Raw genomic sequence first — 288358 nt, 5'->3', positions numbered from 1 at the left:
TTCCCATTTTGTGGCTGGGCACCAGAGAGCCAGGGAATACGTGTGAGGTCCCTGTAAGGAGCAGCTCTCAGCAGGAAGTAGGCGGCCAGCGGGGCACTGCCATGCAGCAGGCCACAGGGTGTCCCAAGGATGCCCTTTTGAGGAAGGAAAGCAGTGGCTGAGCAAATACGGGGGCAACGTCAGCAGGCCAGAGGCCTGGGAGTTCGTCCGATGCCATCTGTTCTTATTTTCTCTCCACGACAACCTCTGGTTGGCAGGAATTCCTCAACCTCTTACTAGGAACTTGTACCTTCTAGAAATCGCAAGAGCAGTGGAGCTTATAAAAATCCAGATGCCCAGGCTGTAACCTATTCCAAGTAAATCAGAATCGCTCATGATCGAGGCATTAGAATAATTTAAAACTCTCCTGGTGATACCACTGGGCGTCTAAATTTGGGAGCAAGTCAGCCGTATAGCAATCTTGCCAAAGACAGTTCTAGCTATTAATTTTTAAAACGATTAGGAAACGGTTCATAATAGTCGGCAAAAGAAACAGTGTTGGTATTGAAATCCTCTCTGTCCTAAAAGGAGAAAGCATCCTCTTTAAACAATGCATTGCAAGCTACCTGGCTGTTCACTGTAATTATTTTTCTAAATTAAAAAAGGAAATGCACAGACATAGCCCACACAATGAAATCAGAATCTCAAGGTGTGGAGCTTGGATGCACTTGATTTTGTGAAGTACTCCAGGTGGTTTCCCCGGTGATAACGGAGGCTGGGAACAACCACACTGATCAGAAGTTGCTCCTCCTGGGAGTTCTACTGAGCTTAGCGCTGCCGCAGGAGTGGGTGGTCCTGGGGCCAGGTCACTGTTCCAGTGGGCTTCCCAAATGTAAAAGAAAGCTCAGCCAGGACTTGACATCCCCTGGCTGGAGGACAGAATGAAGGTACCACCTGCCATTGGCTAAGGGTGATGTCGTGGAGCAAAACTGGATACAAAATTGTAAGATAGTCTTTTTCCTTTTGCTACTTTGAAGTTGCCAATCGTTTGTCCTCTTGGCTTCAGTTTTTCTGATTAGAAGTCTCCAGGAAGTCTCCCCTTTTCCCCCTTGATGTCATTTGTCTTTTGTCTTTTGTTCCCAACTGCTTGTGAGATTGTCTCTGTCTGGTTTCCAGCAGTTTGGCTCTGAAGTCCTTCGGTGGCGTTTTCTTTGCCTTTCTTTTCTGAGGCTTCTCGGAGCTTTTTGTAGGTGGTCTGGTGTTGTCCAGCAGTTTTGGAAAATTGTCTCAACGTTTATTGCTTCAAATATGTCTGGCTCCATTCACTCCTCACTTTCGGAGACTCCAGCTACATGTGTGGTAGAACATTCGATATTGGTTTATAGATTTTCCATACTCTTTCCACTTCTTTGAAATCTTTTTCTCCACGGGGTTCAGTTCTGGTCATTTCTCTTGATCTATCACAGTGGTAGCAACAATCTCTTGTGACGTTCCACATTCTAACTAGGGATAGAAATATTGTCTCTGAGTGATATTCCCAGCCCCATTAAGACAAACGAGAAATCCGAGTCACAAGAAGGCTGAGTAACCTTTCTGAAATCGGATAGTGTGTGGCTGTCAGATATGGAATACACTGGTTACAGACAGCTTTAAAAGCCTATTACAAGTGATAGTAGAAATGATCTTAGGAATCTCACCAACTTTCAGATATTCCATAGTTGTGGTTATTTGGGGAAGAAGTGTCTCTCTTATTCATGATTCCAGTGCTCAAATCCCTCCACTGGGGAGATCTGCCTTTGATTTAAGCATTCAGGTCTGTAAACTATTCGCCACAGAACCAAGGCTAGAACTAAAGTCAGTGCTCTCTCTCAAGCTATACCCTGTGTCCCCATCTCTGTGGGTTCTTTTTAAAAGATGATTTTATGTTAAATTTATATTCCATTTGGTGACACTGGAAACTTTATAAGCATGAGGGGTGGAACCAAAAGGGGTTAATTAGAAAGAAGTGTCAGGAGCCTGGATGGCTCAGCGTCTGCTAGAGTCCTGGGATCAAGCCCCACATCATGGGGCTTCTGGCTCAGCGGGGAGTCTGCTTCTCCCTCTGCCCTTTACCCTTGCTCGTGCTCTCTCTCTCTCTCTCTCAAATAAATAAATAAAATCTTTAAATAAAAAAAGAAAGAAAGAAAGAAGTGTCTACTTTTTCGTATGTGAATAGAGCAGGGCACCACTTCTGATGTCCCACCCGTGGGAGCCTGGCCAGTAGCCCTCGTCTCAGCAGGAATCTGGGAGCAGCCGTCTATGGAGCACAGGCTGGCCAGGGTCTGCCTGAAGACAAGGCCTTTCTTAGGAAAGCATCGCCCTCTGCTTTCTCCCCAAACCCTGAGCCAACATCTCACAGATATACGCTGAGCAGAAGAACCAGAAGATGTCCGCTGACATCTGCTCTTTCCCATATCTCCTTATACCCCTTTTTAATTTGAGTTTTCAGTCATTAGGGATTCATTCATTCATTCCTCAATAAAGCTCTGAGTTTCTGCTCTGTACCTTAGTGTTCTGTGGACCCCGGAGCAACCGGGACATGCCCTGCTCCTGGAAAGTTGTCAAGGAGGGGGCAGGACTCCAGTGGGGGAAGGTTGAAGATGCTTCTAAGGGGCCTGGACCCCAGGCACAGGCGCTCCCTGCTTCTCCAAGGATTCCTAAACTGCAAATGTGTCGGGGAAGTGATGGAACAATTGGGTCTCAAGGGGATATGCCCCAGGACAATGGTCATAATCAATACAGATCCATGAACAGCAACAAAAACTAACTCTTAGAGCTTGTTATATGCCAGGCACTGTGTTTTACATTTTACGTATTTTAAGTCATTTCATCTTTTCAATATCCCCACAAGAGAGATACTATTATTCCCACGCCCCAAGTGAGGAAAGAGAGAGAGGGTGGGTAGCGTCCATGAGTTTTCCCAGCTGGTAAGGAGCCAAGGCAGGATTTGATCCCAAAGGGTTTTACTCCAGGTTTTTAACTTCATGCTTTGGTATCACGTAGGACCTTTGCACAACCCCTGGGGAGTAGGGAGCTTCTAGCTTGGCTGAGATTGATATTTCTGCCAGCTCAGTGGGGTGAGGGCTTAGAGGCAGTGTAAGGATGGTCAATTCTATGAGAGGAACACTGAGAATCACGACAACCTTCAGGGGAGACAAGAAGGAGGGGTCTCCTGGAGGGGACTTGGCAATGTTGATAGCTCGCTTCTCGGGTCTAGGCAGGCTCCAACCGAGGCTCTGCTAAGTCAGGGTCTTAGGGTTGGAATACAAACTCTCATCCGAGCCAGTGAGGGCGACAATTAAGAAGACTGTAAGAACTGTCAGCCCATGGGGGTACGAGATGCTGGCTGTGATTCCAAAGACAGATGTGGTTCCCTCAAGATAGAGTGACAGATGTGGAGAGAGGCAGGGGTAAATGGAGCCTGGAGAAAATTCCTGGAGACCTTGGAGTGGAGGGAAGAGAGACACGTATTGCAGGCTTATAAGGCCGGAGGAAGGAAGAGGGCTGTTAAGTGGGACGAGATATTTCAGCTATCCGAAAGCGTGAGACAGTCTCCTCTTCTAGGAGAGGTCTGGGGGAGGAAGTGGGGTTTTGAGAACAGAAGCCAGAGAACAGACACAGAACAGAAGCTCAGGTAGAAGGAGGTAGCTGAAAGGAGGTGGGGAAGAGTGGCTGGGGTGTCTTGGGCCAGGATCCCGTCCCCCACCTCCAGGGAGCTAAGAGGATGCTGACTTTGCTCGCAACGAAAGAGGCTTGTGGGCTAATGAATCAGTTCAGCCTGACCCCCTGGATATGTGCTTCATGTAAATCTGTTTTATAAAATCGTAAAATAAGGGTTTTATCTTAAAAGGAAAAAAAAAAAGCCTTCTAATCTGAAGTCAAGTTTAACTACTTTGCAGCATGTGACCCTGAAGCCTAAGTCCATGGAGAATCAGCCAAATTAAAAAATACTCCTTGGCTTGGCCACAAATCTTAAATCTGGGGATATGCCCAGCGGTCCCACTGTGATACTAAAGCTAAATTATACATTGAGTCTTAAGCCTGGAATGCTATGATTTTTCTGTCTCAGACAGGTGTTCATTAAAGGTCACCTGGCAACCCCTGAAACACAGTCTTTCACACCATAATGGTTAAGAGCTTGAACCCATTTCCTCATCATTGCTCTGGATCTCGGCTTCCGGCTCAAAGTTGAGGAGATAGAAAAAAATGACTGTTTTTTTTCCCCCATGGTGCTTGGTAGTTGTTTTTTTTTTTTTAAGTTTTTTTTTTTTCATTATAAAAGTGATATATGGTTATTAAAACTGTGAAGAAAATATAGAAAAATGGAAGTATAAAAGCGTTCCCAGTCCAGTTCACCCACCAAAGTTAGACATTAATGTTTCAATATTTTCCTTCTAGTCTTGTCTTCTATATGGAGGGAGTTTTCTAAATTAATAAAGATGACACTGGATACATGATTATCTAACTTGAATTTTTTATTTGACATGATGCCATAGCATTTTCCAGAGAAGCAACCTTTTTTTTAAAATTTCTAATTGAAAAATTTTTAAACCACAGAAAAATTTGAAGAAATTTGAAATTCAAGAAATAGTACAAGGAACACCAATTTGTCCTTCACTCAGATTTACCAATTGTTAATATTTTGCCACATTTGTATTATCTTTCTATTGCATATACCCTATTAATAATACTATTTTTCCTGAATCATTGGGTATTATGCTAAAGACTTTATGATCCTTTATTCCTTGGTATTTCAGGAATATCTCCCAAGAACAAGGACACTCTTATATAGTCACAACAAAATGATCCAATTTAGGGTTTATTTAATATTGGTACGATAGATTTATTGAACAAAAGTTCTTATTCAAACTTGGCCAATTGCTTCAAACAATGTCTTATCTAGCAGTATTTTTCCAAACTAGGTTCTATCATGGATAATACATTACATTTTGCAGACATGTCTCCTGAGTGTCCTTTAATCTTAAAGGGCTCCTATTGGTTTGTACCCTCAGGAGCATCCTGGGTGTGATCTGAAACAGGCTAGTACTCAAAGAGCAGGGAGACGAAGAAAGATGAAGCAGGCCACTCCAGGTGCGTAGGTAGCAGATTTGATGAACAAAGGAACTCATATCCAAGGCATGCCTTGGGCAGCTGAAAGACAGTGGATCCCCACACCCGTCTGCCAAAACTTAAAAGTTTATAAAGAGGCCTTAACCGGGTTCTGGCATGTATATCGTGCAGGTGTTCTCAGCACCACATCACCATCTCAAGTCTGTGTCCTTGGAGCAGCCTCTGGGAGCAGGAAAGGCCAGCAGAACCCATATTCCAAGGACAGAGGAGGAGGTGAGGAGCTCTGAGTGCCCGGGTCCAGATCACAGGTCAACTGGTGGTCACGTCTTCTCGATGACCTTCTGCAACTTCTCCTCAGTTGACTTTTGAGCTGCATGCATTAACATTTTGCAGAGTACAGACTTGTGGTTTAAAAGCAGGGCCCTCAATTGGTACTCATATCTTTCCCCAAGAGCCCATTAGGTGTACATAATATAGTTTGCCTAAAGATTTCAACATAAACTTTCCAGTAGCTTCCAATGGTTTTCCATTATAAATAAAGTCATGATTAACTGTTACATAAAGCACTGTAGGGAAGGTGCCTTCAACATAGCGTCTCCAGAATGAAATGACAGGATCAAGGAGTACAGACATTTGGAAAGTCCTTGATACCTTGTGAAATTGCTTTCCAGAAGAGTTGTGCTGGCCTGTAATGTTGCCTGGAGATAGATGCTTGAGGTTCTTGTTTGAAACGAGCTCTGTCTGTGTATTTCTATGTAATTCATGTAGTATGATTGTTCACAGAGCTGGGAAGAACTTGCATCATCTCACTGAGGCCAGAAGTTGTAAACCCAAACCCCTCTTGGGTCGTCAGGTACTGTAAATGAATGAAGAGGGCTCGGTGGGGGTTGGTGAATGGCCGAACATCTACAGGGAGCAGCGGCCCCTCACCTCCAGCTAATTATTGCCAGGCATTGTGGAAAAACTGTTGCTGACTCAGTGTTACCCAATCTTCCAAGTTTTCAATAGAAGCAGGAAATCTAGATTTTTATGTACAACTTTCCATTTTTAAACATTGGCAGTTAATTAAAAACATCTTTAGACCTCGTGTAAGTGATACAAAACACATCTGTGGGAAGGCTGTGTCTTGGAAGCTATCAGTTCATAGCTGTGCTCTAGATTTTTCTTAAAGCTTCCACATCGTTCAATATTTCTTTTCTTCTTGGCATCCTATTGACTTGATTTCCAGGCACCAGATTTACAGGGTTCCTCCCTTAATCTCAGCCCATTGCGCTTTCTTTATCTTTTGTGTATATTCTTAATAATCAAAAGTTTCCCCTGAACTCTAGTATCACTCTCATTGTTGAGCTCGTAAAATGATGACCTCATTAGACAGGTGGGAGGGCATGAGGGTGTGTCTGTCTGCTCTTACCCAGAGTCACATCTGGTCAGGGGGAGCTAGGACTTGGATTTGGTTCTCTTGAAACCTTGTGTGGCAGATATATTTACGGCTAGGTTAATAGGCATTGGCTCCTTTGCTTTCCCCACTTCTGTTGCAGGGAGTCTGGGTCAGGTGACTAGTTCTGACCAATAGGCTATGAGTACAAGTGATGTGTGTCACTTCTATAGCAAAGCATTTACAAGCCAATGTAGGGGTTCCCTCCCACCCCCACCCCCAGCTCTCCCCTCCTTTGTCTGTGACTTTAGAGGGCATTGTTGAGTCTCCACTTGGAGGATAGCTGCCTGGGGGCTGGCTAAGGATCGTAACACAAAGGATTTACAGATTAGCCATAATCCTGTCATTTGACATAAGGAGGAAACGGGTGAAGTACAGGCTCTCTCTAACTCAAGGTCCACCCGGAGGAATAGGCGTAAGGAAGAGAACAAAATTTCATGGTAACTCAAGATTAAAATTTTCCCAATGTGATCATTCCTTTTTGGAATTTATCTGTTAATATGAAAAATCACTTCTTGGATGAAACTGGGCAGAAACATCTCAATTCTACAGAGAAGGAAACTGAGGCTAAGGGTTTGTCTGATTCTAAAGCGTGCTGTTCTTTCTATTATACCTTCCTGCGCAGAAATTCAATGGGCACCGTCACTGGTAGAACTAATTAGTAGAGAATTAGAGCCATTCTTCTTCATTCCAACAAAATCCCAGGGCAAAGCCTACCGTTACTGTTATTTGTTTTTAATTACGAAGGCAAAAGAAAGCACATGAAGAGAAAAAATGAGAGCAATATAAAATGGCAAAAGCCGTGTTTTTCACTTGCTTAAGAAATTCCAGTTCTTTCCTCAGATGATGTTCCCGGGAGTCAGGAAAGTGAAGCCTTTAATATCCTACCACAAACTGGAAAATTCAACATTATATGTCTGATAACGTATTTTCTAACCATAGACAATTAATATGTTCATGATCTTCAAAACTGTCATTTGCTTTTTTTGTTTGTTTCCCTCTCGGAGAAAAGAGGAGGCTTTCTTTCTACCTTCGTAAACTTTTATAAGTCACATTTTTAACTTATTATGAGAACTATACAGTTTATAGCTTCAGCTTTTCTCAGCTGTTTTGTTTAGTCTTAAGTTGAGAGAGAAGATAACTGAAAACAAATTTCCCTTCTTTCTCTTTGAGCTCAGCACACCTCAAAAGTTCTTTCGAAAGTAACGAGTTTGCAATGAGCCAGCCATGACGTACATAGCAGAACTCTGAACAGGCTGCACATCACAGCCAGGGTAGCCGAAGGATGCTCTGCAGGACAAGCTCATAAATGTGTTATGGGAGCACAGTTTCCACATCCCTGTGAGTGGACCCCACGCCAGCGGAGAGCTAAGATCCCACTTAGGGACGTTATGTCATTGGGGTACAGATGTACAAGAGGCTCAGCAGACCCCAGTACGTACTGAGAGTTGAGGTATAGGGTGCCATATTGAATTTCTCTGACATCATAGATCTCCAGTGTGTATAGAACACAAGCAAGAGCCTATGTGTTTGGAAGGCAAGGGTGTTTGCAGACTTTATTTTAAAGGTATCTGCTTCTCTTCTTTGGCTTTGATTTGCAAGAATTGTGACTGATTTGATTATCGGTCAACAAACATTCCCTACCTCTCCTGCTACTTCCATGGGAAGAGTATACTTCAATGACCCAGGGGTGTTGGATTTGGCCACATGACTTGGTATGGCCAAAGAGGGTGGCAGGGGCAACACGCAAGTTCCAAGCTTCCTCCTTCAGAGGCACTCTATGCTCCCCTTGTCCTTGAACTCTATTATTATTATGAAAAAGACAAGTCCTGGGTAGCCTGCTGGTCCCAGAATAATGAGAGAGATGTGGCGCAGACTTGGACCTGACGACCCACAGCCAATGGCCAGGCCCAGCTTGGCCCAGCCTGGAGCAGCCCAACTCTGAGCATGTGAGTGAGTGAGAAATTAGGGCTTATTGTTGTGTCAAGGAGATTTTGTTGCTGTGAGTAGCACAGCAACAGCTCACTGATTAAAGTGTGTTTGCCTTTTCCTGAAATCACCAACTGTGGATCCAGATGGAGTCACGGGACAGATGCTATCTCATTCTTGTTGATTCTTACACCCACTTTCTCCCCAAAGTCTCAGCGCTCTGCCCTAGATATTTCTGAAAACCTCTGGGGATGACTCATGTGTAATCACAAAGCAGGTCAGAGCAGCCACTCTTCTACGTCTTCCAGGTTCTCCTGGCCTCCTGGTGACAGGAGTGGGCATTGCCACCAGCACACAACCTTAGAACGGTGCTGTGTCCATGCAGAAGAGCTGAAAATGCCCCCTTCCCTGAACCCGTGATACTTTGTCAGCAGGACCCTGAGGCAGGACCCCATGAGTCTGTGTGTCTTGGAAGCCTCGTGAAGGTAGATTCTTCAAGTTTAGCAATATATGTACAGGCAGGGCTCATCTTTGAGCCAGCAGCATGCAACTCCTACCATCACTTACGAATCTCCTGACATTGGGCAAGTTGCTTCCCCTCTGCAGAACTCAGTTTTCTCATCTGCTAAGTGGGAATCGTGACGGTGTCTTCTATATGGTGGTCGTTGCCATCAGTCGAGAGAATGCTTGCCAAAGGCCCCGAGTTATGAACACTTGCAGAATGTTTGTTATTGTCTTCTCTCCCCATTGAGATCTGTAAAGGTAGGAATTGATTGCATCCCTCTTCCCATCCATTTCTAATCCAACTGAGGAAAGCACTGGAGAGGCAGCCAGCTCAGTGATCAAAAAGGCCGACTCTCAGAGCACGTGGCTCTGGTCACCTAACCTTTCCCTGCCTCAGTTTCATCAGGGGGTCAGTGGGGATAATAACAGAACCCACCTGTATCAGTTTTCTATTGCTGCTGTAACAAGTTACCACAACCGTGGGGGTTAAAACATCACACAATGATGATCCTACAGTTCTGGAAGTCAGAGGTCTGAACTGGGCCTCGCGGAGCTAAAATCAAGGTGTTGCCGTGTTCCTTTCTGGAGGCTCTATGGGAAAATTGATTTTATCGCCTTTTCCAGCTTCTGGAAGTCACCTGCATTCCTGGGCTCCTGGCCCCTTCCTCCATTTTCAAAGCCAGCAAGACTTTCTCATGCTCTCCACTCTGCAACTAACCCTTCTGCCTCCCCTCTGCTTTTTTAAAGGACCCTTATGAGTACGCTGGGCCCACCTGGACAATCTGGGATAATCTTATTTTAAGGTCAGCTGATTTAGAACCTTAATTCCTTAATTTTCTTTTTGTCGTGTAACCATAACCCTAGTCACGGGTGTTGGGGATCAGAGTGTGGACGTCTTTGTGAGCCCCCCCTTGTACCTCACAGGGTTTTAGGATGATTTAATGAATTAGTGTATGTAAACCATTTGGAACAGGGTCTGGCACATTATGGGCATTACATAAGGCATGCCTATTGATAGTTTCACACGAAAGGCAAGAGTATCAGAATTATTGTTGTAGGGATAGATTTCAGAGTGTAAGATACAAAGGACCAAATGGGTTTCTTGTACTTTCTCCTCTGAGTTGAACACATACATCAAGTCAGAGGCAGAACCCCTGAACATCTTCAGACCTTTCCCAGCAAGAGTGGGTTTTCTCTACAGAGCAGGTGAGGAGACGGAGAGAAACCCAAAAAAGCTCATGCAGCTCCAATGATACTTTCCTTGTCTCACCAACCAGACACGTTACCTCTCCTCTTGCGGGGAGGAGCCAAGAGAGAAATAAATACCTCTTGGAGAGAAGATATTATATTATGGGTCCTCAGGAATTCAGGGAGAGGAAGAAAATATTTTTCCCCACGAATCCATGGTCCCTGAGGCCAGGTGGGCAAGAAGCACTCTCTGCCTCCCTTTCTCTGTACCCAGTTGGTTCAGGACCGACCCTGCTCTTGCTCCTTTCAGATGAGATCAAAGTTTAATGTGAATCATTTCACTTAGTTGGGCTTCTCCGGAGGTAGACCTGATAGTTTGCAAAAGTGCTCAAACATGGCTACCGCTGAACGCCATCTGTAGCATAGCCTAGGTTCAAATCGAGATGCCTGAGACACAAAAATATATAACCTTGAAGTCTGGACTGCTGTAGGCACAGACTCCCTGCCCCCACCCCATTACCTGCACAAAGAAGAGGTCATGTAAGGACACAGTGAGAAGCTCGCTGCCTGCAAGCCAGGAAGAGAGTCTTTGTCAGAAGTCAACCATGCTAACGCCTTGATCTTGGACTTCTAGCCTCCAGAACGGTGAGAAAATAAAATCCTGTTGTTTAAGCCACCTAGTCTGTGGTGTTCTGTTACGGCAGCCTAAGCAGAATAAGACAATAGCTAAGGCTCTTTTCCCTTCATCTTTTCCTGTAGCCTCTTTAGCAGCTTTGCTAGTCAGCTCCAGCTTGTGACTTGTGTTGTTTTTCCTGAGCAGAAGCCTTCAAAGCTAGTGCACAGTCCCACACCTTCTCTTCCCCCTGGCAGGGTGATGGCGGAAGCACATGACGAGAGGGAGCTTGTGTCTGCCTTGCAGCCTGAGTGCCCTCCGGGTCAGATGCGTGGCATGAGACAGAGAGATGGTGGCTGTGTCGTGCCACTGAGTGTTGGGATACTTGTTCCTACAGCACTGCATTGCCTGTTCTGACTGATACCCTGTCTCAAGAATGTCACTGGCAGAGCACAGATGACAAAGGAGTTCATTATGGCTTTCGATTCCAAAGCCTAAAGCCCGGGAATGCAAACAATGCATTTGAAAGACCAGCTGGAGATGCAAGCTATCCTCTGTCAGACCAAATAAGGATGTTCTGGACTTGGAGGGAAAAAAAATATGGAAAACTGTGGGAAAGGCAAAGAGCTTAGACACCATTGGATCCCTGAGTCCTCTTTCCCTGCCTGTGTCTCTGCAAGGTGGGCAGTTTCTCTAGAAAACCCACAGACGCTTGGAGATACAAGAGCTGAAGGGATTTGTGTCCCCCTCTAGAAAAACCGCGCGTAGCTCAGTGAGGAGCAGATAAGGTCTTCAGAATGTGTCTACAGCTGAGTCACTTCACGGAGTTCTCACCCACGCGGTGACACAAGGTCAAGAGAAGAGACCCACATGTCCTATCCAGGCCTGCACACAGCGGGAGACAAGGAGGTGAGGCCTCAATGGCCTGAGAAGGCCTTCTGTTCACGAACGGGGGGAGGGTGTGGCTGGGCTCGCTTGTGGCTCTGAGACCCGCTGAACATACGAGGCCTTTCCTGACCGTTTCCGCCTACCTCCCCTGCCACGTTCCCCATCATTTACCTTCATTTCAGCCCTCCTTTAGCCCTATTACGGTGCTTATGCTTCCCTAAGTCTGCCCAGCCATTCTACGCCTTTGGGCCTTAACATTTGCTCTCTCTTCTACCTGGCATTCCCTTCCTGTCCCTTGTTTGATGGAACAATACTGATTCACCCCTTGAGAGTCCCTAGACTTGTCACCTCCTCTGGGAAATGTGTCCTATTTCATCGATGCCATTACACATTTTTCCTTTATGCTACTGATGTACCCAACACCCTACTTAACAAAATTCCCCACGTATTTCTAAAATACTATGTACCAGGTGTTGTGACGACCAAAGTACACACTGGTAAACACAGCAAGTAGGGCTTTGCCTCAAGGATCCCCATTCCAGGTGCTATTTTTGCCTAACAAATCACCACAAAACTCAATGCCATAGAGCGAGAGCAACCATCTTTTCTTGTGTGGCTTCTGTGGGTCAGGAATTCAGGAAGGTTCCAGCTGGGTACTTCTAGCTTTGGGTCCTCATGGAGTTGCAGTGAGATGTTGGCTGCAGTTGGAACAATAGAGGTGGGCAGAGTGTCGGACCATGTCAGCTTGCCCAGCTTCTCCCCCCTTTCATGTGGTCTCGGAGCCTCTCCATCTGGTCTCTCTGCATGGGCTAGTTTGGGCTTCCTCACAGCATGACATCCTCAGGGCGGTCAGACTGCTTATGTGACAACTGAAGGCCTCAAGAGTGAGTATTCCAGAAGGCAAGGCAGAAGTTACATTGCCTTTTGGGACTTGGCTTTGGAAGTCACACTGTCACTTTCACTGCATGCTCTTAGCTAGAAGTGAGTCACCAGGCGGCTCTGATTTAAGGGCAGGGGAATTAGGCTCTACCTCTTGATGGGGGAATAAAAAGTCCTATGTCTTGTAACATAGGAGATGTTGTCACAACCATTTTTGGAAAATAGAGTCTGCCACGGTTTCATCGAGCACTTGCCAAACGTAAATGCATGCCCAGCTCCCTCGCTAGACCATAAGCTTGTTGAGGGTACGAATGAGATCTTATTCCTTATCTATTCTTAAAACTTAGCACAGCATCTGGAAGAGAGAAGTCACTCAGTACATATGGAATTAATCAATAAATTCTCCTCCAAGTTCAGAGAACCCTTATTTCTACAAAGAGAAAGTATATGTATTATTTTAATTAAGATAATGAACACCTTTGCAAGGATAATTTAGTTTCTGGAAAGAACAAATTTGCTAATTTTCCAGTAGGGATTGCTTTTTTTTTTTTTTTCCCCTTGGCTATCAAAGTCAAATTTCTAAAATTTGCATAGCAAACCTGACATGGACACAAAATTTGTTTTTATCCCCTAGTCCTTCCAAGTGCTTTGGTTCTTTATGGTAAAACATCTCCATCTCCAGAACCCTGGCTTCCAGGTGGAAACTGTCAGTGTCCTTTGAAGGGTTAACATTTTAATAGAATCTAGGCTTCCCCAGAGCGATGCAGGGCTTGATGCTCTGCTGCCTTGAAACCCCAGACTTGCCTTCCCCCAGAATCATAGAACTCCCTACCTTGAAGCCACACTAGTGAGAGTCTTATTCTCTCTGAATGGCACCCAAGCAAACACCACACCCTGAAGATTTGTTGGAGATGCTTCCTTAGAGAGCAAATCCAAGATGTTCCCAAACACAGTTTTGCAGTCGTAGTTAGACGGGCACTGGCCAGTGCATTTGGCACATGTCCGTTATACTCAGCACCTTCCACACACAAGAATGATGCTGGGTGAAGGCTCCTCCCGTCTCATTATTTACAAGAAAATTTCAGGCAGGAGGAAGCCGGACCAATACTTGATGCTCGTGGAGTGGTACAGAAAATAGAAAACATTTGCGAAGTTTCTTAGGTAGCTTTTCTGTTTCCTTGTCCCATTCATGTCTTATTTATGGTACTCAGTTGACTTATATTTATTATTGTATATTTTATGTATATTATTATGACCATATAGAGTTAAATCAGTTATAAATATTGATGATAGTGTCTATGATTAAGAACTTAGCCTAAACACTTTACCCACCTCAGCGGATGCTGAAAGATGCTGCATTAATATTCTCTTCCCCATTTTGGGAGTTCAGAGAGGTTAAACTTTACCCAAGGGGACAGAAGGAGCAGAGCTGGGTTCAAAAGCTCTTGGCCTGACTCCAACGTGGAGCTTTTCTCGGACTCTGGAGGTAATTGTGAGCAGCTGAGGAAGGTCCGATAGAGCTGTATGTGCAGCCTCCGTCCCCCCAGGCTCTACCCTGGCCACCAGCTCCCCCTCATTGCTTCACTGTCTCTAGGACAGTCTTGTTGCCTAGAAGAGGGGTGTCAAGGTGGCTCCCCATTGTTAGCCCACCCGTTACTGCTGTAAATGCTGGTAGCTGAAGGGGGGCAGAGCTGGGATGTGGTCACTCGGCAGGTTGTCTCAGGAGTCAGGAGGAGGGGAGATTCAGCGTCATCTGCTGTAAGGAGCAGGAGGTTTTGAGAGAGAAAACCATGGTGTGAGTCTCCATTGGTCCATCTGCTAGCTGCATGATCCTGAGCAAATCTGAGCCTCAGTCTTCTCATTTGAAACAGGAGCTCGTGATACCTGTCTTGCCTTCCTCTCTTTCTGGTTACTGTGGAAGTCAAATGACTTAACCTCGGGGAGATTGCTCCGTGAATTGTAAAATTGGACAGAGTGTTGGTCATTTTTATCAGGGAGGATCAGCAAGGTGGTGTCCCTCAGAGAGAAAGCTGGTGAGCAGGAAGGGGGTTGCAGGGTGGAGGCGGGGGGGGTGGGGAGGGGGCGGATAGGTTCCTAATCATTGCTGCTGCTGGGAAAGATTGTTGAGATGTGCTGCGTGTTGCAGGCATTACTGTTGGGGAACGGCGGGGAGGGCGGGGAGAGCGGGGAGGACTGATACAACAGGGATGAAAAAGCAAAGATATTAAGATAGTTAAATCTCCACCAACTGTATAGGAAAATGGAAAAAAAAAATCTTTGTCAAAGTATATGTAGTATGTTCATTTATTCCTTCAACAAAATGTTTTTTGATACCTACTCTGCGCATAACACACAAGTTACTGGAAGGGAATGGTTTTTTATTATTATTTTTAAAGATTTTATTTATGTATTTGAGTGAAACAAAGCATGAGCTGGGGGGGAAGGGAGAGGGAGAAGCAGACTCCCCGCTGAGCAGGGAGCCTGATGTGGGGCTCGAGCCCAGGACTCCGAGATCATGACCTGAGCCAAACACAGATGCTTAACCGACTGAGCCACCCAGACTCCCCTAGAAGGGGATGTTTAGATAACTGTTTACAGAAAATTAACTTGATTAACTAGCTATATAAACAAAATGTTTAGATGAATATTGAGAAAATTAAGATAAATACATGATTTTAAGTTTGTCAACTTTACAAATTCCCAATACATCGTTTCTTACATGTGGGTGCCCTGCAGAGGACAGCTCAGAGGGGGAAGCATGATGTGGGGGGGGGTACATGTTGTTTGTGGTGTCTAGTAGCTCGGTCACTCCCTGGCTCTTGACCTTGCACTGGGGACTTCTCCTCCTTAAACTTCAATTTTCTCATCTGAAAAATGTGGGCGATGATACTTTTTGTCTGTCTGGAGACCAAATGGGATTACAGTACCGTGTTTGGTAAGTGACGGCAGTCAACAACTGTTAATGCCCTTTCTGGTGAAGGCAGAGGACTTGTCATGGTATTAGGTAACCCTTAACCAGTCAGCCCCATCAGATTCTTCTCTTCTTGGAGTTCCTGAGACCCGTTTCATCATTGGCCCCGCTGGGGTGGTAACCATGACTTCCCTTTTGAACAGGAGCCATAGATGACGGTATGCCGCTTCCCTTGTCACTGTGCTTAGAGCTTAGGTACAAATTCAGTGCCGGTTTCTGCCCCTGGGGAGTTTCATTCTGCAGTCGTAGATGGGTCTGTGCACCTGCAAGATTTAATCAGATCTGTTCTTCTCTTGGAAAGAAAGCTTTCTCGGCAGCCAAAGGCCAAAGCTCAGGAACCCTCTGTATTTCTGAGCCAGGACTTCTCTTGCATATAAACCAGAGGCTCTTTCTTCTATCTGCCTGCCTGTCAAGCCTTTGTAGCCTCAAGAGCACTTCTCCTGGCATCTCACTGATTTTTACGAACACAGTAGTGATCTAGCTGCATCATCAGCCATCCACTGATCCCAGGATTTAAGCCATGAATACGGCTGGTAGTCCAAATACGTGCATTTCCTCCGGTATGAGTCAGGGTAGGCTCACTGCTGTGACACACAACCCCCAAATGTTGGTGCCTTGGCACAGTTGTTTCTTTCTTGCTAATGTAGAGTCCAATTGGGCGCTCCTGGCCAGCAAGCAGCCTTCCAAGTGGTCATATCAGGATCCACTCCTGTGGTTTTGCCTGTGCAGCATACGGCTTGCATCCTCAGCTCCCCCACATATCCCTTTCACAGCCCCCCCTTTCCGTGTATACAAGTCCGACTTCCAGTTGCCAAAATCACCCCCGAATCTTTTCCTAGAGGGTTTCTCTGGCCACTGAGCCTGTTCTGAAGACATATGTAGAAGTGCCAGAAGTGCCCCCCAAACTAATTCGTATTCCTCAAACAATGACTTGTGAGGGTTAACATAAAAATATCCCAGTTCCCTTAATCCTTAGGTGAGATAACTCTCGGGAGAGCCGGGGAAGGGTCCTATGCTATTTACTAGGGGATCAAGCTGCCTTGTCCATTCTGGTAACTGCCTCGATAGCATACTTTCTATTGGCTTTCTTCTTTTCTTGCTGCTTCTCTCCACTCCTCTCCCGATGTTTCCTGAGATCACCTCCCAAATTAACTACTTTCTTGAGTGATTAAGTGAACTTTACTGGCTCACGTAACTAAAAGGCACACGGTGAGAAGTGGTTTCAGACATGACTGGATTCAGGGTTCAATCAATGTCTATTGTATACGTTTTCTCTCATCTTTTCTCTCTGCCTTCTGATATACGGGCTTTATTCTCAATATCCAAGCTGTAGGAAGATGGCTGAGCAGCTTTAAGCCTAATATTTTCTCCCTTTCAAGTTGAAAGAAGAAGAGAATAAAACATTTTCTTGAGTTAAAAAATAAAAATTAAAAAATCTGAGACTTTCTTGTTGGTTCTGATGGCGTGATGTGTCCAGCCATGATCCAATGACAGTGGAAGTGGTTGCAACGTGTGATTGGCTGAAGCTGGTCACGTGCTGGACCCTCAGGCTCGTAGCACCCGCCCCTCTAACCTTCTGGCCTGAAATGGAGGAGTTTGGGGATTTTCCAACACAAACAGACTCTTGCGGGCAGGGGAAGAGATGCCGCAGGGGCAGAGAGCCGATGTCTCTGAATATCCTTTTTTCCTCTCACAGTCTCTGGTTTCTAACTATGGTCTGTGCTTTTGCTAAAATGTTTCCAAGAGGCTTAAGTGGGGGGTAATGTGGGCAGGGCATTGGCTTCGGAATCAGGAGTCCTGGGTTCTAGTCCTCCATTACCAGCTGTAACTGAATGAGTTCCTTCTTCTCTCAGAGCCGCAGCGGCATCATTTATGAACAGAAATTAGGACATAATCTCTTCTAAGACCTTTCCCAGTTCAAATATGTTGGGATTCTCTGATGTCTCGATTATTCCATCAGATACCCATCTAGAAGGGAGAAGCAATCAACCAGACTTTCCCCACTGGAACCAAAGCTGTTAGAAATGTAAGATGTTAATGTAAATTCCTTCCTGTCTACTGTATTCTTTTTCGGATTTAACAGAACACCAAAGTGCTATACTTTAACTAGGGTTTTCACCGCCCTGTTGGTTAATCTTGCAGTGAAATTATACTGTTGCATTTGGGACCGCATCCTGTATTTCCATAACAACGGCTGGATAAGCCTTAACTACAGAAAAGTGATGATTGTTAATATAAAATCTACTGGAAACCCATTCTTCTTAGCACTTTGCCCTTCCTTTAAAAAATTGTTTTATTGAGAACAATTAAATTCATCTAATCATGATTTAGTTTCTATTGACTCATCATTTTTCCTCAGCAGAAGTGATTTAACTTTCAAAAAGTATTTAAGAAGTAACTTTGACAATCTTTTTTGCTAGCAAATAGAAAATCAGATTTTCTTTTAACCCTAGAACAAATGGATTTTAAAACCTAAGTTTCTAGCCCAGAGCTATGAATGCTTGGGCTGTGGTCTTGGGGTTTAAACAGAGCAAAATGTCTTCTTAACTTGGCTCAGAAAGGAGGCAAAGGTAATTTCCACTTGGAACACTCTGATACTGTTGTTAACCGTTGTTTATGTGGTGTCTGTTTTGATCGGTGGGTTCCCCCACCATGTTTAGGACGTCATTGCTAGGCAACTTTGCCCTCTTCACCTTTGGGGAAACTTGTGATGTTTCTTTGTCTTCCATGTCTGGATGCAGGGTGGCTTTTGTTGGCGGAGACCTCCTCTGCACTCCTACTACACAGGTAAGAGCAAGAACTCCATGTGACCTTGTCCACTCAGCTCTGTCTGAACCTGTGAAGGTCACTGGGAAACCTGGTGGGGAAGACTCTAAGAAGAGAACTAAGCTGGGGCTCAGAGATCTGGGGTCTGGGCTTGCCCTTAGATTACCTGGTTGGCAGATCCCATGCAAGTCACTGACCGCATTGATGCCGTGGTGCCCTCAGCTGGAAATGAGGACATTGGGCTACATCAGTGGTCCTCAGCCTTTGTATGGAGAATAAGCCTCATATGGTTACTAGTGTGGTAGAGATACATTTCAGCACGTCAACCTGGATTCGCAAGACATTTCCTTTTCCTCCAACTGAACTTTTTTGGATAGAATGCTTTTGCTAAAAGTGACTGCAACAAGTGTTTTTGGTTCCAAATACAGTATCAGGACTTACTCTTCCTTCGTCAAGGGGTAGAGTCTCTGTCTCCTCCTTGTGGCCCTAGGCAAGCTTTTGTGACTGCCTCAACTATGAGCTGGGGGCAGAAGGCATACTGTGCGACTTCTGAGCCAGGGTCCTAAAAGGAGGACAGCCTCTGTCCCTCTCTCCCTCCAGCTTCTGTGAAGCTTCTCTGCTTCGCGGAGACCGAGGGACCCCAAGAGCCCCAGCTGTTCCAGCTTCCAGCTGCTGGGCTCCTCCAGTCTGCGCACCAGCCACATGAGTGAGCCAGCCTCCTGTTGACTCTAGCTCGAGTCACTCTCTGCCTGCAAGTACGTGACAGACACAAATGCAAACCACCTTGCGGAGCCCAGCTGACTCCCAGGGTGGGGTGGGGTGCAAGTGAAATAGGTGGGCTTGCTTCGAGCCACGAGTTTGGGGTGGCTTCTAATGCAGAATACAAAGTCAGCAAGTGCCAAGTTCTCATTCCACTAGGTGATAGGAATACGGCTCGGCCATTCCGGCTGTGCTCGTCTTTCTGTGGAATTGTCTTGAGTTGGGAGGCATGACGTTGTTGTGCTGTCAGGGAGAATGTCTGGTTGTGCTGTCCTTGATGTCACCATCTACCTATGCTGTGTCCACTGGGGTTCCTTGCTCCTGTCTAGTCTGCGGTTATCAGTCCCCAGGGGGCACTTGGTCTTTCCTTCTTCCTGAACTTAAGAGCTTTTCTAGTCTATGAACTTTAAAAAAAAAAAAATAATTTATTTATTTGTCAGAGAGGGAAAGAGAGGCAGGCAGGGGGAGAAGCAGGCTCCCGGCTCAGCGGGGAGCCCGATGCAGGACTTGATCCCAAGACTCTGGGATCATAACCTGAGCTGAAGGCCGACGTTTAACCAACTGAGCCACCCAGACATCCCTCTAATCTATTAACTTTTGAAACTCGATCCATGCTACACTCATTCTACCACTGCACTTCGGACTTCTCGAAACTCCACAGCGCCATGTCTCTTGAGTGCAAAAGGTTATTTTCGCTGCTCCTGCCCCACAGTGTGACACAAGAAAGTCTGTGAGGCTCTCCCAGATGGGCTCCCAAGCTAGTATTTTTCAGATTTTCAGGTTGCATCCCCATGAGGGAGTCCTTAAATCAACCCAGTAGTTTGCCACCGGCATTAAAAAGATTTTTATTTCTCTTAGCATTATCTCCTCCAGTCCCATCCATGTTGCAGCAAATGTTGAGAAATCGTTCTTTTTGATGGCTGAATAATATTCCATTTTACATATGGAAATGCTAAGTGAAATAAGTCAAGCAGAGAAAGACAATTAACATATGGTTTCACTCATTTATGGAACACAGAAGTAGGAAGATCGGTAGGAGAAGAAAGGGAAGAAGAAAGGGGGGTAAACAGAAGGGGGAATGAACCATGAGAGACTATGGACTTTGGGAAACAAACTGAGGGCTTCAGAGGGGTGGGGGGTGGGGGAATGGGATAGGCTGGTTTTGGGTAGTAAGGAGGGCACATATTTCATGGTGCACTGGGTGTTATACGCAACTAATGAATCATCGAACTTTACATCAGAAACCAGGGATGTACTGTATGGTGACTAACATTATATAATAACAAATTATAAAAAAATTAAATTAAAAAAATAAAAAATAAAGAATTTTAAAAGCGCAAAGTAGAATTGAAAGGAAACTATCACAGTAGTTAAGGGAACGGTGATGGTTAATTTTATAGGTCAGCTTGGCCAGATCATGGTGCCCAGGGAGTTGGTCAAAAATGGAGGTGGCTGTGAAGGTACTTTTAGATGAGATTAACGCTCCCCAGTCATCAGGCTTTGAGTAAAGAAGATTACCCTCCATAGTGTGGGTGGGCCTTATCCAATCAGTTGAAGACCATAAGAAAAAGACTGACCTTCCATGAAGAAGAGGGAATTCTGTCAGCAGACAGTTTTTGGACTCAAATTTCAATGTCAACTCTTTCTGGGCCTACCCTGCAGATTTTACACACACACACACACACACACACACACACACACACACACACACACTATTAGTTCTGTTTCTCTGGGGAACCCTGACTAATGCAGTAGCTATTCTTTCATGAGTCCGTGCCTTCAGGGATGCATACATATACACGTACTGAATTGTTACATAATACACATTTCTTACTACGAAAGTCAAAATGTTTGGAAGATGCCATCTCACCTCAACATATCCTCAGATATTTATTTTGCTTCTTTTTGTGCTGGGATCTTATCTCACGAGGATCTCCCTAGGGCTGTTGGCACTCCAAACATCTCCAGGTTTCTTTTCTCTTCTTTTCATTCTTTAAACCATCCCCTCACTCTCTTTCCAGATTTCAGCTGGCAGGGACATGGTAGGGAACGGCTCCAGGGGGTGGAAGAGGGATTAAGATACAAGATTCCTTGTCTGGTTTGTTCCTTCTTCTGACATTACCTCCTTCCAACCCCCCTCTGTCTCCTCATTCCTCACGTCTTGAGGAATCTTTTCAAACTGAGGGAGTGTGATTGGTTTCCTACCAGTTATTGGCAGGGCAGACTTGGACAAAGGACTTTTCCCCTTGAGCTTCAGGTTTTATCATCTGTATCATCGGGAAACATCGGGAAAGCATGAGGTGCGTGCCTCATGCTTTTATGGTACAACTGAACTGAGAAGAACAAGGTCTGACACATCTTTTTTTTTTTTAAGATTTATTTATTTTAGAGAGAGTGTGCAAGAGGGGGGAGGGGCAGAAGGAGGGGGACAGACAGAAACTCAAGTAGACTCTGCACTCACTGTGGAGCCCAGCATAGGGCTCGATCTCATGACCCTGAGATCATGACCTGAGCTGAAACCAAGAGTTGGATGCTTAACTGACTGAGCCACCCAGGCACGCCAGGTCTGACACATCTTAAATATTCATCATACCCCAGCTACCCTTTCTTTCTTACCCATAACATAAGTTAATGTGTTGGCCTTCTCTCAAGACTGAGATTTTTCTGGGTGAGAAACTCATCTGATTCTTTCACTACTATGGGACGTAATAGGCACTCAGTATTATGGAACTAAAATTCTCAGTCCCAATCTCCAATACCTCCTTGGTCTTTTGAGTCTCATTTGTTGACTTAGGAACTCTGAGCTAATGTGTACAACTCTAACCTCCTATGGGTAAAATACCCACAGACCAACTGATATTAAACACATGTCATACACAGATGTGAAAACAGTACCCAAATAGAAATGACTCTGAGCTTACCTGGAATGCCTCTGTATTAGAGGCCTCTCTTCCTTGACCGTAAGAAGGACAGAGAAAATGACACAGGAAACAGATGTTACAGGAATCCCCTTGACATTGAGTAGGAAGCTTGATTGTCTCCAGCGGACACTTGTACATCACGGGGCCAATATTTCCTACAAATTTACCAACGGTTCTAAGTATTAAAATAAAAGCTTTATTCTTTTCCAGGATTAGTTGGGAGGCATAATCCAGACTGATAGATGAAGACTGGTTGCCCGAAGACAGCTGACCTCCCAAGTCCTCTTAGCAGACATATGCCAAGCTGGGCTTTGTGTAAATAACACCAGGGGAAGAAAATAATACCTTTCTGCCTGTCACTGGTTGGCACCTGCCTTTCTCTCCTGGGAAGGCTTGTTTCTGCCTGTTTAAATCACAAAGCAGTTAGTCATGAATTGTATCTAAATTTGTGTGCAATGTTGACCACATTGCTAGTGTTGAAAAAATGAAAAATTAGATTTCATTTTGCAGCATTTGTCTATGGCCTGGCATTCACCATCCCACTGCCATTCATAGCAAAAGTGAAATAATTAATATAATAATCCCTTTCAAAATTATATCCATTGGCCTAAACAGCTTTGCCATATATACAAATGCTTTGGGTAAATGCAGTTATTTAATAGTTTAAATCTAGCTTCATTTTGATAATAGAGCATTGTTCAACTATGAAATGACTAAGTACCCTTGTCATATGCCCTGTGAGAAACACAATACATAGAATGATGTGCTCATATGGTGTCTGTTTTCCCAAGCAGTCAGTTCAAAGCAAGTTCTGTGCATTTCATTAATCTCAGCATCCTCGGGTTAACACCAAAATCCTCTTCCTTGCTGGGATAGTTCCCTCTGCTTTTCTCCTTTGAATTTTTTCCCCCTTCCTGTCTTCCAGCCTCTGCTTCCTGCAACGAACTTTCCTACTTTTCCTCTACTCCCTTCCCTCCCTCCTTCCTTTGTCCTTTTCTTTTTGGAACAACTGCCTCTTTTACCAGGGTCTGATTTCCTGGGCAGGTCGCATGCCAGCGCTTCGGCTGAGGACCACCAAGGAACTAGGCATCGGTTTCCAGTTGTGTAGCTTTCACAGCTATGCTCTCCATTGCAATCACACTCAGGTCAGGTAAGGAAGAAGGTTCCGTCAGTGTTGCTTGTTAGAAAAAAAGAAAAGGTTTAGCATAAGAATCCAAACATATACTAGTACATATGCTTTTAGCAAAAGAAGAACATGACAATAGAGAGCAAGATTTAAAGAAACACAGCCCCAGGTACAGATTGGAGCAGTCCTTCCAAAACCTCGCTGGGATTTATTCCTTCCCAACCTGCCTTTGATTGTATGTTCTAAGTTCTCAGTAGTCTTTCTCCAACGATTTTTGCAAGGCTGACCCTCTGTCCCTGTGCCATCATGGCATCCGAAGGATTGTCCACAGTCGAAAGACCTGTTCGGCATGAGGGTTTGTCATTTGGGCTCTATTCCTCATGTTTCTGCCTGCCTGCTAGTGACTTCTGGGCGCCAAATCCCCTTCCCTCCATTATTTCGTTTTATCAGAGGCATGACCTTCAATCCCTCTGTGAGCTGTGGTTTCTGTTCACTGCTCACAAAGGTGTTTGGGCTTCAGAGAAGCCTCTCGCCAACATTTGGCATTTCTGAGGCCAAACTGATACATCCGCTACCCTGCTCTGCTTGTCTCTTTCCCACGGTCCACGTGGACACACATATGTATATTCCCATTGCACATTTTCAACACATACATACACAACTTTGTATTTTTCCCCAGTAGGGAGACTTCTCTCCCACATCAGCACCAACTCAGTGAGGTACTGGCTTTGATTACAAAATGGCTTAGTACAGAATGGCTGATGTCTATCCGTTTCAAAGAATAACAAGCACATTGATTGCCTTTCTCAAATTTCTTAAAGGGGCACTGCTCCCAAACATGAACACAAAACAAATACCGTTAAATTGTGGTTTCCTGTGACACCCTTTTAAAAAGAACAAAAGAAAAATATGTTAAGCTTTGTACTGGGAATACAAAATATTGGCTTACACATTTGTGAATCATTCTTCTCCCTTCCTCTACCATCAAAGAAGAGTCGGTGCTGGGACTTCCTCTGTTGTACGGAATCCAGCGTCCTTGTTAGGATGTCTTCGTCTACAAGTAGGAGAAACCTGATTCACATGGGCTTGAATGAGCTTTGTTATCTCCCATTTCTGGAGCTCGGTGGGTAGGCTGGGCTCCAGGGTAGGACCCTCAGGGTTCCAGCACCATCTGTCTGGGCTCTTCTCTGCTCTGTTTCAGATTGACTCTTACCTTGTCACAAGGTGGTTATCAATAGCAACAGAGGCAAATGCTCCTTTGGTTGGGGGAGGGAAGGGGAGAAGCAAGAAGGCCTGCTTACTCTACCGTGGAGGCGAGGCAAGAAGAAAAGTGAAACGGGTGGTGGGGAAGCTGAGATGACTGGCACAATAAAGACCTGGGCCACAGAGGAGGATGGGAGGTGAGAGGAGGGAGGCAGCACAGATTGAGTCAGAAAGAGAATTTTCTGGATTTAGGATGGAAGAGGAAAGGCACTTTAGGGCATCAGCCATGCATGTGTAAGATATTGACAGCAAGAGAAGTAGGAAGGAAAATCCGAAAGAAGTTTAGCTTTGTGTTATAAATATACACTCCTTTGGTGTTTTCATGAAAGACTGTAAATTAAGATTTGCATTGATTTTTCAATTATTTTGGTTGCTGGAGTACAACAGAGTCTAAGGGTTGGTTTGCTCAGCACTTCTTTTGCCATTCTCTATTAGAGAAAGGAGAATCATATAATTTATCACCCAAATAGGGACATTTGAGGCTAACAGGGGACCCCATCAATGATTATGCTGGTATTACCAGTATAAACCAGACTATCCCAGGCAAACTAAAATTTATGCCAATATTTGATACACAATTTTAGTTAGAAATGCTGCTAAAAACTGGAAAGTGAGGTACTCAAGCTCCCAGCCTCCCTTGCAGCTAAAGTGGTCAGATTTCATAGTTGTGGCCTATGGGTGAGAGGCAGAAAGCCCTGAGGAGGACTTGTCTTCCTTAATAAATCAATGCTATGGAGAACTATGGGTCTGCCCCCTTCCTCCTGTTTGGACTACACACAAGTGGCCTAGTGATAAATCAGCCATTGTGTGAACATTAGGATGGAAGCCAGTTGCCAGGATGGTGAAGTGAAAGATGGAGGGAAGGAGGATACTGATGACTTCACAGGCCCATGGCACAGGTCTGGCCTACTCACCTCCAGACTTCTTACGACAGGAAAAAAATCAATCCGAACTCGCAGGTCAATCTAATAAGATTTCTCTACCTCATACCCAAGTGCACATTCTGTCGATATATGGATTTTTTATTGGATTTTTAAAATGTTAGGTGGTATTAAGATGAAGTTATAAGGTAAGTATGTTTATATGGCAAACACATTAATCCCCTTTCTGTGTAAAGAAACTATACATCAGTTGAGAAGACAATTTCAATATTTCTTTTTGGTTGTGTTTTATTAAATTACAGACATTTTCAAACACACACAAAAGTAGACAGAACAGTAGAATGAATCCTGATGTACCCGTGACCTAACTTCATAATTATTGTTTCATTAGTATTGTGGGTGTGTTTCTGTGTTAAGCAAATTAACATTCTTCTGATGGGTACATATTGTGAACGGGATAATACCCTCTCTTACGTACAACTGGAGAAACAAAGAAAAATTTTAAATCGTTTGACGCAGTAACAAGGAACTGTCATCAGATGTGAGCACTTGATTCATAGACTACTGACTCAAGGTAATGGTGGGCCACATGGAATCTCTGTTGAGAAACAAACATTTTCACGTGATATGTCCTATCAATGAGAAAGTAAGGCATGGACTGAAAAGACCTGAGGTCATTACTAGTCACATGATCTTAGACACCTTACTTAACCTCCAGGTCTCAGATTACTTACCTATAGACTGGAGATAATATTTACCTCACAGGGAAGTTGTGAGTGTTAAATAAGATAATAATTGTCCAGTTCTTTGTACAGTAATTGATATATAATAAATGCTCAATAATGATCATTATTCTTGCTGTCATTTTTAACTCAGTGTTAATTGGTGTGAGTTTCTTCTGTTTTCTTCTAGACCAAGGGGTGAGTGGGGAAGCTATAGAATGACAGGAAATATAAAAATGTCTAATTCCGGGGTGCCTGGGTGGCTCAGTCGTTAAGCGTCTGCCTTCAGCTCAGGGAGTGATCCCGGCGTTCTGGGATCGAGCCCCACATCGGGCTCCTCCGCTGGGAGCCTGCTTCTTCCTCTCCCACTCCCCCTGCTTGTGTTCCCTCTCATGCTGGCTGTCTCTCTCTCCGTCAAATAAATAAATAAAATCTTTTTTAAAAATGTCTAATTCTATAAGCTTCATGAAATGACACATAGAGTAGAGGTTGACCATGAAGGGACTCCGTCCAAACAGAGAGAAGTGGTCAAATGGTTAAAGATGGTTGCAGGTATATTTGTTCCAGGGTCCAAAGTTGGTTCAGGCTGTTGTAGCAGTGAGTGCTTGGGGAGATGCCAATTTCTCAGATTAGAGAAGAGTTCCATATAATTGGATCCTGAAAATTGGTTTTAGAGATTTAGAAATATGTAAAAGGAGTCATTTTGGTTTTGATATTTTCACACAAACTATGAGTCAGAAATCTTCAGGTTAAATCTGCCAGAGTTCTTTGGTTATTAAATCTCATGTTTTGGAGAATAAGGTATGTGTCTCCTATTCATGGTAATGAGTAGAGAAGAAAAAAGAATTTCCACAGAGACTTCCTTTGTGCTCAAACAGCAGACCCTATCTTTGTGGCAAGCAGGTTTCCTGTGGATTGGAAGGGTATCTTAGGTGTGGGTCCCTAGAATCAGAAACTCAGACAGGAACTTGGCTGCATGGTGGGGGTGCGCTCAAAGAAAGAGTGAGGGAAGCAAGATAAGGAATAAAAGATGCTAAGCAAGGACGTGGTCTCATCTGGAGTCAGCTTCTGCCAGATGCCACAGAGAGTTCTGGAGCATGAAGTGTATCACAGAGTCGAGTCCATCTCGAAGCAAGAGGACTGGACTTTTGCACCCCCAAGTCAGCCAGTCAATGTCCAATGTCCCCAGTTGGGAGAAGAAGGTATAATCTTTCATGTGGGCTCCTTTTTGTCTGAGGGGAATTCTCCAGAGAAGGGGGCAGCTATGAGCCAGGAGCAGACATCATTCACACCAGCTGGGGACAGGGGCATTGGTACAGTAAAAGGGACCAATGGAGTCCCTTACAGATGACTTCATTCAAAGTCAGCTATGCTCCTCTTCATGCTGCTTTGACTGAATTTATTTGGAACAGAATGGTTAAAGAGGATGTTCATAAGGGCGCCTGGGTGGCACAGCGGTTAAGCGTCTGCCTTCGGCTCAGGGCGTGATCCCGGCATTGTGGGATCGAGCCCCACATCAGGCTCCTCTGCTATGAGCCTGCTTCTTCCTCTCCCACTCCCCCTGCTTGTGTTCCCTCTCTCGCTGGCTGTCTCTATCTCTGTCAAATAAATAAATAAAATCTTTTTTTTTAAAAAAAAGAGGATGTTCATGAACGCTCGCCTAGGAGGGGAAAATTTTCATGGTTTCCAACATTGGCTTAAATGGTTTCTATTATAACTTTACTTAAATATATATAAACTTAAAAGTTTCAGTCAACTTCTTATGTTCACATTTATTTAAAAGGCATGAAATCAAAACAAATTACAAATTAAAATTTAAGAAGCGTAAGACCATTAAAAATCAAATGGACAACATAAATTCGATGTGATGGGTGATACTGTTTTGCTGAAACTAAGTTGCTATTTCCAGATAAACGTTGAGACCATGCAATCGCAGATTATCTCACCTGCTTCACATGGCCTGTGTGACAAGATGCCCTGTTGAAGGACCACCTTTCCAGCACTCTTCTGTGATAGAACTTTTTTAAACCCTAATCCATAAGGTCATGAGGTTCTCTGACCTTCACTCAGCAGGAAGGATTATTTAGCATTTACCTGTAGGTGGTCTCTACCACTGTCCTTAGCTGGCAGTCATCAAAGGCACTCCTCTTGGCACCATTGTGCTGAAAAACCAAAATGCAAACACAGCCACTTAAATGCCGCGGTCATACTCAGGAAACGAATCATCCATAACACACGGAATTTTACCGGAATGAAAGTGCAATATTCAAAATACTCTGTTAGAGCACTTAGGGGTCCCAGCGACTGTGTCTGCACATTCTTTGATATGAGACAGTGGCTCTTTCCCATGAAACGGGAACCTGTACAGGGTGAGTTTGCCCATGAAACGACACTTGGAATCCCCAAGAAAGCACCATTTTGACGCCTGCTGGTTGGGACAAGAGGATGGGCATGAGGAAGGCCCGCAAACTGGAGGGTGGACCAGTGGCAACCTGAAAGGCCACTGACTGGGCTTTGTGCCCCTTATCTCATTACAGCATTAATGATTTAACTTAGTGATATTGACCGTGCCTGCCTGGTGGTTCTGCGTATAAAGACCACTCCTTGTGCTAGGTGAACCCCCTGCCCTTGCCACTGACTGAACAATGTGAAAGCCACAGGGGGCCCTGAGCTCCTGCTTGGGAGGGTATAGCAAGCGAGTTGGGACACTGGAGTTACTGGTGCATCCTGGGGGAGTTAAGAGCCTCACCATATTGCTGTGGGCTGTTTCTACCAGAAAACTCAGGGTCCAGAGTACTTTTGCCACTGCCAAGGAAGCTTCCAGACTTCCTCACCTCCCCCTGCTTCCTTACAACAAATTGCACGCCCTGCGACCGTCTGTGCACTGCCTGAGCAAAATCCTTAATGATGGCAGAGATATGGTAGGAGAGCCTCTGTGGTCATTGCTCGTGTGAAGTCTGCTGCCTCATTCAGGAGAAGATCTGCGTTGAATCAGAGAGCCCAGTGTGAGTGATGGCAGATTCAGCAGAGTCCTGGGGCAGAGGGAAAGCATTAAAATCCACTGTTTCAACATAGAGGTCAAAGCACAAAGGGAAACCAGCAGGGCAGCTCAGAGCATACCAGCCAGTTCGCTCTGCTCTAGATTATTCTCTCCTTTAACAGTGGGGGAAAAACACATACAGGGAAGTGACTTGCTCAAAGTCTCATTTACTGAACAAATATTTAGTGATCGGTGTCCACGAGAGGCTGGGCAGTCAGCCTGCTGCGTACGGAGTATCCAGCAGACATGTGGGAGCGGTCCGCGTCCTCAGGGAGCACAGGGTTCCCAAGACAGGAAGAGGGTGAACAGATGGCTAGGATGCAGTGAGTCTTGAAAGGAGCTGCCACGCAGGCACGCGGGAGGCTCGCCTACCCCACCAGGCATGCTCAGAAGGAGCTCCGGGGAAGAGAGGGCAGAGCAGCCAGAGAGCGCAGGCGTTCAGTTCCATTGCTGTGCTGGTCACGCCAGCCCGAGCGCAGGGGGGATTCCTGGGCCAGCCGCTCACTGCTTCCTGGGAGCCGAGGAGCCACAAGCCATCCCCGGAAAACAAAATGCTGCCTCCACCTTCACGCTCTTTTGGTGCCATTGATTGAAAGGACTGGAAACAGTCTCAGTGGGTTTCTTCTACTTCATTTCATCGGACCAGAATGCAGCTCCTATGACCAGAAGGCTTGCTAGATCCCTCTTCACAGGAACGCATGACTCTCAGTTTTCTTCCACGGAAACCCAATCCTCTGTCAACCTTTCAGGGCAAGATCACCCCAGCTCTCCTCCCTCATAGCTCCCAGCCTGCACCTTCCATTCATTCAAATCATAGGCGTTAAGACGATCCTACCTGGTCCTGATTGCTGGGATTCATTTGGGAAAGACTGGATCCAAGGGGTGTGATGTGGGGTAGACCCAAAGAGCCTCGCTACTCGAAGTGTGATCGCTGACAATTCACCTGGGAGTTTGTTACAAATTGCCAAGTCCTAGACCCCGACCCGGACCTACTGATTCAGAATTTGAAGGTCGTCAAGACCCTCAGGCGATTCTTATGCATATTAATTCGAGAAATTGTTCTAAAGAGAGAGTGTAAGTAGACTTTAATTGTAAATGACATGCAAATGACAACAGCTTTATTTGTAAGCCTAACACCAATTTGATCGCTTATCTTGAAAAAACTCCACAACCTGTATTGATAAAGTTTTTTTTTTAATCTTTGCTGATTGATTCATTTTGGCCATTATTTTGCATTATATTGGCAGATTGCTATCTTTGGAAAGCGTGCTCAGGATTCATAAAATAATTTTTAAAACCAGGAAATGAATAGAAACACATTTCCAACCTCAACTCCGATAAACACATTATAAAATGTTTAGAAAGTCGCAAACGTAGTGAAAACAAAAATCTGAAAACAAAACAAAATAAAGGCAATGTGTGTTAGTACTGTAACTGGGGAGTTGTGAGCTCTCTTTGCACCGCTTTTCCTAGCTGCTGAAACGGCTTTTGTGTGTTTGGTCGGGGAATATGAGAAAGAAGACTCATTTTCAAGTAGTTTTATAATTGTATCTCCTGTGCAAGGGGAACTCTTTGAAGAGAAAGAGAGAAGTTGAGAGGCGGAGAAAGAGAGACGGGGGCGGGAGAGGGGGAGAGAAAGAAGGAAAGAAAGTGCAGTATTTTTTTTTTGTCTCCAAGAAAGCCTTTCAGGCTTATCTATGTCTTCTTTGGTTTTCTCTTGTACCACTGATACTCCAAAGCAGAGGTACCTGTTCCAATTTCAAGACTGTCAGACGTATAAACCACTTGTTCAGAAAGCCTTTGAACTAGATAAGAATTATTCTTGTGAATGAGGCTTTACTTTAACAATTGTCATTTCCCTCCTCTTCTTGAAGATTCTGGAGCTTTAGAAAAATGCTTTCTAAACAAGAAAGCTGTGTTCCCTACAAAATTTGAATGCGGCAGAGAACTCTTTAAGTAGGCAATCAATATGCAAATAATTTTCAGATTTATTTAAATTCTGAAACAATGGTGTTACATCAATAAAAGCGTCTGAATTTTTAGTCACAGAGATCAGAACACCAAAATACCGCAACCAAGAAGGTAATCAATACTGACTGCAATGATTAGCGATACTGACGGACGAGCGGAGGTCATTGTCAACAGACTTATTGAAACAGAAGAGCAAGGGATCATTGAGAAAAATGACATCATGGAAACTGTCTTTCTTCCAGCTTTTACTATGCAAAAATTTTCCATTCATTCACACTGACTTGGAATAAAATTTTTGAGACAAATCACTCTAATTTCGAATTCAAGTCTGAAATCCCTAGAGCAGTGACATATGCCTGTGCCTGCTATGGGGAAATCTGCTAGGAAAAATAATTTATCTTCAATCCAAACTTCATTGATTTGTATTTTAAGAAACTTCAAGGAGACTAGTACATACCGAAACCAAACTTATGTTAAGTGTTTTTTTAACATAAGAAATGTTTATAAAAGCTTATATTTCTGTTCCTTTCATGGATTTTTTGTGATTTGGGTATTTTTGTGCAATCTAATGGTTTTCCAAAAATAGGACCTAATTTATCACATCCTACCTGTAGGAAATGGGACCTTAACTTATAATGGTATGACTTGTAGCTAGCTTTCATCCAGGGTAAAATTTAGCCATGAGTTGAAGGTCTTTGAAGGTCACCCATGTAATGGAGTACCAATAGAAACCTTGTCTTCATACAGTTACAGAGAAAACCCTGGGAGGGGCTAGGAAAAATCTTTGTGCATTCTGGATTTCTTTTCTTCCAAGCTCTGCTGGTCTTTCTGTGTCCCATGCGGCGAGGATGGATAGAATAGCTACAGGTATTGACCCAGCGGCCGTGCCCGGTTTTGAATCCCAGATCTGCCACTGCCTTTCTGCGTGGCTTTGGGCATGTTTATAAACTCTCCGTGCCTTGTTTGTTTAGCCGTCAAATGAGGAGGAACATGACATGGTTTCCCTCACAGGAAGGTGATGTGGATAAAATGAGTGTACCTAGAGCACTGACAACAGCACAAAGCGCATTTCGAGTGTTGTGCATTTGATGTTACTATCATTAGAACAACCAGGAGATAGGGACGATGACCTTCTCTTTCCTTTCCTCGGTCCCCAGGAAGAACAGAGGAAAAAGCAGGAATTTCTCATTTGTATTTTTAGAAGCAACAAGGACATCAGTGGTGGAGTCCCCCAGACCTAGGTTCAAGTTCCTTCTCTTGTCAGCTCTTCAAACCAGGGTATATTATCTACGCTCACCCAGCTTCAGCCCCCCTCTTTTGGGGGGACAATAGTATTTACTTCAGAAGAACGGGAAGGACATTAAATAGTATTTACTTCAGAAGAATGACTTCAGACAATAGCATTTGCTTCAGAAGAAAGTTAAGGATATTAAAATAAGCTAATAAACTTAAGTATGCAGTGCTTACCTGGCTGAGTGGTCAAAAAGGTCAATAAATGCCAATTTTTCCCCCTTTCTGTCATCACCCACACATTCCATGACTCTTGCTTTTAGTTTTTTGCTCCTGCAGGTAACCTTATGTCACTCTCCAATTTCCTTTTGCTGTTTCTCCATCCAGCACTTTAAATCCCTGTTTTTTCCTGGGCAGACATGTGTATCAATTCAACTGGGGCATTAGCTAGTTGACAAGCGTATGTCCCAGTAGCAATCTCTTAATCCCACTGCGGGGTGGGGGGGCAGATGGTTGGGGGGGGGGAGGTTGGCTTGGCTCATGTGGTTATGGAGACCAAGCAATCCAACGACCAATCTGCTGTCTGCAAGCTGGAGAACCAGGAAGGCAGGGGGTGTATTATCAGAGAAAATTGCCCACCAGGCTCAAGAAAAGAGGGAGAGAAGTCACCCTTTCTCTGCCCTTTGTTCTATGCATGATTAGGGACCGCACGATGCTGGTTCACATTGGTGAGGGGGGCATTCTTTACTCAGTCTGTTGGCTGCTAATCTCTTCCAGAAACCCCCTTACAGACACACCCAGAAACGTTTTCCCATCTATCTGGGGGTCCCTTAGCCCAGTCCAGTGGACACATAAAATTAGCCATCACAAGGGGACAGGCCAAAGCAAGAACTAAGTGCCCAAATCGGAAGGACTTTGCAACCACAGAGATGAAGGAAAAGGAGAAGATAATGATGGGTGGGTTGAGGAGCAAAGGAACCCAAAGAAGCAAAGAGAGGCCCTCGTTTCTGGTTTGGGTATCCAGGTCACTGGTGGGAAGACAGATTTCAGTAAGGAGACTTTAGACAGAATTGTTGAAAGGGGTGTAAACCCATTATGGAAAACCAGTAGGGCTATTCACCTTATTTTTAAGTCAGAATAATCCTGGTGCTGGAATTTTGTCCTTAAATGAGTTCACAAACTCAGATATGCAAGAACAAACAATTTAAAAACCTCACAATCTCATTTGTATTTTGACAACCCCTTCCTTCTCCCCAGTCCGTTTAGAGTTTCCCATCAGCTTCCCCAAGGTTCTATCCTCTGAGGAGTTGTAGTCCCATGGAGACTGCCTTGTGCCAAGGCACTGGGAGTGAGTGGGGATGGTCTATCTGTGAAGACGCATCTTGGACATCGGGAGAGCTGGATTGTCCTTTTTTCTTGAATTCAGAGTCCTCTCACAGCTGGAGGTCTCAGAGGAATAACCAGGAATTCTGATGGGAAGCCTGGAATCTCACCTGCCCTGTCACTCCTCATTCCCCCTCCTTGGAGTCTTGTCTTCATGTCCCTTAGGACTCTCTCCAGGAGATAATACAAAACCTCTTTTTTCTCCGGGGACCTTAAAGTCCCCATCTCACATCTTGTCCCCTTCTTCATTCTCTCAAGACAATCTCCCTCTGGTCAGTACTTTTCCTCAGATTCTATCTCTTGGTATTTGACCAGCAAAATTTTTGATTGGTTTAGAATTTTGGAAGCCAAAGTCTGAAAACCGATTTTCACCCTCTGAGGGATTTCTACCTTAAGGCACTAGATTTCTCCCTTGAGGCAATTCTCAAAGCCCCATTACCTTGAATGAGAGCAGGAGGGCTGGGAAGAGAGCAATACTGAAGGAAAAAACCAGATCAGTTAATATCTTAAAATAAAACAAAACTCACCTCACCAAAAATAAAATAAGCAATAGAATAAGAATTTTCACCTCCTAGGTGGGGAAAGCCAGCAGCTGAAGGAGGAGCAGCAGAGACATAGAAAACAGAAAGTGTTTGAAGTAAATAATGGTAGATATTAATACTGGAGCCTTTGAAGGTAATAAATTGCATGTCAGTCTGTGTGGGAGGAGTTTGTTTGTTTTTCCGTTTATTTTTATAGTTTGAGGCATGTATCTTGCAGTCTTTCCAAAGGTATCTGACCAGTGGGCTCATAGAATTGTCGAAAATGAAATAATAAAATAAATTAGGATAAATCAGAGACTTGGCGAAGGCTAAGTAAAATGCTGCTGCATTTTCTTCAAAAATAGTGAAGACTGTTTCTACTGTATTAAGAAAACAGAAATTTCTGGCAACCGATGAGATGTCATGTCACCAAATGCATATTTACTGCTTAAGCATTTGTGTTCTATTTTTCACTCTTAAGATTTTCATTTTGGCAATTAAGGCTTAGAGGAGTGTTAACTTCATTTCTATAGTTTGTTGACCCAGAAACCCGTGGATCAGATATTTTATTCCATCTTGTAAACACGTTGGACAATTACAATTCGAGGACTGCAATTAGTGCTTTCTAACTGGGGAGCTAACACTCACATTTCGTTAAATACCTCACTCCGTAGTCTCCTAAGGAGAGGAGAGGGCTGAAGTTTGAGTCACACGAGGGTGGGTATTCACACTGAGTGTCATTACGAAGTCACACTAGAAGCCATTTGCGTTTGCACTTGAATCATAGAAAGGATCTGGAGTGGAGCCAGGAGGCGAGGTTGCGGTCTTATTTCTGCCTCTAATTAGCACGCTACACTTAGTCAAATCCCCGCACTTGCTTGGCCTCATTTCCTTCGTTTATACAACGGTAAGGTTGGCTTAGGTCAGGGGGCAGGCGCACACGTGGCTACGTGGGCAGGGCAGGTGACAAATGTAAAAAGTGTACATGACTGCTTATCACAGTATTACCCCCTATTTGCCTCACACTCACAGAAACAACTTGAAATCTCAGGCTCTTTTACAGATCATTAAGCTTTCCCTCCGTATCCTTTCCACACACGCCATGCTTCTTCTCGTGGTTGGTTTTCCTAATGGCAGATTAAGTCGTATTCTTCTGCTATAGACACACTTTGTTGGCATATTAAGCCCAGAAATCCTCTTAATGTTCTAGAAAATGTGTCTGGCTTACATTTCTCTTGAAACATGTGGCTCTTTGCTCTTTTGTTTTTGTTTTTCCATTTTTGAAAAACGTACGCAATTTTCTTTCTGTTTTATTCTACTATAAGAGAAGCCAACGGTGTTAACGGGATAATACCTGCCAGTTGGCACTCAGCCTCAGAATAGGGAGTAATAGAGAGTGGTGGGGACTGCGGCAAATGGAGAGCATGCACATTGTATAACGGGCAGAGGCACCAGCCCTTTCTGCAGCAAGCACTTGCCCCTAGCACCAGCAGATTGCTGGCCTCTGAGAATGAGGCCAGGGCCGGTGTAGCCCCTGAAGTTTTTTCAAAGGGACAAATTCAGATATTTTACAGATTTTCCTGAATTTTAGACATTGGCAAAGAAATTTAAATATAAATAAACATTAACAGCAACACTGAATAGTCTTAACGAATCAGGCCAAACAAGAGAAAACTGGATCACGTGAACAAAAAGTTTTAAGACTTTGGCCCAAATGACCTTGAAGTTCTCTTTCCCCTGGAACTTTGTTTTTTGTACAATGAGCATTTATATACCCTTACTATGCTCTGAGCATATTCTTTAAGGCACTGTATGTCCTAACTCAATTTAATCTTCCCAACAAAGTAGGTGCCATTATTATCTTCATTTTATTTCATTTGTTATTATTTAGTATCAATTTATTTATTTGTTTTTAATTGAGGTTTTTCTTTTAATTCCATTATAGTTAACATACTGTGTTATATTAGTTTCAGGTGCACAAAATAGTGATTCAATACTTCTGTACAGCATCCGGGGACTCATCAGGACAAGTGCACTCCTTAATCCGCATTACCTACTTCACCCATCCCCCTCGCCTCACCTGCCTCCTCTCTGGTAACCAGCAGTTTGATCTCTATGCTTAAGAGTCTGTTTCTTGACTTGTCTCTCTCTTTTTTCCCTTTGCTTTTTTGTTTTGTTTTGTTTCTTAAATTCCATATATGAGTGAAAACATATGGTATTTGTCTTTTTCTGACTTATTTCACTTAGCATAATACACTCTAGCTCCATCCATGTGGTTGCAAATGGCAAGATTTCATTCTTTTTTATGGCTGAGTAATATTCTGTTGTATCTATGTACCACTTCTTCTTTGTCCATTCATCTATCATTGGGCACTTGGGCTGCTTCCATAATCTGGCTATTGTAAATAATGCTGCAATAAACACAGGGGTGCATATATGTTTTTGAATTAATGTTCTTTAATTCTTTGGGGAAATACCCAGATGTGCAATTGCTAGATCTTCGGGTAGTTCCATTTTTAATTGTTTGAGGAATCTCCATACTGTTTTCCACAGTGGCTATACTAGCTCAAATTCCCACCAACAGTGCACGAGGGTTCCTTTTTCTCCACATCCTCGCCAACACTTGCTTCTCGTGTTTCTTATTTTAGCCATTCTGACAGGTGTGAGGTGATATCTCATTGTAGTTTTGATTTGCATTTCCCTGATGATTAATAATGTGGAGCATATTTTTACATGTCTATGGCCATCTGTATGTCTTCTTTGGAAAGATGTCTGTTCATGTCTTTTGCCCATTTTTAAATGGATGATTTGTGTTTTGGGTATTGAGTTGTATGGGTTCTTTATATATTTTGGATACTAACTCTTTAACGGATATGTCATTTGAAATATCTTCTCCAATTCAGTAGGTTGTCTTTGAGTTGTATTGATTGTTACCTTGGCTGTGCAGAAGATTTTTATTTTGAAGTAGTCCCAATAGTTCATTATTGCTTCTATTTCCTTTGCCTTAGGAGACATAGCTAGAAAACTGTTGTTATGGTCAATGTCAGAAACATTACTTCTTGTGTTCTCTTCTAAGCTTTTTATGGTTTCAAGCCTCACATTTAGGTCTTTAATTCATTTTGAGTTTATTTTTGTGTATGGTGTAAGAAAGCAGTCCAGTTTCATTCTTTTGCATATAGCTGTCCAGTTTTCCCAACATTTGTTGAAGAGACTGCCTTTTTCCCATTGCATATGCTTGCCTTTTTTGTCAAAGATTAATTGACCATATAATCATAGGTTTGTTTCTGGGTTTTCTATTGTGCTCTGTTGATCTAGTTTTGTGCCTGTACCATACTGTTTTGAATACTACAGTTTTGTGGTATGACTTGAAATCTGGAATTGTGATGCCTCCAGCTTTATTTTTCTTTTTTAAGATTGCTTTGGCTATTCAGGTTTTTGTGGTTCTATACAAATTTAGGATTATTTGTTCTAGTTCCATGAGAAATGCTGTTGGTATATGGATAGGGATTACATTATAACTATAGATTGCTTTGGGTAATAGGACATTTTAATAATATTTGTTCTTTCAATCCATAAGCATGGAATATCTTTCCATTTGTATTGTCTTCAATTTTTTTCATCAGTGTTTTATAGTTTTTCAGAGTACAGGTCTTTCACCTCCTTTGTTAAGTTTATTTCTAAGTATTTTATTATTTTTGGTGTAATTGTGAATGGGATTGCTTTTTAAATTTCTTTTTCTTTTGTTTCATTATTAGTGTATAGAAATGCAATAGATTTCTGTACATTGATTTTGTATTCTGTGAGCTTACTGAAGTAATTTATCAGTTCTAGTAGTTTTTTTGAAGAGTCTTTAAAGTTTTCTATATATAGTATCATGTCACCTGCAAATAGTGGAAGTTTTACTTCTTTCATACTGATTTGGATATCTTTTATTCCTTTTTCTTGTCTGATTGCTGTGGCTCAGACTTCCAGTATTATGTTGAATGAAAGTGGTGAGAGTGGACATCCTTGTCTTGTTCCTGATCTTTGGGGAAAAGTTGTGGGTTTTTCCATATATGGCTTTTATTACGTTGGGATACCTTCTTTTGAAACCTACTTTGTTGAGGGCTTTATCATGTGTGGATGTTATACTTTGTCAAATGCTTTTTCTGCATCTATTGAAAGGATGGTATGGTTTTTATACTTTGTCTTGTTCATGTGATATATCACATTGATTTGTAAATATTAAATGCACCCTGAGAACAAATTAAAATATTCAAATATTGAATTTGCACCTGGAGAACAAATCCCACGTGATTGTGGTGAATGATTTTTTAAAATATATTGTTGGATTCAGTTTGCTATGCTTTGTTGAGGAGTTTTGCATCTATGTTCATCAGAGATATTGGCCTGTAGTTCTCTTTTTTTGTGGTGTCTTTATCTGGTTTTGGTATCAGAGTAACGCAGGCCTCACAGAATGAATTTGGAAGGTCTCCTTCCTCTTCTATATTTTGAAATAGTTTGAGAAGAATAGGTATGAACTCTTTTTTAAATGTTTGGTAGAAGTCACCTGTGAAGCCATCTGGTCCTGGACTTCTTTTGTTGGGAGTTTTTTGATTACTGATTCAATTTCATTGCTGGTATTCAGTCTGTTCAAACTTTCTATTTTTTTCTGGTTCAATTTCAGGAGGTTATATGCTTCTGGGAGCTTATCTATTTCTTCTAGGTTGTCCAATTTGTTGGCATGTAATTTTTCATAATATTCTCTTACAATCCTTTGTATGTCTGTGGTGTTGGTTGTTTATTTCTCCTCTTTCATTTCTGATTTTGTTTATTTGAATTTCTCTCTCCTTTTTTGATGAGTATTGCTAAAAGTTTATCAGTTTTCTTGGTCTTTCAAAGAACCAGTTCCTGGTTTCATTGATCTACTGTATTGTGCTTTTTTTTTTTACTATTATTTGTCATTTCTTTTTTTTTTTTTTTTTTTTCTGCTCTAATCTTTACTATTTCTTTTCTTCTATTGGTTTGGGGTTTTGCTTGTTCTTTTTCTAGCTCCTTTAGGTGTAAGGTTAGGGTGTGTATTTGAGATTTGTCTTGAGGTAGGCCTGTGTTGCTCTAAACTTCTTTCTTTTTTTTTTTTTAAGATTTTATTTATTTATTTGACAGAGAGAGAGACAGCCAGCGAGAGAGGGAACACAGGCAGGGGGAGTGGGAGAGGAAGAAGCAGGCTCCCAGCAGAGGAGATTGATGTGGGACTTGATCCTGGAATGCTGGGATCACGCCCTGAGCTGAAGGCAGATGCTTAACGACTGAGCCGCCCAGGCGCCCCTAAACTTCTCTCTTAAAACATATTTTGCTGCATCCCAAAGATCTTGACTGTTATGGTTTCATTTTCATTTGTCTCCATGTATTTTTTTATTTCTTCTTTGATTTCTTGGTTGACTCATCATTGTTCAGTAACATGTTATTTAACCTCCATGTACTTGTGCTCTGCCAGATTTTTTCTGTGGTTGATCTCTAGGTTTATAGCATTGTGGTCAGAAAAAGATGCATGGGATGACTTCAATCTTTTTTAATATGTTGAGACACATTTTGTGGCCTAGAATGTTATTTATTCTGGAGAATGTTCCATGTGCACTTGAAAAGAATGTGTATTCTGCTGTTTTAGGATAGAATGTTCTGAATATATCTGTTAAATCCATCTGGTCCAATGTATCATTCAAAGCCACTGTTTCCTTGTTGATTTTCTGTTTGGAAGATCTATCCATTGATGTAAGTCAATGGATAAAATTAAATGTTAAATTCAATGTTAAAGTCCCCTACTACTATTGTATTATTACCGATTACTTCTTTTATGTTTGTTATTAATTGCTTTAAGTGTTTGGGTGCGCCCATGTTAAGTGCATAAGTATTTACAATTGCTATGTCTTCTTGTTGGATTGTCCCCTTAATGATTATATAGTGTCCTTCTTTGTCTCTTGTTACAGTCTTTGTTTTAAAGTCTATTTTGTCCAATATAAGTATTGCTACCTGGCTTTCTTTTCACTTCCATTTGTGTAAATGCTCTTCCATCCTTTCATTTTCAATTTGCAGGCATCTTTAGGCCTGAGATGAGTCTCTTGTGGGCAGCATATAAATGGATCTTGTTTTTTTATCCATTCTGTCACCTATGTCTTTTGATGGGAGCATTTAGTCCATTTACATTCCAAGTAATTATTGATAGATATGTATTTATTTCCATTTTGTTATTTGTTTTATGGTTGTTTTTGTGGGTTTTCTCTGTTCTTTTCTTCTCTTGCTCTCTTCTCTCATGATTAGCTGGCTTTCTTTAGTGATATAATTGGATTCCTTTCTCTGTATTTTTTGCATATCTATTACTGGTTTTTGATTTGTGGTTACATTAGGTTTGTATATAATATCTTCTGCATATAGCAGTCTATATTAAATTGTTGGTTGCTTAAGTTTGAACCCATTCTTTACTCCTCTCCTGGCCATATTTTAGGTATACAGTGTCATATTTTACATCCTTTTATTTTGTGAGTCCCTTGACTAATTTCTACAGATATACTTATTTTTACTGCTTTAGTGATTCCACTTTTCTTACTCCTGCTTATGGTCTTTCCTTTCCACTCAGAGTCCCCTTTAACATTTCCTATAAGGCTGTTCTAGTGGTCATGAATTCCAGTAACTTTTGTTTGTCCGGGAAAGTCTTTATCTCTCCTTCTATTCTGAATGTTAGCCTTGCTGGAGAGAATATTCTTGGCTGTGGATTTTTTCCTTTCAACACTTTGATATATCATGCCACCCGCTTCTGGCCTGCTAAGTTTCTGTTAAAAAATCAGCTAATAGCCTAATGGGGTTTCCCTTATATGTAACTGCTTTCTTTTCTCTTGCTGCTTTTAAAATTCCCTCCTTATCACTACTTTTTGCTATCTTAATTACTGTGTATCTTGGTGTGGACCTCCTTGGGTTGATTTTGTTGGGGAATCTCTGTGTCTCCTGGATCTGGCTTTCTGTTTCCTTCCCCAGATTCAGGAAGATTTCAGCTATTATTTCTTCAAATAAATTTTCTGCCACCTTTTCTTTCTCTTTTCCTTCTGGGATCCCTATAATGTGAATGTTTTTATGCTTAAGGGTGTCACTAATTTCACTGTCTCGTTTTACATAATTTTTTTTTTCCTCTTGCCTGCTCAGCTTGGTTACTTTTCATTACTTTGTCCTCCAGGTGGCTGATTCATTCTTCTGCTTCATCTAGTCTACTATTTATTCCATCTAGTATATTTTTAATTTCATTTATTCTGTTCTTCTTCTCTGATTGGTTCTTTTTTATCTCTTTGTTAAGCGTCTCACTGATGTCCTCCACTCTTTTCTCAAGTCCAGTGAGTATCTTTATGATCATTACTTTAAATTTTGTATCAGGTGTATTACTTATCTCCATTTCACTTAGATCTCTTGCTGTGGTTTTGTCCTGTTCTTTCATTTGGAACATATTCCTCTGTGTCCTAATTTTGTCTAACTCTCTGTGTCTATTTATGTGTGTTAGGAAAGACAGCTACATCTCCTGCACCCAAAAGTAATGGTCTTTGAAGAAGAGGTCCTGTAGTGCCCTGCAAGTGCAGAGTTCCCCGTTTATTAGAACCTGGTGCCTCAGGGGTATCTCCTTTGCTTGATATGTGCACACGGCTGTTGTGGCTGAGCTGCTTTTTCCTTCAGTCTTGTCATCTGCAAAGGCTTTTTTTTTTTTTTTTTTTTTTAACCTGTAGTGAACAGTACTTGGTTCCTGTGTTCTTAGTGAGCCAGTTTGTGGACATTTGGGGCCTGAGTTGATTCAGACCAGGCATTTGCTCAAGATATTGTAGCATGGACCTACCTTCAGGGCACTTTCCCTTTGTTGTCACCTAGGTAGCTTTCCTTGGGGGGTGGGGGCCTACAATCAGAGAAGTTGTTTGCCCCCGGTGCACTGCTGGGTCCTCCATCTGATGAGATCAGGAGCATTCAGGGTGGTATGGCTGTAGACTGGGTCCTCCCTCTGACTGGTGTGTGTGGTTATCTTTCCCTCTCTCTGGGGCAGGAGTCACTTTGGAGTGGTGCTGGCCACTGTGAGGGCTGCTTGCACACTGCCAGGCCTATGGCCCCACCCTGTATGAGCTCTGGCCAAGATCCTATTGGAAAGGTCAGATCCCAGGAAGCACAGCAGGGGGGTAGGACTATGGAGCTAGCAAGGTTTGTGCACTGCCATTCCTGGGTTCTTTGCAGGAGGGCCCCTATGGTGCCTGGACCAAAGGGCCACCTGAAAGGGTGGGTCCAGGAAGGCACAGTGCAGGGCATGATGCAGTGGGGTGGTGGTGCTAGCAAGCTTTGGGTGCACTGTTCCTCTGTGGGAGGGGCCCTGCAACACTTGGACTGTCTAAAGAGGTGGGTTGGCAGAAGTACAGCAGGGAGTTGGGGGTGGGCAGAAGTGCTAGCAACTTAAGTAGTGAGTTCCTGCAGGTGGCGTTGTATTTACACTGGAGGGTGGGGGAGGGAACTGGTGCCTATCAGTTCCTTTATATCTGGAGGAGTTCCCCAGCAATTTCTGCCCTTCCAGGACATTGAACTTAGTAAATAACTCTCTGCATATGCACCAGGAATCTTTCAAACTGTTGTTTCAATGCTGTATCTCATGGGCTATTTATTGTGCTGTCTCTTTAAGAGCAGAGGCTCACTTTCCTCTCCCCTTCTCAACTCTCCCAGAGCTGAACCCACTGAATTTTTAAAATTCCAGTTTTTAAGTCCTGGTGATTGTAAGAACTAATGAAATTCAGCCCCTCTGGTTTTCAAAGCCAAATGTTATGGAGATTCGTTTTCCCTGAACAGGCTCCCCAGTGTGGGAGCCTGTTTTGCTCCCCTCTCCATGCTCACAGCATGCATCCCTCCCTCCCATGGGCAGTCCTGTGATTCCATTTCGTTTCTGATCACATCTCTACCCCTCTTTCCCTCTTCAATGTGGCCACTTTTCTACATTTAGTTGTGGAGTTTATTCTGTCAGTCTTTGGGTCATTTCCTGGGTTATTTACACTGATAAGAGTGATACCTAGTTGTACCCATGGGAAAAGGTGACCCTAGGGTCCTCCTACTGCACTATATTTCCTGAAAGTCCTTACTTCATTTATTATTATCTTCCATTTCATTTCATTTAGCCACCTGCCTAATGTCACAGAGCAAATACGCGGTAAAGCTAAAATTCCAACCCCGGCCCTCTGACACCGTAGCCCAGAATCTCTCTCTTTATTCATGTAAAATTACATTTCCTATTTTTTAAAAAAATGTCTCTTTAACAAACATTAGTTTGTAAAATTTATTGTTGACAATAAGCATATTTACTTGGATTTGTATGACGTTAGGAGTTCAGACTATTTTTGTTGTGTACATAGGGGGAAAGATGGGTTTATCAGGTGACCAAATATTAATGTGGGTCAGATCAATACACTGACCAGGTTAATAGATTGAAGAGAATGAGATGCTAGTTAGGATCAGTTTCTTCCAATCAAATCTAATATGTAAATAAGTGACTGCCCTTTGATTGGCTACTGATGATCCTCAGAGGAAATGATTAATGTTTTGCTTTTCTGGCTGCCTCCATACCCAGAGAATGTTAATACAAATGGAAATTTGGCCATATATTTAAGCAAACCTGTCACAGCAAAGAGATTTCCAGAGCTTTCTGGTTAAAGAGGTTTTTGAATGTATGTATGAGCAATATATGGGCTGACTTTTTATTTCAGCAAATATAAAGATGTATTATCCCTTGAGGTTTGTTATTAACCTCAGTTTCACCTCCGTTAATATTTACTCCGCAGGTCAATAAATCTTGATATTCACTTCAACAGAAGCCAATATCTTCAGATTATGAGTTATTAATCTTAGCCAAACTGAAAAATTGTGTGAATATTTTCCTTTTACTAGAGAAAATGAGGGCTTTTTTGTCCTTCTTTTTCTTCAGGCTTTCTTAAGAAGGAAGGTTAGTTTTTATTGGAACCTCCAAACTGACTTGAGATTTAGTGTTTGGAGTTGAGGGTATGAACTGGTTAAAAAACAAAATTCAGCTGAGTGAAATGTAAAGATCTTATTGGTTTTATTCAACAATTCATGAATTGGCCAGCATCTCCAAGGAGGTATACAAAACGGAAAGCTTTTATAGGTGGAAAGGGGGCAAGCTCACCTTCCTTTAAGAAGCCTGGGGGGGGGGGGGGCAGTGTCAACCAGGCAGATTACCTCACTAGTACTGACCAGGTAGTTCCAGATTGACTGGTTGAAGGTCACATTCCTGGAGAGGCTAAAATTGCAATTAGGTTAGATATTAAGTTTTGGTTTGCTGATGTGGGTCTTAGCACAAGTGACTATATTTTGAGTTTTTATATATATATTTTAACAAGTCTTAATACAAGTTTTAGAAACTCTGTCCTATTGAAAGTATTGCAGGGAGGCAGGGATTAAACAACCTTATTTTAAATCCACCTGTGAAATATTCTGATTTTAAGGGGAGCTAAGAAAGGACTGTAGCCAGATTACCTCTGCCCATCTTTGTGTTCTTTACTGACGTTGCTTGATGTGAGTCATGACAAATGTGATGCATTTCTAGGTCCTGGCAGCAAAATACTGTATAGCAGAGAAGAACAGCTGCAACTGAACTATCTCGGGATAAAAAAACAGCAAATGTGAAAAGACACAGGTGAGTGCATTTGCTTTCCAACAGCGTAACTGGGATTGACGTGTGCAATAGAAGCGATTAGTTTGCTGCTTCAAAGGAATGTTTCTAGTCTCGTAATCTGTAGAATCATGCCTATAATCATAAAGAGATTCAAGATAAAAGGAGATGAAGAAATAATGGAAGATGTTAGAGGTCCTCTTACCTGATGGCTGGTGGATGATACTCAGGGGGATGGAGAGATGTAGGATTTGGAAATAACTGTGTAGAGGAGAGAAAGTGTATTTCCAAATGTTGATAAAGGGAAATTTTTATAAAGCTTTTATAACGTGTTTATTAGAGTGGGGGAGGGTGGGGGACCAGTGAGAAACTGGAGGGGAGTTGCTAAATGTGGTGGGGACTCTGGTCAGACAGCCAAAGCCTCCAGAACCCCGTTTCTCAAAGTGTGGTCCTGGAACCAGCAGCTTCAGCATCACCCAGGAACTGATTAGAAATGCAAATTATCAACCCCATCCCAGAGCTATTGGTCAGAAACTTTGGAAGTGGGATCCAGCAGTTTGTAGTTTCAGGAGCTCCCTAGGTGATTGTGAAACATCTCAAGTTTGGGAACCACTGTGCTAGGGCACGGAGTTTTCAATCTGTATCTGTACTTTGCAATTCGTTGGAGAGTTTCAAAAATAAGACACGCCTGGGTTTTACCTCTGGGGGCTCTGACTTAATTGCTCTGGGGGATGTTTTTCAGCTTCCTAGATGATTTTAATGGGTAGCCAGGCTTGAGAATTACTCTAGGGCAAGTTCTCAACCTAAATTACTTTTTCAAATCTAATTCTCTCCTTTCATATAAAATATAATGCTTCCTTTACTATCCTGAAATAAAATTTATATGAATATTATTCCTCATGCACATATTTTTAACTGAAATAGAAGGTAGAAAAAACAGAAAAGTAATTTATGATAATATGCATTTCAAACATTTTAATTTGTGGGTCTGACCGCACTTGCAGTGAAGCAGGCAGCTGCTTGCATTGAGTTATTATCAACGTGACAGTTGCAAACGCAGATTGATCCCAGTGTGTTGAATTGGTAACTCAAACACCATGGATGACATTACTGTGAGTGACATAGTTTTCTGAAAAGAACAGATCTTGGTAAAATTTCTAACGAAATAAAGAACAATTTTCTATTTTGCTGAGCCTTGGTTCAAAGCATGTAGTTAAAAGGGCAGTGACTTATTGTAGTGGATGCCATGGTTCCCCATGAAGATCTCCCTCCAGGATGGAAGCACTTACTTCTCCTGCTGCTGGGAGTGCTGTTGCTGATGGCCCTCAATGGCTAGGACTCTTTGGGACTTGCCCTCCGCTGAAGAGAACTGCATTCTGCAAGATCTCCCCAACATCGTGCTCCTTCTCAGGCACAGACTTCATTCGATGGCTGGTCAATGCTGGGTTATGAGTGAGGCAGTTCTCCTGCCTGAACTCAGGATGACTCTGAAGGGCCATCTCAGTTCTGGATCTCCCTGTTGGGATGGCTGAGACCTTTGCTTTAACTGCATTATACTTCAACTTCTCTCTCTGCCCAACCCTGCTCCCCGCCCCCCACCCCCTGCCTCCCAGGGGTGATGATTCTGAGAACACTCTGATAAAGCTCCTGCCCAAGGTATTCATCTCAGAGCTGACTGCCAGTGCAACCAACCAGTAGCATGTCTTAGTGAAAATCTGAGTCCTTTTCTAATCAGTTACAGTTACCTAGAAAGATTCTTGCTATGTCTTTTATTCCGTCCACAAAGGAGCCTCATTGAGAGAGATGGCGACAAAGCCAGAAGTGCATTTGGCAGAGTGGCTTCTGGGAGCATGAAGCAAGCTGGTAGAGGAGAAGGGAGAAGTTCAGGTAGCAAGTCCTAGAAACGGAACTGGTGCTGGAGTTGCAAGTGTTCAGAACAAATCCCTGGAAATTGATCTGGTAGAGACTCCACTAAATTTGGAGGCAGGGCAGCCTCAAGCAAAAATGTAAATTAGGCAACATTTGTTTTACTTTTCCCCAGTGCCTTTTTCTCTCTGTGGAGTCTGTAGCTATGAGAACCTACTCTCTGGAAAAGATCTGATAAGCTATTTACCCCTTAGTGTGAATAGAGGTCAACAGTTTTGTTTTTTCTCTTCCAGAGATATTTGCATGTTAAGTATTTTTATGGGATAAAAATTGTGGTCCTTTGTTAAAAGGAATTTCAAGAAACTGTCCTTCAATAGAGAAATTGGGGATAGGGAAGAATGAGTCTTTCCTCTACCCATCCACTCAAAATCAGTTCTCATTGGGGACACTTTTAGGGTCACAGAAGGGTGAGAATGGGGTACCCCAGCAGGAATGTCTATGAGCTCTTTGGGAATGAGTCTCCCATGAATTGTATTGCGCATTCCCTTGGAATTTGAGTAGAGCTACAAAGCAAAGCTTTCTAGTTTGGGTTTTAAAGATAGAGTAAATTTGGAAATCTTCCATAGTCTGGATGCATTCTTAGAATAACGAGTTTGGTTTTTGAAAAGATACTGTAAAAAAATGTGAGAAAACATCTGTAAATTTTATTTATTTCTAAAGTCTTTACCAGTTGCTACCTAGTCTTGGCCCAGTAATTTCATTTCTCCGGACTTTCATTCTTTTTCCATAAACCGATGATTATCTAGATTGCTCTCATGAGATTCGTTCTCCCCCTCTTCTTCAATCCCTTTAGCGAAATAGAAGGAGAAATGAAAAAGTGGAAGCAATGAGAACAGCCTGAAGAAATCTCTGTAATCACCTTTGGCAGCACGGGTATTCATTCATTCACTCCACAAACCTTGACTGTCCATCCGGTGCCGGGTTCTGGCCTAAGTTCAGAGCAGAACAAATACAGACGTGCAAACTTACGTCCTTGAGCACTTCTAGTGCGGCCCCACCCTCCTTCATCTGCTGACCATCAGGGCAGGCCTTTATTTACTGCCCACATGAGTTGTATCTTTGGCCATGAACTAACCATGACTTTGTGTCTTAAGTGCAGCGTGTGTGAAAGCCCTCTGCTGTTGGCCGGGTGCTGTTTGCATAATGTATTGACCGTGCGTGTTTAAACAACACCTAGGCGGATCATTAATACCCGGTACAGTTACTGAAATGAAACTCCTGAGAATTTCTTCCCTTTGTAATCTGAATTCTTGCCAATTTTTGAGCCTTTCCTGAAAGCAAATGGCTGGTGTTCTTTTTAGCTCTCCTTTTGAGTTCTTTCAACCATCCAACGAGTTAGAAGTAATTCAGCCGGGCTTTCTGAGCCATGAATGTAATATTTTCTAATGAAATGATGTAAATCTGAGGAAAGTACCATCAATGGGAAACTACAATTTGCTGAGACAGAATGGTCTTTTATCAGTAAAACAATTTAATATGGTTACTACGAAATGTAATCGTTCTATGATAAGTGTAAGGTGATATGGTTCGTGGGCATACCTTGTAGTTAGACACAACAAAATTTCCTTGTTGGGGTCATGGGGAATGTCGCCTCTCTGGGCCTTAGCTTCCTCATCTATAAAATACTTCTGTTTGGATTTAAAACAACATGAAACAGAAACAGGGACTCAATTTCTCCTGCTGCTCTGAATAGAGCAACTCGTACTTCCCGAGAGAGTGGATCTGGATTTGCAGTTTCCTCTTGGGTCCAGAACAAAGATCAGCAAACTATGGCCCTTGAGTCAACTCTGCTTTGCAACCTCTTTTTATAAAGATTTTTGAAGCACAGCCACACCTTTCTGATAACATATGGCCTCTGCTTGCTTTCATATACAAAGGGAGAGCTGAGTAGTTGAGACAGAGACTGAATGTTGAAAACATTGACTATCTGGACCTTTCCAGAAAAAGTTTGCTGCCACAGTATAGAGTAGGGATCTCTTAAGTGGTGGTATATACACCCTAAGGAGACAGGAGAAAAATATTGAACCAGAACTTCCAGGAATATATTTATTTTTTATCTCAGTCTTTCTAGTTTCTATTTTTAATGTGTGTCTTATATCTCCTATTTAAGCACAATAAATATGTATGTGACTTATGTCAATAAATACGTATATGGAAGCATATTCTCAAAAGAATTTACTACCACAGGAGCCATGATCACATGGATATGGAGGTCAATAGGCGGGAGACATGGATGTTCCAGAAAACACACATGAATATAAGCTACAAAGTGATAGCAAATATACATTGTGGCTTCAACCAGGGCCAGGCTACATAAGACACTTTCTGCCAGCAACAACAATCAGAGAACTTTAGGAAGAAATCTGTGTTTTTGATAATTTGAAAATGACCATCTTCCACTTACATTCTAGAACAGTATTTCTCAAACTATCTTTGTGAAGGATCAGCTTTTTGTTGTTGTTGTTGTTGTTAATTTCCCAGCTACCATGAACCCATGTTTTTGTAAACACAATAAAAATGAATTACGAGAAAAATGAAATGAAAATTTAAAAATACAGCATCCATTTCTTATTATTAGATTTAAAGGACATACAATTACTGTGTCAAATTGTATAAAAGTCTCTAAAATTTTACTCTCAGTGCTCTCTCTGTAGATTAGTGACAAATGTTTGCACACCATGATTGGTTCACCACCACACTGAGAGTAGGGGTGGTTTATAGGACCCAAGGATTTCCAATAACAGCCTGGTATATGGGATTGCCTCTACCTCATCACTTTTGGGGTAGTAGCTTCATTTAAATGGATGTTTACGTTAGCCATATATTATTATATAAATGTTTTTTAATGAAAAGAAAAGTTCTGAAGTCCAGACGACCAATTCAATTCAAATCATATTCTTAGCCTACTTACAAGGCAGTATGATAGCCTTATATAGAATAGAAAGATGAGGGAGAACTTTCTTTGCCTTCATGGACCTGAAAGTCAAATAGGAGAGTGGTTTTCAAACTTTTTTTGGACCGAAATCCAGTGTTAGAAATACTATTTATATCACAAGCCAATACATGGATATACACATGAAACAAAAGTATCATTAAATAAATATATGCCCCTATTATATATACTTGACTTGGTATTTTCTATTTTGTTCTATTTATGTTTCATTTCTATTAAATTCTATTTCTAATCTCTTTGTCTTCCATATCCTAAAAATTATGATCATGAAACGCTAATGATTTCATGATGCACTAACGGGGTGCTACACAGAGTTCAAAACTCTGAAGTAGGGGCAGGTGACAAGTACAAGGATACCTCCAGTTCAAGGAAGAATGTGCCATCGGCAGAGATTTAAACTGAAATCCTACAAAATGTCAAAGAAACTATTACACTGCTTAGAACTTAAGGAAAAGGAGAGCTTAACTCGTGGAAGAGTCAACAAAACTAGGGACATAAGATCACGTTCATGGTTGGGACTCAGCAGAAATACTTGGCGTTATTATGCTTCTGTTCTCGAAACCAAGAGGGTCTGCAGTGCGAAATAGTTCATCCTGGGTGAAATGGTTGGTTTGATGAGCTGCCTTTACTTAAAATTCTTTGGCCAACAAAAATGTGTTGAGGCTCTGCTGTGTGTCTGTCACTGTTCTGGGCTTGGGCATCCAGCCATGAACAAGACAGATCCCTGTCCACACGGAGCTGACATTCTAAGTGGGGAGAGAGAGTAAACATGGCAAGTGAATAAAGCTACTGAACACTGTGTGGGGGAAAAAGAAGAAAGAAAGAAAGAAAGAAAGAAAGAAAGAAAGAAAGAAAGAAAGAAAGAAAGAAAGAAAGAAAGAAAGAGAAAGAGAGAGAGAGAAAGAAGAAAGAAAGAAAGAAAGAGAAAGAGAGAGAGAGAAAGAAGAAAGAAAGAAAGAAAGAAAGAAAGAAAGAAAGAAAGAAAGAAAGAAAGAAAGAAGGAAGGAAGGAAACTAAGGAAGGAAGGAAGGAAGGAAAGGAAGGAAGGAAGGAAGGAAGGAAGGAAGGAAGGAAGGAAGGAAGGGAAGGAAGGAAGGAAGGAAGGAAGGAAGGAAGGAAGGAAGGAAGGAAGGAAAGGAAGGAAGGAAGGAAGGGAAGGAAAGGAAGGAAAGGAAGGAAGGAAGGAAGGAAGGAAGGGAAGGAAGGAAGGAAGGGAAGGAAGGAAGGGAAGGAAGGAAGGGAAGGAAGGAAGGAAGGAAGGAAGGAAGGAAGGAAGGAAGGAAGGAAAGGAAGGAAGGAAAGGAAGGAAGGAAGGAAGGAAGGAAGGAAGGAAGGAAAGGAAGGAAAGGAAGGAAAGGAAGGAAGGAAGGAAGGAAGGAAGGAAGGAAGGAAGGGAAGGAAGGGAAGGAAGGAAGGAAGGAAGGAAGGAAGGAAGGAAGGAAGGAAGGAAGGAAAGGAAGGAAGGAAGGAAGGAAGGAAGGAAGGAAGGAAGGAAGGAAGGAAAGGAAGGAAGGAAGGAAGGAAGGAAGGAAGGAAGGAAGGAAGGAAGGAAGAAAAAGTAGAATAGAATAAACAAGAATCTGTAGTGTCAGGTGGGGGTTGAGTTATTAAATAAGGGAAGATAAGCCTCATTGAGGGGATGATTTGAACAAAGACTTAAAGAGGTGAGGGAGTGAGCCAATGGGACAAAGAGGAAAGGGCATTTTCAGGCAGAAATGCCTTTCCTGTCCCAAAAACAGCAGGCAGGCCCCGTGTGACTCGGCCAAGTGACAAGGGAGAGAGTGGTAAGAGGGGAGGTCCCCAGAGCCTTGGAGACCATTATGAAGATTTTGGAGGTTCCTGTCAGGCCAATGGGAAGCCACTGGAAGCTTTGGAGTGGAGAAAGATGATCTGAGTCAGATTTTTTAAAGCATCACCTGGCTGTTTTGCTGAGAATAGGCTGTAGGGAGCACAGGCGAAAGGGGGGGGGATATTGCAATAGCCCAGGAGAAAGAAGTTGGTGGTTGGTGCTAAGACCGGAATGGAGGATAAGGTAAGAAGTTGTCAGATTTTGAATATATCCTAAAGATGGAACCAGAAGGGTTTTCTGACAGACTGGCTGCAGGCACAAAAGAATGAGAAAGTCCCCAGTCCTTCAGAAGGATTAGAAAATTGGAAGGATGGCATTGCCATCAATGGAGAAGGGAGGTACGCGGTGTAAATATTTTAAGGATTCGGTTTTGGACGTTTTGAGATTGCAATATCTCTCAGGCTTCCAAGTGGAGGCGGTGATATATATATATATGAATTTGGAGTTCCGTTTGGGCTAGACGTCTAAGCTAGAAATGTAAATTTGGGATTTACATTTTTATATTTTTTCTTTCATTCCTCGTGATCACCACTCTCATTGTTATTCAACTTCATATTAGAAGTGGAGAGAAGTAGAGGAGGAATCTTGTTTTCTTTGACCCCAGCTTCTTCGAACTGGCAGTTTGATGTGACAGGTAACAGCTATTTTGACAAGAGTTGCTTTGCTATGAAAGAACTGTCTTGATATTGGATCATGGAAAGGGAAATGAAAATTATTGCATGGCCACGCTGTGTGTGGCAGACGCGTCGCTGAAAGCATCTGATAATTCTAAATTTATGTCATTCAAGACATCCTGGCCAAGAATGACAGGGAGTTTGGTTTACCAGCTATGGTGGTGTCTCTGTGTGGCGATAGTGTGGCTACAGGTTACACCTCACAAGGTCCCCATCTGTACAGAAGAAAGTCTCCTGTGTGTCTCCTCTACTCACATGTCACGACGACACTCTCAGCACTTCTGACCCACACTGAGCAGTTGGCAACATGAGCCGATGTTCTACAAGTTGGTGTAGTTCTGACGCTAACTGGAGCTCATGCAGACCCCACAGGTTAAGGCTCAGTCCCACAAGATCGTCCTCCTGCATCTCAGAGGCCGGTTGCGAGTCCCAGCTTATCACCTGTGCTTCTGACTCACTGCCTATAAATCTGCGGTTCCTTCAACTCCCTCTTCAGGTCCTATAATTTGTTAGTACCGGTCACAGAATTCAAGGAGAAACATATTTACACTTACTGGCTTATCACATAATGAAGGAAATGAAAAAGGATACAGATGAACAACCACATGAAGAGATTCATAGGGTGGTGAGGTCTGGAAGGATCTGTCCCCGTGGAGTTGGGGTGCACCAGCCTCTTGGCACATGGATATGTTTCAACCGATGTAGAAACTCTCCAAACCTCATACTTTTGGCATTTTTATGGAGGCTTCCGTCAGGTAGACAGGATTGATCATTAACTCGGTCTCTAGTCCCTATTCCCAGCTGCAGCTAGGCTGAAAGGTCCAAGCTTCTAATCATGGCTTGGTCTTTCTGGTGACCAGCCCCCCATCCAGGAGCCTGCCAAGAGTTGCCTCCTTAGAACAAAAGACCTTGCTATCACCCAGGAAATTATAATGAATTTAGGAGCTCTGTGTCAGGAACTGGGATCAGAGACCAAAGATTAGGGGCGCCTGGGTGGCTCAGTCGTTAAGCGTCTGCCTTTGGCTCAGGGCGCAATCCTAGGGTCCTGGGATTGAGCCCCACATCAGGCTCCTCTGCTGGGAGCCTGCTTCTTCCTCTCCCACTTCCCCTGCTTGTGTTCCCTCTCTCGCTGGCTGTCTCTCTCTCTGTGTCAAATAAATAAATAAAATCTTAAAAAAAAAAAAAAAGACCAAAGATTAGAACAAAAGAGACTCCTAATGCTCTTATCACTTAGGAAATGACAAGGGTGTTAGGAGCTCTGTGCCAGGAACCAGGGGCAGAGACCAATGTATGTATTTTCTATTATTTCACACCATCTTTTGAAATATCACATTTCCTTGTATTTTATATGAATAAATTAGCACTTTAAAAAAGTCACAAACACATTAAGATTTTAATAATATTTTTAAATTCAAACGTACATAAAATGAACTTGTTTCATGAGCATTCAAGAAGAGATTTAGGCCAACTTGTGGAGCAGATAATGCTTGCTGTCCTCTGATCTCTATTCTCCCCCTCTCTGTTTAAGTACTACAAGCTCTTGTTTTTTACCTTGGCTTTGGATTGCCTGAAATAAAGATGATATTTCCCAACATGCCTTGCAGCTAGAAATAGCCATATGATAAAAAGTTTTGGCCAATGCGATGTCGGTACAAATGATGTATACAATTTTCATAGAAGGTCTGTATGAAAATGTTGTTTGGAATAGGGCCATGGAAGTCGGCTATTTTGATCCATTGGGAAAAGGGAAATATGGCAATGGTGGAGCAGGAAGGTAGAAGGAGCCTCGGCCCCGCAGTGATGTTCTAGAACAGAGCTGTTGCAACAGCCCTGCGTTGCTGCCTCCAATCCGTTATATGAAAAAGAGAAAGAGCTTCAACAGTTTCATTTAAACCACTGGGGTCTTTAGGAAAGACCAAACCATTTGGGGTCTTTAGAACATGCCACCTATATTCTAATTAATGGAAGTACATAAGATATTCACTTCTCCGAATTGTGAAAAGAAACAGACAGCATTTGCCTGGGGCAGCATGGCTTAGCAAAAATGGCATGGGCTTTGGTTGAACATCAGACAAACAGGAGTTGAATTCCAGCCACTCCTTCCACCAGGTGCATGACCTTGACAGAGTTATTCAAATTCTTTGACTCGATATTTATCTATCAAACAATATAAAACAAAACCGAGGTACGATATCTAATACATAGTCCTCCGTAGAATCAAGGAGGTAATGCCTATAAAGTCCCACACCCCTGTGGGCACGTGAGATATATTAGGTCTTTCCCCCCCTTTCTTCATATATTCAGTTGTCCACTCTAGACTTACAGGTCTAGGGAGGAATTCACACTCAAAATACGCAAACTGAGCTCCCTTCTCCCAGCAGATTGGCTCCACCCATCCTATCACTTTACGGTGACCCCATCTTCCATTTACTCAGTCAGGAATCCTGAGAGGCATCCTACAAGCTTTTCTCTTTCTCACAAGAATTTATCAGAAAATCCAGTGGGTTCTATCTTCAACATAGATCCAGAATCTGTCTGTAGCACAATATCCCCCTGCAATCACCCTGGCCAGAGCCACCTCCCACGAACTACAGCCCAGCTACTAGGAATTTTACAGATATAAGCCTAGTAAGATGGGCTCTGGAGAGGTTTACCAATCAGATATTGAAGAATTTGTGACATTAAGAATGATTTCGGTTCAGTTGTCCCTACATATGTATTTGAGCATCTGAGAATTATGCAGCCGAGATTTGCCTTATAATTTAATTTACAGCACTTTGCAAATGCTCTGTTTTGCTGAAACACGAGTGGACGCTAAGTGGGATGGATTTTTATTGCACTCTTGGCACACTCTGCACTTTGTAAATTAATTAGCCTTTTTCAGTTTTGTTTTTAAGAAGTAATTGTTTGCAGCTGTCTGCGGCAGTACTTATCTTCCTTTTAAAGGCTTCGTTTTGATGCTTTTTGTAATAAAACTGGCTGGGATAAGGGCCGAGTCTGTGTTCTGCCATTTATCCAACCTAAAGAGATTTCTAAAGGAATCAGGGTGAGACATTCTTTTGTGATCAGAATGGAACTTTAGTTATGTCTCTCTCCTTTTATTCATTTCTTACTCCAGAAAGAGAAGCTATTCTGGCTAGGTCATCTCATCTCTGGAGCCTCAACCATTGATCAAGTGAATTTAAACTGTATCTTAAATAAATCACCAAGGTTCTTCTTACTTTCTTTGGCAAGAGTCAAATTCTAATGCAACTCATTAGGAATATCCTATAATTCATTTCATGCTTCCAGCAGATTGAACCGTCACTTCCAAGTTTTGTCAATTTTCAGCTTCTCCTCCTCATTGATCAGTTGTTTTCTCATTTAGTGTCCTACCAGGAAAGACTAATGTTTCTCTATCTTTGATGGACTTAATTTCTAGGACAGGACTTCTTGAAACATCAAGGTGCAGAATTATCCAGAAGAGAGAAAGATGGCAGGAGACAGCGATGTTAAAGTAGATTCTAACGGGCCCTCCGGGGAGGTGACAGCAGTTTGGTAACAAAGAGACACCACAACCATATCCTCTAGAATCCTGAGAGAGAAGAGCTTTACCTGTCTTTCCTGAAAATACCTTGCATGCAATTCCAAATAATCCTTTGTTTCATCTTAGAAATGTCTCTTAAAATAACAGAACAGAGTTAGCCACAATCTGATGAAGTCAAAAGAGCAGGGACCCTGGAGTCCAATAGATCCCCATACTTGTCTAGGCCTTGGGCAAAGTTCCATCACCTCTTAGAGTCTCAAATTTCTAATCTTTAATTTAGAACAATAGTAAGCCAGTCAGTGTTACTTTTTCTTTTCTTTTTTTTCTTTTCTTTCCTTTCTTTTCTTTCTTTCTTTCTTTCTTTCTTTCTTTCTTTCTTTCTTTCTTTCTTCTTTCTTTTTGGAGATAGAGCACAAGTGGACGAGAGGGAGAAGCAGGCTCTCCACTGAGCAGGGAGCCAGTGCGGGACTCAATCCCAGGACCCTGAGATCACCACCCAAGCCAAAGGCAGACACTTAACCAACTGAGCCACCCAGGTGCCCCCATTCAGTGTTACTTCCAATATTAAGATGATGATACATATAAAGTAACCACAGCATAGCAGGGTTTCAGCAAATGTTAATGACCTCCATGGATAGGAGAATTTTTTAGGGAGAAGTATTATCTTCCAGACATATTGCAAGAGTGAACCTCCACAAATTGTTCAAATCGGGAAATACTTTCCACTCTAAGAGTATATGAATCACATACGTAAAGTTTATAAAATGAATCAATACAGTATATACTCTCGGGTCTGGCTTCTCTCACTCAGCATAATGTTTTTTGAGATTGATCCATATTGTTGCGTGTATTGAGGGTAGCACTCAATTCACCAGTTGAGTGCTTTGTGATGAAATATTTCAAGTATTTTTCAAGCTGTTGCTGGCATAGTGTCTGCCAATTTCCCATCCGCCAAAGCATGCTACATGGTCGTGCGCAAAATCAAAGTGCCTGAAAGTACAATCTAGCTGCTGAAATGGGGAGGGAGGACAAAAGGAGTAGTTTTTAATCTACCTACGCGGGGAAAAACAACTTTCTAAAATCGCAAGGCATCCTGTTCAACAGCTCGCCCTCCTTCAAGCAGCCGGTAAGAGGCGGAACTTGCCTTTCGGTCTGAATACTTTTCCACAACCTGTGCTCTCTTCACCCCACCGCTGATGGCAGCTCTCCTTGAGATTGTAGAAGCAAAATAATGTGAAAGAAAAGACAGCTTAATAGGCCTTCGCAAAAATTTAACAGCCTTGTCTGAAATCCCTAACCTCATTATTGGTGGTTGATGGTGATAAGAAAGTTAAAAAGTGACAGAAGGAAAAAAAAAAATCTTTCCCACTCCTCCATCTCCTTTGCCAATGCAAAACAATCTACCAAGAAAGCATTTGCTAAAATTTTGTTTAATTACCCAGGAGTTTGATGAGAGAGAGTGTTTCATAATTTATAAGCCAATTCTTGTTTAGCCAAATTAGGTCTTTAATTCTTGCATATTATAGCAACTATAAAATACAATTACATGTTACATAGGAAACAAACCCATAAAACAAAATGAACCAATCAATATGGCTCATTCCCCCATGCAATTCTGTTTGGTATTTTAATGGGCCAAACTCCAAAACTAAAAATCAATGTCCATTATGATCCTTTTAGAAAGGAATAGTGGTCGTATCTTGTTACAATGAGTATTAGCCACAGAAAGTTCCCTCCAGCCTGTTTCTCCAAGGCCCAGCAGCCTCCCGTGGCAGTAGCTTGGTTGATCTCATTACAGCGACATTTGCTACTACAAATAATTTAGCAGGTGCACATTTATCTATGTCAAAATCTTTCACTTTGATAGAGAGGAAGGCTGAAGTCAGTGGAAAGACAGGCTCAGCTCTCTGACTCACAAAATTAGGGCCTCTCCAGAGGGTGGTATGAGGGTAACATGAACCCTCAGGCTCACATGTAACAGTGACTCTGGAAGCGTGAACTCGGAAAGCCAGGGTGCTTTACTAGGAAAACACAGCAGCAAAGATTCAAGTATCAAATATAATCCTTCTATTTGGGAGAAAGACAAGCAAGAAGGAAGAGAAAGAAGGGAAGAAGAAAGAAGAGAGGAAGGAGGGGAGGGAGGGAGGAGGGAAGGTAGGGAGGGTTGAAGGGAGGGAAGGAGGAAGGGAGGGAGGAAGAAAGGGAGATAGGAAAGGAGGAAGGGAGGGAGGAAAGGAGGAAGGGAGGGAGGAAGAGAGGGAGGTAAGAAAGGTGGAAGGGAGGGAGGGAGGAAGGGAGGGAGGAAGGGAGCATAAAAAGAAGAGAAGGCAAAGAGAGAGCTTACAATTCATTTTTGCCTCCAAGAGGAGATCTGACTGAAGGGGTAAAGATCTGGTCAGTGCACCTGAATTTATTGAGGCCTTGGAAAATAAAATACAGCTCTTATTCATCATTTGCTAAGTGCTCAGGCTCTAGAACTTTCTGTGCCAATGGAAATATTTCTTCTGTACTGACCAGTATGGTAGCCACCAATCACTCATGGGTCTCAAGCACTTGAAATGTGACTGAATTTTAATTTTATTTATTTCAATTCATTTCAGTAGAAATAGCCACATGTGGCTACTGGCTACATTATTAGACAACACAGCTCTGTATTAAGGCTTTAGGTGTGTTAACGCCTTTAGTCCTTGCAATAACTATTGCCGTCTCCATTTTGTAGATGGGGAAGTGAGGCACGGAGAGGTTAGCAACTTGCTTAGAAGTCACACAGCTAGTAAGCATCAGAACTGGGAATCAGAGCCATTATGCTTTATACTGATCTTCAGTCCCAAATGAAGCAGATTTTATAGGACAAAACAAAACCTTCTTTTACGATGACAAGTGTGGAGCCAACAGATACATGCAAGATCTTTGGAACTGAAATACAAGCAGTCAGGGAGGTTCTAGGGTACCATCCACGGAAAGCTCCTCAGAAGCCCTGCCTGCCACTGGCTTCTTTATGACCACAACTGGCCACTTTGAATAGACTGGGCACAGCCTTTCCCCAGCGTGTTTCTTTGAATGCCCATCTTGCAAGAATAAAAATGGGGTAGTGGAGGAATGGGGAATATGTGACCAAAGACAAAAAAGCATGTTACGTTGCCCTCTTGGAGGCATGTAATGCATGCAATCCTCTTTAAGTCTCCGATTCCAAACTTTTTTTTTTTTGCCCTTATCTAGTGTTTTCCTCTACTTATTTGACCACTAAAACATTTTGGAGGTGGGTAGGTAATACAGTGATGGACCGAATATACATTGGAGAAGGCTGAAATATGGTAACTTGGAATTCTGCCTTGGACATGATGGGATAGGAGATGTGCATGTATATATAAATAAAAATTATATATATATATATATATATATATATATATATATATATATGAATGTACTGTTGCCTTTCCAAGTAGGTGATGGAGGGCAGACTACACACAGACACACAGACACACACACACACACACACACACACGTATATAAACACATATATATTCTTATATGTAGGAATAGGAATCTATTATCAGTAATTGGTTCACATGATTATGCGGGCTGAGAAGTCCCAAGATCTGTAGTCAGCAAGCTGAAGACCGAGGAAAGCCAGGGGTGTAGGGCTAGCCTGAGTACAAAGGCTTAAAAACGAGAGTCAATGGTGTCAGTTGTAGTTCAAAAGCAGGAAAAGACTGATGTGATGTCACAGCTCAAACAGGCAGGAGGGGTTCCCTCTTACTCAACCTTTTCATTCTATATAGGTGTTCAACTGATTAGATGTGGCCCACCCACACTAGAGAGAACAGTCTGCTTTACTCACTTTACTGATTTGAATGGTAATCTCATGAAGCACCCTCACAGACACATCCAGATGAATACTTGGCCAAATGTCTGAGTACCAGTGTGTCAGTCAAGTTGACACATAAGATTAATCATCACACACAGGATAAACTTATTTTTAAGCAGTACATACGTTACGTTGTCTTCAACCTCCGGACATATGTACCGATGAAAAAAACCTGTAAATTTAAAGAAATGATGTTCATCTGAAAAGGTGTAATGAATAGATTATTTTCTTTCTGTTTCCAGGCTTTTTGGATATTCTATAGTACGTTTATAATTAGACATATTACTTTAAATTTAAGAGCACTTTCTTTGAAGAGGTGTCTAGAGGTTGAAGGCGAATATGTTGAGCATATTACGTGAAGATGAAGCTAATGCATTCTTTAAGATAAGTTAATTTTTGGTTCTGACTCTGCAGACATCTACTAGGCTTTCTCTTTCCTGAGCTCCCTCACGGCCTTGATGTCATTAATTCTCTGCCCACTCATGTTCTTGTTCTTTCTTCCCCATTTGTCAAAACCTCCTCTAGGAGCAATAATCTGGTAACTACATTAATTTGTTCATTGAGATCCTCAGCAGGGATCTGTTAGAATTGCACCCAGGGCCTGGTTCTGTCACCTGCTAGGATCCAGAGAGGAGTCAGACCTCGCCAGCGTTAGTGGCCTAGCGGGGACACAAACAACATAGTCAGGGAGAAGGGGACTCAGGCCCAGAGGATGAGGAATGGACAAGAGTCAAGGATCTCAGTAGAGCACAGATCACAACTGCTCAAAGTTTTCTCACAAGACTTTTCGGGGAATGCCAGCTTGGGCAGGCCTGTGTAAATCCCTTGGGTGCGTCCGGAATCCTGCATGCGCCTACTGGCCTGGGGTTGCCCGCGCAGGGAGTCCAGAGTGGAGAAGGGAGAGAGTGGGGCTCAGGGCACTGGGCATTCCAGGGGTAGAGCCAGGCTTGCTCAGTTCCCTGAGAAGCTCAGGAGAGCCGCCCTATGGGGGATGGAGCCTCTGATGCTCTCCCAGGGAAACCAAGTCCAGTCTTCCTAACACAGGGTGATCACATAATTTATCATCCAAACCAGAACACTTCTGAGAATCAAAGGAGGAGCTCTTAGTAATCCTACCATGACGGTGTTCATAAACCGGGGCTATTCTAGGGAAATTGGATATAGAGTCACTCTGCCCTGGTGTGAGTTAGATTTTTATGCCATTTGGCCTTCCATCACCTACTTGGAAAGGAAGCGGTGTCTGAAAAGAGTAGGGTTCAATTTGTTCTCAAATAAGGCATGTCTAATTCTACTAAAATACAGGTTCCTAAGTCCTAGCAGCAGAGATTCCAATTCACTGTCTGGTATGGTACCTAGAAATAGACTTTTTAACACACCGCCCATGTGATGGTCTGAGGTCCACATCTTGACAAACACCGGGCCTTGGGGTTAGGGCTGGGTGTGAATCTGGAGCTTTTTCATCACTGGCTATGTAATCTTGGAACCATAACCTTTCTAGATCTTAATTTCTTTGATTATAAAATGGACTTAACATCCATCTCACAGAATATTCTGTGGGCTAGAATAAACATTGCCAAAGTACTTACCACAAAGCCTGGTGCATTACAAGCTCCCCCTAAAGGGTAGACACTCTATTACGCCGAGAGAAATGAAATGGCAATGTTTGTAGCTTGAAAACAGCCAGCAGCAGTGATTTCATATGGTTCAATCTCATAATTTACGGGAATATTCTGAAGGCTTCTTGAAGTGTGTTGTACTGGGTATTTGTCCTTGAGAGGTTCGGTAGGGGACGCACCTGGCCAGTTCTTCGAGAGAGGTAGAGGGAACTCTAACCTGCCGAGTGGGAGGACGCTTCCTTCTTGCTGAAGATCTCAGCCGGCTGGACTGATCTATGGCAGCATTTCTCGAACTTCAGTAGACACACAAATCACCTGGGGCCCTGGTTAAAATGCAGATTCAAACTCAGGTTGGGTCTGCACGTCTGCAATTTTAACAAGCTCTCAGGTAATATTGATGTTGATGCCGATGGTCCAGGGACCCCACTCTGAGAAGCAAGAGTCTAAGAAGCTTAAAGGGAGATCAATTTTTAAAGCTGTCCCCAGGGGTCTTGACTCTCCAGTGAATAAAATGAAGTGCTCATCTTCCTAAAATGAATGATACGAAGGAACATCTCTGGGCATCAGTGTGCCCTGAAGTTAATTGCTTTTTTGATAGCATTTTAAGCAAAATTACTGTGCATTTATCTTCACACAAATCCAGGAATTTGAATATATCCATTTTTCTGATAGATGAAGCAACTTCCCTTTTTATTTTTTTTATTACTATGCAGAGAAGCATGGAATTTTAGAGCTTAAGTGCATTTATTCATTCATCAAGTATACCTTTAGCATCAACCATGTGCTCTGCACTCTGCTAGGTTCTGGGATAAAGAAAGAAAAGCAGAAAGGGACCTGAAAGAAGGTTCTAGAGCCAGTTAAGATGCAACTGGGACCAGATCACATGATTTCTGAGCCAGTGTTTCTTTCTTCCTACCGGGTCATGCTATAAGGGTGGCAAAGAAATATAGCACTCATTTGAGATGGCAGGGTTTAGAGACTAAAATCCTGCCAGCCCAAATTCTATTTTTCCCGTCATTTCTCACTGGGTACATTGGAGCAATGGTCTCTCATTGAAAGAAATGGCCAAGGGATATGTACATTTTCCTTAATGGCATCTGTTTTCCCAACTCTAACATGAGAAATTGGTTTAGATAATTTCCAAGGCCACTTTCGACTACAAAGTTCTATAATTCAAAGCGAGGATGGGAATTTTGGCCACAACTACATCTCTTCTTTGATCCTTTGGGCCACCGTTTCAAGTTGGGACTTCATCCAGTTTCTCCACCCACAGCATAACAGCACCATCTTCTCACCGGGAGGGTGAGCATCCAAGAGTAAAGGAGGATGGGTTCCACGGTCTAGCAGCTCTGTGGCTCCAGAGAGGTTTCAAGCTAAAGCCATGAATCGTGCTCCCCCATCTGCTGAACTGTATCTAAATATGGATTTAAATTCATAGATCTGCTTTTAGATTGATGTGCCCTGTAACTGAGAGGTCCTGCACAGCGGCCCACTCCGTAAACAGTGGGGAAGGACCAGAGCTTAATTGCTTATGGTGGGTGTCCCAGGCCTGAGGATTGAGTGTGGCCTGTTTCTTTGAGTACAGTATGCAGCTGCTGGCTTATGAGCCCAGTTGTGTGTCATTCTGGGACTCTGGAAGAGCATCATAGTTCCATCTGTTCCATGCATTTTCTCTCCACCCCACGAGGCCAATTGCTTGACTTGACTCATTGGCCTGTGACAAAAGCCATCCAGTGCCCTTGTCTTTTTGGTGGTCCAGAAGGAGGTGTCCTTTATTGATTTAGATCTGCATTGGCTCTTCATCAATTTTATCTCAACAGCTTATCTCTATGTTATTTTATCTAAAGGTATCTAACTTTCCCAGAAGCCTGCATACATGGATAGATAAGCAGATAGATAAGAGAGAGAGAGAGATGTAATAAAGTTGTCATTTCTCTTTTGTGTACCAACCCTAGCTTGAGAAAAGACCTTCACCGGGACTGCAGGAGACACAGTGTGCTGGGCTGTTCATCAGACGTGGATTTTGACTGTAAAATGAACCTTCTCCGAACTGTGTAGTGAGCTGATGTGTATGTAAGACCACGGACTCCCTGCAAGGGCTCTGCTCCAGCCTGAACGGGCATGCAGGGACCTGTTCATTACAAGTTATCAGAGGACAGGAAACACTTACTCCGTCAAGATTCCTATGGCACTCAGGGGAGCCTGGACAGCACGTCGGGTTTATAAATGCCTGGAGACTGGGGACCCTTTACTTTGTCACTCCGGTACCATGAGCATCGAATAGTTTTAGTTTCGGAAGGCACCTCACTGTCCGTCCTATTCCCAGTCCTCCACGAGATGCCGAAGTCTTCCTGTCTCCCTCCCGTTGCAGGCCAGGCTGACCTCTTTCCAGCAGCTCCTCCCGCCGCCCCCCCCACCAGTGCCCAGCCCCTCGCTTGTGTGGGAAACACACTTTAATTGCTCCTGGTGTTCTTGCTGCTCTGCCACTTCTACCACCCTTCACCCCCGCCTCCTTCAAATCCTTGCAGCCAGATCAACACCTCTTCTATTTCTTTGCTCCTCTCTGGTCTCCGGTTCTTGTTCACAGCTCCCAGTGTGAATGTCCCTTTCCAGGTTCTGCTGGATTCAGTAAACCTACTAACTCCCCTCCTGGCAGCCTGGGCCTCATGCTCTTTAAATTTATTTTCTACTTTCAAGTTTTAGCTTTGTCCAGTCCTCTGGCCTTTCTGGTTCTCCTGAAGACTTCCTGCTCCAGCCACTGGCCCCTAACTGGCACCCTTAGCAGATTTCTGGATACAGTCAGAGGGATCAGATGTCTTCCTGTATCAACCCCCTAAAAACGCTCTGACAGTCCATGCTTAATACTTCAGTGGTAGAAAATTTATTCCTCCTTAAGCAATCCAACACTTTCATAGTATCTTCCTTCACTGGACCAAAATCGGTCTCCATTTTATTTTGTTTCATAACCTGACCTAGTTCATACCCTCTCTGTCCACGTAGGAAAATTCTAGCCCCTCATCCCCACCCCAAATATTCTTAGGTGGATGGGGCAGATTGTATTTTGTAATAATGGCCGCAACAACATTTGGGGTTCCATAAGCTCTCCTAAGAATCTTTCCCCTCCCCCTTAAGAGATAGAGTCTATGTACCCTCCCCTTAACACTGGGTGGGTTTCTGTGACTGACTTGACAATATGAATGAGGGGGAAGTCCCACTGTGACTTGCTGGCTGAGTAAGATAAAACAATACAGCTATCACAAGACTCTAGCTCCCACTGGGGTCTTTGCCTTTGAAGCCCTGGACCACCATCTAAAAGTAGTCCAACTGCCCAGAAGCCACCCTGCTGGAGAGACCGCGTGGAGAAAGCACCTGGAAAGAGAGAAAGATGCTTGAGGAGCCACTTGACTCAATAGCTGGGGTGTCTTCCCAATTCAGGCACCGGACATGTGAGCAGAGAAGCTTTTGAGATGATTCCAGCTTCCACCACCTTCTGACGGCAACCACTTGAGGAAAGCCTGAGTCGGGATCACTCAGAGAAGCCCAGTCAGCTCCCAGGACCATGATGTAGAACAGTAGTGAATGACTATTACTGTTTCAAGCGTGCCGTAGAGTAGATTTCTTACGCAGCAAGAGATAACCACCGCAGCAGCTACCTTGAAACTCTTTTTTCAGGCTAAAGTCAGTCTTTCAGCAAACATTTATTAAATTAAACACCTACTGTGACAGGCTAAATTGCCTGTTTTTTTTTTTTCTTTCTTTTTCTTTTTTTTTTTTTCTTTTTCAAATGAACTCTACCTCCAGCATAGGTTTCGAACTCATGACCCTGAGATCAAGAGTTGCATGCTCTACTGACTGAGCCAGCCAAGTGCCCTAAGTTGCCTCTTCTTAATTCGGCCTCATGAGATGTGCTGGATGCGGTCCTCTCACTGTCCCTATCAATGACATTGGCTACATTTTTGGACAGAGGCGAAATTTTTGCTGTACTAAACCCTACGCTTAGCACTTAGTTGGACCAGCCCAGATAGTTGGAGAGCGAGCCTTTTTGCTCCTCAGCTGCACCAGCATAGTGGGGATTCCACTGGCATCCCAGCTCTGATATCACCAGCTGTGTGACTTCAGCCTAGCCCCCGAACCACTCTGGACCCTAGTTTCCCCGTGGAGGAAATGAGGTTATCAGCATTCACAAAGAAAGGATAATGTGGTGATTAAATGAGCTAATGTATGTAAACTACCTGGCCTGATGCCTTCCCGCAGTAAATGCTTACTACATGGTAGCTGTGGTTATTGTTCGCATTCCCTCTTCTCTTCTGGAAAAGTAATTGTTTTAATGTACCCTAAAATCAAATTAGCAGATCGAATTAGCTTTGGCAGCCACTTATGTTATTGATTCATATGGAGTTTACAGTAAGGGAAAATCTTTAAGGCTGTGCTTCTCCAACCAGGAGAGGATGACGGTGGAACCCAGAGGCAAGGGTCCCAGCCATCTGTATGTTCAAGTGCGTGAATGTCCTTCGTCCCAGGACATGTCTTTTCCTTACACACTTTTTCATCAGCCGCACTTTTTCCCTCCTCTTCCGGTTGACGAATAATCAACACTGTTAAATTTCAGCTTGCTAACACGGGCTTTGCTGTAGCACGTTGAGGTATCTTTAGATCATAATTCTGTCATCAAGAGTATTCAAAGATAGTCCTTTGGACTTTATGTCTTCTTCAACATGGCCGACACATCTCGTATATCTTCGTGTGTCATCGATGAAAAACAACAGCATGCTGAACACGAGTCCTTCAGCCTCCTGCTAAAGAGCGGCCCGCAGCCTGACGTGGACTCCTCATCCAGCCCTCGGGAGATGCCCGTTCAACCGGACATAAATCCATCTGGCCGTGCTATCACCTGAGCCACAATTTCCCCCTTTTTCTAAAGATCACGAGAGACTTTGACAAATGTTCTGCTGAATCTGTGGGCCTTACATCTACAGGATCCCTGTGACAGGCCTGTCAAGAAGTCATAATAAAAAGGAAGAGTCTTGAACAACCCACCCTGAGTGGAGCCTGGTGATCTCAGCTTTCTTTTTCTTTGTCTTTTTCTTCTTTTTTTAATTTAAGTTTCGCCATTTCAATAATATGTCCTAGAATCTTACCTGGTATTGCAATTGGAATCATCAGTTCCTACTCATTTTGAAGAAAACTTGAAGGAGATACTGCCCTCTCTGAACATTTCTCTCTTCTTCCTCCCTCCCTCCCTTCCTCCCTCCCTCTGTCCCTGTCCCTCCTTCTCTTCCTTCCTACCTTCCTTCCTTCCCTCCTTCCTTCCTTCTTTCCTTCCTTCCCTCCCTTCCTCTTTTCTTCCTTATTCCTTCCTTCCTTCCTTCTTCCTTCCCTTCCCTTTCCTTCCTTTCTTCCTCCCCTCCTTCCCTCCTTCCTTCCTTCCTCTTTCTCTCTTTCTTTCACTTTCTCTTTTTCTTTTTGCTCTCTCTAACTCCTTCCTTCTCTCCTCTCTCTCTCTCTCTTTCTCTCTTTGTTTATACATTTACTCACAACCTTGAATTTGGAAATGTTTAAACATACAGAAAAGCAAAGAAGCTCATATAATAACCCCCCTAATTCTGATCAGCAGCCTCAAGACTTATTCCTGTGGCCAAGCTCTTTTTTCTGTGCCCCATCCTCTCCTTCCCCAGCCATCGCTGGATTGGTTTGAATATCAGATCATCTCATTGCAAATATTTCTGTACCTATACCCCCAAACAGGGCTGTTTGCTTTAAAAAAACATAACCATGCTACCATTTTAAATTGAGGAAGTCCTTAATATCATCAAATCTCCAGTCAGTAACAATTTTCTAGCTGCCCCATAAACTTTTCTCTTTTTTTTACTGTCTGTTTGAATCAGGATCCTAACAATGCCTTCAAGTTTCATCTGGCCAATAAGTCTCATAAGTCTCTTAAGAGATTTCTAGGTCTCCCCTCTTATTTTCCCTTTGTGTAAATTTTGTTGAAGAACTCAGGTCACTTGTCCTGTAGAATGTCTCACATTTTGGACTTTTTGCACCCCATTGGTGTTTAACGTGTTCCTCTGATCCCCCATATTTCCTCTACATGGCTAGTTTGATTTAGAGGTCTGCCCTGAGTCGAGCACCATCTTCAGCAAGAATATTCCATAGATGGTGTTAGGTACTTTCTCCTGTATCCTATCACCAGACACATCCTGCCTGATTGTCTTGCTTTATATCATATTAGAATCTTTCAGGATATTTTCTCCCTTCTGAAAACCTGCACTATATTTTATATTCGAATTTACATTTATATTTGTATATCTCATGCACCTAGATCTCTGAATGACCTCTGACCACACTTTAGGGCTTTACATTCAGGTTGTCTCAGGTCTTTGAGTGGAATTGTGTGTATCGGGATTTTTTATCTTGTTTGAAGAACCCAGCTAAGTGCTCTAGATCCTTGCTACTCAAAGTGTGGTCCATAGAGGAGCGTGTTGGCATTACCTAGGAGTGTCTTAGCATCAACATCTCCATCCCTACCCAGAACTGCTGAACCACAATCTGTATTTTCATAAGATCCCCCAGTGATTCATAGACATACTAACATTTTAGAAGTTCTGTACTAATACTCCAGACCCTTCCACATACATGCTAAAGAAAACCTTCGAGTCCTTGAGGGTTTGGGCAACCCTGGTAGATTTCAGTCTATGAGTGGAGCCCACTTTCTATTGTGACATATGTTGACTCTCTTATGGACTGGAAGGTCTATTATCTGTCCCATTCATTGTTCCTTTCTCCTCCCTACAGTTCTTCTCATTAGTTGACACTCCTTCATGGTTTCGAAAGTCAGAGTTCATCGGTCTCAACATCCCGAACCTCTTTGGAAATGAAGATGCCCATGAAATAGCTTTTCGCATCACCAGTGTGGTATAGAGGAGAAAATACCAAACTGTGCGTCAGGAGACTGCCATTAATTGCGTGATTTTGAGGAAGTCGTGCACGTTTCTTGGGCCCCCAAAATTTCATGTATAGAAAGAAGGGGATGACCTAAGGACTCTCCAAGGCCTCTATGTTAATTGTGATGATTTCAAGAGAGGCAGCAGAAGGAGATGTTAGCACATAAGCTGGAGAGCCAGACTGCTGGCTTTGCCACTTCCCAGCTTCACGTCCTTGGGCAAATTCTATAATGCTCCCTGCCTCAGTTCTTCATGGGGAAAGCAGGGATAAGGTTCATGCCTACCTCATATGCCTGTTAAGACAATTTAGTACTAACCCACAGAAAGTGCCAGATACATATTTCTTAATTTTTAAAAAAGTAATGGATTCTATGACCATTTGGGCATATTTCCTCTAGGAAGAAAGCTCCAGGCTTCCTGTCTACTCAGCAACAGATGCAGAGAAGCAAGTCACAACTATGAGTTCTCAGGCTACGTATTCACTCTACAAGCATTTCTTGAGCTCCTCCTGTGGGCTTGATCCTGGTGAGAAGGCCAAGCATCGTCTCTTCTCATGGAGCACACAACCAGCCCAGGAGACAGCTACTGAAGGGCCTGCCTTTCCTTGTCTTCCACTTGACAACTGTTTCCCACTCATGATCCCTACCCACTCTCTGGAATAGTCAGTGCTATCTGGTGTTAGGATACCATGCTTACGACTTATGTTCTACATCTGGATGTAGTCTTGTTTCCAGAGCATTCCAAGCCCCATCCTGTGGAGGCTCCAATTTTAGTTCCAGAGCCACAGAATTTGAGCCCATGATAATTCAGACTCTCCCAGCTCTCAGTGTTGGGGGAGAGGTAGTTATCAGACCTTCCCACTAATAACAGAATTAATTCTGAGATGGTATATCGGTTACCTATGGCTCCTGAAAGAAACACCCCACCCAACTTAGAGATTTCAAACAGCAATCATGTCTTTAACTTACTGATTCTATAGGTCAACACTTTGCTGAGGCTTAGCTGGGTAGTGCTGGTCTTGGCAGGGTTCCTTTGTGCAGCTGCATTAGCTGCCGGCCAGGTGGATAGGTTTGCTGGTGTTGGCTGGGCTTTCTCATATCTTTCAGGCTTTAATTTCTACAACTGGGCTTCCTTAGCTCTGGCCCACATGGTCTTTCATCCTCCAGTGGGTCAGCTTGGTCTTATTCCCATGGTGGAGTCAGATGCCAAAAAAGTGCATGGAAGAGGACAGGGTTCTTGAGGCCCGGGCTCAGAGCCAGCACAGTGTTGCTTCTACCACATTTTCGTTGTCAAAGTCAGACACAAAACTCAAAGAGAGGTGAAATCAACTTTACCTCTCGACGGGAGCTGCTACAAAGCCGCAAGGCCCAGGGCATGCATGTAGAGAGGGACAAAAGATTGTGGCCATTCTGGCAAATGACACACAGTGAAGGGTTTATAGGTAGTCCTATCTGAGAATGGAAGGCTAGAAGTAAATCCTTCTGGTATCCTACTGCCTTCTGTCTGCATCTCCATAAATGAATGACCTGTCAGCCAACACATGACCAATCACTCTGAGAACGAAGCACTTGAGAATGGGCCATTCTGAAGTTTAATATGTGCAGACCCAAGGTAGAGAGTTTCTGAGGCTGAGGACTCAGAGCTGAAAATTCTTGTCCTGGCCTCTCCAGGAGAACCCAGACAAGAGTTAGAGGAGAGATGCAAGACACGTCCTTTTGCATTGATCTTTGAATAATTTGAAGGCAGTCACAGGGACTTCCGTATGATAGGTCCCCAGGCAGCGCACCTCCCTTTGTGTGTTATTTCCTTCTAACATAACATGCTTGTCAAAGCAGTGCAGTATTACAGAGAAATGGGCTGTTGAAATGCATGCAAAGCAGCGTTTTATATTTTGATGCACCAGGAGTCAAAGTGAACATCATACAAACCATTTCATTTTGAAATCAGTGCTTGTGAAGCTTATTTCATTGCTGTTCAAAATTCAGTTGCCGTCCTTTTGAAAGTACCTTCTCCATGGAATGGTGTTCTTTGCCCCTCTTAGAGTATGGGGACTTGTTTCCTAGAGGAATGCATTATGACCTGGGACAAAATCCCTCCAGGCTTTTGGGGAATTCTGCCCAAGAACTTCCCTGTTGCAGTATTTTCCTTATGACTGTGTATTTGATGTCTCCCAATCGAGTGCAATGGCCGTTTTATTATTTTGTACTTCAATTTAGTGGGAAATTGTGCAAATGATGCTGTTCACTTCTTCCTTTCCTGTTCAGCCTCCCACCCCCCTACCCAAGAACCAGGGCGATTTCATCCTGGGGGTGACTTTTACTTTACTTCTAAAAGGAGACGTCATTACACATTGACTCACTTTTGGTTTTGTGGATTTTTAAATACCTTTTATTGATCAAAGTGGACAGGAGTCTCTCTTTAGGATTTATGCTACTGTCTTGTGTGCCTTCCGGGCACGAAAAGGTACAGCATTTCTTCAGAGTCACAGCATAGTATGACAGTTCGGAGCTTGGCTTGGGTGTCCAAAGGCCTGATTTAGTATCCCAGCCCTGCTATTTATGGGCAGCGTGACCTTGGCAAGTCCCTTCGTGTCGCCGAGCTTCAGTGTCCTTATATGGAAGCAGGGCCAGTGTCTACTCATTGGATAGTTGTAGTGATTTATGAGATGATACACAGGAGATGCTGAGTGTGGGGCCTCGTATATAACGGGAGCTCACTGAATGTTGGCTATGGTTTGATGTCAGTTCTATTGTGGCGGTGGTGAAGGTGGTGGAGTTCTTCCTTCTGTCTTTGAGTGAGGTCACCAGCTGGAACAGTGGCTCAGCCAGGAGCACCTAGAAACGTGTTTTGGGAGGCATGCTAAATGTCAGATGATAAACTTAATTTAATTCTGCTGATAAAATGCCATGCAAGTGGCCAAAAGAGAGACAGGCTGTATTTCCTTCCTTTCCCTTTCTTTCCTATTTTCCTCCTTCCTGCTTCCCTCCCTTCTTGTCTTCTTTCCTCTCTTCTTCCCTCTCCTTCCACCTGCTCCCATCCTGAAATATTTATTAAGTGCCTGTCATGCAACACAGCACCGGACCCTGGGATGCGTACAAATATAACACGGTCTCTGCACTCCAGTTGCTCTCAATTCCAGCGAGGAGATGCGAGGAATCAGCCATTACAGTCCAGCGCCCCAGGGGAGCACAGTGAAAGCCTATGTCCTTGAGCTTGACAGAGAGAGGGTGTGGGGAAAAATTAATGCTAAAATTGAAGATGGTAGGTGAGTGGAATCTATCCAAGTAGCTGGAGCCAAGGGTGACTTTATGGGGAGCAGAAGAAGACTCGAGACAGGAAAGGAAGAGCATTTGGGAAAGACATACAACGTGTCCTGTTTGAGGCCATAGGAGGAGACCAGAGAGCTGTCTCTGCAAAGGTGCTGGCCTCCTTGTGCCCAGGTAAATCAGAGCTGCCCCCAAACCTGAGCCCTGGTGACACAGGCATTCCCCACCCAGAAAAAGCTCATACCCCTGACTGGTTCAGAAGTGCTGGTGATGGGTCATAAAATGTGGAATATCAGAGACCGTCTCGAGACTGGTCCCAGAAGCTCAGATGGAGAAGGGGAAGAGGCGAAGGTCAGAGGAAGGATAAGCAGTCCCCAAAGGCATCAGCCTTCAAGAGAGTAGGCTGAGGCTGAGTTCTAAGGCAGAGGCACCTGAAAGGCAGTGGAAAAAGTAGGCAAATCGAATGCAGAGTGGTATAAAGCGTGCGACAGGAAGTGGCCCACAGCAACTTTGGGAAAGCGCCCCTCCTGCCAGTGGCTCCGTTGGGAATTTAAGATCCCTTAAAAGAGTTAAAGGATGACCATTCAGCCCATATGGATGCGAAAAGTGCTTTTTTAAACATTTTTTATTTTTAAAAATATTTTATTTAGTTATTTTTAGAGAGAGAGAGAGTGTGTGCGCGAGTGGGGGGAGGGGCAGAGGGAGAAGGAGAGCGAGCATCTCAAGCGACTCCAAGCTGAGTGTAGAGGATGATGTGGGGCTGGATCTCAAGACCCTGAGATCATGACCTGAGCTGAAATCAAAGGTGAGCCGCTCTCCGACTGAGCCACCCAGGCACCCCCTGAGAAAAGTGCTTTCAAAATGAAAGCGCTTAAGGGCAAGTGCTCTGGGTCTTTAACATTTTTATTTGCTAGCATGAGGTATAGAACCTGAAACATAGCATGGACTCAACTAATGCCGGGGAAAGGATGAAAACTAAAGAATAACTATCTGGAAAGTTCTATTTTGTGCTTACATGAGATGCCATGGAACATATGGGAAAGGCTTTGGATCCATATGTAGGAGGTTAAATCTCAAGCGCAACGCATACCAGCTGTGTGACCCTAGGCAAATTATTTGACATCTCTGGGCTTCAGTTCCCCTATCTCCAAGATAGGAATGATGATACTGACCTTTCAGAGCTTTTCTGAGAATGAAACATGGTATTTCTTTGTAAGCAGCCCGGCACTAGATAGGTACTCCCGGAGTAACAGCTTGGGTTTTTTATATTAGCCATAGAGCCACATGGTTAATAGAAAACATCCGAGCTGTCAGTCTCAGCACTGGCAACTTCTTTTGCCTCAAATTACAAACCTTTCAAAGAGCGCAAGAACAACTTTAGAAAAAGAGATTTAAAGGGCATGATCTACTTAGATATCTTTAAAAAAAAAACCCTCTTCAAAGAACTCACAAATGTAGAGCACTTTCAACTTTCAAGATTTAGGGATTTTGTATTCCTTGGCTACTCTTAGTCAGGGTCCTATCAGAAAACAGAGCAAGAGAAGTCTAGTAGGAAAAGTCTACTAGGAAAAGTTATTCATAGGGAAACGGAGTAAAAGGAAATTGGCTAAGAGGAGAGAAAAAAACACTCCTAAGGATACTCTGGGGCTGAGGGAAGGTACCCAAGGAAGGAAACTTGGGAGGGGAGTATCCTTTTCAAGGCTGGGATTCAGGCCTTGTTGGCAAGTCTATGGTTGGAACCCACTGGATGGTGGAGAAGTTGGCTGTCCTGCGGTGTCCAAAGTCAGTGGGATCCCACTGAGGCTGGCAGGTAGAGAGCCACCTGCTGGAATGCGAAGGGAGCTCCTCAGGAAGCTTCCAAGGGGGAGAGGAGTGGGTGCCATTGACTTCCTAAAGAGCCAACTGGGACATTCAATGGTTTTGCTAGAAAGTTCCTGAGATGATCCCTAAAATTGTGGTGGGATACTGTTTCCTCATTGGGAAGTGGCTGCCATCAGGGATTTACCGGAAAGTGAACTGGGTGCCTGGGGAACTCATTCACTGTCCTTAGGAGTACTGCTGAACTCCACAGGAGTGGGTGACTCTTGTTGCGGGCTATGGGGACACTGCCACCAAAAGCCACCGACCCTTCAGGAACACAACTAGGCCAACTAGAGGGACACTCCAGAACCTCTTCCTTCTCCAGCATTGCTTCGGTGCCCTCTACTGTCCAGGCTTAACATCATCCTGGCCAACATAGAAATATTCTTAAGGTCCACTTCCCTTATCATAGAGCAGGCCAAATGGGTGACTTTGGAGTGAGGAGAAATTATATTGATGACTGGCTTAGCCACATGGGAGGCAGAAGAGATATTTGAGAATTCAGCCCCGTAGCCCCATTTGCTTTATCTTCTCCAGAAAAGAAAGGACGAGGTTGTACGAAGATAACACGTCCACATCTTCCTGTATCTCCAAAGACAATTCACAGAAACTGCTTATAAAAATTCTATAACTTGAATGAACAATTCTCATGAGATGGTAAGCATGCTTATCATCTTCACACTGCTTAACAATGCTAGTACAGAGCACAATTTTTGCATTACAATTATTTACACAGCTCTCTCTATGGTTTATGGATACATGTCAGAAAAAATATGCATTTAAGCCAATGATTGCAATTGGAATTTTTAGCGTTAATGAACTGTAGCAAAAAGTTACCTCCCAGAAACAACATTTTAAGTTTTAAAAGGGTAACATAAAAACCTCAAAAGCTGTCCTAATGCAGGAACACATCTGGAAAGACTTGCTTGGTTTTGTTCGGTTCCTCCTGACCAACAATATGCATTGCCCAATTGCCTTAACATTGATTCCCCAGAAGTGTGCAAGTGATTTATTAAAGATGTGCTCTCGGGGAGGACAAGTAAGAGAGCGGGGACACAGGACAGAGAAGGGAAGGAAGCCAAGCAGAGGTGTGATCCCAGGCAAAGTCTCACAGAATGGAGCTTTAACCCGATCCACCAGGGAGCTCTGGGTTATGTCACACGCCAGAGTGGTCACTTTCTGAGGCAAGGGAGCTGGGGCATTTGTTCTTCTGCACCTGTAGGAGGAGGCATATTCTTCTATCACTTCTAATTCCCTGTTCGTGCAGGCAAAGCAGCTTCCAGTAAGTTGAGAGGAGTCCTCAGAAGTAAAAGCATTGGGTGTGCAAACACACCAGTGTCTGGCGGTGAGGGCGGGCACATCTGCACACACACAAAATAGACAAACAAATGTTGCGAGAAGTAAATGTTCCTATCTCCGGATTTGAGGGAATCTAGGCAGAGTGTGACATTAGTCTCTCCATCATTTTCTCTTTGCTCTTCGTTCCTTCCTGACTAGCCGTAGCATAAAACTATTGACCTTGGAAAGCTGAAGGCTTTGATAAGGACTTTTCAATTCAATTCAATACAGGGAATGTGTACAAATATAGTAAATAAAATAGGGACAGTCAATGAGATATAGGGGAAGTCAATAAGAAACGGACAGAAAGTTGTCTATTGTATACAGGAGGTAGGCAGTCATTGGTAGCTTAGTGATTTTCCATAGAGTGGTGGAAACCAGAGGACAGGAGTTGGGGAATTGCAACTGGTTACATGGACTCCTACCGCAAAGATGGGGGTTTATCTCTCCAATATCCATTCTTCCCTTTTATAAGAGAACCCCAAGATGGTTAGAGGAAACAAAATGTCCAGATGTAAAAACAAGAAACCAAAACCAAAACACTCTTTCAGTGTCCCTTGAATTTAAGGGTGGTCTAAGTTCTGGTCAATAAGGTGTAAGCAATTATTGGAAGGAGCTTTGAGGAAAGCTCCTTGATATAAGGGTTGACTCAGCTAGCATGAACCCTTTGCCTCTTGCTAATCCATCTCTGTCTTCCTTCCTCAGATCTGTAGTGGAAAGACAGAAGGTGCCTGGGTCCCCAGTGACATTTTGAAGCTGTCATATCAGCCCAGAAATTCACAGCTTGCCAAATTCATCGTTCCGTGAGAAAGGGAAAACCCTTAATTTGTTTAAGCCATTTTGGGTTCTCTGTACTAGTAGCAAAACACAATTTCTTCATGGTATTATTTTTCAAGAACCTTAGCACTGAAAGAAGGAAAAGGTATGTGGTAATTAGACGTAGACAGGGGATCGAAGGAGGGTGTCTTGGTTCAGGTTTTCCCAGAGGCTGACTTTGAAACATGGCTTCAAGTGCAAGACATCTATTTGAGAGGGAATCCTGGAAAATATTTCCAGAGAGGTACTAAAGCAAGATAGGGAAGAAAAGAAGCACTGAAAAAGAAGGTATTTTCAAGCAAATTACTATTGGGAGCAACTAGAGTTTCATCCTATCAGACAAGTCTCAGGAACAATATAGAACACATGCCTTAGAGTTCTTCCTATCCAGTGGCTCAGGAAGCTGGGCCATTTATACACCAATTACTACTAATCACTGGTGGAAGGCTGCTTTGGAGGTAGGGGGCAGTTCATTAATTCCATGGAACTTCTCAGCTTGCTCCATGAAAGGGCCAAAGAAGCCTTCAGACAAAAAGTTGCAGATGTCGGCAGTTCAAAGTCACACTGGTGTGCCCCAAAATGGAAGACGTTAAGGACATATGGATGGCACACTCCCACTATCTATGACACAAGGGTGTGTTCTGTTTTGTTTGGGGGCATGGCAAACGTGCACATGTTTCTCAGTCAAGAAGAAGGAGTCAATAGAGTGAGAGGTGTAAGATTCAGGAAAGAGAGAAATTGATTCATGGGGCAGGGTGTTGAAGAGAAGTGACATCTTGAGCTTCGATGGGAGGATGAAACAGCTATAGGAGACATGGCCCATGTTTAGAGGTGGGAAGGAAAGAAAGTAGGATGGGGGTGGTTGTAGATACTTCTTTAGGTTGGGGGTTGAGACACTGAGGTCCACCCTACGTCATGATTTCAAATTACGAACATACTCTGCCGTCATCTTTTTAATGAGTGAGGGAGTTGAGACTTTGTTAGGTAACTAAAGGCAAGTTCTGAAGGTTTGAAATCATCAGTCAGGGGAATGGGAAGGGAAGGTGACCAAGAGTCCTACTGCATTGTACAACCAAAGGGGCATCGTTCACATAATGGTATCCAGCCTCACACTCCGCCAATCAATGCAGAAATGGGTTGAAAAGCAACCCAAGTAGGCCGGCTGAAACCGAACATCCAAAAATTTTAATGGCACTACGATTTATTTAGGGTGACGTTTACTTCTGTGGGGCTCACACTTAAAAGTAGGCCAGTTGGATGCATTCAGAGTAGGAGATTTTCCAATAGAGTTAGTAAAAAGACAGAGGAGCAAGAGAGTTTAGCATCTTAGAAGGTAGATTGAATTCATGGATCCTGGAGTCAGGCAGACTGGTAAGAAAGTGGTCAAGGAGTTGGGGGTGTTTATGAAGTAAATGAACAAGGGTGGGGGAGCAAAAATGGAGGAACATGGAAGAAGAGGAGGTTGTAGACAAAGATTAAAAAAGAAAAAAATCCAGGTGTTGTTCAATAGGATTCAATCCTGAGAAATATGATCCAAGAAATGACCTTGTTATTGGGTTGATGGAGTTGGGTGCAAGTGACGATTATGGTCAAAATGGAGAATGAGGACCCTGGGGCTTGTGCGTTGGGAAATATACAGCCTGTATATGAACACATCCCTCTCCTCACCCACAGCAGACTGGCTGATCTGTCATGGCACTGATGGCCTCACAATCTTTTTCAAACAGCACTGCTCATTGGTGTGTTGTTATCCCAGAACGTGGGTGTTTTGTACAGAAGGGGATAAACACTGATTTGGACTGTATGTTGCTGTTTGTGTGAAGTGTGCTATAATGGAAAGTGGCTGGACCAGCATCTGGAGGTGTAGGTCCTTGGTATGTCTATACCTAGCTAAGTGACCCTGTGTAGGTGACTTAATTGATCTGTACACTTGCAAATTGCAGGTAATTACACCTACTTTGCCTACCCACTGGGAAGTTGTAAAAAGACTGCTCTTAGAAAAAAGTCAGGGGCGCCTGGGTAGCTCAGTAGGTTAAGCGTCTGCCTTCCGCTCAGGTCATGATCCCAGGGTCCTGGGATGGAGTCCCACATCAGGCTTCTTGCTCAGTGGGGAGCCTGCTTCTGCCTCTCCCTCTGTGCTCTCTATCTCTCAAATAAATAAATCTTAAAAAAGAATCAAAGTTGCTATATAAATATCTGTCATTGATGTCATCAGTGTGTAGAAAGCTACAAGTGGTGCCATAAAATGGGGCAAAAATGGGACTAAGTGAAGAAGAGGGTCTATAGATTCAAAGTACAAGGATAGATTCTATGTTTTGTTTGGTTTTTTTCCTCATCTCCACTTTCTGGGTATTTTTAAATTCAAACTAAAGCATTCATTCCAATGATTGTCACTGTTATTAAAGGGGGGGGAAAAGCCCCAAAAGCTCAGCTATTTCAAGAAGTGTTCAAAAGAAAGCTGGGGTTAGAGGGATTATACAATATTAAACAATACTGCCCCATCATGCAGAACTCTGAGATTTCTCATACTTTCTGTTTTCATTTTCCAACAAGCTTCTTGTCTACCCCGGAGACCCAGCAACTCCTATGCCATTGTTCCCAGTCAAGTGTAAATTAGACCTGTTGCATTTTATGGCTTGGCTCTGTTCGACCATTCCCATGTCAGCCTGACCACTCTCTATTCTATTTTTCCAAGGAGAAACTGAAATGTTATTATTCACGCCTCTCCTGCCGGAACTCAACAAACGGGCTCAACTTCTTTCCGGTACACTGTGAGAGCATTCAAACGCCATGCTGATTGTTCCCCCTGTGGTCAAAACAGAAACTTATTTGTTTTCTCTCAAATTTATTTGGAAAGGATGTTGTTACAGCAATGCTGTTTGAATTATTATAGCTAACCTTTTCCAGTGTACATGTCCAGAGGCGTAATTGGATTCCCAAAATGAACTCCATTGACAACAGCTACAGAAGGAGGCTTCGGCTTGTTTATTCTTAAAATTAATGTTGCTTTCATTCCTTCTCTCTCTGTGTTCCTCTCTCTCTTTCACTCACTCTTGCTCACTCACTCTCTCAAAAATCCATTAAGTAACCAGGACTTAGGGAATAGCAGATTTGTTAATTATTTACCCAAAAAATCATAACTATGGGAGTAGAGATGTGGTAACAAAACTGACCCCAGTACCTGCCTCTCTCCCCTTCCCTTTCCATAGTGTGTTTACTTGGGTGATGTGTTTAGTCGGCTGGAAGAGTCCCTCTATTTCTCACTGCAGTACGGTCACCATCTCTTGTGACCTCTCAGATAAAATTTAGTGGCATCAAGCTCTAGTAGCCACTTCTGCTCCCGGAGTATCATTATTCTTACAAATTGTACATCATTATACTTTTATGGGAGGGCTATTACACCTTGTAAATAGTACCAGCCCAGCAGCTGTGGCCCAGCAGGCTGCACGGGGGCATGGCCAGCTGAACGGACAGGAGACTCAAGAGAAAACCAGCTCTTTGCCCTGAAATGCACATACCGGCTTGCTGAAGGACAGGTGCTGGTCACTTTGGGAGGCGGAGTATTTGGGGTGGAAAAGCCCTGGTTTGGAGAGCAGATGGGTATGGTTTGCCTCCCCACTCTGCCCCTGAGGAGAGTGAGAACATTCCTGACCTCTGCACCCTAGCTTCTTGAGCTTTAAAGGGGGGATGTGATTCCAGCCTCACAGGGATGTGAAGTGTTAGAGCCATTTTGGAAAACCAGTCTGACGGCGTCTATGGAAATTAAAAATATGTGCATTCTTCAAACCAGAAGCCTCACTTCTGGAATCTGTCCCATAGAAATAAAAGCTGCAGTGCACCAGGCCGTGTGTACTCGGGTGTTTGTGCAGATGAATGAATTGGAACATTAGGCAGCCCTCAGGATGAATGAGTTTCCACGGAGGTATTTCGTAAGGTTTGCTTGAAGGAGAAAAGTAAAATGCAGAAAGAAGTAAATCATATATGTGATTTAAAAATCCCTTCTGTATGTTTGTACACATGTGTATAAATTAATGTGTATGTGTGTTTATGGTTGATATGAATATGGAAAGCTATGGAGATGAAACTATGCATGCATGGATTACCTTGAGGGAGGGGAGAGCTCTGGGAGGATGTGGGAATGAAAAACAGAGTAGGGAATTAAGAAAAAAGGGAAAGATTGTTTCCTTTGCTGTGCAGAAGCTTTTTATCTTGATGAAGCCCCAATAGTTCATTTTTGATTTTGTTTCCCTTGCCTCTGGTGACGTGTCTAGTAAGAAGTTGCTTTGGCCAAGGTCAAAGAGGTTTCTGCCTGTGTTCTCCTCTAGGATTTTGATGGTTTCCTGTCTCACATTAATGTCTTTCATCCATTTTGAATTTATTTGTATGTATGGTGTAAGAAAGTGGTCCAGTTTCATTCTTCTGCATGGTGCTGTCCAGTTTTCCCAACACCATTTGTTGAAGAGACTGTCTTTTTTCCATTGGATATTCTTTCTTACTTTGTAAGGAAAAAATCAACAAAACTAAAAGGCAGGCTATGGAATGGGAGAAGATATTCGCAAACGACATATAGGATAAAGAGTTAGCATCCAAAATCTACAAAGAACTTATCATACTCAACACCCAAAAAACCCCACAAATAACCCAGTTAAGAAATGGGCAGAGGACATGAGTAGACACTTTCCCAAAAAAGACAGCCAGATGGCCAACAGACACATGAAGAGTTGCTCAACATCACTCATCATCAGGGAAATACAAATCAAAACCACAGTGAGATACCACCTCACACCTGTCAGAATGGCTAAACTTAACAACACAAGAAACAATAGATGGTGGCGAAGATGCAGAGAAAGGAGAACCCTCTTGCACTGTTGGTGGCAATGCAAACTGATGCAGCCACCCTGGAAAACAGTATGGAGATTCCTCAAAATGTTGAAAATAGAACAACCCTATGATCCAGCAATTGCACTACTAGATACTTACCAAATGATACAAAAATACAATTCAAAGGGATACATGCACCCCTATGTTTATAACAACATTATCAACAATAACCAAACTATGGAGAGAGCCTAAATGTCCATTGACTGATGAATGGGTAAAGAAGATGTGGTGTGTGTATATATATGTATAATGGAATATTACTCAGCCATCAAAAAGAATGAAATCTTGCCATTTACAACAACATGGATGGAGCTAGAGTGTATTGTGTTACATGAAATAAGTCAGTCAGAGAAAGACAAATACCATGTGATCTCACTCATATGTGGAATTTAAGAAAGAAAACAGATGAACATATGGGAAGGGGGAAATGAAAAAAAGGAGAGAGGGAAACAAGCCGTAAAAGACTTTTAACGATAAAGAACAAACTGAGGGTTGATGGAGGGAGGTGGATGGGGGATGGGCAGACGGGTGCTGGGTATTAAGAAGGGTACTTGTTGTGATGAGCACTGGGTGTTATATGTAAGTGATGAGTCACCAAATTCTAGTCCAGAAACTAATACTGCAATGTATGTTAACCATGTAAAATATAAATTAAAAAAAAAAATCAAACAAACAAAAAAAGGTGGGGAGAGAAAAGATACCACTAAAAAGTGTTTATGATCTGTTGTGTGTTGAATGCATTTCCCCAAAATTCGTATGTTGAAGCCCTAACCCCCAGTACCTAAGAATGTGACTGTATTTGGAGGTGGGGCCTTTCAAGAGGTAAGTAAGGTTAAGTGAGGTATTTGAGATGGGCCCCAATCCAATAGGACTGGTGTCCTTATGAGAAGAGGAAACTAGGACACAGACACGCACAGAGGGAAGACCAGATGAAGATGGTGGAAGGAGGCGGCCATCTTTACAAACCAAGGAGAAAGGCATCAGAAAATGTCAATCCTGCTAACACCTTGATCTTGGACTCCAGTCTCCAGAACAGTGAGGAAATAAATTTCTGTTGTGTCAGCCACCCAGTCTGTGCTACTTTGTTATGGAAGCACTACCCAACCAATACATTATTACACTTAACATTTCTATGTAGCTATTTTTATGTGTAAGTATGTATATAACTAAATTAAATATATGGAAAAATGCCTGCTTCCCATACAAAGTATGAAGTGCTCAATAAATACCAAATATTATCATTATTGTTATTATTACTATCATTATCAATTTCACCTCACAATATGCAGGTAGCATTTTTCATTACCATTGTTTTGTTTAGAAATTCCTAATTTTGATTTGTATAACAAGAGTTGTTTACAGAGATTTTCCATTTTCAGATTGAAGTATCTGCTTTGTTCTATTTTTTATTCTTATAATTTAATTGCAGTTTTATTTCTAGTATTTACCTATTTATTAATACTTTTATATGCTCTTAATTTTTTCTTTTCCTTACTTAGACTTCTACTATTTGACTTGTCATCTTTCAGTGATGACTTAGCATCTCACTTATTATCCATGTGACAATAAATGAGCTCATTCTGCTTTCCCCTGTCTCCCTCCCTTCCTTTCCCATTTTTTCATTTTGCTGTTTCAACTTTATCGAAACGTTTAACATTACAAGCTATTCTCTCACCCTTACTACTACCTTTGTTTTTGTCTCTGATCTACAAATATGTATGTAATATGTACGTGTGTGTGTGTATCTGTTGTGTGTATAGATACACATACGATAGATATATGACATATATACAGATAAATATAACATACCATAATACATAACATCTCCAAACATATCTATCCATAACACATCCAAAATTCTGACATTTTCTCAAACATCTCTTAATCATCTTCTAGTAGACTTTTCAAGAACTTAAGAATACAGTATTCCTTATGTTCCTATATGCATTTAAACTTGTCTTTCAATAGCTTTGATTCTAGAAGTTTTTCTGGATAAAAATAATTCCTTGGATCATACTTTATTTCTTTGAGTTTTAAGAAAATGTTTTACTAATTTTTTTTTTTTTTTGCTTTGCCTGTTAATGTTGAGAAGTCTGATACAAACCTGATTTTCTATTCTTTGCAAGTGACTTGGCCATTTTAATGAGAAGCTCATGTTATTTTTTCTGTATCTCTTAAAGTCTAAAACTTTTTCTAGGTTATGGCTTGGAGTTGACAGTCCTGGGCACATGCTAGATCTTTTCAATATGTAGATTCCAGAATTTTTTTCTTCTGGAGTATATTCTTGGATTACACTTTTAAATATTAGTAACATCCCATGGTTTTGCTTTTCTCCATCACAGTTTCCACTTATGCTTATTCTGAGAATACTTAACACTTTGTCTCTGATCCTTTGTTTCACTTTCTTTATCCAAATGTTTCCTTTCATCTCCTCAATGTTTCTTAATTTATTTTTAATCAAGTTGATTTTCCATTGGGGACTTTGTAATTTAGTCTCCATTTCTGAAATAGGGTTCCTTTTTATTAAAATTATTTCCTAAGTTTAGTTATCTGCTTCACATAGTCTTATTTTCTGCCTATTTTCTTCTCCATTTCTTTTTTTTTTTTTTTTAAAGATTTTATTTATTTATTTGACAGAGATAGAGACAGCCAGCGAGAGAGGGAACACAAGCAGAGGGAGTGGGAGAGGAAGAAGCAGGCTCCCAGCAGAGGAGCCTGATGCGGGGCTCGATCCCAGAACGCCGGGATCACGCCCTGAGCCGAAGGCAGACGCTTAACCGCTGTGCCACCCAGGCGCCCCTTCTTCTCCATTTCTTATTTGAGATGTCCTCTCATATCTGCAAATACTTGTTAATGGTATGTAATTCATGTTGAAATACGTGTAGTTTGATCCTGCTTTCTCTTCTTGGAGAATTTTCACTGATTCCCATTTTCATCATCTTATAATAGATTTATATGGATGTTGTCTGTGTTCTACTTTTAAATGTCTTAAAGTTAACTGGATGACCATTAAAAATTGTAGCAATCAAAGGTTTCTTACTGTAAGAGTGCCCTCTTCTGCCAGGGCAGTGAAGTGCACGTTCTTCAATATGTGGCATCTTTGGAGGAGGAGAGGGTGACGTGTATTCTGATTCTGTTATGCTCCTGTGTTCCATAAGTATCTTAATTTCTACCACTTGTTCCATTCTTTCTACTAGGGCACTTTCCTCTTCCATGTTGCCTACTTTTTCCCTAGAAAGAGAGCTTTATCAAGACTGCCACTTCTAATGGTATGCATTCCAAGACTGTGCCTCTAGATTCCTCCAGAGCTGGTACTCTGTTGTACCAGGTCAGATGTGACCTTAGAATGAGTTCATTTTTTAGCTGCTAGCATTAGAACCATGAGGCATTCTCTAGGTTAGGGCGTCTTAGTATCTGCATAATACCGATTATTTTCGATCCTTGCATATGGTATGTCTATCTGTTACTGTAGGTATTTAGTAATTGATCTCAGTGATCTCTTGCAGATTTCAGTGTGCACCTATTGCACAGCTTGTATTAGATTTATTTTATTCTGGTGGTTGTGTTCTTTTGACAGCCAGTATGTAGTTATTTTTATTTATCCAGTTGAACAATACAAATCAACATTTAGAGTGTTTATTCCTTTTATATGTAACATAATTACTGATATATTGGGATTTAAATATACTATCTTCAATTATTTATTTTGATCTAATGTTTTCTCTTCTTTCTCGCTTTTTTTAAGATTAATACAAATTTTAAGTTATTTTATGGTATCACTACTTATTTGGGGACTAATTATTTTTAATTGGAGGTTTTTAGTTATTAACTGCACATGATAACTATTTTTCAAATAAAATACACACATAACATCTACTATCAGTGAAGCTCAATGAAAATAATAGATTTTTGTCTGTTTTGTCTTTGTATTTTGAAAACATTTTTGCTAGTTTTAGTTTGTTTTTAAAATGGCAGGAGATCAACACAGATTTGGTGAGAGAAGCAGCAGGGGTGAATATTACAAGTAAGGAGGTTTGAGGGAGAGATTGCTGCATGCTGGGCAGGGTGATCTCATCTCTTCGTAACCTCCTCAAGATTTTGGTCGGGTTTTTTTTCTTGCTTTGTTTTGTTTTGTTTCATAATTGGATTTGTGTTTCTTGTGTGTGTAACTCTGTTGAGATTGGTCACGAGGTAGATCAATTTCTTTACATTTTGGAAACTTGCCCAGGGCTGCGAACCAGTCAGGGTTCAGCCAGAAAACGGGACCTATTCTGGGTCATTTGATGGAAGGAAATTACTATAATGACCTGGTAACTAAAGTCTTACAAGACTCAAGAAATAGAGGAAGAAGGTAAGGAATCTCGAAGAATAGTAACCGCGGGACGCCGCCTCCATCTTTAGGGGCAGCAGGACAAAAGGAGAGGGCAGCGTTACCAGATTCCAGGAGTTGTGGCCGGCCAGTGGGGGCCGTATCCACCTTGGAGTCTGCGTAATAGGAACTGGAACCACACAGCTAGTGCTGGACAAACCACCCAAAGCAAAGAAAGGATGCAAAATATTTTGGTTTCTTCTTCCAACCACACTGCAGTCTCCTGTCAGGGGCTCCCGCCGAGGAAGCCAAGTGAAAGCCAAGAGGTGGGGGCATCTGGGAAATGTAGTTTTCAAGAGTCAGTCCTCTGCCATTCAAAGCAAAAGAAGGGAACAGAGGAGAGCGAATGTCCGGGTAAAAGGCTAATGATGGGTGTGGCACATATTGTTGTCACATCTTTCTTACCCATGCTGGGTAACATCCAGGCACAAGGAGACTATGCCTGGGTGGCTTCCGCTATCCTGTTGATGGCCAAGCTTGTTACACTAGAAGTAATTGAGGGATGTGGTCTGTGGCCAGTCCTGGCCTGGCTCTGAGGAGTGTCCTGATCTGGGTTAAGAATTGCTTTATTCCCACCTGTTAGAATCTTCTAAGTGCAAGATGTGTTTGAGGAGACTGAGTCATTCTTATATGACCACAGTGTGAGGTTTTTGTGGGGTCCTCTCAGGGGAGGGATAACTTCCCCAGGGAAGTTTTCTGATGTGGGAGACCTAACCTGGTTCAACCTCTCCTGATGTGCATACCCATCCTCAACTTTAGCCTCTGGCATGTAAACCTTCATCTTCCATGCTATTGAGTTGCCCATGCCTGGTGCGACTCAGCCATCTTGAAGGAAGCTTTGTCAAGATGGCTCCAGCGTGGCCATAGTCATTGGCATTCCCTTGACTGGCACTTATCCTTCCTCACTATTCTAAATAGTGAAAACGCAGGATGCTAGCTGCTACTCCATTCTCATCCTTGTCATCTTTTTTTCTAATTACTTTTCCCAAACAGAGAAGTAGGAAGGCATAAGGAAGTTGGTCAAGTTCACTGCATAAGCAGAAGTTAAACCTAGTGAGAAGTATTGGCTAACTCTGTCTTTACTTTTTCATATCATCTTATTAGTTTATTTATTTACTTATTTGCGCCCACTCCCCAACTATAGTGTAAGCTCCATGTCTTACTCATCATTCCATCGTCAGCACCTAGGGCATTGCCCGGCACAGAGTAAGTGGTCAGTAAATAACAATTAAATGAATGAACCTACCAAAGAGGTTGAGAAGTAAGTAAGAGATGGGAAGAAGGGGACACAGACGGGTGTGGTGTCTTGTAAGGTAAAGGAAACAAGTTTCAATAATATAGTCAATACTGCCAAATATTGTGGAGAGATAAAGTAATAGAAGTACTTGAAAGTAGCCATTGGGTTTGGTGATAAGGATGTCATTGGTAACTTTGACAAAAACATTGTCCAGTGAAGTGCTGGGAGCCTGAAGAGTGGTGGTAAGTGGTGAAGAAGAGGAAACAGTGAGTGTGGACAAGTCTCAACAAGTTTACTAGCAAAAAGGTGGGTGAGGAAGTGTGGCAGTACGGAAAGTGTTTCTTTAAAAAGGAATAAGGGACTTAAGTGTCTGTACATTCTAATGGGAAGGAGCTAATAGGTTGGGAAAGTTTAAAGATGCAGATAAGATTAGGAATAGTCAAGAGTAAGACTTGTGAGAAGGTAGAAAAGGCTGTAATCCAGAATAACCCAGGGAGAGGGGTTAGCCAGAGCTAAGACCGACACCTCTTCTATGATAGCAGGAGGAAAGGCAGAAAGGCTGGGAAGAGATTCAGGCACATTTAGAGGCTGACAGTGGGAAGGTGAGGAAGTTCTCTGTGGTGACTGTTTTTTTTTTTTTTTAAGATTTTATTTATTTATTTGACACAGAAAGAGACAGACAGCAAAAGAGGGAACACAAGCAGGGGGGAGTGGGAGAGGAAGAAGCAGGCTCATTGTGGAGGAGCCTGATGTGGGGCTCGATCCCACAACGCCGGGATCACGCCCTGAGCCTAAGGCAGACGCTTAATGACTGCGCCACCCAGGCGCCCCTGTGGTGACTGATTTTTGCTCTGGGAAGGTGAGGTCACTCATTCTCTTGGTAAGTGCTTACTGAGAGCGTGCTGTGTGCCTATATTCTGCCGGGTCCTGCGAGCAGGGGTGAGCAGAGATTGACCTAGGTCTGGCCCATGAGGAGCTTAGAGACTAGTAGGGACATAGTCCTTAATCAAATGATCACATCGCAAATTGTAAAAATACACCAGCGCTGGGATTAGCAAGAGATGCATCGATCTGCGTGGTTTTGTGATTTTGTGTGATCGCACACTCAGCAATCAGGGAGATGCACAGAGAAAGGCTAAGGGGAGAGTGTAAAAGGGAGACTTTGGGCGCCTGAGTATGGGAAAAAATGCTTCACAGGTTAGGGAACATGAGAGAATTCCTCCTGGTGCCTGAGTCTGCTCAGGTGGCACTGAGCCTGAGACAGTCATTGCTCTGATACTAGATTGTTGGTCCTGTCTAACCTACCAGCTGAGAATTTCGGCTTGCTACCTTTGCCATTGCCCTCCATGGCCACCACTGTAGTTCCCATAGGGACCTGGGTCTGACTACTGCTTTACTCTAGGGACCAACTCTTACCTGATAGAGAATCTGATTCTACTGATCTCACTTGTATTTATAAGGTACTTAAAAATAACAGTGAAATGAAAATGGACCTCAAGGGGCGCCTGGGTGGCTCAGTCGGTTAAATACCTGCCTTTGGCTCAGATCATGTTCCCAGGGTCCTGAGATTGAGCCCTGCATCGGGCTCCCTGCTCAGTGGAGACCTTACTTCCCCCTCTCCTTCTGCCCCTCTCCCCTCACCTCCACGGCTTGTGCTGTCTCTCTCACTCTCTCAAATAAATAAAATCTTTTAAAAAAAAATGGAACTCAAAACTCTAGCTAAGGCATGAGCTTTGCTGGCTTTGTAGAACTTTGAGTTTCCGTAGGTTGCGTGCTCCTGGCTCTTTTTGTGTATTAATCTGTTTGAGGGAAAAAAAAAGTAATCAAGAATTCAAAGATCTGGATCTCAATTTGTGTCCCGACTCTAATTAACTGTGTGACTTTGTCACTTCACCTCCCTAATCCTCAGTTTCCCCTTCATTGGATTAGGTGAGATTTCAGTTGTTCGATCCTACTTATTAATTTGAAGAGGAATTTACAAAATGTACAACTTGCTTTCGGAACAATTCTGAGTCTGAGGCGCCTCCTACATGTCACAATAATGAGGTGGGTTGACTAAGTGTTGATTTAATTGCTAAACGTGTTTTTCGGCCATAATTTTCAGAATTCTCTACTCTCCCATTACGTTCCTCTACTCTTGATTTATTTACTTTCTTACCTGCGCAGGTCATTTGCGCTTGCCTCCCCCGCATTTCTGCCTCTTCATTTAATACTGTGACTGTTCTTGTCCTTCTTCGATTAATGATTTTACAGGGTGGAAGCTACAGCTGACTCTTCTGAAGCAGAGCTAAACTTAGCTACCTCATTATTTGAAAACATTAAGGTGGGAACATAGCTCCTTTTATCTAAAGACTTAAAAAAAAAAAACCAAACTAATCATGGATCATGAACTATTACAGATAGAAGAAGAGAGATTCAGCCAGATGGACAAGCTCCTTGACAATTGGTCACCTGGGTTAAGCTTATGTCTTTCTGAAAGGTAGGCTCTGAGAGCTTGCAGCTTGCCACTGGAATCACCCCACCATGAGAATACTGGGTGGGACGGGCTGTTTTAGAATTTTTTTCAATTAAACAGCAAACTACAATATGAAAGGAGACATCCTGCATGGCTCTGCTGAAGAAATGCTTAGTCTGTAGGAACACCAAGTAGATGATGGCTGACTTAGTGAACTTTCTAGAAGGACCATGAGAAGCTGGTCTTTCTCCCAGGTCTAATCCTTCCCCTCCCTCAACATAGGTGCGTGTGTGCTTGTGCACACGTGCACACACACACACACACACACACACACTAGAACTGGAAACCATTAACCATTGGCTTGTACAGGGCGGACTGGACAGAAGGTTGGCTGCATCCCTTGGAGACTCCAGTGGCCTATTCACCTGAGGGTCTTCTAAATACAAACCACTCTTCTGGGTGGATACCATCCACAGTGAGTATTTCCTTGCTGGCTAAGGAAAAAGCAAGACTTTCTGTTTTGACATCCTGAAGCCTATCCAACAAACTTAATCAGAGGGGTAGGTAGCAATCAGCCCCTGGAGCAGAACTTCGTCTCCCTCTTGTACCTACCACCAAGCTTCAGCATTGCCGTTTTGTGGGTTTCATTTATCCACCGCCCATTTTTTTCCTGGACTATTTTAAAGCAAACCCCATAGTCATATAATTTCACCTGTAAATATATATGTATTGCTAGAAGATAGGAACAATTTCAAAAAGTAACCAGAGGTTGTTATTATACAAAAAAATTGATAGTAGTTTATTAATATCATCTAATAACAAGTCCATATTCAATTTTCCCAAATTGTCTCAAATGTTTCTTTTCAAAATTGGTTCATTCAGATCGAGATCCATACAAGACCCCCCCACCCCCACCCCCATCGCTCTATTCTCCTATTGGACTCCTCACTGATACAACACAGTGGGAGGCCAAAATGGAGCAAGAGGGGATTGTTGATGCAGTCCAAACAGGTCAGCCTCTGGGGCTGAAGAGGGTGAAAAAAGATGAAGGAGGCGGATCTGCAGAAGAAAACAGGAAACCCACTGTGCCTCAGAACCCAAAACCAGGCTCTGTTGTCAGGGAAGAACAGGATGTGTGCATGGGGGAGCTGCAGGGAGACCAAGTTTCTGCTATATCAGGAAACCTCACCCACTTCTCCAGCTGGAAAGGAGAATGGAATGGGTCCTCTTCGGTATTCTCAGCCACATGCATCAGAGGAGAAGGGAGGATATATCAGGTTTCAATCAAGGCCTTTTTTACTACCATATTTCCTCAATACTAAGATTTCATCACTTGCAAAAGGTGCCATTAGTTTAGCAGCAGTCTCTCAAGTGCAAGAAGGAAGAAGGAAGGAAGGGAGGAAGGAAGGAAGAAGGAAAGAGGAAGGAAGAATGGAAGAAAACCACATATTGCATTAATTGTAGCCATCAGTGGTACTTGGATATCCCCTTCTCTAAGACATTAAAATGAAAAAGACATACATGAGACTGAGCATAGATTTCTAGGGCAGTGCAACTATTCTGTATGATACTGTAATGGTGGATACTTAATGATATAGTTGTCAAATAATCAAATAATGGTATAGTTGTCAAAACCCAAAGAATGTACAACAAGAAGAGAAAACCTAACAACTATGCACTTTAGCTAATAATAGGGTATCAATATTGGCTCATCAACTGTAACAAATGTACCCCACCAGCCCAAGATGTTGCTAACAGGGACTACAGGAGAGGTGGTGGAGAAGGGATATACGGGAACTCCTTCTGCTCGAAATACTTTCTGCATTACTGTAAACTGAAACTACTCTAAAAAATAAAGTCAATTACTTTTTTAAAGAAAGAAATGTGTGTTAAAGAAAATACAGTTATTACACCAATCTTAGAATGCTCTCTACCTCTCAGAGTATGGTAGGGTGTGGTGGGAATAATCTTAACCCAGGCAAACAGGCAGAGTTAACCAGAACATGAGTGTCTCTGCAGTACCGTCTTGATAAGCATGGATTTCATTATATTTGTAGAGCTTAATTAATGCAGTTACAAAACACACCATCTCCCAGTTCCACAAGGCAAAACAAAAACAGGCAGATATTTATTTTCCCTTTTGAGACCTTACTTTGGCTTCAAAAACAATGATAGAAGAAATACTATAGTTTGCCATACTGATGCCTATCTAGTTGTCCTTAATATGTCAGAGTCTAAGGCAGGATCATAATTGGCTATAGTGCAGACAAACTGAGGGATATCCGTGGTTTGGGGTCCTCCAGCCCTGGCAAGTTGCCAATAGATTATTCGGTTCATTCTTTAGTCCTCTGAGTTGGCAGCTCTCAGTGTCTTTCTGTGAATAGAATTCAATGAACAGAATGGATAAAATAATTTGACTGCAAGATGTAACAATTGGACAGTCGGTTAAAAAGCTAGCCTTACACAGAAGGGCCGTGGCACTCTGTTTTTATCTGCTCTGGTCTCCAAAGTTGGCCCCCAATGACCCAGGCCTCTGTATGCAAGCCTTGAGGTCATCCCCTCCCAGTGAACGTGGGCCAGCCCTTGGACTCACTCTTGACTATAGAGTGTAGCTAGGGTGATGTGAATTAGGAGGGCACTTGTTACGATGAGCACTGGGGGTTGCGTGTAAGTGATGAATCGCTGAGTTCTACTCCTGAAACCAATACTGCACTGTATGATAACCAATGAGAATTTAAATAAAAATACGAAAAGAAAAAAAAAGGACTGTAACAGAAAGTGAAAAGTTTTGCAGCTTCTACCTGGGACTCTTGAAATGTTCATTCCGAGGGAAGCCAGTCACCGTCTAAGAAGTTCAAGGCTCCTGAGACCCGGCTCGAGTACTCCTTAGCGATACATTTCAGAGTAAGATGACCTCTGTACCAAAGGCCGAGGGAAGAGAGCTGTTTTTGTTACATTCTGGTTATCTCTCGATGCACAATGTACTACCCCAAAACTTAGTGAATTAAAACAATGCTTTTTTGATGAATCGGTCTTTTGGTGAGTCTCAGATGGGTGGTTTTTGCCTGGGAACACTCATGGGGTCCCAGTCAAATATGAAAGTTAAGGCTGGAGTCATCTGAAGGCCCAACTACACTGGACACCGGAGCTGGCTTCCTCCAGCACGTCTGGCCCCTCCCCCGGATGGCTGGAAGAAGGAGAGGCTGGCCTGGCATCTCTGTCTCCCCACGCTGCCTTTCCAGTGGCGAGGGTGGGCATCTTCACGGCATGGACCTTTCAGGAGAGCCAAACCTGGACTGAGAAGCCAAGAGCCCCAAGAGGAAGCTGCAAGATTCCTTATGCTGGAGCCTCAGGAGTCCTAGAGTATTGCTTCTACACTCTATAGTCAAAAGGGGTCGTCTTTGGAGGCCAGTGGCTACAAGAGCAAACAAATTTGAGTGCCACTGTTCTGTGCAAGTGTATTTTTGTGTGTGTGTGCGACAATTCCCCAGGTTCCCTTTAAGTAGCAGCTTCAGATAATAATAACAAAACGACTCTTCCTGAGGGCTTACGGTGCGCCGGGCACTGACTGCCCTACCACTTTCTCTCTCCCAGTGTCCTGTGAATTATTACACATTTATCTCCGTTTTGCAGATGATGGAACGGCATAGAAAATAACTTAAGATCTCACGGTTAGTCAGGGGCGGGCCCCTGTGCATTCCACAGCATAGCCATTCTGACTTCTAGCCATCTAGATAACTGTGTCAAATTCTAATCATTTCTAATGCTCTTGTCTACACTGTAGGAGAAGCCAAGAGAACCTTGAGGAAGATGCAGTGAAGGAAAGGTAAAATGGAAGATGTGGGAAATCACCATCAGAAAACAAAACTATGTCCATTGATTCTGCCTGAGGAGGGCACAGATCGTTCTCCGTGAGGACCCCGGCCTAACACCCACTCCCCCTCCTGATCCTTATTTTATTGCCACTGTGCTTTTGGTCAGTGGTTCTGAAACCTGGCTTCACATTACAATCATCCGGGGAGATGTAAACAATCCTGATGGCCCAGCCTTAGCCCAGACCAATGAGATCACAGTGCCTGGGATAGAACTGAGCTCTCTGTATTTCATAATTCTCCCAATCCCACCCATTTTGCTTGGCAAAGGTCAGCTCATCTTTCAACACCCAGAGTATCGCTTCCTTTGCAAAGCCACCTTAACTTCAGACTACCCTTCTTCAAAGAGGAAAGACCACACCTCCCACTGTATGTCATACCTCTAATGTAGCAGCATCTAAACATATTATTCTCTGGCTTACTTGCCTGGCCCTCTTCCCCTACCTCCCACCATCATAATCCTCTCCAGGGCAGGCAATACTTTACTCAATTCCTAGCACAGTGCCTGGCACATAGTAGGGCCGTGATAAATGTTTATTGACTGTTGAATGATAAAGGAAGGAAGGAAGGAGGGAAGGAAGGAAGGAAGGAAGGAAGGAAGGAAGGAAGGAAGGAAGGAGGGAAGGAAGGAAGGAAGGAAGGAAGGAAGGAAGGAAGGAAGGAGGGAAGGAAGGGAGGAAGGAAGGAAGGAAGGAAGGAGGGAAGGAAGGAAGGAGGGAGGGAAGGAAGGAAGGAAGGAAGGGAGGAAGGAAGGAGGGAGGGAAGGAAGGAGGGAAGGAAGGAAGGAGGGAAGGAAGGAAGGAAGGAAGGAAGGAAGGAAGGAGGGAAGGGAAGGAGGGAGGGAGGGAAGGAAGGAAGGAAGGAAGGAAGGAAGGAAGGAGGGAGGGAAGGAAGGAAGGAAGGAAGGGAGGAAGGAAGGAGGGAGGGAAGGAAGGAGGGAAGGAAGGAAGGAGGGAAGGAAGGAAGGAAGGAAGGAAGGAAGGAAGGAAGGGAAGGAGGGAGGGAGGGAAGGAAGGAAGGAAGGAAGGAGGGAAGGAAGGAAGGAGGGAAGGAAGGAAGGAGGGAAGGAAGGAGGGAAGGAAGGAGGGAAGGAGGGAAGGAAGGAAGGAAGGAAGGAAGGAGGGAAGGAAGGAAGGAAATTTAAAGTCTTCTACTTGCAGTGGTTTATTCCAGGGCCAGGATTAAGGGCATAAACGTCCTTGCTGAGACTGTGTATAGAATATCAGAACTGCTCATATGTAAACATTAGGCTGTATCCCTTACAACTGACTAAGCATTGCTTATCAGACAATGATATACTCAAACCCAATAACTTACCCATAAGGATTTGGTTCAGAAAAGTTTGAAAGGACTGTTCTTAAACACATGCGAGATGTACGTGGTAATGGGTATTTTAAAGCAGAAAAGCTTATCAGTCAGGGTTCTGGCAAGAAACCAATGCCGCATTCACACTGGAACAATTAAGAGTTTAACAAAGGGATTATCTCAATGGTGCCCCAGGCATTAGGGAAACCAATGAAGAATGAGGTACTACACTTGGGCTGGCAGCATGGGGGCTCTTTTGTCGTGGTCCCTTGACCTGCCTGAAAAGGCAAAGGGAGGAGAGCTGTTGCTGGAATTTAAAGAGAATAGCTATTTGGAGAGAGCCATGTGTTGGAGCCACCACAGGTCATTCGTGGGGAGACACAACTGGTTGTCGCAACCAGCAGAGAGGGAGCATAGGACCTCAGATGTCCCCTCTCTCTAACCTCCTGCACAAACCCCTGATTGGCTGAATCCAACTGGGCCCTGGAGGGCAAGAAATCCCAGTGTAGGTCCCTATGGGTCATCCTTCCAGGTTGCAGGGCTGGGTGGAGAGGGGATGTGGGAAGAGAATGGAAAATACCCAGCACAGGAAGATGAGTCAGTCCTTGGGGACAATGCAACACCACCCCCGTTTGAGCACACCTCTTCCACCGGCCTCTCTCCCCTGGCAGGTTGCTCAGGCCCAAGTGACTTTCCCATGATTAATGGTGTTGCTACGTCTTACTAGGGACTTTTCAGGGGGCACAGTCTTGTCTTGAAACTTTTATTTACTTCCCTTTAAACACATCCAAAATTGTTTGAGGTTTTCTAAGGATTTTTACTATTCCCAGTCACAGCAGAGATAGAGAATAAACAGAAGGGAAAATCCCAAAGCTTCAAACTTACAATATCGAACAACGGAAGTGCTCTGAAGTCTCTAATGCATTCCAGATTTGGCCTCTTTGTTTCTTTTCCTCAGTGGATTAGCCTTGGTCCACCTCAGACCTTAAATTCCCTCAGGCCAGCAATTTTTGGCAGGAGGGTGCTAGCCCCCTCCAACTTCCTTTGCTTTCTAGAAAGTTCTAGGTCCATTATCTTTTTCGTGGCTTATAGCAAGGGTCACAAATGCAAATGAATATAAGGGCCTACTTCGGAGTTTAAATAAATTGAACTGAGTGGTGACTCTGACACTTACTATATGGCAAGCACTAAGTGTTTTACATTTATCAGCTTCTTTGCTCATCACAATTCTATGAGATAGGCATAATTATTATCTCTGTTTTTTCAGAGGAAATCGAGACGTGGAATACATTTCCTGTATAAAAGGAGCAGTAGGTACTTGGCTCCTCGTTGTCATTAGGCAGGAATACGGGTCGTGACCCTGTATCTTTTTAAGAACTTGAAATCTGAATTTAATGTGAACTCTCCTAATTAAGAAAAAAAACGGCAACTATCTAGAAATTGTTAAAATACTATGCAGGCCAAAGAAAGTAACTCTGTGGGTCAGCTATGGCTTTGCACAGCCCCTTTACAACCTTAGGTCAACGATTCTAGAAGCCTTCCAAGCAGCAAAGCTCGAATGTTTTAAATCAAAAGTACAGGGAACCGTGATAAATTAGCATGAATCTGTGGGAAGAACAGAAGTTGCCCCTGTAGGTCACGGCTTTTCCTCCGTAGGAGGCTCCAGGACACGTGCCCCCACCCCCCCCATGACCTCCCCCCTCCTCCCTGGCCATCCAGGAACAACTTGAAAGGCAGCTCTCACAGCAAGTTAACTAAAAGTCGTCCAGGAAAAAAACAAGCAAGTGAGTTTCATTTGCATTGCCCGCAGGAGGCCAGACACCTGGCTTCTCCCTTTCAATTACCCTTCTTTCCATAAAGTTGCCGGGAGGAATCTAATTTCACCTCCAATCATTTTTTCCATTACTTTTATTTAGGAAAATAAATAGCCATCCCTTGTGCTGAGTACTCAAGTTGAAACTGTAGAACCACTACCCAATTGGAAGAAAATGTTTAGTTTGCTGAGCCCATTTACATGTCTTACAGTTCCTGTTTTTTATAATGTCAGGTTTGAAACCAATATACACACTAATGGCTGTGTTGTAAATACACCAAAAAGTTGCTACATGTCTCTGAAAGTTAGTTCTTGTGTATCTACTTGTATCTCTTTTCAACGAGCTCTCCCCCCAAGCCCCAGAGAAAAGACCAGCAGCAATTAAGGCAGACAAATGACTCATTTGGGTGAAAGCAGTTTGAGAGTCAAGGGTTTTTAAAAGCACAAGTTATTTTAAAAAATCTTCACAATCAGCTCTAATTGGCAGCCCTTTTTCTTCTCATTTTGCACTATTGTGAGGGTTTCAAGAGACCTCTTGGCCATCTTGACCCTCCCGTGTGTGGGCAGAGCACAGAACAAAGCACAGCCAGCCTGGTGGGTTTAATCCCACATAACAATGATTCTGGAAGCGTCCTTTGTGCGCACCTGCATCAGAATTACCTGGGAAGAGGAGGTGCTCTCCTAAAATGCCCAGTTTGCCCCCCCCCCCCCACCGGTTCCATCAGAATCTCTGGAGTTTGAGCAGTGGAAATTGGCACTTTAACAAGCTTCCCTAGGTGATTCGTGGGCAAACTATAGACGGAGAGCTGTTAATGACAGAGGTGTGGGATAAAAGCAGTAAATGCTCACATTTCACGTACATTTCCTCCGTGCTAGGCTAGGCTCTGTTGTCAGTGCCCTCCATATCCCTGCTCATTCCTGCCTCACCCATACTGTTGCACAAGGTCATGGAGAAGACGTGACCGCCAGTTAACCCATGAGCTGGACCCAGGCACTTGGAACTCCCCACCCCCTCCCCTGTCCTTGTAGTGTGGGCTTGGTGGCCTTTCCTGCTCGCAGAGGCAAGGACATAGGACACAGCCTTAAGATGGTGATGTGGGGTTGAGAACACCTGCTTGGTATATATGACTGAACCCACCGAAGGCCTCTATGTGAACTTTTAAGATTTGGTGGGCTGGGGTGGGGATCCACTGTCTCCATGCTGCCCAAGGAAAACCTCGAGTGTAGGTTCCCTTTGCTTATTAAACCTGCCACCTTCCAACCTGGAGTGGTCAGCCTCTCTTTATCACCTGGATCCAAGTATGCGGGCCAGTTCCAGATTCTATCTGGGAAGCTCCCAAGAGGGTTGGGAAACAGGACATATCCCCTTTGACGTAGCTACTATCAATCTCGTATTGCAGAAGGGGAAACTGAGGCATAGAGAGATTTCATAAATTTCCCTGATTAGCGGCAGCGATGAGAGCCGGACTCAGGCATTTTGGTTTCCTAGGCCACTCTTGCTATAACTTTGGGGCTTTCTCCCATGGTAGCCCCCCAGGGTGCTGGTTTAAACTGCAGGCCCTGGGGCCCACGTCCCAAAGATTCTGATTTGGTGGGTCCAAAGGAAGGAGCCTCAGCCTGATCCCTGTGGTCCCAGTTTCACATACTAGATTTGTCACAAGATGGTCCTTGAAGCAGTTTCCCTCCTAGATAAAGGCCTCACTTGGGACAGGACCCAGAACCCCTCTCCCGTACTGGTACCGTCAGTCTGTCTTCTCACTGGGTGCTTCCCTCTCCCTACAAATATGCTCAAGACGTCCCCGGCTGGAACCCTGTGGCAAAGCTGAAACGCAGCCACAGGCTACTTCACACCTCTAGCTGCTCTCCTTGGTTTTAACATCAAATGTTTGGAATTAATCCTCGTCCATCTTTCTGTGCCCACTCTCAGGTCCCTCCCCAGCCCATGACCTCTGACTTCCACCACTATGCCCTTGGTGGGGCTCGAACTAAAGTCTCAGGTGGCCTCTCTCGCACGGCCCCAGAGGGACATTTTCTAGCACCTTCTCTGCACAGCACATCAAGGCTCACCCCTTCCTGACACCCCTTTCTTCCGGGCTGCCATTGCTCCATTCTCCAATTGTCTTTCTGCTATTCCTGGATCCTCTCTTCTGCTCTTTACATTCAGGGGCTCCCTGAAGCTCAGCCCTGGGGCTTTCTTTTCTCTTTCTTTGGGCAATGTCAGCCTTTCATGTGGCTTCAATACTGATCTATGAAATCCGTCTTGATATTTCTTTCTCCTTCTCTTGCTCTTTGAAAGTTTTGCACTTTATTTTTAAGCACCTTTTGGATAAACCTATTTGAAGGCCCTGCCGTTGTTTCTCATCCTAAACAACTCATTAGTTGTGTATCTTCCCCAAACACATTTTTAGCTCTTTATTTTTTCAAAATTTCTGTGAATACTTTCATCATCTACCCAGTTTCCCAAGTCAGAAAGTTGATTCATCCTCTACTCCCCATCCCCCATTTTAAGCAAGTCTTGAACTTTCTAGAAAGTGTCTCCCTGCTGCTTTAGTTCAAGTTGACAAATGACTTCAGAACTGGTCTGTCTCCAGTTCTTCCTGCCTAGTCTATCTTTAATTGTCACCAGATTTTACTCCCAAAGAAACAAAGTTGATAATACATCTCTGTTGCACCGACATTCAACCGAAAGCTTAAGTCTGAACCCCTTGACTTGAAGATATGACCTCATGCCAGTGCCTTCAAGACCCTTCCCACTCCTTCCACTCCCACTCTGCTCCTGCCACCCTCCACTGCTGCTTACTTCCGCGAGCCTCCACGTTCTTGATTTGCACAAGCCGACTCCTCTGATGCCTTTTTTGATTTCTTCATTTGGTTAAACTCTGCCTTATTTTCTAAACTCAGTTGAATGCCATCTTGCCTGCAAAGCCCCCATCCCTCCAAGCAGAGACCAAGTTACTCACACTCTGGTTGCTCCAGGATTTGATTTACCCAATGCATCTGAATTACTTTCTCACACATCTGTCCTCATCCCTCAGCTGAGAGCATCTCAGGGAAAGACCACTGGTCTGTCGGATCGGTCTCTGTAGCCTCAGAGCCTGAACACAGTGGATACTCACTAAGTGTTATTCTAACAGATGGCAATTGCTCCCTGGAATTCAGAGGGCAATCAATGTCACAGTTACTTATCTTCCTAAGCTCCATTAAGTTTGGCTCGAGCACTCACTCGCCAGTGGAAATCTTGTGCAGGGCAATTTTGAGCCTTACAAAACCAAGTAATTGACAATGGGCTGGTGAGGGTCATCATTGCCCAGGAGACTAGAGTCATGGCTGCACTTGCAATGGAACAGTCAGGAAGATTAGGCCCACACAATCTATACCCATCCATAGAGGTGTCTACCCAGCCAACTTCTTCTGAAGCCTGTCTATCTCCAAGGCCCTTGACCTAGGCTAAGACCTAGTTACTATAAGCATTTGAACCCTTGACCTGCCCTGGGGAGTCCTCAACCTCACCTCCTTCTACCCTCAAGGGTCAAATTCTCTGTCCTCTTTGTTTCTCCAAAAATCAAGATTAATTGCTCAGTAGGCCTAGCCCAGGCACCAACAACTTACATGCCCAAGGGCACCAGGAAGTGGGCCAGGTTAGGGAACAGAAGAAGGGGACTAATCAGTTGCAGCTGATTGACAACATGAGGGAGGACCGCCCACCGTGGCCAAAGGGCTCTTTCTAATTTGTTGAGAGACACTGGGAATGGGATTTTTGTGAGAAATAATGTGGTAGTTTCTTTTTAAAAACATCATTGTGGGAGCCAAATAAAACTTGTTTGTAGGCCAGATTCAGCTGGTGGCTGGGCATTTTGTGACCTGTGATCCAGGCCTTTCTGTCATAAGAATTTTAGGGTTCGTCTCTATGGTAGCCCTCCCCTCCTAACAAATGTTCTTTTGCCCTGGGAAACATAAGAGAACTGCTTACTCTGCAAGTTGTAGGACCCAGGGTTGGCAGCTTCTCCCTTTCTGGCAATGGTGGGTACACTATAGACTTTTCCATGGTGGGCTCCAGGAGTGAGCACATAAAAAAACAAAGGTGTTTAATACCTTAATAAGTTGCTTTGTAATATTTGCTTATTATGGCAGAGAGATGAACAATAGCCCAAAGTTGTCCCCTTTCTTCCGAGGACCAGTTCTGTATTTGAACAGTAACCTTCTGTATCAGTGCGTTTTAAGCTCTCTTAAGCTTTCCCATTTTTTAAAATCTGTCATGAATTCATAGTAAAATATGATAATAACAAATTACTAGGAAAAGTGAAATAAAAAGACATATACAGTGCAAAGCTCCAATTTTATGTTATTAGATACAACAGACACAAAATTAATCTGTTGAATTGCCATTAGGCAGTGGCTCTCAACCAGGAGCATTTGTCTCATGGGGACATTTGCCAATGTCTGGAGATGTTTTGGCTATCGAAACTGGGAGGAGGGAGCTACTGGAATCCAATGGGTAGATGCCAGAGACGCTGCTACACATCCTAGAATGCCCAGAAGCACCCAGGCCTAAGAAGTCAATAGGGCAGGGGTGCCTGCTGGCTGGACCTGTGACCATCCAACTCCTGATCTCAGGTCTTGATCTCAGGGTGGTGCGTTCAATCTCCATGTTGGGTTCCATGCTGGGCATGGAGCCTACTTAAAAAAAAAAAAAAAAAAGAGTCAACAATGCCAAGGTCGTTTCTATTATAGTTACTAAATGACTCTTTCATTCTCTGCATTTACCTTTTTGTGGACCAGTTATGAGCACTTCCCTGACTGGCACTGGTCTATAGATCATACTCCAAGAAGTAGCATTGCTAATGCCTTTCTGACCAAGCCCAAAGCATAAGCCAACAGTGGGATTTCCAGAAAACTTAGTGTACAATCTAGGGGTCCTAATAGCAGGTGGTTAAAAATAAATCTAAGATTGTAAATTCATCAACTTCCGTAATGGTACTTTTCAGATAACATATCATCCTGTTTGGGGACAGAGGCAGAGCTGAGGAAGAGTCTCTGTCTTTTTAGACACTATTGGGTCAGGTATAGCTGAAACTTTCTTGTTTAAGCCCTGTGTACATGGGGAGAAATAGAATGGTATTCTTTTTTTTTTTATAATAATTTTTTATTATGTTATGTTAGTCACCATACAGTATATCCTTAGTTTCTGATGTAGTGTTCCATGATCCATTACTTGCGTATAACACCCAGTGCACCATGCAATACGTGCCCTCCTTAATACCCAACACCAGCCTATCCCATTTCCTCCCTCCCCTCCCCTCTGAAGCCTTCAGTTTGTTTCCCAGAGTCCGTAGTCTCTCATGGCTCATTCCCCCTTCTGTTTACCCCCCCTTCGTTCTTCCCTTCCTTCTCCTCCTGATCTCTTAACTTTCTTGAATTTAGAAAATTAAAGACAAAACACAAAGAATCCCTTGAAAAGAGTTATTTAAGTGAATGACTGATGTCAGGTGTCTTCAGTGTTTGCTAGCTGCAAGCATCGTGTTCAACGTCAAAAGGCTTTTAATTTCTCCATGTCATCCTCCAAGACCTTCCCTAGACCCAGTGAGGCCGATGTTTCTTAAAATGCCAAATCCAGATAAAATAAAATATGGAAGTTGTGCCACATGCTGCAGAAAGGAAGAACTTTTGGAATCCCCAAGTTTGAATCTCAGCTCTGTTTCCTACTATTGTAGCCTTAGACAAACAACTAATTTTAAATTTACACAATGAAAGTAGTAATAATTGCTTCTCAGGATTGCTGTGAAGATGACGTGCCAAGTGTTCAGCACAGCCTGGCTCTTTGGGACACAGTAGTTGGCATTTATCTCTTTTTTTGGCTGTCCTGCATCTATCCCTCCTTCCTGTGTGTGGGGGGTTCCTCTAGGTGAATATGGTAATGGTGGGGGCACTTTAGCACCTGGGGAAGCCAAAGAAAGGAGGTCAGTCTTTCTCCACCATTGGATCCAGGCAGACCAATCAGGTGCACACACGTGATTGATAGGATTAATTGACACAAAGATAAGAAACTGTATTCTCTTGGGGTACCTGAAGTAGGGTCGGATGGTGGCAATGGGACTTTCAGGGAGACGGGACATCTTTGGCCAGACTTGTCCCTGCAAAAGAATGCTTGCTGGGCTCGTTACTTATTGAACTTCCCAAACTGGCTTGGTTCTTGCTTGACCTTCAAATCTAATTTTCCAACCTCCAACTCAAGTCTGTGTGCCCTTGGTATCCTCTTAATCAAGGGCTTATAAAATTTTTTTAAGACAGCCAGATGCCATTTAGGTTGCTTGAAAACAATAAATTTTAGATCCCTCACTCATTTTTTTCTCTCCCACCTCTCCATTTTTGTTTCTATGAATTGCTGCATACTCCGTTTCTCTTGGCCTAGAATTCTTCCGTGAAGTATCTAAATCAGGTTCCTTCTCAAGTTTTTCGCACCAAAGTGTACTGTTTATAATCTAAATGCTGTTTCCTGACCTCTGCTTGAAACTTATTACATGAATGAATATTCTTTTATAAACTGTACCCTCTTGACTCAAAATCTTCTCTTTTCCCCTCCCCAAAAATGCACACACAATTATACCAGTCCTGTTATTTGTATATTTATTTGTGGTTTTCTTGACTCTCTCACATAGCTACTTCTCTCTCTCTTTTTTGGGGGGTGGGTGGGTAGGTATTTGTGTCAGGCACTGTGTCAAATGTTTTTCTAACTGTGGCAGAGATTGCTGGCTGCCCACCCATTATCCATTCTCTCCCTGTGCCTCAACAACACACACACATCCGAGCTTCTCTTGAAGAGGGAGTGTCTACTGAATTTTACATGGAAGTTGTTGGATAAGGCTTCCAAGAGAGTTATTTTAAAGGACCTGACTCAGCTGCAAGGTGCTACTTTTGCCCTTTCCCCCTTCTTTCTCCTTGTTCAAACATGAGTCAGTCCAGAGTTCTGGCAGCCATTTTGTGACCATAAGGAAGTCCTAAAGCTGACAGCCTATATTAAGGATGCTGGAGCGAAAATGAGAAGACTGTTGGGTCACTGATGAAACGTGGAGCTGCAGTACCAGCTCTAGACCATCTACCTCAACTATCTTAATGTTAAGTGAGAAAAAAAAAATCTAATTTATTTAAATTTTTGCTAATTTGGGTCTCTGCTACTAGTAAATGAAAACACTCCTTTACCAATCCATGGATAATCATGCAAAAACCCTATAGGGCTTGTTCTTTTGTCCATTTTACAGGATGCGAAGACTTAGGCTAGCTAGTTGTGTAACTTGCCTGAGTTACTCATTCATTGGACAGTATTGGATTGACCCAGTATCCCATGAATCAGCATTTGAAAGCAGTGTTTGATAACAAAGACGGGATACGTGATCATTACATTTTACTGTCTCTGAGTTGAGCATGCCAGTAGAATTTTAGACCAATGCAATTTGTGGACCTTCTTGGGTAGGTGTGACTTCTGGAAATGTTTGTATTGGAATAGATCCTCAGGATGTTCTTTCTTCTCTTTCAGGTCCTGTCCAGCAAAAGGCATGTTTTTCACCTTCAGCTGAATTGGTCCAATGGCCAACTTTGCATGGAAGAGATGTTCCTTTCTTTTCTCTGAATGTAAATTTCCAATTCCTTGGAGCATTCCTAGAGGAATTGGTTGTTGAGATGAAATCAGCTTCCAGTAAAGTGTGCGTAACCTAGTAAGTGCTCAATAAAAGTTGAATGGATTTATGAATTAATGAATGCTGTTCTCACAGCAGTGGGACACTGATTCCCAAGGTCTTTCTTTCTTTTTTTTTTTTTTTAAGATTTTATTTATTTGACAGAGAGAGACAGCCAGCTAGAGAGGGAACACAAGCAGGGGCAGTGGGAGAGGAAGAAGCAGGCTCCTAGCAGAGGAGCCTGATGTGGGGCTTGGTCCAAAAAGGCTGGGATCATGCCCTAAGCCTAAGGCAGACGCTTAATGACTGCGCCAACCAGGTGCCCCTCCCAAGGTCTTTCTTAAGGGCCATCTTTTGTGTCCTGCCTTGATATGAAAAGTAGAAGCTTCTTTGTGAAGGAATCCGGACTGCCTAGGCACAGTCTGGTTCCTACAACACCAACTGACCTATCTTTGTACTCTCGAAGGACCCATTTTTTTCTGAAAGGTTTTGGTGAAAAGCTCTTATTACAGATTGTGGAAAGGGTTTTTGCTAACTAATGCAGTCCAGTGAAGAAATTGGGCAGAGGCTCTGTAATCATAGAAGCTACATTCCAATCATGGTTCTGAAACTCTTCACCTCTGTACCTGCCCAAAAGTTACTTAAGCTGAGCCTCCGCTTGTCCATCTGTACAAAGGGCACGATAATAATTCCCGTTCTTATTAGGATTATAGGAGGGGATGTATGAAAAGCTTTCAGCAGAGTGCCTAGTTCACAGTGTGTGCTTAAAGATGATAGCAATTGCCATTAGTGAAAATACTCATTTCTGGTTAGAAACATTTCTTAATCCTTCAAGGAGAATTAGCCATCTCCTTGGCAGTGGCTCCTTGATGTCCCATATCTTTCAGAGAACACAGAATATCCAAGAAAGTTTAGCTGGCTCTAAGCCTGTCTTACCTACAGTAAAGTATTCCGAGGGCAGGATTTTTCCTGAAATTACTAGTAACTGGCACAAGGGGAAGTGCTCAGTAACTGAAGAATAAAAGAACGAAAGAATATGACAATATAACAATACAACATTGAATACTGACATAACATTGAATATGACAATATAACAATGCTTTTGTTATAAGAATAAATATGAGAGCTGAGATAATCCAGGTAAGCTCATTGCACAATTTCCGGTTTTCAGTCTAAGAAATTCTGAATGGTATACTCCCTTGTGGGAGCAAGGAAGAGGAGAGTTCGGGAGGGCTCCCCTGTCCAGGTGTGTAAATGGACATTTCTGCAATCTACTGTGACCCAGATGGTTCTGGTTTGTCTCCCACAGAGAGATATATCATTCAGCAGTGGTAACACTGGTCACTGTTCAGAGCGGGAGTAGAGAGGGTTCACTTATTAGAATGCTAAAAAGAAAAAGAAAAACTTGCCGGGGCATATATTTCTCTCAATATTTTAAAAGTTGAGTTACCGAAGGTTAGCTCCTAAAGTTCTCGTTCATGTTCTCATCACTAGATCTCAGTCCTTTATCTGCTGAAACCATATACAAGAAAGTAAATGGGGGGAGGGGTCTCAGAAACTTCATAAAATTTGTCCGTGGGGTCATAACTTTTCTATTTTTAATAACTCTAGCTGTAGGTATATTAGGAATAATCAATTTTTACTTGAGAGCAAAGGTCTGCCCTGTCTTCACTGATAAGGACATAAACTATGTTAGGAAAGGAAGAAAAGTTAAACTATATAGGCTGGGAAAGCAGAGGAAAGAATTCATCTGCTAAGGAGCCATACTGGGCTCTGTGCAAAAATAAACCAGGAATTTTTTTTAAGCCTGTTGAAAGATCTAGATTACAAGTGCAGTTGCCTAATGTAGTTGTCATAAACGTGCTTTGAAATGGCATTAACTGATTGCTCCTATCCTATCAACAGCCTAAGTTAAAAGCTCCCAAGGGAATTTAACTTTAAACATAAAGCTTGTTAGGGGAATGACAAAAAAGCAGCATTCGCTGATTAAATTTAAATTTACAATAGGAACGTGGCTGCAACCCAGCTTCCACGGGCTTGCTGGAAGAAATACAGTGTTGAGAACGTTTTAGTCTGAAGATCAAATAAATATTGGGCCTTTCTAACTCACCACCTCTTTTTGCTCACTAGCCCCCGGCCTTTCCCTTCTCCAACCTGGAATTTTGCAGAGGCAAGAGAGGCTGAAATCGGATAGGGGAGAAGGGATTCGCTTGTAGAGCTCTGAAATGTCAAGGCGGTACTGAATGAATGGGTAGCGGATCCTGCTCACGGCAGCGGCCCTAAAATAGGTTCCCTGAGCTGGTGGCCTGGAGCAGGCATCAGATTCAGCTGAGGGCTTCTGGGGCCAGATCGGACGCCGCGAGATAGTTACTCCAAAACGCTGGACTCCGGGAAAGTCAGAGGCCAAGACTCCCTCACCTGCCTTGCATGGGAGAACTGCTGGGGGTGTTCTCTGCCTCCTCCCACCCAGTCAAATCACCTAGGCTGGCACACACCGTTCCCCACCCCTTCCCAGCGAGGTCAAAGGAACCCTGGCCCTGGGTCAAGGCGCTGGCACGCAGCCAGCCGCACACCAAGTATTAATAGAGAGCCTTGGGCTGCAGGAGACTGGCACCGGAGCCTCGGGTTGCAAAGTGAAAGGAGCGCCAGGCGTGTGTCCTCGTCTCTCCCTCTGCAGTGGCGCGCGCCCAGCTGCTGCCGGGCGCACCTGCGGGGCCCCAAGGGGGGCGCTGCCTCAGCAACTGCAGCCGCCGCCTAGACCGAGCGAGCCGCGCGGGGGACAGCCCGGAGTCGGGGAGCAGCGATGAGTAGCCACCCGGACCGCGAGTGCCCGCTGGACGGTAACGACTGGCCTCCGCGCGGCTGCGATTGTAGCCATTACTCGCTCCCCATGCGGGTTTTTATCTCGCGGATGCTGGTTGACCTGGGGGATCGAGGAGGAGGGTTATTTCTCTGTAAGGCGGCTGGGGTGGGTAGGAAGTCCCCAATCTTCATGGATTTTTTGCATCCCTTTCTGCACCTTTGGGAGTTATTTTTAGAATTAAACAAGTTAACTTCCATAGAGCGCGGAGAACCGCGCTTGCAACGGAATGGGCATCGTGCCGGTTTGTTAAATGAAGTGCATGTCGGGGTTTTACTGCTTGGCGCGCTGCTGCGGGTATCCTTAGACCCCGTGGAAGCGCCCTTCCTGAAAGAAAGCTGATTTTGCTTCTACTTTGGGACAAGCGCAGCATCACCCCTCCCCTCTCCACCGTGCTCCTCTACCAAATAGGTGTTAAAAGAGGCTGCCTTGATCTTACAGAGAGTGATGCCCAGATGTGCTTCGGAAGGGAGCCTGCGGGTGGGGGACTGGATGGTGTTTAAAGAAAGCGCTGTGCAGCAGAATTCCTCAAACTGATTCTATAACGCGGATGACATTGAGTTCTACTGTAATATGATGGTTACCAGCTTTAGCGAGGGAAACGGCTTAGATTGCTTTGAACGTGTGATTGAAATACTCTCCCCGGTACCCGTGAAAACTCACCCATACATAAACGTTTGGATGTTCGCTGACGATTTCAAGCTAGACCCCTTACCTGCCCTCGCCTACCCCCGCTGGCGAAGAGCCCCTGCTTTGAAAGGTCATTACTATTGCTATTTAGGCATTTTCACTAACTAGTTAGTTGTTGACCTTTTAGGAGGAGTGCTCCTCCAGGAATAACTCCTCTTTGCATCAATACCCTTTTGGGTCCTACTGAACGCGACTTAATGAAGCTGTGTTAAGTTGAAGCTCTCTGGGGGCTTGGGCTCACCAGGTGAGTCAGGTACCCTGGCTTGTGTTCCCCGAAGATCATTTTCAGGGCGGGGCCTTTTGCCTAGTAGTTGGCAAGACAAGAACCATGGTACTTACAAGAAACATTTTTCGTTTGTTCCTTTTATCGTCCCCCAAAAGTTCCCAGCAGAATTGCCCCGGATCCTATTGAAAAAAAAAATTTTTTTTTCAAGTTGCATTTTTACTGTTTCATTATATGGTATAAAAACCTAGCACTTTAAACTGCTTTACAACTATTACTTTTGCATTTCGGGGTCAGCACACACTGTCGTTTAAGACATCTGGCTAGTTGAGAACTGATTGAGAAGTATAAAGTAGACTGTTGATTTTAAAAATTCCTGATACTATGGCAAGGCAAGGATGAGCAGGATAATTGTATCTGACTACCTGAGCCCTGCACTGTTTTGTTGGGTTGGTTTTTTGTTTTTAATCTTAATTCTTGTTTCAAAGCCATACACCCTTTAGAACTCTGATAGGAACTTAAAAAAAAAAAAGTATCTATTCTTCCAAAATTAAACATGCATCCTTGTCACTGGACACATCTTGTGATGACTTCAGTAGTTGCAGTGTTTGAACAGTGAAGGGCAAAGTTTAACCTTAAATTTGAATTCCAGAGAATACCGGAAGTCTTAGGCTGTGTGTCTGGTCATCCTTGAGCAGGTGATAAGGCGATAACATGTCTGATAACAACTAATTGTGCCAAATGTTGGCTATGACACCTTAAAAGAGCACAGAATACATATTTGTCAGACGTAGTAAATTTCTAAGTATGTATGACCAGATCGTGCAAGGTGACATTTGATGAATATGTTAAACGATATGCCTGTGTTAAACTCTTGTTGGCTATCTATTACAGACCTATACATTATGGAAGAACATCATAGGGTATCTTGTTGCAGATACAGAATTGTTCATGCTTGAATACAGTTTATCATCTTGCCATAGTACACCCAAGAGAAGTTTAGGCAATTAATTACATCAGATTGAAATTTTAATTCCATTAAAAATTAAGAGTTCTTTGGACTCAAACAATATTTCCCCTTGTGGTTTGAAATAATAACACAAACCCACAAACCTTCCACATAAATCAGCCGGCAAATTCATTCTTTTTATTTTATTCAGCTTTGATTCTTACTGAAACACTTTTAAAATGGAAGCAAATTTCAAGTTTTAATGGGAGAGGGTTGTAGATATGTTTTCTCTTGAAAAGCTGACCTTAGAATACTATTATAAGTCTGGTATATTGGAATGAAATTGAAACTATGATATCCAGGAACAAAATTTTTCAGCAATTTGTGTAGTGCTGTCTTTATGACTCAAAGACAGTGACGAAAGATACTAATTTTCCAACATGTTGTCATGTTGAGTACACTGCTTTGTTGCAAATCATAGTTAAGCTAACTTTTGATCTCCCTTCTGCCCTTGGCTTTCCGTGCTTTGTTATATAAAGATGTTATGACAGTTGATGAATACCTAATTTGTAAGTGTTCCCTAATTGGTTTGCATTATACACTTGAGGTGGAAGTTGAGTATCTTTTGTTTATCTTTTGTTTGCAGAGTTAATTCCAGGAACAAGAACCTTTGTGAACCTTTGTAAAACCTCCCCTCCCCAAATTGCACCCTTTTTAAAAATCACCATTCTTTGGGAATGGAAGGGTGAATGAGTAACCTTTAATCTGATATATTTATATACTTTGCAGAAATTATAATCTTGTTTCAACACCATTCCTGGGAACACCATGATATTGTTTTCTTTTTAATTTCTAGCTGCTTCCTCAGTTTTCTAACTGAGAAGTGGGATCCTGGGCCTCTTTTTCCAGGGTCTGCCAACAGCACCACCTTTCTCTTCCAAGTGGGAAATTCCTTTTTGTTTCCGAAGGAAATCCTGATCTCATTTTTTGAGATTTTCCCTCCTAGGCACCCTGGTAACCTCACCGAGTGTCCCTGTGACCCCATCCCCTCCGGCTAGTCAGCCCCGCCATACTCCTTCTCTAGAAGTCAGAATCTCTTGATTCGAGGGTGGTAACCTTGTTCCATGGCACTGTGGTAGAATGGATATGGAAATGCGAAAACACCTCAAAGAAAATAATATCATAAAAATAGAATCCCTCCCTATCAAATTTGTTCCTGACCCACTCATGGATTCTGGCACAGCCCCTTTCTATCCCCTCCCCATTTTCCTTTCACCTTGAGTTTCTGATGATCACTGAGAGACCAGATCTCCATGGGGATTGGTTCTGTGTTCATTAAACTTCTTTTTGGATTATGAGGGATTGATTATGTAAAATATCTAGCTATTATTTTATACCCTTGCAAACACCACACAGGTGAAGAAATATAATTTTGCTGTCATCCTGGGGGCACATGTCCTATGTGTCCCCTTTCAGCAGTAGCCCCATCCTTCCCCCATAAGTGATCACTACCCTGACTGACTTGGGTAGTAATTACTTTCTTGTATTTTTTTATAGTTTAACCATCTAATTATGCATTCCTAGACATAGCAATTTAGTGTTACCCATTAAGAAGAACCTGTGATATGTCTTTTAATTTATAGATTTACCCTCCTGTCCTTTTTTATTCTTATAATTTATCTGTTTAAGAGCCTGGGTTATTTGGCCTATAGAACTCTCCACGATCTGGATTTTGCTGCTTCTGTGCTCACAGTTCAATGTTTTCCTTGAAGATCATCTTCTTTTGAGCTCCTTTATACCACCCCAGTCCTTCCTCCTTCTTCATTCTCTTGGTTAACTTACATTTCCTAGTTTAATCCTTGGCTTCTAGGAACAACCATGATGTCATTTTATCTATTAGGCAATAGAGGATTTTATTGAGCTTCTCATATTGAGCCCTCAATTCTTACATTAATTTCATTAAGCATTTTAATAAGTTGATTGAAAATTGATGCTCTCATTTACTAATTATTTCAAATACTAGTGAGTTGGGAGTACTATGGGCAGTTTTGCAAACTTTTATATTATAAGTCGTTTTGTGATCTATTTTCAGAATTGTTCACATTTTCTTCTCTGCTATTTTTGGTCTTGTAATTAATATTCAGGCAATTATTTCTTCTATCATTGGTTAGAGTAAAATGTGGGAGGGCTTTAAATGTTAAGCAATATGGTTTAGTTTGAAAAATGTCTATGTTGAATTACTCAAATTGTAGATTGCAAGATAGTTTCTGCAGTAAGAGTCCATTTTGCTGAAAAATAATCATTCATACATGTGGAACTGGAACAGAAGGAACTTATATTTGGGGATTAAAAGCAGTTGTATATGCACGGGTGGATAATGGATTTTTCCTTGCGTTCTTCTGCTTGTCTGTATTTTCTGTAGTACGTCTGCATTGCTTCTGACAGAAAAAAAGAAAAAAAAATTGATTTGGTAAGGAACAGTTGGGGATGGGGGTTTTGTTTTGCTTAAATGTTTTTCTCATTCATTTTAGGCCAGGCTTTCCAGTTGTATTCATTTGGTTTGTTTTCTATTTTCTTACACAAACATGAATGTCATTTCTATTGTTCAAACAAATCCTTGTATTGGAATCCAAATGTGTTCTTATTAATCCCCCCATTGCTGAATAGTCAAGTTGTTTCAACATTTTTTTTATCACAAATAAGAGAAGAGAAATAATTGGCTGAAAATTAATTAAAAATATAGAAACAAACAGGGACGCCTGGATGGCACAACGGTTAAGCGTCTGCCTTCGGCTCAGGGCGTGATCCCGGCGTTGTGGGATCGAGCCCCACATCAGGCTCCTCTGCTATGAGCCTGCTTCTTCCTCTCCCACTCCCCCTGCTTGTGTTCCCTCTCTTGCTGGCTGTCTCTATCTCTGTCGAATAAATAAATAAAATCTTAAAAAATATATATGTATAGAAACAAACAAACAAACAAACAAAGACAGAGAGAAACTTACAAATCCAAAAAAGGGTTAGCAATATTTTAAGGCATAATATAGAGATGAAAATTTGCATAAGAGTGCATCAGGATTACCAATTCTTGAAAATCCAATGATCCAGTGACCAGAAATATTTGTTTTTTTGACAAATGGTCATCCTGACCAATTTGTACTTGGTCAAAGCAGTTCTGGGGAAGAACAGGGTTTGAGCTTTGCTTTTTATAGACCAAAGCTCAGTTTCTGACTCAAACAACAGTGAGGCCCCTTTCTGAGCATCCGTTCACTCCCCGGTACAATGGAGATGATAGCAGATAACATTACGAACCTCCTGGGTTTTGTGAGAATGTATGTAAAGTACCTCGCCCATTGAAGATTACTATGTCCTACCTTCCGCCCTCAATAAATATTTACCACATTGAATTAAATGGATAAATATGCATGGAACTCTATGGGGAGTATGTTTTAAAAGAAGACTTAGTTTAAATAGAACCTTCAAAGCAAATAGCAAATGGATTGTAATATGAGGAAGGAGACCTTTGACCTCTATCACTCTTAATAGAGTGATTGAAAAAGGAACAGTGGCTTTTTTCTTTTTTCTTTTCTTTTCTTTTTTTTGTGGGAGACAGTGATTTTTAATAGTCTTGCTAGACAGAACTAAAACAGCATACATAGAGAATATAATAGAAAAATATAGCATGGGATATAGGTTTTTGTTTTTTGTTTTTGTTTTTGCTACTGATTATATTTTGATGGTTGAGCTCAACATTTTCCTGGATCCGTGCAAGGTCAAAGCCTTTCTCTGGTGGATTTAGGGAGCTGAAGTTGGTCTGCTTTCTTTGCTATCACTGCCTTAAAGACCATCCCTTCAATAGAAGTTGCAGATTTGAATGCAAAATGAATCACAGAAACCTCCAGTGTGGGTTTTCACTCCTTTTATGAATAATACAGCAGAAAGTTTTCGTGCAATGGAGTTATTATAGAGCAGTAATTTTCCTGTCTTAGCTGTGCTTAATTGCAAGTTTCCAGATGTGGTTTAAATACTTTACTTAAGTATGTGGCTTCTGTGTAGGGGCCCTTTCAGTTAGGGATGAGTCCCAACAAGTGTTGGTGCCCAGGACTCAAGAGGACACCATGGGATGCATCTTTGCTGTTCCTTTCCTGATTCTTATTGGTGGTGGAATGGCTAAATTTTGTAGACTAAGACTTGAAAACATGTGCATTTGGTTGAGAAAATAGGATATTTAGAGTTGAAGGATTTAGACCAATAGGATACCAGCTGTCTGTTCTACATCTGGCTGTCTCACTGATAATCTCTTTAAAAGGCAAACACTTAAGTTTGTATTAAAAAAAAAAAAACTTTTAAGATTTATAATAGCATCAAAAAGAATACTTACAGACAACCTAACCAGAGAGATGAGAAGTTTCTACACTGAAAATTGCAAACATTACTGAAAGACATTAAAGAAGACACAAATAAATGAAAAGACGTCTCATGTTCATTGATTGGAAGACTTAAAATGGTTAAGATGTCTGTACGACCCAAAGTGAACTACAGATTCAGTACAATCCTTATCAAAATTCCAAGAGCATTTTTGGCAGAAATAGAAAAGCTCACCTTAAAATTCATATGGAATCTCGGGACCCTGAATAGTCAAAACAATTTTGAAAAATAACAAACATGGAAGACTCACACTTCCTGATTTCAAAACATATTGCACAGCTACAGTAATAGAAACAGTGTGGTACTGGCATAAAGACAGATGAAGAGACCAATGGAATAGAATAGAGCATCAAGAGATAAACCCTCAAGTATGCAGTCAAGTGATTTCCTATGTAAGACCACTCGATGGAGAACGTAGTCTCCTTAACAAATGATGTTGAGAAAACTGGATATCCACATGTGAAAGAATAAAACTGGACCCTTATTTTATACAGTATATAAAATAATGGAAAAATGGATTAAAGGCCGAAACTTAAGACCCTAAGCTACAAAATTCCTAGGAGAAAACCTAGCGGAAATCTTCATGACATCTGATTTGACAATGGTTTCTTCAGTATGACACAAAAAGCCTAGGAGACAAAACAAAAATAGACACCTGAGACTTCATCAATCTAAAATGTTTTTGTGCATCAAAGGACACAACCAACAGAATGAAAAGGCAACCTGTGAAATGGAAGAAAATATTTGCAAATCATATATCTGATACGGAGTTAATATCCAGACTATCTAAAGAACTCCTACAACTCAATTACAAAAAATCAAATAACCCCATTAAAAATTAGGCAAAGACTTGGACAAATATTTCTTCAAAGATGATATGCAAATGACTAAACAGTAAATGAAAAGGTGCTCAACATCACTGATCCTCACACTCACTAGAATGACTACTATTAAAGAAATGAACAGAAAATAAGAGGTGTTGAGGAGGATGTGGAGAAATTGGAACTCCTACAGATGATCGGTGGGCTTGTGAAATGGTACAACTGCTATGAAAAACAGTATAGAGGTTCCTCAAAAAACTAAAAATTGGGGGCACCTGGGTGGTTCAGCGGTTAAGCATCTGACTCTTGATCTCAGCCCAGGTCTTGATCTCAGGGCCATGAGTTCAAGTCCCATGCTTAGCCCTATGCTGGGCATGAAGGTTACGTGTAAAAAATAATAATAATAAAAAAAAAATAGAACTACCATATTATCCAGAAATCCCATTTCTGGATAAATATCCAAAATAATTGAAAACAAGTTCTGGAAAAGATATTTGCACACCCATGTTCATAGCAGCACTATTCACAACAGCCAAGAGGTGGAAGCAACCCAAATGTACATCAGTGGATGAACAGATAAACAAAATGTGGTTTATATATACAATGGAGTGTTATTCAACCTTAAAAAGGATAGAAATCCTGTCACGTGCTGCCCCATGGATGAACCTTGAGGACATCATGTTAAATGAAATAAGGCAGACATCAAATCATATGATCAGGTGAATGCTGTATGATACTTAAAGGAGATAACTAAACCAATCAAATTCATAGAAACATAAAGTAGAATGGTGGTTACCAGAGGGTAGGAGAATAAGGGGAAAGGGGAAGTATTTAGTGGTTACAGAGTTTCAGTTTGACAAGATGAAAAAGTCTTGGAGATCTGTTTCACAATGTGAATATACTTCAAGATAGTGAACTATAAACTTAAAAATCATTAACATGGTAAATTTTATCTTATGTGCTTTTTTACCACAATAAAAAGGATACCTAATTTAAAAATAATGAAAACAGGCTTTTAAGAATAGAGTAATTTGTAAAATAATCGTAAAACCTATTTGCCTCACTCAGCAAATTTAACCCTCTTTTGTATATTTTGGCGTTGCCATTGTGCACACTGAATAACATAACATTTCTAGGAGTTAAGATGTATCCAGCTGTTTGTCCCTTCATTGAATGATGGGCAGTTTGCTGTTTTTGAATTCCTGTAGCTTCTTTTATACTGTTTCTGTCTCCCTCGTCACGCTCTCCCATGAGCATCAGCTGTTATTTCTTTCTTCTCATAAATCCTAAAAGTATCTTTAGTCACCACTTGCCACACTTCCTTCAATTTATTGCTTTTAACAAGCTTGGTTATTGTCTCATATTCTTGGTTTTCTAGCCCACAAAAGGTTGGAATTGTATGTGAAGTGAAATAGATTGCCTCTGAATGAAATGTGAATAGGTCTATGTAAGAAGAGTGTATAGGTATCTATTACCCCGACATTGTTCTTTTGTGTTCTTTTGTGTTCTTTTGTATTTTTGTGTATGGTCTGGATATTAGATATTGCCAGATGAGAAGCTTCCATATAGAGCATATGCCAGTGAAAAAATATTTTTATGTAAACACATGCATGCATAATTACAGTTCATGCTCACGATTTGAAGAAACTAACATTTTATTGCTGGAGAGTAGTCATGTAAACAGATTTGGTGAGTACATCCCAGTTTAAAGGAAAATTATAGCTTTCTACTTGCTGAACTGTCTTGGGAGTATGATTGGACCCATAAGGGTCCCTAACCCTTATGGAAGGGACAATGCCTGCATGTGCTTCTCCTTGCTTGCTTTGTTTCTATTGCTCTCATCCGCAGTGCCGCTAAGAGGTCCATAGCACAGCCTACAGGAGGCTGAGCAATGGGGCTCACTCTTCTATACTGCACAAGGTTTTTAAAGAGCTTTATTGAGGTATGATTTACATATCATAAAATTCACCTGTTTGAATGTGCAACTCAATTTTTAGTAAATTTACAGAGTGGTGCAACTCTCAGCACAATCCAATTTTAGAGCATTTCATGCATATGGTATTTCAAAAAAAAAATATTACCATGCTTTTTTCCGGCTATGTCTGAGTACTTGCTCTTCTCTGCAAATAGCTGTCTGCGCAAGAGGGATGATGATCCTTACAGGTAGACTGCAAAGGGAAAGATAATTACTAGTTAGATTCCAGTGGTTAAAATAAGAATGTCAAAGGAAAACAATAGTTTTACAAGTCAGGCTATTGCCCTGAGATAGGGCTCTCTAAATTCTTGCATTTCCCCTTTAACATAACCTACTGGGCCTGGAAGACAAAATTGTGGAGTTTGTCCATAGTACAGAGAAGATAACCTTTGTGCACCTTTAAAGCTAAGATGAAAGGGGGAATATTTAATGTAAGAAAAGTCAATGAAAAATCTCCATTCCTGACATGAGGTGATAATGGGGAGGAAAAAAGAGATTGAAGCAAGGGAGGCAAGTGTTGAAAGACATGGTATCTATTTCTCATTCCTTGGGATCAAAGCCCATGGGCAGGGAGGGGCGTACATCATTTATATGGCAGGTTTATAGAAACATTGAAGGCAACAACAGTGATCTTTACCAGCTTCTCTTGGGGGAGGCCATCTTGCAATCTCTTCAAAGCAAAAGGGATGGCTCACTGCAGTTGGATAAGGAGGGAGAAGCTGGATTTAGCCTTTTAAAGTGTGGAGGTGGCTCTTTCTGAGGAAGATGGTTGGACCAAATACCCTTGATCCTCCCAAGGGTCCCTCTCTGATGAAGTTGAAGGCAGAAATCATGGGATGGACCTGCTCTCCTGGGGAGGTGATGAAGGATGTGGTGTAAGCCCGGAGGATCTATACCATTATTAACAGCAAAGGTGAGGTCACCTTAGTCATGGAGCACCCCCAGTCTGTGACCAAGGTGAGGGAAAAGAGACCATGAATATGCCTCAGCCATGATGGCTAGGTGGGAAAGGATGTAGAAAGTGAGATTGCCCAGAAGCAAAGGTGCCAGTAGACACTATGCTGATCCAAGGATCCTAACACTCTTCCCGCCATCTTGAAGTTGAGTAACTTTCTTTTTTATCCATGTACCTAGAAGTCATCAAGAAGAGTATGAGGAGAAGAGGAAATGGGAATCTAGGAGAGCAAGCACTTTTACACAGTAAAAATGAGCATTGTCTAAAGAGACTGCTTAATTCATTATATTTGACCAAATTTTAACCAGATTGCACTAAGTGAGGTAAATTTTGTTATTTATAAATGGGGTCTCATGCAGAAGAAAAGATTAATTAGAGGCCAAAATAAAAATACTTCAATGTTCTTGGTATACCTGTGTGTCATAAGGTAATGATGTCACAGACAAGCTTGAGACAAATGAAACTGGCTGCTTCAGCCACTGCCATTGACATGGGCACTGTCTTTGGGGAGTGCAGTTGCCAAGGGTAAATAAGCACCAAGATGGGCCTCAGGTCTCCCGATGAAGCTCCCATGGTGAGTGAGCCTTAGCAGAAAAGTTATTTGTTTTTGAAAGAGAGAAAAGCAATGGGTATCAAATGTCAGTCAAGTCCCACTGCAATTTGAAGCTAAAGTATTACTTCATTCATTCATGCCTACAGTCTCTTCAAGGCAGAATTATATAGAGAGGATTTTGCCATAAAACAGCTTTGCTGTGCCTGAAGTAGTCCCGGGGGACCTAAAGACCACCTTCTTCATCATTTCCTCCCATGAACCACCACCATGGCAGTCCTGAAACATTTTAGGAATTCACAGTAGTGCAGAACATTGATGAGGACCTCTTTTAGAAATGCTAGGATGCGATCTGTGTTCGTTACATGAATAGGATTTTAACTGAAAAATGGCTTTAGCCATGGGATCATTGACAGGTAGAGTGGCAAGCCATCTTGTAAAGCAACATTTAACTGACAGCGTCATTTAACCAGAGTAAAGTACTACTTGCAGTCACAGAACTATGTAGGGCTACAGTTGGGACTAGAACTACCCCATCCCAAATTCCAGAATGTTCTTTTTGTGCATATTGTCAGAGGAGATAATTAAAAGTAAGAAATCAACATTGTGAAATACTGTTACATCAGAGTTAAATTTTATGTTTGTTTCCACGAGCATCTGAGGTGCAGGGCTAAGAATTTAAAATTCAGGAGCTTTTTAATGGGAAATATTACAGAGCACCTATCTAAATTACTTGATGTCAGCACGCCATTGTTAAATATTAAAATCCGTTTTGGTGATTTAGCTGCAGCATTGACAAATTTTAAATTTCCACACTTCAATTTTTGCCTATTAAATATATTGCTAAGTCCTTCTTTTGTTTGAGTTTCTTGCTGATAAGACTGTTCCCAATTCAGCACTCTGGATGTTGTGTTGTTTGATCTCCTAATGCTCTGCATCGACTTTCAAAATCAATAGAGACTTAGTTGGTATTTTATGACATATCTTATCTGTTCTTTCAAATGCTATGCAGGCCAAAAAACACATCCAGGGAACATATTTTCTTCATATGCATTTTCATCATGGTATATGCTGTTATGCCATCAGCTCAGTTTTATTTCAGTACCTAATTTGTGTGAAGCAGTGATAGAGGAGAAGGAAAATCTATGAAAAATTGAATTTCCTGATATTTGTCCATGGCCTTATTTTTCAAGTTGATGACACAACAAAAGAGAATTTCAGAAAGTAATTGTGGAACATACGTATGATGACAGTTTTACCCAGAAGTGTTCAATACAATATGTCAGTTTAGCAGTTAATTTTCCTTTATTGTTTCACATGTGTTTGTCTGGTCTCCCCGGTGAGTGAGGCAGCATGGTTTAGTGAAAAGACAAGAGACACTGCAATCAATCATAGTTTGAATATCAGCTCTGCTAGTTACTGTACCAGCTATGTGACCTCCACGAAGTTAATTAACTTCTCTGATCCTCATTTTCATATTTGTAGAATTGGGAATGATACTCGTTGCATAAGATGTCACAAAGAGTTGCATAAAAACATGTAAGCGTCTAGTACAGTGTCTTTCCTGGCCACAGGCATTCAAAGAATGGTAATCATTTGTCTTGATCTGAGTTTTCCAGAAGCAGACGTTAAGTCAAGGATTAGAGCTTTTAAGTAGTTACTTTAGAAGGTGGTTTCAGAGATAGCCAATTGAGAACACATTATAAAGCAAGGTATCACTATGGGCAATTGCAGCTTAATTCTGCTAGAGAACTCAGGGTGTTAGTGAAGAATACACACCTCAGAGTTATCCCACATGAAAAACAAAAGAGCTGGATATTTATACATTAATTTCTATCAGTGACTGGTTGAAGGATGCTGAGATATGAGTATTAATTTTTCAGAACTTCAGACTTGCCATATAAGTGGGTAGAGCAGGTTTTGCCAAATTAGAAAGGCTGCAGGCAAAGAGATGAGGACGATTGACTTGGAAATCAGATGGCTTGAGCATAGATAGACACATGAAGAACTGCTTGACTCCATTTTTGTTGACTATTATTACATTTCCCTACTGAAGAACTTTTGTTTTCCTAAGTTCCTATACCGTGGTGTGCTAAAACCACTTCATACCAGCTCAAGAGAGTGTTAAGTATTCAGGAATGTTGTAAGCCGATTATTAAACTGTTAGTATCTTGAAATTAGCTGATTGGGAGTTTTTATACCATAAATATAGACAAGTGCTACCAATCAGAAACCAGTTTACTAGCACACCACTGTCTTCATCCCTCTTCTCCTATTAGATGGAGAACAGGAGTTATATGCGTAGGCTCAGGAATCAGATAGACCTGAGTTCAAATCTAAGCTCTGACACTTTTTAGCTGGGTAACTATGGACAGGTTACCTAACTTCTGTGGGCCTCAGTGTCCTCATCTGTAAAATGGGTATGTATGTAACTTGTACAGCTGTGGTGAAGATGAAATGCAATAACATATTGTACGTAAGGGGTACTCTGGAATAAGTTTCATATTATAGAAAATAACCTTATATAATTGTGGGAGAGGCTAAGGAAGGAAAATTCCATAAAGAGGAGTTGGAAACAGGGAAAAGTCATTAACTAGCCCTCTTGAAACATGGGCAAGAATGGGTCAGTTGGAGATTATAGAAGAATCTGGAAATGCAGGCAGGTACAGTTGCCAAAGTGTGACCATGAGCAGAGGTGGAGAAAGAAAGCTATTTCTCTTTGTAGCTTTCATCTCTGAGAATCAAGAACCATGCATTCGATGAGAGAAGAGATAAGGACAAGCCAATATGTGCTGGCATGTCTGCAACTACTCATCATTGCATCTGATATCAAAGACTGTCAGAGAGGCTGGGTCACTGCTTCACTTCTGTCTGAGTGCAGATCCAAGAGTAACAGAGAATAATAGATTAGGAAACCATCCCAGAGGGCAGAAACAGACCCCATTCAATATGTGCAATATGTCCTTGGCTAGATTTCAGAACTGCTATGGACCAGTGACTGGCCCTGTGCCTTCCGTTCTTTCCTGGGAGTGTCTATGGCAGTAATCCTGTCCTTCTCACTATCTCATGTTGAGTGTGGTGTCTGATACTTTGCTTTTAGTTTATGCGTCCCTGAACCAAGAGCAGCTGCAACTGAATAGCCTTGTATGCTTATACAAATCATGAGACCCTGGACTACAGACTTGTTTCTATAACAGGATGATATTTGGGAGGTTTGGGGATGGAAATAAGCATATTTTGTGAGTAGAAGAAATATGAATAATTTTTGGTAAGAGGGTGGATTCTAGTAGATTAGAAAAAAATGACTTCAAAGACCTCAATTCCTTCCTAGTATGCATACCACTTTGCAATGTGACATTACCTTTGGTCTTCAAGAGGTGGGCTTTTTAAAAAAATTTCTTTGAATCCAATTGTTCTTGTGACTTGCTTTGATCAACAGAGTATGGCAGAAGTGATGTTATGTGACATACACTCCAAGGCCTCAAGAGGCTTTGCAGCTTTTACCTTCACTGTCTTCAAACCTGTTGTTGCCTTATGAGGAAGATCAGTCTATTCTCTTTGAAAATGAAACCCTATGTGGAGAGCGAGGTCCAGCTATCCCAATCTTTCCAGATGAGCTCAGCTCCCAGCCAATGCACAAGCTGATGCAGTTGTGTGAGTGAGCCCAGGCAAGACCGGCAGAATCACCCACCCAAGCCACAGAATCTTGAGAAACAATGTATCATTGTTGTTTCAAACTACTAAGTTTTGGGGTCATTTGTTACACAACTGTAGCTAACTGATACATCCGCCCAAGAAATCATTTTTATGCTTAACTTAACCAGAGTGAGTTTTAGTTGTTTGTATCTTCCCAGGGTTGCTGTGTGGGATAAATATACTATTATTTATAAAGGACTTACCAAAAACCTGGCCCATAGTAAGTGTTAGATAAATGCTAGCTACTATTATATGAGTATTATATGAGTACTATTAAATAAGTTCCAGATGCTTATGAAAGATGAGTATGGACAGCTCTTAGAGGCTCTGGTAGAATTATAGAAGGGGGTACATGACCTTGAAACAATCTGTGTGCCACTAAATCCCAGTTTTCTCCAATTCCAAATGAGGACATTTGCTAAATTATCTGTGATTGTCAAGCTCTAAGATCCTGTGTTCCTACACAAAATTGGCCCCAAACCAACCTTGGCCCATATTCTAGATGAATCCAAATTCATGCCTCAGTGGGTCTCAGGTGTGGATTAACCCATGCCAATGTCTTTATGATCTGTTATGCAGTTCTCTGAGTACGTCATTTATCAACATCAGAGTAGCAATGAGCTGTGTGGGCATCCCCCAGAGCAACCACGTTTACCACTCCAAGGATACCATCTATAATGTAGTTTATGTGACTGTGCTGGCTCCCAGGTAGGTTAAACTGCTTAGAATATTTGCTCTGATTTTATATGGGGGCGAGGCTGATTCTGTGTAACATAAAGGATGGGAAGGAAGATGTTGGTGGCAGCCTCACCTTCATTCATACTTCACTGAGCAGTTCATCTCTGTTCCTAAATTTGCATACTCCGCTCAGCAATGCATTTGCCCTGCAAGTGACAGAGCCCTCCCTCCATAGAAGGCAGTTTAGACCAACCATTTTTACTTTAAGATGCTTCTTGGAAAGGTCTTACTGCCATTCTAAGCAGCTTCCCAGTATATTCTTTATAATCACATGTCATAAACTCAATAAGAGTTTTGGTAAGTAAGGTTTCCTGCATTTGAGGTCGGCTTCATGTGAATGTCACAACATGTGTGTTGAGGTGGTAAGGGGCTGAGAGTTATTGTCCTCTAGTCATCTAGAAAACGATCTGCCAAAGACCTAAGCTAGGAGGCAGAACCCTGGGCACAGATGAACTTCATATCAGAGTTAATCAACAGATCATGCAAATGAGGCACCCATTTATAGCATTTATTTAAATTTTCATTTAAATTGCTGGTTAAATGGAATACATTTAAAATTCTGAAGTCAACACTTGAGCAAATTGGTTTTAAAACTATATATTAAATTGCAGCACATTGCAATTTAATGCATAGTTCCAAGATAATTGCTTTTTGCTTTAGGAGTACAAAATATATGTCCAAATAGTTCTGTATGGTTGATGAGACACAAGAAGCAGTATCTTCTTGTTTGTCTTTTTTTGAAAAAAGGTTGAGTGTGGTAATTATCAACATGATGTCTGAACTCAGGGTATCTGGCTTTGAATTCTGCTTCTACCACTCATTAGCTGTCTGATTTGGGCAGTTTTCTTAATCTCTCTGGCCTCAGTTACTCTATCTGTTAAATGGAGTTAATAAAGATATTTTCCTCATAGGGTTATTATGAGGCTTAAATGAAGTAATTTGTACAAGGTACCTAGCTCAGTACCTGGTCCATTGTAAATATCCAATGGAAGTTAACTACTGTTATTATTTTATAAGTGCGTTATGGTATCTACTACTAGAAAAGAGAAAATCACACAGGTGGCTTCATCTGTGGCTTGCATTATATTTCTTTTTGGCAGTGTTGTACTAAACTCGTTTTGCTAAGACAGTACTCTACTCATTGACCCCAATCATCCAGACTTGGACTTAAGAAGAATATTTTTAAAAAGAGAAAAAACCCACCATATTTATTTTCTGACAGTAACTGGGTGATCTCCAAGTTTTAGAGAACAATAAAAAGAGATGGGGAATTCTGAAGGTGCAAAGAGTATACTGAGTAAGGTGTGTCTATTGATTTCAGCTTTCCTTACTTGCAAATGGCTATAGAAACTAGGTTAGAGTTTGAGTTATGGCTCTCTGGTTTCACAGAACACAGAAGGACTCTTGCCCACTTTTAGAGTTTATTGAAAGGATCTTGGAACTCACAGAATTGGAGAGAGAGGTAAATAATTAGGCCTTCAAAAAGACAGGAACCCAGGTAACTCTGGGTATCCAAAATACCTGGTACTTTAGGTGCTTGAGATACCCACAAAGGAGCATACCCTTAATTGACAGTCATGTCAAGACTGTGTCGGGGGGGAAGGGTGGTCCCAGTTGGGATGCTGGTTAGCCCCAAAATGCCCTAAGCAAACAAACAAACTAAAAATGGGTATTCTCCCTACTCAGCCTTATCTCAGAAAACATAAGAGTCATTGACACAGCAGTGAGTTAAATCTGATGTTTCATAAATATATGTAGACAAGAAGCAAGATGAAGAGTCAGAGAGGACAGGAGCCAAGGTGGCACAGGGGAAAAATGACAGGACGAACTGTGACTAGGGTGGCAGTGGCTAATGAAGGAGAGGGGCACACAGTGAGTACAGTTCCTGGGGAATAGATTGCACCTTGGTGCTTAGCTCCCAGTGAGCCAATGACAGGGTATCTTCCTTAGCCAAGTTCTCCAGCCTGGGGCTGAAGGATTGGGCTGAAATTTACTATGTGGATATGACAAATTCAGTGTTCTCATAGAGCGTCAAGTCTTTGCAAGGTAAAGTTGTACCCATCAGAAAAGTTCATAAGGTTTAGAGGTGGGATGGTGAGTGGGTGGGGGTGGTTTCAAGAGCTGTTTATCAATATGACAAGCTAAGCCATACAAGAGCAGCCTGTATAGCTTATCAAGTAATGTTTACTCAAACAATAGAAATAACTCGGGAAAACCTACTCTCCTGAAAATATCAGAAGGTTACCCAATTCCTCGCCTAGTGTCCAGTGAAAGGGAATCCTTTTTGAAATGAAAATGAATATCAATATCCATTATCCAATATTCAATATCAACAAAGTGCATATAAAGGTCATAAACCTCAACATCATAAAAGCCATAAATGACAAGCCCACAGGTAATATCATCCTCAGTGGTAGAAAACATTTCTTCTAAGATCAGGAACAAGACAAGGATGCCCATTCTCACCACTTTTATTTAACATAGCACTGGAGTTCCTAGCCAGAGCAGTTAGGCAAGAAAAAGAAATTAAAGGCATCTAAATTGAAAAAGGAGAAGTAAAACTGTCACTGTTTACAGATGACATGATAATATGAGGAGAAAACCCTAAAGATTTCATCAAAAAGTTAGCAGAACTAATAAGTTTAGTAAAGTTGCAGGATACAAAATCAATACACAAAAATTTGCTGCATTTCTATACAATAATAACAAACCATCAGAAAGAGAAATAAAACAATTCCATTTACAATTTCATCAAAAAAGAATAAAATACCTAGGGATAAATTTGACCAAGCGAGTGAAAGACGTGTGTATTGAAAACTGTAAGACATTAAGAAAAGAAATTGAAGAAGACACAAATAAATGGAAAGATACTCCATGTTCACGGATTGGAAGAATTAATATTGTTAAAATGTCCGTACTACCCAAAACAATGTACAGATTCAGTGCAATTACTATCAAAATTCCAATGGCTTATTTCCAAAGAAATAGAACAAATAATCATAAAATTTGTATGGAACCACACGCGCACACATGCACACACACACACAACCCCAAAAGCCAAAGCAACTTTGAGAAAGAAGAACAAAGCTAGAAGCATCTTGCTCCATGATTTCAAACTATATTACAATGCTATAGTAATCAAAACAGTACACTATTGGCATTAAACCACACATAGGAACACCTGGTCACTCAGTTGGTTAAGCATCTGCCTTCAGCTTAGGTCATGATCCTGGGATCCTGGGATTGAGCTCCATGTCAGGCTCTCTGCTCAGCAGGGAGCCTGCTTCTCCCTCTCCCTCTGCCTGCTACTCTGCTTGCTTGTGCTTTCTCTCTCTTTCTCAAATAAATAAATAAAATTAAAAAAAAATAAATAAAACAGACACATGGATCAATGGAACAGAATAGAGCCCAGAAATAAACCCACACATATATAGTCAATTAATTTATGACAAAGGAGCCAAGAATATACAATGGGGAAAGGACAGTCTCTTGAATAAATTGTGTTGGGAAAACTAAATAATCACATGCAAAAGAATGAAACTCAACTACCATCTTACACCATAGACAAAAATCAACTGAAAATGGATTACAAACTTGAACATAATGCCTGAAACCATAAAACTCCTAGAAGAAAACAAAGGCAGTAAGCTCCTTGACACAAGTCTTGGAGATGATCTTTTTAAATCATCTGAAACCAAAAACCAAGAGCAACAAAGGCAAATATAAATAAGTGGGACTACATCAGACTGAAAAGCTTCTGCGTGGCAAAGGAAATCATCAGCAAAATGAAAGAGTAACCCATTGAACATGAGAAAATATTTGCAAATTGTATGTCTCATAAGGAGCTAATATCCAAAATATGTAAAGAACACATACAACTCAATAGCAAAGAAGCAATCTAATTAAAAAATGAGCAGAAGATCTGAATAGACATTTTTCCAAAGAAGACATATAGATGGCCAACAAGTGGATGAAAAGAACGTCAACATCAGTAATCATCAGAGGAATGCAAATCAAAATCTCAGTGAGATATCGCTTCACACTTGTTAGAATGGCTAGTATCAAAAAGACTAGAAATAACAAATGTTGGTGACAATGTGAAGAAAAAGGAATGTTTGTGCTCTGTTGGTGGGAAGTGTCAATTGGTGCAGCCACTTGGAAAACAGTATGGGGATACCTTCAAAAATTAAAAATAGAACTATCATATGATCCAACAGTTCCACTTTGGGGTACTTATTTGAAGGAAGTGAAACCAGTGTCTTGGGGGAAAAAATATGTGCATCCCTATGTTTATTGCAACAATATTTACAGTAGCCAAGATATGGGAGCAGCCCAAATATTCATCAATGGATGAATGTTTAAAGAAATTGGGGTATATATATGTCATACACGTATATATGTAGTGGAACATCATTCAGCCATAAAAAAGGATGAAATCTTGCATTCGAAGCAACATGGATGGACTCAAGAGCATTATGCTAAGTGAAATAAGTCAGACAGAGAGAGACAAATATTGTCTGATTTCTGTTATGTATAGAATCTAAACACACACACACACACACACACACACACACACACACACACACACGCAAAACCAGGTTCGTAGAAGCAGAGAATCGATTGGTAGTTGCCAGAGATGAGGAGTCAGGGTGGGAGAAATGGATGAAGTGTGTCAAAAGGCAAAAAGAAAACAAACAAACAAAAAATTGACAACAGCCAAGGCCTGTCTGAACTGCAGAACAACCTGGGCTGATGCTTACAGTTGTGTGGGTTGTACACTGCACATTTTAAAGAGGACCATTTATATCTCTGTCCAGAAAAAAAAAATGATAGATAGATAGATAGATGATAGATAGATAGATAGATAGATAGATAGATAGATAGATAGATGATAGATGGATAGATGATAGATAGGGTTTGTGGCACACCATGCATCTATTGGCCATTGGCAGGGCTCTGAGAGCTATTTTTTTTTTTTTTTTTTTTTTGGCTGCTTTAGAGACTCCCTTGTGAGGAACTTGTCACCTCAGAAAATGGATGGTGTTTAAGGACCCACCTCTTTTATTGAAGGGGGTGTCTTGGTGTCTCAGCAGAGTCTGAATCATTTGACTAGCATCCCAGACGCTAACACACAGGATCTCATAAAACAAAATCCTAGGTGATGGGAAAATGTCACCTCCAAGAAATGTTATATGGTCGCCACTGTTTTGCAAGACAGGAGCTGATGCATGGATGCACAAATGATTTTTTCCTGTCTTATTCTGTCACCTTTTCATCCAAAGATGATTAGAGCATAGACTTGCTGGAGAATAGGAAACTATCCTATCTTTGGACAGCTGTAGGGCTCATTAGAAAGACACAGGATTCCTGGCTTCAAGTTTGCAGCAAAACAACTGTAGGGGAGAGGTTAAAATAAATACAAACCTACCATCCTGTCCACTATCTGGTTCATGTCTTCTCTCTCTCTGGCCTGGATTACCACCATCAGATCTCCCCACCTCCAACTCTTGATCTCCCTTCTGACCTCTACACCTGTATCCCCTAAATCTTTCTAAAGCCCTCTTCTTATACCATTTGACGTTCACAATGGCTTCCTATTGTCCTCCAAGTAACACCGAAATTTTTTACTTTCTATTCAAGTTCCTGCAAGATCCGTCCCTATCCCCCCACCCCCCCAACACTCACTTCTCCCATTTACAGACCCCTGCCCCTTGGACAAACAAATTCTTGAGATTTCCTGATCACCAACATACACATTCATTTTTTTGCCTAGTTGATGTTGCTCTTTTTTTTTTGTCATGAATGTTTTGGCCATGACCTTTGTTTCTACCCCATCATAACCAGTCCCTACTTATCAGTCAGATATCTTGATTCTCCATGCCTACCCCACCATACTCTTGCCTAACTTGCTGTTTTCCAGTAGCCCCCATATTAGGTAGGGTAGAGCTCCACCATTTACCTGGTGGCTCAGGTGCCAAACCCAAGAGACACCTCTTAGATTCTGTTGCTTTCTTCACCCCCTACATCCAATTCATTAGCAAGTCCTATTGGCTTTACCACCAAAACGTCTCCCATGTTGTAACACTTCGCTACATCATCACTGCTACCCCCACACCAAAGCCGCCATTATCTGTTGCCTGGACTTCTCCCGAGCTTCCTCAGTAATCTCCCTATTTGCACATGGGCCTCTGCATGGAACCAGATTAATCGCTTATAAATGTAAATCAGATCATGTTACCCCTCTGTTTAAAACCCTTAAGTGGTTTCCTGTTGTTTTTAGAATAAAATCCCTTCCCTGATCTGCCCCATCAGTCTTTCCAGAGCTCGTTTTATTCCTTCCTTCCCCTTTTCCTCACACTTAGGCTGCAGGATCTTTTTCTATTTCTTTCAGAGGCCAATTTACAGATTATTTGCCTTTTCCGTTCCTTCCTACTAGGCTGTTCTCTTTCCACATCTTTTTACATCTGGCTCCTTCTCTTTTTTCACCTGTCAATACAAATGTCTCTTCCTCAGAAATAGTTCCCCATGACCAGATCTAAAATAGCTCCTTCTCCTTATTTTATTAAGTCATTCAGTTAATTTCCTTTAAAGCATTTATTAGAGTCTGTAATTATTTTAATTAGCTATCTGTTTGCTTTTTTATTGACTACGTCTCTCATTTACCCAAGTAAATGTAAATTTGTGTCTTCCTGTTCATCCTGTGCGTGACAGGCACTAAGTAAGTATTTGCTGAATGATTGAACGAAGGGCCATCCTAACTACTGTCCAATCCAGGAGGACTTTCTTCTTCTCACATTCAGAAGCTCTTCTCTGGAATTTCGGTGTGTTTTGTCTGACCTCAAGCGTCACACTTTATACCTTCTGGATGGGATTCCAGGTATTCATAAACATGTCTAATTTTCCTTACTAGATTTTGAGGTCACTGTCTGTGTGCCTGATTCATCTTTGAGTACCCACAATGCCTACCCCAATGTCTTGCACACAGTTTTCAATAAATACTTCAGAAAGTATAAATCGAAGAAGTATCAACTCACTATGGATTTCAGCTAAGGAGAACTTAACCCCAAATTGAGACTAAACCAATTATTTCAATTTTTTTTTCCTTTTCTTTTCCCCCTTCTTCTCTCCCTCCCACCCCCTCTCTTTCTCTCTTTCTCTCTTTCTTTCTTTCTTTCTTTCTTTCTTTCTTTCTTTCTTTCTTTCTTTCTTTCTTTCCTTCCTTCCTTCCTTCCTTCCTTCCTTCCTTCCTTCCTTCCTTCCTTTTTGCCTATGGGTACCCATCTTTAGCCGACTAAAATTGAAGCATAGTTTCCGTCATACCTCAACTTCTCCTATGACCCTAAGCCTTAACCCGAAGTGTCTGCACTGTTTATGTTCCAAATGTCTTATTAGCGTCCTTCTCATGGCACTTGGCACCTGCTGTCTTATAGTGTGGTTATTCAGTCCTCCAAGGCTGTCCATTACTAAGGACAGGAATTGAGTCGACTTCATCTTGAGGCCATTATTACCTCCCTAATATGGCCTTACAAACTATAGATGCCCTCAAAGCAGCATCTTACTGCTCCTTCTGAGAACTTTAATGTTATTTACCTGGTTTCACTACCTACTAGCTCTAGACATCGGGCAAGCCAGTCCCTTCCTCTGTGTCTCAGTTTCCCCAGCCATGGGGACATGTCTTGTGTTGCTGTAAATTTTGAGGCCCTAACTCCCCAATGAGACTTTGAGATCCTTGAGGGGATGACCCACTTCATGTGTTTGGCCCCTAAACTGACGTATGGCACACAGTAGGTGATTGCTATAGGCTTGTTGAAATGAATGCCTAAGTATGAAAGGGTGAGGGAAAGCCTTAACAACTGAAGATGTTAGAGTTTGGGAGGACCTTAGGGGGCTACCAAGAACAGTGACTCCTAAGTCCAAGGCCATGTCAGTGTATTTCGGGACCGTTGGTATAAGTTAGAGCACATGCTAATTTCCAGATTCTGGACCCCAACCTGGAACAAAATCTTTCGAGTAGCAACTCAGGAATCTGAATCTTACTTGGCTTTCCTAGGGGTTTTCTGGCAGCCAGCCCAGCACTTTCTTTCGATTGTCTCCTATTTTATGGATAAGGAAACTGAGGCACAGAGAGGTTGTATTATCCCAGGATCCGAGAGCTTGGGAGAGATCAACTGAGACTAGAACTCAGCTCACCTGACATGTAGGCCACTGGGATGTGTAGGAGATCTTTGGATTGTGTGAAGGGGTTGGATAAGATGACTTCCCAGGTACCTCTGTCATTAGCCAGGCGGTCCTCGGAATTGTTGAGTGTCTATCCATGCCAGCTGCCAAACAGGTTTCTGGGATGCCCAGAAAAATGAGACATGCATTGTTTTCCTGTAGGACTTTACAGTCTGGTGCAAGAAATAAGACCTCTGCCCAGAAACCACAGTACAAGGTGGAAAGTGACAGGGAAGGAGGTCCGGAAAACTGTGCACCCAGTGGGGGTTCAACTGAGTGGCCCCCATCTTGTGTCCTGAACATTGTGGCAGGAAGTTTTTCTCTCTTCACAGGGGCAATCCTCTACACTGTGGCCCCTCTTTCTACTCTTCCCCAGGGGGTAACTCACTGGCCCCTTGGTCTAGAGTTCGTTACCCGGGTCGTTTGATGACTCTGAGAATACCTCCCTTTCTACTGTCATAGCTTCCTATCACATGGAGTTTCACTTATGCTCTATGTACTTAAGTATTTAATAAGTAGTACTGGCTGCCTGTTATTGGTAACTAAAATTTATTGAGTTAGCTAATATGAATGACATTTATTGAATGCCCACTATGTAGGAGGCACTGCTTTAAGTCTTTGTCTGTGTTAATTCACTTAATCCTGTGTCAAAGGAAGAGGCCACTGCTCAATATCTGAAACAGTATTTGAAGTTGAATTTATTGTTTGTTCAACAAGGAAATCCGTACATCTCTTTGAGCAAAGCAAAAGCTGAGCTTATACAGAGATTTGGAAGACATGGGGTTAAGGAGCTGGTTGGAAACTCAGAAGTCAGAGAGTTTAGAGGTTAACTGCCTTTCGCATTTGGAAGTGTGGTTCCTACGGTGAGGCTTGATGGGCTGACTCTCAGAAGTCAAATGCCTATAAGAAAGGGAAGGAGAGAGCATAGAAAGAGAGTGGCTGCAGCAAAAAGGATAGAGAGGAGAGGAACAGGAGAGTCTTTATTTACAGTTTCCTTTCACAGTCCAGAGACCACAACTCAGCTTTGCCTGTTGACCCGGTTCCCTGGTTCTTCTGGTCCCTACTGTGTCTTCCTCGGCCATGAATTGAATGAATTGTATGCTACATCTAGCCCATCCCCAGCCAAAGGTGTCTCCTCCTCAGTTAGGTCAGCTAACCTGCAATGGCATCTCAGGAAAGGGGGACATTATCACTGGTTGGTTGAAGGACCAGGGAGGGCTTCTTTTATTTAGTAACCAACAAATTTTTTATCACATTCCTATAAACTGCTAGGCATTTTCTGGGTGCTACAGAAACAAAAATGAAACCAACAGAGACAAGCTTACACTCTTAGAGAGCCAAACCTCCACTGGAGAAAGAGATGCTCAGACAAATAAATGAATACGTATATATTATGTGTCACATGGTGGTCACTGGTTTTGAGTCAAATAAAGCAGAGAAAGAAGGTGGGGGTGAGAAGGGGTTACAGTTTGAAAGAAGGTCGTCAAGGAAGGCCTCTTTGAGAAGCTCATGTTTAAGAAAGAGTGAAGAATAGAGAAGAGGCCAAAGTGGATGGAACTTGGTGAGCCTGGAGGACAGTAATAAGAGATATTTGAAGTCTAATAGATGATGGGGACAGGGGATCATTTATGGCCTTAGAGCTCATTATGACTTTGACTTTTTGTTTGATGAGATAAAGAACCATTGGATGGTTTAAGTCATCCTGTGAACCGACTTATCTCTTCAGAGGAACATGGGAGCTATGATGTTGAGCATGGTCCATACAGCCTGCAGGACAAGGGTGGGAGCTGGTTGTGTTTGCTTGGTGGGGAGGTTCGTTGGGAGGCTACTGCACTAATCCAAGCATTTAATGGTAGTTTGGACTAAGGCGGTAGGGGAGTGGGTCATGCAAAACAGTCAGATTCTGGACCCATCCTTCATGGAAGATTCTTCCCATTGAAAAACTTCATTCTTAACCACCATATACTCCAATAGTTAGATTGGAAGTCCTGGGTATGCATCTCAGAAGGTCACAGTTTGGCCTACTATACAATCTTCAGAGGATATTTTCCAACCTGGAAAAAGGCAGGGGGAGGAAGAGGCACATTATCACATCTGGCAATAGAAATACAATGTATCTATCAAGACAAGAGGCATCACCTATACCTAATTCTTCACAGTTTTTTTCTATTGCATTTTCTCATAGATAATTGCATGAAATATGGGGATTTCTTAAATTGATTGCTGTGGAGACAAAGATGACTTAAATTTCAATTTCACTGCTTTTCTGGCTGCAAGTGGGTGTTTGACATTTTTTAGTGTGTCTGTATGTGTGTGTGTGTGAGAGAGAGAGAGATTGATTCTGAGAAAGCTATACAGTGGCTGCTATTCCCTGAACAATAAAAACCTGAAATTCTACTAATGAGGTTAAGAAACCTAACTTTTTCTGTGCACCTAATAATAGCACTGCCTACTGACATAATCAGGGTTCCCTGAATAATCGCCCTCTTTTTCCAGTTTATTTTTAGGATTAAAATTTGGGGGAGGAAAGTGCCTTTAGGCGTACAGCTTTTCCATCTAAAACCTCAATTCCAAGTCTTCACCATTTGGCCCTAAACCATGTTGAATGCATCCTTTCAAGTGAAAGATAAGTAAAAGTGAAGGACGGAACTAAAATTCATCACTGGAGCTCTGGATGGTTCAGCCTTCAGGGTGAGGATAAAAGATTGATCCTTCGCAGCAGACCCCGTCTTGCCCAAATTGAGGAATCAGCCGGCGCCATATTTATCTGCCTCCATGGACACCAGTATTTGAGTTCACCAGTAATAGGAGTGAAGGGTTTATTAAGCCACAGAATTTTACCAAAACATATTCCTTTGAGGAAAAGACAGACTTAGGGCATAATAAATGTTAATACTGCTAGAGGCTCAGTAAGCATAAGAATATTTGAAATACCTATGGACCATCAGCATATTTAACGCAGATTTACCGAAAATAAGTAAGGCACTGTCCTGGGTGTGGTGCTGAAAGTTTTTAAAAGCTGTTTCTGTAAATTTCCACAACTCAATGGACATGTATATACCTTACAGGGAGGAAAGAAAGACACTGATTCCAGAAAGAATCCAAGAATTGTGAATCCAAGCTTGTGGCAGGTATTGGTGGAATATTTGGATTCAGTTGCCAGAATTATTTTTGGGGAGGGCTATTTTGGGTAGGCAGTAACCTTTCTTCTCAGATATAGATTTCCATGTTGACTTTTAACATTTAGTCACTGACTGGCAATTCTACAGTCCCGAAGACGTTCCATTCCATCCTTCTGCCTGTGCCCAGACTGCAAGTTTGAAAAGTTGAGGGCATCAAACGTGGATTAACACCAACCATCACGTGACTCCCTTTCTTTTATTCTTCATTCATAAGAGAGTGGCTGAGTACATGGATGGAGGGGCTCTCAGGGACAAAGGGCTGTCTTTGATGTAAAGGGTCATTTAAACATGGGCTTAAAATGTAAACTTAAGAGAGGTGATACGTCAATAGTTTTTTCTTCTTTAGGAATGACTTATTCCTATAAAGGGGATAGATGGCAGTGCTTAACAAATTACAAAAGAGCACGTGTGCACAAAATAGACATGGGCTCGTGTCTACAACGATCTTTCTGTGCATGTGTTTGAAAGGTGTTCGCAAGAGTCAGTAAAATGGGTTGAATTTACATTTCTTGAGCTCCTTCACACTCCCTGAAGCCAAACAAGATACTGCAGGAATGGAAAATAGAACTTTCTTTCCTTACCTCTATGATGCATCGGAAACCATCAACAACTGTCCGCTTCGATGCCCCAAAAGAAGATATGTCATTTGAGGCTGGGATAGTGGTCCGTGTTTCCCCTTGTGCTTTGTTGTTATCTAATGAGATTATGTCTCAAACATGACTTGCTTGTGTGCTTCCAGGAGATACGCATCAACAAGAGATGATTCCCAGCAAGAAGAGCGCTGTTCTTGTGGATGGGGTTGTACTCAATGGTCCCACGACAGATGCAAGAGCAGGAGAAAAGTTTGTTCAAGAGGCCTGCAGGCTAATCATGGAAGAGGTGGTTTTGAAGGCTACAGATGTCAGCGAGAAGGTAAAAATAAAAGATATCTATTAGAAATCCCTGGAATGGGAAAGATAGGTTCTTTCCAAATCTGAGGGTTAGACGTAAGGGAAATAGGAAGCTCATGCTATCTTTGTTTCAAGAGGATCCCAGCTACCCAAGTGGGATCCCACCTAGTATCTGCTTTCCTGGAGGCGTTGGCTGTTAACTTTGCCAGCCATCATTTGTTGGGAGACTGGCTGAGACCCCAGGCTTTGAGGGCATGAAACACAGGGATGAAGCCTCCTGCCCTATAGCAATATAGATGATGAATAACCAGACGACCTCGACGTTACACGCTCTGAAACATACTCTGCTCTCCATTTTCTTGGGCACCTTCTTTTTGTTACTAGGAAAAAACAAGCAGAATATGGAAAAGAGTATGAAAAGATTTTAAATTTATCTGAGGCTCCTTCCCAGGAGTTGGTCTGTGCTTAGACTGGAAATCTTGGATTGTTAAGTCTGACTTCTGATTGGCACCAATTGCTGGTTCTAGGTCTCAAATTCAGGCTTAAGTTCAGATTCAAACTGATATTGCAATTATTGCTAATGACTTCTACTCTTAAGAGTACTTGCTATGTGCCAGGTGATGTGCTCAGGACTACTCCGTATCAATCTGTGTATTTAATTCTTACAAAAACACCAAGAAGCAGGGGCTATATGTTAACCCTATTTTAAGGACGAGGAAAGAAGTGAGGCACAAGGAGGTCAAGCACTTTGCCCAAGATCACATGTTAGTATCAGAGCTGGCACTCAAATCTAGGCAGTCTGGCTTCAGTCTGGGTCTTTAACTTCTCTGTATGTCTCTTATTCTTTATCACATTGATTATCTTTCGTATTGAAACTGAATTATCAACAAACAGAGGTAGAGGAAGGATTTTTATCCTAATTCTGTTACTCGAAAATAAATGTCATTTAAAAAACAGATTTTGAATGTGAAGTGGTATTTATTCTGAATTTTTGATCACATATATTTGGGAAAATTGATAGGAAAATAGATCGAAGTGTCCTGTGAACTTAGAATAGCTATATTCAAGGCAAAATCACTGATGGTGTTTTTTGATTACATATTTATGATTGCCTATTTTCTGGCCTTATCTGTACTTGGGAAATATTTTGGACCCGCTTTACTTTGGAGCACACTGCTTTTCTGGTAAGCTTTTTTTCTTTTTTAATTGGCCTTTATTCAGTCGTTAAATATTAACTGAGTGTTAGCTACGGGTAAGCCATTATATTTGGCCCTGGGGGATATAAAGACAAATAAGATAAAGGCTCAGCTTTGAACAGAATTTACAGTCTAATTGGAAGGATAGGTTTTCATTGGAAAAGAGAACAGGGGGTCCCAGTTAAGAATATGATAAATGTGTGTAATGGGGGCAGACTTTGGGGATTTCATAGAGGAGTGGGTGCTCTGAGCTCTGGTATGGGATGTGAAGGTCAAGTAAGATTTTGATGGGCAGGGAGAAGTCGACCCATGTGTGTTGAGGAAAGCAGGAAGGTAAAGAATGGAAAGAGCATTGCAAAAGGGAACTTTCTGCCTAGAAAGAAGGGCTCAGACAGGTGGCTAATGGGAGATAAGAGAAGAAGGGGGGCCTAAGATCCTAAGTCATCAACGAAGGAACCCCATGCAGATGGCAATATAGTAGCCCTGCAGGCTAGCCACCTGAATTTGGGTTAAACACTATGTTGCGGTTGGGGGAAGGAGGTGGAGTTTTCATGCTACTAACTTAGTCTAGCTTTGTCAGAGATCCAACAGGGCGCCATTAAAAGGTGACCTTCAGATACATCCTCACACTCTATGAGACGATTACTTCTAGTACCTTCTCTTGTAGATATTCCTTCTCAGCCACTTTTTGAAAAAAGAGTTATAATTTACATCTGGGAAAATTTGCTCCTTTTTTGGTGTGAAGTTATAGGAGTTCGCTAAGCCATGTAAATACACCACAATCAAGATACAGAGCAGTTCCATCACCCCAAAATTTCCCTGTGCCCCTCCAGAGTCAAGCCCTGCCCCTTACCTTAATCCCTGACAGCCGCTGATTCGTCTTCTGTGCCTATTTTTTGCCTTTTCCAGAGTGTCAGACAGGTGGAGTCCTATCACAAGAGGGCTTTTGAGTTTTGCAATTTTCCCTCCTCAAAATGCATTTGAGATTTCATCATGTTGTTGTGTAGATAAGGATACTTCATTTTACTGCATTTCACTTTCTTGCACTTAGCAAATAGTATGTTTTTTACAATTCGGAGGTTTGTGGCATCCTTGCACCCAGCAAGTCTATCGGTGCCATTTTTCCAACAGCATTTGCTTACGTTGTGTCTCTGTGTCATCTTTCTGATAATTCTCATGATATTTCAAACTTTTTCATTATTTTGTACTTGTTATATATTATAACATATTAGAAAACATATATGTTATAACATCATATTATGAAATACAACAAATTTTTTATACTTTGTTATAATCAGGGATCTCTGATGTTACTAGTATAATTGCTTTGAGGGGCCACAAAGGGCAACCATAGAAGACAGTGAACTTACTGATAATGTTGTGTGTGTTCTGACTTTTCTACCCACCGGCAGTTCTCCTGTCTCTCTCCCTCTCCTTGAGTCTCCCTATTCTGAGACACAACAAGATTGAAATAAGGCCAGTGAATAATCCGGCAATGGCCCCTAGGTGTTCCTCTGCAAGATGGAAGAGTTGCGCATCTCTCCATTTAAATCAAAAGCTAGGAATGATGCAGCTTAGTGAGGAAGGCACTTGGAAAGCCAAGATCGGCTCAAAACTATGCCTTTTGCCCCAAACAGTTAGCCCCATTGTGCCTACAAAAGAAAAAGTTCTCGAAGGAAATTAAAAGTGCTACTCCAGTGAACACGTGAATGATAGGAAAGTAAAACAACCTTACTGTTGATCTGGAGAAAGGTTTGGTGGTCTGGATAGAAGGTCAAACCAGCCACAACATTCCCTTAAGCCAAAGCCTCCTCCAGAGCAAGGTCCTCGTTCTCCTCCAGGCTAGGAAGCCTGAGAGAGGTGAGGAAGCTGCAGAAGAAAAGTTTGAAGCTAGCAGAGGGGGGTTCACGAGGTTTAAGGGAAGAAACCATCCCTGTAATGTGCAAGCTCAGAGTGAAGCAGCAAGGGCCGATGCAGAAGCTGCAGAAAGTGACTCAGAAGACCTACACTAGACATCGGTGTTCCAGGGTGGATGACACAATCTTCTGTTGGAAGAAGGTGCCATCTAGAACTTTCAAAGCTAGAGAGGGGAGGCCCATGCCTGGCTTCAAAACTCCGACAGTCCGACTCTCTTGTTAGGGGCTAATGCAGCTGCTGACTTGAAGCCGAAGCCAGTGCTCATTGACTCTTCTGAAAACTCAGGGCCTTTTAGATGAGCTCAGTCTAGTCTGCCTGTGCTCTGCAAATGGAACAACAAAGCCTGGGTGACGGCACATCTGTTTGTGACACGGTTTGCTGAACATTTCAAGCCCATAGTTGAGAACTCCTACTCAGGAAAAAGATTCCGTTCAAAATATTACTGCTTATTGACAATGCACGTTGTCACCCAAGAGCTCTGTAGAGAGGTACAGAATTAATGATTCCATGGTTGCTAACGTAACATCCATTCTGTAGCCCATGGATCAAGGAATAATTTCAACTCTCAGGTCTTATCGTTTAAGAAATACATTTTGTAAGTTTATAGCTGCCATAGATAGTTATTCTTCTGAAGGTCTGGGCAAGGTAAATTGAAAACATTCTGGAAAGGATTCGCCATTCCAGATGCCATAAATAGCATTTGTGATACATGAGAAGTCAAAATATCAACATCGAGAGGAGTTTGGAAGAAGTTGATTCCAGCTGTCATGGATGACTTTGAGGGTTCAAGACCTTGGTGGAGGAAGTCACTGCAGGTGTGGTGGAAACGAGAGAACTAGACTTAGAAGTGGAGCCTGAAGATGGGATTGCATTGCTGCATCTCATGCTCAAACTTGAAAGGATGATGAGCTGCTTCTGATGGATGAGCCAAGAAAGTGGTTTCTTGAGATGGAACCTACTCCTGGTAGAGATGCCATGAAAACTGTTGAAATGACAACAAAGGATTTAGGATAGTGCACCAACTTAGTTGACAAAGAGGCAGCAGGTTTTGAGAAGACCGACTTCGATTTTGAAAGAAGTCCTACTGTAGGTGAAATGCTATCAAACGGCATCACATGCTACAGAGAAATTGTTCATGAAAGGAAGAGTCAATAAATGCAGCAAACTGTATTTATTTTAAGAAATTGCCACAGCCACCCCAACCTACAGCAGCCACCATGTCAATCCGTCCGCAGCCATCAACATGGAGGCAAGACCCTCCACCAGCAACAAGATTACGACTCACTGAGAGCTCAGATGATGGTTTGCATTTTTTAGCAATAAAATAGTGTTGGTTCATAATCCCCTCAGGAGTTTCCTGGGTGAAATCTGAAACTGGCTCCTGACAGAGAGCAGGGAGAGACCAAAGAAAGAAATAGGCCCCTCCAGGTTGGCAGGAAGCAGTTTTAATAAGGAAAGGGAACTTATGTAGGAGCTGTCTTGCGCAGCAGCAAGATGAGTGGATCCCCACACCTGTCCGCCAAACCTTAATAGTTTTGATAGATAGATAGATAGATAGATAGATAGATAGATAGATAGATAGAGGCCTTAACTGGGTTTATTCAAATACACTATGCAACTGTTCTCAACACCACATCATTATGTCAAGGCTGTGTTCTTGGAGCAGCCTCTGGGAACAGGAGACACAAGTGAACCCACATTCCAAAGACTTAGGAGGGGACAAGGAGCCTCTGAGGGCCCAGGCCCAGCTTGTGGGTCATTGGGTGGTCACCTCTTCTTGAGGACCTCCCCCAGCAAGTACTTTTTAATTCAGGGATGTACATTTTTTAGACATAATGCTATTGCACCTTTAATAGACTAGACGGACCACTGTAAACATAAGTTTTATATGCACTGGGAAACCAAAATCTTTGTTTGACCCACTTTATTTCGATATTCTCTTTATTGAGGCGGTCTGAACCAAACCTGCAGTATCTCTGAGATACGCTTGTATCAGCAGTTGTTCCTTTGGATTGTCTCAGTCACTTTTGATCTACCTCTGCTTATTATGGTTCTCACATCAGAGTTTAATTTCATACCTCTTGTACAACTCAGTATTTCTTCCTGCATTCCTCAACCTCCCACCTCCTAGTCTCCTGACTTCCTGGCTACTCCCCTGTCTCTCTCCTCCCCTCCACAGCTGAACTTTTTAAAGATTATCTATGCTCCCTCCCTCCTTCTCTTTCCTCACCTCCCACACCCTCGCTCCGTGGCAATCTGGCCTCCACTCCCACCTCTCTAAGTCAAACGGCTCTTGCCAAGAACACCTCCTTGTTGATAAATCCCATGAGCACTTCTCAGTCTTTATCAAATTGGGCTTCTCAACAGGATTTCATAGTGATGACCATCTTCTTAAAACATTCTGTTTTCTTTGTTTTAGTAGCACTGAACTCTTCTCAGATCGTCCTTGATTCCCTGGCTTGTCCTCTAGCTCACAAGAGAGGTCCTCTCCCTTTGCCCATATCTTAAGTGGTGGTGGTGCCCAGGGGAGATCCCATGCCTTTCCTCTTAGTGGTAGAATCTCTCTGAGTGTGTCCCCCATGTTGTATTATCATGGTGGATGTCTGGAACTCTGTTCTCAGTCTTTTACAAGAGCTTCAGACCAACCGCTGCACCCCTTTTGGATGTCCTGAGAGACCTCAGACTACATATGCCCAAAACTCATTCTCCCCACCCTACGCCAAATGAGATTCTTTTCCTCATCACCACCATCAACCCATGCATGGAAGCTACAGAATTCAGGGTTGTCCTCGGCTCATTCCTCTCCCTCGTCTTTGCTGTGTAATTGATTTCTGAGTTCTGTTGTTTCTGCATTGTAAATATCTCTGGAAATATGTCATTCCAATAGCATCTACCTCACCCAGAACACCACCTTCTCTTGTCTGGTTTATTACAATCACCACTTATTTCCGATTTTACTTGGAATCTCCACATAGCAACTAACGCTATTGGCCAAACCACAAATATGTTCATATCATTCCCCTGTCCAAAACATTTCAATGGCTGCCTTATAGCCAAGTTCAAACTCTGTAACATGCCACAGAAAATCTGTCGTGATCTGAGTCCCATTTCATTCATTCATTCATCCTTTCATTCACCACATCATTATGGAGCACCCCTTGTGTGGTAGGCACTGTGTCGGTTACTTGGGAACAGTGAGCAAACAGATGGACATCTCCAATCTCATGGAGACTGTGTGGGACAAAATAAATGAATTACATGGTATGTTGAAAGATGAGAAGTGAGATGGAAAAAGGAAGAGCTAGAAAAGTTAAGGGGCTGGTAGGGCTGGGGTAATGTGAAGCTTGTGACTTTAAATAAGGGAATCAGGCTTGCTGTCATTGAGAAAGTGACTTTTGAGCAAAGCTTTGAAAGAACTCAGGACGTTAGCCGTGAGGATATTTGGGGCAGGACTATCCAGGCAGAGGGCGCAGCCAGTGTGAAGACCCTAAGGCAGGGAGAGTGCCTGGTGTGTTTAAGGAAGAGCAAGGAGGTCAGGGTGGCGGGGCAGAGTCAGCCAGCAGGAAAGCCATGCTAGACTCAAGAGGAAATGCCACGAAGGGAAGCAGATGAGACAGGATCATTTGAAGTCATTGTGAGGACGTTGGCTTTACTTTGAAGGAAGTGAGCCACTGAGATATTTTAGCAGAAGAATAGCTGTGGCTTAGATTTAAGAAGATCGTTCTGGATTCTGGCTGCCAGGTTGATAGACTGCATGGGTCAAGGGTAAGAGTATAAGCAGAGAGACTAGTGAGGAAGCTATTTTGGCATTCCAGCTTCCCTACAACCCCTCCTTCCTCCAGCCCCATGTTCTAGCCACATCATACTAACTCCATTCTTTAGACGTGCCCTTGTATTTCATCCTTTACAACCTCTGCTCCTTCCCCCTAGAGTGCCCTTTTGCCTTCCCCCACCCCCTAATCTTTCCTTGGTTAGAAATCAGTTCCTCCAGGAAATCTTTGACCTTCCAAATGGAAGATGGGGCCGTTCCAATGACACCCGGGTCACCATCCCAGCTTTTTCACCCTTGACTAGGGCTGTACATTGAAGTCTCAGGCTGTCTCTCACTTGTCTGGAAGCTTCTTGAGGGTAGGGCTCATGATGCTAACATCCTCTCAAAACCTGGCTCCAGTGGGAGCTCAATTAACTGCCATTGCTGACTGTCCAGGTTTGTGAGTGGCGGCCCCCTGAACAACTGAAACAACTTCTTGATTTGGAGTTGAGGGACACGGGAGAGCCACACCACAGGCTGCTGGAGCTCTGCCAGGATGTCATACGCTACAGCGTCAAAACTAGTAAGACCTTTCATTTGTCCCCTTGATCTGTATCCCTAACAAGTTCTTGTATTTTCTTAAGCATGTATTTACCTCATAGTAGAGCTGAGTATGACAATGTTTATGGGATAAGAAAGCTGGATCAGAAAATAGTGGTTCTGTTATTTTTACAACAGGTCACTTAATCCATAATGCAGATATTTTGTCAAGGCCAAAGGTTAATGGATAGGAAAACTGTTGCTGTTAGTGGTCATACAAAAATATCATCTCCTCCTTGGCAATCCCCATCCTCCATTTATAATCAAGACTATATATGACGACTGCTACTTATCATTTCTTACGTTGGTTCAAACTGGCAAAGCACAGTTTGATTATAAAATTTGTAAAGGGATTTTTAATCTTGATGGACCAGAATAGGCAAAAAAAAAAAAAAAAAAAAAAAGGTCAGGAGGGTGTCTTTACTATAAACAGGAATAGATTGGGAAGATACTGATGAAGTCTTGGCAGTTGGTAATTGCCAAATTATTTGATCAAATCTAGCAGGATCAAAAATAACCTTTAGGAAAGTGTAAAAAAAAAAATGAATATATGGTAAGTTTCTGCTGTGATAGCTGTGCCCTAATGCTTAACCACTATGATCTTTTGTCAGTGCAGTAGCATGGTATCGGTCTTAAGCTGACGTACTAGTCCAACTGTTAATATCCCATACGCCCAGTGAACAAGTTCCAGAAGTAAGGAAGTAGCTTTCCAAAATATGCATTTGGCAGTGTGCTGTCAAGGTAATCTAGTGCTTAAGACCATACAGGCATTATGCTTTGTGAATTCTGACACTGAACTAAATTTAGTGGAAAGAACATAATAAAATCCTGGCTAAAAATAATTGGTTTACATTCCCTTGGGAAAGTCTGGTGTATGTATCAAAAACCCAGTTAGCATTTCAAAAGCAGAGATACATATCTTATTATTATAGTGCATGTCAGAAGTGTAGAATGACATTTAATGCAGTAGATTTTTCAGTTTACTGGATATTTTCCATAATGTTACCATGGAAATCAATCATAAATTAACACGGAACTAAAAAAAAAAATCTTATTAAAATTACTTGCAGCAATGTCTGGTTTCCTTTGCCAGATTAGAGGAAGTTTTCCATATTTTATTTAAAAAACATTTTCTTGGGCTTTTTTTTAATTGAACCCTTAGTTTAAAGAGAAAAAGCCCTAAAACCAAATGCTGTGCATTGTGATGAGAAGTCACTAACTAAAAAGGTTCCCAAATACTCAAATTTAGAAACAGACCTCCTGCCTCCTTGTTCTTTGTCATGCTGGGCTTCCTATGATTGAGAATGTCAAGTCAGTTAGCCTGGTGTTTGGTGTGAATATTCACACTGTGGAAAGCCAAGAACCTTTATGAGACCTTTTATAGGAGGCGGAAAAAAAATAGAAAGTTGGAACTGAAGTTGAGTCTTAAAGGCTACTGCCTTTGAAGTAAGTTGAATTAGAAAGTTTATGTAAGCCCCATGATGAGTCACATCTTACTCCCATCTACATAATGTCAGTTGCACTATGAAAAATGGCCCAATCTGAAAAATGAAAAGGCCACTCACTGCCAGTAGCCCGAAGTGAACCCTGTTGGTGAGTGAAATGCATTTAAAGATAGGGAAGTTAAGATCAATATCTTCTGAAGATAAAGGTAGCAGACTTTGATGCCTGGACAAATAGTTCCAGTAATCCAGTTCTCAAGGGTTCTGGTTTGGATCTGGGTTGTAGAAAAAAGGGAGCAGATAAACCAGAGTTCCTAAGAGACTGCCCAAGTGTTGCTTGGAAACATATTATTGTTGAATTAGAGAGGGTTAGGAGGTGGCTCTTCAACATTTGTTCCCATTGCACATGATTAGATTTTGAATTCTTTTTAAAACTGAGATGTAATTTGCAGCCAGTAGAGTGGATGGATCTCAAGTGCTCAATGAATTTGCACAGAGCTGTGCGTGAGTAACCATCACCCAGATCAAGATGTTGACCTTTCCCACCACACCAGAGCCTTCCTTGAGCCCCTTCCTAGTCAATATCGCCCTCCCAAAGGTACCCAGAATTCTAACCTTGGTCTCCATTGATCAGCTTTGCCTCATATTGAATGCCATATAAGTGGATTCATTCAATATATACTCTTTTGTATCTGGCTGCATTCACTGTCTGAAAGATTGATTTATGTTACTGCTTTATGGAGAGTCTTTTTTGTTTTTATTGCCGTGTAGATGAATGCTCTGCTTAAATTTACAGACCATCCACGATTTTTCAACCAGTTGTATGCTGGACTTGATTATTACTCCTTGGTGGCCCGATTTATGACAGAAGCATTAAACCCAAGTGTGTAAGTACCATTTTACTGGACTCTTACATGGAGCATGCATTAGAGATGTTTTTTAAGTAGACAAAGTTTTATTTCATGAATTTCTATTTCATGGTTTCATTTGTACAGTGTCATCATAAATAGTGGAATGACACTTAGTATTTTAAAGAGTTATTTGATTTGATAGTGGTACTGTGAGATGGTTAATGCAGGCATGGTTATCTCCACTTAACAGATGAGAAAATTGATTAAACAACTTGTCATTCATTTCTGCATGAAAAGTCATGTCTCTGCTAAGTGCCAGAGAGATACTTTGAATAGAAGCAAACCTTAATATGGCCTTCATGAAACAAAAAGTCTAGAGAGATAGAGATGCTCCATGAAAATTCATCAAAATTATCCAAACATATTAATGTAAAATTTTAATTTGCATATGAAGAAGTACATGATAATATAAATATAAATGGGACAATTTTTCCTAGTTGGGAGCTCAGGAAAGTCTTCTCTGAGGAAGTGACAACTAAGAGCTGAAGGATGAGTAAGAGTTAACTAGGTGAAAAGAGGAGAGATGAGTTTCAAACTGAGAGAACAGCATGCACAAAGGCCCTGTGGCAGGAGGCAGAATGGTGTACCTTGTGAACTGAAAGGTCAGTGAGGGTATAGCTCAGAAAGCTATGGGGAGTATAATGGAGGATATGACTGGAGAAATGGATAGGAACCAGATATGCAAGACTCAGCGGGCCATGTTTATGACTTATTCTAAGTACAAAGGAAACTTTCATAGGTTTCTAAATCATTAGATGTCATTTGGTTATTAAAAACATCACTGGAAATATGGAGAGTGGATTGGAGGGGACTGATCAGGAGGGCATTATCTTAGGTGAGAGATGGCAGTAGCTTGAACTTAGACAGAAATGGTAGGAAGAGAGAGAGAAAACATGTGTTTAGAGGCTAAAACAGAAAGGTGTGGATAATATATTGGACCTTGGGAACGAGGACAAGAAGGAAATTTATACAACGATGCTTGGGTTTCTGGTTTTTGTAGCTGGGTTGATGGTCATGTCATTCACTGATACAAGAAGCATCAGAAGAGGGGACCAGTTTTCAGGGATATGATGAAAAAGGCAAGAGCAAGAATTTAATTATCAATTGCGAGTATTTGAGTTTGCAGTGACTCTGAGCTATTCAAGAGTACATATCAGCCAAGCCAAGAGATATAAGGGCCTGGAATCCAATATCTCTATGAAAGATATCAATTTAGGAGTTACTGGGGAATGATGGTAATTAAAAAGGTGGGCATAGAGGAGATTCCTTAAGTCAGTGAAGCTCAACTCTTCCTCTTCATCAGAATCAACCTGGGACATTTCCAAAAAATATATTGAGGCCTAGGTTCTAACCCAGACCAATTAAATATGAATTTCTGTGGCTATGTCCCAAGCACTGATATATTTTCAAAGCCAGACAAATGATTTTGATGAGCAGGATGAAGACACTTTGAACAAAAACAAACCAGGAGATGGAAAAGCAGTGTCTACAAGACAGAATATAGTACAGAGTGAGGACAGAAGCATAGGACTGGGCCTTGAGGATTTCTAGTAATATCTCATGGTTAGGAGGAGGAAGACCAGCCTACAATGGAGAGACAGAGGAGAAGGAGAAAATCAAGCAGGAAAGCATGGAAACCATGGAGGAGGGTGTGTCTAGAATCGTACGCTGTTGAGTATTTAACTAAGACAGAGACTAAAAATTGTCCCTTGAATTGGCAACAAGGATGTCATTGGTGACTTCAGTTAGAGAAGTCTTGGTGGGGTGATGCGAGGCGATACCAGTTTACAGTGAGTAGAAGAGTGAAGTGGTAGGTGGGCCAGAAGAGACAGTAAAATTACCCAACTCTCTGACCTTTTTCTCCTATGTCCTGGGTTTTCTGATTTCTTGTCCTGGTTCTTTTAGCCAAAACATGGAGTGGTTGGCAAAGTATTAAATTGTTGCCAAGCCCAACAATCCACTCAAAATGTGAGCAAGCCACGAGAGCATTCTATACCGTCCTCTCCTTCACCTCCATGCCTGTCCCCAGGTTTACAGTTGAGCCAGCTTTCGAAGGCAGGCTTGATATTAATTTTTTTAAAGTGAACAATAATTTCACTTATATTTGCAGGTGCACATAAACACATAGACCTTTTCCCCACACTTTTGATAAGTGTACTCTGGTTTTCTAGCATGGTTGAAAGTAGAACCTCGATTGTTTGCAAAATGACATGATGTCTATAGAGCACTTGGCATGTAGGGAGGTAGGGAGGTGACACATAGTAGGTGTTCTGGTATTTTTGTTGTTGTTGTTTCATTTTGTGTTTTTGTTCTTGTTTTGCCTCCTTTCCAAACTTTTCCCTTCTGGGTGTTAAAATATTCACATTCAATTCTGTGACTGCAAAGCTAAGTGTGTCTGCCGGGCTTACATATTTGGAGTACCCATTAATTCAGATACACTTTAATGTAATGGCCTCATTGTTAGAGAAGGAGATTATAGATAATTTAGTCACCCTCCCTAAGTTATCTTGAGAAAGACGTGACTCAAATATTATGAAACAAGGCATGGTAACCCTCCCAGGTGGGGTTCCCTGGGAAGCTGCTCTAGATGGAGTTTAGTGAGCAGGGTGTTTATTAAGGAACGCCCTTGGGATCCACATGGGTGATGGGAGGGGAAGGCAGCAGGAGTGTGCAGAGCCAGAAGTCACGGGGTCACGCGGGCTCAATGGCAATCTCGGCTGACTCCATGGAGCTCTCTGGAGCTATCGCGGCCCTTCAGAGTGGTCTAGAGTTGGGCCCTTATGGCCAGGCCTTTATACCTGGTTGTGGCCTTGAGAAAGGTAGCTCCCTGCCACCAAGGCAATTCCCCAAGGGACTAAATTAGTGTTCTCCCACAGCAGCGGTCCAGACTGGAGAAACAAAACCTTCCATGACAGGGGATGTGGGCAGTGCTTTGCAATAAAATCATCACATAATAAGAGAGGCCCCACAGAGCACTTCCCATTTGTGCCAGCACAGGAATGTAGTGGAGAAAACCCTAGTTCAGGATGAGCAGTTTCCCCGTAGAATCGCTAAAGCTGACTGTTAGGGGTACTCATGATAGGAACCTAATAAAACCTGGTTACCATGATAATAGTTTTTCTTTTCTTTTCTTTTTTTTTTTCTTTTTAAGAATGTATTTATTTATTTGAGAGAGAGAAAGAGCAAGTACAAGCTGGGGGGAGGGGAAGAGGGAGAGGGAGCAGCAGATCTCCTGCTGAGCAGGGAGCCCGGTGGGGGGCTCGATCCCATGACTCCGAGGTCCTGACCCAAGCGGAAGGCAGACTCTTAACCAGCTGAGCCACCCAGGCACCTGACAATGGTTTTTCTCTAATCAGCATCCAAAGCAGCATCCAAAGAGTGAAATGGCCACAGCTCATGGCTAATGCAAAAATTCTAGATGCACTGCCTTTATCGCTCCCAGTGGACCTGAAGGGTTCCTGTAAATTACACTGAAGTAGCTTGCGTATCCCTAAGGCCCTCAGCTATTGGCATCTGTCACACCATGACTAGCACTATCCCCGACAGCACATTTCTCTACTTCCAATTGGATAAATTTCCAAAGACTCTACCTGCACTTCCATAGCCACTTGGTTGAATAGAACTCTATGTGCATTTTTCTTGGGACACCGAAGGGATGGTTTGACTCTAGTCATAGAAGTGAAGTGTTTTTTATATCTATCTAGTTATACGTATGAGGTGTCCCCAGTGTTTCTGTTAGTGGAAGAAGCGGTTCTGAAGAAAATGATTGAATTTATTGGCTGGAAAGAAGGGGATGGAATATTTAACCCAGGTAAGTACAGCTAGTTACTGCCATCTCCCACTGCAAACACCTAAACATGTATTCATGTGTTATCTGAGGAACAGCTCCTTGAAGATTTACACATTCCAAAACCTTGGGTAGGAGTGATGCTACTTGCTGAGAGTCTAGCTTGTTCTTTTCTCCGGAGTGGCAACATTTTGCATAAATGCTAAACAATTGGCATAAATGTTAAACCAAGGAGATGTCCACAATTTAGGATTTAGATCTTATAAATGAAATTATCTGTTGCTGGGAATTTGGAAGGGCTATAAGTTTTTCAATCAATTTTACTTGAGAAGGTTTCTGAATCGCAAGTTGTTCATCCTCCAGTCCTTTCTTGGGACCAACGAGGAGCACATATCATCATTTTATTGGCCAGGTGACAGACAGAATATCGTTAACTATGAAGACTTGGGTACTGGCCCTCGTCCGCAGATTGAAACTTTTAGTTTGGAAAAACTCTGGAATGAGAGAAGAGACCAAAAGTTCAGTCTTTGCTGAGATTGGAAATTGCTGTAATTGGGGGTTAGGAAGTGGGTAAGAGTCAGGGGCGGGGCATGGTGCTCAGATGACTCTTGCGGGGATCTGTCCTTAGACTAGAACAGCCATAGCCATTCATGTCTTCCCCTGTGGTCGGCTCTTAGGGAGCTATAATTTCATGCTATAAATATGCCATTTCAATGTCGTTTTTTGCAGGTGGTTCGGTGTCCAATATGTATGCAATGAATTTAGCTAGATACAAATATTGTCCTGATATTAAGGAAAAGGGGCTGTCTGGGTTGCCAAGATTAATCCTTTTCACATCTGCCGAGGTAAAAAATTATTTTTGATATCAGATACAGATTTTCTGAGAATGCATTACTTAAGGGGGTTTGTTTCTTTGGGGCTTCTGATACGCTTTTCTCCTACCCGTGTGTGACTAATATGAGTAAGTAGAACGTCATATTTCATTCCAAAGGAAATTCTGATGGGACTGATATTGTAACCCCTGGCCACTCAATTTTGTACATCACCTTTATTTAAAATTTAGAGTCTATCACATTTTTCTTTGAGAAAAGAGAACATTCAATTTGAAAGTGCTATCTCTTTCCGTGAATCTCTTCTTTGAGTGCCTTATTTATTAGAACTTAGATGATCGCTCAGCACTGTCAGAACACTCACATTTCCTTGTAAAAACGGATTGCTCTGAATGGCTAACGCAAAGGCTTTTCAAGAGGAAAGAGAGATATTCCGAAACAGTGAACGTCACACACCCACCCCCCACCCCCTCATTGCATGTTGCCACAATCCCCTATGTCCTTTTACTCCCCACCGAAGTAGGAGGTCTGATTATGGGTAAGTACATTGGCTTTGAGCTAGGCTGCCTGAATTCAATTCTTGTGTCCACTATTAACTATCTGGGTGACCTTGGGTAAGTTGGTTAACTCCTCTGTGCCTCACTTTCCTAATTTGTTAAAAGAAGTATCAGTTAGCTGTTGTCTCTAACAAATTACCCCAAAGCCCAGTTGTGTAGAACTAGAGCAAGATATCATGGCTTCTGAGTCTTGAGATAGCCAGGACTGTTCTGCAGCTTTTAGCGGGGCTCCCTTACGTATCTGGGGGTTGGCTACCCGATGGCTGAGTTCGGAGTGGGCCTTGCAGGGGTGACGCCAGTGAGCTGTCTCTGTTCCATGCGTCTCTCGTCCTGCAGCAAGCTAGTCTAGGTGTATAGTCATGGTGGCGGTTCAGGGGGAAAAACAGCATGGACACCCACCAGGCCTCTTGAGTCTAGCCCATTCTACCTCATGTTCTCGGTGAAGCAGGTGATGTCGACGAGCCCAGATCCAAGAGGTGGGAAAACAGACTCTATCTCATTGGTGGACTTTCTGCAAAGGCCCCTGGCAAAGGGCATGGGTACAGGGAGAAGGGAACCATTTGGGGCCATCCCAGCAGCCAGCAGCCAGCCACACAAGCTTAGTAGTCACGGCTAAGTGGGTTGTTGCAGAGACTGAATGAGCTAATGCATGGCAAGGAGCATCTGGCACATTATAGATACACAGAAATGTGAGCTAGTTTTCTGAGGAGGAGGAGAATTACCTAGCTGTCGTAATGTGGGTAGAATGGAGAGCACATTGAAGGGCAGTCTGATCTGAAAGAGATTCTTTTTCCCTTTTCCCTTCCTGTGCCATTCCAGTGGGTGCCTCTGTGCATCCCACTACTGCTTCCTCCCCGCCGTCCCTGGCAGGAAGAGTACAGCTTCTGTACCTTCCGTGATAATCCAAGGTCTCCCGTGAAACACACGAGGCGGGCAAATTCTAAAAGTTCTCTGTTATTTCCAGCTGGGCTTTCCTCTATCTGTCATTTTCTTTTAAGAGCACGATTTCTTTTATTATTGCCAAAGGGTAAATTGTGCGTGAAGAGAGGTGGGCAGTGGAAGAAACCTGGCCGTGCCGCATGTTTTCCACCTGCTCTGGTTGACTTTTGCTCTGGTTAGTTCAGTGCCAAGTGCAAAGTGGGCGCTGAGTGTGGGGAAGCTTCTGGAAGGAATCATCTAATCTGAGATTCTTAACTCAGCCAGCCACCCGAGGCCCTTTTTCGTGAAAGCTGCTTCTGGAGCAAGCAAAGAACTGTTTGGGAATGCAGACGTCTGGGGAAAACACTTGGTCCTTTGGGATTATTATGGTGTCGAGTTTCCCCTTCTGGGTTCCAAACTTGGGCTTTTCAGTTGGAGGAAGCCAGCATATCCGAAATGCAAAGTCCCTTCTTTTGTATCGTTGCTCCCGTGCCTGTGAAAGCTGATTCAATAGGGCTCCTGCTATCAGCTCAGTGCTTTTACTCTTGCCTTTTTCGTTCATTGGTTTAAAACTTACTAAAGGTCTTTTCTGGAATAATTGCTCTGGAAGAGGGGAAGGAATTCTATGGAAGCCTAGCATAAAGATTATGCCTGGAAGAGATCAGGGACACTGGTGTAGCTGGCAGATTGGGAGTGCAAAGAAATAGAAACCTCATGCAGTTGGGAAAGCAGAAATAGTATTATTTTTTTACTCTCCAGTGGAGATAGATATGCAAAAAGAGGGAAACGATCTGCCCTGGCTAACATGGCAGCAGAAGATGGAACCAGAAAACCAAGAACTACATGCACATCTTAGTTTACCTGGGCTGCTATGACAAAATATCATGGAGCAGCTGGCTTGAACAACTGACCTTTATTTCTCACCGTTCTGGAGGCTGGGAAGTCCAAGTTCAAAGTGGTGGTAGAGTTGGTAGCTGGTGAGAGCCTGCTTCCTGGTTTGGGGACCACCGTGTGCTCACGTGGCCTTTCCTCAGCTCGTGCTAAGACACAGAGGGAGAGGTCCCTGTCTTCTCTCCCTATAGCAGTTATCCCTTATGAGAGCCTCACGCTCATAACCTCTTCCCAACCTAATCCCACCACATTGGGCGTTAGGGATTAAACGCATGAATTTTGAGGGGACACAAGCGTTCAGCTCGTAGCAATGAGAATTCCACAGAAAAACTCCATAGCTTCGAACACACTATTGCTCCAAATACAGATTTTTACCCCATTCATCCAGACCCTACCTTGTTGCTCATTCCCCTCCCTGCTCTGCCGAAGAGACTGAGGTCATAATATTTGCATGATTTTAATTCATACATTGGCCATCAACTTCATCACTTATTACAACAAATCAATTCATCGTTTAAAAAAAAAAAAGAATTAAAGAAGGTTGTGTTTTCGCAATGGTCTTAAAACCTATGTTAGGTTTTATGCTATACCTCCCTTGTTTGCTTTTAGGTGTTGGCCATGGCCCTGTGGTTATTTTCCAGTACTGTTTATTGGGTTGCCTTCTTTTTCCTGTTTTTCTGTGGCCTCCGGGGTAACTACTCCATCCCTGTCTTGCACCATCAAATGCAGAATATATGAACTCACCACTGAAGGTGTATTTGCCTACTTGAAGTCTTCATTGTAATTTCACTGTTGACCAAGACCTGGAACATCATGGCAGAGCCCCCTGCACTGTCGATGTATCCACAGTAGCCTCCCCAGGCTGAATAGGAACCAAAGAGAAGAGACTTTTGGAGAAAAATAATAAAAGGAATAAATCTCTGACTCAATTAGCAGTTAGATATGAATTCCTTGAATTTAAAGAAATTGTAGGTTTATAATTCAAGTCCTTTTGGGAATCAGCATAAGTAATGATCATTGTCCGCTACTAAAAATCAAGGGGAGAAGAGAAACCCTTACCTCCCAGGCCAGCCAGCAAACGGCCTAGTTCCTCTCTAGCGGGACGGAGGCTGGGATGGGGCGAGAGAGACCAGGGTGCACTTCTCAAGGTCATGCCTCCTCACATACCTCATTCACTCACCCTATTCGTGGCCCTTCTGTCTAGGCCAGTCTGAGTGGAGTTTGGATGCTAGTGCTGGCATTCTCCACCCGCGAGCAGGTGTTTCTTAGGACGTCAGGCCAAGCACAGAGTAGCCCGTCTGAATTCTGACTCTGCTTTAGGAACTGAACGAGTGTGCTCTTGGAGAGGTCCCTATCCTACATTTCTTCGTTCCTTTTCTTTATTCCCCAACCTAGGACATTCACAGATCCCGGTTTTCGCACCACCTGGAGCTCATTTGAGCATCAGACTAGTCAGCACTAGAAGGAGTCCAAGTGCCCAGCTCACCATCTATGCGAGGGGAAAGCCACGGTACCTTGGGAAACCCAAGGTCACAGAAAAATTCCTTGCTGGAACCAGAAAGGAAAATGTCAGTGCCCTTCTGTCTTTCATAGAGGCCCATTGCTGTTTTATCATTATAGGAATAAATGCCCACAGAGATGTTTGAGTCTTCTGGGGGGAGACTGGGTCTTAGAACGAACGACTGACTTATCTTTTGCCAGAGATGGGAGCAAACACCATTTGTTTCTAAAGGCAGCTGCTACTTCTGAACTCCGGCCTTCTAGGATTTTCCTTTCCTTGAAATTACTCCGCACGTCTGAAGCATTGCCTTCTTTCTTTCTTTTCTTCTTTTTGTTTCCGCTTCCAGGACTCTTTTCTTCCTCTGATGTCTTTAGGTGTCTAGACTTCAGTTTTGCAGACATTTTTTTTTTTAATCTGTCCCTATCCATTTGAGATTGACACTGGACTCTCCTTTGCCCTGAGGTAGCCAAAGATAGCTTGACTGAAGCTACTCTTCGTCAGATTACTAGTTTTTTAATTCAGCAGACCCATTGGTTGGGGACACTTTGCTGTTTCTCAGGGCAAAGCAACGTGATTTTCCTTACTGGCAGATGCCAGTGGGATAGGCTATGATTTATCATTACAAGATCAATAGTTGGTTGCCAGAGTCCAAGTCTCTGCTGAGAAATAATTCACCTTGGCTATGTCACCCTAGCAATGGTGGGCTGATGTAGCAAGAAGGGAATTAATTACATTTTCATGTACATTATTACTCTTCAATATGCATATGTTCTTGTAACAACTTGAAATGAATGCATCCTACAGGCATTTGGCCATGTCCTATTTGATACTTGGAAATTAATTATTTAGGATGGTTTCATTTTTCCTAATGGTGTTACTTCTGCATTTATTTTTACAGAGTTAAAAAAAAAAAGAGCTTCCAATAAAACTCTCTTGACAAAAGAAGAAAAAAAATTACCACATTTGAGGGAATATATCAAGTTAAGTGTGAAGGCATGACTACTCTTTTAATGTATTCATACCTACAAATTAAATTACTAAGGGTTTTTGGTACAATAATGTCCTTTAGCACCTTCATTTTTCTGGCACGAGAAAGAATTAATGGACCACCTGTCCACACTAATGTATAAAGAGTGACATCTCCAGTGTTTGAATGCTAATTATTTTATAGGCTTTATGTAGTAGGGAAGAAAAGGCCCAATAATCTAAGGCATATACTACCATTTCCAGTAAGAACTAGACCAGGCCTAATTCCACAGCCTCCTATTAGCCTCCTATTCATGCCAGGGCTGCATAAAGTAAGGTGTCCATAAATTATTATTACTTTTGTTATTATGCTTTTAGCTACATTCCTCTGTGTCTAATTTCAGTCTTACATTTAATATTAAATAAGACTGGTCAAGTGTCTGATCAGCATTTATAACCCATTGTTCACTCTTGAAAATAATTAAATTCTTCTGTGGTTGGGGACTGCAATTTTTGAGACAGAGTCTCGCTCCCTCCTCAGAGGGTTTTGAGTCAGCAATGGACTAGATTCTGTTTCCATTAATGTTAAGTCTTATTAGCAGCATCAAGAGAAGCTTCTCTCAATGTTAGGGGAAAACAACAGCCTCTAGTGACCAAGTTTGTTCCCTAGGCCAGGCTCACCCATTTAATTCTATGAAAAGCAGTTGAATTAGGCACTGACGCATCCACCTTAAATTATCAAATTGAGGCTTGGAGAGGGTACATTATTTTCTCAAGATTCCATAGCTGTAACTGAGAAAACTTGAAATGAACTCCTGGTTTCTCTGATCCCAACCAAAGTCAACGTTTTCAACTGCTATATTAAGGAGCTCGTTTGAGTTATTTTCTTTCTCTTTTATGCAATAACGTTCCAAAGATTGGGCTCAGCCATACGACTTTAGATAATAAGCAGTCGTTTTTTCATGCTAGGTATTCATGTTTTCCTTTTCCCCCTTGTCCCTTTTAATTTAGTGTCATTACTCTATGAAGAAAGCAGCCTCCTTTCTTGGGATTGGGACAGAGAATGTTTGCTTTGTGGAAACAGATGGAAGGTAATGGGGACAGGATCTGGAAGCCTGGTGGGCGGAGGGGGAATTCATACTTTTTAAAAAGCAGTACCAGGGTCTGTTCACGACTAAACATAACTGAGTGCCTCAAATCTGTGTCTCCTAGAGGTAAAATGATACCTGCGGAACTGGAGAAGCAAATTTGGCAAGCCAGCAAAGAGGTGAGAGGGGAGAAAGAGAGGGGCAGAAAACAGAGGCATTTGTCTGGGTATGAGGGAGGGTTTGCAAGCAGCCAGACCCGATTCTCTGTGTGGGAGAGAGAAGGGAGCTTGTTAGAATTAAAATAAGGAAACTCATTTACAGATGTTCTATTTCCAGGTGCTTGGCTCTCTATGTTCTGTGCAGTTTCTCAGATGTTCTCATTCCCAGGTGGCTGAAGCCTATTAAAACACTGACATCACCATATTCCCGATTCTTGCCTAGAATTAGCTTTAAGTGATGAGCCCAGCCTCTCCAGCAGGGTCCCTGCAGCCACTCTCCTACCTAACTACGGGCTGAGAGTTCTGGAGGCCAGGCCAATCATCTCTGGATTGCATTCAGAATGATTTCGATTCCTCGAACAATCTGTGCTCCAGATTGCTTCCACCCAAAGCCCCATCACAGAAACCATCACCCTCTCTTGGGTCAGCTCTGGTAACACATCCGCTCTTCCTTAGCTGCCACAGTGTATTAAAGCTGACATGTCCGTTGGTGGGGGAGGCAGGGCCTTGCCCTGCTCACCTGGCGTACTCCAACCAAGCCTGTGCCCTGACACCTGCTTTGCGGTGTGCTGCGGCCTTGGTGACAGCCATCTTGCTTCTTGGACCAAAAGCCCACTGGATTAGGTGCACCTGCTTCTCTGCTTCCCTCCCATCCCACCACAGTGCTCACTGCTTTCGGAGCTTCCGACTATTCCCCCACAAGCAGGTAGCAACAGAGTCGGGTGTGAAACTGCTAAAACTTCCGAAAACTGAAAAGCCCAGTTTTGAGATGGGATAGAAGTATAGCTCTCTTTTTTTTGTTTTTAAAGATTTTATTTATTTATTCAAGAGAGAGTGAGTGAGAGAGAGAGAGAGAGAGAGGACGAGCAAGGAGAGGGACAGAGGGAGAAGCAGGCTGCCCACTGAGCAGGGAAACCAACCCGTTGCTGGGGTCGATCCCAGGGCCCTGGGATCATGATCTGAGCTGAAGGCAGATGCTTAACCAACTGAGCCACCCAGGTGCCCAGAAGTATATCTCTCCTTACAGGATTCCACACTGTAAGAAAGATAAGCTCTTTTATTTTTATTTTTTGTTTTAATACATTTCTGTTATTTTACTCTTCACATTTTTTAAATTTTCCATTAAATTCTCTGTACTTAAAAATTCTGCCTTTATTACAGGTGTACTGGCTTCAGTTGTGTGTCCTTAGATCTATATTTATCTCTCTCTCTCTCTCTCTCTCTCTTTTTTTAACATTCCAATGACAAGAGGACTTGAAAGCTGTCTGGTGAGACAGATTATCAGATTTCATTCACTCTTGGGTAAAATTCTATATTACAATCTGTTGGTTCTGCTGTGAGCCACGGATATTGTGTTCTAATTTTATCTTTTTTTTTCTAGTTTTAGCCTCTACAGATAACAAAGAGAACTTTGCTTATGTCATTAGTGCTTGTTGGCGGGGCGAGAGGGGGAGGGAAGTATTGACTGTGCTTTCTGTATGGTTCATACGATTCGTCCCCTCCTCTCTCCCCCGTCTCTTTTTCTCTCTTTCTTTCCTTCTTGAATTGTAAACTTTTCATTATGGAAAATTTCAAATATATGAAAACTAATATAATGAGCTTATATACCCATCGTGCAATTTCAATAACTGTGAGCTTCTGCTCTGTTCTGTCTCTACCCATCCCCTCCCACCACCACTAGATTAGTTCGAAGCAAATCTCACACATCATACCATTTGATCTATAAATAGTTCAGTATATCTGTAAAAAGGTACATACTCTCTCTTTATTAAAAAAAAAAAAACCCACACACACCATTACAAGAAATAAATTCTTAGTATCATCAAATTTTCATTCTATATTAAAATTTTTCCTATTGCATTTTTTAAGTAGTTGGCTTGTTTGAATAAGGACTCAAGGTCCATATGTTGCATTTGGTTGATTCATCACACAAATCTTTTCTAATCTGCAGCTTCTTTTTTTCTCTCCTCCTTTTTTTCTCTCCCTGCAATTGATCTGTTGAAAAAACCAAGTCCTTTATGCTGTAGAGTTTTCCATATTGTGGATTTTGTAGATTGCATCAAGAATTTGAGAATCTCAGTGCTCCACCCCCCACCTACAGCCCATCTGGTCTCTATAGTTCCTGTAATTTGGCAGTGGGGTCTTGAGACTCAGTGGGATTCAGATTGGAACTTTTACCAGGAAGGCTTCACAGGTGGCGTTTTGTCCTTCGGTCAGGACACATCTCCTGTCTCTTTTTGTGCTAATGTTGGATCGGTGGCTTCTGGTATTGTGGGCACATGTATTACAGAGCTGAGTATCAGCCTCTCACCTCCTGAATTTTGCTGCCATTGATGATCATTGTCTAGACTCATTATTTCATTAAGTGATGTTCTAATTTGTTCTCCTCGTTCCCCCTTCATTTATTAGTAGGCTTACTACCATAGAGGAAAACCGTCCCTCATTCTCATTTGGTTTCCCTAAGGAAACCATTTGCACAACCAAGGTAGGATAAATGTTTGATTCTTCCCCCTTGTGTACCAGTTTTCAGAAGAGTGAGTGAGTTGCCTAGCATTTCCTAAAGATAGCCAAAATGATTTTTCTTTTTTAGAATCATTAGGGATCATCTAGCATATTTTATGGGTTTCATTCCACTGCAGTCATTGTTATTTTCATTGTTCAAATTTTTGTTAGTTTCGACAATGAAAGGACATGAAACTGACATATCGTGAAGTTGAGAACTTGAAAAGAGAAGTTTTGAAAAAGTGAAAATTGCTTTAGGCACATTTAAAAGTAGGGCCATGGTGTGAGAGTTGGTATGTCTCCTCAGTTTTCTTTCAAGTTAGTTAAAACTCGAGCCCGGATTCACCAAGGACTAACCTTGTATCCATTTTGAGATAATACCCGGTGATTAGCTTACTTATTATTATTTTTTGCAGTAGCTTCAGACCTAGCTCTTTTGTTTCACGCCTTGAACTCGTATTGTTACAGATGTGGGGAGAGTACATTAATATTTTTTTCTGCTGGGATTCAGTTCCGTGGCCCACCACAATCCTTTAAAAATCTGTTGAGCAGTGACCTTTACTTGATGCCACTCCAAAGACGGTGAAAACCACAGGAGCGTCGGAGGTTCTAAAGTCCTCACGATCAGACGCGTATAACCACGGAACATTTGAAAGTATTTTTGGTGTATGAGTGTTTCAAATGACAAACTTTCTTAGGGAATACAGCTCATCAGCAGCACACAATCAATACTGTTTCCACTGAATTTTCTCATTCACAGCAGGAGATACGAGAAAGGAAAAAAATTGGAAGGTTAAATCCAGATTTCATAAGTTTGATTTCTGGGGCCTGATATTTATGGCTAGATTGTTAAAAAGGTGAGGAGAACTCATTAATAGGCTATCATAGCTTGCAAAAGTATTTTCTCACAACTGCCAGGGTGTCACATAGTTTACGAGGAACCAGTCCAAACATTAAAGACACCTTCCGTGTTTTTCGGAAATTGCTTTTTTCTCTTACTTTTAATGATTATTGTAAATCCAGTCTCATTTTTTTTCGGTCACTGACATGATAAAGACGGAATCTGTGGATAGTTGAGCACAGGGAAGTGTTCCCAAAGCAGGTGGCTCCCTAGGGGCTCTATCATCCACTAGCCCTGCTCTACCAGATTCCAGTGGACTGAATTCCATGTGTCACAACCGTCTCCCCAGATGGCAAATGGATTCATTGGGTACCGTTGCTTTGTTTCCTGTGCATCTCAATTTAAAGATGTGGCCCAAGTGTCTTTGATCTGCCCCACTTTCCCTTGAGAAGTAACTTCTTTCTGTCAAAGGTCAGCTAAATTGGAAGGAGTCTGGTTCAAAAGAAATAACTCCTGACATTAAATGGGACATAAAAATATATTGCAAAAACAACTGCGCTTTAAGTTAAAACCAAGAGAACAAAATGACTCCATCCTAAATGGAGGTAAAATGGCTTTTATAGGCAGGGAACGTTCTTGTCACTTAGTCCTCAAGTGCTCTAGAGTCTTAAGATTCTCATCCCCCCCCCTTGTGTGCAATTGTCCCTCCAAGGCACTTCCACAGTGAGCAACGCATCTTTGCTGACATGCTGGGGTGCATCTGTGGGAGAACAACATCACGTACTTCCTCATACCTGGCTGTTACAAAGCTCCTTATGGGGCCAAGGTGCTTGGCTAGCTTGGCCGGAATTACCCTCCATCGTTCCGTGTGTTCCCATAGTCTCCCTTCTCCCCCTCACCCACCTCCCTTGCCCTCTGGCACCTGTTCACTCTACAAGATGCAGCCATCAGCTGTATGAAGAGGCAGAACCATGGTAGGAGTGATGCAGGTTCTTTTTTCTAGAACATTCTAATGGATTTCTCTGTTGGGGCACCCATTTTAGAAAGCGTATCCGAATGAGGTCACTCTACCCCCTCTGATGCCAATTTGTACCTGATCACACTCTTTGTTTTGTAACTGCACTTGACAAGGAGACAGGCAGACAGGCCTCCGTGGTTTGCACCTGGAGCTGACTGTTATTTTCCCACCATCCTTGTTTTTATCTCTTAGAGGCATAACAATGCTGACACTCAGCCCCCGGTGAATCCCACCCAAAAGGAGGTAGGAATCACACAGAAGGCCATTTTGCCATTGCAGTGGAGGTTACTCACTTTGTATGTGGGAAATCTAAGGAACAGAAAACACTTCAAAAAGAAAGAAAAGGAGAGTAAAAACGGTGCATGTGGAGTTGGGACAAAGGACTCTTGCCGTCATAGGATTGTTTCAGTTTCCTTGATCTCTTGGAAAGGACAAGCGGCCACATTGTGGAGAAGCTGAAAAACACTCTGTCTGAATGGTTACCTCCAAAGGAACCAGATACATTTCTGGGTGTATAGCCTTTATGCTTTTACCAACCTACTATAGGACAGACTTAGCGGTGATGGTGACGGTTCTTGTGTGTGGGTCCTCCTCACAGGGAGCAGCTCCGTTTCTCGTCTGTGCCACGTCTGGTACCACTGTGTTGGGAGCCTTTGATCCCCTGGATGAAATAGCAGACATCTGTGAGAGGCATGGCCTCTGGCTCCATGTGGACGTAAGTGCATTTGTATGTACGCGTCACTTTAACTTTCTAGTCTATTTGCAGCTTTGGTGGGAAGTCCTTTGTGTTCTCAGACACCAGACATGAGGTCCCCGGCTACTTTTTTAAAGTGTGTCTTTCTAATGAAGGGAAATAAATTTGCTATTTTCCATAAGATAATAAAGACGAAGATGCCAAGACTTGAGGTAAATTTTGGTTTTGTTTTCCAGGTTCCATTATATTTCCTCTTCTCCCATGAACCATTCTCTTTGGTCCCTTGCATTTACTGTCACAGAGGCAGCACGGTATGAGGGACCCCTTGAACTAGAAAATCAAGAGAGTTTGACTCTGGGTTCCAATCAGCCTCTTCTTCATTGCAACCTTAGCTGTTCGGGCTTCAGTTTCATTTATAAAGAAGGAAGTGGCTGATGTGGTCTGTAAAGTATCTGCCAGCTCTGACATTACATGATTCCAATCAGCTGGAAAATGCAAACAGCTACATTACATAATTGCATGCTATAATTAAAGCAGGTTTTATCTGGATCCGTCATAGATAATTATTTGAGAAGGATCCGGATAATTTACATTCTTCATAATTTTCTGACTTAAAGAATTAGCTTTTTTTCCTAATTAATTTTGTTAGTCCTGGGTTTGTTCATAATAAATTTTTCCTTAATTAAAGGTAACTCTTCAAATTCTACTCCTTCAGGGTTAAAAATTTGCATTCAGACGTTATGAATGCTTGTTGAGCTTTTTGGGTTTTCTTTTTTCTTTTTGTAAAACTAACAGTTAATTAGTTTGACTCAACCCAATAGAGGGACGGTTGAAAGTGCTGATGACACGGTAGGGAACTTTCTTCTGGTAAATAAGTGATTCATAGCCTCCTTAGCAGAAGAAGAAAGAGCACTATTTTTGACTTTTTGAACGGAAGGTAACAGCATTTGGGGGATATACCTACACATACTTTTATAGTTCGTATGATCTTATGCTTTCAAAGTAACGTGTCTGCGTTCCAGAGAGAATTTTTCAGCAGCTCACGGTTTTCATTAAACATATGCTAATACCCGGTAAAAGCATCCATGATATAAAGCTCACTCAAGTTACAGCCTCTATTAGTATGCCAGTGGCACTCCTTCAGGTAGATTATTTGTGACTTTAAATGGGATTGTCTCATTTGTATCCGTTCACATTTCAACTTTTATCTTATTGATTTTTATAGACTTCGGAGCATTATAATACATTATGTCCTAAAAGATAATATGAAGTGAGTACTTTGTGACTGTGGAAATAAGGGGGAAAAATCAAATCTATCAGCAGTTATACTTAAAAATTCCATTCTCATAAAAGAAACATCAAATATGGATTATATAGTTTATGCAAAGCAGAGCAAGAACAGCAGTTTCTAAATTGGGAGTGAGATTAAGAGACTTAAGAGAGGCTCAGAGAGAATTGTGACTTAAAAGTATGAATGAAAACCTCCCTAGATTTTCCAGAAAAAAAAAAAAAACCTGAAGGTTGACTTTTTGAAGGGAACACTTTTATAAGGAAATGTTGAAGCCATACAAATTATTCGATTTGCACACAGTAGGCATGTAGTAGCAGTAGACAGAATTCGACAACCGTTATATCTGACCTGGTAAAGAAATTAGCGCTCACATTGAGACAATATTCACTCTTGCTTTAATACTACAGGCTAGATATAAGGTGATATCACATTATATTGTTATTATAATAATATTGAATCTGTTGACAAAGTTTGATAAAGGACTATGTAGCTTATCTTGAAGAAACTTCATACACCATGTATAGTTTATTAACTTTAAAGATAAAAATCAGCCACATTGCAGTAGTTACCTTGGCTTGTGTGAAATTTTTTTTTTAAAGATTTTATGTATTTGTTTAAGAGAGAGAGAGACTGAGAATAAGCAGGGAGAGCGGCAGAGGGAGAGGGAGAAGCAGGCTCCCCACTGAGCAGGGAGCCTATGTGGGACTCGATCTCAGGACCCTGGGATCATGACCTGAGGCGAACGCAGACGTTTAACTGACACTGAGCCACCCAGGTGCCTCTGTTTGAAATTTTCTATAAAATATTTTAAAAATCCTTTAAAATATTAAAAAGTGACGTCTACTTTATTTTTGTTAAATGTAATTATGGTTGCTTATCCTCCTGGGCGTTTCATAAAATCGAGTTGCCCTGCATACGTAACATATTTTACCTATTCTAAGATACACTGATTTTGTTTACATTTTAACAGAGCTGAAGTTGGTATGTTGATGTCATTTTTTTTTCTTTTTTTGTGGTACACAAAAAATGGTGACTCTTACATTGGATAATGTCTTATATTTGGTTAATTACAAGGCATCTTTACACAACTGCATAAGGAAAACTTTAGTTTTCTTTTTCTCCAGGAGGGCAAATGTTACTTCAGCCTCTGCCTCAGACTAGAACATTCCAGCTGGTCCGGCTCTTCTCTGAGGCAGAGGCTGTGGCTGCCGCAAAGCTTGGCACTCGCTCCCAGAAGAGCGTCATGACGTGTCTCAACCACTCTTCATTCCAAGTCCCAGGAGAGGTAGTAAACACTGTATTTAAAGTCAGGGGCTCTAGAGGCTGCCAGATGTAATACTAAATGCCTGTGAGACCTGGGACCTCCCACCTCTGAACCTTAGTTTTTCTACTAAAAATTTGACGTAATAATGACTCCATTGCCAATGCAAAGTTGTGTGGTTTCGATAGCCGTGGAGGCATTCAACACAGCCCAAGCTGGTCCCCTCATATTCCCTCACAGCCTTCACCCCTCCTCGCCCTACAGATTAAGACTTAGAAGTCTGCTCAATTGCAAGGACCAGACTGACTTCCTTATTGCTCACATTGATTCCCCCTCCCTTTCCTCCAGACTTCCTGACTGTGGGGTTTCCTTCCATTTCTTATTCTCAGCCATCTTGTTCTTTGTTCATAATGCGTAAGTCTCCAGTGGACATCTTTCCTAAGTCCCGGGCTTCCTTTCTCTCACTCTTAGATTTTTGATTTGCAGATATTACTGAAAGCAATTTGGCTGAAAAGATCTAATTAATAGGATCCACTTAGCCCTTCCTCGTTGGCCACGAGTTCCTGTGAACCCCTCTATCCACCCTCTCAAGCATGTGCCACATTTATTATGCAGAAGGCCAGCCCTCAGCCCACGTCTCATTATTAGCATTTGCACACTGGGGCTGGGAGAATGCCGGGCTTGGCAAAGATATTGTCTATTTTACTATTAAATACAGAGAACAGACTGGTGGTTTTCACACAGGTGGGGGCGGGTGAAATAACATTGGCTTAAAACAAAGTACCAGGGTTGTCACTCTGAGTTTTCTATGACAAAGGACTGGCGAACACAGAACATTGCAGTAACACTGTTGTGACTTTGTAACTATCTCGACAGGCTTCTTGGGGTGGCTCGGCCTTGATGTCCAGGAAGCACCGCCAGCTTCTGCACGGGATCCACAGGTAAGTGCTGCTTTGGGGCCCAGCACCTCTTATTTAGACAAGGGAACCTCTCTGGATCTTGCACACTTACACAACACACACCGAAAACAAGAGGCGAAGTAACTCTTTTACTTGAAAACTCCAGTCTCCCCAAAGGACTGAAACCATTGAGCCCTTGAATCCTTGTGCTGCTAATGAAACGGTTCTTTCCACCAGTAGAAGCTAATTAAGTTCCCTCCTTCCTTTGTCCTTTTTCTTTTGCATCACAGAGCTGACTCCGTGGCCTGGAACCCCCACAAGATGCTGATGGCTGGAATTCAGTGCTGCGCTCTCCTCGTAAAAGATAAATCTGTAAGTTTTCCTCTTCTGGCCTTTGGGCTTCGAAGGGGGTTAAACTACTGTGTTTGCGGAGGACTCATTTTCGCTTACATTTTGGTGCTTTGGAACCCAGATAGATGAAGGTCTTTGGTAAATGTTGGTGGCACGGAAAGGAAAAATAAATAGCCTCAGATAAAAAAAAAAAATTTAGTGTTTCTGCTCAGGTGATCTCGTGGATTCGATTTTGGTATTATATAATCTCTTTCGTTACAGCAAAATGGTCTCTCTTGCCCTCATTTGTATTATATTTTAAACCTCAGTTTTTTTTTTTTAAAGATTTTATTTATTTATTCGACAGAGATAGAGACAGCCAGCGAGAGAGGGAACACAAGCAGGGGGAGTGGGAGAGGAAGAAGCAGGCTCCCCGCGGAGGAGCCTGATGTGGGGCTCGATCCCATAATGCAGGGATCACGCCCTGAGCCGAAGGCAGGCGCTTAACCGCTGTGCCACCCAGGCGCCCCTAAACCTCAGTTTTAAACATTGCCAAGTTTTTGTTCTCCTTGATTAAGTCTGGGATTTAAGTCATCTTGAAACTTCTGCTTGCTGAGAAAGTGGAACAGATGTGTGTCAGACATTAACTTGAATGCCTGACATGCTTAGCTAGGGCTTAGCAGCGCATTGATACAGGAAGATGCTAGTTCAGGGCTGATCACCGACCACGCACTTATTAGCTTCTTTGGAAACATTGGGGGGAGTTTGGAAGCTAGTCTGAACCACGGTGGGGCAAGTGGGAAAGAGTTGCTGAGTTTCCTCCTGGCCACAGGTATAAACCCCGTGTTTTTTTTCTGGGTAAAATAAGGATCCTTGTGGGAAGTGGCCCAGGCTGGGAAGTGCCACTGCATTCTTAGAAATGCCTCCTCAAGATATGTGTGCGGCATGTGGGTGATCTTTCTCAGCCATCTGTTTACATTTTTTTCTTAGGGGACTCCCTTTGCCAATGCTAAAGTCATTTTCTCTTTTTAAGGAATTTTATTTCAAATGAAAGCCGTATTTAAAATTAAAACCTAGTCTTGCATGTGCAGATAGTTACAACTCTCTTTAAAAATGAATTGTGACATTTGTATGTCAGAGCCCTTTGTGTTTTGAGGTGTCTAAATGGAATACGGTAGGGGCCAAGGGCAGGCCTCCCAAAGTGCACCCCGACGGCATATTGATTATTTTTAATAGGAGGTACTTGGAAATTAGCCAGGGTGACGACATTTGGGCCCCCTCTGTCCTCTGAAAGCGGCAAACAAATGTCCCGTAAGAAAGGGACCCTCCCTGTAGTAAGAAGTAAGAAGACATCCTACCACCAGAGACAGAAACTTGAAAGCCAAGAGAGCTGTAGAAACAAACCTGTTCCTTTTTTACTAATCTGCTGCCTCAGCCCGAATTCCACTTAGAATACCTTACTAATTATGGGGCACCTGAGTGGCGCAGTCGTTAAGCGTCTGCCTTAGGCTCAGAGCGTGATCCCCGCGTTCTGGGATCAAGCCCCACATCAGGCTCCTCCACTAGGATCCTGCTTCTTCCTCTCCCACTCCCCCTGCTTGTGTTCCCTCTCTCGCTGGCTGTCTCTATCTCTGTCAAATAAATAAAATTAAATCTTAAAAAAAAAAAAAGAATACCTTACTAATTAAAACTCTCAAGCATCTGTTTTCTTTATCCTGTCCATTCCTCACAAATTTATTGTCTCACTGTCTGAAATGTATAAAAACAGCCTTGGTCATTTGTTTGGGTCTCAAGCTCATTATTTGGCCTCCATGTGCACATCATAAAACTTTTTTTTCCCTGTTAATCTGTCTTCATGTAAATTTAATTCTTAGTTCAGCTAGAGGAACCTAGGATAAAGAAAAATTTCTTCCTCCCCTTCAAGATCCATCAGAAACTATGAACAGAATCTGCACTTAGAGATAGAGACACTTTTGGCAATACGAATTGATGCCCTAATATTTTATGAGGTTGGTTACTGTTGGCTATATTCTACACCGTTTTGCTTTTCTGCATTTAACTCCTGAAGTTATGACGGCATTTTGTAATGGAAAGGTAGTTTAAGATTACCATATCATTTGTGAACCAAGGAACAACTTCAGCTTACCCATACTTAGTGTATTTAGGACATGACAGAGTCAGGAATATACCCAGGTTTTCCCTTGATCTAGATATAAGAACAAAAATATGGTAAGCATCGCTTATGTGCCAGGCACCCTACATCTGCCTTCTCCCCAGTCTGCTGATCTGAATGATATCCTTATCTGTTGGTGTGATGCTCTCAGGAGTGGAAAATTCAGACCCCGAATTTTATGACTAGTCTTTTAAATAAAGTTCTAGCTTTTATACATTTTTCTTGTCAAATGATATTTGAGTGATTTCACCAAGAATTGATTTACATTTATGTACTTGAGGCAATTCAAAATTTTCTGGATCATCTAACACCATTACAGGGGTGATTTATTTTATTTTATTTTATTTTATTTTATTTTATTTTATTTTATTTTATTTTAAGATTTTATTTATTTATTCAACAGATATAGAGACAGCCAGCGAGAGAGGGAACACAGGCAGGGGGAGTGGGAGAGGAAGAAGCAGGCTCATAGCAGAGGAGCCTGATGTGGGGCTTGATCCCATAACGCCGGGATCACGACCTGAGCCAAAGGCAGACGCTTAACCGCTGTGCCACCCAGGCGCCCTATTTTATTTTTTTAAAGAATTCCTTCCTGGATCTCAATAAAAACAATACCCACGTCATTTCACATGGAAGGAATTAAGAAGTTAGGAAAATTGCATGCATTGTGCAAAGGATTGAACACTTTTAAAAGTTACCGTTTTTTAAAATAAAAGATTGTTTTTAAATTAACTGGAATGGAGGGCTGAACCATGAGAGATGAGATATGACAATCAGCTTAAGAAGGTTTGTGTTGGCAATTTTCTGTCTCTTTTGTACCTATTTTCTGCCTCTGTTCTCTTTCATACTCATTCATTCATCATTCAAGCAACGCTAACTGACTTCCTGTGTAGGCCAGGTGCTGTCCTAATTCTGGGCTTATGAAACAGACACATTTCCTGTAGTCAAAGAGCTCATAATCTTACAGAGGAGACAATGAATAAACTGTTCCTATTTAATTCTTTATTATTTTGATAAGTGGTCCGAGGAATGTGTCTGATGCTGTTGATCATATATTCTGCAGCTATTCCAACCTCCTTCCCTTCTCCCTCCTGATACCCATCTAACCAGGCTCCCTGCACTGGGAGCCACCATATGGGGGCACAGTTATGGTCAGTATGTTATAGAGGAAATGTGATGAGGCTTTTGAGAAAGGTTTTACTTGCAGCTAGGAGTGATACACCCAAGAGGAGAGCATCCTTTCCCTTACTTCTACCTTGAATGCAGTTGTATCAGAACATGATGCATGGAACTCTGCTAGCCACCCAGCAACCACAAGACGACATCCCTAAATCAAAAGGGGAACGTGCACAGGATGACAGAGCAGAAAGGGGACAAGTTGTGGTCTTGAATAATAATTCTGAAATGTTGCACAAATCCTTGAAGTGATTACTTGCAAACATTTTGTAGTATGAGGTCATTAAAGGTCATTATTGCTGAAAGCATGTCCATTGGGTGATCTGTCTCTTGCAGCCAAATGCACTCCTATCTGATACAGAAAAGAGTGTGGTACTCAGAGAATACAGAGCAGTGAGACCTGGGATGTTTCGGGCAGAAGAAACAGCACACACACAGCTTTTAAGAAAGGAAGGTCCTTTTCATTTCATTTTAATCTTTTTAAAGATTTTATTTATTTATTTGAGAGAGAGATTGAGCTCACGATCAGAGATGAAAGGCAGGGGGACAAGGAGACTCTCCATTCAGGGTGGAGCCTGACACGGGGCTCAAGCCCAGGACCCTGAGATCATGACCTGCACCGAAGTCAGACACTTAATTGACTCAGACACCCAGGGGCCCCGGGAAGATCCTTTTCATTTTAGAAACTGAAAAAAGTCCATTGTAGCTGAAGCACGGAGAATAGTGCTAAGATTGACATGAGACGAAGCAGTGGATGGAACTTGCAGAGTCTTCAATCATTTTAATGATTTTGGACTTGATCTTCAGAGCAAAGAAAGAATTTTAAAGCCAGGGAGTAATCTGAAAAGATTTTCATTTAAGACAAAGAACTGGAGGTGGGCAAGAATGGAGGCAAGAAGAGGAAGCAGAAGAGTTGATGGCAGGGGAGATGGAAGAATGAGATGAAATTCAAGATCTACTTTAGCAATCCCCTAGACAGGGCTGAACTACCAGTTACATGTGGGACATGAGGAAGAAGCAAGTGTCATAGTTGACTCCCTGCCTAGCAATATGGCAACTGAGTGAATGTTCGTGTGTAGGCAGATGGCGATTGCTGGAGGAGGAGAAGGTTTGGGAAGGAACTATCTTGATTTTAGCACTGGCTACGTTAAATTTGGGATTCCTATGAAGTTTTCAAGGGAAGGTTTCATGTAGGCACTTGACACGTAGATCCAGACCTAGGAAAAGGGGTCTGGGCTGGAAAAGTTTATTGGGAGTGGCTAACATGTAGCCGATCCTCAAGGTCCTAGAAGTGGAATGGATTGCCTTGGGAGGACCTTGGGAGTGAGAAGAGAAGAGGGTATAGAACTTAGGAGCTTTAGAGTCTGTGAAAGCTGAGGTCAGAACAGCCGGGGACATAGGAGGAAGATCAGGAAAGAGTGTCACTAATGAAATACTCTTCGAGGGATGATTATTATGAGGAGTGTGCATGACTGTCGCCCTTCGTGTTGAAGCTGACATGTCAGTTCCTTAAGGAAGAGATCCCAGACTTGCCAGGTGGACTGGCATCTCCGCACTGTTCTTTCGCAGACCCTGTGCCCTTTCTATAAGAGCTCATCATGGTTGTTGAATCATGACTACGTCCAAAACAAAGAGCTCATCATTACGATTTCTCCTGTATTAACTTCCCCTCCCTCTAGAACACAAGCTGTATGGGGAGAGGGACTACGCTATCATATTTGCCGCTACATCCGCAGTGCTTAGCAAGGATTCACTGAACAAGGGCAAGATTAAAATTCACTGAAAAATTTAATGCTTAAATCAATGAAAAAAGCCTCAGAAATATTTGCCATCGTGTCAGCAATAACTAGGAGTTGCCAGTTTTTCCCCTACCCCAAATTATTCCATCTGAGAGCTCTGAGATAACAATGATGAAAATTGCAATTGATGAGTTTTATTGCCTCGGTCCTAACACAAGGCTTGAGCCTGCCTCCAGCGGTAATTGATGAATAGTGGTTTTAATTTGGACTTCTCCAGTTAATGGAAGGGAATAACTCTAGTTAAAAGAAAGCAAATTACTTAGTGAATATACTTCTGTTAAGGGAAAAACTAATTCCCTAATTTGTACCCTCAAAGCCCTGACATTCACAAGCTGTTCTCCTGATTGACTAGCTGTGGTGGTTGCATTTTTAATGCCCTGTATTAGTAGAGAAGACTACGTCCAAAACAAAGCAGAGCTGCTGCTCTCAGAGTTGTACTATCACTAACCATCTCTGCAGCACAGGGATGAAAAGAAAATCAGACATTTAAAAAAAAAAAACTGTGATTATAAGTAGGTTGACTTCAGATGTAAATGCTGGCACTACATGGCTGTTGTGGATCAAAGACAATTTTGATGCTTTGATCTAAAAGAAAAGGCAATATAGTCTAAGAATCAGTGCATAGATAGGGGAAAATCTCAATATTGGTTTTTTGATTTTTTAGTGTTTATTAGGAGGACTTTTTAGTTAAAAAAAAAACTAACAGATATATGAGAATGAGAAACATGCTAATCGGATGACTTTCTGAGTATAGATTTTTCCTCTCCGTTTCTACCGACCATTATCACCCGATATTAACTCACAGGCACTTCCAGTTTCACTGAACAATGTCACTGAACAATTTTTTTTTTTTTAGGAAAGACTATGTTGATGCTATGATTTTTTTATTATGTCTATTTTTATATGTTTATTTCAGAAGTAACTCAGATGCATTGTAGATTAGATGCATCTGAATCAGAAAATTCAGATATGGAGAAAAATGAAGAAAAAGTGACAGAATACAGATACTTGAAGATGCCCTTTTATGTATTTTCCCCTGCACATATACATTTAAGTGTATACATACGCACATACCTAATCTAAAAAAAATTATAAGATATTTTGCTTTTAGGATGGTATTTTTGTTTAACCAAATGCTTTTTGTTGAACCAATATGCATTCTATCCATTTATTAAATATTTTATTTATGTATTTGTCAGAGAGAGAGAGCACAAGCAGGGGGAGAGGAAGGCAGAGGGAGAAGCAGGCTTCCCCTGAGCAAGGAGCCTGATGCGAGACTCAGTCCCAGGACTCTGGGATCATGACCTGAGCCGAAGGTAGATGCTTAACCAACTGAACCATCTAGGCGTCCCATTCTATACATTTTTTTTGAAATATTTGTTTGAGCGAGAGAGGGAGAAAGGATGAGAGAGAGAGAGCACGAGTAGGGGGGAGAGACAGAGGGAGAAGCAGGCTGCCCGCTGAGCAAGGAGCTCAATGTGGGAATCTATCCCAGGACCCTGAGATCATGACGAAGGCAGACGCTTAACTGACTGAGCCAGCCAGGCGCCCCTCTATACATTTTTAGTTGCTGTGTAGTAGTCTATCATTTTGACGTATTGTAATGATCTTGACCATCTTGTTATTGCTGACCCATTAGACTGTTTTAGGATATGTGCTGCCGAAGCAAGCACTCAATTAGGTCCTTTTACTATTTGGCCATTAGAGATTTGGCGGCCATCTTTGAGGCTAAATCTTCATGTATATCCTATATTCTTTCCTTATAATAAATTCCTAGACATAGAAGAGCCACGATCATCTTTCATGATGGTTTTTTATACTTATTTCTTGATTTTCCTTCTAAAATATCTCTTACGTGGGGTACCTGGGTTACTCAGTGGGTTAAGCATCTGACTCTTGACTTCAGCTCAGGTCATGATCTCAGGGTCATGAGATTGAGCCCCACGTCGGGATCCATGCTCAGTGAGGACTCTGCTTGGGATTCTCTCCACCCTCTCCCTCTGCCCCTCTCTGCTCACTCTCTCCCTCTCTCTCTCTTACATAAAGAAGTAAATCTTAAAATACTGTTTACCTTCTCATTAGCAGAGTATGTGTGTGGGTTAATCTTTGACATCACAGGGGTTTTTAGCTTTGTCAGTTTAGTAGGCAAGACATCTGTACACCCACATGTACAGACACACACATAAACATTTTCTAATTTTATCTATTGACATAGCTCCTTCTGAGGGATCTTTTTTAGACAGAGGGATTGACATGAGACTCTGGGCTAGCTTTCAAACGTGAGGCCAATAAGCTTGCAATTCTTTCCTTCATTCTAGAGGAGGATAAGAATGTAGTCCCAATTATTCTTTAGGAGAAGGAGTAGTCAGAAGAAGAGGATAGGAAATTCATTCCACACGCTCACTGAAAGTATACTACGGGCCAGGCCCTGTGATGCAAAGTGAAACGAGAAAAGGGAGCCTAATATTATCTCCCAATATGGTCCCCCAGGAGAAGGCAGAGAGTTTTCAGCCCCATTTATATTTTTATTCTGAGTGGTAACTGATATTGCAAGTGACAATTATTGTAGGCCATTTTTTTTTTAAACTGTGCAAGAAAAGAGAGAAGGGAAAGTAGATTTATCAGAGAAATGAGAACACACTGTGCCTGTTTTTGTGAGGATTTCTTTTTTAATTCTTGTTTTTCTTCGTGGAGTTTCTACGGAAGTGCCATTAGATGGTTTGAAAATACTGAGCAATCTGATCATCAAAGAAATTCTTTTTTTTTTTTTTTTCATACGGGAGAACACTCACACTTCCCTTATACACCCATATTATAAGTTTCTGTGGAATGACAGCTTCTAGGTAATGTGGCAGAAAAGGGGAAGGTAGGTGTTTAAAACTGATTAGAAAAAAAAAAGCATTTCACTTGTAGGAGAGACATCAATCTCTTGTGCTTGATGCTGCCAGAATTATTCTCTGTGTCTTGGATGTTCTTGCGTGAACGGAGAAAAGTTTTAGACTTTTCAGCAAGGTTGAGATTGCATAAAACTGGCAGAATTCATCGAATTCATGGTTGGCAAATAGCCCTCTCCCTTTTAAATTCTTGGTGCTTTTTTTTTTTTTTTTTTAATTGCAAGAAACCAAAGTGGATTTTCTTTTCACGAGGCTTTTGGAAATGTGTGCATATGCGTGTACGGATGTGTGTGTCCCATCAAAAACAAAAACCCTTCACGTGGTGTTATCAGTCATGACAAGCACCGTTATCTTGTCTACTTTCCCTCTCCGGGAGGTCAAGGGATATAATAATTAATGTTAGAGTTGCACATATTCAAAATCCATTATGTCTTTCTCCACCAAACAGACCAGTAGTGTTGGGTTTTAGGGTTTCTGTGTTGGTACTGAAATTGTCATTAATTTTAACAAAGGAGTTGCACTTTGTTTTAGATCTATGCTCCATATAGCCTAATATCTTAATTCCTCTGTGAACTGTGGTTCCAAGGGATGAGTTACTGCCTAAGGTGGTCGTACTAGCTGATTTCAATCAGTAGTTACCAACTTGTCGTAAATGGGCCTAAGTCCCCATGCAGAACCTATTCCATGGTTCTTGGACTCGTGTATATAGCAGACTGAGCTCCTGGAGGGAAGACGGGGTCTTATTCATTGCATAGTCCCACTACTCAGTACAAAGCCTGACACTCAGTGCTCAGTGAAATGTTTCCCAGAGTCAACTTACTTTGTGTCTTTTTCCAAAACCATCAATGGTCATGTGTTTTAAGCCTGTTACCTGCAGTATGAAGTAGCATGCCCTCTATCATCACAGCCTGATCTCTTTCAAGTTTTAAAAAGTGTCCTTCCTGCCAGTACCTTGGAATTTTGTCGGGGTGTAGAAATTGTCTGTCTTATCCATATGGTTTGACATACCCATTACCTCCTCACATCCCATTTCATGTTGGCTCTTAAAAAAAGTCTTTACTCTAACTGTGCCAACCTTTGGCCTTTTATCTACATGCCTCAGAGACCAGTAATAAATCAGTGACTCATGCTTTCCTTTTTCAGAAACCATATTGTCTTTCCCTTAGGACTTATTTTCGTTTTAGTGTCTAATGATGCTGTTCTTTATTGGCGACTGGACAAGCGGAAGAGAGCCTTGCTTTTCTAAGGTTCCCTGGGTCCTCTCTTGACCCTTTCTAATGGACAGAATGACATTCACAATCTGGCAGTTTGCAATGTTGGCTCTTTGTAATATGCTGGATCCAGTATCTTGGCCAACAGCTTCCCAGTTTCATCCTTGAGTTCCTTCAAACCTTTGGGTGACTGCCACCTGGTCCCACTGATTAAGCTACATTAATTTCGTCAGTTTGACTTAGATGAGTTGGGGTGTTGCCCACTCTGGGATTTAATATCTTCTGCCCATCTATTTCTGGAGAACCCTACGAGTGTGGGAATCTCTCTGATAGCCTTCCAGGTAAAGAATGCATTCTTCATGGCAGCCCGCCCATTTCAGTAGGGGACCCCAACATTTGCCTCTCTGCCAATCAACACAGAAGACTTCAGATCTGCAAAGAAATGATGAAAAAGGGGAAAAAAATGAAATTCTACCTTTGTGGCTTAGCAGCTGAAAATACCCCAGAAGGAGGATTCTATTTTCAGATTGAATTTTTTTCTGTCTCACCTTAAAACAAAAAACTGATTAGGGTCTCATAATATAGGAGAATTACATAAGCTAAAATCTAAGAAAATCAAGCAACATAAAAGGTAAGGGCATAAAAGGAAACATGGAATGAAGCTAATGGAAAAATTCTTGCCATAATTAGCGTGCTACACCTGCCTCAGGTGGATAAAAGTTGGTTTTCGCATTTTTAAAGGATTCCAAGCATCTGCCATTTTTTCCCCCTTTATTTTACTATGAACTCATTGCAACAGGATTTCTCTTCTATTTCCATTCCCTGGTATGATGCTGGAGGCCCTTTTGACTTCTTGGAATAAATTGTTCTATTTGTTTTCCTTTGTACAATTCTAGTTGTCATATATGTTGTTTTCCAAGGAAGATATCTAAAAACATACCTGACATTCCTAATTAGGCTTTCCAGCTTTGTTGTTTCAAGGACAAAAACTTTCAGGGAGTTAATTTTTTTTTCTGGGGTTTTCTTCCATGACAATTCAAAGTGTCAATATGAGTCCAAGTGAAAGGAATTATTCTGACTTTGTAGAAACTCAGCAGTGGTAAATGTAAATTTATTTTATATAGGCTTTTAATAATTGTACTTAAACCCTAAGTTGTAGGAAAATTGTTAACGGCATATAATAAAGAAATCAATTGTAGGCTGAATAGAAAAATGGAAACTCTGTAAATAGTCACCATATTTTTAAATTCAAGGTGTATACGACTTCTATATATACTTATGCGTATATATTCACACAGCAAACATATTGCCCTTAAGCCATTATGAAACTGATGGGAAATTATAACTTAGAGAGTTTTGTTAATTGCAAAAAGAACTCAATACCTTCTCTGGTAGTTCGTTCTGAGGGCTTTTTTGGGAGTTTGGAAGATGTTGGTCTTTTTTTCAATGAATGGTTATGAAATATAAGAAAAATATGAAAACATTCATAAGATGTAAATAAACAGCTTCGTTTATTGTTATAAAAAGAGTAATCAAGTAGTTCCCATACAGATTCAAACAAAGAACATAGCCAGAAACCCAGAAATCCCCCATGGGCTCCTTTCTGTTATTGACTTTCTTACTTTTCTTTTCAGTGTTACTCTGCAGTGTGGATCTTCAGATAATAGAGTTTCCTTTTACCTTTCTGAAGGAATCGTGCAGTCTATATGTATTTTTGGTTTGACTTTGCTGTTTTTGCTCAGATTTACCTCATGTTTTTTTTTTTTTAATATTATTTATTTATTTATTTGACAGAGATAGAGACAGCCAGCGAGAGAGGGAGCACAAGCAGGGGGAGTGGGAGAGGAAGAAGCAGGCTCATAGCGGAGGAGCCTGATGTGGGGCTCGATCCCATAACACCGGGATCACGCCCTGAGCCGAAGGCAGACGCTTAATCGCTGTGCCACCCAGGCGCCCCTACCTCATGTTTGTTAAGATTCATCTATGTTTTGGTACAATCTGATCATTACTTGTTTTCTCTGTTTTATAGTATTCCATATGATTATAGCACAATTGATTTTTCCTCTTTACTGTTGATGGACATTTGGGTTATTCTCATTTGGCAATTTTACAAAAACTGGCCATGAACCTTTTTTCTGCACATATCTTCATTGCTTGCCATATCTCTGAGGTTCCATCTATTCGAATTGTCATTTTTCTTGAAGACCATATTTAAGAATTTCTTAGTGGATCAAAAGGTGGCATATGCTGTTAGACTTGGTTTCTTTGAAAACGTTTTTATTTCATTTTTTTCTGGAGGTAGAGCTCTGTCAGTAATTTTCTTTTACACTTAATTATTTTTTTCCTTTTTGTCCTCCCCCCCCCCTTTTGTGTGTTACATAGTTAGCTGTCATTTTTTTTTTCACTTTATTTGTTTATTTAAGTCATCTCTACACCACATGTGGTGCTTGAACTCATGACCCAGAGATCAAGAGTTGCATGCTCTTCCGACTGAGCCAGCCAGGTGCTCCTATCATTTTTTTAATGACAAAATTACTTTTTATTTTGCCTTCCTTTAAGATTTTCAAACTTTCTTTAGGTTGCAGCCATTTATCTATGGTATTGTAAACATGTATTTTATTGGGATTGTCTTGCTTTGGCTTTATTGGGCTTGTTAAATTTGTGGATTGAGAGGTTTCCTAAGTTTTGAAAACTATCCACTTAATTATTAACTCTGCCTCCTTTTCTCTCTCTTTTTCTGGCACTCCAATTAAATGTATATTAGACCTTCTTGCTGTTTCTTGTGTTTCTTTATTTTTTTTAAAGATTTTATTTTAAGTAATCTCTCCCAGTGTGGGCTTGAACCCACAACTCTGAGATCAAGAGTCACGGGCTCCACTGACTAAGCCAGCCAGGAGTTCCTGTTTCTTGTGTTTCTCACTGTATTTTGTACGTTTCCTAATTTTGTGTCTTCGTGTTTTGTTATGGATAATTTTGATGACCTATCTTGAAATTCATGAATTCTGCCTTCAGCTCTATCTAACCTGCTGTTAAAGCCATTCCTTCAGCATTTACCTTGTTATTGTCTTTCCAGTTCTATTATTTTAATTGAGTTTTTTTCATGTATATAATGCCTCTAGGTTCTTGTTGACATTTGTAAGGTCAGCCTTTGTCTCCATGAACATTGTAAACATAGATTCACAATCTACCTCTGCTAACTCCGCATCTAAATTCCCTTGAGTGCTATTCCTATTGATTCTTGCATCTATGGTTCCTAGCTCTCATATTGTCTAGAGAGACACCTTATGATTTTTGATGGTTTACTGAATATTTTGTTTGAGAAGTTACTTTTAGGAATAATTTTAAAACATAGAGTGGAGTTACCTTCCTTGAGAGAGGATTTTATTTTCATTCTGGCCATGTGGGACAATTAGCAGTCTAGGATGAAGGCTTGACGTTTTTTCTGGATCTCCAGAGAATACCCTGCACACCATTTCAGGGTGGAGACCTTTGAATCCTGAACAAGAGAAAGGATTGCTTTATGGCCCTTAGTGACCCTGAGCACCTTTGAATTCTGTTTCCTGAAGTACTTGGAGTGTCTGTTGGTGAGACGGGATGGTGATACAACAGGTCCCCACATGTGGTGGCCACAGTCTCTGTTCCCTTACTTCTCACCCTTCTGGCTCCTGCTTTAGCTCTTCTCCCTCAGGCTAAAAATGTCCCTGGGGTAGAGACATTTCTGGCTGACCTTTTGAAGCTCCATTCCTCTCCTTGGACCTCTCAGTAGTTTATTCCTGTCTTGGGCAGGTCTGTGATGCTTTTCATTAGATGCAATTTTTTTGTTGTTGTTCTGTTTCAAAATTATTCTGTTTTCTACAGCAGGAGCATTTCCAATTTATCTAGTCCTTTATTACTAGAACTGATATATACTAGGCTTTACTTTTAATTTTTTTAGTTTTTAAAAGATGTTGTTTATTTATTTTTTAGAGAGAGAGATAGAGGGTGTGTGAGTGGGGGGAGGAGCAGAGGCAGAGGGACAAGCAGACTCTGTGCTGAGTGAGCTCCATGTGGGGCTCGAACCCATGACCCTGAGATTGTGACCTGAGCCAAAAAACCAAGAGTCGGATGCTTAACCGGCTGACCCATCCAGGTGCCCCCAGGCTTTAACTTTTTAATAATCAGCTGCTATTCAGTGCTGCCCAGCAGGGATAAGCATTTGTTAGTTTATTCATTCTTTCATTCAACCTGCAGATATGTGCAGCCTCCTGTGTGTTAGATGACTAAGACATGATCCCTGCCCTAAGTGAACTCAAAGCTAGTAAGGGAAACAGATTTCAAGCAAATAATTAAAATATGATATGCAATGTATGTCATAGAGTTATGTAATGGAGTAAAAAGCAGGGGTTTAGGGAGTGCAGATCAGTTAAGAGTAGAACCCTGATGAAAAGGCTGGTCTAGAAAAGCTAGTTGCAGCAAAGCTGACTTAAAATAATAGTTATTCATATTCTCTTTCCATTTGTATTTATTTATTTTTGTTTTTTAAAGGTTTTATTTATTCATTTGAGAGAGTGAGAGAGAGAGTGAGACAGAGTACAAGTGGGGGGATGAGCAGAGGGAGAGGGAGAAGCAGACTCCTCACTGAGCAGGGAGCCAGATGTGGGGCTCGATCCTGGGACTCTGGGGTCATGATCTAAGCTGAAGGCAGCTGCTTAACTGACTGATCCATCCAGGCTCCCCTCTTTCCATTTTTAAAGAAATATATGATGATGATAGCACAGTCAAGTGTAACGGGGAACATAAAAACTGCTTGTAACTCACTAGCCAAAGTAAAATCATTTAAAATTTTTTGAGAGATGAATATTACGTATTACTATATCTATGCTGATATAGATTAATCTGTTTTGCTTCTATAACCAGCATCTTCCTTTCTTTGTCTATTCTTATCCCTTTCTTTGATATAAGAAACAGAGACAGTTAAGCTTATAGAGTCTTAAGAATACTTATTTCTTTAATGATGGTTACCATCATCACAGAAGCTGAAAATTCAGCATCTTAAGTCCAGCTCAGAAGTGTGCATCGATGAAGTTCTATATATGTTTTAAGTAGATTCTCTTCCATTGCCGAATATACACTATCTCTTCCCCTTATCCCATCCAGACACCTCTTATAATCAAAACTGCTTACGTTATCAGTGACTTTGTTGGAAAGACAGGGAAGCCAAACTTGCGGGTGTTACCATCTTCTTCTTCTGGGTGATATTGGTATTTGCAAATCTCATTCAGCTATCTATTCTTTTCCACTCATTGACAACTTTTCATGACACACCATGGCTATTCATCGACAGAAAAAGGTTTTCAAATGAAACCAGACTTTCATAACAGCAAGTTATCCCACTGGAAACACCAGACGAGACCCAATGTGGCACAAAGACTACATATCAACTAGGGGAAATGGGAAATTGTCTCAGGTGAAAACAAAGTCTTTAAAACATAAGGAATTGCAGAATTCTATCAGTTCATAAACTGGAGGAGACAAGGTAGGAAATGTTAATTAAGGGTCTGAAAGATAGGATGAGACAAAGATCTAACTTGATTCCATTTTTGGAGGAAGCCAACGGCTGTTGGTTGTTTGCCAAATCCGCATTGGCAAACTGTATAATAGTTGGCAAGTTATATAATAATATAATAATTATAGCTTCAAAATATGTTTCATCTAGTGGAGCAGGTCTTCACCCACTCTCTGACAAAACGACCTGTTCTTGTCTGTTTATTCTTCCAAGTGAACTTTGGAAACATTTTTCGTTATTATAAAATCCTTGCCCTGGGATTTTATTAGGATTATATTAAACCTATGGATTCATCTGAGATTTAACATCTTTGCAAAATGTTAGCCTTTCCACCTAGGAATGTGCTATGTCTCTCCATTTATTCAGATTTCTTTTATTTCACACAAAGATTCTTTTTTGAATTTTTATTATGGGAAATTTCAAACATATACATGAACGCCTATGTACTGATCTCATGACTTCAATGAGCACTTCACGGCTGACCTAGTTACATACCCACCTCTTCCTACTCTTTCCTGTCTGATTGGGAAAACAACAACAACGACACAGATTTTATATCACAGAATTTTGATGTTTTTTTCGTAGAGGACTCAAAAATGCTTTACTATTAAGGTTATTTATAAATTTTTATATTGTTATTATCACAGATAGAATCTTTTAAAAAAATCTTCTAACTGCAACTTTTGCTATAAAGGAAAACTTTAAAGTATTTATATATAACTACTTCACCAGATTTCTAATTATTCTGAGAGATTTAAAGTTATTCTCTTATATTTTCTAAATATAGAATTAGATCAGTATACAACTGTAATTTTATTTTCTTTCTGATATGTAAGCTTCGTATCAGTTATTGGCAATTATAATGTGCTGATAGAATTTCCAAAAATATATTCAGTAAAAACAGTAAAAAGAAGGTGTTTTTGTCTTCTTTGTGATTTTATTAAAGGCACCTTAAGATATACATTCTTTATAAATCCTCTTGAGAAATAATCTAGAAATGAGTATTAAATTTTACCCTATTCTTTTTTATTATCTAATAAGGCAGTTGTATCATTTTAGTCCTTGAACAAAGTTAACTGTGCTGTGATAGATTTTCTGCGTTACTGACTACCTCATTTTATTGCAGTAATTTAATGTATGATGGATTTGCGTATTTCGATTTTTGCTTCTGTCTACATATGATTGATCTACTGTGTGTATGTGTGTGGGGGTGATCTTGGTTGGATTGTATTTTTGAGTGCATTTTCAACTGTCTTCATTTTAGGATAATTGCAATGACACAGAGATCATCAGTTTTTAGGAATCTTCAGAAAAGCCAATCATAAAAATGCTCAGAAATTTTGAGGGAGATAATTCTTTGATCTAGTGTTTATTTTTCCCATTTTTGTTGAAGTATTAAGAATTTCCCACTCTACTGATCAATTTCAAGAACTGACACTTTCTTAAATATTTAATACATTTTACTGAGATTTTCAAATGTTAGCAGAATATATACTACCCCTCTATCATTTTCATTTAATTTTTGCTTTATATTCTTGCCTAAAATCTTAATTTTTAAAATATTTTTTCCTGATCTAGTTTATCTTTTCTCCATAAGGAATGACTAATTACGTCTATTTTTCAATTCACATATATATTAAGTTTAATTATTTTTCATTTTCTCCTGCTTCTTCACATTTTTGTTCCGTAGGAATGTTATTTTATGTTTGAGGGCCATTTTGGTTTGGTTTTTTTAAGTTTTGTTTTGGAGTGTTCTCATTTAAATTATTTTCCAATTAATCCGTAATAACAGTGCTGATTTCCTCTTCTAGTCAAGAATGATTTATAAAAGAGATTTTAATCTCCTGAATGCTTCAGATATGTTATGAAATGCTGATGTGTTTTATTGTAGTCAGATAATGATCAAAATTAAAGGAGAGATCAAGAGTGACAAATTTTTACCTTTTCAACTCAAAAGTTGCTCTTGAAAGGACGTCTTATCATCCAGAATCCATTTTTAGTTTGTATTTTCTTTCCCAAATAGATAAACAGTCCTAAGCATTTGGGGTGGGGAGAAAAGTGTTTGAAGAGGAACCAAGTATCAAATGTGAGTGTGCAAGCCCAAAAGAACCAAGGAAGGATAGAATTTCCCTGTAAATACAGGATATATAAGTTCTTTCCTCTCTTGGCTCAAGTTCTAGGTGACGCTCAGAGAGTTGGGAAGCCTCTTCTCTCCCCTATTCCTCATGTCAGTTTGGAAAGTAGAAATTAAATAGATATGGTGGGGGGTGTATTAAAGTATGAAGTGCCTGAGATAGCCCCCAATAAGTTTCCGAGGGGCTGGCAGGGAGCTAGTTCATCCAAAAGTGATTCAAAATGAACAAGAAGACACAAAGGGAGTCTGGAAATAAGGGCAAGAAGCAAGGAGCGTGGCTGTGATCTGACAGCCTGGAGGCTGTGCCAGGTCTTTAGATATAAGCAGGAAGATGGAAAGATTAGCTGGGGTTGAGCTAGGGATAGGGCAGGTGGTCAGCACAAAGACAGCAGTGACCACACTGACGAAAGAGATGTTCACTCCCCAACTTCAGGATAGGGTTGCCAGATTAAGCAAAGGAAAATACAGGATGCTCAGTCAAGTTTGAATATCAGATAAACAGCAGATAATATTTTAGGATAAGTATATCCCAAATTTGGCATGGGATATGCTTTTACTAAAAATTTTGGTTGTTATGACTTTATGTGAAATTTTTACATAATTCAAATTTAGTAGGAAGTTTTCTATCTTATCTGGCAGCCCTCCTCAGTGGCATTTGTAAATATCCCAACAGCGTTACACAAAGAGCAAGAAGAAGAAAACTCTTGGAGGGAAAATCTTGATTGTCCATGTTTTATGGCTGAATGGTCTGAGATACCACTCGGAGTTTTGAGGTTTTCTGGAAAGGACCGGATTAAATATTTTGCATTAGAAATAAATGTAGTTCCAAATCAGAAACATTTTCAGTTAAAGAAAAATAAATTGTCATTTCGTACCTCCAAAGTGATCCAATTGTTATGCATTGAAATTCATAACAATGTTATTTGTTTTTAAGTTCATGTGACAGGTAAAATATGGTATGTCACAGTATGATGTTTATATCTCTGTCCGAAAGACCAGCACGAGCTAAATTAAGATCTCTCAGTGTTATTCCACATTCCTAGTCTCCTCCATCTCTGGTCCAATCAGCTAGGACTAGGGTGGGAGTCGTGTCATGTGCTCTATGGGTAAGAAGAGAGGTAAGGGGTCATGATGGACCAGGCAAAGAGTCTGAATTGTGTGTACTATAAATGTCTTCCATCTCTTGCTGTGACAACTTACTAATGGATTCTTGAGCTTTAAACTTGGTCCAGAAACTGAAAAGAAACGAGGAAGATGGATTGTTATCTTTCCCATTTCTGGCTCCGGACCAGTTGTCAGAAAAAAGTTCATGGCTTCTTTTTTATAAGGCTACTCTCTTCCCAGTACATTTCATTATGCGCTTGTCATGGAGTAGCACATGTCACTATTATATGTCCTCTGGATCTTATCTTGACATACTATTTCTCTGTTTTATTACCAGTTTTAGACAGAACCATAGTGTGGATTAAACCCTCGACATCCAGTTACAGAAATACCGATGCATTCATTTAGAGTGCTGTCAGAATCTCTGTGCCCTTTCAGTACCCAACTTGCAAGAGATGTGGTGAAATGCAATGAAATACGTAGCTTTTTCCAGAGCTAGTGAGAACCGGGAATTTATATATAACAAGGAAAAGATTGTTTTCTGCCTGTGAGGTAGTCACGGCAAGCATTAGAAGGTTAGTCTCTCTAAGAGGTTTTATTTCCCAATTATGAAAGTTATAGGGCCCCCTTCATTGAAGGGGTTCAGTTGAAATCCAAGAGGAAAATCTCCAGGGGAGTGGAGTTCTTTATCTGTTTCCTTCATTTCACAAGATTGTGACTGGGGAAATGACTCACTCGTGATTGGTGGTGAGGTTAATTTCATGGAGCCGTGAGTCTTACATGCACTCTAGAGCCTGATATTGGTTTTACAGTTCAACAATGAATTCATGTGAACCCATAGGGTTGAGCTTTCCCTATGTGGGCTTCCCCCCTCCCCAATGCCTCTGGTGCTTCAGGCATTCTTCAGAAAGCTCACGCCTCTTTTGCAAGGCGTTTATCATAATTGTCTAGAATCAAAAATGACATTCGTCAGTGCCAGGCTAGATGAGCTCATAGGGAAGACATATTGTCTCTCGTTGTCATTGTGCCAATTTTACGGATTTTGAGAAGCAGGAGAGAAGGAACATAGCCGTGGTTCATTTTCGGTCATTGTGGATGTAGGGCACAGTCCCTGCCGGCCAACAGTGTCTTTCTAGAGGGTACACCGAGCGCTGTGAGGTTGGAGGGCTGTGACAGCATATGGGGCAGGGGCAGGGGTGAAGCCTTCACCCCGTGATGCTCTATAGCACCGTTATTCCCTGAACAGTCGGAAATGGAGAATTTGTGGTCTGGGGTAGAGCCAGGCAATGTGCAGGCAGTGACGTGGGCCAGGTGTCTGGCCCTGGGGAGGGACGTGCTGAGAGAGGGAGCTAGGGAACAATCTCAGGTTTGGAGGGCTTTGGACATCATGTTAAGAACACATTCATTTTTCTGGCAGGCAAGTGGTTCTCTCTGTGTGGGAAGCAGACACTTCTGTGCCACCCTGAGTCCTGTTTCTTCTCTCACAGTGTCCTGCCCGAGCATTGACTTTCCCAGGGAGGTTCTGGCTTTCCTGGCTACTTCACAGGTCTCTTCTCTATCCAAGCACTTGTGCAGCACGTATTGCAAAGTCCTCTGTGATCTAACGAACCGTTAGCCTGTCGCCCATACCTAACGAGAGGCTCCTTAACTGTTCTCATGCCCAATACAGTCTTGGGTGAGTGTGATGGACCGATAGATGAGGGGACCAACTTACTAACCCACTTCATCCCCATATCAATCCAATGAGGTAGGGACTATCATTCTGACCATTGGTCAGAGGAGGAAACAGTACAGAAAGCATAAATAACATGCCCAAGGCTCCCAGGCTGGTAAGGGATGGCCCTGGGATTCACGACCAGTGAGGTTTCCATGACTTTAATTACACAGCTTCTATGTCCCTAAATCGAAATGACAGGTAATGGATCAACCTCATATCCTACCTGAAACTAAATTCTAAAGCCACAATGAGGTACAGAAATAGAAAATATTGATTTGGGAGGATAAGATTTGAGTGTTTAATCCTCTTAGAATGAATACAAAGTGAAATACTATTGCTAATGATTTTGCTTATTCTAACACTTTTCGCATACCCAGCCAGGCTGGTTAGATTGACCTGCAAATCTCTTCCTACCTCTATTTGGTGCCCAGACCTGGCGTGTAGGTTTTTCTCATTTTTTTTTCACCCTATAATTCTGTAGATAGAGACCCCTTCCCCAGGATTTGCAGTCAGGGCTGTTCTAAATACCCTGGTCCAATAGTTCCCTTCAAGACACTTGCAGTTCAGCAAACAAGGGTTTGGTTTAGAAAATACAGTTCTCATTACTAGAGACCAGTTGAGCCAGAGAATCCTAGAAGTTGTCTCATCTCCCTGCTTCTGACCCACTGGAGAGTCCTTCTCTCTGTCTTCCATCCCTCCCTCCTTCCTTGCTTTTTGATCGATGGTAGCTTCTCCTTGCTGTTTGCATATGAGCTTCCACTTTGATATTCATAGCTCTTCCTGCAGCATTATTTCAGCAAAGACCTATCATAAATGTCAAAATACAATCTTTTTCTTTAATAATAATTTTTTATTATATTATGTTAGTCACCATACAGTACATCATTAGTTTTTGATATAATGTTCCATGATTCATTATTTGCATATAACACCCAGTGCACCATGCAATGTGTGCCCTCCTTAATACCCATCACTGGCCTATCCCAATCCCCCACCCCCCTCCCCTCTGAAGCCCTCAGTCTGTTTCCCAGAGTCCATTGTCTCTCGTGGTTCATTCCCCCTTCTGTTTACCCCCCCTTCCTTCTTCCCTTCCTTCTCCTACCGATCTTCCAGCTATTTCTTATGTTCCATAAATGAGTGAAACCATATGATAATTGTCTTTCTCTGCTTGACTTACTTCACTTAGCATAATCTCCTCCAGTCCCGTCCATGTTGCTGCAAATGTTGGGTAATTGTTCTTTCTGATGGCTGAGTAATATTCCATTGTATATGTGAACCACATCTTAATCCATTCATCTGTTGAAGGGCATCTCGGCTCTTTACACAATTTAGCTATTGTAGACAATGCTGCTATGAACATTGGGGTGCGTATGGCCCTTCTCTTCACTACGTCTGTATCTCTGGGGTAAATACCCAGTAGTGCAATTGCTGGATCATAGGGTAGCTCCATTTTTAACTTTTTAAGGGACCTCCCACTGTTTTCAAAATACAATCTTAAAAGAAAACAGGAAACAAATCCAGACTCAACCAATTTTATCACAGAATACTTCTCTTTTCTTCTTGGGGTGTTGTTAGGGAAACAAAGGAAATTAGAAATTATAAGCTGGTATGCGTCTGTAGAGTCAAATGCCATTCCCTATGGAAACTGCATAAAATATTTCTCCAAACCAAAAAGAAAAATAAACTGTGATAATTGTATTCTAATTTATTTTAAATTAAATATTCTTTTTTTTTTGGAGCAACATATTTACTGATTGTTGTAAAAGGGATTAAAAACTTGCCTCAATGAAAATGAAAGACAATGGGTCGGAGTCTTCATAAAAATGTTTAACTTTTCTTACCTCTACGGATTTGGAAATGATTGTCTTATTTAGTATGTGTCCTCATTGGGTATGTCTTAAAACAAGGGTCTGAAAATTATGGCACCTAGACTAAATCCAGCTTGACACTTGTTTTTATAAATAAAGTTTTATTGGACCACCATACCCATTCATTCCGCATCTTATATGGCTGCCTCCGTGCAACAACCACAGAGCTAAGCAGGTGTGGACAGAGACCGTATGACTAAGGAAGCTGAGAATACTTACTCTGTGGTCCTTTACAGAAATTGTTTGTCCGTGTCTATTTCAGAACACCCACAGGAGAGGGCTTTGCCTTCCTCAGTGTCAGAGACCACAGTTGGAACTAGGAAATTCTAGGATTAAATATGATTGGTCAGTGGGAAAATCCACTCATGGACCTTGAAGCCCAATAAGACCTATGTTCAAATTCTGCCTTTGTTTGGGAATACCCTGCATGCCATTGACAAATTGCTTAACTTTTCCGAAACTTAACTGTAAAATGAAGACACTTTTTATTGTGAAGAACTACTATGCCTGTAAATGGGACAATGTTCCGAAGTGTGCAGTGTGTTGCCAGCCGTATAGTGGACACTTAGCGAACGCAATTTTTTCCCTTGTTATGTCCAAATTGAGGAGTGAGCTACAGGTGAATGCATGGATTCTTCCATCTGGACAAACGTCTATTTGTTTAGTGGAAAAATTCTTTGTCATTTTAGCACACTTCCGTATTTTATCACGAGTCTTTGGGGAAAAAAAATGCTTTTGTCCACTACACCTCAGGTCCTATTCGAGGGTTTTACCAAATATTTCCTGATTCATTTGAAACTATTATTTAAGGCCAGTTTTAAGTAGGATTGCCATGGTCATGGTAATTATCGATGATTTCCATCAACTCTTTAATGGGATTTATGCAATGAAGAGCAGGGAACTTGCGTTTCAGAAATTGCCATGCTGCACAGCATTTTTCCCTGTATAAAATCAATCTCTTACCTGTACTCCAGGCCTCGGAGGCCAGGCCTCTAGAGGATGTTCCAACTCCAAGAAATGTAAGCCGGCGGCCTTGCTGCTGAACGCGTAAAATTCCATTTGAGAAGGAACCAGGTCCTCGTTCACGGCATCACAATCAGCAGGAGACCTTGGTTGATTTTGTTAAATATCGTGCTCCTGGTGTGGAATCACTTTTCTAGCCTCAGTCCAGGGAAACACTCTTGCTTTGTGTCCATTTTGTCCAAGATAAAGGACACCATTTCTATACGTACCTGTCCACCTATTTTGGAGAGATGCAAGTAAGCCATCTAGACTGAAGCAGTAAGTCTTGTGTTAATACATGTCTTTTTCCAGACGTGTCGCTTAAACGTTACGGCACAAATACTTACCCCCAGGAGGTGGGCTGCCTTGCAGTGTCATTATCCTCAATTTACAGATGAATGAAAATGTGATATGATGGAGCAAAGTGAGGTACTTGACAGTCATAGTAAATACTCAGAGCGCAGAAGCAGCGAATGACTACTGGATGCTTTTGCTGTGCGCACATTCCCAGGTGTGCCAAGAAACTGGCAAATAGCCTATGCCCTTCACCCTCCTTCCAGCCCGACTTCTGTGAACAAATATCACTCCAGTTGCACTGTGTTTCCCCATGGCCTTTCCCTGGCCTTGATCTCATCCCTCCTCCTCCTTTCCCTAGCCCACCTCCCTCAGCTCACTTTTCTCACCTTCTTCCTTTTTTCTCCTTATCCTACCCTATTGTGCCAAATCTCTTTGGCAACAAAGCAAGGCATAAGTAAATATATAGCAGAGAGAATCACAGAAACTCATAGTTGGAAGTAATGGAAGAAGAGCAAGGATCACAGGTCTTCCTACCAGAGCTGAGTGAGCAAAATTTCCATACAGCCATGTTGATATGATTAAGCAAAATTTCCATACAGCCATGTTGATATGATTAAGCAAAATTTCCATACAGCCATGTTGATATGATTAAGCAAAATTTCCATACAGCCATGTTGATATGATTAACCACCTCCAATAGTTCTCTGCTCCATATCACAAAAGCAGAGCAAATCAAAAAGTTGAATAGATTAAGGTTGTGGGGGTATGGTTTTGCACATCCCATTCAAGCTACAATCTGTGGACATATGTTTCGTATCTTGGAATACGTACCTCCCCCTCCTTGATTAAGAGTCCAGCATTATTCACATCAACCCATATTTTCTTTATTTAAGTGCCTAGAATAAAGTTACTCTTCACTTGTATTCACACAGAAATAAAACTTTGATAATGGGCACAAATGGCTCACAAAGTAATCAGATAATCACCTGGATTTCTATGCCCTTGTAAAAACACTTTGGGGTTCTCTGAACTCATTATAAGTGTACTGTTGACTGAAACTTCCAGATCAAGAATTTTCAACATAAGCTCAAGACCCATCAGAACAATGGTTTTCAATCCTGGCTGCATATTAGGATCATCTGAGAAGCTGAAAAAAATATGTCATTGCCCTTACCCACACCAAAGATTCTGATTTTTGGTCTGGAGTCAAGACACTTTAAATTGATAATTAAAAACAAAACAACAAACAACAACAACAACAACAACAAACCCAAAAAACCTCTTCACATAATCCTAAGATTAGCTAGGCTTGAGAACCGCCATACTAATTGGTTTTGAGTTATATAGTTGATTGTAAGTCACCTCGGTTTATTTTCCTTTTTAAAATATAGTCAGAATAGAATAGCAAATATCAGTGTGCTGTTCATGTGGTAATGATGGGTACGAGTCCATGAAATTCCTGCTTCGTTTCATGTATATTAGGGTGGATACCGTCACTATTTAAAACGAATTTCTTACTGTGGGCTGTATTCAAAGTTTGAAAAACACTGCTTTAGATTATCTTTAACAGAGAAAGTATGTTGATAGCTGCCCAGGGAAAATCAGGAAATCTTCATCTGGCCTAAGAGAGAAGCCCAATTGCACTATTTTTAAATGCTTGTAGGGCATGCCGAGGTGTTGCCAAGTGATCTCTGCACTATCAAATGTTTCTTACCTATTTATAGAAGCACTTACACATTCTCGAAGACACTGAGCCCGTTTTCTGCTCTCCCGTAGTCACCCTCGCTGCTTAAAATTATGAAGTTGTATTTCTTAAAAAAAAACTTTTAGCTCAGTCTCCTCGTTTTTAAATCGGCTCATTCTGACCCTTAGGTAGGGATATTTATGGGAGAGTTACACTTCGTTAGCAAATACAGGATCTCCAGGCTGGCACTAAAGTACTCTATCAGTTCTCTGAAAATTCCCGTCAGACCTGTAGGCCTAGCCCTTTAACAAAACTTTCTGGAATCTTCTAGGAGGCTTTCTGGAAGAAGTGGAGTTTTGGTATTAACACTAAGTGCCCAGATATTCCAGGATAATGAGTGGTTTTCTCAGATGTTGTCTAAGTGATTAGGCCCTGCCGATCTTTTAATGGTTCACAGGATGGAAATGTAGAAACACTATCAAGAAAACTGGGGAGTTTCTGGCCTCACTGGCCCCACCCCTGGGACTGGGGACCACTCCTCCCTCTTTGTGGTCAGCGGGACAACAGGCTCAAATGTTTCACCACATGGCAGAAGAGAGGAGGTTGTTCACCAATTCTTCTAGAATTCAAGTACAAGCATCTTATTTTTTTTAAAAAAATTTAAAGATTTTATTTATTTATTTGACGGAGAAAGAGACAGCCAGCGAAAGAGGGAACACAGACAGGGGGAGTGGGAGAGGAAGAGGCAGGCTCCCAGCAGAGGAGCCTGATGTGGGGCTCGATCCCAGGACTCCAGGATCACGCCCTGAGCCGAAGGCAGACGCTTAACGACTGAGCCACCCAGGTGCCCCCACAAGCATCTTAAATGTGAGCAAACTTCCATACCTAACATCTTCTAGAAAATATATTTGACAGAGGGGAGTGAGAATTGGAGAATTCACTGAAGACCTAGGCAAGGGTTGATGTAGGGGCGATACTAATGTCTGGAAAATGCTTCAATGAGCTAAGAAGGAGGGCTGAATCAATTGATCAAAAAATGTGTCAGAGTTGCTAACAGAAGCCTCTAAGTTTGGATGTGAACCTTCTGTAGATACTGAGGTGGCCAGTGAAGCACAACGTGTCTGAAACTCGCCTTCAGATGGCAAAGGAAAAGGCAAATAACTCTGATCTGGTGGGGAGTTTGGAAAAAAAACAAAACTGTGGCCGTTCATTAAAAATAATAAGCTTTCTCTCAAGCGGGATGTAACACCAGATGATTTTTGACAATTTTCTGCTCTGACAGCCAGTGAAAAAGCTTCATGCAACAGAAAGGAAAATGAATTAAATAAATCAGTCCAAAAGAGAGGGACCATGAGAAAAGTGAAAGATGTCTACCCAAAGACTCTGCAAACGAAGCGGTACTGCTTTGGATTATAGATAAACGTGACTGGTGTGACATGCGGAAATAGTGTGTGCAGAAGCCCAGGAAGTTGAGGCCTCGCTGATTAAAGTTCAAGGCCAAGTCCCTACAATGAGCGGATCTTACAGCAGAGTTGAGTGTATGAAACCCATACTCCACCGTCAGTCAGAAACTGCACGAGACTAGGGGAATCAGGTGGAAGGTACCCAGAGGGACAGAGTCAGGGCTCCGGTGAAGGCCAATGCCAAGATTTTCCTGTTGCAGGTGATCTCGATGAGATCTCATTCCTCCCATAAGGATTTGCAAAACGTTCTATACCTTCGAAAGTCAGAAAGGGAACATATGTGGGACTGAAGAAAAAACAAAGAAAGTCAGAAGTCGTGGATAGACATTGCCTTGAAAGAAGTGAAGAGGAAGGGTTATCTTCTCCCTTTCCTACTTTGTAGATCAAGAGCTATTTAGACAAAAATGTCAAAAATTCCTGAAGGCGGTGCGCTAGGGCAAGACCTCAGTGCTTTGGAGGAGAAACTGAATGGTCTGGGTTCCACAGGTTTCACACACACCGATATAAACAGATAACTGGGGCTGACCTGTACTTTAAGGCTTGAAACAGTATCCGTATGTTATTCTTTTCCCCTTCCTTCCTTTTCCCCGACCCCAACCCTTTAGATCCACAGCATCAAGGAAAGCCATCAAGTGTGAGAGCTTAGGCAAGGTCAGGCGTACCTCCCTTTGGAGGACTGGAGCATTCTTCCTATTACTCTAAGATATCTTGTGATAGCCTTAACATCATCTGTTAACTTGGTCTGCTCTAGCTACTGGCAGACACATACCATTAAAAAGGGGAGGTGCGTGAAAGGTAGAATGTGCTCATTTCATAAACAGCGAGGATGTCTTGAGCTCGCATGCTGTTCTTCGGCTTGCTTGGGGGAGAGAAGTAAATCAAAGGAAGAATGGGTGGTGACAGCCGGGAGGATTGGGGGCGTGGGGATATGTAGGAGGAAGGGAGTGATGAGCGGGATTTTGGCCAAAGAGTGAGAGGTGTTCCCGGGTGACGTTATTTCATTAGATTTTCACAGTGTTCCTGTAAGATGGGCAGAACAAGAACTACCTCCATGACGTTGATAAGAAAAATGAAGCCCGAGATGTTAAGTGACTTGCTTTGAGCTCTGACACCAGGGGACTGAATCAAAAGTGGACACCACATCTGCTGATTCTCACTTTATACTGCCGGATCAATAATGAAGTTTAAGTTGAAGTATCTTACGAGCCTGTGAAAATTCTCTGATCAGTCATTCTTACTGTGGCGCTTAAGACTGTGATGACCTGCCCACTCTACCTTCCCAGTCTTCCTAGCTCTGCCCTTGCCCGTTAATGAGCTCCAGGCATACTGAATTCATTCCATCTTCTCTGCTCCCCAGCTGCTCCCCATCTTTCTGCTCTCTCTGACATATTTCTTCTCCCAAAGAGCCCTACCTAATGTCTCCAAGTCAGTGAAAGTTGACCCTTCTTTGTGCTCCGTAGACTTCGTTCTTATCCCTCGTCTAGCACCGTTCTGTAACTGCCTGGTTTTCTATCCTTATATCCGTCTTAAACTTCTTAGGGATAGTGATTTTCTTACTTAGCATTACATGCCAGTGCCAAGCAGAGCTTTTGGCATATACTAAGCCTCTCAAGTGTTAATTCAATCAATCAATAAAGCCAAGATCAGAAGGTATGATCGTTTTTTTAAAATTGACTTTTACATTTTAGATTACAAAGCCTTTCTGCTGTTGATAGCCTAAATTTAGTTTTGTGCATTCAGTCAACAAATGTTAGCCAAGATACTTAGTACCTTGATGGGGTTGTATGCCCAGGCTTCTCATAGTGCTTGTTATATAATAGGTCCTCGGTACATAATTTAGTAATGAATTACTTAGTACAAAGATGATTAGTACACCAATTTCCTAAGACGTTTAGACAATGTCTTGCATGTAAATAATGATGATATGAGACAGACTATGGAAAGAGCCATATGGGAAGAATTTGGGGTAGCTTTCTTTTGCTAAGCTGAAAAACATGATTGCAAGGAGTGATGACTTAGAGGAGGCCCATGTAGTCAGTGACTCCTGGGAAAGAGACAGCAGAATTTGATCTAGCCTGTGTAAATGAAAACAAACAAACAAACAAACAAAAACCACCACCAACAAAACCCCCGAAACCTTGACTCATCATGACAAGAAAAATATGTAACCTACTGGCTCATTATGTATTTGCAATGTTGCCCCTAAATCTCACCAAAATCACAAGTATTTAGAAAAATATCAAAATGCTTTATAGACAAGATGCCACCACTGGTAGGACAGAAGTCATGTTTATGGGAACAGACTAAGGGTCTGCAACAGGACTGGAGTTGTTTTGATCTCCAGTTCCCTGTGTTCTTGATGGGCCATCTTCCATTTCACCCGGCTCTCCGAGGACTCTTAATGAGCGGGTCTGGAGCACTCTCAGCCACGTGTACTTAAGCGTGCGTAGCCACGTGTATTTAAGCATGTGTTGTAGAAAGACTAAAGTGTCATGATACAGAGTTCAGACCCTTCATCTCAGCAGCCTTGGTTTGAAACCCAGCCCCACCACCTAGTAGTTACACGATCTTGGGTAATTAACTGAATCTCGCCATATTGGAGTTTTGTCACATGTACGATGGCCTTGACAAAAATAACAGAACGTACCTCATTGGGCTGTTCTGAGATTTAAATGAGTTTACGCATATCCAGTGCCTGGCACACAGTAAGAACTTCATTAATGCTCACTCTGGTCATTACTATTACGTACTAGGTTAGGCGCTGTGAACACAACAGTGAGAAGGAAAGTTGTGGTTTCTGTACTCATGCAGTGTGGTTGCCATTTGCTTGTTTCTCTTGACCATGTAATTCGTTCTCCAACCTTCCTCTGCTTGGCTCTGAAAGGGGCCCAACTCCCGCAAACCATATTTCCTAGGCTCCCTTGCCAGTTGGCTCTGTGTTAAGTTCGGGCAACAGGACGTTCAGACAAGAGATTGAGATTGGGAGTCCAAGAGGCCCTGTCTGCTTCAGAGACGTCACCAGCAGAGGCTCCATTCCCCTTTCTCTCCAAACAGGCTGCCCTGGGGGCTCCCAGGTCCCACTGGAAAGCCCCAGTTCCCAGGCTTCTGACCAGCTTTCTGCTTGGGGTGGAGGCCAATACGAAAGGGAACAAGAGGAAAAAGACAGAGTCCAGATTTGATCCTGGGTCCACCTGTGCCTGAAGATGATCTATGACTGGAGTTGTAACTCTATGAGCCTATAAAAAATTCCCCTTTTTGCTTAAGCTACTTTGATTGCTTTTCTTTCACTTGCCACTGTGTGAGCACTGGTATGATATCTACTAATTCCTGAGAACCATTTGAGATGATATCACAATATAAAGCAATTGGTATTCTCATTGCATCCATGTCTCTGGAAATCCTATAACCAGTATTTATTGTCCCGCTAGCATTAAGATTATAAAGATGGAGCAAGATAAACAGGGTTCTTCTCTCTGATGGTACAATAATGACGAATTGTTTTCAAAAACATTAACTTTTACTCTACTTATTCCAAAATGTTCTTTTCCCTGGAGATCTGAACATCTTCTCTCAGTAGAAGCGTATCTTAAAACTAAAGACAGCTCATCCATTTTAATACAAGGGTATAAACTCAAATGCAAAGCAGGAACTTGGTGACGAAAGTTTTCATTTATTTTCGATAAAGTAAATCCCAAGCCTCTGGTTGTTCTTTATGAAACCTTCCCAAGGCAGGAGGATTTTTCAGTGTAGTGAAATTAATGGTGTCATGACTGCAGGACAATCACTCATTCCGCTCTATGCTTTTTTGGCTCTTCTCTTCTCCATTTGCCTATGATGATGCAATTTGTCTGCTGATAATGGATGGGCTTCCTCTCCCTTTCAATCACTAGCGTGAGGCACTGAAACTTGCCCAAGACATGTCCAAAGTTCATCTGCTTCGGGAATTTTTTTTTTTTTTGAGTCTTTCATGGTTGATAAAAGTAAATTTATAGTCATGATGCAAGTACAAGAGTGTGTGCGTGCGTGCTTTGTCCTTAAAATGTATGCAGTGGCCTTTAATGTTGTAATATATGGCCAGGCTGCAGTTGCTATGGAAACAATAACCAAATTGTCTGACCTTTGAGGGTAGGGAGATGCAGTGGTGGCAGCTGTGATCAGAGCTGAGGATTGCTGCTAGGATGAAAGTAAAGATTAAAGAGTAAGGGGCTCTTTATACCTTAATGCTCAGATCGGAGCAATCTATTCTTCCCCTGTGTCTACTACCAACGATATCCGTCGGAGTGAGACTGAAGGCCTACTAGTATTCTTTTAGTTATTATTATTTTTTAAAGATTTTATTTATTTATTTGACAGAGATAGAGACAGCCAGCGAGAGAGGGAACACAAGCGGGGGGAGTGGGAGAGGAAGAAGCAGGCTCGTAGCGGAAGAGCCTAATGTGGGGCTCGATCCCACAATGCTGGGATCACGCCCTGAGCCGAAGGCAGATGCTTAACCGCTGTGCCACCCAGGCGCCCCTTAGTTGTTATTTTTATACTACTTATTTTGGAGCCTGGATGAGTGGTGTTTTGGAGTTCTTGATTGTAGATGGTCTGTAATCTTTTACACAGCATACAAACATGCTCTCTGGTAATGGCACATGGTATATCCAGATTAGTGTCCACACAAGACAATGTTACTATTAAGACAGCCAATGCGTGCGTTCGTTTGGAATGTACCAAGTTGATTAGTCAAATGAATACCTTCTCTGTGCTGAAGAGATCGCTCTCTAGGTCCTCTGTGACCACTGGGGAGCTTCTCTGTGGCTTCCTGTACCAGCACTGAACCGTTCGTATTAAGATTTAGAAGATGGGCCAAATGAGAAGTTCATATATCTGTGTTTCTTCTGTTCCTACTACGTGTCAGGGAATGTGAGGGAAGTGTGGAATATGGGACATGGCATCATCACCCTAATTGCTTAGGGAGGGTCCTCTGTGCCCAGCACAGTGTTAAGCTCTATGGATCCGGACATGAATAGGAAATGATTCCTGCCCTCAGGAACTTGCTCGGCCACACAAAGAGAGAATCTATGAGGACTGCATATTGAATAGGGGCAGCACAGGAACGAAGCCAGCAAACGCAGCCAAATATGAAAGGAAGAAGTGAGTCCGATGGGATGGGCAGGAAAGAAGCTGAAGGGAAAGCATAGCTTGAGATGGGAAATCTGGCATTCTGTAGATACCAGAAGACTCTGAAGGCAACAGGGTTTAAACTCTAAAAATTTGAGGTCAAGGTGAAGAATCTAGAATGGTAATAAATAGGGTAAATTGTTACCCAGTGCTTAGAGAGAAGTAACCAGTCAGTAAATGCGAATTGAATTTGGGTGCCAATAAAACCCATGCCAAACCAACCCAAAAAACCCTTTGGAATTGCAGCTGATGTTTGTGGAGGTCATAACTTGCTGGTTCTCGCTGAGCTCTTCCACGGCTCTGCCTTCAGTGTTTTTATCCCTGGGTTATTATCACTTCTGGCCTTGTCAATATGAATAGGACTTAAAAAGGAGCAGCTATAAATGCCGAGTTTTTTGCCTATGAAATTATACAAAGTATGTACAATATGTTAGGTATTTTTTTTCCCAATAGGGAGCCTTGAGAGAGTTAGAGACAGGTTGTTTTTCATCTTGAGAAATTGACCCACCTTGATATTGTGCAGGTGATGACATGGTCACCTCCAAGCTTCCAAATACTCATCGGTGAGATTGTGAAGACGTGCTTGGCACTCTCAACTCGGAGGGCTGTGTTGTTGTTGTTGGTTTTTTTTTTCCCAAACAAAATAGGTAACCTGTGTCTCAAAATTAATACACACGTATTGCGTCCCATGCAGGGCAGTCAGAGTGAGAGGAGGTGCTTTGGCACAAGGCAGTAGAACGTCCTACAGGTTTTGTTTGTGAGTGTGTGTTTTTGAAATCAAGTGTATTCTAAAAATGGAGAGTCTTACAGCCTTTCTTTCTTTTTCTTTCTTTCTTTCTCTCTCTCTTTCTTTCTTTCTTTCTTTCTTTCTTTCTTTCTTTCTTTCTTTCTTTCTTTCTTTCTTTCTTTCTTTCTTTCTTTCTTTCTTTCCAAAAGGACCTTCTTAAGAAATGCTACTCTGCCAAGGCATCTTACCTCTTCCAGCAGGATAAATTCTATGATGTCAGCTACGACACAGGAGACAAGTCCATCCAATGCAGCAGGAGACCGGATGCATTCAAGTTCTGGATGACTTGGAAGGCCCTGGGCACATTAGGCCTTGAAGAAAGAGTTAATCGTGCACTCGCTTTATCTAGGTACTTACCTGTATGTGTATGTGTGTATGTGTGTGTGTGTGTGTGTGTGTACGTCTGTAACAGAAAGACTTGATGAAAATAACATTTGCAAAGTCTGTATGTATTCTTTCTTTTATGCATTTCTCCTTTCATCGAATGACCATTTTCTCGGTACCTACTATGTGTTAGGAATTATGAGGATCCAGCAGTCCTACGCCTGCCATCTGGGATCCCAGACCAGTAAGAGATACATTTAGGGGACAAAGCTGATAAAATACAAGTGAACCTACTTTTGGGGAAGGGTGGGTACCTGGTGCTCCATGAGCACTCAGGGGGTTTCCCTAGTGTTCTTGAGGGGCATTCGCAGAAGCCCTGGAGGAAGTGACATTCAGCTAAGACCCAGGGAAAAAACGGGAGAAGAATGGTGCAGGCAGAGGGAGCACCAAGCCCAAATCATGGTGACTTTAAAGACCTGAAAAGCAGGTCTGTGCCAATGTGGGGCTGGAACGAAGACACGGAGGTAAAGGTCACGTGGATGTGCTATGGTTACTTGTCTCATTGTAACATCAGAGACAAGCTTTTGAAGCCGCTTTTCAAGACATTAGAAAAGCCCTTAAGAAGATACAGGTGGTAGACACTTGCCAACCAAACCAGACTCTTCTGCTAAGCGTGGATCAGCGAGTGCCCATGAGCAGGTCACAGCCAGATTTAATTTTAAATGTGATTTGTTGAGCCTGAAGCATAGGCTTAATCTTCTCAGTGTTAAAAAAAAATTGAAACATTTAAAGATGTAAAATACTTAAAAATAGGGAGATTTGTCAAAAAGTCTGGATTTTTGGCTTCTCTTGAAGGATCAGAATGCTCTCAATCCCCCATGGTGACAAACCACTGAACGTGTTGACGCCTGTCTAGAGAACCACACTCCCCATACTTCCTCCTGTTTTTCCCAGACAACCTGGACTCTACCATTTATAAGCTAGGGGACTGGGGCAAGTTTCTGAACCTCCCTGTACCTCACTTTCGTCCCAGTAAAATGGAGATAAAATGGTATGTCGTTCAAATAGCTGTTATGAGGATTAAATGAATTGATATATGTAAGACACTTAGAACAGTGCCTGGCCTGTGCTACATGCTGTATGAGTTTTGGTTATTCCCACCTGCTTGGCCACTATAGGCTTGACCACTATGATCGCTGCTTTGGAGTCTCTCTCCTTTATACTTCCTGTTCACATTTCACTTGCAAAATCCTGAAGTCTCTCCTTAGAGATTTAAGACTGTTTTCTCTTTCCAGACTGGGAGCTGTATGGGTGCTCTGTGCAACACCTGTCTGAAAACTCAGTGTATTAGAACAGCAATTATTTATTCCCAGACATCTACAAGTGGGCTGGAGTGGCTTTATTGCATACTATGGTGGCTGTAGGGGTTGGTGGAGGGTCCCGCATCTACTCCCTGCATGCTTTGCATCTTCCTTGGATTAGCAGGTGAGCCAGAGTGTGTTCTTGTGATGGAGATGCCAGAAGACCAGGAAGGCAAGCCCCATTATGCCAGCCGACTTTGGAGTTCTGATTGTATCATACTTATTGGCATTCCAATGGCCAAAGCAAATCACATGGCCAACCTCAGTGTCAAGAGGCAGGGAATACAATGGGCTTTTTAGCAGGAAGAATGGCAAAGTTACATGGTTTTGACTTTGAAAATCAAACAGCCAGTTTTTTTACCAGCAAAATGGGGTTATTTGGGACTGGCAGTCGAATTGCAATTCGGGACATGCAAACTATGGCAAACCATAAGCAAGTCTGGAGAACAAAGGAGAGGAATTTGCTTATGTAGAGGAAAGGAGGAAACTGGGAGGGGTTGCTTTAGACATGAGTCCATTGGACGAGGCAGAGAGGATGGCTTCTCATTGGCAGGTAGTATGGCTCCTCACTGGCTGGGGTTTTTGCTAGACAAGGAGAAAATCTCCTTGTTAAAGCCTAGTTAAAAAGACTTCTTCCTGTTGAAAAATGCAACGTAGCTTCTTCCTGTTGAGGTCTGCAATCCATGTCGAGTTTGTAGGGCACAAAAGCTCCATCTTCAGGGCTTCTTACGTCCATTTCAAATGAGGTTTCCTTTATTCTTTTTTTATAATGGCTTGGGTATAAGGACAGGTAAAGAGATGGCTTTAGCACTTTCAGAAAATTGTTAGAAGTCAGCAATTCTAGCGATTATGGCTTAAGAAATAGTTTTAAAAAAATCTATAAATACTGTATCATTTAGGACTCTTTAGGTGGCAAGCAACAGAAACCATAATTCAAGATACTATAAACAAGAAAAGGTAATTTATTATCCCAAGTTCCTTATAAGCTAGTATAATGATGACTGCTGGAGTGACTTAATCTAAGGGCTTAAACAATATCACCAGGCCTGTGTTTCTCTCAGGGTTGCTCTCTCTTATGTTGGTTTATTCCTGTGGGGGAAAATGGCTGCCAGGAATGTTAGATTTCTATCCTCTGTCGTCCCAGGTTCAAGTTCAAGGTTCAAATAAGAGTGTGCTCCTCTCTCAACAATCCTGAAGAAAGTTTTCATATCTGAATGAAGTGAATGTCCAGCTGTCATCAGTCACTGTTGCCAGGGAAATGTGATGCTCTCACTGGTCATGCTGAGTCACTTGCCCTTCCTTGGCATTGGGCAATGTCAATTCTTCCTATAGAATATATGCTGAAACTAGGTGAGGAATATGCCTTTATTAGAAGTAGAGTTAATGTACCTCCATCAGAATTAGGGAGATTACTACTCAATGGTGGGGGAAAAAAAGAAAAAGAACCCTGTCTACCATAATTATTCATAGTTTCTGTTCAATTAAAATAAAAGTTCAGAAAGCTCTGTTGCCTTTTTTTGTATTTTCTCATACTATTTAAGTGTGGTAGAATCTCTGCATTATTTTGTCTAAGCTGCTAAGTAATTCATTGACAGGTGTCTTGAAAGAAGGCTAGATATAAATATTCGATGATCATATTTGTTATAAAGTTAACATTCACCTCAGGGTAGAATTTAATTTATAGTCTAAGGATACTTTCTAATTTTTGCAGAGAAATATCACAGGAGGATAAATGTTAACACTTCAATTCAATTCAACAAACACTTATTGTTTGTAAATGTTTGTCAAGTTGAATTGAATTGAATTAACATTTCAGCGAGCATCACTGCAGACTCTGTGACCTGTATCTAAATATTTGAAAAATAATCCCTCCTCTTTCATGCTGTTACTCATCATAGGTTTTTTTTTTTTTTTGCCCTAACTTTCCACAGTTTTCATATATCCAACCCTCTCTTCCTGGGGTGGGCAAAAGTCATCCTGTTCTTCTACCCCCAGCGCCAAGCAAATGCTGAGTTCTTTATTTTTCTTTTCTTTTCTTTTTTTTTCTTTTCCCTTTTCTTCTCTTCCCTTTCTTTCTTTCTTTCTTTCTTTCTTTCTTTCTTTCTTTCTTTCTTTCTTTCTCTTTCCTTCCTTCCTTCCTTCCTTCCTTCCTTCCTTCCTTCCTTCCTTCTTCTTTCTTTTTTAGAAATAAACAGACAGAGAGCAGGAGGGGAAGTGTAGAGGGAAAGGGTGAGAGAATTTTAAGCAGACTTCATGCCCAGTGAGGAGTCTTATGCGGGGCTCAATCTCACAACCCTGTGAGCATGTCATGAGCTAAAATCTAGAGTCAGATGCTTAACCAACTGAGCCACCCAGGTGCTGCAATTTTTATTTTATTTTTGGTTGAGCCCTTTTAGACATGTCACTTGGAATAAATATGAAATTATAAACTTGAAGAAAGTTTCTCTAGGATTAAGAACTATATCAGGTTGGCAATATAAGTCTTTATTTTTATGATTTTATTTATTTTCATATTGGCTAATTGGTTTGTAGTTCTGCTCTTCAGGAAAGGAGAAATTTTTCTTAGAGCTGGGATCTATTCTGTTTGAGCCCACGTACAGTAGTGTCCTAGTAGACTGGCTCTCAGGAGGAAGAAACAAAAACCGCAGTTTGTAATGTCTGTCAGTCCCCATTGCGTAAATATTCCCATTGTGTAAAATTACAAGCTGTCAACAGTTGTGATTTGCAAAATTCCTAAGTATTTAACAATGGGCTCTTGCTAGCCAGTCCATAATGGCTCCAGAACACCATTGATTAAGTGAGCCAGGATAATCAGTTCAAACCACTGACTCTTGAGAGTTCAAACTCCATTTCTCATCAAGCTCACTGACCCTAGGCCACTGACTTTAGAGTTTACCTAATAAAAATGATTCTCATCCATGTCCAGAGGGCTCTACCTGGCATAATGTCTATAATTTCAGAATTAATGTTGTTTTGTTTCCAAGGAGAATCATTTCCTTCAGTAGATAAGAATTAGCGAAGTAAAGCTGCAAATGAGGGCTGTGTTCCTAATTGGGGTGCACGCCTATAACCAGGAGCCTGATGTAGCCAACGCACTCATTGCCCGAGACCCTCTGTTAGATCTCTCGAATACTGGAAAGGCTGGGCAACTCTTTTCCCCCTGACATTGCAGGAAAGATTGCTCTGACTCCACAGAAACAATATTGCCATGTTCCTGAATCTAAATGGAGCTTGGTTTTGAAATTTGTATATTGACCTTAAGATTGAAGGACGGGAGTTTGATGGAGCAATGGGTTGCCCTCCCCCGATCAGATAGCTTTCTCTCTCTTCCCTTGGGAAAGCCAGAGCAGACATTAGAGGACAAAGATTCCTGTTTAATGAGTTGTCAGGATCTAGGAAAAAGGGAAAAATTAGTGCCTGGAAGATCTCTAAGGCCTTTACTAATTTCCATTTGACCCTCGTCATTCCAATCAGCAAGAGAAATCTTATCTCGAGAAATATTAATGACTAAAAACTGGCTTTCTCCTTGGGTTGTTTGAAAAACGGTGACATCAGGAACCTAAAACAGTGTGAGATTATGAAGCATAACTGAACTGCAGAGGGCTGGGGTTTAAAACCACCACCTCGGACACCAGGCAGGTGACTGTGTGTCCCTGATATCCGCCTAGGGAAGTTGAACATGTTTCCCAACACCCAGGGCTACCTGTTGCCGGGGGCACCTTCTAGGCCCCTGCTATGGCCCTCGGGTTAAATGGATATTCAGTAAGAGGTAATTTTTAAAGCAAGCCGAGAAAGGCATGTGTGTAAATCTTTTCAACAACAACAAACAGCTCAAGAATTCCCATTCGGCTACTTTGTTGGCTCTCCAGTGTATCATTTATCTAGTCCCTTGACACACAATCTCTGTAATCTCTCAGATGGCATTCATTTCACCGACTTGCATGAATACTGAGGGATTGATTGTTTTCAGAGTAGTAAAGGTGAGCAGTTACCCAACGGCACTTCCGTGCTAGTGCATTTCTCTAGGTGACAGAGGCGGGGAGTCTACAGGCCTAAGGAAGGGCCAGGGTTTTCATTTTTTTCTCGATATTGGTAATTTCTCAAAAATCACAATTGCAGGAGAACGTAGCATGTAGGTGTTTGTGATGAATCACACAAGTCATACAGCATGTTCTCATATATGCAGAGCATACAGAAAGCAGATGGAGAAACCTCTCAGGAATTCTGGGAGGCTCCGTGCATCAGAAAAATATTTCAAATGGGGACATGAGACTGGGAGAAAAAGTTGGTCCAGCATGTTCCAAGGAGACTCTGAGTAGCTGAGAAAGGGACTGGAAAGACGGCTTCCAGGAAGGAAAGGATGTCCTGCAAAAGGACAAGTGAAAGGCAAAAACACCAGATATAATCATTTAACAAATCGGAGAATTGAAGGTCTTCAGGGTTGGAAGCGTATCCGTGAGCAAAGGAAGGGGAAGTAGTTTGGGCACAGGATTATCATTAATGTCTGCTTCAAAATCAAGCCAGAAGCTTCATATGACGAGTTTTTTTACCCGGTAGGATTGGTGAAAATTTTTGCTAATGTGTAATTTCTTCCCCCCTCGCTTCTCTCTTTTTGCTAAGCTTAGCAGGAAGCATGGTGATGAGTTTTATAAGCTATTGCTGTTTTTTGAACCCATTTAACTGGATGCCCTCTGGTAGAAGTAGCTTCTGGTTCCTGCATTATATCCCCAAACTCAATGTACATCTTTTTCTGGTTCGCATCAGATAAGAAGAGCTGGATTTTCTTTGTTTTCGTTTTTTGCCTGAAATGTATTTTATCTTTAGTCTGTTTCCATGTATTGAAAAGAAAAATTGTGAGGAACAAATCATCCCTATGAATGTAGGCAGTAGTGACTCAAACCTTATTTGGATTCCATCCCCCAAACTCCTTTCACTTAAACTTTTATTTAAGAAGAGGGGAAGGGACCCTATTGAAGAAGCACTTCTCAACTAGCTTCTCTGAAACTGCCCTCTGTGGGATAATAGACTTCCAGAAGATCTTAATGAATGTTCTTCCAAAAAATGTTTCCATGGCCAAATATGTTTGGAAAGTGCTAATAACTAGTATGTTATTTCTCAGAGATACAGTGTTCCTGAGGGGGCCTGTAATATGGAAACATTTTTAACTTTGTTTTTAACATTTTTAACATGCAGACACTGTATATTGTTCACCCAACAATCATTCTCCCTCTTTTTCTTGCTAAGAGAACCTTGATTTTATTTAGGTAGCAATAGTGTAGCTGGGAACATTGGTCTAAGCCAACCTCCAGCACCTGTAATGAGTTTAGGGTTAAATCTATGACTCAGCCTCGGTCAGGAAGATGGAGGATGAATTCTTTGAAGGCTTCTGGGGAAAATATTCTTACCTCAGTAGAGAGAAAGGGAAAGGAAATGTTTTTGCTCCCGCCTCCTCCCCTCCTTCTTGGATACTCGTGGAAGGCTGCGATGCATGGAGTGCGGCACCCATCTTGAGAACATGAAACAATTCATAAGGACTCCGAGCAAGGCAGGCTGAGATGATGGGAAATGCCTGGTTCTTGATGACAGTATTGAACCATTCAACCAGCTCAATAAATGTCCTTATGAATGAAGCCAAGGAGCCTTCTAATTGTGGACACAAGTAATCTAACTGGCATGCCCAGCATTGCTTACATTTATTTGGCAATTGAACTCGTTTATGTGGGAGACCTATGAACCTGGGTTGGCAGGGAGCATAGTTGGGGGACTCCTGTGTAAGCCTTTTATTATGGTTATAATAGCAACCCTTCACCTGAATCACCTCTACTCTCAACTCAGTTGGACTGTTACACTCTGGGCTCTGAGAGTGGCTGCAGTAGGGACAGTGGCCCTGACACAAAGCCCAGGTCCCCATGGTTAGCAAAAAGCAGGTTGTTTTTTTTTTTTTTTTAAGATTTTATTTATTTATTTGACAGAGATAGAGACAGCCAGCGAGAGAGGGAACACAAGCAGGGGGAGTGGGAGAGGAAGAAGCAGGCTCATAGCGGAGGAGCCGATGTGGGGCTCGATCCCATAACGCCGGGATCATGCCCTGAGCCGAAGGCAGACGCTTAACGACTGTGCCACCCAGGCACCCCCAAAAAGCAGGGTTTTAACTGAAATGATGTAGCTCTGTTTTAGGATCCCTTTCTCCTGGGAGCAGCGTTAGCCAGTTTGGCAGAAATAGCTTAAATTGAGACTTTTGTGTACGTTTCCTACAGTCATCATCTGTTCGGGAAGGGTTTTACCCACCTACTCCACATCTCCAATGCATACAGGAGGAAACTGAGGCAGGCTCAGGGAAGCTAAGGAATTTGCCTAGAGTCACCAAGTTGATGAGCTGCACAATTAGAATCTTCTAGAGTCAGTTCCAGGATTTCTGGAGATGCAAAGCTTTTCCATAGGCTCGTCGTGTCCAGGATTAGTGTAGGCTTCCTTAGGATGAAGTGTGGTATTGCTCTGGTGTTCACAGATTGCCTATATACGTTTGTGTCTGAGAAACTGAAAAAGTACGATTCACAAGCTTTCCTTGCATTGATAGAGATTGTATATGTCTGTCTATTATGTTTGCGTTTTACATTTTTCTTTTTTAAGTTCCTTTCAAAAATTACGCAAGTAACCACATCTATGAAACTTTGCAAAGAAATATAAAAAGAGAGAAACTACCCCATTGTATTCTGTTTGTTCCTCCCCCAGGTAAACACTAACAATTTATTGTGTACCCTTCCATTCTTTACTCTCTCTTCTCTGTATATGGATACAGGGATAGGAATTATTTCTGCATTTTTTTGATAATTTCTTAAAAAAGCAAAATCATATCATTGACATTTCTCAGTACCTTGCTTTTGTCTCTTGCCAACACATCGCGAGCATCCCTGTGGTTTAACTGAAGTAGATGTAATTCATTGCTTTTAATAGATGTGTCATATTATGTTGCGTTGCTATAATACATTTTATTTCACCATTTTCCAATTTCTGGATTTTAATCTTGTTTCTGGTTATTTTGTATGAAATACATGCACACATATGTAGGCATAGACTTAGGTAAAATTACATATATGCATGATTTTACTTAATTTTTTTGAAACAACGTTTGAGATTAGAAAAGCAGATTGTGTTATGTCAATTTCCTTAGAATTGAGGCCAAGAAAAATATTTTTATTGTTCTTAAACATTAATCTATGTAATTTAGTGACATGATCATAGTCCATATAATTGGTTTTTTTAAAGACTTATTTTTATTTATTTTTTTAGGGGGAGGGAGGGGCAGAGGGAGACAGAGAGAAAGAGATCTCAAATACGCTCTGTGCTGAGTGCGGAGCCTGGAGCGGGGCTCGATCCTGTGACCCTTAGATCATGACCTGAGCTATAATCAAGACTCAGATGCTCAACCAACTGAGCCACCCAGGTGCCCCTTCCAGATAATTATACCATAATTCCATATGATGAATGGACCATAATTTTCAAAGCCAATCCTCATTCCTGGGTTTTACGTTTTGTGTTTGTTTGTTTTGCTGTTACATATAAAATCACAATAAATATTCTGGCAAGTACATTTTTGTCAATGCCCCTGATCTTTTCCTTACATTCCCCCCCCCCCCAAATCTGAAATACTGATTCAAGGGCTGGGAACTTTTCAAGGCTCATGATGTAATCACTATTTTAAAGGCCAATTATTTCAAAAGGCTCCTCTTTTTATATAGACAGTAACCAAGCCCAAGGGAGAGGTATCCATGTTGATTTACTCTATGTTCTCAAAGTCATTTTCACCTTTTTTTGGTCAAATTCTGCATCTCCTGTATCCATGCCCTTTGCTTATGGCATGATAGTTCTTTTTTCCCTGACATTGGAGATGATTTCATAGACATTCTGTCAATGGCTACAGCCCACTTACTTTTAACATGAAACTAATGATCAGTCCTTTTTCCCTCTGTCCCGGCCCTGGAAAAGACAATGTTGAGCTTCCTTGATCTTAAATGAGCTTATAGGTAGGACTATCCAAAAGCCAGCTAGGTAATTTAAGTACCTGTGCGAAATCCCTAGCTAGACCATGGATGTGAAACCCACATGGTCGGAGATGTATCTCCAGTCTACTTTAGGTGGTTTTCATCCTGGGGTTACAGTCTGACGCTAACATGAGAGATAAACGTCACCTCCTCCAAAAGATGGATCTTTTTACTCGGACCCCAGGGGTATCTGTCTAAATCCATGTTCATCCCTGTCCCCCTGCCCTTCCTTGTATTTCCAAGCCTTGTCTCTGCATTCTGAAATAACAGTGTTTTGTGTGTCACTCGTGCTCATGGAATTGTTAGATGCCGGATTATAAATATTATTGTGTCTTTCATTTTTAGGTACCTGGTAGAAGAAATCAAGAAAAGAGAAGGATTCAAATTATTGCTGGAAGTAAGTGATTATGGAATTGTGCGCGTGATTTTGTCAGTCAACAGCGATGAAGGTGGCAATTTTCTAATCTGTTATATTTCATTGGTTTTTGTGTTACAGCCTTAGAAACAAGTCATTAGCTTAATTCATGGAGTCCATTATGTTAATTTACTCTATTAGGGAGTATTTTGCCTTTGTTGGATTCGCAAAGAACACACTTGCCTTTAAGTATTGAAAATTAAAGTGCTCAATAATAATTACCAAGGATAATACTGAATAAATATATAAATTGCATGATGATTGTACTGTGAATATTCAACTGTGCTATAGTGGTGCCTGCATGTGAAAAATCAATTAAGTGAATGTACAATAATGCATATAGTTTTCTCTTTATAAAATAACGAGAGCATGTAAGCTTCGGAGCAATGGGAAAATAAGTCATTTCGTGGTTGGACTATTTGCTATGTATAAGAAATAAAATGGTTGCAAAGATAGAGAATGCTGGATTTTTTCCAAAATATATGGTTAGAAATTATGAAGAATCTTACTTAATTCTGGTTTTTAAGAAATATGAAGTGTGGAATGTTCTCTTAGATCTTCTTAGAGCATATATTATACAGCAATTTTCAACCTAATGTAAAAATCACCTAGAGATTCCAGCCTGGAAACATTTTCATATGTAAGCAATCTGGCTAACTTTTGGCATTCATTTATTCAGCAAGATTTATTGAGCGATTTTTTGTGCCAGGCACAGTTCTAGGCACTGCAGGTATGAGGCAGGGAAATTCCCTGCTCTGGTAGTGCTTATACTCAAAGGACAAGTGACAAGCGATAAACAAGCAAATTAATATCTAGCAAACATCAGGTAGTTAGATGTGTTAAGAAAACAATAAGCAGGTTCATGAGAGAGAATTTAGTACACAAGTAAAGACAGAGTTAAAAATGTGGCAAGTTCTATAATAGAAATGAGGGTGGAATGCTGGAATGATGATGTGGGTGGTGGGGTGGCCTGTTTCATTTGGGTCACTCAGGTAGGGCCCTCTGGGGTTGTCTTTGAGCTGAAACCTGATTGATGGTAAACAGCACGCCATGTGGATATCTGAGGGAAAGGCATTCTAGATAGAATCAATAAACAACTACAAAGCCTTTCAGCTGAAAAGAGTTCTATGTGGTTGAAGAAACAGAAGCAGGTATATTAAGCAAGGGGCAGGGGTGCAGGTGGTGATGTGGGTGGAGAGGTGGGCAGAGACCAGAGCAGATGGAGTCAGGTAGGTCCTGGTTTTGGCTTTTATTCCAAGTGTAATCATGGGAGAAGTTTTATGCAGACAGAAGTTTGAATTCCATTTTATTTATTTATTTTTTTAAACTTTATTTTATTTTATTTGTTTAAGAGGGAGAGAGAGAGAGAGAGAGAGAGAGAGAGAGGAGGGGCAGAGAGAGTGGAGCCCGACACGGGCCTTGGTCTCAGGATCCTGAGATCATGACCTGATTGGAACTCAAAAGTCGGATGCTTAACTGACCGAGCCACCCGAGGACCCTCTGAATTCCATTTTAAAAGATCATGCTGAATGTCCTGGGAAGAGAGGAATGGGGTAGGAGGAGGTGAAGGGAGGCCAAGGAAAGTGTAAATCAGACAAATTGAGATGCTGTTGCAGAGGCCCAGGCGAGGTATGATGACAGTCCTTCCACCACTATCTACAAAAGAGTCCAAAGTTCCTGAAAAATAGGAACCTGAAGGAACCTGCAAAGATAACAAGATAATCCATTTTTAAATGACTTTCTGAGAATACCACCAAAGAAGCAAAAAGGCGAACTTAGAGTGTGGGACATTCTCCAGGACAGCTGACCTGGTTTCTTCAACAGGTCAGTGGCGTGAAGAAAAATTAAGGAGGAGGGAGTGATGGGTCACTTCCCAGGAAGCCAGGATCACTCTGGGTTCAAAGAGACAGAAGAGGCCCCCTAACCTCAGGCAGCACGTGGAGCTGTTGGAATCCTAGTTTGAATGATTGTAAAAAGTAGATTTTGAAACAGTTGGGAAATTTCTAATGTGAAACTGGATAATACCAAGGAATTACTGATAATTTTGTTAGGTATGACAGTGGCATTATGCCTACGTAAGAAAACGTGTGTATTTTTAAGAGATGAACACTTAAGCACATGGGGTAAAACAACAGCTATAGGATTGCCTGGAGTTTGAGTCCGAGTGACTTTTTAAGTTTTCTTGAGTTTGAGTTGCCTTCTTTATTTCTCTGAAAAAGAGTTGCCCTCTATTTTTACATGTTTGAATTGCCTTCTTCATTTCTCTGGCGGAGGGAGCCATGGTGCTTATGCAAAGTGCTGTACACTTTGGAACTGCAAACTTTTGATAGAGCTGAAAGAAAAAGTGCTGAGAAAAAGGTGAACTGTTTTAGAAGTTATTTATATATTCTTTCTAAAGGCTTAAAAGTGAAGGGAGGGAACTCGTACTATCATCTTTAGGGAATTGCAAACATTCACATCCTTGTAATGCAAGCTAAGGTGGGTTTTCAACTTTAGGCAGCCTTCTGTCCTGGATATTTTATCTATGGGAGCCAGATGGCCCCAAAGCAGTGAACGTGGCTTTCTCAATGGCGCTCCAGAATTCCTCCTTACCAGGGGTTTTGTATGTGATCTGCATTTGCCTCTCTTCTCTGCGCTCCATTTGGAGAAATAATGTAAATTTAGACCTTGAGTCTCACATATAAGTGTCAAGGCAATTATCCTTTTTGTTAACAAATGCTTACTTTGGATTGATTAAATATAACCCTAATGCATACTTAAGAGAAGAGAGATTTGATTAGAGTATAGACTGAAACTGAATCTTTCAGTTTAGGAAAAATGAAAGCCTATAATTATATATATATATAATTTGTACATATGAAATTTTATTTCTATTATATATATAAAGAATATATATATTCACTCACTTTTTAGCAGATAGAATGTTAAGTGGAATATTGAAAACGAACACAACAAAACAGAGTATCCAGTACTTGAATATCTTTTCCTGAAAAGAGCAAAAATAATGCATATCTTCTTGAAGATGATTGAAAGTTATCATTTCAAATGAATTCTGCATTATTCATAGGCCCCTGAAAATCATCTCTCTGTTTTTCTGTGTGGGAACTAAGATCTAATAGATGTTTTCCTCGAGGTACACTCATTCGTATCCTATCGTTCACATATTTTATTTTGATCTCTTGGGAGAGTCCTATTATTCAACTTTTTGTTTTTCTCTTCCTGAGTTCCACATTAAGAAGAGTTATTGAGGTTTCATAGACTTGCCAGATTATCAAGGATCTTCAAAGACGTCTAGTCACCTTCCTGCTCAAGGCAGGAAACCTCTCTTGACAAGTAACCGTAACAGGAAGTCAACCTCTTCCTGAACACTTCCTGTGTCAGATAGTTCACAGCTCAGTCCTCTTCCCTGGAGCTCTAATTACTCATATTCTATTACTTATTGACCCCTACTGTTAAAATGTATCAAGCATATTGCAATTTACAGTTTTCTTTTTATCTAGTTTCATTAGATGGTAGCACCCTTCTAATTGCAAAATCCAATGCACATCTGAAGTCTTCATCGTGTTGGACTTCTGTAGCATTTTATACCATTATCCACTCCCTCCCTCTTGAAATGCTCTTCTGTTTTGGTTTCTTTGAATTTCTCACCCAGTTTTTCTCCTTTCCATGTGACTTTTTCCCCTCAGTCTCTATGTGAAGGAGGTCTCTTCATCTGGGTACCCCATTAGATATTATTTTCCACTCTTCTGCCTTTAGTTCTTCATTGTGTCCACATATACCCTCTGAAATGTTTAATCCATTTCTAAACTTTGTTATCATTGACTTCAATAATGTCTCTATCCTTGTCTGGTCTCCTAAACTCTAGTCCTTTGTATATAGGTATGTTCTGAAATTTTCAGTTAGACTCCCACAGGTACCTTAAATTCAGTACTTTTCTTTCTTTCTTTCTTTCTTTCTTTCTTTCTTTCTTTCTTTCTTTCTTTCTTTTTTCTTTTCTTTTCTTTTCTTTTCTTTTCTTTCTTTCTTTCTTTCTTTCTTTCTTTCTTTCTTTCTTTCTTTCTTTCTTTCTTTCAGATTTATTCATTTATTTTGGCGGTGGGGATGAAGGGCCAAGGGGAGAGAAAGAATCTCAAGCAGGCTCTGCACTCAGCACGGCCCAACATGGGGCTCCATCTCATGACCTGAGCAGTAACCAAGAGTGAGACACTCAACTGGCTCTGCCATCCAGGTGCCCCTCAAATTCAACATTCGTAAAGCTGAAGTGTAACCATTCTCTTTTCCCAAATTCTACGTTCTTCTTTTGGTCATCCAAACAAATGTTGATCCATCCAAACAGAAATCTTGATGTTGTCTTCACTATCTCCCTTTCCCTTCTCTTAAATGTATCTTGGGCACTTTTCTCCACTCCTGAAGCCACTGCCTCAGGTCAGGCTTCTGTCACTCCTCAGGTTGGCCCTGTCTCGTAACTCATCCCCTTCCAGTCTCAGATGCCCTTCCAAACCATCTCCACATGGCAGCCACACTGTGGCCTTTCTAAAGTGAAATCTGCTCCCTAGATTGAAATTCTCCCGTGATTCCACATTGCCTCTAGAATCAAGCCCAAGCTCCCAAGCATGGCAGATGAGGAAGCCCTTCGTATAGTGACTCTCATTCCCATGTCCAGCTTCTCCTCTCTTCCCCTTGTCCTCTATTCATTCCAAGTTCTTGCCATCCCCCTGAATACATGGGCTTCTACGTGTGCACTATTCCCGTCGCCAGAAATGTTTCTTGTATTACGAGAAATTTCTTCTTTTGTAGTTCTCATTCCATTGCAGTTTAATTGCCTACACTTAGTTCCATTACTAGTCGCTGAGTTCCCAGAGATAAGCATACAGTGTAAGTCATTTTTCTCATCTTAATGTCTGGTCCAGTATCTAGAACATAGAAAATTCTGCTTACTGAATTGAACATTTCAGTTACCCTTCTCTGGGCAGGCTATAATTCTTTATCATTCCCCCTCAAATACTGTATGCAAAAATAGCGATGTGTCTCACCTAGTACAGATTTTAATGGGGCTATTCATCCACTTGAAAAGGACATCTCTTTCTACCAAAATAGCTCCAGATAATAGTCACTACGCTAATAGAGTGCCCGCTGTATGCCAGCTACAGTAGTAAATATTGGAGATAATCTCTGTGCTCATCAAACCACCTCTGTGGGGTAGACAGTATGATCTCCCTTTAATAGATTAGGAAGCCGAAGATTAAAGTGTTCAACACTTGTCCAAGCAAACACCTGGTGAAGTTGGGATTCAAACCCCATCCCAGTGACTCTAAGACCAGGCTTTTTGTGCTACTCTGAGCTGCCTTTGAAATTTTTTAGTAGTCTAATCAGATATTTAAAATCAGAAAGCTTGAAGTCAGTTAAAATCCACCATGCCCCCTTTCTCCATTCTATACTTACATGATTATTTTACTCTATCTGCTAGATTCTACATTTCTACTTATTAAAATGCTTAGTGCTAGCTTTGTCTTTTATTATTATTATTCGTTTTTTTTATGTTTTTTTTATTATATTATGTTAGTCACCATACAGTACATCCCTGGTTCTCGATGTAAAATTCGATGATTCATTAGTTGCGTATAACACCCAGTGCACCATGCAATATGTGCCCTCCTTACTACCCATCACCAGCCTATCCCATTCCCCCACCCCTCTCCTCTCTGAAGCCCTCAGTTTGTTTCCCAGAGTCCATAGTCTCTTATGGTTCATTCCCCCTTCTGTTTACCCCCCCTTTCTTCTTCCCTTTCTTCCCCTACCGATCATCCTAGTTCTTATGTTCCATAGATGAGAGAAACCATATGATAATTGTCTTTCTCTGCTTGACTTATTTCACTTAGCATTATCTCCTCCAGTGCTGTCCATGTTGCAGCAAATGTTGAGAAATCGTTCTTTCTGATAGCTGAGTAATATTCCATTGTATATATGGACCACAACTTCTTAATCTAGTCATCTGTTGAAGGGCATCTCGGCTCCTTCCACGATTTAGCTATCGTGGACAAAGCTGCTAAGAACATTGGGGTGCATATTATGATGATGATGATGATGATGATGATGATTGAAGGACGTTGTAAGCAAAGGAGATGAATTTCTTTTGACGTGACTCGGTTTTAGAGAATGCCAGCTACAACATCTTGTTGACCTTTGACCTATTTCCCCAAGGGGTCTTGTACCATTTGTTTAATAATCCCTGCTGGAATTGACATCAAAGTTATCTGCTTTATTTCTTAGACTATATCTATTTTTTCTTCTCTTTGAAAATCAGGATAGAATGTATCCATCTTCTCTTTAGTGACACTTCTGTACTTGTCCATGAATTTTTAAGGATGATGACAATGCTTTCACTGCTACCAGTGTTTTGGTACCCTTCATTATCATTTGTTTTCTCTAGACACTTGGATTCCTTTTTACGCCTTCTCAATCTTACAGTGTTAGAGTACATTGACTAATGTGTTCCTCAAACACCCAAGAGGTCAGGCTTTCCTATACAGGGAGAGTGAAATGGCATGTGAGTGGTTCTTCTCTGAAAATACTCATTAGTGCTTTGAAGGCTCTTGAAGAAAGTCACTGTATCAGATGCAAGCTACTCAGGCTAAGAGACAGGGAAACTCAAATATGTTCCTTGTGAATATTCAAAGGGATATTCTTTCCAAATCTTAATAATTTTGGAAATAATGACAGTAAAGATATTCCACCAAATGGAGATCAAGTTTCTTCCCATCAGATGAAGTGTCAAAAGGACTGCACCGGGGGGCCTGGGGGGCTCAGGTCACGATCCCAGCGTCCTGGGATTGAGCCCTTGTTAGGCTCCCTGCTCAATGGGGAGCCTGCTTCTCCCTGTCCGACTGCTGCTACCTCTGCTTGTGGACTCTCTTTCTGTCAGATAAACAAACCTTGATTCTTAAAAACAAAAACAAAAGGACTCCGCCAGTTTTCGAATGCCACAGCACGGAAACCATACCATTCTCAAAGAGACTGAGCAAAAGAAATCATAGATATGTCACTTCAAGAATATCAAAACAGAAACTAAAGAAAACAAATTTAAAAGGTGATTTAAAAGGTCTAGGTCCTAACTTACGAAATATAGAGCAGATCTGGTAGCAGGTAAAAACTACTGCAAAATGATTTATGATGTTGCCACGCAAATGAAAAGTAATGAGTTAATGATGTCAGGGTCCAATAAGAAGACAAAAACTGCGCAGTAATTTGAAGTGGGGAAAGTGCAGTATAAAGAATTATTGTGCTTGCTTCAGCAGCACATATACTGAAATTGGGATGATACAGAGACAATTAGCATGGCCCCTGTGCAAGGGTAACACACAGATTTGTAAGGCATTTCATAGTTAAAAAAAAAAAAACTATTATTATTAACAGGGGATTGCCTCATAAGGGAAAATGAGAACCCTAAAAAATACAGAAATAGCAGATGTAGAAAACAACCACCACTTCTAGAACTGGGACAGAGCACCCGGGCAAGAGGCCACTCCCTCCCAGGGCTGAGGTCTTCCTAGTTGGAGAGGGCACAGGGTGGCACCCTGGGTGGCAGAGAATTCACGCAGACGTCCCACTGCTGGGATTTGCCAGGAATCCACCTCCCAGAGTGCTAGAGGAAGCCATTTTCAGAGCTGCAAACTTGAAACTCACTCAAACTACACACAGGGGGTGCCAGAGAAGCCATCGAAGCAAGGTGCCACTCTGGTAGCACTCCCCTTTGAAACCACTTGAAGGGAGTGTGGCTGAAGAAAACACTTAGGGCACCTGCCAGTCTGCTGTGAGGCCATCTGAGGGGGTGCTGTGGGGGGAAGCTATCAGGGGTCCACGTTTGGCTGGGCAGCAGTGCTGCTGACAACCCCCCCACACTGGAGGAGATCCATGAGGTTAGCACACTGGCTCTTGGAAGAGATACCTCTTCCTTCTCAGTGTCCCTCCAGCACCCTCTGCTGATAAAGTCTAAGAGTGGACCAGATGGCAAGGAGAAATATTTATAGAGTCCACTTCCATTTATTTAATAATAATTTTTTATTATATTATGTTAGTCACCATACAGTACACTTCCATTCTGATAGGATACAAAGTGTGGATTTGAACCGAGCAACAGTAAATTGATAACTAACATAAATGCGATCTGGAACAGAATTGTTATTGATATAAAGACATGAATTCCTAGAACCCAGTGACAGATAATAACTATATTTATCTTCTACTTCCTAATCAACCCTAGTTACTTTTTTGAAAGGATTTATTCACATTAAACGAGTAAAGAATTTCAAAGCCCAGTACATTTCTTTCCTAGAGAAACCAAATCAATTATATCAGAAATCCATGTATAAATTGTGTGGATTTGTACAGACTATTGTAGTGTCATGATAAATGTTTGCAGAAATTGAGTTGAATTAAATAGTACTCTATTTTGAACTACTCTGTATTTGGAAGATTTTTGGCTCTTTTTCCTTTTTTTTTTTTTTTTTTTTTGGTCAAATCCAATAAGCATGTTCCAAATTTCAAAAGTTAAAGGACTTATCTTGTTGAGCTGGGAGTGTTGCGGGGCATTCGCTTGTGATTTAAAATCCACTAGAATCAGAACTCTATATAGTACTGGTCTTGATTTTAAGATAGAAGATGATAGCTGTTTCATCTTTCTGAAATACTTGGAAACTTTATAGTGATATCAGAGTATGATTCCGATGGCTACTGAGAACTATTATAACATTGGTTATTACTTACAAACTGTGTTTGTGTGGAAAAATGGAATTTATTTCAAATACTGTCACTGCTAAGATTCAAACGAGGAAACTACTGAGCGGGTAGGCATGACCTACAATCTTTCCTAAATAACTTATCTTTCCTTATCTTCATCCAATTTGTAAGCCCCCACCATAATTTCCCAAGTCACCTGGTCACTGAATACAAGTCCTGTGATTGCCTATGACATGCCTATGTTTTTATACAGTGAGGATGAAGTGTGTAGTGTAGAAAATTTTGTCTCTGTGACAACAGCTAGACTAAAGCCTGTTCTGGAAGGTTTCTCCCATGTTTAACTGAAACAGATTACTGGAGATGATGATTGGGCTACAGCCACTTTAGATCAGAGTTTCTCGAACGTATACCATGCACTACTTATTTCAGAATCACCTCAGAGGCTTCGTAAAATGCCAGTTGTCCAGCCTTTTCTATGACGGACTACATCAGACTCGGCATTCTGAGCAAGCTTCCTAGATATTTCACATCCTTACCGATACTTGAGACTGACACTGAACTTGAGAGCCAAGAGTCAAGGTGATGTTCTTTCTCCCGAAAGAGTATTGGCTAGGGTCACAGCAGGGCTGGTGAAGTGAATTACCAAGTATGGCGTATGTTATCAACTCATAGATAACTGGGGTTTTCCATTAGTCAGGTATAGCAGGCAATGGAAGACACCTTCGGCTACCTTAAGTAGACAAGGAATTATTGGAAGGTAAGATGTAAGAAATAAGTTAAGGATCAGGGTTGAAGAGCGAGGACCCAGGGCATCTCTGGGTGTATGGGTATCAGGTGCTAACTAATGGTCAGAGCTTGGTTGAGGCAGCTTCAGACTTTATTATGTTTATTCCCAATCTTGTGTTCATCCGTTACCTGGAGGAAAGAGCACCTTCAAGGTGTACCCACCTGAGAAGAAAATTTCCCAATAGGCCGTTATCAGAAGTGAAGCAGAATGACTGTCTAACTCTATCAGGTTGTGATTTGTTATCAACGTAATACACACATGACAACTCTTAAAGAAAGTAGCTAAGAGCTTAATTACATTCTACGATTAATCCTAGGTTAACAAAACAACTCTCAAATTTTTTTAATCCTTAGCCTGAATATGCCAATATTTGCTTTTGGTACATTCCACCGAGCCTTAGAGAGATGGAAGAAGGACCTGAATTCTGGGCAAAACTTAATTTGGTAAGTAATAAGTAAATCGCATTTTTCCTTTTGATGAAATGATTCAGTTCCAATTGTCTACTGATCCTATGAATAATTCTGTACTTGTAAGACCTCTTGGAGATCTCGGGAAGTGGCTCCTAGTGTACTGAAAGGTAATGATATGCCAAACCGTTGTCAACACGGTTTACGTTTAAACAATGTGACTTACTTGGTCCACACCTGAATTCCAAATAATGGTGCTGTTCGCAAGATAGTTACAGGATGCATTCGAACTTCTAATTCCCAGTGTACTTCCGAAAGTATGATCTGATCTGAGAACAGGACGAAAGGTTAAAGTTCCATGGTGAATGGCTTCTTTTTTCCAACTCTGCCAGGGCGTGTCTGTGACTACTTGCATCCCTTCTCTTGGAGATAATGTTAAAAGTCTAAATCCGGTACCCTTTGTGAGTGTGAGCCCTTCTGTTCTTCCTACCAACAAAAGCATCTTCTGCCCAAGGGGCTTATGTGATTTAAAAAAAAGGAAGAAAGAAAGAAAAGAGATGCCGGGAGTGGGTTTCAACTGATCATAGAACCAAATGTGCTTGAAAGTCTCTCCACACACGGCTGGTGAGGGCTGACGGTCCTGAGTGAGGAGAAGCCCCAGGCTCTGGGACTCCTTGTGTCTCCCCTGCACCTCTCCTAGCATAGTCCTGCCAGTTAAATCCCCGCCTCTAAACCAGATCTCCGAGTACTGGGAAGTCTCATGAGCCAACATTACTTGCTCCCAGTCCCCTGCTACATGGATCATAGATATGAAGTGAACCAGCGGAAGTTTGCCCTGACGATTCTGGGGCCATGGCATGGAGAGTGGGAATTCATGATGGGTTAGAACCATCAAAGTCGAGTGATGCCCTACCCCTTGCATCTTCCCTCTCAAGCTCAACTACCTCCATGGGCCTGGTTAGTCAAAGCTCTGACTTGCAAACCTCTTCCCTATCCTCTGTGGGAAAATCAGAGGTACCATTAATAGTTTTTAGAGACAATAGCAGCACTTCTACTTCCCAGTGAGGCGAGCAACAAACCTTTACTGAGCACTCACGATGCTTTGCGCTGGAGATACAGACGTCAAAAAGACTCAGCCCCTGCCCTCGAGAAGCTCGTAAGTCAGGAGACACATGAGTAAGGGGACAATCACGAGGTACCTTGTAAGAGCCTGGATGGAGGTGAACCCTGTTTGCACTAATTTCAGAGAGAAAGGTTCTCTACCTCCCTGTGTGACTCGCTCGAGCGGAGTCTTGAACAGTCAGGAGAAGCCCGTGAAGTGACAGATGTGGAGAGGGTGGGATTCAAAGATGATAGGGGTGCAGGGGGGCAGTCACGGGGTCCTTGTCTTTCATGACAAGGAGCTTGGAATTTGTGGCTAATTAAGAGGAAAAGGGAAGGCCATGGCCTTTAAGCCATAACCCGCTCTAACCTCACCTGCAGACTCTCCTCTTAGCTTCAAGACATTTTCTGTTTCTTCATGGCTCATTAAGCCTCCTACACTGTAGCGTAATATATACCCAATATACACATATTCTACCCCTTGTCAAACCTGAGATCTGGCGACAGAGGTGGGGAGAGGGAGATGCTGGTACCCGTTCTGTTGCCCAGAAAAACCCTTCATTACCCGTTTCAGGCAGTTAACAGACTCCTTGGGCTTTGTCTTGCATTTTTGTCACACAAAGCAAATAGAACAGTGCTAAAGAATGCATTTGAGATGGTAAGTAACCCATAAAAGAAAAAAAATGGACAATGTGAAAATTTAATAGAGAGACTTCTAGGGACATTGTATACTTTGAGGGGAATACAACTGATTTTTTTTTTTTTTTTTTTTTTTTGGTGACGTGGGGGAATAATTGCTCAGGGGTGAGAAAGATCTGGTTGCCATTCTTCTCACTTTTCCATTGTTAAAAAAAGCAATCAAGAATGTGTTATTTGTGTTTTACTGACTCAGTACTGTTGCATGGACATGGATCAGGAAAACTAAATAGTCCCCTTATATTTGGGGATCTTTTTGGCTCACTCTCACTTTATTTAAAGAAATAGTTATATTATCCATTCTCAACAAAATTTGAAATCGAGGACGGATATACATGCTAAAATCAGATAATTAAGCAGATAACGCACTTTTAATCCTAACTGGAAATTGACAGGGACATTCTCTTCTATCCCCAGTATTTTCCAGCATTGATTCTCTAATGGTTAATATCCTTGACTCTCTATTCCTTCATTTTGGAATGTATCGGTGTCATTTAGAGCCATGGTTTTCTTGCCCCGTCTAATGTCATACTATTTTAATTGTTAGGGTGGCTTCTGATTAGTAAGCATGTATGTTGCTGACACATATTCATCGGTTCACAGATTCTTAGTTTCCTTTTATTGTATCTCTTTGTGTGTGTGTGTGTACATGCATTTGACAAGGAAGGAAGTGTGGGGATATACATATATATATATATATATATATATATATATATATATATATATATATATATGCTGTTGACCCTTGTGGTTTTCTGCTTACTGTAGTATGGGAATGCAAGTATATGATTTATAACCTAGAAAGTACTGGAAGCACACTTAAAATTTATTTCGAGGTTTATCTTGGATGGAGAATCACAAACAAATAAATAAACCGAATAAGGCTTTGCCCCTCCAATCCAGGCTAGCGTCAGCTTAGGCTGTCAGATGGCAGGATCAGTGGTGTGATAAGTCTTCCCTTTGGCAGCCGGAGGGGAGAGGGATTACTTGGTAACGAACGTGGAGCTTCAGAGCATGAAGGTGTGTGTCTGTGTGTGAGCTGACGAATGTGTGTGCCCATGTGTGAGACTGCTTTTGCGACCATGGCCCCTCTGTAGTTATTCGATGACACTACATTCAATCACTGAGTTCCAGTCACTTCTTTTTCTAAGATGGCCTCCGGAAAATGCTCTTCCTTCTGATGCTCACAGGCATCGAGATATTCTCTGCATTCCTTCCCTGCCCAGATTGTGTTTCCCTCCTTTCTGATTTCTTTGCCTCGTGTTGTCTCTATTCTCCCATTTGTTTTCTTTGCTCTCTGCATTTCCATACCTCCAGCTCTGCTTCCCCACATTGATTTCCTGCTGGAAGCCTCTGATGGCTTCCTGCTCTTTACACTATCAGTTTTCAACCCCATACACCCAATAACCACTGTTTATAATACATAGCGTTGACGTTCCTTTACGCTCCTCAAATGTGACCTACCACCACCTAATTTTGTAAAAGGCGACACAAGTCCTGGCGTATAACATGGAGGAGAGCTGATCTTTGTCATACAGATACGTGTTTCTCTACAGCATGCATGGGGCATGGCAGCACTGGGAGACATGAGGAAGTGAGTGGTAAGATTCTCACCCATGCTCTTAGAATCGCAGTAAGCATAAGCCACCTGCAGACGCAGACTTTTGTAAGCAGGTGCTCTTGCTGATGCAAACGACAGGCATGGCGTGGTTATTAGTGATATCATGTTCAAAAGTGGCGCACAGCTCTTGATAAAGCTTTGAAGAAACATTTTTCTCTTTGATTTATATGGTAGTAGAAAACTTAGTGCTTGTTAAAAATGGGTACAGAATATTTTGCGTGTGTACGTAAAACAGGGTTAGAATATGGGCTCGGATAACGGTAAATCAGTAAACGGTTAATTCTCACCTCATACATTTCCAGTAGGACATTCAAAAGTTGGGCAAGATGCGGGACAAGGCTTAATTGCTCAGGACTGTTCTATACATTGCAGGGCAGGTGACATCTCTAGTCTGCACTAAACACCAGTAGCAGTCCCCTCACATCTTGAAAACGAAAGCATCTGCCCGGAGTTCCAACATATTCCCTAGAGGGATAGTACAGTTCTCTGGAAGGTGACTGGTCCGCAGGATAAAATCCAGTCCATTCTGCTTGGCATCCAAGGGCCTTCGTGTCTGATCATCAAGTATTAAAAGAGCAAGACATTGAAAAAAATCTAAGTATTCAACTATAGGGAATTGGTTAAATTTTTGTACTAATTTATATGCAAATTTCTAGTGCATAGACAATTAAAATTCTGTTCCAAAATAACATATTCATAATTCATTATTAATTGAAAAAAATGAGTTATACTAACAGCCACTATAGTATAATACCAATTTAAAAAAATCTTGTATTTATATGTGCACGGATGCTTACATATTATTGCTTATATGCTTACATAAGGGGCAGACAACAGGCACCAAAATATCTTAGAGATAGAGTTATAGGTGACTTTTCTTTTCTTTAGTATTCTTCCGCAGTGTCTTCACTTCCTGCAACTAACATATATTGCTTTCATGAAAACAGTTAAAACAGCAATGACAATAATAATAAACCGAAGTACAGAGTAATTGACCTTTTGAAACCATTGGGATCCTTGAGTGCTTACCTATGCAAAGGCTATCCAGGTACTGACCACAATCTGCTAACAGTTAAAAAAAATAATAAAAAAATAAATTGAGCATTCACCCCAATATGTGTTTATTGTTTTGAAATTATCTACATGTATTATTTTTAAATATAATATGTACATTTAAAAATGCACATAATCACTTTTAAGGATGAATTTTAAAATTGTAATTATTTAGAGATGTTCTAATCTCTTCGTCTTACACCCCAGGGGATTGTCTTGTTTGGAGGTCATGATTATACCATATTTCAATCAATTACTTCGCAAACTATTTTCTCTCATGACTTGTTCCCAGATGTAGCATATAATTTGTCTTCCCTTCCCATCTCTCTCTTTCTCTCTGCTTACGAAAACACCCACACTACCTGCATTGATTTTAGGCTCCCAGGCACTGCCACTGGTGATCTCTGTTGAGGTCTTCAATAGGATTTCCAGGGCTCTCAGCATCGTGGTAGAGTTATGCTTTGCTCTCTAAAGCGACTGCCCCAAATAAGTTTCTGTCGGTGTGTTTCTTCAGAAGCCTCATGCCAGTGATTAGATATGGAAGGTGAGGGAGTTAGGGGAGATTCTGTGGAGATAAACCAGGAAGCCTAAGACCCAGAGAATGTGCTTGAAAATTCCATCAGTTTGCTGTGTCTCATCATTACTCAATGTTCTGATGCAGATTTCCTCTTTGGTCAACATTTCATAAATAATTCTGCATCGCACCAACCGAATTTACATTCTTAAAAGTAATTAACAAGTTGCCTTTTTGTACTCATGCGTGGTCATTTTAACCTTTTTTGTTGTGGTTGTTTGCTGATCTGCAGATTTGTGACTAAGGTTAGTCATTTATTACACGCTCCTTTCTCCACAGCAGTAGAAGAAAAATAAATCTTGTAGAACCTACTTGATGGGTGTGTTGTTTTATTGCTTATTTGGTAATATAGCTTGATATGCTATTCCAGATATCTTTAGAGGGAATTTACTATTCTCCCTGGCAGGTTTCTGATTAACAGCACTTGAAGATGAGATTGCATAATGTGGGTGGGGTGGAAGCCTCCCAGGGAAGACATCCAAAAGGCCACTTCCTGAGTGTGTGGGCGGGGCTTCAGTGCCCCCCTGCTGTGCTCCATTTATTCCTGCCCGTGTGTTCATGTCTGTGCGTAAGAGTTCATACACATTTTGAGAGCGTCTGTGTATTTTTGAGGATTCTGATTCTAATTTTCTTTCCATCACCATCTGTGACATTGGTACAGCCAATCACTCATTTTTGGATTACGAACTAAAAACAGCCTCTTTTTTTAAAGATGCAACAGTGTTTTGTTTTTAATTTTCAAGGATGACTCTCTCTTTTAACAATGTGATACAATATTTATGATATATTCATCAGAAATCCCTTTTCCTCGCGGATGGAACTCATTTCAAAGCTGTGCTTTCTTTAACATTTATATTTAAGGAGAATCTAATATAGACGTGCCCTTTACATGAAGTATTTCTGAATGTGACTTGAGAGACTCTCGTTCTGATAGTGGTGGGATGTCGATTTTGAAAATGCTTAACTAATGAATTTCCCAGGCCTTGTAGATACTGTATTTTCTTTCCCCAAACTATTAGGACTGAGATGAAATGCTGTTCTTTCAAGTATCCTCTCGGGTAGAGCTATTTGTCTACAATTGGTCAGATAGCCAATTAGTCATAGTCAGTTTGTTATTGCGTGTGTCATTCTACAGCTCAGGGTCAAGGTGCACCCCCTGGAAGTATGCCCTTCTTCAGAAATCACCTGGGGAAGCTGGGGTGTCCCTCCTGCTAAAGGACATGTTACTCTGAATGTTTCATGGGTTTATGCTCATTGCTCTTCCCTAGTGTAAGTCATAGTCTTTCTAGATAGCTATACTCCATTGTATTTGTACAATTTCAACCAACAAAAGATCCTAACAACATTCTTGTTGGATATGCATGGATGAGCAATGGGCGAGTTCCCAGCGAGCTCTCCTTTGTATTCCATAACATCTTTCAACACACAGAACACATTTTTTAGCTTGTTGTTCTTATTAATTTATTTACTTATATTGCTCTTTGGTCTTTGGGGCTTTAAGCATTATTTTCAGATGCATACAGAGGCGTTTTCGAGGCTAGTGACCTAAACTCCCCAGGAAAGCCAAACAAGTACAGATGTCCTCATTAAAAAATTATTTTTTCTTTCCCTTTAGTTTTCTCTCCTCAGTTTACGAGGCTCCCCTCTCTTCTTATCTTTTCTGTTTTACTCTTCTTCTCATGGGCTCTTCTCTTTCTCGTGGAAGAAGCTCAGAGCTTGGCCTATCTGTTGAAAATTAAAATTAAGCAAAATGAAGCTGGGTGTCTCTGCAGGCGGAGGCTGAGCTCATGGGCCTGAGGTCAGGACAAGACGGGTTCTGAAAGAGCAATGGGTGTGTGTGTGGCTTCTTGCGGCCTGCTCACACCCGTGTACACTTGCTCCTTGGGACTGGCCAATCCACTCGGTACTCTCGATAGCCGTGATGGAAACTGAAGCCAAACATAGGAGTTAAAGCTGCATTTCACAAACATCCTTTTGTACCGTGGGTTTACTGTTCAGCACATAAGCGTGGGTATAGTCTGTTGTATACTGGGAGTAGCACCGGCCTTGTCCATTGCAATTGCCTGTGAACCAAGTTGGTAGTTGAAATACGCCAGTTTTTTTAGACTCTGCTCAAATCCGAAGGCCAGCTGAAATAATTCCAAATTCCTGAAAATGTCAGGGTGCGCATTGAGAAAAGACAGAAGCTTAGTCTCAATCAGCTCAGAACACATTACTGCGTCATGAGAATAATTTTATTTCCTTTACTCGGGCAGAGGTGACCAACTCAAGCACCCATGGAAGCTAGACAAGCAGCATAAGTAAGGGAGGTAGACTGGCCATAATACGACAGGGAATGTGTGAGAGAGCAGAGAGCAGCGGCCTCCGCTAAAGGGGGCAGCCTCTACTCAGCTTCTAATGATGACCGACCGGCAGGAATGCAGAGGTGGGCTCCACGTCTTACTGTTCAAGAGACGCCAGCTACACAGACACTTACGTGAACTGTCCTTTGCTTTTGATGTTTTGCGTATTGGCAAATGATTAAAAAATTTGCAACATACATCTGTCAGTGGGATCTGGCCTTTTGGCTTTTGGTTGCAACTCTTACCTGCATTCGTCGGGCCTTAACTACCTGTTTCCGTGCAAGTGTCACTGGAAGCTCCTTGGGGTGAGGGCCTGTCCCTTCTTGGGCTTTGTTCTTTCATGGCAGCTAGTGCGATGGTCAGTCCTCAGCCCGCCATGGACTAGGAAGGATGCCCAAGTTCTGTGTCATCTACCAGAAGAAGAAATCTCACGGTCACGTGCTGTCAGACTTGTAACCAAGAGGGTTTTCAGTATGGGAATCTTGAGGCAAACGTGGCGGCACACTTAAGATATATGGGTGAATTCTGTTCTCCATTCCCCATCCTGAGAACTGGATGGGGTCTCTGGGCTCCATGCCTCTCTTGAGACTTGTGTAGCCCTAAGGACATCAGTCTTACTAGGTTTTCTGAAAGCCTCAGCTGGCCAGTGAAGATACCCAGCGAGGAAGGCAAGGAGTTTGGAAACAGAGGCAGGCCCAGGAGAGCAAGGGGCTGAAGGAGGGGTGCTGGGGGTAAGAGTTCCCCAGATAGGGATGACTCCCCACTCCCTTCTGTGAGCGCCCTAAGGAGCGGTGTGTGTGTGTGTGTGTGAGTGTGTGTGTGTGTTCCAGATGTTGGAATGTCTGCTCATTCCTAACAGGTAAGGACGTGGCGCAGCAATTACGGATCAAGGGATCATGTTGGTTCAGATTGTAAGCATTTCATGTACTGGACCAGTCACCTAAATGCTGGTCCTGAACCTCTGCGGGACCTCTGGGGACTGTGGGAGCCGGAATAATGGCAGAGATTGACTTTCAGTCTGGCCTGGTAGGCCCTTGGCTTGAGGTTGGATTTAATTTTATTCAAAGGATATAAAGTACTGTGACATTTTGTGCACACCTGAGTTTATGGAGCAAAATTCATACCCACAGCACAACCATTAAGGAAATTGCTCAGGACTCGATGCAGTATTTATTGTTGCAAAACAAAGAGTGGACCCGAAGCTGGAAGAAAAAAAAAAAAATTTTTTTTTTCCAAAAGATCTTTGAAGTCCCTTTGCCAGAACCAAACCTGCCCCCTGGTGGCACTTTTGCTCATTTTTCCATTGCAAGCTGAGAAGTGCCACAGTGAGCACTGACCTAAGACATGCTGTCGCAACATGGGCTAGAATTTCAGCCTCAGTGCTGTCCGGGCTACTGGATTCTGCCAGATCCGGAAAGGCTCACCTGAGTAAGAAATTCTCAATGGATCAAACTGATCCTTGTCTTCACTTCAAATGTTTTTCTGCTCGTCTCTCTTCATCTTTACTCCAAAGGACAGAGTTTCTATTTCCACAGCAAACTCTTCCCTGTTCACCTTTGGGTCTCACATCCGGGACTTCATCCCGTGGGCAGTCTCTCTACCCCTCTACTTTCCTTCCCTTCTACCCCCCTCCTCCTTCTTAGATTTGCATTCTTTCGTTTTCTCTAAGATAATGCTGCCCTCAATCAATGAACACGTCCAGCCTCCAACAACCTTGAAGAAAATCATTTCCTGATTTTCATTTAGCATCACTTCCCCTCACACGACTTCCTGTCTCTTGCTCCATCCCTCTGGACTAAACTTCTGAGAAGAAAAGCTTAAAGGGTCTTACCCTGGGTAACACCCTGTGTCACAGTTTATAAAACCATTCCCATAATTTGGGGCATTCAGGTTGCTTACAGTGTTTTGCCATCGTGAATGGTAATGGTTGAACGTGTCCATACTCACTCTTGCTTTTATTATGTCAGAGGACAGAGTGCTCAGTACGTCATTGCTGCTGATGAAAATCGATGTGGTTTTCAGGCTGACCCTGGCCGTGTTGTTGTGATACTGACTTTTAAGAAGCTTGTAACCATTTACAAGGCCACCAGCAAGGGATGAGTTCATAGGCTTGCGGCTAGCTGGGGCAACACTGGGTGTTGCCAGGGTGGGTGGGGGAATGCTATTCAGAGAACTGAAACATCGTTATCTTAAGTTTGCTTTACCTTTTATTGTATGAATTGTTGGTGGGCTGAACGATGTTCTATTTTTTTCCTTACTGATTCTGCTTCTCTGTGTATTTATTGTCCCCCCCCCATATTTTCCATATTTATATTTTGAGGTCTGATGTTTTCCTTATGAATTTGAATGAGGGTATATATAGTTTGAGTTTTAAGGCCCTTTTTGTCAGATAGAATGCAAATATTGTCTTCGGTATAATGTCCTTTTTATTTTAGTCTTGCTGTTTTTTCATTGTACAGAACTTTTAAATTTTTTATGTATTCAAATCTGTCAGTCTTTTCCTTCATGATTTATTCCACTGCTTCAAAGCTGAAGTTACTGTCTTTCACAAATCTGATAAATATTCTATTCTATTCCATCTCCTGCTGGTTTTTCTGTCATTCAATTTTTTTTTTTTTTTGTATTTAACTCCTTAAACCAGGTGGAAGTTATTTTTGTATACAGTATAAACTATGAGTCTAACCTGGACAGTTCCCCAAATTATTATATAGTTCTTCCAGTTTGATTTATTAAGTAATTCTTCTTACCACTTTTTATTACGGAAAGCTCATGTTGTCATGTGTTAAAACACTTTCTTCTACTTCTGGATTTTTCCAGTCTGTTGTATTGACCTGTGTTTCTGTTTTTGAGCCAGGAACAAAGGTTTTTAAGAGGGTTTCTTCATAATGGGCCCCCAAAGTTGCTAAAATGCCCCCCTTTAGATTCTTGTTTAAAACAGCATTCTTTAATACTATATTTTAAATTTTTTTCAGATGCATTTCAGAACTTTTTTTTAGAAGTTAAAAAGATATTTTGGTTAGGATTTTTATTGGCACATACGTCACTAGATCTGGACTAAGTAAATAATACCTTTGCTGCTCATTGGCTGTGTGTCTATGGACAAGTTACTGAAAGTCCCTTGTCCCCTTGCCTCTTCTTTTTCATCAATGGCATAGGGATAATACAAATATCTACCTTAAAGGGTTTTGATAGGGATTGGATATTATAATCCAGGTATGGTGTCTGGCAGGGTAAGTGCTTGTGAAACATTGATTTTTGTGATTAATCCTGTTCCCCCATATTTGAAGTATGAGCCTCAAATGTCGTCTTGATGCCTTTCTATTTGCCCCTCTCTAGATTACCTTATGCACTGTTACAATAATAAGTGTTCTAGGGGCACCTGGGTGGCTCAGTTGTTAAGCATCTGCCTTTGGCTCAGGACATGATCCCAGGGTCCTGGGATCGAGCCCCACATCGGGCTCCATGCTCTGCTGGGAGCCTGCTTCTTTCTCTCCCACTCGCCCTGCTTATGTTTCCTCTCTCGCTGGCTGTCTCTCTCTATCAAATAAATAAATAAAATCTTTTAAAAATAAATAAATAAATAAATAAATAAATAAATAAATAAAAATAAATAAATGTTCTAAAATACAACCTTGATCGTCATGTCACTCCTTTGTGTTTTCTGTGTCCCAAAGGGAAGGAGTCCATAATCATTCAGGGACTTGGGTGGTCCAATTTATTCCAACCTCTTGGTCTGTCTTCTGCTCATCTTTCTCATGTGGCCTGCTTTCGAGAATCACACTAGAATGATATATCATGGATTTGCATGGATTAAGTGAGAAAGCATGGGCAAGCCATTTTGCACAGCACTGAGTAGGACTGACTACATCATTTTCAGAGCCCAGTGCAAAATGGAATGACGGGGCCCCTTTGTTCAGAAATTATCAAGAGTTTCAAGACAGTGACAGTAGAGCATTAAGCTAAGTATGAGGCCCTTCTCACGTGTGGGGCCCTATGTGACTTTTGAAGCCAGCCCCAGGACTCCGTGTTTGATAATGGAGATGAACATTAGTATTCTGATCTCCTTGCATTTTCTCATACTGCTCCCTTTGTCTCTGGTGTGTTGCTTCTACGTCCTTCCGCTTCTGTGGCTTACCTCCTGGAAGCGCCAGGGGTATGTGCTTGTTTCCTCCTTTGAAGGAATATGACTATGATCTAGTCTTCTCTAGGCCCCTGCTAGCTCTCCTCCTAGGATATAGGGAACTTTTGCATATGAACCCATCTTAAAATTAGGCTGTCAGCCCCTCAGCTTGACCTGGAAGCATTTCCTGACACTTGAGTATAAGAACCCTTCCCAAATACTCCTATGACATCTTTGCTACCCTGTCTTGGCCATTACTACAAGATAGCAGCTTTTTTGAGGGTGGAAAAGATGGTGTCAAGCTTGGGAAGAGAGGAGGGGGTGATGAGAAGTTCCCCATACGAAGAAATAGCTGATGAATTTTAGCACAGGGTTGATGCATTGAAACCCCCCATTATCAACTAAGATTCCCTGTCTTGTGTTAATGATGCTGTTGCTGGAAGGGGAGAAGCAGGAAGTGGGGCAGTGTGTCCCACTGGGGTCAGTCATATTTGAGCTTCGATATCCCGGGCCTGGCTAGTCGAGAGCTCAGTACAAAATAAAAATGATAAGCAACCCCTTCTTCAAAAAGTATTAAGAATTTCAAGGTAGTGATGGCAGAATATAAAGTCAAATGTGAGACTCTTCTAAGCTCATTGCCCTGTGCAGTTGCACAGGTTGCACACCCATCAAGCCTGCCCTGGTACTCTACCGAGTGCTTAGTAAGGGAAGCGATTGTTAATATTCTTACTTCTTTGCATCTTCTCACATTGCTACTATCACATGGTAGATGCACAATAAATGTTTGCCGAATGACTGCATCAGTGAATAAAGGCATGAACGAATGTGTCACCGTATTGGGTGACTCACCTCCACACTCACAGTGGTTTCCTAGAGACAGAATTGTTCTTACCTTCTTTGTCCATCAGTGTGCCCACAGAAGTTTTTTTTAATACTGCTTTTCCTGAGAGTCTGATTGGGCTTGTCTGGAGTGATGTCCAGACACCTTTTTTTTTGTTGTTTTTTTTAAGATTTTACTTATTTCTGTGAGAGAGAGAGTGAGACACACACACACACACACACACACACACACACACACACGGCATAAGCAGGGGAGGGGGGGTCAGAGTGAGAGGGAGAAGCAGGCTCCCCACTGGGCAGGGAGCTCCATGTGGGACTCAATCCCAGGACCCTGGGATCATGACCTGAGCCGAAGGCAGACGCCTCACTGACTGAGCCACCCAGGTGCCCTGGGATCATCTTTCTTATCTGACTTCTGATGTGCAGGAGGGACGGAGAGCCGGAGAGCCGTCCCATCCCATGAGTGGTGATCTGTGGGCGGTCTTCCCAGGACAAAGGCAGCTTGATAAGGAAGACATTTTAGGGAAGATGAACATTTTAATTGCTTTTCTAATTTTGTCCTGGAGAAGGCCAGCTCCTCTGTCTCTGGGTAAGTCTAGCAGAGCTGGTGTTGCCAGTTGCTGTCTGGTTGTGTTCTGCTGGCCAAATGATCATCAGTGCAGAATGCAGAAAAAAAAAATTTTAAGTCAACGTTTAGAGGTCTGACTTCAGAAGGCGAAGCCTGTCTTGATTTTCATTTCGACTTTTCCTACTGTTTATCTCTGACTCATGCTCTGCTTCTTATGAAAGTGTCTAGGATGTCATAGAAATGATAGCACCCCACTGTTTCGGGCAGGGAGGGGGGAGCAGGGATCATTCAAATGCTGGAAGTAGAGCAGCAGAGCTGGCTTCCGTGGATTGTGATATCACCTGCCTAACTCTGAATGGAGACAGTCGTTCCATCTGCAACCCTGGGGGAGCCGATTGCCAGGTGGACCAGAATAGCGTAGTCAGAGAATTGGGTCCTGATCATGTCTTCCACGTACGTTAACCAAGCTGGAGTATAAAACGACAATCGGGGAGTTAGCATTCTCATTCGAATCTGCTCCTTCATTCAAAACTGTATATGGAGCACCTACTTTGTGCTCAACACTCAACTGGGTGCTCAGGGTCCTTCCCTTTCGTTTCCCGAATTAATGTGTTGATCAAGGGGCTTAGAAAAATGATAACTAGAGACTGAGGTTTTTATGGAAGAGAATGGGCAAGATTGGAACAATGACTAATAGGGAAGCACTCCTCAGTTTGTACAGAAGAAAGCTCTACCTGGTCTTTAGTCTGCAGTGCTGTGGTCCCGCGGTTTTATTTTTCTTACGCTCATACGTTGTAAGTGTAATCTAACAGAAATGTTGCAAAACTGAGTTATGATTTCTGTTGTACTCTAAACACCAGAATCTATCAGACTATGTCTTGGCAACTAGCTTCTACTCTGTATCTTCTTCCAGTTTGAACAGAGAAAATGCCTTGGATCTCAAATCTCATCTATAACACTATTAAGAGATTCCCCCCCTTCATATCCTCAGTTATTATTTAAGAGAGCTAAATTCTGAGAATTTCTCCAAGTAGTTTATTATTTATTTATTTTTTTGTTATGAAGTTTAAGTATAAGATGGTTTTGCTAATTATTTTATTAAAGAAAAATACGAATATATTAAATATACATATGAAATGTAAATTCATATGTTATATAGAAATTTCCATCTTTGTAAGATATTTTGTATAATAAAATTGTCTCTGCTATTATCATAAAAGTAATATCGAGTAAAATATTTTATTGCCTACTACCCTCATTCAGGGGTTTAAAGTTAATTTAATAGGAATGCTTTATAAAATTTTGGTTCTTTTTACAACCAAAAAAAAAAAAAAACAATGGAAAGATACTTTCTTTGATATTATTGAACTTATTTATGGAGCTGTATTTTCCAAATAGATAGCCACATTCTACATCATTTCAAAACCGGTATTTTCTAATATTGCCCTTTTCTTCATTTCATAGGTATATTAACTTTTATTACATAATTTAAAAATTTCTGGTCAAAAGCTGATTAAAGATCTTATATGTATATACACATATAAACACACATAGACATCTATGCAAACATACACACATATATATAATTTGAATGTATATACACACATGTATACATACACCCCCATATATAGGGAGATTTTTTTAAAGTAAGTCAGAGGTTAGAAAGGACTCCCGTATGCTTCGTATATTTTTTTATGTAATGGCAAGTCAGAAAAATCACATGAAAACTTTGAATATAGCTTTCCGAAGGAAACTTGTCTTGAAATACTGGGTAGAAAAGGAAGCTATTTTTTTTTTAATCTTAAATATATTTAAATCATAAGGGAAAAAAATAAAACTGGAAGTGGTACATTGTATTTTTTCCCTCTATTTAAACAATCAACCAGTCAGTTGGCATACAATGTTACTTTAGTTTTCGGTATACAACATAGTAATTCCACAAGTCTATATGTTATGCTCAGCACAAGTGCAGCTCCCATCTGTCCCCATACAGCACGATTACAATACCATTGACTAGATTCCCTGTTCTCCACCTTTCTTTCCTATACCTCCTACTCCCCCTCACCCGTTTTGACCACCCCCCACCCTCTTCTCACTGGTAACCGCTAGTTTGTTCTCTGTATTTATTGGTTCCTTTCTGCTTTTTGTTTGTTTGTTTTGTTTTTTAGATTCCACCTGTAAGTCAAATCGTATGGTATTTGTCTTTCTCTGCCTGACTTATTTCACTTAGCGTAATTCCCATCCATGCTGTCACAAATGGCAAGATCTCCTTTTCATGGCTGAGTAATAGTCCACTGTGTGCGTACACCACGTCTTCTTCATCCATTCATCTGTTGATGAATGCAACTTGGGTTGTTTCCATAACTTGGCTATTGTCAGTATGCAGTAAACAAAAGGGTGCATGTATTTTCCCCAAGTGTTTTCATATTCTTTGGGTAAACACCCAGAGTGGAATTTCTGGATCATATGGTAATTCCATTTTTAACTTTTTTTTTTTTTAAGATTTTATTTATTTATTCATTCGACAGAGATAGAGACAGCCAGCGAGAGAGGGAACACAAGCAGGGGGAGTGGGAGAGGAAGAAGCAGGCTCATAGCGGAGAAGCCTGATGTGGGGCTTGATCCCACAACGCCGGGATCACGCCCTGAGCCGAAGGCAGACGCTTAACCGCTGTGCCACCCAGGCGTCCCTCCATTTTTAACTTTTTGAGGAATCTCCGTACTGTTGTCCACAGCGGCTTTACCACGTTGCATTCCCACCAGCGGTGCCTAAGGGCTCCTTTTTTACGACATCATCGCCAACACTAATTATTTCTTGGAAAAGGAAGCTGTTTGAAGTGTGTGTCCTCACCTTTTCTTACCTAGATGCTGGCCGCAGATGTCTCAGACTGGTCCGCTTGTTTCTAGCATCGTGCCTACACCTAGCCTTTCTCTTCACACGTTTGAGGGCCACATAGAAACAGCCCTTGAGTCATTTTGTTCCACCATGTAAAGAGCTTCCCACTACCTTCTCTACAAAATGCCGGTTCCTAAGCAGGATAGTCAAGGCACTGGGCGACGTGGGCTGTGCCTCCTTCTGCACCCACACTTCTCAAGTGTCCAGGCCGTTGGAGCTTCCTTCAGATCCCAAGAGCCCTATGCTCAGTCTCATCTCTCTCGTGGATCTTAATTCCAGATGCTCTCTTTTCTGAGGATCTCTTCTCTCCCCATGGCTCCGCCTTCCCCAATATTACATAGGTAAACATCTATGTGTGTGTGTATATCCCCATGTATAAATTCCATATTATATATGATGTAAAATACAAGATATTGGTGTGATTACCAGTTTCAATACTGTCTTAAAAATATTAACCTTAGGTCTGACCCCAGCTGGTACATGAGAGAAGGTGCTGTATTATGGGTGGAGTACGGAGTAACGGTTCCAATACGATTTTTCGACTTAATGCTACTCCAGTCAAGTCATCTTCCCTCTTCCCATTCCCCCAAACCCCATACACACTTCTGAAAATCTCCTCCTATTCCCCATCATTGTAGTCAGGTAAATATTGATATGTTTGAATAAATAAAGTTTGGTCTAGACTCGAAGACTTTTTATGTAATGAACTAGGGGCAACTAGTTGGGAAAAAAGTCAGGAAGAAAGCTGAACCAATTTCCATTTGCACAAAAGACTTGGCTAGCATAGGAGCTAAAATATACCACGCAGTAAAAATAAACATATAAAACCCCAGATTCCGCAGTTAATGGAATGTGAAGATGTGTGTGCACTGCCGACACTGGGTGCCTGGAAGAAGCCTTAGCCACTTGTTCTGTCAATAAACCCCCCCCCCCCACACACAGACTCTGTAAACAGAGTCGTCACTCACTCCTAAAATTTACCAAATAAATATTCTCTGAGTCAAATTTAACTCCGCAACTCGATAAGGGGCTCTGATAGGTTCTAGTTGCCTTCTCCCTGGAGGCTGTGCTCAGAATTCTCATTGTTATCCATGATAGAACATTTCTCAATAATGTACAACGTGACAGAAATTCAGCCCAATTTGAAGGAAACCTGGAATTTTATTAAATGAGTAAGTCAATCACACAATACAAGACCGACACTCAGGGTCTCTTCACAGGGCCTCCATTAAATGCCTGTGTGAAAACTGGTAGTGTCATGCCCTTTTTAAAGAGAAAAAGAAATCTAGTTGCAAAAATTTTATGGGCCGTGTTCTGCATGGTAAATTTTAATCCTTGTTTTGCCAGTCTGCATTGATACTGCGTACATTTTTTATTAGTCATTGATTTTTGAATGGTAGCACAGGATAGCAGACAGCCTTTAATTTTGATAATCAAAACGGGAATGGCTACAGTGCTTTCTCCCCCATTGTGCTTTCTCCCCCACCAAAACCCTCACTGATTCCCTCAGTCTTTGTGTAGTTGAGGCTCCATCTTCTGTCCATCTACACCCGGCTCCCAAGTCAAGAAATATATGTATAATAAATATTCTGAAATTAGGGGGGCTCCCAGGTGGCTTAGTTGGTTAAGCGACCGACTCTTGATTTTGGCTCAGGTCACGATCTCAGGGTTGTGAGATCGAGCTCCGAGAGGGACTCTGCGCTCAGCAGGAAGTCGGCTTGAGATTCTCTCTCTCCCTCTGCACCCCCCCCCACTCATGTGCTCTAAAATAAATAAATAAATAAATAAATAAATAAATAAATAAATAAATAAAATCTTTAAAACAAAATCTGAAATTAGGGAACACATTCAGGGCAAAGTCACATTACCAAAATCACTTTGCTTCACAAAATTATTCCAAATAGTATCCCTTTAACATAGACCCTCCAAGAGCCTAAATAACTCTCTTTGAGTGCTTATCCATGTACATGTACAACATATCTATTTCACCTGCAAGTATTTGACATTATTAAATCTGGAGTGTGCTTTGATAAGGGAAAGATAATTATTTAAGCCTGAGAGTTTTGAGTTCGGATGGCCCAGAAGATGGTCCAGAAAAGAAAGAAGAAACAGCAGAGTAAGTTTGAAGACATTGCTGGTCATGGTTTTGGGAGTCCTGTGTGAGAGGTATTTGGGACATGCCCACTGGACACAGTCCATGGGCAGCTCGAACTCAGTGGCTATGACCCAAGGAAAATCTCAGGGTCGGGGATACAGTGTGGTTTTCCACAGAGAGTGATACAAATCCCTGAAAATGATACTTACAGGAGAGAAGAGGACTTCATGAAGAGAAGCACCATTTTGACTAACGTCTATTGATAAGACACAAGGAGAGTGGGGGTGTCAAGGTGTAGTCAGAAAGTAGCTAGAGCCCTAGCAATGTGTATTGCTATGGAAATGAAGGAGAGGAGCCTCAAGGAGGGCTGCGAGGGGGAGGGGATGTGTTCCAGGGAGGTATTAAACTTCATGCAACATGCACCTTCTTTTTCTCATATATCCAATCTTCTTTGAAAGGGAGGATTTCCTTTTTGCCTTTCCAGGGACATGCTTTATTGCTACACTAGTACTGTATAACTACTACTCACAGACCTCAGTGATATCAAGCAGTAGGCATTTACTGCTCATACATCTGCAAATCAGCAGGGGAAGGGGGGCATGTTGGGTGGCTAATTTAGACTGTACTCAGCTAGGGTTGGCTCTGCTCCAGGAGTCTTTTATTCTCTTCCTTTCACCAGTGGACTATCTGGGGCATGTTCTTATGGCAATGACAGGGACCCAAGAGCACAAGCCCAAGCGTACAAGAACATTTCAGGAGTGTCTGTCACACCATGTTTGCTAACATAGGATTGGCCAAAGAAAATCACATAACTGAACCCAATGTTAAAAATGGTGGAGACTATCCTCCAACCGGTTGCAAATCCCAACCAAGCCATATGGCTAACATCAGTATCAGTGGGGCAGGGAACTATATGACTCCTATGGAAGTGAGGAGGTGAGAATAAATATTTCTGACAAGTTACCTAATCTATCACAAACACTGATGGTTATTTGGAGTCCAGCTATTTAGATGTACTGTAACAACAGAGAGAATATGGGATAACAAAATCCAGGGATAATTCAAAGTCAGTCTTTCACCTGCCACAGTGTTACTATGGGAACTGTCTCAGTTCAATTCAGCACATATTTTGCAAAGCACTGTGGGAAAAATCAGAGATGAAAATGACATCACATCTTCTATCCAGCAGCTTTCAATTTGAAGAAGAGAGAAACATCTAAAAGTTACTATAATGAAAAGTCAAGTATAACAAGAATTATGGGCAGGACAAAGTACGTTGGGTAGAGAAAGTAGGGCAGGAAGAATTCCTCTTCCAAGACTGCTTAGGGGTCAAGTGGAGGACACAGAATATACTGTGGCCAATTTAAGAAGAAAGGGACTTATAGAGAATTAAAGACTTACATAGTCATTGGAAGGCTAAAAAGACAAATGTTTCAAAGCCGTTCCTCAGGACCAGGCTGCCCAGGGTGCTCCGGCCGCTGCCCCTGGCTGAAGAAGCTTGTTTGATCGTGAATCTGCCATAGGAGCTGTCCACACTAAAACCGGCAGCCTCTACCACGAGCCGCCCGGCGAAAAGGGATTCCTGTCACTACACCTCTTCTCCCACTGAACTCAGGCCTGAATCGTAACTCATAGAGGTGCATCTGACTGGCTAACTTTCAGTCACATCAGACACCTTAGCTGCAAGGGAGCCTTGGAAATGCATTAGCCCCTGCAGTGTAGGAAGGGACTTTATTTAGAAGGGTCGGATCGATGCCGATTCAATCCCTACTGTCATCTACAGGAAGCTCGGGGAAGACTTCCATTGAGAGGCAGGCATTTGCGCCAGGTCTTAGAATGTGCTGCCTTCGGGGCGCCTGGGTGGTTCAGTCCTTTGAGCATCTGACACTTGATTTCGGCTCAGATCATGATCTCAGGGTCTTGAGATGGAGCCCCACATTGGGCTCTGTGCTCAGCGAGGAGTCTGCTGTATTTATTTTCTCGTAAAACGTTTTGAGCATTTACTCTATTACCTTACGCTGTACTCAGCCCAGTACATACACAATCTTATTTAGTTCTCTCTACGAAGCAGATTCTATCATTACCCTCAGAGAGGGTAACTTAGTTGCCCAACATCTCATGTTCATTAGCTAGTCAGTTAGTGGCAGAGCCAGTCTGATGCGGAAGTTCTTAAGCCCAGGCATTGTGGTTCCCCGTAAGGGGAAGGAAGGAGAAAGGAGGAAAGGAAGAGTGTAGGTAATGGAGAGCTGACGAAAGGCAGAGCTGGGACAGGCTGCAGAGAGTGGCCAGGAGAAACATCGTCAGCCTAAAAGGGGCCACAGAGAGGCAGACCAAGCCCTGCCAAGAAAAGGGACTTAGGAAGGTGAGAGACATCTAGTTCATGCAACTGTGTGTGTGACAACACTCGGCAGATTGTGACATGTTGTGCAAGCATTAGCTTCAAAAGCAAAGACTGTGGGGGCGGAGCCAAAGCGCAGGGTTCCGATGGTTGTGGAGATGGAAGTTCTTTGGTATTATCCAGACTTGGTGTTGCTCCTGGCTCTGCCAATAGCTAGCCATGACTAGCTTTGGGGACAAATTCCTGCATCCTGCCCAACCTCAAGTGCAGAGTGGGTTCCGTAACACCTGGCTCATGGAATTGTTGAGAGGACAAATTTGAGATAATGAATGAACGCCAGGGTGCCCGGTATGGAATTAAGCGCTCGATAAACGTTACTGCGGTCGTTGTGGATGGGTACTGGGCCTTCCCATCTTAAACTCAGATGCTTTTTCTTGGCTTCTGCTGATCTGCTGATAGCTTGGGCAGCTTTGCTGCTGGTGTATTCTGTTAATAGGAGGGAAGAAGAAGGCTGGGCATCCAGAAGGCATAGTATAAACAGAGAGCCCTTTAAGCAAGGGTGGGGATATATTCGTAGGAGTTGTGAATTCTTTCAAATTCTCATAATGTTGTGAATCTGATCTATTCATCATGAGAAATATTTGGATGATTGGAGTTCAAGAGCGTCACCCTTTGCTTATACACACTCTGTGGGAGGGTTTAAGCCCTGAGAAATATACAAAATGCAAACAACAAAGCAGACATAAAGGGAAACATTAATCCACGGGCCATTTAATTGCCCTCAGAGTATTCAGTAGTGGTATAACATAGTCTTAGCTGTACATGGAGAGCTCTGGGAGCAAGGTCTACTTGGGCACAAAGAAGACTTTGATGGGTTACCTTTTCATTTCTTTGTAAATTATTTTTCTGCTTCCCATGCAATTTTGTCCTGAGCATTTATGGTTTTTACAGACTTCTGCTGATCTAGCCTCTGATCTGTTCCCTTTTCCACTTTTGCTAACTAATCCCTTCCTGCTCTCCTGTATCAGCTGATTTTTAAATGTCAGGTTGGGTAGGTTGATTTCAGAAGCTATATTTAAAAAGAAACCTGCCTGTGTATTTGGCTCTTTATTGGGGCGGCATACTTAGAGGGGGATTTGATAGGAGCCAGGAAGCCATTTCTTACTTTCTTTTTAGATCATGTCTTGGAAGCAGAAGCACAGCTATTCACGTCGTGTTCTGTGAATTAAGGACAGTCTTTTTGCTGAAAGCAGAAGCTCTCAGCCTTAGTCCTGAAGTCAGCTAGGAATTGTGGTTAAAACTACCTTGGAAATAAGGAAGCTGAAGGGAAAAGCTGAAAGATAGAATGGTCACTGATTTGCAAGACCTCATAGTGCCTTGTTACGTTAGGTCTTCTTTCTGGACATTTCCCCAAGGACTCCAGTAGGAGGCTATTATGCTGTGTCAGTCAGCTATTGCTACATAACAAACCACCCCTAAAGCCAGTGCTGTAAGATATTAATTTTTTTATCACTCCTCATGAATCTACAGATTTTCTGGGTGGCTCTGCTCATCCTGGCTGAGCTCAGTCTAATACCTGCAGTCAGCTTTGGGTCAGGTAGGCCGCTCTGGTGATCATGGTTGTGTTTGCTGCCATAAGCTAGACTGGGGTAGCCCCGGTGGGACAACTGAGCACCGTTCTACATGGTCTCCAGTCCTCCACCAGGCTATTCTGGGCTCATTTCTCCTGGCAGGGCTAGGGGTTCCAAGACACCAAAGAAAAGTGTGCAAGACTCCTTGAGGCCTAGGCTCAGAACTAGCACACCATCCCTTCTGTTGTTTCTTATAGGCCAGAGCAAGTTGCAAGACCAGCTAGACTGGAGGCATGGTGGAGGTTTAGACTCTGGACGAGAGGAACTTCAAAGTCACATGACAAAGACTTGTAGAGGTACAGAGAATGAGTAGTCTATCTGACATCATCTACAAAGATACTCTTCTCTATAACATACATTACAGGGTGTCTTAAGGCTTGACAAGTGTTTCTACATCCACAATTTAACTGGTATATATTCTCGGTAACTGCCACACCCTAACAAAAAGAAAATCCCAGACAATGTCTGGCCTACCAGCATCGGTAAGGAGATAGCCCTCCTAGGACAGGCCCAAGAATTGTCCTAAGGCAAGCAAGAATCTTAACCTATCCTTTAGCTTAATATATTTTTTTAATGCATGAATAATCATCTTTGTGTTTATTCCAGTGGTGGCTTAGAGACATTTTTGACTTATTAAAAGTTTTAATCCATAGAATTATTTATAGTGGTTATCTTCTTCCAAGGGCTGGATTGGGACTGTCCTCTTTTGTTGTTACTATTTAATAACAAGAAGAAACGTCCAGATTCTTTAATAAATCAGGCTGGCGGTTTCAGCATGGGAACATCTCTGTCTACTGCTTTCGGGTCAATAAATAATTATTATCTCCTATTCTATATAAGACAAATCGTGTTGGGACACAATTTACAGTAAGGTGAGGGTTCCTTCTTGGTATCACTGCGAATCCTCGAGCTCTCCTGACAGATCAAAGGGTATTCTTCCCGCAGGAAAACCCTTCAGAGGTGCCGGAATGTGGAAGCCGCTCCCCTTTTGTCTGCTTTCCCTGGGCTTTTTGATATTTGACCATCTTACTAGCTACTGAAAACATTATTTAAAAAATTCTTCCCAAGCATGGGAGAAACTTCTTGTTTTTAGGGAAAAACGAGAAAAGGAAAGAAAAGAAAAAGAACCCAGTGTCCCACACTCTTGCCCCCTCACAGCACAGAGTGAAGATGCATTTTTAGAAAAACATGCGGGTAATTGCATCTCTTACATTTGCCGGTTTATCTCTGTTAAACATAGTAAACATCTCACTGCTTAATTTGCTCTGTCAACCATGGCTTTTAAAAAAACAGGAGCTCTCAGGAAGTGGAGATTTTATGTTTGCAGTATAATTTCACAGGCAGGTTCCCCCCCACCACCACCTAATTTTGTATTCTTGGCTCATTTACAGTCAAATATCTTCCACTCCATGAAGCTTAAATATTTAGCCGTTGAGGTAATACACTCTTTATCATCTGTCAGCTTAGCTGTGGAATCTGGACTTTATATTCTTGATGCTCCCAGGCGCCTGTAGAATCGAAAGTTTGTCATTGGCATTCCTTTGGAGCTATCCTTTTCCATATCCCTCTAGGATTTCGGCTTTATTATGCTTCTCATTGCGGCTGAATTTATTCCCAAAATAGAGTCACAACTTAATCCATTTTTCTTTCCTAAAGGAATCTGTCAGATAATATTACTTGGTATCTTCTCTTTCATCAGTTGGACAAAATTATCCTTTGTACCCCAAGAGGCTTGCATGTAGGTCCCTCTTTACCTGTCTTGATAAAAATAAATGGTGGACTTCCTGCCCATTACACTATACTGAAATTGTCACCCATGGAGAAAGCAAAAAAAAAAAAAAAAAAAAAAAAAAAGGTGACGTCATCCTTTAAAAGCAAACCAGCATACCTTCTTTTCTCTTTTTATCAAACGGATTTTTACTGGGGCACCTGGGTGGCTCAGTCAGTTAAAATGGCTGCCTTTGGCTCGGTTCATGATCCCAGGGTTCTGGGATCAAGCCCCGCATCAGGCTCCTTGCTTGGTGGGGAGCCTGCTTCTCCCTCTCCTGCTCCCCCTGCTTGTACTCTCTCTCTCTCTGTCAAATAAATAAATAAAATCTTCTTTAAAAAAAAAAAAGGATGTTTACCTCTCTGAAGTCCATATATCAACCTGATGGTTGTTCATAGGAAGCTCTGTGTCAATAATCGAGTTTGTTACTTGAAGGTGTAAGGTATAGAATAAAATTAGTGATGCAAATGTCCCTCAGTTCCCCTGGAGAAATTCCGCAGGTGGCCATGACTTTTACCGTGCTCTTAACAGAATAATAATGTCATTTTAAACAACTGCTCTCTCTTCACTAATTAGTGAAGGTTCTAGTTACATTTTTCATGGGCCCCACTAAAATTAGTTGCTGAGTGACGAACCTCATAAGTGGATTAAAATGTATAAGGAAACTAGCCTTGTTTTCTTTCAATTGCTGAATTAGCTAAAGCCCTTACAGGTTTGATTGTTAAGAAGCAAATGAGTGGTGGTTTATATTTTGGCTACTAGATTCACATTGGTTTCCTCATATTATTACCCACATGTCAGTTGGGACTTTTTGTTAAACCTCATCCTACAGGTAAATATAAGGTTAACAGGGTGCATTTAAGTGTTGCCAAGGAAAAGGACAAACATGTTGTCCTTTAAGGTCTGTTGGTCTTTGGTTGTTCTGTTGGACAAGCTCAGTGGTGGTGGGTGAGCAAAAGGGTCTCCAGTTAATCGCCCTTCTATAAAAAACCATCCTTCCTTAATAGAAGTTGTTTGGTTTCTTTGCAAAAATGAGAGAGTAACCCGAGAGAGTATTATATTCTTTTTCCCCTAAAAATTAAAATTAAGAATAGTTAAAAATAAACAATAAGCAAAACCTCCCAACTAACCAAGATAAATATGCAAAATACTATATGCAAACCTGTCATTGGTGTTTTTAAAGATGTATTTGGAACTGGAAAGGCTGCTTTTGAGGAAGGACTTCTGAATCGAAGGAATGAATGTCAGAGGAAGAAATGCTATCGTGTATAGAGCGTGTAACGTAAACTGGACTGTCTCCATTCACGCAATCTGAAGGCAATTTTCTTCTGCTTGCATGCAGTCATGGGTGGGGTCTTTGGAATGTGATTAATATTTCACAAAGTAACTTAGCAGATTGATATCACAGAGGCAGTAAATTGCTGTCTCACCAATAAGAGAAAACATTGCATTTGCCTGTTGGCAGTGACAGTTGTTTTTAAAGGGAAGTTGGTTTTAGAAGATGTCTATCATGCTTTCCTTTAGAAATCCGAATATACCTAAAATCTAATACTTAATTAATACATACTGATATGGAGCGTTCTTATCTGATTGAAGTTGGTGAGAATGAAGATTCTTAGTTCTCACCTGAGTTCAAGTTCAGTTCAAACTAGGAGTTCCTCTCAGTTTGTCCTCACCCACTTATAATGGTTTGACTTCCATCTACCTTTTTAAATGGTTATTTGTTTTGATACTTTAAGAAATAATTATCCTATTAAAAGTTAAATAGAACAAAGACTAATCTCCAAATCTTTGGATCATTGTAAATATCATTGTGAAGGAAAAATAATTTTCCCCCTACCTTTCTGGGTTCTTGGCTGAGACACCCTTGATGTAAAGATATTAATAGGACAAAAACAAGTAGAACTATAATAACATGTATACTTCCTGTGTATATGAGAGAGGCCCCAAACTCAGTAATTCCCTGAAATGGCCCAAGCCATCATCTTAAATACCATCTCTGGCTAAAGACCAAAGATGTTTGGGGTGTAGGGAGGCCAGTTATGGGAGATTACCAGGAAAACCACAGTAAACAAGGGTAAGGTTGCAACACAGATTTAAGTCCTTGCTTCTCTATTGATAAGAATTCTAGAGATTTAGAGTCACCTTTCTTTTCCTGCTGCAGAGAGGGAGACATCCTTACAAATGGAGATTCCCCTTTAAGCTTAAATATCTTTTACAAGAGGTAACTTCTAACTGCCTACGCCTTCTCAGAGCTCTTCCTATGTCTGCTGTTTTTTGTTTTGTTTTATTTTGTTTTGTTTAATATTCAGTCTAAACTAATTCCTATGCCAAAGAGGCATATTTCGGGGTGACAAATTCTGCTCCCCTTCATAATTAACATCTTTGAAGCATTTGCAAACCATCTTTGGACTCCAATACTCTCTAGAAGCCCACAAATGAACTGAGAGGTGGGGGAAGTTTCTTCTAGAACAGTCCATGCTGCCCTTTCACTTCTGTCGTTCTGCTGTGGAGTGGGCTCCAAGGATCGCTTCCCTGCAGGTGTCAGATGTTTCGGGGGAAGAGGTTGAGAGAGACAGGGACAGGGAAAGAGTCACTTATGACTCCTTGAGACTGGGTTTCTGAGTGGTTCTGGTGATTTAAAAAAGCAAATAGCGTTCCGTGTCCTCCTCATCTCCAGGGCTAGGGTAAATTTATGGTAGCTCTTGTAGCTGTTAGATGCAGGGCATTATCTAAACGCTGAGGTTGGCTGTGACACAGACTCCACTGCTATTCCCGTCATCTTTTACCATAAATTTCTCCACCTCCACACTTGAATGGATTTTGTGCTCAAACTGCAGCTGGTGACTGTCAGCTAGGCAGAGGTGGGCCCCACAGTGTCTGGAATGAAAGAAAGTGACACTTTGTCTCATGCCAGCCTGGGCTAGTACTCGGTTGGTGAATGTGCCTCCATGAAATGGAAAAGAGGAAAAAAGCCATCAGTAATAACCCCGAAATTACCCGAGAAAGCCCAGTGGGCAGCGCCACCTCCGTGTCGCATCTTTGCTCAAGCTTCTCAGTGAAGTACTCAGTCAGGTCCCTTTCTGTGTGTCGAGTGAGAAACCACAACAGCGCTTTAATGAAATGGGTTTCAGCGGACGGGCTGGGCGGCCTTTGGAAATCGTTCTGCCTGCTGGGTTTAATTTCAGAATCTCAGCCTCTCTTATTCCGACGGCCATCGGCAAGCCTCCTTTTTTTCCCCTCTTTTCATCCTTGGCCTCATTACCCTTTGCCATTCACTTGTTGGAAAGAAAGGGGAACGAAATTGGTTGGGGATAAAGAGGAAAGCTGGATTTAGCCTAGCCTCTTAATCCTCCTCCAGCCTTTGACAAAAACCTGTGAACAGTCTCCATGGGGCGGGCCTCTAAAACTGTGAACGGTGAAATGGTAAGACCATTGGGGGGCGCCAGTGCAGCAGAAATCCACTGTCTCAATGTCTACGGGACACAATTGTAATAAAATAGATTGGGGAGGGGAAGAAGATAATCCTCTATATCATTTCTTTTTACATTTTCCTATTAGCCTATTTTCCATAGATATCTCCATTGCAAATCTGGAGGGATTTTTTTTTTTTTCCTGTTCTGCTTGGTATATTCAGTTTGCCTAAGAAAGAGCTTTTTACTTCTTTCTCTACCAAATACATGTCCTTTTACATCTCCACCTTGTTTTGGGGATGATGTCCTGTCCTTCCAAAAATACATCAATTATATAATGTCCTGTGTACTATAGGCTTTATCAGGTCCTGATGCTTATTATAAATTAAAAAAAAATGACCTTCTAAGTTAAGCAAATGAATTAATTGCACTTATTTTGACGCAGCTGAAAATAAATTCGTTTGAAGATACTAATTTAAATCAAGCAAGAAGAAACCACAGAATGAATTACAAATATGCATGTGTATAGTGTGTGTTGCTAATATTGGCCACTGGTTGTAGCAATTGTGGCCAACAATTGGCATCAGGGGAATCAGGGAGGGAGAGATGGGAATTTTTCTCCAGTAGGCAATTCCATCATTTGGAAATACATTGGGAAGCTTTCAGTGGTAACTATGACATCTCTTGTAGCCTCACCTTTGGAATGTCATTCTGGTATCTCGGTAGTCATGGCATTTTGGAAGCCTAAGCAGAGGGAGACAGGCGGTGCTCCTGGTGCCAGGGCACGCTGATAATGTATCACGCCCGCTTGGGCCCCTCCATCCACTTAGGTAGTTTTTATGAGATAGACTGTTGGTATGTGTCTGGTGACCAGAGCATGCATTGCCCAACTCAGGACACTTTTGAAAGTGAAGTGGATGCTATTAATAATTATACCAGAGAGAACATGCATAAATCAGGACTCCTCTGAGCAAACCAGCATCCCTAGTTACGTGCTCTTTTGATTGTAATTTTCACCCCTTTCTCATTCATGAAAGCATGTCAGAGCAGGAGTGAGAGGCATGGTATATGCGGATAATCTGAAATGCTCTCCACTGACTCCCGATTAAGTTGCCCACACATCACCCAGCTGACTGAGTGCCAGTAATAGCTCTGGACCTTTGTCAAAAGTACAAAAATCTCCTACCCAAAGCCTTATCCTCCATCATCCTTGATCGCTGGATAGGAAACACCTTGACTTAACTCTCCATCACAACTCATGATATTTAACCCATTTTGTTTTGCATGATAGTCGTTTGCATGTTTTCTGACCCTTCCCTGAGATGGCCATTCCTTGTAAGAGTCCCTCAGTGGTTTGTCTGTGTGGGGTGCTGACCTGTACCCAGTGCTAGGGAGCCCTGTAGTTCTCAACCACTGAGCAAGTGTCTCCCCCATTCTGCCTGCCCCCAGGTGCTTTTCTGGTATTGTCTTGCAGATTGAGAATTTATTGCCAGGTGGAAAAAAAAAAAAAAACCACAAAAAATGCTCCCTCCCTACTAGTTAAAGGACCACAAATAAAGAAAAGGGAAGCACAGTGGAAATGTTAAAAAAACTCCTCTATTCTCTAAGTTCAAAGTTAAGTCCAATTGGCTGCAAATGTGGGCTTCTTGAAGAAATGTCCCAAGAGTCACCTGTTGCTAAAAAGAAACATGGGTTAGGTGGTACATGGCTGCATTCGGATACTAACAGCTACTTAGCCATTTGTCAAACAGTGGAAGGTGTGGAAAGGGAAAAGTGAGAGAGCCATCCAGCATTCGGGACAGTCTTCTTTTCTTCTGATTAAAGAGAGAAGACCAAGACCAAGGTTCTGAGGGAGGGTGGGCATCTTCCCAGTGGCCTCTCATTGAGTGCTGGGAGACCTCTCGGAGGCTTACTTTCTTCAGCTAAAAAGGAAAACCCAGCAACATGAGCAACACAAATACAGCATTTGTTTCCACGGAGAGTAGCTGGAGTTGGTTACTCGTAGAAACGGTGATGTCCTGGTGGCAATCTGACCACGGAGCTTCAGAGCAACAGCTAGAAAAATGACAGAGCATGCTTCCAATCGAGAATGGTAAAGGGAGGTTTTCTGAAAGGCAGAGTAAGATGAACGAGGATTCGTTAGAAATGATCCCTGGTTATAGTGAAAGTATCACAATATTGAGCTCGGGAATTTTGTTGTTGTTTTGCTTTATTTTTCCTTCCCCACCCCCACGGGAAGTGTAGAGGCCATCGCAGATCATTTATTCCATGCCAAGAGCACGGTTTTTTATATAGAAGAATTCAGAATGTAATAGTTGAATTATATTCAGCCTTCTTCCCCAGTTAAAAATCCTGGCTGCCAATTTCAGTTATTGAACAATGTTATATTTATGGAGAGCTTTTGGTGTGCAGTGCACTGTGAAATAGGTACTGTTGGTACTGATTTTCTGGCGATAAAAGCTATTGAGTTCTAGAAAAAAATTAATTTTTTGGTAGCTCAAGCCTCTGACATATACACTGTTTAACCGAAAAACACGGCAGCGGATAGAGGCATGCTTGAAAACCCGGTGCCTGGCATCATTCTTCCTAGACCCTCTGCTGCCATCCCCAGATGCTGACTTTCCGGCAGACGTAGACTACTGATTGAACTGATTCCGTGGGGGCATTTCTTATGTCCTTACCATGGACAATGGGAAAGTGCTAAGAGGGGATACTGTCCATTCTCTCTCAAGAGGCAGGTGGGTTAATCAGCCGAATTTGGTCTACACCTGAGTCACTGGTCATTCTGTTTGCTTTTGCCCTCACTTAGAAAAAAAAAATCACACCATCGTTCAGTTTGGAACCATTTAAAATAGTCTGAAAGAAAGCATTTAAGCAATTGAAACATAATTTGGCTTGGGTATTTTTCTTTCTGTGTTCATGCACTTCCTCGAATCCTTCACTAGATGGTGTCCCAAATCAATCCATAATCTCGACACTGTTGCTTTGGTCCCGGAAGAAGGGCAAGTACACAGAGCCTTCTGGAACTGACCTAACTGCCGTCCTCTGACTTCAAGAAGGACTGGACCTTTCCCCACTATCTGAGTAGTGGTGAGATCCTTTTGCAGGCCACACCTGTCAGTATTTTGGGCGTGGTTCTGACAGGATTTTGTGTGATTGGCAGGAAGCTTTGCTGGATCCATCATTAGGGGCCCCAGGGATTCAGCTGGTGCTACGTATCAGGAACAAACTCATTTAAACTCCCTGGTGAAGACAGTTCAAACCGCAGGCCACAGTCGTGACAGAGCTGAAATCCAAATGTGGTGAGTGGGTGGACAGATGGGTAATGAAGAGAAAATACAGACTACGATAGGCCAGTGGAAATGCATAATCCCTGTGCCCTCGCATGTAAGTCTCCAGTCCACGTTCCCTTAGATATGGCCGCATCTAGAGTATTCACTTCAAAGGAAATGATAAATTACTGTTTTTTTTTTTTTTTAAATACTGAGACATTCATTTGATTCTTAAAGATAGTGGGGACTATCTTTTAAAAAGAAACTGGATTTGAGGATTCTGTCAAAACTGTCCAATAGGCTGTATTCATAGATATGAATCCATCCTTTTCCAGAATTATTAAGCGTGTTTTGTTTCAGACTCTACTTAGTTCCACAGCTCCTCCTCCCTCTTCTCTCCCTGCTTGATTATTCAGATAGCTAAACACACCATCACTTCGACAGCAGATAGGCAGTTGATTTATTATTGTCAGTAGTCAAGGAGACTGAATTTTTTCATATGTTTTGAGGTCTGGAGCGAGATCTGTGGAAAAAAAGAACTTTTAGACAAGCCAGTGGATTGGATGCTGAAATCCCTGGGGGGGAACAATGGCCGGGCTCCACTTCTGATCATTCGACTGTCAACATAAACAGAGCAGAGCTGGATTCTAACAGACTGGTCTGATGATACACTTCATGTGGAAGGCTTGGCCCGGGCCGATGGTAATGAAAATCACCTGACGGGCAAAGAGAACAGTACCAGAACCTGAAAGGTGCCATGTTGTAGAGACATCCCTACAGAGCTGCTATACTGTCACCAGAGAGGAACCAGAAAGGACCTGTGAGGATGAAGGATGGAGAGAATTCCTGCCCTAAATTGCTTTTTTTCACTGAGGGAATTTTCAGAACCCTTCTGCCCTTAACTGCTCAAACTCACACTATTTCAATTTTACTCCTCTGCATCGCTGGCCCACAGAAACACCGAAACACAACACTCAATTTGTAGAAGATGATTTTTGTCCCCACGTAGAGCTGACTCATTTTTTTTTCAAATACTCCAATGGCGGTTTTTATTAACAATTATTTGGATGACACTTTTATGTCTTGTGTCCCTGAATTAGACCTCAGTTTTATTTGTTGATGTTTCTCAGTGTGAGATGACCGGTGACACAGGATCTGATATTGTTGTCAGCTGAGAGTACAAAGTAGGAAGAGAAAGAAGCTTCTCACCGGGAACGATAACCCACCCTTCACCTTATCGCCCAATGGGAAATGCCCCGGTGCTCTTTTCTGTGCCTCCATGTAAATACTGATGGTGATGACATTTCTCACGATCTACGTGCTCCTTTACTTGGCTTTATATGGAAATTACAGCAAAGTTTTGGTAAAAGTCAATTTTCCAGGCTCAATTTCTTAAAGAATGGAGGTTTACAAGGTCTACAGGGAGTGGTACCCTAAAATCTGTATTTTTAACAAGCATCTCCAGATGATTCTAAGGAAATTTTTGCACATTCTAGACATACGAGGCAGGGTGAGGTAAGGCGTGGTGCAGGTGTTACTGTCTCCACCCACCACTGTACTTGATTCATGTTAACATCAGGAGTAAATGAGTACCAAGTCATTTCTTGTACTATACTCCCTTCCCCATGTTTACTCAAGCACAGAATTGTACTGTCAGTTCAGAGGAATTTCACTTACCTTAAAAATCTCCTTGACGCGTGAGGTAGAAGTCTCCTTAAGCAGATACATTTTACAGAATAATATTTCCACTTTTCTTTTTATATCATTTCAGAAGGAAGGTGTTCATACCTGCCTTAGTGTCTTGGGAGGGAGCTGTGATAGGTATGAGGCATGTCAGATTATCCACCTCATGGGTAGGACAGACACTGTAGTTGTTCATGATATCGGTCATTATTTTACAGTAGAAGAGGTGCAAAGAATGTAGGAGAGGGGACTTTATTTGGAAACAAGGTGAACTCCAAGAGGAGGATTGGAAGATAAATTTAAAATGTGAAGTCAGGCAGAAAATGTATTGGAAAAATTAATATGCTTTCCTCTGATGGCATTTAAATTTACAGGGAGTTAAAAAGGTGGTTCAACTGTCTCAACAGTTGTCATTGTAGCACATGTGCCAAAGGTGGTGGATATTGATCATGGGCTCCTGAGCACATTTGACCCTGATTATTTATGATCAAAGACATTTAACTGATCATAGAGCAACATATTAAGGTTCATTACTCTTTATTTTAGAGGGGGGAGGGTCAGAGGGAGAAGGAGAGAGAAAATCTTGAACAGGCTCCATGGCCAGTGTGAAACTCTTCGCCCCTCAGATGATTTTCTCACAACCCTGAGAACATGACCTGAGCCGAAATCAAAAGTTGAATGCTTTAACCCACTAAGCCACCCAGGGGCCCCAAGATTCATTGTTTTTTAAAAGAAAACTTGACCTCCTAGTCTGAGTTCAAGAAATCACAAAATTGACTCGTGTTTAATTGAGCAGATAACACTGAGATTTTGTTTTCTACCCTTGTCCATGCAGGACAGAGCTCTAATGCAAGACTTCAGGAATTGTATGGCTTTGGTGTAAAACACAGAATTATTATCTGTCATTCTAAATATATCCCTGAATTGAGAAGAAAGCATTTCCATGTCAGGTCAATATCATTAGAAGTCTAATTAATGGACATGTAAATCATGGCATATATTAATAGCTACTCTTGGTTATCATAAGTTTATCTTATCAAACCAATTACTCGGCAGATGTTGACTTAAAGATTCTTTCTTCACCTCCTTACTGTTTGACCTCATTTGTTAACTTGGCATGCATTAAATAGGCCTTCAGTGAGAATCCACTCTGATGGACAAAGATGAAAAAATGAAATGAAAGATGAAAGAAACTGAAATTCATTGAGTGCCTACTCACTGGCACTTTATATGTCATCGTAAATAAATCCTACAAAAATAGTAGAATCATCCAGTTGTTGCCTTGACTTTGCCTATGGAAATCTAAGTGTGTGGTATCCTTAGGGTTTGAGGGCTTTAGGTCAGCCGTGTCCAATGCAGGGAAAACTAGAGCCAAACAAGAGTTACATAGCTTCCTCTAAAGTAGGGTTCATCCTGGATCTAGCCTAACACATTTTAGCTTGAGCTGTGTTAGTTAGATTTCACTTAGTTATACAACTGCAACAAACGAGCCCCCTCCCCCCCACGCCCAATCTCAGTGGTTCATAGTAACTAAGATTCATTTCTTGATCACATGCCGTGTCTGCTGTGGGTCAGTGGCAGTTTCGTTCTGCCCCATGGTCTTGATCCTTGCACCCACGCTGAAAGAGGAGCTCCCTTCTGGAACATGCCATCCTCACAGCGAAGGGAAAGGAGGCAAAGGCTGGTAGAAACACACACAACGGGCTCTTAAAGTTTCAGCTCAGACTTGACCACGTAATAATGGAACAGCAACCAGTACTCCTGCTATAGGGAGACACTGCAGGTTTCCAGACAAGGACGCCTATTCTCAGAGCAGGCAGGACCTATGAATAATTAAGAACAATAATAAAATCTACCACAGACCCCACCAATCAATCCCCCATCTGCCCACCAGAACACGTCCATTCTCCCAGCCATCACTTGGGTAACCAGAGTGCGCTGTGACATCTCGGAGTTATTGCCTCCTGCAAGCCCTTTACTCTCCCACTCCTCGTCTGGGTGGGTTATTGTTCTGGGTTTTGTTCTAGCAACCCAGCTTTATTGCATCTTCCCCACGTGTGTTTCCGCTTTGCTTTCTGGGGTGAGTGCCCGTGACTTGACAAATAATCAACGGTGAGGTAGAAGCAGATGCCGTCAACAGACTGTGATTTCCTTCCACGGGTAGGTGCGCGCTATTCTGAGGCACCTCCGTTATTCCGAAGCCTTGCCTTCTATTTGTCGGGGTTATAAAAGAGAAAGTAAAATCACCCAAAAAGCTGCCTCGTGATATAAGTTTCAATTTCCTTTTTTAAAGAAAGCTGACCCTTTTGTGAGCCTGAAGATGAAAGTTGCCTGTTAAATGCAGATATTTCTGGCTCTTCTGCCTGGAGGTCAGCGAAATAGAACAAGATATTAAAGATACTTCCCCAAACTGGGTCAGAACAGTGTTAAAAGATGAGAGGATTAGTTCAGGGAGCTACACAATAATCCACTCGCACAGGTTGAAAAACTTAATTTATGTCGTGTTTTTTGGATCCCCAAAAACTGTCGGAGGAGATGGATTAAGCCAGCCAGCGTCGCGCGCCGTGTTGCCGCGCGCCTACCGATTTTACTGCTCCGTTCAGCAGAACTCCATTATTTCCAAAGCTAAGCAAAAGCAGGCTTTAAAAAAGCAATTTCATCATTTTCTACCTATCTCTGGACTAGTAAATCAAGAAAGTATTCCAAAATTATTTCTCCCACTTAAAACGAAGCAGGAAAAAAATCCTCAGAAATCAACATGAAAAGCCTTCTCATTAAACTCAGTAAGGAATTAGGAACATCTGCCCTCACTGTTGTACGTTAATGTTGTTCTGGGAGTGCTAACCAGTGCGATGACCAGAAAGAGACATGGGCTTTAAAATATGGCAGAGGACAAGCCCCAGATGTGTTCATTTTAGATTGTGTGATTATGTCTCTACAAAACCCAAGAGCATCACATAAAAAGCTTTTAGAAATTGGCCATAGTAGATGTACAAAGTTGAGTATCAAAAAGCTTTTTATTACACAAAGAGTAAGAATCTAGGAGCTGGAAAATTGAGATTTATATCAGAAGAAAGCATTTTATCTAATTTTATTCTTTTTGAAAATATTTTATTTTATTTATTTGGGAAAGAGAGTGTAAGAGAGTGACGTGGGGGGCAGAGGGAGAGGGAGAAGCAGACTCCCCTCTGAGAAGGGAGCCTGATGCAGGGCTCTATCCGGGGACTCTGGGATCATGATCTGAGTGGAAGGCAGACGCTTAACTGACTGAGCCACCCAGGGGTCCCCAGAAGGCAGCATTTTAGTCAGAATAATTTTATCAACCACAATAGTAGAAAGTGCATTAAATAAGAGTTAAATAAATTACAGGACCTATAGAAGAAAACTGTAAAACTATAAAACTTTAAGGACCCCCCCCCAAAACCTTAACGTTCCAGTAACAATTTCTGTTTTACAAATTATTCCAAATGTAGCAGCTTCAAACAGCCATTTTATTAGGCTCATAGCTTTTGTGGGTTAAGAATTCAGACAGAGCACAGAGGGAGTGGGATGTCTGGAGTCTCATCTGGGAAGACTAAAATAGCTGAGGGTGATTCCATGGCTGGAGCTGGAATATTCTGGAAGCATCTTCACTCACATATTTGACGGCCAGTGCTGGCCCTTGGCTGGGACCTCGTTTGGGCTCTCCACCAGAGCACCTACCTGAGGCCTGTCCAGGTGGCCCGGGATTCATCATAGGGTGGTGGGCTCCAGATAGTTGGACTTCAAGAAGTGAGTGTCCTTGAGAACCAGCTGGATACTGGGCCACCTCTTCTAAGCTCACCTTGGAGGCCACGCAGCACCTGCTGCATCCTATCGGTAACTGGCTTGCCACAGATCCTTTCCAATTCAGGAAATCTCTTTGGGAGGAATGCTAAAGACGACGCAGCCATCTTTTTCAAAACCACCTCATTTAGAAACTGAAAAACACCAAAATTCTAAAGAAGATTAATCTTCCCCAATTAATATGCAAGATGAATATAATTCTAATCATGTTAATGGAAAGGTTTTTTTTTTTATTTTAACTTGTCACAGTATTTTTCGATATCATCTAAGAGACCAAGTGGGTAGTAATAGGTAAGAAGAAGGGTGAATACTGAAAGGGGAGTTCGATATTTTATAGACTGCAATAAATAAAACAGCTTGATTATTCTAAGAATAGACATATCAATCTCACAGAAGAGAAAGCTCAGACCCAAGTATTCAGAGGAATATTCATCATATGCATTCCCAATACAAGCTGGGGAAAGGCAGACCTATTCCATCAGTGGTGTGGAGACGCCTGGTTAAACACAGGGAGTGTATCTCTAATTTGTGCAAGGTACAAATGGAAAGTTCAAATGAATTAAAGGTTTTAAGCATTGAAATCAAATCAGAAAGGAATACTTATTTAACTGGCGTAAAAGGCTAAGTACAAAGCCAAAGTTGGAATAAATACATAGATAGCTGATAGGTCTGATTATACAAATCATAACAATATATGCATACATAACTTGCAACACGTAAAGCAATCAGATAGTTAATGTTCTTTGTAATAAAGCGTTCTTCTAAGTCAGCCAGAGAAAGATGATTATCCAAAATGGTCAAGGAACATGAAACAAGCAGTTTACGAAAGGAAGCCATTCAAATGGCAAGTGGATACATTGAAACTCCGGGGGGATTATGGGAGAATAAAAACACAGGCATGGAATAATGATCATCTGTGCGAAGCAAAACAGCCCTCGGGTGGGAAGGTGATACAGCTTTGCTATGCAGCTGGACTAGGACATACTTAAGGTTCGCTTATGAGAAATGACTAGTTACTATGCACGTGGTTCTAGTCTAACATAGCTGGGCAACATATGACTTAACCTCAACTCTCAAGCAAAAGAAACTTGGTTTTAGCAAAGCGACATGCTTCTCTGTGACTTCCCTCAGCTTCCCCAACTTGGTCAAGAATGTCAGACCAAGAACTCCCCTCTCCCCTTAAACTCAGCATATAGGAAGCATCCCCTTAGCCAACATCCCAAGGGAGTATTTTTCAGATATCTCAAAATGATTGATCTTGAATAATAATCATAAATACATTGCCAGTCAAATTCAAACTTGGATCTTTTTAAATGAAGGGCCTTTTTTTTTTTGTCAAACAAATTCTTGCACAAAACTCCAATATAGAAGACATGTCAAGTGGCGGTTGGTTTAGGCCATGAAGGGCCTGTCTGCTCAGCCTCCTTCTAGCCCTTGGGGCAGCCCCACTTCCCCTCTGCATTACTCTGTAGTCTGGAGCCCCCGACAACCACCTGGACCACCATGACTTTGAGGAAAAAACGACTTCCAATGTCAAGCACTGGATGAAGAGTGTTCAGTGAGCTCCATAAGGAAGAATGGATAATCACTTCTGTTAATGTGCACAACATGTGCAAACCTAGAGCATTTTGTTACCTAAGAAAACTGTCTGGGTTGCTGTGAAAAGCTGTTGCTTAATATTTACAGCATTAATTATAAAAAAAAATCCTTTAGGAGCATTTATAAAGATTTCAGTGAGGAACACCGAATACTTATTTTCTCAATATTTTTATGAGTAATACAGGAACGATAATTATTTTTAAATATCCTCATGGCACTTCTCTTTCATTTAGTAAAAAAAAAAAGAGAGAGAAAGAAAGAAAGAAGGAAAGAAAGAAAGAAAAGTAAGGTACATGAAACATCTGTCTTTAAAAGTTCAGGTTTTGCCTCTGAGGTTGAAACACCAGGCATTTTAGGGTGCACTGGAGCTCAATTAATAAAGTGCAGTAAATGATGTGAAAAGCACTGATAAACAGACTTGCAAGGAAAAGCCATGCGAAGAGGGAGGAGTGCAGCTCGTGTGTACAGCTAACTTCAGGGAGGACAATGGCCATTTGTATTCCACCAGACTAAAAAAAGATCAAAAAGACAATTTGGACTTCAGTTTACTCCAGAAACAAATACCAATGCAAAACAAAAACAAAACACACCAAAAAACCCCCCAAATCTATGAACCAGATAAGGCTGCAGCGTGGGTGAAACCAGAGTGGCTGCAGGTGGGTGATTCAGGCCGGTGGGCACCTCACTGAGGCTTAATTCGGATGCACTGGCAGTCTGGGCAGAGTAAGAGGTCCCCCAGAATCTACTAGAAAAACCAAGAATTCTGCTACTCAGGAAGCTAAGCCCTCCAAGCCTAAACGCAGGTTCTGCACCTTAAAATTATTGCTGTGCCCGCAGAGGACCACCTCCCACATGTGTGCCTGGACCCCCAGGTAGGGCTTTGGCATTTATGCCCCAGACAGCCCCATTGGCTGTGTCTCATTGGCATGGCGGAATCAAAAGACAGAATTTCAGCTGCTAATTGCCCATTGCCAAATATCTAAAGGGAAAAGAATTCTCAGGGAAAGTTACCCTGGGGAAAACCCGTGGGAAAGGGAATCAATCTCTCATCGGCTTTGCTTATCCGGTGCTCCTTACCTCACCTTACCTCACCTGAGTGTGTGGGAGAGATATGAACGTGCCTCCATGTGGCTAAAACCCAGGGAGTGTGAGCCACCTGTCGTTGAAGGCAATCTCCAAGCTGTGTCCCTGCTCAGACAGCCAGATGCAGTATTTAAAAATAGCAACCACTGCCCAGAGGTCCCCGAGAGAATCCTGGACTGTGACTTGTTTTCTCCTCTCATGTGGAGTGATGCTTCTGGAATATGTAAAGAATCTGTGAATCATCACTTCACAATGTATGTGTGTATCAAGATACCGCATGGCACACTGTAATTATCCACAATTTTTAGTTGTCAATTGTACCTCGATCAAGCCGGAAGAAATGAAAACAAAAAGAAAAGAATCTAAGGGGCAGCAACAGAAGGGACTGCTGGCTTCCGAAGATCTCATTCACTTTGCTGACCCATCAACTGCAGTCCTCTGTTCTGGACCAAAGCAAGGTTCCTAGCTCTTGAGAGAAACTGAAAGGACCCAGGTGTCAAGAAAGAGAGTGGGAGGGATCCCTGGAGCACATGGGGCTCGTGATCCAAGTTTCTCAGCAGAGGCATCATTGGCATTTTGGGCACCGTGTCTCTCCCTTGAGCAGGTCTAATTCAAGCATTGGGAAGCGTTCAGCACCCTTGACCTTCTGACATTAAATGAAAAGAGTCTTTGCAACAATCTAAAACATTGGACACGGATGCCCCTAGCGAGGTGGGACCACCCCAGGGCAGTTGTCATTTTAAGGAAAGAATTGCTGAATAGCTTGTCAAATTAAGGAACAATATAGGGATCTCCCCAAATGGGCGAAAACTCCAGAGTTGGCCCACGACAGTTACTGAGAAGCTATTAGCTCAGACGGCTGCGGGGATACATCGAGGATTAAGTTTTTGCTTTATAGAGTGTGTAAAACGTTTATTGTGTCCATTCTTCAGCTAATGCTTTCAGTTCAGTTTGGTTTATTTTTATGACTGTTCATTTCGGCTGCCTTGAATATATGACTGACATTAGGTTTATTGGAATTGTTGTCATTGTCGTTTCGACGTTGTAAACACCAAGTGTGAAGCTGACTGTGTTCTTCAGTCTTTCCAGGATGCTAACCTCTGTTTCTGCGGCTTAGCTCCTCCATATCGGAAAGGGCATAAACTGGACAGTTCTTTGAAGTTGAGACACTTTTTTATTTTGTGCATGTATGATTTTTGAGAGATACTCTGGAGGAAAAGAAGGATAAAAAAATCCATATTTGAAAAGAGGTATGTCCAGTCTAAGTGTGGCCTCTTTCTCCAAGTTCTGCCAAGCTGAAATGATTCCTCTGATTTCATGGGCTACAGACCACCAATTTTACATAATTTAAGCTCAGGAGACAAACCAATGCAGCTCAGCTCAACTTGTAGGGGGGCAGATACCAAGGGAATGAGTGAGCATTGTGCACAGAAGTAAGAAGAGAATTGGACAGGTAAGGAATGCCAGGGAATATATAGAAAGAGGCAAACTGATTCTCCAGCAATCAAAAGAAAGAGCTTTATTGTTTCCTGGGCCATGGTTCAGTATTTTCAACACTTAATCAGGTTTTCTGATTAATAGAAAAGTTGGCCAGCAATTTCTTTGAAGGTCACTGGTTTATTTTTTATTTTTCATTTTTCATCATCGGCGAAGTCTTTATTACAAAATTGGCATAAGAAATTCAAGAAGGGGAAGATTCCTCATCTCCTCTCCCCTCCTCACTCAAAATTGTCTTTCCAGTCCAAAACATCGCTCACCTCTCACCCTACCTTTGCTTCACCTGAGGTCCTGCTAAAAGGACTGTCATTTACCATGTTCCCAAACTTGCATAGTGATAGCAAGCATTTGAAGTGCCTGGTAAATGTAAAGACCATCAGGTCTAACCCATTGAGATTCAAAACCAGGTGCTCTGGACTGGTGCCCCCTGCCCCGCCCGGCCCAATCCAGGTAATTTGTATATTCAGGTATATTTGGGGGAGCTCCTAATACTACTCTTCAGTCTTCCTTGATGAAAATATAAGCGGTGGGACAGTATGAGGAGACTGTACAATTTTGGACACAAGCTCATGAATGTGGGGACAAATGACCTTTTCAGTATATGACCTTTTCATGTGTCCAAAGAAGAAGTAAATTTTTGCTTGGAAAATATCTGTTTTCTGCAAAATACTTATACAACACAGAGAAATTGCTAGCATACAATAGGAACTCATCCTTACCCACAATACATTTCAGTGGAAAGCTTCTTTGCCTCCTGCCCCCCTCCCCGTTCCCCCACCAAACCACTAAGACGACCAACCACTGTCTTACTTTTTAAAGGAAAAAAGAGCTTACTTTGCCCATGTTGGAAAAAACCTGGAACTTAGATAGAAAATTAATATAGAAGTGGCATACATGAGATAGAAGATTTAATTTCTAAACCTGCTAACTCACAACCTCTAAGAATTATTTAAATACAGTTTAGTTGCTTTGGGGAGAAAGAATAAATTACAAATCATGTTTTCACAGAACTTTCAAATGCTCCTCTCTCATGAGATAGTAATGAAATAGTGTAATAAAAGACCAGGTATGAATATAAATTGATGACAAACAAATTCATTGTAAGATATTAATAAGATGAGTTCGTATTATTGAGTGTCTAGTAGACGCCAAATTCTATGCTTGGCACATTCATATGTATTATCTCATTTAGTCCACGTAACAATCCTACAAGGGATTATTGATAGAAGAATGTAAGTCCCAGAGGAGTTAAATATTTGTTCGAAGTCACATAGAATTTCACGAATTGGGTCTCAGGTCAGTCTAAACTAGTTTGTTGGTCTCTGTATGGTCATCCTAAACCTGTGACTTAGCATCTAGACTCACTCATAACAATGGAAGGGATGCTATTGATAATTACAAGGTATAAACTGATCTGTTGTAAGGAAGCTGGATAATTGCTTACTCTCATAAACAGAGCTAGTTTATTTAGCCATCAGGCAAAATTAGCATGGGGGGACAGACGAATTGAATAGGGACATATAAAAATATTTGGTGGCCATATAAAAACAGCCTCAAAATGCAAAAGAAAAAGTACAAACCCAAGAGATGATGTTAGCTTAGTCAACCACAACTCACCTGAAATCATCCATAATCGTATGTGAATTGCATTTAATAAGCATGATGGGTACATTTATTTTATTTTTTTAAGATTTATTTACTTATTAGAGAGAGAGAGAGAGCGTGCACCAGCTGGGGGAGGGGCAGACACAGAGAGAATGCCCAAGCAGACTAGAGCTGACTAGGGGCTGGATCCCAGGACCCTGAGATCATGACCTGAGCTGAAACCAAGAGTCAGATGCTCAACCGACTGTGCCACCCAGGTGCCCCAAGCATGGTGGGGACATTTAAATGTTTGATCCAATGTGCTTTAGAACCTCAAAAAAAGCCTCACCATGAAGAAAAACTACAAGTGCCACTATGTCCAAAATAGCTTTACATCTTTTGCACCTAGAAGTGGTTACCGTGACCCTTCTCATTTCAGGCCTACAGAGACATTAAGTGATTTACTTAAGGACATGAAGTGAGTGGGAGAACTGGAAGGAGACATCCCAATTTCGAGCTCCATTTCCTTTGCGGAGTTTGTGCTCTTGACTTTTCTTGAATAAGAATATTTATCTCCATTGTGTACTATCTGTTCACAGCATTACATGCTGAATCTGTAATATCATATTCCATATTTTATCAGTTGTATGAAGGAGTACTATACTATTATTATCTCCTGCCTGGAGATGAGGAGACTGGGGCTCTGGAATCAAAAATTATTTGCCTGATCTCACGTAGCTACCTATCCTCTTAGACTGGCTTTTATTTTTTCAATGAATTGATTTATTCATTTCAAAATTTACACACAGGTAAAATTCACCTCTTAAGGTATATAGTTCTGAGTTTTGGTAAGTGCATACTATTCGTACTGAGAAGGCTTTATATTTGAACCCAAATTACTGGGAACCCAGATTATTTAGGAAGAAGATACAAAGCAAATTATTTTTTGTGATTGCTCGAAAATAAGTTCTGGAAGAAAGTCGCGGTGACCGTCTACCAATCTGTGTACTGGTTTTATGCTCGGCTGGAGAAGGAGGGTCAAGGAAACTGTTAGCATTTCCTGACTCACTGTAGAATTTCTGAAAAAACCCAATAAACATAACTTTCTATGTGCTTTTTTCTTTGAAGGGGTAGATTTTACATATCGTAATGTATCTTTCTACTTGGACCAGGGAGTCCATACATATGCCCCAAACCAAATCTAGCTTATTACCTATTTATGTATAGTCTAGGAGCTTTGAACAGGTTTAACATTTTGCAATGGTTGAAAAATAATCAAGAGCAGCTTAGTATTTCTCGATATGTGAAAATCATATATTAAATGTCATTGTCTTTAAATAAAGTTTTATTAGAACACAGCCTTGCTCGTTTGTGTACGTATTGTCCGGGGCTGTTTTCGTGCTAAGATGAAAGAGTTGGGTATTGGAAACAGAGATTGTATGGCTTACAAAATGTGAAATAGTTATTATCTGACCCTTTAAAGAAGAGTAGTTTGCCCCTCAGATCTAAAATAACAGTAAAATATAGCAGCTGCATTGAGCCCCCATTTTATTCCTTTCTCAGTGTTTATTTGCTTAACCATCCATGGAACTGTGTAGCCTTGGTATGAGCGGAGTGTAGATATAGGGAAATTTAAAACTTTTTCCAAGTGACTTTTTATATAGAGAAAATTATTGTAGGTCATTTTCTGCATTCAATAGAAATTTCTTTAGGCAAGATAATCTTAGAACAAGATATTAATTACAATACAACTCTCATAATTTACTCTTCAGCTTATTAGCCTGCCCACCTTATGCTCTACCCACAATATCTGCAAATTATTATGAGTTTAGCCACCTACCCCTAAAGAATCTTTCCTCCCTTGGGGAAAATGAAATGTACATTAATTAAATTGAGACGATAGCTCTAAAACCTGGAGTTTGAGGAGCATTGATTTGTTCATGGTTTATGGGAGAATTTAGCAAAACACAACCCTGTCTAGATTTATTAGAAGCTCTGAATGGTACTGTTGACTAGAGTCAGAGTAGAAGCTTATCTAGGGTCTGTCTCTCAAATTTGTTGCAAAAGGATCCCCTCTTTTAATTATGAGTTTGTCCTCGCAGACACCCTAGGTGTTGCGATGCTCTGTATTCAACAGTGAAAAAATGTGACTTGATTTCACCTGCACAGCAAATAATGGGGAAAGTTATCTAGATCTTCAAGTCTAGACCATTTTGAACCACTTACTATTATCATCTCTGGACTAACTTTTAAAGGACTGATTTAGAGTTTTCATGATTGGGTCCATGGTTTCACTGAAATGCCATTGTAACTGAAGCAGGTCCAAGATTTAACAATGGGGAAATGACTTAGGAAACTAAGGCATCGTGGTATGATGGATTACATTCAAAGGGGTATGGAGACCATGGCGATAAGCATAAATAAATAAGCAAGATAATATCAAGATTTATAATTAAAATTATATATACCCACAAGAAGCCAAGGGAGTTAAAACAGAGCAGCAGTCCTCAAAATGTGGTCTCCAGCCCCAGGCAGATCCATAAACTGAGTATTACCAGTCTGCAATAAGAAAAATATGGAACCCGAGGGCTACCGTTCAGAAACTTCTTTGACAATTTAACAGATTAACTTTGCTGTTGAATTTAAATTTTTTTTTAAAATGAGCTTGTTGTAATTATTCTTTTTAATTTCATTTTTATTTAGTAATTCATTTTCAATCAATAGTTCACTTTTATCATAGTTCACAAAAATATTTCTGTAATGCACTGGAAAAAATATTTCCTCACAGAGGTTTGAGAAACACTCTGCATATTGAAAAGGAATGTGTTGTTGTCAACCTTAAATATGTTACACGTATTTCAGAAGAAATACCATTTTATGGACATGAAAATTTTATTTTCATAAAAGGCTGTGCTGGTGTCCGGTCAGTTACTTGGTATCAAATCACTGTACTTGGCCAGAATGGGAGAGTTTTGTTTTGGTTTTTTTTCCCTTCAGTTTAAGCAACTTTTAAGTATCAAATGCTATTTTATGCTGCAAGAGTGTGACAACAAAATTCTGTTTAAATGACTAAATCATTGCTGGAACATAATTTAAGGGGGGAGGCAGCAATCCTACAGAAATGTGTCGATTAAGTTTCTGTGCAACCAAATAGAAATGTCAGGATCTTCCCCCACTTAAGATGCAGGGACCAGGGCACTGAGGCATGTGAAAAGAATTTGATTTACAATTTGAAGGAAAACCAGCAGTAAAATAATTGAGAGCTGGAAAGCAATCTCACTCCTGCCAAATTGCTTTCCTCCATGCATGCTCCATTTAGGGGCGATATTCAGATACTTACATTTAGTTTGTGCATATTTTCTTTCCCCTGTGAATATTCCATCCTGTCGGATTAGGACTGTTTCTCTGCTTCGATCAGCAAAAGAGAATATCCAGGTTACCCAGCACTGGATTGTGCCTGGAGTTTTAGAAATAGAAAATGGTTGATTATTTAGGAGCAAATGTGATAAGCGGGCTGTTAGACTGTTAATGAGAACGTTCTGGGTCCCTAAATTGTAAACGTGGCTTTCTTTCAAACAAGCTTTTTTTTTTTTTTTTTTAAGATTTTATTTATTTATTTGACAGAGAGAGAGACAGCCAGCGAGAGAGGGAACACAAGCAGGGGGAGTGGGAGAGGAAGAAGCAGGCTCATAGCGGAGGAGCCTGATGTGGGGCTCGATCCCACAACGCCGGGATCACACCCTGAGCCGAAGGCAGACGCTTAACCGCTGTGCCACCCAGGCGCCCCTCTTTCAAACAAGCTTTAATCTGAGTTCATGGGAATCAGATATGTGAAAGCTCATTGCAAATTGTAAAGCGTTGGTAAAATATTTGTTAACAACAAGAAGAACCGATAGTACTACCACAATTGTAATTTGTGATAGGGATTTAATGAATATCAGTCCTGGTGTGGCTTATGGCTTGCTTTTCCCATGAAGGATTCATAGATTAAAGAGCTCTTCCCGCCTTGCCTGGGAGTAAGCACCTCTATGAATGAATCATATATTCATGGGTAAATAAAATATGTGTTGTCATGCTAAACTCTTGCTTACCTTGTTCTCTGAGTCACATAGATGTGTAGTCATGTATTTATAATTTTTGAAAGTCGGGGGCAAAATTTGCCTTAGGAGTTTGGTTCCCATGCCATGTGTCTCCCCATGGAAGCACATTCTGCAACAGCAAGAATTTTAAAGATCAAACAATCTTTATATTACAGTGTTCGAGGGGTCCTCTTTTATCTTTCTTGCTCCCATTAGAAAATATTTTTGGTTTGCTTACAAGAAATGCAAACCTGACGGATTCATTTTGATAATTGCCTCATGTGAGCCTCTGACACTTTATGAGCCGGAATCGAAATTCTAATGGTCTCCAAAGGTAAGGCAGAAAATATCATTTGGGGAGGGGGAAATAGGGTTATTGAAAAGTAAACGGGAATAGACAATGCAAATTAGGCTTGAGCCAAGCACATGCCTGTTTTAAATTTAAAATTGACTATAATCCAGAGCCGGTTATACCCTGGGTACCTAGAGGAAGATGGAGATGAATATGAAAAGGGATTTTTATTTAAAAAAATAAAAGTGTGCAGAACCGCACTTCGTGCACTCTACAATGGGTAGTCTGTGACTCTCCTGGCCAGACATTTGTCTTATGTGAACCGGGGCTTCCTATACGTATCAGGAATGGCACTCTTGGGGCGCCTGGGTGGCTCAGTTGTTAAGCGTCTGCCTTCGGCTCAGGGCGTGATCCCGGCGTTCTGGGATCGAGCCCCACATCAGGCTCCTCCGCTGGGAGCCTGCTTCTTCCTCTCCCACTCCCCCTGCTTGTGTCCCCTCTCTCGCTGGCTGTCTCTGTCAAATAAATAAATACAATATTAAAAAAAAAAAAAAAGGAATGGCACTCTTGTGTTTTTCTCTCAGACCTTCAGTTTACCTTCAAGAGCCCACTCGTTCTCTGAATTAAAAGTGCCTTTGTCATGAGCCTGTGTCACACCATGGTTCCATGTTGCTTTGTGACAAAGTAGGAAGATTTCAAGAGCAGTGCATGAGGAACGGTGGGTTGAGAGTTTAAATTCCATGTGATAGTGCGTACACAGAGCATACGCACGCACATATGTGCACGTGCGCCCTTCACATCCATGTTCGCACCAGAACCCCTCCTACCCACGGGGGTGAGGAGCGGTCAGTTAAAGCCAATAATCCTAGAAAAAAATGTGATGCACACATGATGAAACATTTTAACTTAAACTATATCTATGTGCATTCGTTTCCCCATCTTTAGGTGGAAAGTTGCTATTGTTTGTTTGTTTTTTCTCAGCAAGTGAGGACTTCTAAATGCTTTCCAAAAGTACGTAAGGCTTTTCTTGGGTAGAGGTCTGATGATCAAAGGGCCTCTACTCTTCTTGCGGTAACTACACTCTTCAGGAATCATCTGCCCCTTCCAGCCCGGAGTTTCTGTAAGCAGAGTGAGGGCTTGGCACCCGTATGGCCATCTGTGTGCAGAACCAGTCTGGACTCTAGAATCCGCTTGAAGGCTTTTCCAATTCTCCTCCCACACCTAACCTGCGGTGATGTTTAGCAGTCCTTCCTTTATCCAGACTTTCCAAAGAATTCAACTTAGTTTTTATGGAAAGCACTCTCTTTTTGCACTCACCTTTCATTTGCGCACGTATCATTTCACTTGATTTTTATGAATCCAATAATAAATGATACCTGAATAAAGAGCTTTGGAACTTAGCAGATGCTTGGAACATTCAAATGTAAGAGTTTCAGACAGATAAGCATGGAGCTCTGAAGAGCTCAGAATAAAATTTGTAACATGTTTCCAGAAATCGATAGAACTTGATGGTCTATATTTTTTCATTAACTTGACTTCTAATTTCATCTTCTTTTTCTACATTTTTTTTCTTTTATGCTCATAGATTTTCCTTTCTATGTCTCATTATGCGGTGAGAGAATGCCAGTATTTTGCTAGAATGGCAATGTGGTTGTGCTTAATGGATGTTTGTTTTTGCTGTTGTAGGCATAGTGGAGTCCATGTTATGCAAGATTTAGGTTCTAAAATTAGTACATAAGGGGAAAAAGTACTTAGTTAAAATTATCCTCGCACGTCCCTTGAGATGGCTCTGTGGCATAGAGTACCTCTAGAGGTCGAAAACACCCAGTTTTTCCATAAGCTTTGCAGCAGATAAGATTATGTTGAGTGTCAGATGAAGTAGTTTGGCTTGTTTTTAGGGGGGTATCTCGCAAAACATAGGTATGTTTAAAAGCTAGAGAGGTGTGGGATGAAGACACCCCAAGACGGGCTGGTGGGAACTGGGATGATCGCACCCAAGACGGGCTGGTGGGAACTGGGATGCATGCCCTTCACCTAAGGAATTTCAAAGCACACCACGGCTGGTGTCACTTATGTATGTATTCTTCCCTTCTGGATTAACTAAGTCTCATCTTTCTGGGAAGATGAGGACAGAAACTCATTCTATTCTCATTATATGTTCACATATAATTCAGAAATTTTGAAAGAGTTAAAAGGAAAATGGAAAACCTTTGCTTGCCTTTCCAAGCCAGGAAGAGCTCACTCTTAATTTTTTTAACTTGGTGTTTCAAAGATCGGCTTCACTATTTTAAGTTTGTAACCTAGTTCTTGGGTGGTCATACTACCGACATGAAAACAGACTGATGTTCCCAGGTGGTTCTTAAATTGGACTAATTTCCTCAAACATTCAACTTTTAGGAAAATTTGTGCATTTGGATTATCAGGTCCCCTTCTCCCCATATTACTTGCAAATCTTTAAAATAGGGCTTCCTGGGGCGCCTGGGTGGCTCAGTCATTAAGCGTCTGCCTTCAGCTCAGGGCGTGATCCTGGAGTTACGGGATCGAGCCTTGCATCAGGCTCCTCCACCGGGAGCCTGCTTCTTCCTCTCCCACTCCCCCTGCTTGTGTTCCCTCTCTCGCTGGCTGTCTCTCTCTCTGTCAAATAAATAAATAAAAACTTTAAAAAAATAGGGCTTCCTATTTTATTCCTACCTTTACACCTCTTAATAAGGTGTTTGTGTGTCACATATCCTATTAATAAACTAATAAACTATTAGTCTTCAAAACAGAACTGCGCATAATATCCGTATTAGTGTTTTCCTTGGTAAACTATCAATGCAAGGCTGTTATTTTGTGTATGTGTTTTTCCCCAACCAAGACTAATTTTCTTTATTTAAAATTCCTGAGCTGGAGCATTTTTTAGTTCAAAGTTGGGAATGTACCATTTGACACTTTTAAGCCTGATTTGTTTTGAAGGAGACAGCCCCGCATAATGATGTAGGTTTCAAAGTGTGTGCTGGACTGGAGGCTGCTGCTCTTTCACTCACTTTTTCCCAACGTGGGAACTCAGACTGCCTAATCTCTTTGCACCTCATCTTCTTCATCCATAAGTGGGGATATTTGTATCTCCCTTGTGAAGTTACTGTGAAGATTAAATGAATTATATTTATCTAAAGCCCTTGGACCAGTCTTCATATGCTGTGAGTTGTCAGTAGATTATTATGAACATCGACCTTGATGTGTGCGAGGGGGTGGGATCCACAGTGGGTGGCAGTGGGTATCACGTGACTGGCTGGAATGCCACTGGAATGTGCTCTGGTCTTTTCACTGCCTCCCTCCTCTCGCCCCGTGCAGGTGGCCCCGACCATTAAGGAGAGGATGATGAAGAAAGGGAGCCTGATGCTGGGCTACCAGCCCCACCAGGGGAAGGTCAACTTCTTCCGCCAGGTGGTGATCAGCCCTCAAGTGAGCCGGGAGGACATGGACTTCCTCCTGGATGAGATAGACCGACTGGGGAGAGACATGTAGCTGTGGCTTTTGGTTCCCCAGAGGCATGGGTCCTGTCCTGGGGAGGCTTCCAGATCCAGGGCATCTGGGGACACAGCAGACACTGCAGCCCTTCTGGGGAGAAATAGGAAAGACGCCCTGGCCTGGCGTGGCCAAACGGAAATGCTAAGCAAATAGTGGGAAGGACTCTAGCTGCTTGGACACTACTGTTGCTGTAAAGGAGGAAGTGAAAAGGGGATTTTCTCAAGACCTGTCTTTAGGACACAGCCTTGAAGAGAATTTAGTAAGTACCACGTAGGGCCTGCGTTCTAAGCTTCCATTGCTCTTTAAAGAACATACAAATTAGTAGTTGACAGCAGTGGTTCTCAAAATGGCGGTCCCTAGATGAGCAGCATCAGCATTGCCTGGGAACTTGTTAAAAATACGGATTCTCAGCACCGCCCCAGACCTACTGAGTCAGATACTCTGGGTGCGCAACTCAGCATATTTTAAATGGCTTTCCAGAAGGTTCTGAGGCAAGGTAAAATCTGAGAACCAGTGGTTTAGAAACCTTCTAAAGACCGAATAATAACAACAACAATAATAATTTTTCCAGCAAAGAGATACCTAATATTTCAGCGACCTGAGCCAATGTCTGAAAATATGGCTGTGGCATCTGTAGCACTAATACTTAGGGGCATCAGAAGTACATCAAAACTATTTTTAAAAGGAGAGACTATTTAAGATGTTTACTTTATAAAGATATATCTTTTATGCAGCTGAATGTTTATTCTCAAAAGCTAAAAATAACCATTATCTATTCTAAATTACTTAAATTAGAGGTAAGGATAAAGACAAACGCTTTGCAGGATGGCCCTTTCAATCAAAGCAATAGCCCTAATTCACTTCCCAAAGCACTTGTGTCATAGCTTGTAGTAGACATTAGAGGTAGATGTCTCTTACTGTGTACCTGTTTCAGCGTGAAGGGCCCATTTCTTATCTTGTTCTCTGCTTATAGGAAATAACCAGAGTGAAGTCCAGGGTTATACAACATTCCCTTTCTCAAGCTTTGAAACGTCGGTGTAGACTATAAAGTGGTTCATATTAGGCAGAGAATCTGGGAATTAGAGGCCTTTCAGTGCAAACACCTCCTCCATTTCTCCTGGGAGTGGATGCTTATAATTCTCTCTCTGATCCTGGTCATGGATTTCTAGGAGAACTCTATTTGACTAAGAAATAAACAAAATTCAGAGGTGTGGGTGCAGAGTTCAACAAGATAAGATTGTGAATCTAATGAGAACTCTGATTTGGAAGAAGATGGAAGAGTGATTAAGTATTAGACAGCGAGTTGGATAACCTTTCATACGATATCATTAACTTTTGCTGATTAAATTTTGAAGAGTAAAGAACAGATGTGTACTGTTTGCTTTTATTCCATATTTTCGCTTTAGAATATGTGGTTTCTCAATATCTCCATTGGTCAAAGAATATCTTAATTTTTCTCCGAATTTTTTTCTTCTCCGGTGATAATTATTTGTGTGTGTGTGTATGTTTTACATACCTTGTGGCTTTTTTGTTTTAATGTCTACATGAAATGTGCCTGAAATTGATGTTTGCAATAATTCTGGTTTCATGAAATAAAAAGCAACATTAGCACACACTTCCTGTCACTGATTTTTCTTTTCCTGTCATCTCCTCATTACTGGGTTGTCTCAATACATTTTAGAAGTGAATTCAGTTCCTCTGGCATTTTAGCTAAATAATCGGGGGAACATGTTGGAAGCTGTCTGTGTTTGAGGTAACACCTTGAATAAAATGGAAAAAGCAGTTCTAACAAAGGTGGGATTTGCCTCATATTTAGTTTTTCGTCCTCCATGCGGCAAAGCCTTGGGAACCGGATAGCCACATAACCGGATAGCTCCCATTGGGCCTCTTCTTGAGAGATGATAGTTCTTTGATGAATGAAGAGAACAACTATTAACAGACACTTTGAAGATTCCATTCTTTTTCCTTCGGATATTCCACACCCAATCAGGTATTTGACTGAATGGTCAAGAATCGTTTTTCGATAAAATGTGAATTGTAATTCATTCACACAGTGAACATATTGATGGTGTCCCTATGGTGTCTTAGGCAGTTATCCAGGGGCCAGAGATGTGCAATGAATGAGGCAGACAAAGTCCCTGCTCTTTGGAGGCTTTCAGTCTAGTTGAGGCAGACAATCCACAAGTAAATATGTAACAAGTCAGGGGGTAATAAGTATTTTGAAGAAAAATCAAGGAGAATAAGGGAAAGAGGATGGAAAGGAGAGAGGGGTGGGCCATTGGAGAAAAGTGGATTGGGGTGGGACCTCTCTAATAAGGTGACATTTGAAGGGAGACTAAGGAAGCAAGGGAGGGAGCCAGGTAGGTATCTGGGGGAAGGGCATTCCTGATGGACGGTATGGTAAGTGAAAGGCTTGAGGAGCTGCATTTGTGGTATATTCAAGGACCAACATGGAGGTAAGTGAGGCTGGAGCAGAGGGAATCACGAGGTGAGTGGCAGATGATAAAGTCACAGAAGTCAGTACACTGGGCCTTGTGGGTGGGGACTTAGGTTTAGACAGAAACACACTGGAGAATCTGAACACGGTATTGGTGATTGAACTCATATCTTAGAAGAATCACTTTGATTACCGTTTGGAGAATAGGGTGTCCATGGGCAAGCATGGAATCAGGGAGACCAAATGGGAGGCAACTGCAACAGTTCAAACAAGAAATGATGACAGTTTGTTTATACTAGAGTTCCAGTGAGGGAAGTGACGAAAAAGGTCCTGTTCTAGATTCTAGAGGCATTTAAATGTAGAGCTGAGGGGTGCCTGGGTGGCTCAGTCAGTTGGGCATCTGACTCTTGATTTCAGCTCAGGTCATGATCTTGGGGTCCTGAGATGGAACCCCATGTTGGGTTCCGTGCTGAGAATGGAGCCTGCTTGGGGTTCTCTCTCTCTCTCTTGCCCTCTGCCCATCTCCTCCCCCTGCCCCAGCTTATGCTCTCGCTCGCTCTTTCAAGACAAAAAAAATAATAAATGCAGAGTTGATAGGGTTGACCGATGAAGCCGAGTGCTCCAGGAGAAATGAGGAATTCAGGAGAATTTCATATACTTTCATCCTGGGCAACTATAAGAAAGGAATTCCATCTGTTGGGGTAAGGACTGCAAAAAGTAGTTTTACCTGGTTTTGGTCATGTAAAATTTGAATTGTCTCCACCAGCCAACCAGATCAGATGTAAGTAACTACTTTTGAGTCTCAATTTCAGGGGGAATTTGGAGCTAAAGTTATTAATTTGATAGCCATCAACATAGGATGTTATTTCAAATTACGGGATTGGATGACATCATCCAGAGAGTGTCCATGGATATAAAGAAGAAGCAGGACAAGGACTGAGGCCTGGGACTTCAGCTCAAGATGGAGAGGACCAGCAATAAAGTCTTAAAAGAATCAGCCAATGAGGCAGAGAAAGAACCAAGAGATTGGTCACCCACAGGCTCAGTAAAGAAACATTTTTGGGGAAGGAGGGAGTGATCAACTATATCAAATGCTGGGGATGGGTCAAGTGAAGACTGAGATTTCCTTTCGAGTTGCCAATGTAGAGGCCATTTATTCACTGAAATTTTATTTGCTAAATTTAGGCATTTAAAACATAATTTTCAATATTTCTTCTAGCAGTCAGCAGAACTTTATTCAGTCAAAAGACTTTTAAATTCTTCTTTTGGCTTTTGATTTTTAACAATGGTTCTTCATTGGTAAAAGAGCTAGTAACATAAAGGGATTTGAGGTTAAAAATGTATCTCATTGCTAACTGGATCAAAGATGAGGAGCTATAGCAGCATATAACAGAAAACCCAATTAATTGTGGTTTCTCTGGAGGGGTTTATTTTTCTCTGTTCAAAAGAGGTCTCAACATAGATAATCTGCAGATGGTGCCTTACATTTGGTTAGCCCGTGAGCAGACATGGACAAGGATTTGAGAGCAAGCAGCCTGTTCACTTGGTAATCCCAGGGAACACTGCTCAGAAGGTAGTGGAGTGACAGAAAGGAAGGAAACCGGGATAGTGAACATTAGTGAGCAAGTTAATGCTGTGGCCAAGGAGGCCTAACCCTGCCCATGACCTCTGGGAAAGAGTGTAGACCATACTTCAGAGATGTCCCATCTGAGGGGGAGGGAGGAGGCGTATTTAGTGCATTGGTGAATTAATTGGATGAGAGCTGATCCCAGGAGCATTAGTTCCCTGACCACCTTAATCATGCTTGCAGAGCCTAGGAGGTCTTCAAGCGGAGAATGCAGGTGCTTCTGACCAAAGCCTTGACCAGGATTGGTGAATGTTGAGGAGATTTGGAAAGGGCACTGACAGCTTTTGTAACAGACGGATGGTACCTCCCCCCTGTCGTCAGAGACCCCAGAGCCTTCCATATTTTACTCTGCCATCCTTAGAGATGGATTCAATCATCAAGCTTTACTCATGGGTGTCATCTGAGCACTGTGGCTCTAGCCATCTCCTCTACATTTCAGGCAGCAAGAGATAGAAGGGAACTTACCCAGAAGCTACCCACCACCCCTTCATTGGCCACACCTCCTCATCAGGGAAGAATGAGAAATTTAGTATTTTTTTGGTCTGTTTTTTTGTTTGTTTTTTTAAATTTTTTAAAAAGATTTTATTTATTTATTTGAGAGAGATAGAGAGAGAGAGAGAATGAGCAGTGGGCAGAGGGAGAAGAAGACTCCCTGCTGAACAGGGAGCCCAGAGTGGGGCTCCATCCCTGGACCCTGGGATCATGACCTGAGCTGAAGGCAGACGCTTAACCGACTGAGCCACCCAGGCGCCCCTTTTGTGGGTTTTTTCAAAGCAGGTTACGTTGCTGCCCACAACCATGTAAGTAGTTCTGTTAGTGGTAAAGACAAGCAGGAGGATGGGTACTGGCAGGCAACTTGTAGTTTTGCCACTGTAGCACATGCCTTGAGTGACACCAGTGACCGAAAGCATGACTTTTCCAGACAGTTCAGAAATTAACCTAAGTTGATAAAGTTTGATTCCATTTACACTGGAATCTGGTCTGGCTGGTTCAAGCTGAGCAAGTCAGCTCTGCCCCATTCACAGTTATGTAATCCTGCTGCAAATGTCTTAATCCCCTTGAAATGTCTTAATCCCCTTAACTCAATTAGAGCCAATTTTGAGTTGGGAAAAAAAAAAAAAAATATATATATATATATATATATATATTTAGATGCCATTTAACCTCTTCAGGACCAGCTTCATTTCTCTCAACCTAAGCCAGTCTGAACTCACCTAATATAATTAGAACTGGCCTGATTCCAGTCTGAAGCAATTTTATGTCTCCCTACCTCAATCACATTCTATTTGAGCTACCTTGATCTTTGGGGGGGATTCATTCCAACAAATTAGAAATGGTTTGATCTTTTCAAATTTGTTTAAGATTTATTTTATATGGTTTAGTTCAAGAAAAATTGGATTACTCTTGCTTAATCCAACTGGATGCATAAAAAGCCTCCCTTTTCAGGAAGCTCCTGGCTTTAGGGAGCCTATTCAAATAGCAGCATTACTGTAAAGGAATACTTGACCAGATTTTTCAGAGAAAAATCACCTAAGAGCACAAAAGACAACCCCAGGTTCAACTGGGGTCACATGCGGGGAAAAATGAGGGCTCTCCATCTTCATTCTGTTTTCTACTTCCTTCTTTACTGGTATGAGACTTGTTAAATGAAACATTGGATACCCAGACCCTGAAAATAAAGGCCTGTGGATGGAGGGGTGTATGTGGAGGGCAGTAGGCCCAAATTAGAGAAAATAATGTAAGTGTCTCATGTCTTTAACCTCTTAGTCCTACAGGTGTAGTGTTTCTCGTGGTCAGATTCCACAAGTTTGAGAAACCTCTAACATGGAGAACCAAAGATGATTGCAACAACATCTAACATTTGCTGAGTCCATGCCACCTGCCAAGTGCTAGGCCAGCTAGCACATTCACACGGTCCTCATCGAAACACCACCGTGGTGGGAATTATTAGGCGCATTTTCTTTAAGGAACCCGGGACTCAAACAGTGTAAGAAAATTCTCCGAGATGACCAACCTAGTGAGCAGCATCCAACAGGCAAATATAAATCCACCTCCCCCCAGAGCCCGGGCTATAAACATCTTCATTTTGCTCTTGCTATAACGGAGAGGAAAGAGTCCTCTTGGATGAATCCTAGGAATCGGACTGTGCCTGGCATCCCAGTTACTTGGCAAACAAAAGCATCAAGAACCAGCTTGGTCTCAGAGGGCTATCGTTGTATCATACCGTCTTGGTGCCTTTCTCAGATCAGAATACAGGAATTTTCCTGTCTCCTTCTTGCCTTTGAAGTTGGAGGGCTATAGAGAAGGCCTTTTGACTTGGAATATTAAGAAATATTAAGAAATTTTTACAGGGACCACAGTGGAGGTGAAAATAAGTATTTTCTGAGTATTTGGTCCTTGCTTTGTTTTCAGACCTTTGTGAGTCCCAGGACCACTGTGTTAATGTTGACTCGTCATCTCCACTCGGTGTCTCACTCAAACTCCGCGTGCCCAAAACTGACTCATGATTTCCTACTCCGATCCTGCATTCCTCTTCAAACCTGTTTCTTTGCCTATGTTTCCATGTCAGTGAATGACGTCAGTTTCTATCTAGTGAGCAAACCAAAACGTATAATTCATGCCTGATACCTTGTCTCCCTCTCTCTCCCCCTCACTGTCCAATCTATTAGAAAACCTTGTTGGATTTACCTCCAAGACATGTCTCTGATCCACCCATTTAACTCAACCCCATTGTTGCATCCAAATTCCAAACTTCTTTTGCCTCTCCTCCGGACTATAGCAATAACCCCCTTGCTGCATCCACACATTGGCTCTGGGCTTTGTCCGATCTACTTAACCAAACTGCAGCCAGATTAGAACACGAAACTGATCCTATCTCTCACTTTCTGTTTGCTCTTAGGATTGACCACTGCCAACTCTGCAAAAAGACCTTCAGAAAACCTGTTGGTCAGGCAAAGCTAAGTTTCTTAGCTCTACTGAGTACAGGGAGCCCTGGCTTGAAAGAGTCTTGGTGTCTCAGAAGGCGGGTGTTGGAGGAGGATATTTGCAGGTTTCAAGTCTGTGCTCAGGTGGCTTAAGAAGGCTCTTCCAAGGGGCGCCTGGGTGACGCAGTCGTTAAGCGTCTGCCTCTGGCTCAGGGCGTGATCCTGGCGTTCTGGGATCGAGCCCCACGTCAGGCTCTTCCGCTGGGAGCCTGCTTCTTCCTCTCCCACTCCCCCTGCTTGTGTTCCCTCTCTCGCTGGCTGTCTTTCTCTGTCGAATGAATAAATAAAATCTTTAAAAAAAAAAAAAAGAAGGCTCTTCCAAGGCAAACCAATTGGGACACAGTCCATCATGGAATAGTTTAGGGCTCCTGGGCGCAGCAAGGTGAGAGTCTCGATGTAAGTCTTAATAAATAAACTGTTGTGTGATAAGCAAGCTCTTTCTGCAGGTGAGCACTCTTTGTTCACGATGGGAGAGATGAGTCAAATGTTTGTCTGGATAAATTAGTTGGCAGGAATTTCCTAAAGCAAACAGTAGAGTTTCACTGATTTACAACCTTAACTTTCTGAGCGAGAATCTCCTGAAATGAACATTGAAATCGCGTTGACAACAGTCATCTTCGTTCTCCGTCCTGGTGGTTATGAGCTACACAGAGGCAAGTGATTTCAATTCTCAGGATAAAGATCAGATTCTGCCAGGGGCTGCCAAGGCTTTGCCTCCTTCCAACTCCCGTACAGTTTCAACTTAATGTTGTGTTACCTCCCCTCCGCTGAGAGCTGGAAAAGTCAGTATTCTTCCCATTCTGCATGTCAAAACTTTTGGATGTAGTACTTTCTCTTCCTAGAATGCTATTCCCCCCTTCTCCTAATAAGGAAATTCCTGCCTACAATTAAATCTCAGCTTGATTCTCAGTTTCTTAGGGATACCTTCTCTGCCTCCCCAAAAAGGGATCTGCATGAATATAAATAAGCTCCCTATAATTTTTTTTTTAAGATTTAATTTACTTATTTGACAGAGATAGAGACAGCCAGCGAGAGAGGGAACACAAGCAAGGGGAGTGGGAGAGGAAGAAGCAGGCTCATAGCAGAGGAGCCTGATGTGGGGCTCGATCCCATAACGCCGGGATCACGCACTGAGCCGAAGGCAGACACTTAACCGCTGTGCCACCCAGGCGCCCCTCCCTATAATTTTCTTAAACTGTGTGTATTTATAATTATATATCTCTGTGCACTTTAAAAATTAGACTATGATATACACAGGGGGCTTAGGACATAGTTATTGCTCAATAAATAATTGTGGCAGTAAGGAAGGTTGGCCAGTTAGGGCTTTAATGCGCCTTCAGAGATAGGGTTTTTATTTAGGGGACATTTGGATACATAAATGTAGAACAACTAACCTGTGCCTGAGAGAAAACTCTCAAGTCACCGTTAATCTTAAAACACATGCCACGAGCTGAAATGTCAAGTGTTCATGTTGGTATATGGGCTCCTGCAGAGAAAGAGCAAAGTTTCCTTTTAAAAATGACTTTAGACTTATCTCAGACAAATGTGCTTATTGGAATAAGTATAATTTACAATTTTTGATTTCGAAATATTTCCTCCTGAGAGGGTGAGACTAAATCACTTCTACCGTAGGGCATCACAAGTTATGGTTTGGTTAACATTTCACTGACACTGCCTAATACTAGCTCACATTTGCAATATTCTGCAATTCTGCCTGATCGCGGATAACTGTACAACACAAATAGCCACTACCTGTCATTCAAGGGAACGGTGAGTCCTAAATAATTTTTATTCTGTTATTTGGAAGCCTTAAGGTTTCCTGGGGCAGATCGCATTCTGTGGGAGAGCAAGGGGTCAGAAGGTTGTTAGGCCGCCATTATGGAAACACAGCTGCTCTCTCTGCAGGTGGGGTCCCCTGCCGCTAGTAGACTGGGTGAAGAAGGAGATGAGCAGTGCATGTTTTGGAGGCACTTCATGACCTCCTCATCTCCCCGCTCTTAGAACAGGACCCTGATGTCCCACTGAAGACCCCCATGCTAAGTATAAAAATATATCTTTCATATCATCCCTAAATCAACACGTGAGTTGGGCTTTTGGTTGAAGGATTAGGGCGAGTGTTCAGAAACCCAAACACATGTTTCCCTAAGGCCTCCCAGACTTGGGTCAACTAGTCCTCTCCACTAGAGAGGAGCTTACTTAACTTGAGACCAACAGCCTCAACTCAGTGATTACTAGCCGTTGCCCTGGAGTCTGTGGGCAATTCTGGTATTTCTCACATCCTTTGGGAAGAACTACACAACCCAACTTGCATGGCTTTTAGGGAGATTTCCATTCATATTGTAGAGACTTGCTGGTAGGCCAGACAAGAGCACACATGCTCCCCTTAATCTAGTGTACGAATTGGAAAAATACGTTCGGGATTCTCCGCCATCTATAGGCTCTGGATGCCCAATATGGTTGCAGCCACATACTAAAGTCTAGGTGGGAATTTCTGCATCGCATCTCCTCATGGGAACAATCGACGGTGTAGAACAGATCGTGGGGATTACACATAAGATTATGTGGCACTTGGGTCTGTTCCATCCTTCCCGTGGCTAGCTAAACCCCTGGAAAAACGCTCATGTGCCTAATCTTGCATATTTATGCGGTAGCAATAGTGTCCCCTTCCTGTACTGGTCGGTGTTACAAGAACATGGAAATGAGATCTCAATAGCGTATTTAAGGCAAAGGCTCTACTCCTAGTCTGTGTGTGTGTGTGTGTGTGTGTGTGTGTGTGTGTGTGGTTATAGGCTAGGGCTCGGGTATAGGTTGAAGGCATGTGCTTATAGGACTGGGGCTGGCTTGGCTGGTCAGGTGCTGGCAGCAGGTCTGGGTTCTCTAAGGCCAGGAAGGGAAGAGGAGATTTTAACTAGAATGCAGTGATTTGGTAGCATCAACACGCTCTTCACTTTGGGAAAAGCATGGATTGAATCCTGGAGAGGTCAAGCCTAAATAACAAAATCCAGATACCAACAATGGGGAAGAAGGCAGTTAACAGAGCCTGACAATTAGAGTTGTGAAGGCCTGACTTCTAAATGAGATCATACTAGCTGATGTTTGAATTTCACCTTTTCAAGTCAGTGGTTTAATGTAGGTGGTGTGTGTGTGTAGGTCGTACTATCCTAAAGGGCCGAAGTCAGGGCGCACTACTATGAATGAAGGTATTTGTGAAAGATTGATGCAAGTCTTCAATTCCGGGTAAATGAAAAAAAAAAGTTGTTATTTCCAGAGAAATTTAAAGAGGAGCTAGTTTGGCAAAAAAAAGTGGGTGAATCTGATTTGGGATAAGCAAATAGCTTGCAAGAAGAGCAATGTGATACAATTGAGAAAATGGAAAGAAGCTAACAATCAGAAATTGCTATTATTTATGAAAACTGAAGGAAAACTGGGTTACCAGCCCCAGTGCCAACCCATCTTCTAAAAAGTGCCTGGCAATTAGAAACCAAGGACTGGCATTTGTACAGCTGTGGCCGATCTCAAATTCCACGCCGAGTGTTGTGTGACGCTGTCGGCTGTAATGATAATTGAAAGGCTTGCAGTCTTGGGTCGCATCATAGCTACATGGGTTGCCTTTGGTTCTTATTTTCAAGATAAGAAAAGATCCAATGAATATTCATCAAAGGTTTTCCTGAATTCAGAGCTGTATGTGTTGATGACTTTGGACCCCATCGTGAGCTTGACTGAGTGCTGATGACTTTCCTTAATTTGAAGAGTAATTGTCCCTGAAATCCCTTCTCTGTCTTTTTCATCTAACATCACCATTAAATCCTGAAAATTAAACAAACACTCAGCCACAGTTGCTCTGGATGAAAGGAGTCAAGCATATTCCAGATTGCGTTAGATTACATATCAGTCTCCTACTTGGTGAAAAGTTGATCCCTGTGAGTTTCAGTGGTGAAGTGGGGCCTCAAGAGCTCACATGGTTCAAGGGACCAGACTGACTCATCTGTATGAACAACCAAACAACTGAACGAAATATATGAAACAACAGTTTTGAAGACGTTGGACATCAGGCAATGAAGGACAGTGATTCCTGTGAAACAGGAAACCAATGAGGTGAACCCACAGCTTACTGAGAGTTTTTACAGTGCGGCCCAGGTAGGGGATTCCAGGTGGAGCTCAGTTAGCTAAGCCAACTCCTTAGTTAAGGAGGCTAATTCCTTAGTTAAGGGAGAAATGAGGAGCCAGAAGGTGGGACAGACTACAGCTGACCTTGAGCAACATGGGTTTGCACTATGGGGGTCGACTTATAAAAGGATTTTTTTTTTCTGAAAGAGTTTTATTGTTTCCATTTGGTCCATGGGTTGGGAGAAGGTTCCAGGGTGGTTAGATAGGTGCCTAGTGGCTGCAGGGAGAGGCTCAACAGAAGCCCTGACACCAGGTGGTGGCCAGAGGGACCCCTCCGGGGCCACTGGGCTTCAGAGGCTCCTAGACATGCAGATGGAGGTTGACCAAGTAGCTGACAGAAGCGGCTTTGACCTCAGCGCATTAATTCTGAGCAATGTGGGAACTCAGAGTTGATTGGCAATAAAGAGTTAAGCTCAAAAATTATGTTGGCTGATCCAGAAGGTAGAGGATGGCTCAGAAGATGGTCTCCAGAGGTTGTGACTGGAAAAGAGGCTGGAGAGTGGTCGGATGCTGGAAGGAGGGGCATCCCTGCATCTGTTCTGCTCACTTTTTTTTTTAGAAGAAAATATTAGAATATTTATTTGTTTTCAAGATACAGAAGGATTTCTTTTCTTTTTTTTTTTTGTTTAAATTTTAGTTAGTTAATGCACAGTGCAATACTGGTTTCTGGAGTAGAATTCAGGGATTCGTCACTTATACACAACACCCAGTGCTCATCACAACGAGTGCCCTCCTAATACCCTTCATCCATCTAGCCCAGCCCCCACTCACCCCTCTCCATCAACTCTCAGTTTGTTCTCTGTTGTTAAGAGTCTCTTATGGTTTGTTTCCCTCTCTCCTTTTTCTGCCCCTTCTTATATGTTCATCTGTTTTCTTCCTTAAATTCCACAGATGAGTGAGATCATATGGTATTTGTCTTTCTCTGATTGACTTATTTTAATTAGCATAATATACTCTAGCTCCACCCATATTGTTGCAAATGGCAAGATTTCATTTTTTGATGGTTGATTAGTATTCTATTTTATATATATATATATCTCACATCTTCTTTATCCGTTCATCAGTCGACTGTCCAAACACAGTTGAAGCAAGAGGCAGATCCATGCGACCACCGGGAACACTCCATATGCAGATTTTTTTCACAGTCTAGTACAATAAACGTATTTTCTCATCTGATTTTCTTAACATTTTCTTTTCTCCAGCTTACTTTATTGTAAGAAGACAGTCTATAATACATATACGAAATATGTTAGTTGACTGCTTATGTTATGGGGAAGGCTATTGGTCAACAGTAGGCTGTTAGTTGTTAGGTTTTTGGTGAATGAGAAATAGTAGGGGGATTTTCAACTGTGTGGGGTTCAGCAACACTAACCCCTGTGTTGCTCAAGGGTCAAACACATTGGATAGAAAAAAGCTTCAGAAAATTCTGGAGATCCATGATCCACGAAATTTCTCCCTTGAGGATTTTGACAGAGTACCGATCAGCATGTGCCTGTGAAGAAACCACCTCTCTCTGGAGAAAGAACCCTTATAAAGGCTTAGAGGAAACAGTGCTTCCACAGAGCCTGCCTCCTCCTATCAGACACCAAGTAGAATACTCAGAAGGGCACAAAATTAGTCCTAGATTTGGACATCTGGTTGTTCCCTGCTTTATTCCGAGTGACATTAACCTCAATTATTTGGTTACAGTGGTGTCTACCAGGCTTTCCCACTGCTAACTGACTCTTTTCTTCCTTTTCATATACTATTCCTTAAATGTAAGTTACTTAAAATTCAGGCAACACTCAAAAAGAAGAGAATTAAACTCCATTTTCTGGAGAAAAGAGTGTCAAAGAATTTGTCAGCATATGTTAAAATCACCAATAGTGATTGCTAAATATTTGGGGGGAGATACATTAAGTCTTAGGCACATGTCCTGTTTCTCCTTGAAGTTTTACCCACTGATTGTATCATTCATCAGTGCATGTTGCCTTACAAGAATTATTACTTGGGTGTTCTAATAGTGATTTTCTGTTTCCCTCATGCCTTTTATATTTATTAGGTGGAATTCTTTTGTAAGAAAAGTTTGTCTCTTTCCCCCCCATTTGTTTATTTAGTCATGTACTTAGGTCAGTCTGGACTCAGATATTCATTCTATTCTCTTAGTCATAATCTGGCACCACTGTTATTTTTCTTGATGCTCAAACTTTCCCAGCTTTGACCATTGGGAGCTTTTACAGGTTTTGACAAGTTCCTATCTCTATCTTTCTCTTTATAAAAGATTTTATTTATTTATTTGAGAAAGTGAGCGCTTGAGAGAGCACAAGAAGAGGGGCAGAGGAAGAGGGAACAGCAGACTCCCCGCTGAGCAGGGATCCCGACATGGGGCTCGATCTCAGGACACTGGAATCATGACATGAGCCGAAGGTAGATGCTAAAAGGACTGAGCCACCCAGGCGTCCCCCCTCTCTTTAAAGCACTTCCTACCCTTTGGCACAACCAGACACTCCAGGCTCATCTTTCATTACTCAGCTCTAGAGTTAGCCATTTCCCCATGGAGCCCTGGCTCTTTTCATTGGAGAATGGTAGACGCCAATATGTAGACACTAAGGGTACTGGTTGTAATTGGGGTGTTATTGCATTTGGTCATCTCAGAAGACAGAGCTAGGAAATATATGCATGTATCCTAGCCCAAGTACACTCTCACACACACACACACACACACACACACACTTTATATATATTACATACACACACACATATATAATGTGAATGCTTCATGTACGTGTGTATAAGTGTGTGTATAAATATTAAATCATACTGATATCACCAATTCTAATCCAACATTCTTTCAGGCCTTCCCTGCCCTGCTTATGTATAACTTCATTCTCGAACAGTAAGAAATCTGGCTCTCGTTAGTTATAATATATTTCGTTATTTGTTCAATTGCATTATACGCATAAATTAATTTCAGAATTGCAAACCTGAATTATGGTGCCCCTGAACGAAACAAATTTACCAACTAGAGTATGGTTTTTATGAACAGTTCTTTTTTTCCCTAGCTTTACAGTATCCAGACAAAACTTTATTCTCCAAAGTCACTTAGGTTACTATCTTTTTCTGCCGTCCCCTTGTGAGGTTATGTCACTTATTTGCAACGTTATTAGGTTTATTTTTCATGGTCTACATTCTCTTCTGGTTGCTGGCAAAGAATTTATCTTTGCCTAAACTTTAGATAGACCCTTCTGAGCCCTCTTCTCAACTAGGCTTTGACTTTGGACTTCTGTGTTTATCCTTACTGAGTCTCATTTCAGTAAGAATCCGCTAAGTAGGTTTACAGAGACTCCCCTGACTTGATATCTGACCAAGTTCTCCATCCCCCACCTTTGATGTCTATCTTGACTTGCCATTAGCCTGAATTTTGCCAAGTCAGCTAGGCAAGAAACCTGCTACCCTTGATGGCGCCTCTTAGTAATTTTCTATCCACTGACCTCCCTCACTCTGCTCATTGGCTATAAATCCACAGCTGTCTCTGGATCAAAGTGGAGCCTAATCTCTCCCCTTTTGAAGTATCTTGATCGCCATAGTCTTCAATAAAGTCTTCCTTACCATTTGAACAAGGGCCAGAGTAATTTTTTCTTTAATGTTGCCCTGCCATCCTACTTGAGTTTTTAAAATTTGCATACAGTAAAAGTCACCCTTTGTGCTGTATTTTTCTGTGGGTTTTGAAAAAATACTATAGTCAGGTATCTGAAACTGTAGTAGAGAAGAATTCCATCACCCTTAAAATTTCCTTGTGTGGTCCCTTTGTCATCAGTTCCTCTACCTTCAAGCCTTGGCAACCAAGGACCTCATATGATTCCCTTTTCCACAATGTCATATAAATGAAATCATATGAATGTTGCATTTAAGGTCTAGCAACTTTTTTTGGTAAAATGCACCTCAGATTCACCCATGTTATTACGTTAACCAATAGTTCCTGCATTTTTATCGCTGAGTAGTAATCCTTTGAATGCACATACCGTAGTTTGTTGATTCATTTATCTGTTGAAAGATATCTGGGTTATTTCCAGTTTGGGGCAGTTATGAATAAAGCTTTTATAAATATTTGTATATAGGTTTTTGTGTGAACATAAATTTTCAGCTCACTCGAGTAAATGCTTAGGAGGGGATTGCTACGTAGTACGGTAAGTATATATTTAGCTTTACAAGAAACTCCTAAATTGTTGTCCAAAATGACTATACCATTTCACATCCCACTAGCAATGTATGCAACTTTTCGTTGCTCGATATTCTTACTAGCACTTAGTGATGTCAGGTTTTTTGTGTGTGTATAACGAAGGGGTAAAAAAATTTCCCCTACCCTCTTGTATTCAGTACTGGAACCTGTGAATTAATTGAAAAAAAGACAGATTAACAGGAGAAAGGTTTATTTTGCATGCATATGGAGACTTCATAGAAAAGAAGTAAAAACCCAAAGAAGCATTAGACCCAGAGGCCTATATACCATTTTATCCAAGGGTGATAAAGTGTGAGGAAGAGTTTAGACAAAGGAAAAGAGAGTTTGGGTTTTGGGGGAGGAAGGTTAGTGGTGGGAAAGTGACTGGGAAATATACAATGAGTGAGGATTTTTCAGTAAGGTTTGTAATACTGACTCAAATCATTTCATGTGATATATGTCCTTTACGAAAGGGAAACATATGCCCTGCTTCTGGCTGAAAGGGAAAGGGTAGAGTGTTCCTCCTGTGTTTGTTATTTCTTACTTGCCTTCGGCTCAAAATTACCTTCAGGCCAAAGTGGCATATTTTAGGGTGGCATATTCTGATCTCTTCAATTAGCCATTCCACTGCTTGTTTAGTGACGTGTCTTTGTGGTTTTAATTTGCATTTCCCTAATGACTGATAATGTTGAGCATTTTTATATGCTTGTCATCCCTTTATTTTATTTGGTGAATTTCCTGTTCAGTCTTTTGCCCATTTTTTAGAACAGATTTTTGTTTTGTTATTGTTGTGTGTTAAGTGTTCTTTATATACTCTGAATACAAGTACTCTCTCATAAATACGATTATATGATTTAAAAATAGTTTCTTCCAGGGGCGTCTGGATGGCTCAGTCAGTTGAGCATCCAACTTGGTTTCAGGTCAGGTCATGATCTCAGGGCCCCGAGATTGAGCCCCGAGTCAGGCTCTGTGCTGAACGCAGAATTGGCTTGAGGCTACTTTTCACTCTCTCTCCCTCTCTTTCTGACACCCCCCCACCCCCCACCCCCACCCCCACCCCCCCATGCTTGTGCTCTTTCTCTTTCTCTCTCCCAAATAAATAAATAAATAAAATCCTTATAAAATATATTTTCTTCCAACCCTTGATTTATCTTTTTATTCTCTTACCAATTCTTCCACAAAAGAGAAGCTTAAATTCTGACCAGTTGCAGTTTGTCAATTATTCTTTCATGGGTCATGCCTTTGGTGTCATGTTTAAAGAAATTCAATGTCAAACTTAAAGTCACCCAGATTTTTCTCCTGATTTCTTCTAGAAGCTTTACAGTTTTCGATTTATATTTATGATCCATTTTGCATTATTATTTTTTATTTTTTTTAAACTTTTATTCTGAAATAATTATAGATTCACAGAAAGTTGCAACGATAATACAAAGGGTATTAAGGAGGGCATGTATTGCAATGAGCACTGGGTGTTATATGCAAACAGTGAATCACAGAACACTACATCTTGCGTTAATTTGTGTATAAAGTGTGTGTTATATATTGAGGTTCATTTACGTTTCATAACTACTCCCAGTTTTTCTAACCCCATTTGTTGAAAGGACTATCATTTCTCCATTGAATTGCCTTTGTGCACTGTGTTAGGACAAATACAAATCTAAATAAATTCTTCCTCATGCCAAGAGAGGAAGAGAACTTGTACTCTCCTTTTTCTTTAGCGTTTCCTTTAGAAAATATGAAAATTTAAATTCTTGCTTTGTTTTTTTAATGCATTTTAGTCCTTTTAAGACCTAAATGAGCATCTTGCCAGTTTTACATTCCAGAGGTTTCTTTCTTGAGAATGATGGGCTATCTCTTTGAAATGCAAAGATCAAGAAGGATGACCTTGTCTCTCTGTCTCAGTGGGAGTTTTAGCTTCAGGGTTGGACTCCAAGTTGTAACTTTCTGTTTGTTGTAGAGATATGAGAAGATTTATTTTTCCTTTTTGATAAAAACAATTAACATGTATGTAATGGATTGTATCTTCTTTGCTATATAAAGCGGAGTTATTTCTTTCTGTCTTTATAATCTCTTTAGATGTACTTCACATTCTGATTTAATGCTTATTCAATAATAAAACTGTTTTGGTTTTGTTTTTTTTTCTTTTCTACCTTTGTGGAAAAGTTTTTATGGGTTGGTAAAAGATTTTATTTATATTACTAGATTTTCTCATTAATTATCAAAAATCAGTTACTGGGGTGCCTGGGTGGCACAGCGGTTAAGCGTCTGCCTTCGGCTCAGGGTGTGATCCCGGCGTTCTGGGATCGAGCCCCACATCAGGCTCCTCTGCTATGAGCCTGCTTCTTCCTCTCCCACTCCCCCTGCTTGTGTTCCCTCTCTCGCTGGCTGTCTCTATCTCTGTCGAATAAATAAATGAAATCTTAAAAAATAAAATTAAAAAAAATCAGTTACCTACACTTGTATAGTCTATTTCTGGGCTGTTTATTCTGATGACTATTGCTTTGTAGTATGTCTTCAAACTAGATAGTGTGCCCTTCAACTTAGTTTGTTTTCAGAATAGTTTGAGTTGTCCTGTTCCTTAGCATTTCTTTTTTTTTTTTTTTAAAGATTTTATTTATTTGACAGAGATAGAGACAGCCAGCGAGAGAGGGAACACAAGCAGGGGGAGTGGGAGAGGAAGAAGAAGGCTCCCAGCAGAGGAGCCCGATGTGGGACTTGATCCCAGAACGCCGGGATCACGCCCTGAGCCGAAGGCAGACACTTTAACGACTGCGCTACCCAGGTGCCCCCTTAGCATTTCTATATAACTTTTAGAATCTTCTTGCTGATATTCACAAAAAATGGGGTGTAGGATTTTTATTGGATTGTGTTGAATCTCCAATTCAAACTGGGGAATAATGATGTCTTAACAACACTGAGTCTTCCAATTCATGATCACAGTGCTCCAATTATTTTGGTCTTGTGGGAGTAAATTTTGCCCATTTCAAGGTATGCCTTTTTGACTTATTGATTATTTTAAGTTGGCTTTTTTAAATTTAAGATTTCATGTATTTATTTGAGACAGAGAGAGAGAGCACAAGGTGGGGGAGAAGGGGCAGAGGGAGAGGGAGAAGCAGACTCCCCGCTAAGTAGGGAGCCCTACTCTGGGGCTCTTGGGGCTTGATCACAGGACCCTGAGATCATGACCAGATATGCTTAACTGACTGAGCCACCCAGGTGCCCCTAAACTGGTCATTTTTTTGAAACTGTAGACACAAGCAAAGCTCTGAAAATCAAACAGAAGTTAAACTTTTGTAAGAGACATTTATAGGTATAAGGGAAATCTCAATTTCTCCCTCTGTACCAGGAAGAATGGGATGGCTCTGAATCTCAAAAACTTTAACTATGGAGAAAGCAAGGACTTAACCTGCATAACAACCTTCCCTGTGTTTACCTTGCTTTTCTTGGGGACTTCCCATACTGACTCCCCACCCCCACTACCAGCTTTTGTCTCTAGCTGGAGATGGTATTTAAGGTGATTGTTTCAGCCATTTTGGGGAGTTACTCAGTTTTCCTGGGTCTTTCCCATGTATAAGGGAGACATACATGTTATTAAACTTTTGCTTGATTTTCACTTGTTCATCTGTCTCATGTCTATTTGATTCTTAGACCAGCTAGAAGAACTTTGAAGGACAGAGTAAAATGTTTTCCTCCTCAACAGTCTTTCATATTCCTTTTATCAGTTTATTCTAGTTTTTAGCATACAGATCCTACACATATTTTGTTAGCCTTTAGACTGGCAGACCTTTTCTCACTTTGGGGGATGGGGTCATAATTATGCAATTTTTCCTTATTCTATCTCTTTACTAGTAATGCTCAGTCTGTATTCTTTCTGATGACGTATACTTCTTGATGAATTTTATAATCTAAATTATTTTACTTCTTTTAATTGAATTTGAGATCATTTCTTTTTCTAATAAAATTGATCAACACTGTCTATTCAGCACTTTGTAATTGTAAAAAAAAAAAAAAAAGAAAGAAAAGAAAGGAAAAAAAAAATGGAAACAACCCCAGTGTTTCTGAGCAAAGTAAATGGAAAGATTGTGGTATACTCATGTGTATTAAAAGCTAAACTGAAGCATATATGGTGACTAACATAATATAATAAAATATTATTATAATAAAAAAAAAGAAATGGCCATGTTTCCATCATTTCAGATTGACTAATGTTAACATATTTTCTTTATCTTTCTTTGTTGGTAAAATAAATAAAACTATGAAAAAAAAATTTTGAAGTTTATTTGGACAACTATCATTTTGAACTGGGCAGCACCAAGCAAAAAGTTGTTAGGAGTATTCCACTAACAGGGGCAAGGGGTAGAGAAGACACAGAAGCAGAGCAAAGAAATGATTTGATTTGCTTTAGCGTAAGTGACTGCATTGTTTGGGAAAGACTAGCTTGCTGTTTGTGATTGGTTGTTCTTCTTAACCTTGAAGCATTCATAGAAATTAACTCTGGGTTAAGTTTTGGCTCGCTTACTAGGCTACCAAGACAATTAAGCCCCCTCAATCTAATTGCATTCTTGTTTGATTACTTTAACATGTGAGAAGCACTACATGGCAGTTAAAATGAGTAAGACATACATCAACATAGATAGATTTCAAAAACATAATATTAAGTAAAGGAAAAAAGGTGGTAGAACAATACATATAGAGGTACACTTACAGAAAAATTTTAAACAGTCATGCACAGAAGGTATCACTCCAGATTGTAGGTACGCATGTTGACAGGAAGGATCGACATTTAATCCATAATAAGGGTGGGGTCTGGGAAGCTCAGTAGGAACAGGGATTAGGAACGAAGGATAGTTACCCAGATGGTGGTGATATATTTATATTTTATTTCTTTTTAAATGAAAGGTTAAAGTTTGAATCAAATATGACGAAGCACATTTATGAAGTCTCTCTATATGGTATAGGCCTGGGTATGTGCGGAAGTTTTAATCTTCTCCTAATAAAAAATGAATGAGAACAACAACAACAACAACAAAAAGCATGAACAACAACAACAAACAACAAGCCATAGTGTTGAAGAAAATTCTGGGACTTGGAAACTCTAAACATTAGTTAGAAGTGACATTATCTATAGAAGCCTTGCGCTGAAATTTGGATAATGGAGCAAAATAGTCCAGAAGTAGTTTCTATTACAAGGACAAATCTACTGTGTCCTGAAGGCATTAACACACAGCAATCATCAATGAGTTTCTCACCCGCATCCCCCCGTTACATGATGTTGGGGTATCTGTTTGGCAATTAGAAAAATACAAATGATTTTCCTTCTAGCCCACGCCATACGCCTAAAAACATTCTAGAGAAAATAAATAATTATTAAAAGAGAGTGCCATGGAAAATCTTTGAGAAAATAGCATTGGTTATTTGTTTGATTTTCGGAAAGACAGTTATTTTCTAAATCTGAATGCAGGAGAATTCATAAGGAAATAGAGTGAGTGATTTAGCTCCATACATAAATTGGAATATATTAAATACACATTAGCAAAATGACAAGGGAGATAAAAGCTGGGAAAGTGTGGCAACTGTTATAATTTATAAAATCATTTAGGTGTAAAGACAAACATGTGAAGGACATGACAGATAATTCTCAGTGACAGAACTACAATCTCTAAACAAACATGAAAAAAGTTCAAGCTTCTATGGAAGAAATGAAAATAATACCAACAATGATGTATAATCACAGAATATTAAAGTAAGAAAAAAGGGGTAATATGTAAATCTGGTGTTCTCATGTATTGTTGATGGGAATAAAAAGACACACAATTATTCTGGGAAATAATTTGGACGGAGATGGCAAGAACCATGAAAATATTCATAACTTCTTGTAATTTATCCTAAGGAAATGAAAAACGTATAAATATTACCATATGCAAAGGTGTTCATCACACCAATATTCCCACTCCTGGAAAATGGAAAACGAGAACAATGTAATAGATATCAATGCCAGAATGTTAAATGAATGAGCATAGGTACATGTGAAAGACAAAAAATTTAAAACAGGATAAAAATTGCTTGTTTTCCATGATTCTTCTCAACTTTATATGAGGTTATGCACAGCAGTCTTCATAATTTGTCTACATGATTATCCTCTGACTGCGATTTACTCAATCACTTCTATAATATCGACTGTTGAATTTTTTTTTTTTTAAGATTTTATTTATTTATTCGACAGAGAGACAGCCAGCGAGACAGGGAACACAAGCAGGGGGAGTGGGAGAGGAAGAAGCAGGCTCACAGCAGAGGAGCCTGATGTGGGGCTCGATCCCATAACGCCGGGATCACGCCCTGAGCCGAAGGCAGACACTTAACCGCTGTGCCACCCAGGCGCCCCGACCTTTGAATTTTTGAATGTTCAATGTTTGAATTTAAACTGAGTATTAGCATTTTAAGACACCACTTTTAGTATCAGTTCCTGAAGATGTATAACTTGTGAATGATTTAACGTCTTCACACACTGCTAGTGTGTGATGATTTAATTTCCTAACACAGTATCTTTATTGTTAACAAAATGCTTGTCTCATAAAACAAAACCACAAGGTATTGCCTACATTAACAGCTTTTTCCTGTCCTGTTTGTGCCAACAGCAGAGACATTCCTTCCAGTAATCATGACTCAGCATAGTCCAGAGGGGAGGTAGAGTGAGGAGGCATTCTAGACAAACCAGTTCTGTTCCGGAAGTAGGGTCTTTCCCCCAACCAGGAAAAGCTGAAGCAAATATACTGCTGCCTGGTTTTGGAAGATTTTCAGCTGATTCCATTCAGTCCCAAGCAAGTTCAAGTGTGGAGGTTGAGCAGCTGGGAGGATTTCAGCTAAATACCCCCACCATTATCTTTCTAGGTACGCAGTGCTCCACACTCGAACTTGAAGGATTCCTGAGTGCCCTGGGAAATTGAAAGGGGATTACCCGCAAAGAACCTCAGACAGTGAATTGTAGTCTGCACTTTACTTTCAAATATTTTAGCACCTACATTGGAGATACACATATTATATAAAATAACTTTAATATACATTCCTCAGATAGATAGCTGCTTGAATCTCAATAAATATTCCAGGGATGGTTAATTCATGTATAATTAAATGTCACACTTCATAGACTGTGACCACAAGTATTGCTCCTGGGCAGGGACCTGAGGATATGGTGGGTTTTAAGGGAGTGGCCCAGGTACACCAGGAAGCAAATCTGGACCCGTGACACCCAAGTTCTCCCAAGAAAAATACCAAGTCCCCAGCAAGGCAAGGGACTGGAGTGGAGGCAGACCTGAATAAACCTAGCAAATGGGATAATGGGCAGCCCCGGGGAAAATCAGGGAACCAGAACTATCCAACACCTTGCTCCTTGTTCTTACTGCAGGAAACTCTAAACAATGGTAAAGCCTCAAGAGGTAGTGGGGAAATAAGCCGCCAGAATAAGGGCTGGATTTCCTACCAGTCCAGCCGGATGGGGGCTCAGAATCAAAATTAAGCAGATTTATAGAAAAATAAGACATGTGACATTTCTTGCAGGCCTGAGTTTGTAATCTGAGGTTACTAACCACTACAATTCAATTAGGATATTAAATTTTACTGCTACATAGCATGTTTAACTATAATGGTATCTGGTGCCTCTTAAAAATAAGATTCCAGAATGTCCTTCTGGCTTAATCCTGAGAAAAAGATTCCAAAATGGTGAACAGGTGAGTTTCCCACACTCACACACAGACACAAAAACATCCACGTAGAAAACAACTCTAAAAATAACTACAAGTCTAGGGAGTCTATTGAAATGGAAACTTTTCTCTCCCCTCCCCCTAATTTTCTGTAATATGGTTATTTTGTAATAGAAAAGAAAGGAAATGAAATATAAATATTAGGGGCGCCTGAGTGACTCAGTCAGTTAAGTCTCTGTCTTGGGCTCACATCATGATCCCAGGGTCCTGGGATCGAGCCCCACATCAGACTCCCTGCTCAGCGGGGATCCTGCTTCTCCCTCTCCCTCTGCCTGAAGCTTCCTCTGCTTGTGCTCTCTCTCTCTCTCTCACTACCTCTCTCTCTGTCAAATAAATAAGGAAATTCTTTAATAAAAAAAGAAATACAAATATTAATATTAGCACATTGAGATAATGAAAGGAAAGTACTTCATAGGCTCTAAGTATTAGAGGAGTCTTAGGGAGAATGTAATTCCATTTTACAAATGAGACACTGAGACCCACTTACTATAAAGTACCTGTGGTGGTTTTTAGGCATTGCCTAAAATGCTTCATCAGTTCTGCCATTGAGAGGTCTGAAGCCCTGTCTCCTTCCTTTGAATTTGGGTGACTTGTAACTGCTTGGTTCAAGAGTGTGGGAGAAGTGATGTTCTAAGACTTCCAAGAAAATGTCATAAATGTCCGTGCAGTTTCTGCCTGGTTCTCTTGGCACATCCACCCTAGAAGAAGCCAGCTGCCATTAAGAACTCTATTGCTCTGACACTGGAAGCTGGAAAGGCCATGTGTAGATGTTCTTGGTGTTCTAGAAGATTGTCCCAACTAAGATCCCAGCCAACAACCAACATTAACTGCAAAGTGAGCCATCTTGGACGTCCAGCTCAGCCGGGCCATTAGATGATTCTAACCCCAGTCAAATGGGAGTTCAATGGCAGAAGAGACCCCAAGTGAGATCTGTCCAGCCCAAGACTTTCCCAAATTCCAGACCCACAAAATTTGAGGAAAGTAAAATGGTTGCTTTAAGCCTCTAGGTTTTATGGTCATTTGCTATGTTAGAATAATAACTAGAATCCCCAAGGTC

General features: G+C 41.7%; 1 protein-coding gene and 1 non-coding gene across 4 annotated transcripts; both read left to right on the top strand.

Annotated features, from left to right (window-relative positions):
- The first annotated feature begins 105571 nt into the window (after nt 1-105571).
- GADL1 (glutamate decarboxylase like 1) lies at nt 105572-265746 on the top strand. Of its 3 annotated transcripts, none has more exons than XM_026496854.4 (16): nt 105691-105822; nt 131575-131769; nt 133000-133172; nt 140471-140597; nt 142853-142943; nt 146672-146778; nt 147484-147599; nt 153429-153508; nt 153630-153684; nt 158683-158799; nt 162207-162271; nt 162520-162601; nt 194729-194928; nt 204652-204703; nt 214598-214687; nt 263955-265746. In XM_026496854.4, exons 3-16 carry the CDS (start codon nt 133020-133022, stop codon nt 264126-264128), a joined length of 1509 nt encoding a protein of 502 aa, XP_026352639.1. In that variant the 5' UTR covers nt 105691-105822; nt 131575-131769; nt 133000-133019; the 3' UTR covers nt 264129-265746. The 3 variants fall into 3 exon arrangements, with proteins under 3 accessions (XP_044239267.1, XP_026352639.1, XP_044239269.1); XM_044383334.3 differs by lacking the exon at nt 131575-131769 and adding an exon at nt 132147-132209 and having other exon boundaries at nt 105736-105822; XM_044383332.2 differs by lacking the exon at nt 131575-131769 and having other exon boundaries at nt 105572-105822.
- Nucleotides 212001-212107, top strand: LOC113254174 (U6 spliceosomal RNA). The gene has a single exon (XR_003315700.1). It is a non-coding gene; the product is annotated as a U6 spliceosomal RNA (small nuclear RNA).
- Nucleotides 265747-288358: the final 22612 nt, after the last annotated feature.

The sequence above is a fragment of the Ursus arctos genome, unplaced genomic scaffold (genome assembly GCF_023065955.2).
Source record: "Ursus arctos isolate Adak ecotype North America unplaced genomic scaffold, UrsArc2.0 scaffold_20, whole genome shotgun sequence".
Classification (NCBI taxonomy): Eukaryota; Metazoa; Chordata; class Mammalia; order Carnivora; family Ursidae; genus Ursus; species Ursus arctos.
Note: the sequence above shows the minus strand (reverse complement) of the source record. Positions and strands in the feature narration are given on the sequence as shown.

What these genes read in the sequence shown, in the direction of transcription:
- GADL1 (XM_044383332.2), top strand. Translation starts at nt 105,786, where the DNA reads ATGAGTAGCCACCCGGACCGCGAGTGCCCGCTGGACG. An exon ending in CTTCTGCACGGGATCCACAG is followed by an intron (nt 162,272 to 162,519) that starts GTAAGTGCTGCT and finishes TTTGCATCACAG; the next exon opens with AGCTGACTCCGTGGCCTGGA. An exon ending in TCCTCGTAAAAGATAAATCT is followed by an intron (nt 162,602 to 194,728) that starts GTAAGTTTTCCT and finishes TCTTTCCAAAAG; the next exon opens with GACCTTCTTAAGAAATGCTA.